At 42.3% G+C, this 260601-nt stretch overlaps 5 protein-coding genes and 1 long non-coding RNA gene across 13 annotated transcripts; 2 read left to right on the forward strand and 4 right to left on the reverse strand.

Annotated features, from left to right (window-relative positions):
• Positions 1 to 2224: 2224 nt before the first annotated feature.
• On the reverse strand, positions 2225 to 37329 carry RIC8B (RIC8 guanine nucleotide exchange factor B). 2 transcript variants are annotated; one of them, XM_077339706.1, is made up of 10 exons: positions 37172 to 37329; positions 33930 to 33977; positions 28987 to 29592; positions 26044 to 26138; positions 13004 to 13169; positions 11838 to 11933; positions 9718 to 9862; positions 9451 to 9595; positions 7799 to 7918; positions 2225 to 2604 (listed from the first exon to the last, which is right to left on the reverse strand). In XM_077339706.1, exons 1-10 carry the CDS (start codon positions 37247 to 37249, stop codon positions 2493 to 2495), a joined length of 1611 nt encoding a protein of 536 aa, XP_077195821.1. In that variant the 5' UTR covers positions 37250 to 37329; the 3' UTR covers positions 2225 to 2492. The 2 variants fall into 2 exon arrangements, with proteins under 2 accessions (XP_077195821.1, XP_077195822.1); XM_077339707.1 differs by lacking the exon at positions 37172 to 37329 and adding an exon at positions 35043 to 35193.
• Positions 37176 to 52055, forward strand: LOC143838427 (uncharacterized). Its single transcript, XR_013231389.1, has 2 exons — positions 37176 to 37309; positions 51827 to 52055. It is a non-coding gene; the product is annotated as an uncharacterized LOC143838427 (long non-coding RNA).
• RFX4 (regulatory factor X4) lies at positions 45293 to 135643 on the reverse strand. Of its 7 annotated transcripts, none has more exons than XM_077339699.1 (18): positions 135571 to 135643; positions 102176 to 102262; positions 98811 to 98871; positions 91378 to 91501; positions 83034 to 83095; positions 79850 to 80063; positions 79313 to 79390; positions 76819 to 76982; positions 74792 to 74892; positions 74038 to 74096; positions 69989 to 70133; positions 68398 to 68492; positions 67186 to 67303; positions 64478 to 64597; positions 60741 to 60899; positions 56429 to 56591; positions 55125 to 55263; positions 45293 to 49239 (listed from the first exon to the last, which is right to left on the reverse strand). In XM_077339699.1, the coding sequence occupies exons 1-18, from the start codon at positions 135626 to 135628 to the stop codon at positions 48967 to 48969; spliced, it is 2220 nt and encodes a 739-aa protein (XP_077195814.1). In that variant the 5' UTR covers positions 135629 to 135643; the 3' UTR covers positions 45293 to 48966. The 7 variants fall into 7 exon arrangements, with proteins under 7 accessions (XP_077195814.1, XP_077195813.1, XP_077195815.1 ...); XM_077339698.1 differs by having other exon boundaries at positions 60741 to 60902; XM_077339700.1 differs by lacking the exon at positions 135571 to 135643 and adding an exon at positions 131940 to 132321 and having other exon boundaries at positions 60741 to 60902.
• An 8147-nt stretch (positions 135644 to 143790) lies between these two features.
• POLR3B (RNA polymerase III subunit B) lies at positions 143791 to 206712 on the reverse strand. The gene is made up of 28 exons (XM_077339708.1): positions 206578 to 206712; positions 205873 to 205905; positions 205102 to 205158; positions 204947 to 205011; positions 203463 to 203538; positions 201446 to 201546; positions 200280 to 200371; positions 199863 to 199980; positions 197737 to 197845; positions 190698 to 190820; positions 188918 to 189034; positions 187833 to 187967; positions 183451 to 183612; positions 182601 to 182801; positions 181979 to 182141; positions 180414 to 180567; positions 179662 to 179736; positions 177292 to 177390; positions 175971 to 176098; positions 171232 to 171441; positions 169215 to 169373; positions 167520 to 167637; positions 166653 to 166795; positions 154527 to 154630; positions 153113 to 153279; positions 150968 to 151081; positions 150379 to 150552; positions 143791 to 144592 (listed from the first exon to the last, which is right to left on the reverse strand). Exons 1-28 carry the CDS (start codon positions 206644 to 206646, stop codon positions 144463 to 144465), a joined length of 3396 nt encoding a protein of 1131 aa, XP_077195823.1. The 5' UTR covers positions 206647 to 206712; the 3' UTR covers positions 143791 to 144462.
• Positions 206713 to 209730: 3018 nt separating this feature from the next.
• TCP11L2 (t-complex 11 like 2) lies at positions 209731 to 238318 on the reverse strand. The gene is made up of 12 exons (XM_077339717.1): positions 238156 to 238318; positions 230375 to 230469; positions 225717 to 225769; positions 224415 to 224586; positions 222926 to 223061; positions 220580 to 220700; positions 219517 to 219737; positions 217911 to 218047; positions 216935 to 217125; positions 215325 to 215506; positions 214821 to 214993; positions 209731 to 213319 (listed from the first exon to the last, which is right to left on the reverse strand). Exons 4-12 carry the CDS (start codon positions 224548 to 224550, stop codon positions 213075 to 213077), a joined length of 1542 nt encoding a protein of 513 aa, XP_077195832.1. The 5' UTR covers positions 224551 to 224586; positions 225717 to 225769; positions 230375 to 230469; positions 238156 to 238318; the 3' UTR covers positions 209731 to 213074.
• A 6273-nt stretch (positions 238319 to 244591) lies between these two features.
• On the forward strand, positions 244592 to 253207 carry CKAP4 (cytoskeleton associated protein 4). Its single transcript, XM_077339709.1, has 2 exons — positions 244592 to 245314; positions 250382 to 253207. The coding sequence occupies exons 1-2, from the start codon at positions 244952 to 244954 to the stop codon at positions 251705 to 251707; spliced, it is 1689 nt and encodes a 562-aa protein (XP_077195824.1). The 5' UTR covers positions 244592 to 244951; the 3' UTR covers positions 251708 to 253207.
• The last annotated feature ends 7394 nt before the right edge of the window (positions 253208 to 260601 follow it).

Below are 260601 nucleotides of genomic sequence, written 5' to 3' on the forward strand. Positions count from 1 at the left end.
GCCAGTGTCTTTTATCCTTCTTCCTATCTGAATGACATAAAATAAATTCAAAACTGGGCAGAGGGAAGGGGAAAGAGGTAAAAGGAATGCCTGTGCTATTCAGGTGTGAATAAATCTTAAGGCTACTCCCACTTAAACTTCTGGATGTCCTTATTAGTACAGACATTAGTCTTGGCAAAGTGGCCTGCCAACGCCTTTCCCGTCCTCCCCCCGCAACAGACGTCCTGTGCAGTAGGTGAGGCTGAGTGAGCTCTAACAGGATTTCTCTGCAAAAACAGCTCTAAGAGAACTGTGACTAGCTCAAAGTTATCCATCTGACTGCATGTGTAAGAGTGGGGAATCGAACCCAGTTGGTCCAGGTTAGAGTCCACCACTCTTAACCACTCTTAACACACGGGCACCCATTCTTTCCCACAGGTTCCCTCAGCCCAAATATACTGTGATAGGATGGGTTAGCCAAAGTCCTTCAAGAAAGAAGAAAACAGACAACTAGGGCAGCTCAGTCACAAAAGGGAAAGAAAAACTGTGTGTGTGTGTGTGGGGGGGGTTACTTCTGAGCGACGGAAGTGGATGGGGGCATCATACCTGGGCTATCCAAGTCAGGGCTGATGATGTGGATTAGACTGAGAAAGGCTCTACAGTTTCTACACGTGTTCTGTGATATTTTTGTTTGTCCTACCCTATGTAGAAAGGCTGAAAATTCTGAGACTTCTCAGGTCAGACAAGCGTCTAAAATTCTAAGGGAGCACATGGTAAAAGTTTATAAAATTATGCGAACAGTGAAAACAGTTGACAAAGGAATTTGATATCAGAATCATAGAGTTGGAAGGGGCCATACAGGCCATCTAGTCCAACCCCCTGCTCAACGCAGGATCAGCCCTAAGCATCCTAAAGCATCCTAAAGCATCCAAGAAAAGTGTGTATCCAACCTTTGCTTGAAGACTGCCAGTGAGGGGGAGCTCACCACCTCCTTAGGCAGCCTATTCCACTGCTGAACTACTCTGACTGTGAAAATTTTTTTCCTGATATCTAGCCTACATCGTTGCACTTGAAGTTTAAACCCATTACTGCGTGTCCTTTCCTCTGCAGCCAACGGAAACAGCATCCTGCCCTCCTCCAAGTGACAACCTTTCAAATACTTAAAGAGGGCTATCATGTCCCCTCTCAACCTCCTTTTCTCCAGGCTGAACATTCCCAAGTCCCTCAACCTATCTTCATAGGGCTTGGTCCCTTGGCCCCAGATCAACTTCGTTGCTCTCCTCTGTACCCTTTCAATTTTATCCATGTCCTTCTTGAAGTGAGGCCTCCAGAACTGCACACAGTACTCCAGGTGTGGTCTGACCAGTGCCGTATACAATGGGACTATGACATCTTGTGATTTTGATGTGATGCCCCTGTTGATTCAGCCCAAAATGGCATTCGCCTTTTTTTCTGCTGCATCACACTGCCTGCTCATGTTTAGTTTACAATCCACAAGTACCCAAGGTCTCGTTCAGACACAGTGTTACCTAGAAGCGTATCCCCCATCCAGTAGGCATGCTTTTCATTTTTCTGACCCAGATGCAGAACTTTACACTTATCTTTATTAAATTGCATCTTGTTCTCATTTGCCCATTTTTCCATTGTGTTCAGATCTCGTTGAACTCTGTCTCTATCTTCTGGAGTATTTGCCAGTATTGATGGCAGTAGATTCAGGATGGACATAACGAAATATTTGTTTATGCAATGAGTGATTAAAATGTGGAATTTGCTGACAAAGAGCCAGTTTGGTGCAGTGGTTAGGAGTGAAGACATCTGATCTGGCAAGCCGGGTTCCATTCTGCACTCCCCCACATGCAGCCAAGCTGGGTGACCTTGGGCTCGCCACGGCACTAATAAAGGTGTTCTGTCTGAGCAGGAATATCAGGGCTCTCTCAGCCTCACCCACCCCACGGGGTGTCTGTTCATTGTTCATCCATGTGTGTGTGTTCACAAATAAATCATGAGAGCTTTTAGAGACTGTTTATGAATTAGGAGGGCAAGGAACAAGAGAATACAAAAATCTGATTATGTTAAGAGCAGGTTCTTGAATTAAACTGGCATTATACTTCTTATTAATTTCAATTTGATTTCACCTAACTTCTTAATCCAAGTAGCCATCCTACTCCTTCCACTGCTCAGTGAATGATACAAGACAACCAAATCAGAGTCAGCTTTTTGTAAAAGGGTCAACATCACAAATAAATATTATAATTTTAATATTTTAATTTCACATCACTTTTCATTCCACTGAAATACACATAGTTTTAAAGTTATTAAACTGGATAGGTCTTGCTATATAAACGGAGGCCTTAGAAATGAAAATATTACACCACAGAATTAATAATTTGAACATTGTGATTGATACAACTGTTGTACTACTGGGCTAAGAGGGACCAAATTCTAATATTTAGATAATAAAAGATGCTGTGAACATAAGGAAAGGTAGATAAGACGACAAAGCAGCTGATGCTCTAGTCAGAGTCCGAACTATCATATTCATTTGTTTCGTACTGAGAAACTGCCTCTTCCAAAGGCGTCAGTGTGCCATCTGGTCGCACTCCCATAGGTGTTATTACCTGGTCTCTGGGAGAAAAAATAGAGAAAAAATTTTTTCAGGGTGCTTGCCCATGGCAAAGTAGCTTCACAACATACATATTTAACACAGAGCTTAAAATGGCAGTTTTACTTAAAACGAATGGAAACAAATTCTTCCAACAGGCCTAATGGGGAGCCATACTATCGTTGCCCCTTTTGACCAGGCATAGATTCTAGATACTGAAAGGGTGACCAGCGGCTTCTACACACAAAGTAGAACCGGGGAGGCGGGATGGGAAAGGGGATCAACGCTGATAAAGACTTCATTCAAGCAGGCGACATTTGCTAAGCCAATTAAGAGCTATATGGGGAAGAAAGTCAAGCGCTAAATAGGCCCAGGACAAAGAACAGGTTCGCTGTTTAAATTTTTTAAAAGGATGCTTTATCTGTTTACTCTCAATGCTAACACAGTTGCTGATGTTCCACCTGTCACTTGGACACATCCATCCCTTCTGCAGTTGGATGCAGATTCATCTCTCAGAGTAAAAAAAGGAGTCAGTCAGGAAAAGCGATTTGTGGTACACAGCCAGCCTCTAGTGGTGCTTAAGTACTTGTGGACTCATTTTGATTGTCAGCTTTCTTTCCCTCCCCGCTAAACTGTTGCTTTTGTTTGCAGTTGTTTAATTACAGGATTGACAGCCATTTTAATCTCTTCAAAGCGCTGAAGGCCTCTCACAGCTAATCCAATTATATCTACTCCACAAGCTACAGCCTCATATAAAGATGATTAATTATTGATTAAGCCAATCAAACAGTATTAGCAAAGATTTATTTAAGCCTTTCGTTGCTTCACATTTGATCATCATCTCTCTTATTATATGTGGATTATAGGGCAAAGGCTGTAAAGGCCAGAGATGACAACATTTTGATCCTTTCCCCAAAAAGCTTTCGCAGTATTTTCAGAGAGTTTAACCAAAAAATGTCCTCGTCCAAGATGCCAGTCTTGCAGTCTGCCTCTCATCTTTAAGGTCTCTGCTTCCTTTAGGAGTGGCCTATCTCATGTCACGGAAAGGAGCCCTCTGGGCCTTTCCATCAACTATGAGAAACTTTTAAGTTGGGAACTTTGTCCAAATAATTCCACCATTAAGTGAATGTGGTCCGAAAAACTGGAAGGCCTGCGGGTTTCCAGTTATAACATATTGCCATAAACCTGATAGCATTTGTAGCCCAGTTCTATTGAGTGACAGCAACATGTTCTGGGGGAAGTACAGGATCAATAACATGAGAGGAAGCATAATTCCTTTGCATATAATACATTTGTACAGCAGAAAACTGCTTTGCATATCTAGGCAATCAAGTGGCTAATGCCATTTCCTCAAATATGAAATATTTTCTGCCAAGCACATGCCCCTGGAAGCGCCTTCCCTTCTCCCTGAGAAAGTTATTGCACATGTGTGACAACTAACTTGAAAAGGTAATCTAGAGGAATCATCTTAAATTGCCACAAACTATTTCATCCTTGACAGGCAGCACTGAAATTTTGGAGGCATTTCCCATAATTGTATTCCGAACAGAAGCACATGTCTGAACATATAAGAAATAAATCCTTGACCAAGCACCATATGACTAAGAACTCCCCATTAACAGACCTTTCTCCATATTAAAAAGCATTAATAATTACTGGAACACATGCCATAATAAACCCCTTGGTAAAACGCATTCTTCTTCTCTGTTTACTGATCTCCCATGAACCCCTTCAAATTCATCTATACAATCTTTGCGTCTTTCTGCTTCTTGCTTGCCATTTAGCTTAATAACGACTTAAAAAAAAATTCCCTTCGTTTTCAAGGGTTTTTCTTTCCTGCATGCTCTGTGCACAACAGGTCAGTGTTAACACATGGAACTAATGATGGTTGTCTGTAATGAAACAACCGTATTGCAAACACTGGTCTGCTCCTTTGATAAAATAGTATATTGGGGACCTATTCACCTCCCTATAATTGAGTGCTACATAATAGTGCCAGTCCTTTTATGTACACCATTTTGTCCCACAATTAGAAAAGCAGAGGAAAACCTATGGAGGCACCGCTTTCTTCGGTCATCGCTGTGATTAATTCAGTATTTTTTAATGAGTGTGGCAGCTACTTAGGCAGGTTCTGTTACACACCAGTTTTGTTGACTTCTTGTCAATGTCCAACAAAACCTAAACTGTGATAATTGGGGACTGTTTCATCAGCAAAAGGATTCCTACTATTAATACAGTGTTGGCTTGGAAAAAGCACCCTGACATTTTAAATTAGTCCATTAATTCATAATTGTGCCACCAGTTTATAATACAGGAAAATATTTATAAAGCATTTTAATTAACACCAAAAACTTTCAATCATGCAAGCAGTATAACACAAAGAGCTGCATCCCAGAGGTTGAATTTAGTTATATTTTTGAAAAAATGAGATTTAATGTAGCGATGTAAAATTAAGTACTAATATTTGACATAGTGTGAGATAGAAATTCAGTTAGTTTGGTTTTGCTCAATTCCTGAGACTTATTTCAGAATCTGAGTTTTGAGTACTAGAAATCCAACGCTTCTAGAATACTATGTGGATTAGTTTCTTCCTCTTTTTTTCTAGGTATTCAAATCATGCATCATATAAAAGCATCCATACTAAGTTCATTCTAGTCAATATTTCAGTAATGAAAAAGCATTTTTGAAATGTAAACAAAATGAGTTTCTTAAATTACATAGAAAATATTACATTCCTAGATGGCTTTTGTTTTTTAACAATGTATACAGGCTTTTTTATACTAAAGTTTTTTGTTTTTTCCTGAAGCAGAGATTGTGACTTATATGACAGAACCAACATGGTAAAGTACTGGGTAGAGTGGAGACCCTTGGCCCAGGGAGACCTCTGTGCACAGCTCTACACACATCACTGAATGACTCTGGGCCATTCAGTTACAGCATCTTAAACCTATTGTTTATTGGGATTGTTGTAGGGCATACATTAGGAGGGAGAACCAAGTATGCCAACCTAAGCTTTTTGAGTGGTGGGATTATGGCTGGAATCCTAAAATCACTTCCCTCTGAGATATCCCCATTGAATATAAAATGGGACTTACTTCTGCATAGACCGGCCCCCTGAAGGTAGTTAAAAATTATATAGTAAGTACAATGAAATTCAGATCCTAAATTGAAGTACAATTCTTCAGTCACTAGTCAAAACTGACTTTCCTATACACTGTTTTGAAGTTATGGCTTCTATTTGCTAAAAGGAAACAGTTCAGTTTTCTAAAACAGCAAAGATTCCCAAAGAGGTTTAAATTTAGCTCCAATTCTATAAGCAATTTCAGAAATACTGATTGGCTTGTACATTTGGGGTGGTCAACCTGGCAGACTGTCGTCCCTTTATATCCTTATCCATTGTTGTTCCTCTATATATTTATGAAATAGTCTAGGGGGGGCGACGTGTCCGGCTGTCCAAGTTAGAATAGGGCCAATCAGGGTGGAGCCAGCTTTGCCCTGATTGGCCCTGCCCCTGCAGCTCCCGCCTTCCGTCCCTGGACTCTAACCTCTTTGCTCTTAAGACATCTCAGTGCCTGGAGCCAGCAGCAGGTAAGGGGAAAGGGCCCTGGGAAAACGATCGTTGTGGAGGGCTTGCTAACGAGGGCATCTTGGCCTGCTAGGCTGGGCCTGCTGACGAGGGCCTCCCGGCCTCCTGACTGCCTGCTAAGGAGCTCTGTCCCGTACCTGCTAACGAGTTGTCTAGCCCCCGCCCGCCCCACTTGATCTGGCTGCAAGCTGCGGCCCAAAGCCAACTTAAGCTGCCTGGCCAGGGGGCAGGGGAGGGGGCCCTTTCAAGGCCCGTTCTTAAGAATGGGCTTTGAAGCTAGTATTATATATAATTCTATGTAGGACCAAAGATATACTGATAAAGAATGCGAATTATTACATGCACTGCATTGGCAGGTGTCAAACGATACTTCAATAATATGTAACAATAACAGTACTGCCTATATTCAGAACTCCTTAGCCTCAAAACATTCAAAACTTCATTCAGTACAATAGATCTGTACCACTTTTTACTTTATTTCTAACCCACTACCATTTCCCTGTGTGACAACAACATTTATTCTTGAAACAATATAGCCCATGAGTTGCAAGGAGTGCTGCAAATCTTCAGGTTTCCCGTCTCTGCAGAGAACAATGACCTGAGACAGAATACTCACAGATTTGCTTCACATATTCCTTTGATGTAATTCAGACCCAGAGCTGCTTAACCTGACCCATCCTGGACAGAGTGCAACTAAATTATTTTTCATATTAAATGAGACTGGGAAACAAATAATTGATTTATGTCTTTTTGAATGCATGCAAATAAAGTCCCTTGGAAACAGATATGCCTATATATATATACTGGCTCCTGGCAACTTAATGCTACTTACAATAACCCTGTAGAAATCAAGCAGCTAGACTGGGAACTGAAAAATCTGGATGCATGAAGGCATGATGTTTTGCTAGTATTATCTGGAGAAAGTGGTGCAGGAATCAACTATTTAATATACTATATTCTGCAATTTCATGTCTATGATCCAACTTTTTAATTCATGTTATTTTGTACTTGGAAATGGAACCTTCAGAAACATAAGCAGTTTAGTAACACAGTGAAAGGTGTTTACTATAGAACAGGAACATACTGCCATTAAAAGGAAAGCAGCTCGTAAGGTATTTAAAAACAATGGTACATGTTGAAAATCTAATATTTGCTAATTAAATTTTTTTTGAGTTTATAAGTTTTTAATAATGCTTGTTAAATGCACAAATTTATTTCATAAATACAGATGAACTAGTACAAAAAATTTAAAGTGGGGAAATAAATTTCTTTATAAGTGTATTAATTCCCAGGGGCCGCCTCTCATATGATCAGATGGATTTCTATCAATACAGTCAGAACCATTTCCAAAAACAAATGCTGAACGAATGCTAATCCACTAATGCTACCTTTGAAGAACGTGCCTCCCCTCCCACATGACAGCATCTTCTTGAGAAACTAAATAAATCTTTGGTGCTATAATAAAAACATATTGAAAAACATGAGAAAATGTCCTTTGGTCATAGAAGTATCTAAATCCTTGTTGACGACTGCACAGTTTCAAACATAAGACTTAAATACAGTGGGAAATCAAAGAGCACAAAAGCAAATAATCCCCCGTTCTGAAATAAAAGCCAGTGTAGTTACATTACCTAGAAAGCTTATCAAACATATTGACAAGTTTCATGGCTTCATATTCTTTCTGTTCTTCAGTCATTTCATCCATAGGGTTGGGCATCGGCTCTTCTAAATGGCCAGTGATAAGGTTGATGCTTGACGAATGAGGTGGATTAAAAGAGAATGAAAAGGAGTTTATCTTTAGGGAACCATTTCATTATGGAAAAACAAAATGAAAAACAAAAACATTCCCACATAATTTTTCCCCAAATCATAATCTGAGATTTGATATGAAATATCGAGATTTTAAAATGTAAGCATTTTTTTTAAAAACCTGTGCCTCTCTTTGACCTATAAGTTTTTACATGTTTATCCTCACCAAATAATTTTTGAAGAATCTAAAAAGTCACCAACAGACAATTTCAAAGTATTTGGGCAACCAGACAAGTTTGAAACGTATTTCTGAAGGCAAAACATGAGTACAGGAGCTGGTACAGCTCTCAAGTTTAACAACATGTAGCTCTGACAAAATGCACTAATGAAGGAATGTGTTAAACAGTTAAACATTATCATTCAAAAGACAGATATAGGTATTAGATTTTATATTAGAGGAACAATAAAAACTGCTGGTGTAGAAGGGAAAGTACAGAAGTTGGAAATTAGTATCTCAAGGACAAATTAGAGACTTTTGAAAGCGAATAAAGAGAAAGAAAACAATGCTGTAGGAGTGTATAAACCTAAGGGGGAGACTGAAGAAATTTCACTTGAATTCCACAAGCATAATCTGAAATGATGTAGCTTACTTGAGAATCTCAAAAGGAAAGAGTTGGTGGACTTTCTTGAGGAATTTCTGAAAGGTTATTTAGCTTTTGAAAATAGCTTTGGAAATTTAGCTTTTGAGAATAGCAATAGCTATTGAAACAGCATATATAATAGGGGGAAAATGAGCCTAAAGATACAGTAAACAAAGAGAGATCACCCTAAGAATTAAGGATGCAATACTGAATAGATTATGGAAAGGATATAAATTAATAGTTGACAATCATGAGACACAAATCTTATAATGACAGACATTCCATCTAAAAGGAGATAATTTCAGTTTCAAATTTCAAAGTCGAGAGAAAAGGATGCAAAATATACACTATAAACTTAATGTGTGTCTCAAAAGGGAATGGATAGCAATCTATCACAGAGTTAAAGAAGCTAGGGAATCTGTGTCTCAATTAGAAGACAGTAACACATCAGCAAAACCTCCCACTTGGATGTTGTTGCCCCCTCCCAATTTCTCTTTCCTTTCCTTATCTTGGACTCGTATAAATCTGACACTTAATGAGATTTTTTTGGGGGAAAATATGAATGTTGGATTTTTTTAATGCATCAGATTAAGAGAAAGTAGCCTGTGTGATTGTTTTTTTAAAGGAAAGCTGAGATTTTTTTAGTGATAAAAAAGGCAACTAGGTAAGCTTGAAAAACACTTTGAAGAAGAAAAATTGCACATATGCAATGGTGCAGCTCTCATATTTTCTGAAGTTTCCAAACACAAGGTGGAATATAAATCCCATCCCAAAATAAATAAGATTGGAAAACATACACATTTGATAAAGGGAAAAACTGAAAGCAAAAGAAACATAAAACAGAGAAACCCACAGCTTTAACAGGAGGGGAGGGGAGATGAACAATACTGTACTTTGGCTTTGCAGATTTGTATTCTTCAGTGTCTGTATCTTCATCATCTGAATACCAGTTCTCCCCTCTTCCTCCAGCTAATAGGCCCCTTGCTGCTAGCAGCCCTGCTGCATTGCCATAGCCAGTGTACTTCAGTAAGCTGTCAACTGCAAAATGCCAAGCAGATAAAGCAACAATTTATTTGGGCAGGGCTAGGTTTAAAATAGGATGGCATCAAGATACTTAGACAGTCTACCAGGCTATTCACTGATGGGACGAGCCTTTTTACCTCTCTCCTTGCATAGAACAAAAAGAAATTCAGCTGCAATTTGCTTCACTCCTAGATCAACATGAGTCATTAGACGCACAAGCTTGTTTCTCAGTGTTGTGCCAACTTCAGGGCGATTCGATACATCTCTCAAGGGAGGCAACACCTACGGACAAAAAAAAAAAAAACCAAACAAACAACTTTGTCTGAGCAGCAGTTAATCAACAGTGGAAAATATTGGCACACATTCTTATTTAAAGTTCTTGAAAAGGTTTTTTTTATTTTTAAGTTGGACTAGCTCAGAGGGATTACAGAACTGTTAAATATAACATCTTTAGGCCAAGGGACTAGGCCCAGATATATGCTGGGAAACCCATAAGAACTAGTGGGATGCACCTCACTTTCCCCTATATCTCCTTCTCGACATTATTTGCTCTTTCTCTCCTCCTGGCAACCCTACTTCCTCACCTTTCTCTGCCTCCACCTCTGCTTCCCACCCACCAGCAATCTTTTATATGCTCCATCTTCAGCTGTGTTTATTATTTATTTACCTCTGTTATATCCTGCCTTTCTCCCCAGTGGAGACCCCAAGTGACTCATATTGTTCTCCTCTCCCCCATTTTACCCCCATCTGTGAGTTAAGGTAGGCTAGGCTGAGAACGTGACTGGCCCAAGTTTGCTCAGGGAGCTTCCATAACAGAGAGGGGATTTGAGTATGGTCATATTACCAGATAAATGAAAAAAATATTTAAAATTAATTTACCCTCAATCATTTGGGAAACCCTTCCAGGGCCATCAAGAATGCCCTGGTTTTCATGAAATCCTGGTTGAAAAAGTCTGGCTTACATAAACTAGAGAGGTACTGCATCAACTAAATACTGGTACGTACTAGGAACCTTTCATACTGCTACTGATCTTGTGCTTGTATTGAAGATACAGAGCAAGACTAACAGATTTGTAACAATTATGTACAGAGGAAAAAGTCTTTAAACATTGAACCAATGCCAGTTGTGTGCTGGACAGTTTATCTTATCTTTCTCACATACAGGGAGTTTTTGACTCCTTACTAACTGTCTACCTGACTGCACAGAATGAGATCTTACACATAAGGAGAACCCCTCCTCCTTTTTGCATGCACAGTCATGTCATACAGTGATATCTTTCCTTGATCTCCAGCCTGAAACTCCTCACTGGAACTCCTCACTGAGCCTCTTGAGCAACTGTATGGGGTGATGGGAGAGAATCAAATGAACAGTTCCCTCATATTCAGCCAGTGCTTCGTCATCTGCACTGGTTACCAGTCTCTTTTCGGGTCAAGTTCAAGGTATTGGTATTAACCTTTCAGGCCCTACGCAGCCTGGATCCCATCTACCTGCGGGATCGCTTGGTTTCTTATGTCCCCTGCAGAGCCCTTCACTCTGCGGATATGAATTTGCTGGTTGACCCAGGCCCCCTGGGAAGTTCACCTGGCCTTGGCCCCAACCTGGTGGAATGAGCTCCCGGAAGAGCCGAGGGCCCTACGGGATTTGTCAGTTTTCCGCACGGCCTGTAAGACAGAGCTCTTTCGCCAGGCGTATGGTTGAGGCCAGGGCAGATTCCCGGCATTTCGAACAAGGATCCCCCAAAGCTTATTAATTCTGTTCCCACCCTCACAGAATGACAACTTACCCACTAGGCTGAACAAGATGGGATGGGATGAGATGTGTGACCACTGTTACTTTTTTTGTTTCTGATCATTTGGGAAGGTTTTATTGGGGTATGTGTTTTATTGTTTTATGTTGTAAGCCGCCGCGAACCCTTTTGGGGAGTGGCGGTCTATAAATTGAAAAATAAATAAATAAACAAACAAACAAATAAATAAATGTATTTATTAAAAATATTATATCCTGCCTTTCTGTTGTTATAAGGGCCACCAGTGTAATATTAAACCTCAACAGTCCCATTTGTCCCAAAAGCTCTCCTTTACGCCACCTTCCTTACATGTGCATACACTTCTATCATACCATCAATTCACTGAACATTGATCAAGCTAACTTTGTGCTGTATAACACCTAACATGTGACTGATCAATTTTAGCTACTAAAATGTAGCAGAAACTGTTTGTTTCCACTACATTCATTATCCAGCTATCTGCAACTCACCTGAGCTTTGATAAACTTCCTTATATTCCGATGGGAACGGCAGCATCTTGTTAGTAAACTGAGAACTGGAGTGAGGCCTTCCCGATAGCTGCTCCCCTAGAATGATAATAAAATACAGAGGCAATTAATGTTTTTATTCTAGTGACGCTAGCATTTCCCACTAAACTCCACACCGTTACCATAATGCTTCTCAGAACTAGAGAACATACACCTACAGTTCCTATTAGCTCTTCTACAACAGCTGAGGGCCATCTACATCTCTGAATGCAAACAGTAAACACACAGCGGAGAGCTGTTAGAGAATAAGGCAGCTGTAGAACCTGTTTAACAAAACATTTTCAAACATATGAATATCTAAACCCTTTAAACTTAGAACCACCAGCACTGTTGACCTGTGGCAAAAATTAAGGAAATGGTCTCTTGCTGTAGTGTGTTTGGTGAGTCAGACTTTCTACAAAAACGACTAATTCATACATTTTTATTAGACTATATTATTTTCAGGTAATGTAGTAAACTACTGTTTCAAACTTTATTCTATTCTTCTGTGGTTTGGGTTCTCTAAGAAAATCAAAAGCAAACAACCCAGGTAGCTCAACAGAGCTTTATTTTCCAATTTCAGGGGCCAGCTTTTAACCAGTAATTTTTTTAAGATACTTGAGAGCACGTAAAGAGCCAAACCACATGAAACAATGTAAGATTAGCAATATCTCTCCCCAAGTACTTTGACTATAAACAGCAGTTGTACACATCAGCACTGCCCCATTTTACTCAAGGGTGAGCTGGCAGCTAGGTTGAAACCTTTCCCTCCACAGATAAAAATACTGCTTGACAAAACTATTCACAGGCAACCTGTCACCACATCTGGTTTGGTCCTTAGGGGCTGGCCCTTGGAGGTTTGTGCATCAAGCCTCATTCAGTCATTAAGAGGCATCACAAGCCAGTTCTTACAACTACATTAGACATTAAACAGCATACTGTATATGATGCTGCTCAATTGCTGATTTTATCTATATCTTTTCCCTCCCTCCAGAATCATTTATTTGGAACAACAGCACCCTTTCTGACCATTTTCCTGATAAAAACTGTTTTCACCAAAACAAATAAACAACAAAAAAACCCAATGTTGAGAGAGTTATGAGCTTCATGTCCAAATAGCCTGATCTTACCTTGTCAATTCTTTTCTCCATAAACTTCAATATCACCTGAATTGCATCCATATTCATGCCATTGTATTTTATATCAGTTTCTTCTTCTGTACCTTCCTGAGTTGATGGGCTGATGAGGACATCCAAACAAGAAGCTGGAACATTACTTAAAAGGTTGATGGCGTTGCTGGAAAAGATTTTAAAAATTCATTCATTTTTGTGGCACCACATCCTTAATTTACATCTGAAAACAGCCTCATGCCTGGTGCCTAAAACTGTATGTAATATGACACTGAAGTCCTTCCAGCAGTGGCATGAAAAACAGGCTGTTTTGCTTCACTGGTCTAATAGTTGGTATTTACTAGCCAAAGCAACAAGTCCTGGAACTAAAGTAATTTCACTTCTCATTCTAATTAGTATTTACAGTCATTTATTCTATATAATAAGTATACTTGAATTTTGATAAAGCATATAAGATCAAGGACCACCCCAAAGAAGGGTTATACTCACGCTATTATGGAGTTTAAAATGCACAACACTATAATATTGCAAAAATGCAGGAAAAGTACTGAATGTGTTAGTAAACACATTCCTGAGAAAATCAACTTTCTGCCTTCAAGATCTATTGTATTAACTAGCTTTTAGAATATGATAAATACCCAACGGTCCTGTTTAAAAACAAATGAACTGAAAATGACTAGAGTTTAATGTTTTAAATAATCAAAAATTATGGCCTGTTGAAAAAAATACTACTCTAACATGATAATTCGAGATGAGGAATCTGGATCACCAAACTAAAATAAAAACAGTGAACATATAAAACTTATACTGAATCAGACCAGTGGATGTGGCTCAGCAGCAGAACATCTGCTTGGCAAACAGAAGGTCGCAGGTTCAATTCCCAGTGTCTCCATTTGAAAGGACCAAGCAGTAGGTAATGTGAAAGACCTCTGCCTGAAACCTGGAGAGCCACTGTCAAGTCATGGACCTTGGCAGACAAAAGGCCTGATTTAGAATAAAAAAACGAAAGAAAAACCAACTCCAATGGCATTCCAAATAAAGAATTCTTAAATGTCTTTCATATAGTCTTGTGTTCCTTTATGTTCTTTTATTATAATTAATTCAAGATGGGTCAAACCAAAGTGGTATCCAGATATTTTACTGGCTTTCAAACATTAATCTTTCCCCAGTGGCCTGTCCCCTAAATATAATCTGTAAACCGCCCGTGGCGCCGCGGGCGCCACGGTCTAAATAAAGCAGTAAGGGGTCCTGGGGCGGGATGAGTCCGGGATGAGGAAGGGTCCAGATTGGACCCTTCCTCATGACAGACAATCGGAGGGACCAATCGGCAGGCGCAAAGCGCCTGCCGATTGGTCCCTCCAATTCCCAGCCCCAGGAACTGCGAGCCGCGCGCAGCGCGGCTCGCAGTTGCTCCTGGCCTGACGCGGCGAGAGGCGCAAAGCGCCTCTTGCCGCGTCAGGCCGCCGCCTGGGGGAGCCCCCGGCAGTCGCGCGGAGCGCGGCTGCCGTGGGTTCCCTGCCCGGCGGCCTGACGCGGCGAGAGGCGCGAAGCGCCTCTTGCCGCGTCAGGCCGCCGGGCAGGGAACCCTAGGACTCCTGCAAGCCGTCAACAAACAACCGGCCACGGAGCCGGGAGCCGGCCAGGGTCCCATCAACCCGAGGGAGCCACGGGCCAAATCACGCCACCGCTGAGGGAGCCGCCGCCCAACTCACGCTGCCGCCGAGGGAACCGCCGCCGAGGGAGCTGCCGCTGCCTGAGTCACGCCGCCGCCTGACGAGCCACCGCCGAGGGAGCCACCGCTGAGGGAACCGCCGCAGAGGGAGCCGCCGCCCACGGACCCGCTGCCGAGGGAACTGCTGCCCACGGAGCCGACGCCGAGGGAACCATCGCCGGAGCCCCCGCCCACGGAGCCGACGCAGAAGGAATCGCCGCCGGAAATGTCGCCGAGGGAGCCCCCGCCCACGGAGCCGACGCAGAGGGAATCGCCGCCGGAAATGTCGCCGAGGGAGCCGACGCCCACGGAGCCGACGCAGAGGGAATCACCGCCGGAAATGTTGCCGAGGGAGCCACCCCCCACGGAGCTGACGCCGAGGGAACCGCCGCCGGAATCGCCACCGAGGGAGCCGACGCCGAGGGAACTGCCAGCGGGAATCGAAGACAATGGAAGCCCCACCGCCAGATCTGGGTAGGCTGCGCCGCCTCCGCCATTGCGGAGAGTCCACCCCCTCGACCCATGCCCGTCGACAGTCCCCCCCTCACCCTCCAAACCCCTGCTAGCGCCCGCCGAAGACAAACAGCTGAGAAGCGTGACCGCGGCGCCGCTTTTCGGGGGGGGGAACGTCTCCCTTACCCTTCCCTCTTCTCCCCTTTCAAAGCCCACCCAAAGACTGCAGGTGGTCCCCCCCCCCAAACACCCACTCTCACTGCTAGCGCCCATTGCATTTCGCACTGCAATGGGCTTGATTACTAGTATATAATAACACACTATTAAGCGTCAATATCAAACATACATCAGAATAGGGCAGCTTCATATGTGTGATTTATCAAGATCAGTACTGACTACTCTTCAGGGTCCCAGGTCTTTCACATTACCAGCTACCTGATCCTCTTAATGGAGATTCCAAGGGTTGTACCTAGTACCTTCTGCAAGACAAGCAAATGTTCTACCACTGAGCCACAGGTCCTTCCCTAAGCCATGACCCCCCTTCCCTGAGTAACTCCAATAGTACCATAAAAACTAAGAAAATTTATTCTAAAGGTAAAGGTATCCCCTGTGCAAGCACCGGGTCATGTCTGACCCTTGGGGTGACGCCCTCTAGCGTTTTCATGGCAGACTCAATACGGGGTGGTTTGCCAGTGCCTTCCCCAGTCATTACCGTTTACCCCCCAGCAAGCTGGGTACTCATTTTACCAACCTCGGAAGGATGGAAGGCTGAGTCAATCTTGAGCCGGCTGCTGGGATCGAACTCCCAGCCTCATGGGCAGACAGCTTCAAACAGCATTTTTGCTGCCTTACCACCCTGCGCCACAAGAGGCTCTTAATTTATTCTAGTAAGCCTTTATTCCAGCTAGCCTTTAAGATGTCACTGTTGTAATACAAATAAGGTTGTCAGCTCTAAGTTGGGAAATACCACCTGGCAGGAGCAGCCAGGTTGGGATGTGGTGCTGACCAGGTCTTGGATTCTAGGCTTTGAGCATGCCTGTTTAATGAAGAAGAAGAAGAGTTGGTTCTTATATGCTGCTTTTTCCTACCCAAAGGAGGCTCAAAGCGGCTTACAGTCGCCTTCCCATTCCTCTCCCCACAACAGACACCCTGTGAGGTGGGTGAGGCTGAGAGAGCGCTGATATCACTGCTTGGTCAGAACAGTTTTATCAGTGCTGTGGCGAGCCCAAGGTCACCCAGCTGGTTGCATGTGGGGGAGCGCAGAATCGAACCTGGCATGCCAGATTAGAAGTCCGCACTCCTAAACACTACACCAAACTGGCTCTTTTGGTGAGCCAGTGAAAATAGCTGGCCTATGAGTGAAAATAGCTGGCCTTCATTCCATACAGCATAAATGCTTGACAGACTATCCTTGTGTCTCCTACATGTGTAACTCCTTTAGCATATGATGGAGGTGTGACTTGTCCTTAGACTGAGGCTTGGCTTACTTTCTTGAGGTTATCTGCTCTCTGCTATCAGCAGTACAGTTGAAATTTTGATTGCATTATGATATCTTGCTCAGCAGATCTGAGGAAGATGGTATTACTTGGCAGTGAGAACTCACAGGGGAACACAGTATTTCTATGATGCCAGCGCCAGAGTTTTTAATTTAAAGGACTGACAACCCCCTGCAGGCAGCTAAAGGCACATAAACCTTGGGAAAGCAGTAACAACAGGCTGCTCTGAAACTGAGGAGCAAGCACTTTATACATATGATCCTAGTATTTATTCAGGGAGTAACTGATTGAAAGCAAATAAACATTTTAAAAATCCTCTATGGCTCTTATGTAGGAGGGGACAACTTTTATTGTCAGGTATGATTTCTGTAATGTGCTCTGATAGCATTTTTGGAATCTTAGTTGCATACTTGCACTACTCTTTTGGGCTGGAATTATTATATCACACCACTGGTTAACCAAGGCTACAAACTACTGGATATCAAAGCAGAAACCACTAGAACCATACACAGTCTGACCCATTTGTATTCTATATTGTGCTGCTTTACTGTTTCAGTTTTGTAAGGATATTAGCTTGAGAAGCAGCGCTAGAGGCTTCCTGCAGCCATTTTGACAAGGGCTACCATATGCCCACTGGGGGAGGAGTTCCCCCACCCCCAGCAACCACTGCCTGCTAGCATTCTATTGGTCACAGATAATTTTTAAAATCATTGTAGGCATTCCCCTCCTTGAGTGTTCTGATTGCATCACCTTGGACTCCTGTTGAGTGCAAGACCATGATTCTGACAAGGTATCCCCCACCCCATCCCCAGGCACCAAACATACAAACTCACAGTGAATGGCTTAACTAGCCAGGTATAACAAAGAAAATATGCAAGATAACTATGCATGCTGTGAAGCTGCTTATATGGGGGTGGCGAATCAATGTATGAATTATATTTTGTACCAGCATTAAGACCACGAGCCTCAGCACGTGCTAAATAAGCAATTAACTTAATTATAAATAGATCCACTCAGGAACACAGTGCAAATTCCACTGATCTGAAACTGAGTGGTTAGGATCAGGGTGTTTAGTGACCCCAAATAATTTTCTCTCCCTCTTATTGTACTGGCTGCAATCATTGTGACAGGGACTTGTCATGATCTAAGTGCCCTGAGGAGAATAGAAGTTTCCCATCTCCCACTACATGCCACAAAATGCTGCCCCCATGCACCAGGGAACAGCCTAGGAATAGCAACAAGCACAGTAGTGGGAAGGGGGGGGGGGAGGTTAGAAGAGCAGAAAATGTCACACACACTGTTCTGTCACAAATGCCTTCCCAGGCAGAAAACAAACCTTGTGTTCTATTCTTATGTTCACAATATTTCCTGTACCTCTCCACAACACATAAGCAGCACTTCTGTTTCAAAGCACCAAACTCTCGAAACCAGCAGAAAATAGAATACATGTTTGTTGATTGGGCTTTCCTTTAGACACCTAATGTTTTGCAAGCTAACCTGTTCTTAACAGGACAGTTGTTTCACAAAGTTTAACACAATTCAGTTCTGCAAACATTCGGCCGCCTGGATTCTTTCCATTAAAAGCCACCCTACCCCCCCACCCCCCACTAAACGGGTTTCTTATTAGGCAGTAGTGTTCCCAAACACCTACGAAATTAATTTTCTGGATCACTGTGCCTGAGCTATTCTTTTCAATACCCGAAGCCTGGCTTTCTGATCCTTGTCACTCTCCTGACAGTTTTATTTGTGGCAGAAGAGTGTATGAAATTCTCCAGCTACCAGGAAGTCAGCGACTGCGCACAGATCCACACAATAGTGTTTGCATTCCTCCTGCAGGGGGTAGAAATGCTGCGTATATTATTTCCCCCCCCCCTTCTCTCTCTGCTTCCTAAAGATCATTAATCACTAGGACATGACAACTACCCACTCACACTCTTGGCCCCCTCCTGATATGCAAATGTGAAAGCAAAAAACTACTGAGCACTGATGAAAACCTTGATTAAAACCTTGTTAGAGAGCAAGCACGGCATTTGTTCCAATGTACAATAATTTAAATTGTATGTAGTCAAACGTTACAAAATTACACGGTGGGCAGAATCACTACAGCCCATGCAGTTTCACTGGGCAGTTGATACAACACTTAATTTTTAAAAATTAGGATACAATAAATATGTTTTAAAATAACATCTAGTCAGATACATTTAAGCTTACATTAATGAAACTGAACCCGTATCACTCTGCCAAACACAACAAGTTGAAGAATACTTGTTTACCTACAATAATGAACCCTAGGAACAAAATAACGAGACTTTCAAGGTCAAATTTTTAACACAATTAATAATACATGGAGTTGATTGTTATGTAATTTATCAATATTTAGTTTGTCAAACAAACACGTCTTGGCCAGAATCTGACAGTCCTTGCTTTAGTTCTTTGAGTAGTCTTGTTCATGCATCTTTGCATGCAAAGAAATCAAAATCATTAATTTAATAATTGCTCCCTTAAGCAAGTTTAAATTATATGGGCCAAAAGACACGTGAAATGTAAATTTAAAGGTATAAAACAGAAATAAACTATATTCCATATATAAAAATAAAGGTTAATTGAATTTCAAATAGCTATAATCATTATAGCAGCAAGCACATAGGCAGGCTTGTCCAGTAAATGTGAATTATAAAGTAAAAATTTCAGTGTAACCCTGGGGTATAGAGATCACAGAATTCCACAGGAACTGATTAGGTACTAAATTCTGAGGTGATCTGGCAGAGTACCCTGAGCAAGGCTCTGGTGTGGCAATGCTACAAGTTGACATCACTGCAAGCTGCTGCGTTGGTGCAGCGTTGGTGCAGCATAGGGACCAACCTAGGGGTGTGGCAAGAACTAGTCAGGTCCCTAAGCTGCCCTAGTCCAGGAATGGCTCCTAAAACAGTGGAAATTTATGCCACCCAAGCTCATAATGTAGCCCACAGGCATCCAGATAATGGGAAGTCCAAGTTTCCCCAATGGGAAAAGCCCTGCTCCAAAGCCCCAGTAGAGCACAGGATGCTGACTATACCCACAACCAATCACACCCTCCCCCAATAGTAGCCAAACTGCCTTCCCTACTCCCAATCACCCCCCCCCCCGCCTCAGCACTACACACAAACCAGCCAGGATACTACAGTTCAATGGGTAGGGAACATGGCACAGGACTCTACCTCAGAAGTATTTGGCCTTCACACTTAGTGCATGGTGTTGAGCTCTGTGCAGGATAGGCAGAGAGAGAGAGCACTTATCACCACTTAACACCCGAGGGGGAGAGCAAAGTCCATGCCATGTGACTAACGTGTCTCAGAAGCCTAATGGATACCCATTGCCAGGAGCTCAGCCCCATGGGGGTAATCATGCATTGATAGGTGAGCAGGGATACAGCACAGCTGCCCCAGCCTGGGAGTTCACACCTACCTCCCTTGTTCTCCTTCCATGAGCCCACCTCAACAATGCCAACTTCTCACATCCGAGGCTAGCTGCGTGTAAGTATGGGGTCAAGAAAAGCCTGGCCCAGCTAGCATCACGCTCCAATGAAGCATATTCCCAAGAACATGCTCCTGGGAGCATTATGTGAATGACAGAGACACTGGGCTGTTAGCTCACTTCTTTGCCAGGGCACTCCTTCCCCTTAAGCGGGGACAGGGTATGGAGAGCTCAATGCAGCCTGCATCTCACGAGGGTTCCCAGGCAAATGCAGCCCTTCTCTTGGGGAAGAACGGGAAATTCTACTGGGACCCGACAGGCACAGCTGTGGTTGCCATGACATCTACTTGCTACTGTTGCAATGTTTCTGTTTAGCATCTGTGCATCTGGTGATTCAACAGGGGACCTGAGAGCATGACCAGTACAGTTTTTAAGTTTGGTTTTATTTGACATCTATGTGGAAACCTTTGTTGGGTTGTTGAGGTCTTATGGCTTGTACTTTTTTGAATGCCAGTAAAAGTGACAATGATCAGTGATCAGTACAGTCCCTGCCATGTGGTTCAGTCACTAGTTCAAGCCCAACTCTTGAAACATGATGTCTTGGGCAGCCTTCAGCATATATGCCTCACTCATACTGTACAAGCAACAGCTCAGCCTGTCTTCGCACAGTTCCTAGGAGCAGCTCGCAAAGGCACAGGTGCCATATTGGACAAAGGGAGTTGGCAATCCAATTCATCAGGCCCCTTCATGATTTACTTTTCACATCTGTGAGTTCCATGCCCACTACTGCCCCATTCTCTGCCATCTGGCCTTTCATGCATCCATGACAACTGCCCAATGACATGTCTCCTTGGAACCTTCCCTCTTGACCCAGTTGTTAGGATGCTCATCTTGGGGGTGGGGAGTGGGGGGGGATTCAAGCCTCTGTCTCCTGTTTAGCATTTGCCAAGATGGTAATATTACTATAAAAAAATCTCCATACTGAGGTATGCTTTAAATTGTTTACTGCATATTATAATATTATTATGCCTTGGAAAATTGTGTAACATAAAACAATATATGACTAGGAATTATATTTGTATTCCAGAATAGCAAGCAATCACTAAAGAAGATTCAGAAAAACAGGTTTATTGAATACCTGGGACCCCGTTCTGATTGCTTAAATATTACAAAGTGACTTTCATTTTGAAAATTATTTTGAATTATATGCTTGATTATTCAACATTTGGCCAATTTTTTCCTTTATGTTCAATTTGGCTATGAATGAGGAAATGACAATTCTACTATTATGGCAATCCAGATATGGGCATCATGCCTGCTGCACAGGTGCCCTTCCCTGGGGCTGGGGAGGAAGGTTCTCAGACCACATGCCTCTGTTAGTGTGGCGCTGTTGTTGGGCTTTTCCTCCCTGTCTCCTCCCTATCAATTGTGGGGGAGGAGCATCAAGGGGGAGGAGCAGAACTGGTGGGCTGTGCCTGTATAAGACAATCACAGAGGCATCATCAGCTGCCATCGTCTGCTTAGTGGATGTTGCCAGCGTTGCTATGGTCTCCAGAGGGCTTGCCGTGCCATCTGTGCCTTACACACTGTTATTTCCTCCAGCAGAATGTCCACAGGGAATGGACCAGCTGCACTGCTTTTGCGTCAGCAGCTTGTCACCACCGCCAGTCCTCAGAATAATGACAGATTCATTCCCACACCTCTAAAATATTATGGAAATTCTGATTAAAATAATCCTACAAGCAACTCTGTAATCGACTTTAAAAATGTTATATGATTTTGTGTAAAACACCAACATTTGCCCAGATCAAATACCAATTACAAAAATTTGATAAGATTCAAAATTTGAGGCTTTACAATCTGTGCAGTCTGGAGAACTCCAGGCCTTACTGAAAGACTGACATTGTGTTTTAAACAGAGCTGTCAAAGTCCCTGGATGGGACCAGGCCTCATTTTAGAAGCCATATTCATATACAACCGTTTGTAAGAAAAAGCCAATGTGTGTTCGTTTTACAATGTACCAAAGCATCAGGACCTGGATGTGTGATTTCAATCATATAAGAGCTGTACATGCATTGACTATAATGTGAGAATTACTTAGGCTACATATAAAGAAAAACCAAGTGTACACTGTACACAGTTTGTAAGCAACATGTGAACAGGGCTCCAAGATTTTCAATAAGGCAGTAAAACTACTGATAGGGGGTGGGGATCTCAATTGCTGACGGAACTCCTTAGACTTACCCTGTTCTCTACCCATTCATCAATCCAAACACAACGAGAAGGGCATTTAAAATACCCACTACCTACACTGTACTATTCAGCTTAGAGGCTAGACTATGCAAAGTAACCTTCCTACTCCCCTAGCCCCAATTCTCATTCTCCCATTGCTAGATTAGTGCTTATTTGGTCCTGAACCTCAGCACATTGTTTAAATAGCTACAGACAGCAGTAGTCTACTGTTATTGTGCCATGGACATATCCTCATGGTCTTTTCCCCCTGATTCTTCAGAGGTTCCCTAACCTACAACCAGCAATTAATCCTTATGAAGGACATAATCATACATTTTGTAATCTGCAGACACCACTCTGACATCAAAATGTACTAGACCTAAGATACCATGATGGGTACTTCCTACTAAAATCTGGTAGAAGAAACTGCATTTGTCCAACTCCTTGATAGCACCCATGAGCCTTAATGGAAGCCCAGCAAAAAATGACATGAAGGTATGGCATACTGAAAGGTGGAAACACCTGACAACTGAACGCAACTTAAAAAAGAAAGTCTGAACAGACGACAGAAATGTAAAATGACTTTGTACTGCTGCAATAGCATCAACCACTTGCTAGGCAGAATCCTGAACAGCTTGATTATCTGAAGACTTCTTCAGACATTGCTTTCCTCCCTTACCTCTAAGCAAGAGGAGACCAGGCCCGTCATCTGTGCTCCTGCCCCATTACTGAGAAGGCAACACTGAAGCTCCACATACTTGATACTCAGAGACTGTAAGACTGATTCCACGTTCACGTATCTGCTGGACATCAAGATTTGGAACTTACCTTCTGTGTAACACCAATGGGAAAGGAGCAAGGATGAAGTACACAACTGTTATGGTGCTACTATTCCAGGGAGGAGAATAGGTGTCTAAACAGATCTTAAGAAAGGCAAATAGGAACTAGACAGAAACTGAAACTTAATAACAACAGGTGAGATTTAAACTGCAACAGAAGGAGCAAAAGAGGGTGACACTATAGTGACCGAGGAAAGGCTTTGCAGAACAGGGGTGCGAGATGGGAACAATGCAACACAACTGATTCTACTTCAAATTCTTTACACAAAACACTGCTCTTTTAGAAGAGGTTTTGATTATTTTTTTTAAAGCTATCAGGGGCACAGTTAAAGCAGCATCTAATAGACAAACTTACCTTTCTTCAGATTTTGCCTTGATTACCAAGGGCAACCCACAAATGTTTGAGATGGTAGCAGTGAACAAGGAAAACAAATGAACTATTAATTGTGCCTTATGTTTTAGAAAGGTAATTGATATTTAAATCAGCTTCAGATTTCACTGGAGCACTCTGCATATGCAGTAAAGTTAATGGATATATCATGTATGCCCATACCCATAGAAGTTCACTCTGTACAAGCTACTGTTCTTCATCACTTATATGCCTACTGTTTATAAGCCAGGCCTTCAACACTGTCTCTAATCTTTCTGCAAATCCAACATAATGGGGGGGGTTATACCACCTCTTGTGGTATACCACCCCGAAGCGGCCAATGCCGTGGCATGGAGGGGAGGGGGTGCTGGCTGCACTGGTCCCTTCATGCTTCAGTGATCACCAAAGTTGCTGAAGTGTGCTGGAGCGCACAACCCTAGTCATAACCCCTAAAACCATGAAGTAGCCAAAGTGTGCTGGAGTGCACAACCCTAGTTATGACTGTTTTACTAGGGTTCTTATTTGGTTTTATGTAATGCACCATGAGTCCACAGAGAGTGGCAGGATATATATTGAAATAATAAATAAATAAATAAGACCAATCCTCCTAAGTGAGACCTTACAACACTTTGTCAAGGCAAGGGAAGCCGGCTTTCAAAACAGCATTTGCAATACAAAGTTTAAGTATTCTCAGCTCATTAAGTAACCATGCAACAGATATCAGATTTTAAAATTCAAACTTTAGATGACTTGGAAGATATCAGAGTGTGCACTTAGAATGACCATCTCAAGGAAGGATGGAGATTTACAGAGCAATTCTAATCAGGTCTAACTCTTCCCCGGGGCCCGCCGAGCACACCTTGGTGGGTCCCGGGGAAGTCATCCCTGGCCCCCATCCCCGGCAGCAAGCCCAGCGGCTGGACTGACTGCCTAATCATGGCAGTCAGTGCGGGTTCTGGGCATAGCTCTGGCTTGTGCTGGCTAGAACTGCTGTCTGTCCGGGTGAGAGGCCAATCGGAAGACGCTTCACCCTGCCCACCCTCCGCCCACTAAGGGCTTAGCCTTTTATGTAAACACCAAACTTTCTTAACAGAACAGTGTTGTCTTAGAGGTGATTTACCCTGTTTGTTTTTGTTTTTTTACTTTCAGTTAATTCCAAACCAATGCTGATGCTTCCTCATTTGAAGAAAAACGCAGCAACAGTATGAAAATTCCTATTTGATAATAGAACTAGAAGAATTGAATTTCTTATGTGACTGCAGGTTCTTTGGAAATGGCAAATAGAAGTATATAGAGATGGTAAATATAAATATTTATATAGCCTTTAACAGTATCCATATTAAAGTCAAATTTCATATGAAGTTGAAATGAAACAAATAATTTTAATCACTTCCTTTTTTCCTTTAATAACAGGAAAAAGACCAGAGTATTCAAAGCAAAAAAATCTAAACCAATGGTACTCTGCAGCTTGCACAGAGCCGCATTAGCAATTGCCATTACTGAAAGCAGCCACATGTCTAGCACACACCAACCTAACAATCTTAAATATATAACTACAACCTTTTTAATTACCATAATGACTCTGCCCACTACTGTTGAACCACAGCCAGACCTTGCATCTCTGGAGCCAGGGGAAGTAGCTTCCCTCAATGTCTTCCCATTGTAGGGTTGTGTGCTCTGGCAAGCACCGAAGACCGAGGCGACCAGCACCACTGAGGGGCAGGGTGGTAGCGGCACACCAGAGCGTACAACCCTACCCCACTGTGTCCTCAACATGGGATACAACAAGTCAGGTGAGTGGATAAGATTGTCAAGGTGCCCAGAAGAGGATCACAGTTCGTTGTGAAGGAAGAGGGAGCAAAACCACTACTCTCACTGGGGCCAACTTGCTCATTTCTTGGATGGCTGCCACTATGGTGATTTTATTCTCTCTTCTTTGCTTCCTGCTTTCTCTACCCTTAAAAGCAGCCTAGATGCTAGAATAATAGTGCAATGCTATGAATAAGGGGCTGTTATGAGGGTTGTAGTTAATCCCTGGCACAAGGCCTGGAACTCACATCATACTTGTCCTCTGGTCCCGGCAGAAGCAACTCTTTTCATGACCTGCCAACCACAAGCCCCACATGGCAATGGCATCGTTCACATGCTTGGAACATGAGGCAACTTCTCCATTGGGGGCTAGTGCCTAGTACAACCACAGGTGGCCCGCCAAAGAGCACTGAGTATCACTCATAGAATCATAGAATAGAGTTGGAAGGAACCTCATGGGTCATCTAGTCCAATCCCCTGCACTATGCAGGACACTCACATACCTATTGCTCATCCACTGTAACCTGCCACCCCTTGAGCCTTCACAGAATCAGCCTCTCCGCCAGATGGCTATCTAGCCTCTGTTTAAAAATTTCCAAAGATGGAGGCAAACCGAATGAGTATCCAGCCAAACTAAAACATTATCCCTTAAAATGTGTATCTGTAATTCCACCAACCTGTGCAACTCTTCAGTTTTGTCTTCAGTAGGGCCCAGCGTTAATAAGCAGTGACGCAGAATGGCAGCCATATAACGAAATTCATGAGAGTCATTCTATATAAATACAAATTATCAAGAGGAATATATTTCAATATTATGATTGTAGATGAAGACTTCAGAACGCTAGTATAAACAGGAATTAAAGCAAATATCTACCATACTAGCAAATTCCTTCCAGTGGGAAACTTGTTTTATAAATACCACACAGCTTGTAAACTAATCTTAGAGGTATTCAAGAGATAGTAAGCGTTTCATTACTGCTTCTGTGAGATCAAATATCGCCATGCTGAGCAAGATTTAAACATGACAATATCTGCTTACATTTGACTGAATCAAGCCCCAAAGTCTGGACTTTTCACAAATGTGTCTCACCCACACCTAGTATTTCCAAACTTACTGCAGCCTTTGTAGCTACTATAATTATGAAATGCTTTGTACCAGAAGTCTAAACTGGTTTGTAGTAGAGTTGGTGTAGGGCTCCAAGCTGATTTCTGTTTACATCAGCAGTGACCAAATTGTGGCTCTCTAAATGTCCATGAACTACATGGTAACTGTAGTCTATGGACATCTGGAGAACCACAGTTTGCCCCCCCTGGTCTACATCTCTGTCCCTGTATCCTGGAACCCTGTCTACCTGATGTGCTTGATCAGGTCCTCCTTTGTCCTGGAGAGCTAGACCTGTATCACACTGCTTGAAGTTCTTGTCTTGATTTGCCTGGAATTCTTGGCATGTAATGCTGCAAGGTAAAGCAAAGGTACCATGATTTGTCTTGTACCTTATTTGGGTACTGTGATTGGCCTTGGGCCTTATTTCCAAGGGCCCTGCTAGTTTTTACTTGACAATAGTCATACACTCTGAACTCGATATATATACATTTTAAAAAACAAAATACCCTCAGCACATTATATGTTAATACTGTAGAGTGTCTTTTTCAATGTGTGAAATCAGAGGCGGCAACCCATTGCACAATTTTTTTGGTTATGTAAACTTACATTCACAATATGCTGTCCTTTTCTATCATTAAGAAGGGGGTATATTCTTGAATGAATTCACCATGTACTTCTTTGCACTTGAATAGGCTCTCTGGTGGCATCCACCTTCCATGACATCTTTCATTACTAATGTCAATCTAATCATTCCTCCTTTTGTATGTTTAGCTCATTCATCCCTGTTCACCTGTCCCCAAGCACACACACATTGATTCCTGTGCCCTCTCAAGAATCTAAGCAAAAACGTACAATACAGTATGTATAAAGCAAATATATGCCAATGAGAACTAAAGTTAATTGTTCTTAATCCAGTCCCACACAATATTTTCCCCCAGTTTTGGACATATAAGCTCATTAGGGACTGCTAAAGGTCATTTACTCTACCTTAGTACTCCAGGTTCCACTGGAAACGTATGAAGCGCTCCACTGGAATTCTGAAGTGCTGGAATTCCCAAGGATATGACCCGAATTACTGGCTACAGAATGGGACCCTGCTCTTGTGCCTTCACGGTCCCACCATGATACATTCCTTGGAAACACCTAGCAGCATTTTGTAAAATCTAGGCTAAATAATATTTTCTTCAAATAACTTTAGATCTTGGCATTTTGCATCACCACCTAATTATTCACCACCCGATGTTCTGCTGTTTACATCTAGATGAAGAAAAGTACAAAAAAAACCCGTTTCTAATAAAGAATGCTGGCTGAAAACTTTCACACAAAAAGCTGGCTGCACAGGGTATAACAAGTACTCACTCTAGCAATAATTGCAGCACAGAAAGCTTTTCTGTTTTACAACCCACTACTACCACCTACACTGCCATTACAATTAAAACAAGAGAGAGGTGATGCTAGTTGGCAAGACTCAGGCCTGGGGATATTGGGCTTCCCACATATGATGGGGCTCAACTGATGACTATGTTAAGAAGCTGGGATCATAACCGACTCAAATTTTATTGCTGGCCGAGGAGGTTAAAGTAACTTTTAAAAAAAATCTGTCTCTGTTTGGAATGTACAAAGGCTTCCTACTTCATCCCTGACAACCTAGTTATATGGATTAAAGCTACAACCAGATTATTGTTAACATATTCTACTAGGATCACCCTTGTAGACCCCAGGAACTTTACCTAGTAGAGAATGCTGTAGTTCAAATATTATCATGATCTGAAGGAGTGAGCCATGCTACATCTATTCTACAAGTCACTCTGCTGGTTACTGATTCATTTTGAAGTTCAATTTCCAGTCCTGGTTATCCTTCATAGCCGAGGGCTCGTACATCTGCAGTACTGCCCCTCCCAGCATGCTCTGCTGCAACAACTGCACTCACCTGAGAAAATCTTTTTGATAATAACACTCTGCAGATGGATACAATCAGCAACTTCATGTGCCCAAACATGGTATGACACCTACCCTGCAGTGCAAGTACCTACCTGAAAAGGTCAGGATGGCTCCCAGCACTTGTATCATTCTGTAGAATGTGTCAAAACTTTTTCAGAAGGGCATTCTCACGAGGGAGACATTGTTATAGTTTTTTTTAAAAAACTTGTTGGAATCTGAAATGTATTTTCCTTACCCATTAGCAGTTTAATGGGGGAGAGGCACCCAGCCACTGCTCAAAACAGAACTCTTCCCAACAAGAAGATCTGTACAATGCAACAGATCATAAAACCTAGTGACACTGCAGGTTTTATTGCCCTACACTGGAGCTTGACACTTGAAAACAAGCGGAGGGTCTCAGGACCAGGTTCAACTTGAGTTACATTTTAAAAAATGTCATGCAGAAATGTCCCTAGGACCAACTCCTGAGCACAAAACTTCTACAGAAGCTATCTTAACTAACAGGGATACAGTAAAATCACCTTAACAGTAACCTCTGGCAGGGAAACAAAACTGGTTTCAGGTCCAAACTTACCTCACTGTGTACATTCCAACTGTCAAGCGTTACATTAAAGAGTGCTTTCAGTGCTTCAATAGCACAATCTGCCTCTTGCAGTGACAGGGGTGACATTTCATCTTCAGCTGTAATGTATTTATCTGTCCATCTTATGCTAAATGCACTTTCCAAGGCCTGAGTCAACAATGGCAAACCCTGAAGATCGTAACGCAACTGTGACCTAATATCTGTGTGCAGAAGAGAAAGGAGGAAGAGGAGGCGTAAATTAAAGCATTTTATGTCCTCGACAAATTGTTGGTCCTTGCACTTTTTCAGCAGATTGCAAAGCATAGCTGCCAGGTTCAGTTCCAGACTGAGTTTCTGAGCGGCTGGACTATTAAAAACAATGTTACAGAGGCATTTTAAAGCTTCCACTATGACAGGGAAGTCAGTCACATCCTCCAGCGAGTCCTCCAGAGAATCCAACTTTGCCAGCTTCATCAATATCTGCATGTTTTCTTTGGTTGTTACAGGTACCAAAACCTTCTTATCTCTTGAGAGAATACGAAGTGCTTCCAGACAGGTGACTCTGCATGATGTTTTTATATCTTTGTCCACAAGATGTAATATCTCTTCACATAGTTGCTGAGCATGCCAGGGAAGGGAAAAGAGAGAGAGATTTTAAGATTGTGCTCTGGGACGTACAACACACAAATGCCTGATCAGAGATCTCTTGAAAATATGTGAGTTATTCTGTGTACTGATCGTGAAGTTTTCAAAATAAAAAACACACAAAAAATAAATCAAGCCAGATTCACACAATAAATGTACCCATAAAAGCAAAAGAATATAATAACTTCTTACTCGTGCATTGTCTGGCATTTTCATGAACATCTAGGACATCAAATAAAGTGACATGTCTAACTATATATCTCTCTCACACACACACAAATTATCTTTCTGGCTAAGATGATGCAGCTATGAGAATTTAAGTACTTAAGGTATTTTTTAAAAATTACACAAACTTGACGCGGAATTCTTCAGAAAAGTTTCTTGCTCCTTCAATATATACTTATACAATACGCCCACCAGCAGCTAGTTCAGTGACTTGCTTCCAAACTAAACGTGAAGGAATCCATGACACTGTACAGTACCTTTGAAATGGGATACTATGAAGATGGCCCCACTATGTGGCCACCATGGAATGAAAATGGTCTCTGATATTTGCCAGATAAAACAAGATGCTCAAGAGAACTTCCTATTATTTGCTGTGGTACTTATCAGTCAGGCTTCTGGATAGATTTTTCAAAATAGATAAACAATGAGGAATAAGCTCAAAAATATTCAACAACCCATCATGAGACCCTGTGGTGTAATGTGGTGGAACCATAAAAGCATCCTTCTATATATGGGCTGCATACCATGAATTATGTATAACATCATAAGGGAAAATCTTAAAAGATCGTCAAGCTCAGGTGGCTGCCCTTCCTTTGCAAACAACTCAGGGACTGAAGACTTCCAGAGCTACCAGTGTCATCATTCGTTATATCCCACTTGCAAGCAATGATTCCTTTTATCCTCACAAGTGAGGGCTGTGCTGTGCTCCACAATCCTGGAAATAATCCACGGCTTGTGATTTAAGCACAAGGGTAGACTAAGGTTCGCCACACACCAGGAACACTGGCGCTGGAACCTGGAGGCTCACACAACTTGTTATGACAAATCATGGTTTGTTGTTGCATCCGAATGCAGTCAAAACATTTTATCTACCCATTCAGGAATACAAAGATACAGCTGGACTGTGAAGCCATCTTGCTCTCATTTAGGAAGGCTCAGGAAAACAAAGGCAAGTATCATGGTAGAATTCACCTACAATTCTACAATTTTTCCCTTATAAAATAGGCACAATAAGGAAGTATACAAGGCACAGCAGAGCAAAGGGGGGGTCACATTATTCAGCCAAAATATTTTTAAAAGGGTATAGCTCATTCTACAAGACCAGTAGTAGCCCCCAGTACTTAGGCCATGTAGAGGATTATTTGCCAAAGTACACAATGTTCCTAGTCTCCCAAAGAAATGGTAATTGGCATCATGTCATGCTGCCTTCTCTTGGCTTGGTTTAAGATTTTGTAGTTCATTATGTCTTTTGAGCCAGAGCCTTCCCAATTTAAAACTCTCAGCTGATTTTAATTAAGCCCTCCATAGGGGGCTCATGAGATAGGTATATTTTTTAAATTTATTGAATTCAATCTAATTCTACCGCTTTTCATTGGGCAGGCTGCTTATAATCAAATCAATGGGAAACCCTAGAATAAAGTATCCCATAAATAACCTGCTTTCTCCACTCTCTATAAATCACACAAACTCTTGCATGGGCCAACAACATTCTTATTGTTGCCTGTCTAGAGTACAGAACAAGTAACCATCAGCTTGACACTAACAGAAATCTTAGTTGCAAGCAACTCTTGAGAACAGCAGTTGCTGTAAATCTGTTCTTCTTAATAAAAGGGTAAGAAGGTACTGGGAGGAGCTCGGACTCATTGCCTACCCACCAATCAGGGAGGCTGTCTGGGCTGTCCCATCCCTGATGGGCCATCCATCCAATGAGGGGCCAGTGAGGAGGGATGCCCCACCCCTTGCTGCATCCCCCTCCAACGTCTTGAATATGGAAGGACTGCCACCCCCAGTAAGGTAGACAGCCAGCTGGAGCTGGGAAGGAGGACAGGAGGTCATGGACAGCAGCCGGGGACTGTGGGGAACACCCGCCAGCACTCCCGCCGCTGCGGCCGTTCCACGCCTTGGCAGAGCTGCCCAGGGTGCGCGGAGAGGAACAGGATCCCCACCAGTGCTTCCCCACCCAAAAAAGGCCCGCCAAGGACTGCAGAGGCCTCAGAGCGCCTTTTGGGGGCAGCAGTAGGGGAAGCGGAGTCCCAAAGGGGTTGTTGTTAATCCCTGGAATTCACATCATATTTGTCCTCTGGTCCCTCTCCAGTAGGAGGGAGGGTGTACAGTGCATTACTATTAAACATTTCTGAATGGTATATAATATATAATCATAGAATCTATACCATAATAGATATCTGTTGACTCGTGCAGGGAGGCCAGTTATTGAAGGTATTTTCATTATATGCCTGATGGAACAGCTCAGTCTTACAGGCCCTGCAGGACCCAGATCTCGCTCAGCATAGAGTTCCACCAGGCTGGTAAAAGGATTGAAAAGGCCCTGGCTGAGGCCAATTTGATTTCTCTGAGGCTGGGGATCTTCAGCAGATTTTGCATCTGCCAAGTGGCTTACAATCGTTTTCCCTTCTTCTCTGCACAACAGACACTTTGTGAGGTAGGTGGGGCCAAGAGAACCCTATATAACTGCTCTGTGACTAGCTCAAGGTCACCCAAGCTGGATATATGTGGAGGAAGATTGGGGAATCAAACCTGGCTTGCCAGATTAGGGACCACCGCTCTTAACCACCACACCACACTCTGAAGGTAAGAACCAGAACCTTGAACTTGATTCAGTCTCCAATCTGGAGCCAGTGAAGCTGGGGAGAGCACTGGTCGAATATGTGATCTTCACCTGGTTCCTGTAAGGAGTGAGCAGCTGTGTTCTGGACCAGTTGAAGTTTCCGGATGAGGTACAGGGCCTGTGTAGAGTGAGCTGCAGTAGTCTAGTCTAGAGATTACTGTTGCATGGATAACAGTGGCCAGGTTGGATGTTGCCAGGTAAGGTGCCAGCTGCCACACCTAGCAAAGATGGCAGAAGGCCTGGATGGCAGTGTTTGTAACCTGGGCCTCCATCAATAAATAGGATCATACCCAGGGTCTTGACAGAAGCTGAAGATATCCAGAGCCAACCTAACCAGTGGACCTCTGTCTTAACTGGATTCAATTTCAGTCAATTCTGCTTGAGCCAATCTGCCACAGCCTCCAGACAACCAACCAGTATACTTGGGGGTGTGGACAGATAGCCATCCATCAGCTGGGAATCACTGGCATATTGATCATAGCCAAAATTCTGTATTAGCTGGGCAAGGAGGTACATGTAATTGTTAAGTATCAGGGAAAGATGCGCTTCCTGTGGAACCCCACATTAGGGTACATCACTGGGAGGTACTTTCCCCTATCACCACCCTCTGTCCCTGATGCTGGAGCATGGCCTGCAGCCATTTCAAGGCCATGTCCCATATCCCCATGTCAGCTAGGCCTTGGGCAAATAGCCCATTATCTATCATGCTGAACGCTGCTGCAAGATCTGACAAAATCAGTAGCACTGATTCGCCTAGATACAACTTTCTCTGGATATTTTCTGTTCACTACATTACGCTATGGCCAGGCCAAAATCTGGGTTGGAAAGCATCAAGGGCTGATGTTTCACCCAGAAAACTCTGTAGCAGTTCCACTTCTACTTAGTGTAAATCTCCGTGTTTTCTTTTTATGCCCTACAATCATGACAAATTCACCCCAAATCTTATAGGTACACGAAGAGGGATGAAAGGACTAATGCAGTGAATAGAAAAGCCAAAACTCACTGGGATTTACAGTTATTGATCAACCATCAACCATGTATCTATATATAAAGCATAATGCAAGAGAACTCAAAAGTGATGATGGTAAACATCAATCTATGTTATCTGGATGGTTTTCAATAGAGCCATGTAAACAAAATCTTCTGAACAAGTTTATGCTCACATTATACATTTGTTTTGTTTAAGTCAGAAGTTCTCCTTCATAACAACTTTCCAAAAGAGTTCACCTTAAGGTCAGTTTTAATTTTATGGTACAGAGTATTATTGATGTTACTGAGTTTAACTTTCCACACCAAAGAACCCAGCCTTCCCAATGGAGAAATATTACTGAAATTTCAGTTTCAGTGTAAGGGAAAGAAAGACAAGCGTACTACATGTCCTTTGTAAAAAGCATACATAACACTGCATCACACAGAAATTAAAGAAGACAAGTGCATGGTTAAAGCTTAATATGCTTACCTTTCTTTTCTCTTCATCGGAAGGCTCAAATTTGAAGGTGCCTCTATTCTAAAGAAATAAATAAGATGATTTTTAAAGCTCCTGTATTCTTAAACAAGACGGCATTTGCTGTTTTGTCAGAATATGCTTTGTCAGCCTCTAAACCAAATAATGGAGCTTAAGCCTATGGGCACTTCCATTTTAGGGATTTTTAATTGCATACTTCAGCAGGATCAAAAATGTTAGCTTCTCATTCATTGGTTGGAATTGAATTTTGAGAATGTCATTGCATTTTATTTTGAAATTACAGTCAGTGCCATTTATTTACTTTGTTTTTACCCTGCCTTTTGTCCAACAGAAATCCAAATGAGGTCACATCATTCTGCTCTCCTGTTTTTTCCTCACAACAACCCTGTGAGGAGGCATGACTGGCTTTTAGCAACCCTTCAACTCCTCTAATATATTACTATTGAAGCCATCACCACTAAAGCTGTCGCCCTTCCCACCCCAAAATTATTATCCATAAAAATTATATTTATCAGCACAGGATGCTTGACAAGAATGCAGGGGTGTTCACTATTTGTTGGCTTTCTAAAAAGAATAAGATACATTATCATAAATTATTAGCTAAGATTCTCAAATGGAAACTTTATGCTTGGGGACAGCATGCGCTGGAGTACCCATGTCATCAATAACCTGGACTTTCTTTAGCAATTTCCAGGCTTTTCAAAATTCTGGTTCAGGCCTTTGAGTCTAGTAAGTTACAGGAGACCCCCTTGACTCGCAAGATCAGAGAAAGAAATAAGAGTTGAGATGGGCACAGGTACAAATGAGATAATGGGAGCGTCAAACCTGAGCCTAAGAAGAGGTTCTGCATTTGCATTTTATCTCTTTAGTGCAGGGAGAGCACATACCAGCTGCAGAAGTACATGGGCACATTTCTTGACAAAATAGCTGATTGGTCAAACAGGATCAGGCAAGCTGTGGACATTGTGACATAAAGCAAGAGCTTCATTCTAAGACCGTTTTTGGTGCTTCAAACTATCATTTGTTCCTCTAGGCCAAACTTTTGACTAGGTAGGCCCTGCATGGCCAGAATACCTGCCTCTTGGATTTTGGACTTTGAAACCTTACCTGGACTCTGTGTTTCAGTCTGGTCATGTAACACCTGGATCAGGGGCACACATGCGCGTTTTCAGCTGTGCATGGCACATGTGCGGCCCCGCTTCCCTCCCCCCCCCCGCACACACAGTAAGAAGCTTGCCAGGCCGCAAGTTTGCGGCCTGGGAAGTTTCTTACTGTGGGGGGGGGGGGGGGAGGGAGCCGCGGCCCGGTGGTTGGGGACCACCGCTCTAGAGGACATACTGAGGTCATCATCACTGAATTGTGATTCATGAAAGAATGTTGCCAAGTACCAAATATAGGACCATATATGGCACTGAGGCATATTTCACTGATATTGTTATGCTATGCATCAATAAGGATGTGTAATGAGGTCCGTGAGGACAGCTGCAGAACACCAAGTAGTTGTACAGTACAACCCTGACACTAGAGCTCTACTCATTAGCCAAAGGTGGTTTCATCAATAGATTTATGCACAGCTGAAGTCTCTGCTGAATTGCGGCCTTAGTGATTAAAATGCCAAAATTCCTACAGATACCCCATGCAGTGTCACCTCCCGGTCATTCTTGACTAAAGTATTTCACTTAAGAGGATGATGTGTCAGCAGTATATGTAAGGTGCACTCTCCGATCCAGGTGTTAATGGATACTCCTACTAAAATATTCAGTAACGGAAGAATGGTTATATCAATAGTTATCAAATACAACACATGAGCAGTGCAATGGTTTAATGTTTATATAACCATTTTGCTGCTTTTCTTTTAGTGCATTTATTGTTTTAATTAAGATTTTAAATTTGACTGCAAACAATTGAGGGGGGGGGGGGGGGGCTGAACCAGCAGTCAGGAGAGAAATGTCAGAATGCAAACTTCCAGAGATTCCTTTGTGGAAATACCATGATTTCCTGCTACAAGTTATAGCTTGAATCTTGATCCTGACAGCTGGCTATGGAAGGATTTGAGTGCATCAAGAAAGATCTAGTTCAACCAGAGTGTGAACAGCTTGCTATAAAAAAAAGACATTTTAATCATCATCACAACATACTAGAAAGCAATGTAGATCAGTGGAACAGTGTTGCCATAGCAAGCACCCCAGTAACTAAGCAACCAACTACCCTGTGGGATAGATGAAGCTTCAAAAGGTAACCTTGTGTAGAGCATTCTACCCAGAAGATGTCAGGAACAAGGATGTTTCATGGCCAATCTCCACAACAGAGAAAAATAAACAGCTGCCCAATCGACCAAATGTCAGGTTTTGGCTACAGAATTCTGGAAAATCCTCCATATTAGAATCTAGAATACGATGGGAAGACTGGCACATCAAGATGCTCATTGCTTTAAAACATTTTAATTTTAAAAAGCATTTCTTGCTCAGCACTCTACAGAGCATAAGCCTTATATCCCTTAACTCCAGCCCATTCGATTGACTCATAAAGCATTATAAACCCACCGCTGCACATATTTCCACAGCAGCCTCTCTCGAATTGCTTACACATTTCAAAGATGCATTTGTTTTATTTGTGCATAACTACACAGGACAAGCAGCAGACTTTTTTTTGTTACAGTGTCACATCAGGAAACAGCGCACGAGGGACCAAGGCCTGCTCTTGAGAAGGGAACAGCAGGGAAGGAGGAGCACTAACAAACAAAGCAATGACCAATTTGTCGGTAGTGACACACCCGGAAGGGGAGGGGGGTGAGGAGGAAAGAAAAAGGAGCTCCATGCAAAAACCGTTAATCAGAACGCCTTCCCTACAAAACGCTGACAAAGAACAGGGCGAGCATCTCGCAAGCATTTTAAGAACGAGACGCAGCAGCAGCAGCAAACAGCAGAATGGTTATCGGAGAAGCAGTAAGAGAGGAGGGAAAAATCTGACTCCTCTTTTCCTCCTGCAAGACTTCCCCCCCCCCCGGGCGCACCCAAAGCCTCCCCGGGGGTCTCACAACGCCCTTACAGGCTTTGAGGCACGCAAAGGCGCTTCGAGATGCGCCAGCAGCAGCAACACCACCCCCGCCCGAGAACACAATGGGAGCCGCCCGCGGGAAGGCTGAGGGAGCGCGCGCAGGGAGAGGGTTCTATGGGGGGGGGCGGGGGGAGAAGGCGCTGCCGTTAAAAGGGGTGTGGCGAGCCCCTGTCACTTACCTGCTCGTTGAAGCGGCTCAGGACGCGCTCAGGCTCGTCTCGCCCGCGAACCGCCGCCAGCGCCGCTTCCAACGCCATCGTCGAGCGAGGCGCGGGCAGGAGGCTCGCCGCCGGTGTGCGGAAGGTCCCGCTCCAACGGTAACGACAGCCGGCTACTCCCTTCCCCTGACCCCTCTACCTTTCACCTCGGATGACGCCATGGCCAGCCCGGTAACCAGGCCCTCCGAGAGGAAGCGCCGGCTCCCATTGGCTGGCAGGGGAGGCCATGGCGTTTCCCATTGGCTCGGCTCTATTTACCTCAGGCGGGAGGAATAGGCGTGGCGGCTGTGCAGGAAAGGACTACATTTCCCAGTAGAGTTAGGAGCCCCTTCTGGGTAGGGCCGCCTGCTTGGCTTCGCGCAATGCATTCCGGTGCCGGTGGTCTTTCTGGGAAGCAGAGTGGCTTGTGCTCCCGGTCGTTGTGGGGTTTTGTTTCTCTGTGGCCAGCCAGAATGTGGTTCTCGGCGTGCTCGCTGGACTGCTGGCCGGACCACTTGGCCGGCTCTCGAAGAAACCCGCCGCGGGGGATAGTCACGCGTGCCCTCCTGCAGATAGCCTTGAGGGGAGACGCCCAGTGGGATGTAGTCCAGCGGTTCCATCTGTTCGTTTAGAAACGCAAGTGGCGCCTTAACGGTGGGCAGCATTTTATTCCGCCGTCAGCTTCCGTGAACTATCCATGGAGGCGCAGGTCACGAGGGCAGGCTGCCAGGCATTTGCCAGGCGAGGCAACTAGCACCCTCCCTGTCTTCAGAACATGCCCATGGTGAACTATGCAAGGGTCACTTCCAGAATTGACTCCTGTAACTCACTCTACGTGGTCCTGCCCTTCTCCCTCACCCGGGAATTGTAGCTGGTGCAAATGGCAGCAGCTAATGTTCTCACATCTTGGAAGTCTCATATCCAGTCTGTGCTGAAGCAGCTGCATTGGTTACCAGTTGTAGTCTGGATTAGATTCAAGGTTCTGGTTTTGACCTTTAAGGCCCTTCGTGGTCTAGGGCCCACATATCTGAGAGACCACCTTTCACCGTATGCTCCCCACAGGGCTTTGGTGATTCCTGGCCCCCAGGAAGCTCGCCTGGTCTCAACCAAGGCCCTGGCCCTGAGCTGGTGGAATGAGATCCCGGAAGAGCTGAGGGCCCTGCGGGAGTTTTCTGGGTCTTGCAGGGCCTGTAAAATGGAGCTCTTCCACTGGGTTTATGGTTGAGACCATGGCACGGAAGATCATGAGTCCCTCCAGACTCTGAATTAGGCCAGACCATTGCCAGAGTGAACCATCAGTATCCACTGATTCCCTCATGGCTTACCGAGATGGGGTCAGTTGTTGTGGGTTGGGAAGTTAGGTTTTTCGCTGCCAGGGTTTGGATTATATTTTAATAGGATTATAATGATTGTTTTACGTGGGGTTTTATTCTGTAACATGCTGCAAGACAGCTTGCTGATAGCAGTGGGTAACAAATACAGTAATAATGATAATTTCCAAAAGTCTGCATTGAGGTTTCGTTCTTTAGTTTTAAAGGTCACTTTTAAGTGCATGTATCATTCCCATGCCAGGGGTTAAAATCTATACCTGAAACTTTTTTTGAAATAGTAGTGAAAACAGCAGAAAGGAGATTTCTCTCTTACTCCTGGCTTTCCTGAGGGTGAATTTGGACCCAAGGGAAGCAGCCTCAGCCAAACGCATGCATGTTTACTGTACTCCTCTTCCTGAGCATATGGCAATAAGAACACCTAGCCACAGTGATCCATGCAATGGTCACTTCTAGACTGGACTTCTGCAACTCGCTCCTTTGATCCGGAAACTACAGCTGGTCCAAAATGCTGCGGCCAAGGTCCTCATTAACACCATGGAGGTCCCACATCCAGCTCATCCTACATCAACTGCAGTGGCTACGAGTTGAATTCCAGATCAGGCTAAAATTTTTGTTAATTACCATCAAGGGCATACATGGTCCGGGCCCAGTTTACTTGAAGGACCGCCTTTCTGCCTATGCGCCTCAAAGAGCATTGTGCTCTGCCACCACTAACTGGCTAGTGAGCCAGTAATCTTTAATTAAACAGCCTGTCTTAACTGAAGTGCTGACACTTTATTAGTAAGTCTCCTAATGAAGATTAAATAATTTTAAGTCAATCATCAAGACCATGTTACCAGGTGGGGCTTTCATTAAAAGGTAAAGGTATCCCCTGTGCAAGCACTGGGTCATATCTGACCCTTGGGGTGACACCCTCTAGCGTTTTCATGGCAGACTCAATACGGGGTGGTTTGCCAGTGCCTTCCCCAGTCATTACCGTTTACCCCCCAGCAAGCTGGGTACTCATTTTACCGACCTCGGAAGGGTGGAAGGTTGAGTCAACCTTGAGCCGGCTGCTGGGATCGAACTCCCAACCTCATGGGCAGACAGCTTCTGACAGCATGTCACTGCCTTACCACTCTGCGCCACAAGAACCTGCTTTAAATCATTTTATTTTATACAGTTTTTGCTACTCATCTCAAATTTTTCAGTTGACAAAGAAAGGTGGCTTGTAAATAAACACTGTTATTTCTGTCTGGATAATTGTTCTAGTCAGTGATGATAAAATGGGCCTGACCTATAGGAAAATCTGATTTAATTGATAGGTATTCCCCCAACAGGCATTAAATGTTAGGAAATGTCTTTGCCAAAGCACCGATCAGGGCTTGTAAGAGGTGACACTCCCCCAAGCTGAAGGGAAGGGACAGGGTGTGTGTGTGAGAAAGACACAGACACAGAGAGAAAGAGAGTCTGAAAGAGAAAGGAGACAGGCAGACATTGGAGCACCTTGATGTGATATCTTTCTGTGGGTTGATGTTTGGCAGTGAGGAAAAAGACAAATAAGTGAGTTCTAGATCAAATCTGACCTGAACTCTCCCTAGAAACGAAAGGACTAAATTGAGATAATTGTATTTTGGTGACATGAGAAGACAAGAGTCAAGACCAGGGGTAATCAAACTGCGGTCCGCCAGCAAATGCTGGCAGGGGCTCATGGGAATTGTAGTCCATGGACATTTGGAGGGCAGCAGTTTGACTACCCCTGGTCAAGACTATTCAATTAAGAAAAATTGAAGGCAGCAGGCAAAGAGGAAAAACCAACACGAGATGCAGTGATTCAGTAAAGAAAGCCATGGCCCTCAATTTGCAAGATCTGAACAAAACTGTTAATAGACATTTTGGAGGGTTACCATAAGTCACATGCAACATCACACACACACACAGACACACACAGTAGGGTTTTAGCGCTGCCCTTAAAGAGTATCTTTTTGCTTCCATCTGTCTTTCTACTTGTACTTTTGCTAAATATGCTACAAAGTATCAGTCTTCAGTTCTCTCTTTCACAAGAAACCAACCCAGGTAAGTGCTACCCCTTGTCGTTTCTTTTTTAACAGGAAAAATGGAATACATATCACTAAGTTTCTCATTAGGAAGTTCCAGTAAGTTAAGTGGCCCCTGGAAGGATTCTGGCCCTCCCGAAGTTCACCTGGCCTCAACCAGGGCCAGGCCCTTTTTGGTCCTGGCCCCAGTCTGGTGGAATGAGCTCCTGGTAGAGTTGAGGGTCCTGCAGGAGCTTTCACAGTTCCGCAGCGCCTGTAAAACAGCTCTTTTGCCAGGTTTTTGGTTGAGGCCAAAGCGTGGGTGATTGGGGGCCCTCCCCATACATATACACATATATACATATCTATATTTATAACATCTATGTTTCATCTGATAAGACAGACACCCCTAGTATTCCTCCCTGAGGGGCTGGGGGGGCAGTATGAGGGTCTATTCAGCCGCCGGGTAAATTTTAGTAATTGTGGAGTTTTAATTGTTTTAGTTTTTATCTTGTGGGATTTTTATGATCTGATTGTAACCTGCCACAAGATTGTCTCAAGAGCAGCGGAATATAAATGGAAGAAATAATAATTGTATCTGAAAAAATATAGGAGCAAATGACAAAATGTTTTCTGAATATAGAAATATAGAATTTGATTTCTGAAGACTAAAGGTTTTGATGCTGAGGCTTCATTTCAAAGCAAGTCTAGCCACAAGAAGGCACTTATTCAACAGTGACTGCTTCCATTTCTCTGGGTGGAGCTCAGTTCACTTAGTAAGCTTGAAGAGCTTATTCATTTCTCTCTGTGATGTTTGACTGCATGACTGAACACACTTTGAGGTCACAATGCTGAGAAACTACCACTGAAACGAGTGCTAAACTTTCTGGAACAACCCAAAATACTTAGGTGACAAATCTATATTTAAATTATAAATAAAGCCTACTTCTGGTGATGTTTTAAAACTTGACCCAAAGTGCAGTGGTTTCAAATGGGTTTAGTCTTTCTTCAGTTTATTTAATAGACTGCTGACAGGGCTGGTAAGCATTCATCAGCGGTACATTTAGTTCACACCTTAGGTAGCATGAAAAAATTAAAGATTGGAGCCTGAATAAAAGAAAGGAGCAGAATAAATTGCATCTTTTCTCAAAGATCTGACAAGCCTTTTCAGATGTGCATACCATGAGCTTTTCCCATATTAGCTAGCTTTATCTAAACCTCTTAAAACAGTGCCTGCCTCAGAATTTCATGGCTTTTGGGGTCAATCACAACAGAATTGCTGGATCGGGGTAGGTCAGAGGCCATTTTTGTCAAAGGATTTTGACCCTAGAAGCAAGAGGTAGCCTGACAAAAAATTGGATTCATTTGAGTGAGCGTAGTTCTCACTGCTCTGCCCCTGCTGAGTCTCTCTCTCTCTTTTTCCCAGGAAGGTAATGAAAATCCTTCAGATTTGCAGTCCTTTGTGTAAATCTTTCTGCCTTCATACAGTTGTGAAATCATGCTCTAAAACAATTGTTTATATATAGCCGCATGAGACAGAAGGCAGGATAATTTACAGGCTGTAGTTGGGAGGGCAAATGTAAAATGCTGTGATCATATGGATTCTAGATACGTGTATGCCTGTTTTAGCATAGCAGGACATTTAGTATGTTTTTTCTAGCTAGGAAGTATAGTGGAAACTCATGGGACTTCCACATAAATATTAAAGATAAAGATGTATGTCTGAAAGGGGGAGGAATTATTTATCTTAGTTACATTTTTGAAAACATTTTTCCCAGTCCTAAGATTGAAGTTGTATTGTGAACTGCATGTGCATTTGAATGAATGTTTATTATAGAAGTATAGCAAAAGATTTTATTGATGTCATTCATAATAATTTGTTATTTAATTTTCTTGAAGTTATCTGAAGCCTGCTGACAAAATCTCAAGTAACAAATCTTCCAAAGTGTGATGGTGGAAAGGGACAGAGTGGAGGATAACTACCCACTCTAAAACTGAAGAACTGCCTAGAACCGGGCGCCTTGCTGCCTCTGGCTTCAGTGCTGCTGCACAACTGATTTGTAGGGCTCTACTCCCAACCAGCCTCCTGGTCACTGAGAACTGAGCCTCATGTGTAGCTCCAAGATGCACTGTGAACCAAAAATGTGCTTGGGAGATCTGCAGGGTGACAGGCAGGCTGGCCAAGAAAGGGTCAGGTTCTGTTGAGATGTTTGCAGTAGTAATATATTCCTTTCAAGATAGCCAGGGTTCTTTTTTTGGGTGGTGGGGTGGGGGTGGACTGCTGGGAACTGTATAACCTCCATGCAACTGAAGGCCAAGGACAGCTTTGGCCTAGCTCTTGTGGCTGCAGGGAGCAGCCCACAATAGGAGAGGAGGACCTCAGTGAGAGAGAATCCTCTCCTTAGGCCTCTTGAAGTGGATCAGTGCCACTGGAGATAGTAGTTGAGATAAGCCCCCTTCCAGACTTCCCACATAAGTTTTCATTAATTATCTAGTCTTTCACCACCATTTGGGGAGGGGCCATGCATTGGTGGTCCCTGGTTCAATCCCCAGCATCTCGAGTTAAAACGATTAAGTAGGAGGTGATGTGAGAGACCTGTTACTAGTCTGAGTAGACAACACTGACCTTGATGAACCAGTGGCCTGATTCAGTGTAAGGCAGGTTCATGTGGTCCACCATGAACATTAGCATCTTTAACAGCTGTATATTCTGTATATACAAGACAGAAATGAACCTCAAAAATGTCAGAGCTGGGTTTCTTAGGTGTTTTATCAAATACATGGTTTGAGCCTGTGGAATGACTGGTGTTGGTGTGGAGGCAATAGAGTGGAGATATGCCAGATAAAGAACCTTCCCACTGCTTCTCTAATATCATGTGTCTCTCCTAAATCAAATTTCTTTTTAAGGATTTGCAGACTTTAGCATATGATGTGAATTGAATTTATTAGTGTAATTTGGGGGGGGGGGGATAGGCATGATTCTGTAAAATCCATGAAGTGATCTTTCCATCATCAACAAAAGGAGTTGCACATGGCCCTAATTTGGCCTGGGATTGCAATGCATGAGAATGGGGTTAAAAATAACAACAATAACTATTTTATTGTTATAGCCCATACTTCCCTTTCACTCCCACCCATGTTTTGCTGCCCCCACAGCATCATTGTTTGCACTGGCAGGGAAGAAAAACGTTTTATTCCTCCCCCACTCTCACCTTCCATGGCTAATAATAGGTGGGGTGGGGTTGAGGTTGACTTCAGGTGGCAAAATAACATAGGAGACAGGTTTATTTAAAAATCCCCCTCTGTATCACAGTCCCAATCCACTCCTTGGAGGGTGGGTGGAATGACAATATAATAAAGTACTAGGGGAAAGAGGTAATTAAGTCCAGACCTTCCATCAACATGCTGCTTTATATATGACTCAGGTAGATTTGGGTTTAAATTAGGGTTGCCAGGTCCAAGCAGCAGACCCTGGGTGGGTTGATGACTGCGGTGGGGGGCAGCCATCAGCAATTGCATGAAGTTGGGGCTCTCTTGAAATTGCCAGAGCTACAATTGTGATTCCTAGGGATAACTTACAGCAGTTTCCCCAGAAATGACATTAGCTGTCTTTAAGTATTGTAAAAAACTCCATGGTTTTACCATAGAGTTTTTGGTGATTCTTAAACCTGAACATGACATCACATCATACTGATGGCAATTGGGAAAAAAGATTTCTCTTACCAGCTGCTGGAGTGGCATCAAGTGCATGGCACCCTAAGTTTAAACAAACTCTTTTAGAGTTTGAGTCCTTTAAGACCAACAAAGTTTAATTTGGGGTATAAGTTTTCGTTTGCATGCCCACACCAGTATTTTCCAGACAGGGACAAAAAGCACAGAGGCTATGGGACATCCACATGGCACTTATCCCTGCCCTATTCTCCTGGTAGCCGACACACACCCCCTTACATCGTCAGGGGCTTTTCTTTAAGAAAATCAGCAGTCAAATCACAGATCTACCGTAACAATATTACAGATTCTCTGAACTGTCATTTTAGTTGTTGTTTTTTTAAGTCTTTAGCCCTTTGTCTTTATATCTCAATGATGAAAAGTGCTAAATAATAATAAAAGCTGGGAATATTGGTATTGTTGATTAAAATAAACTAAAAAGGGAGGGAATACTGTGGGGAAAATGACTACCATATGCAGGCAGGACTGGGAAAACCTGAACTTTACCACTTCTATGGTAGCATCCAGACATATCTATGATCTTTACCAAAACTTTACATCACAGCAGATTTGGTAAAGGCTGGAGAAAAATCTGGAAGGTGCATAAATGTACCACAATGCTGTGGGAAAGCGAGACAACTGAATTCACAGTTGAACCCAGGGCAAATAACTTCTGTAGAAATGGCCTATATCAGTTTTCCAAAGTTTCTGGTAACAGCAGAAGCATATTATTTCTGAAGTAAAATTGAATTGTGTGTCCAGTCTATAAGGTTGGGGGGCTGGACAGGAATTAGCCACTTTTAGGACAGCAGTCTGTGTTCTATGTTTCTGTATAAGTGCTGGATCCGGTCATGCCAGGTAAATATAATGCAGCTATCTAGCAGAACTCTCTACTTCCAACTGAGGCTGTTTGAAAGAAAACAAAGCCAGAGAGGCAAATCATGCAGAAACACAGCATGTAACCTCCTTTTAGGGCAGTGTACTAGCAAACGTTGGATTGCAGTTTAGAAATTGTACTTCAAAACTGACTGAAACTGATTTTAGATCAATTAAGCTAAGATTTTTTATTTCGATTTTTTTATTTAAGTGAGAAAGTCTTTCATATATCTTAGGTAACTGTACAAATAACACATTTCCATTTTAGCCATAAACATAGTTATCACCACTGTCCAGTGCTATCAAATATTTTATTTACAGAACAATTAATAAAATGCCTGATGTCATATTACCATGTAATTAATTCTTACCCATAGGGTAATAAGTCCACCGTAATTGCTTGGTGCTTTTTATAATACAGAAGCCAAACAAACAAAAACTCCATCCTATGTTAATAGTTTTCTAAAAAAAAAAAAAACCCCACAAAGAACTATGCATCTGACCAAAAATACCACTGAAAAAGTCTCCCAAAATACAATACATTTCTTCCCACACATACATTACACAGAAGAATAGGTCCAAAGGCACAGCTTTCAATTTTCTGTAAGTGTACGGAATTATCCTGGCAAAGAACCAGATGAACATTTTTCTTACCAAGCTATATAGCTAACAAGAGAACCATATTGGTTTTTGCATTATAACTCTTGTATAGTCCTTAAGCTTCAGAAAATTAACAATCTAACTTTTTCAGAAGAAGCTACCCCATAAGAACCTAGGTGGCCCTTGCCTTCGCTGCCCTCTAGCATTAGTCCCTTCAGCTCCTCCCTAGAAGCATCCAGTGGCTTATTCCTCTCTCCAGGCTGCTGATGCACAGGCTACTCCCAGGAAAAGCAGTACAGTCACATGTGGCACACCTGGCAAAGGAGAAGTTATTGGATGTTCTTTGAAGGAGCATGGAAGGCCAACACCGTGTAATCAACAGCCTGGATGATAGTGTACCTCCAAGCAGTGTGCTGTAGTTGCTTTACAGGGGCGGGCTATGCTGGCACCAGAGTGAATTATCACATACAGTGCTCTACTTGAGCAGAGCACTAAGGACTGCATTCCTTGTGATGATAGACTCATTACCTTTAATAACCATATAGTTGAACAAATAATGTAACACAACCAACAAGGCAATGTGTCATTCAATGCTACACGCCTTCCCTTGGGAAGGGAACACTTATCCATAGAAAGGTGCCTGGCAATACGAAGTCATGTGTAAACTGAAGCCTGTTATATAATACGATCACATGCCTCCAAGAGGAGATGAGAAGAGAGCTGATAACAGCAAACATTTATAAGGAGCTGTAGGGATGGTTAAAGTGTGCAAGTAAGAACTGTGTTTAATTTGCCTTTAGTTAAAAATAGCGATTAGATTTCTTCCCTCAGCACATATCCTGAAAGACCATTTAGGATTTTTCAGTAAGGAAATAAAAATGTACTAAAACTGGCACACTCTGGTGACCAAATCAAGAGACAGAAAGGGAATTAAAAGTCTGCTGCCTTCTTCCTATTTTGCTTCTTCAGAGCAAAAAGTTACTCTGAGCTGAATGAGCAGGTACTTGAGTGGATCATATCACATTCTTTAATGATATAATTCATGGATTGCTTTTTCATGCTGGGTATTGCTTGGCTGTACTTGGGTTGTTTTATTTTTCAAATTTGCAAGGATCCCTGATGATTTTAGAGCTATGAATACTCTGTACTAAAAATATCAAAATTCTGTGCCAAGGAAAAGCTGCATTCTGCAGTCTTGGACTCATTATGTAAATTAAGGATATTTACTTATAGTTTGATATGAAGAATGTGTCCTGAAGATTAATAATGTGTTGCATTTATATAACAGATTATTTAAAGCAGTTAACATTATCAGCAATACTTATAATCTACAGTAAATAATGCTGATATTAAACCTGTATTATAGATGGAAAGGTAGGTTTAGTCGTTTCCCAACCACCAGCCTAGATGGGCTCGGATAGCCATGGTAGGGGAAGAGGTTCCTACCTTCCCCCTCCTATTTCCCCATGCTGAAAGGAAATTACTTCCCCTCAAGTGCTATATCAGCATGGGCAATCAGGCGGGAATCTGCTGTGGAGATCCTTTATTTTTGTTAAAAGCCATTTTCCAGAGCTGTGTACAAAGAACCTGCACGCAGCTCTTTAAAAACCTAAACGTCTAGTTGGGCACTAAGTCCTGGCCTAAATGATGCCTGTTACCACATTTCTGGTTGACGATACATTGCATGGCATGAATACTTGTTAAATGTGTTGATCATTACAGACAATAATCAAAGGATTTTAAAAAAATTACATTGTAATGTGCCTTCCCCCTCTAAACACTCAAGAAAGTTCATGCATTTTGAGATACTGGTAGTTTTCTAATGGAGGCTGTAGAAGTGCAATCAAAACTAGTACTTTGAAAGAGGACCAAAAAGACACAATCTCCATTCTTTCAAACACTTGGAATCAGATCACAATGGCTAACAGATATTAAAATTCTTATTATCATTTGCATACCTCAAATGGCCAAAATGTCATGATCTTAGAAGATCATGGAGTTTTTGAGGTGAATTTATGAAATAGCAGCTAACTCAACACTCCAAATGTATGTAGTAAGGTTAACAAATAAATGTCGGATGAAAACCGAAAATATGTTCATGGTAACTGTATTGTCTAACATTTTAAAGGGAAAAAATAAGCATTGCAGTGGCATGACCCATATGTCAGTATGTGAATTGTGTCAAATAGCTATGGAAGACTAGGGAATGGATTTAGTTGTAGTACTGGTGTTTTCCTTCCCTCATTCATACTCTCCTCTTTACACTGTATTATCTCAGCTATTTTTCTTATAGGACAGAATTCACACACATTCACACTCTCTCTCTTCAGAAAGACTGGTCACAAGCAATTTCATTGTGCTTGCTGCTATCATCTGTACTTTACTCTGTACTGAATTCAGAGCTGAACATATTTTGTCCAGTCAATATTGTACTATATTAACGATTAGTTTTGGAGAGCAGCAAATTATAAAAACTGCTGAAGCCTTGTTCTCTAGCCATGGGACTTTCTTTTTCCTGCATCTGAGACTTCAATGTCATGCTCCACACACCTCTAGACCTACCTTCATGGCTGTGAAAGCTAGAATCTCTTTTAAACAAATGTAGGGACCATGTTTTCAAGATGCTGAATTCAAGACTCCATATTAACTTTTAAGTTAGGTGTTATAATTTTTGGGAATCGTAGACAGTATAAACTGGCCAAGGAAAGTAATCTTTGTGGTCATATGGTTTGATGTGCAGTAATGAGTGGAGGATTGCACCCTGGCAGAGAGCTGGACTGGATCTCTTTCTGTGCTAAACTCTGTGGTTCTGTATATTGGGGTAACTGTAAAGCACCTGCATGCTTGCAGTGTAGGCAATAGTTACTCTCTGTGCTGACACTGCACCTGCCTGGATTACCTGCCATGTAATGACTAGGAAAATCTGTTCAAACGTAATAATAATGATTAGGGAGAAGGCAGCCAACCTAGGCCAATTTCACGACATCTTAAGAACACAAAAATAAAAATAAAAAGGCACACTTTGGCCTATATAATAATGCTTTATAGCAGCAGTAATATCTTGCTTAGTTGATGGAACCATCACATCACATCACACTGTTATATAATATGCTTATGGTCACTTGTCCAGGATCTTTTCCATCTTCCCGGTTATTAAAAAATGCCCGTTTAAAAGTTCAATTCATCAAGTTCCCAGGCATTAACGTTTGTGTCTTTATTAAATATATATAGTTGATATATATCATTTTCATTTTGCCCATCCTGTGGTGGCTTCCCCATTGATGTAGGCAAAGCCAGGAAAGTGTTGCATGTGCTCATATTCAGAATTCCTCCGTGTGGTCAATGGTGTGTACATATCACCAGAATTCCCGTATCTTGTAGAATGCATAGGTGGACTTGAGTAGCAAGCATTTGTTGAAGGTACTTCTGCCCAGCGAGGAGCAACTGGAGTTGGATGCAGTCTTGGGGTACTGCTCATCAAGCAGGGCTCCATCCGTGATGATGGGCTGTTGAATGGATACTAGGAAATGAAATCACATTGTGATCATGTTAAAGATGCTCTATCTTATATATATAGGTGTCTTAAAGTCTAACAGCACTAAAATAAAATAAAATGAACAGGAGAAACCATGTTCAGTTAATATCAAAATGCCACAACATATCCATCTACACTTTGTAATACAATCCATTTATATTCATTAAGTGTTTCTTGGGGGGGGGGAGATAGTGGAGGAGGCTTGAAAAAGTAAAAAAAAAAAAAGTAAGGTAGATTATAACCCACCAGTGCAGTTAAGTGTCCCTCTGCTTAGCAACCCTGGTATTCCTTGGTGGTCTCACATTCAAGTACTGACCAGATTGTCCCTGCTTAGTTTCCAGGATCTTATGAGCCTGGGCTATCCAGGTCAGGAATGGAGTTGGGGACTACCCCCATTGAATGCAATAGGACTTCACAGGGCTTAAATATGGATGAAGTGTGCAGCTTGCTATAATATAAGAAACAGGGGCTCTCTCCTCATAGGACAACAAACCCTAGTAATTTCTCAGGGAAAGAGGAGCACAAAATATTCTTATGTTGTTTTAATATTTTATGTCTTTGGTACCAGTTTTAATATTGTATTTTGGATTTAATGTTAACTGCCATGAGCTGGCTGACCAGGAGACAATGAAATAAAAATAAAAAATTGACATTTAAGAAATATTAACCTTTATAATTTCTGCCATGCCATTTTAATGTGATAAGTGCTTAATGTGATTATGGTGCTCTATTGCTGTTATTAGATAATTACCTTGTGAATTAGTTTATTACAGTTTACATTTTCCCCCTGTGAGTAACTTAAGATGCTGAAGGTTCAGATCACCCGCAAGCCCTTAAATAAAATTTTGGTTAAGATAGTCTAAAACAGCAATCCTAAACATGTCTACTGAGAAGTAAGTCCCACTTTATTCAAAGGGTTTATTTCCAGAAAAGTGTCCTTAGGATTTCAACCTAACTCTATAATTTTAGGCAGTATCTCACATTAGCTTTATGATACTAGGTAGGGAGCTGATTTCTTAGTTTTTATAGTACTTGAATGTTCAGTGAAGCAGTGAAGAATAAGAAGTCAAACCAAATCAAATCTGAACTTGAACCAAGCAAGTCATTATTTGTTCTCCATTCAATACTGAATTTGAACCACTATTTAAAATGTTCTTGCTGTATTTTATAAACCATTGTCTATATAACATATAGTTTGGGGGGTGGGGTGGGACATACTGCCCCAAATTTGCTCCCCCATTCATATTCAGTGTATCAAATAGGGTTTTGTTCAATCAGAATGTAATCAGAATAATGGAAAACACACACACACAATCCTAGGTTAACACTTCAATATAAAAGTTTGATTACTTAAAGGGATATTAATTGGCTTCAAAGCACTGTGCATCTCATGAGTCCTTCTGTGATGATTTGTTACCTGTGTTGGATTTGTCTAAGCTTTAAAATAATTTATCTAAGCCAGCCTTTCTCAACTTTTTTACCATTGAGAAACTCCTGAAACATTCTTCAGGCTTTGAGAAACCCCAGAAATTTCACGATCATGCAGAATGTGTATGGGAAGCATTGCTGTGTAAACGCCCATCTGGGGCCCCTCATATATGGTCATATCACTCAGTAAATGTTTAACAAATTTAAAAACATGTATTAAAAATTAACTCCCACCCATTCAGGAAACCCTTCTAGGGCCATCATGAAACCACAGGGTTTCACCGAGGAAGCCTGGTCTAAGCTATTAATTCTACTAAGTAGCAGTACTCAGCACAAGGAATGGCTGCTTTAGAGATTAGACATAAATGTCCACTGGAGTAGATTTTGTGTGTGGCTGACTGAAGAGCAGCCAGAATCTACCATAAATCAGATTCCAAGCTAGCTAGATATTGGGAGATTCATGATGGGCCCTCCAAACTTTTTTATTAGCAAATAGCAGCTATTGGTGAGCTGTAATTAAGAGAAATTGAACACTTTTTCCTTCTTTGCCATTGTCCTGATCTCAAATGCCTTCCAAGTCTCTCTTCCTTCCTTTCTGCCCATTTTCTTACATATTTTCCCCTATGCTTGTGAGACATGGTAATCTAGTTTTTGAAATGTGACAGCAGAATAAATCATAGTTGAAGCTTAGAAATGAAATCAAACAGGTAATGGTCTGACTCCTGATATTGACTCTTTTTCCAATTTATGCAGCAGTCAGCATGATCTATAACCTAATTAACTGATTTGCCATGATTTAATCTGATGCATTTTCACTTATATCAACCACAGGATTAACAGTGGCAATAGTGAATAATAGTGGCATGTTTAGGAATTGCGTTATGTTCTCAACAATCACAGTGACAGAAACACTACATAGTACCGTGATGGTTTTTTCTGGGCATGTGCGTAAGTACACAGTTCTTCCCCAATGTGAGCTCCCCCTCAATGTATCTTTCTAGCTTTTCATCGGGTAATGCACTGGTCCTTCGTTAGCTTCTATCAACAATATGCTGCAGCATGTACAAATACAAATCAAAGTCCACTGTAGATTTGAATTTGGGTGGAGGTTGTGCAAGAGTGATTATGATCTTTGCATTTGCAGCTCTGCAACAAAACTAAGTCTGAAGATGGCCAACTAAGACTATGAAGGCTGAGGCTTGTCATGGACCACCTTCTTTCCTTTGCCTTGACAGTCCCATTTGGCGCACAGAAGAACAGGCTTCTTAATGAGCTGCAATGGAGTGCAGATTTGCCTTTCCACTTTTCATTAACATTCCAATGTGAGCATGCGTGACCAGAAAGGAAGGGCTAATAAATGACTGCAAAAACAAGGGGACAGGGATACAGTGTGTTGCTTCTCTGTGTGGCCAAATACCCCCACATGCAGCTGTGTTTATGAATGTGTCACGAATATAAAAAAGAATAATTGCTTGAAAATAATATGGACTCCCAAATATCTACTAATTTCACAATAAAATCTGTTATGGCTGACTCCCCGATATGGAAAGATTTGGAACGATAGGTCAGCTAATTGCAAATGAGTCAGTGACTTCTTTTTCCTTCCAGTGAAGAGACCATTGAGAGACAATATTTTTAAAGGCCACATTGGCCCCTGCCTGACTATTAACTCAACCAATGAAGCATCTATTCAGCCTTGTTGGAGTGTCCAAAGCTTCGCCATCTGCGCGGATGCCTGCCCAAGCTGCCTGAATCACCTTTCACACTTTGCATCCGGTTTAATGAAGAGTGCTTAAGCACGCTGATCTCAAAACACTGGGGCCTAGTGATCTTTGCCAGATATAAAGGCGACATTTGTTGGAGAGCCCTTGACAGGAAATTACCATTTTCTGGGTCAACTCACACTTGCCACCACCACTGCTGTTGAAACTTGACAAGAAACACTAACCCCTTTAAGTTAGGGTGACTTTGAGACCATTATTGTTGAAGCTCTTTCTCCAAAAAATTAAAATTAGGTCAGTTTCTTTCCGTTATTATTTTAGAAAATACTATTTTAAGTGTCTTCCCCCCAACCAATGAAGCTCGACTTTCCTCGGAGCAAGGCTGAAGAATAATCTCTTTATTCTTGTCCTTCAGCTTGCGGACTGATTATGCAAAGAGGTGAAAGGTGTCTCTGTTCAAACAGCAAAATATTTTCCTTATGAATGCAGCTCTAACTTTATTCTGCTTTTGCTTACACTTTAGAAAGTGCACTACAGCCCTCCATTATGTGCTTCAACATTTGTTTTTTTAATTCTCATGTTCATGATACTGTAACAAGTGCCACCCACCTGCAGGAAAAACTGCAAATTAGCTTCATTGAAAACCTTACTGTAAAATCAGGGTATATTTTGTTCAGACTTTGAATGTATATAATTTTTTGCCATCTCTAGTTTCATCTCCCAAAAATACACATACATGCTGCTTCTTACAGAATCCCCTGTAATATATATATTGAAATTATAAAAATGTTTCCTTTTAAAGCCATGGGCTACAGTGCAGATACATCAGAATTGGTGGAAATTCTGCTAATGATTTCACAATGATGTTGGATTATGCATATGTCTGTTAAAACAATAATTATAGCTAATTACCTAGAACACTGGTTCCTTTTTATCAATATTTCTTGGCTGCTTCAGGGTTATGACACAGTATATTCAGCTCTATCACATCTTTCTTCTGGGCATTAGGATGGCTACCTACCCCTTTTCCCTTAGTTTTATCAGTAGTATGACATTCGGATATTTAGCAAATGAAACTTTTCTCTCTACTTATAAACATCTCCACTTATAAACCATACCTGTTGGAAACTGACCTAGTCATTGTGATCCATGCAATGGTCACCTTCAGACTGGATTGCTGTAACTCGCTCTACACAGGGCTGCCCTTGAAGCTGATCCAGAAGCTCCAGCTGGTCCAGAGGGCAGCAGCACGAGTCCTCACGGAGACTAAATGGAGAGCCTATATCACACCAGTGCTCTCCCAACTGCACTGGCTTCAGATTGGAGACCCGATCAGGTTCAAGGTTCTGATAGTATCCTTTAAAGTCCTAAATGGTCTGGGACCCCTGTACTTACAAGACTGCCTCTTCCACTAAGACTGCCTCTTCCCCCCAAGAGTGCTAAGATCCAGCAAAGGGCAGTTGCTCAGGATCCCTGGCACAAAAGAAGTAAAACTGGCCTTAACTAGAGCCAGGGTCTTCTCAGTCCTGGCTCCAGCCTGGTGGAATGCTCTCCCCAGGAAGATCAGGGTCCTCCAGGACCTTAAACAGTTCAGGAGGGCCTGCAAGGCAGAGTTATTCTGACAGGCCTATGATTCAGGCCAGGAAATTAAAACTGAGAAAATGCTGGCCTCCCTGCCCACAAAAGAGAAAATAAACCATCCAAAACACCAACCCCGCGCCCAACAAAATCAGGCCCCAATTTATACATTCAAAAACTTATTTATCAATGTAAAGTTAATTGTATGAATCCTCTTGTTACCTGCCCTGACCCAACTGGGAAGTGTGGGCTATAAAAATAAAGTTGCTATCATCAGCATCAGCATCTAGAAGCTTCATGCTAAATTTCTGTGTCATAGTACTGACAAAGACACAGGAGCAAAACCAGTATAAACGTGACAGTCCCACCAGATAGAGTACACCATACACAGATAGGCAAAGAGTGAAATCCCATAAACTAAAGATGGAGAATATATCAAGCTCTTAGAAGACTCGGGTACAATCTGTATTGGGAAGTACACCTTTGCAAGCCCCACGGGAATCAATGGGAATGAAATTTCCTTTGCATTTTTCTCCTCAAAAGGATTCCATTACTATCGCACCTTTAACTAAATAATAATACATTTTATTTTTATAGCCCACCCTTCCTGAACATTCAGGGTGGGTAACAACATGTATCAACAGCCATAGAATCATAGAGTTGGAGTCATCTAGTCCAACCCCCTGCACTATGCAGGACATTCACAACCCTATCACTCATCCACTGTAACCTGCCAACTCCCACCTCCTTGAACATCTCTCTTCAACTGTGGTGCCCAAAACTGAACACTGTACTCCAAATCAGAGCAGAGTAAAGTGGTACCATCACCTCCCATGATCTGAACACAATACTCTTATTTGATACAGTCCAAAATCCCATTTGCCTTTTTAGCCACCGAGTCACACTGCTGACTCATGTTCAATGCATGGTCCGCTAAGACTCCTAGATCCTTTTTTCACATACTATTGCCAAGACAAGTCTCCCGCATCCTATATTGGTGTAGATGGTTCTTCCTACCTAAATTCAGAACTTTACATTTGTCCCTATTGAATTTCATTTTATTTCGTTTAGCCCAGTTCTCGAGCCAATAAAACAATAAAACAATCTATGGAGGAACACAAGAAAAAACCACATGAAACTAACCTGTGAAGAGCTTCTGTGATAAGCTGAGTAATGAAGAGGTCCAGAAATAGTTGTGTCATGTGATAAAGATGGATATTGACTCTGCATTGGATGAGGGTGTTGATTTCCATAGCTACCATAGTTGTAGTTCCCACTATACCTGAAAAGTCACAGAAGAGACTTAGTACCCTATAAAAACAGCACCCTATCTAATATGATTCTGTCGAGATTCCTGCATTATACATTGCATAAAAGTATAATGCTGGTTTTGTTACTCTTTGTTAGGCACCTTTTTATCCCCTTTCTCTTAAACATCTTTTAGTTTCTTCTCGTTTGAGAAAAGAGCATGTCCATGACTTTAATCAGATTAGCAGCTATCATTTCCCCCCCTACAGAAGGAACAGCCTCAACCTATTTCCTTGCCACATCCAGGACTGACACATCCAGGACTGGCTTCAGAAAGTCTTCCCTTTAAGAAAAAAAATGGAATTGGCACCCACTATTTTAACAATACAATCCAACAGAAAGTTCACTTACACAAGCCTTGCTTAAATGAACTATACATTTGCAAAGTGCATGATTCATATAAAGGGAAATTATCTAAGAAAATTTCCCAGTGGACTGTGTTCCTTGATCCAATCTGTCTGTCTCCCATTCTATAGTCCTCAATTGTGTTCAGAAAGCCATTTGAAATGTATCCTGTCATAAGCCCAAATTCCGTATTCAGCACTGGTCCCTATTAATCACTTTGTGATGTATTTAAAATTGGTGGTGGAAAGTGCTATCAAGTCTCAGCTGATTTACCCGAAGACTGTAGAGTTTTCAAAATGAAATACAGGTGGTTTGCAATTACCTGAATCTATGGAACAAGTCTAGTTCTGTAGTCTCTCATCCAAGTACAACCAGGGCCAATGCTTATTTTTTGAGATCAGTTAGCCTGGGCCATCCTGGCTTAAGAAATTCCAGGTATGGTCTGAAATCACTAGGGATTATACATTATTTTTAAAAACAGTCAAATCCCTGCTTACAGAATTCAAATCTTGTTTTTATAATACACTGAGTAATTTCTGAGTGTTCTCAAACTGAATAAATCTCTGTGAAATCATGTATGTGGACACCTAAGGTTGCTATCAGCATTATTCAAAGTTGGCCAAATGTTTAGCATCCAATATATGGATTTTCTATCCAAAATAGCACATAAATCCTTGCCCCAAAAAAGTAGATGTTGAGTCAGGAATTGCACTTTGGATTTGAGGCATCACTATTAAATTAGTCTATGATTAGGCTTGCAAAAAAGGCAGTCAACAATAAAGCAAAGGACCTACCCATGTTCTTCTCTGTGGGGATAAACTGGTATCCTGTGTGTAACAGATGAAGGAGGAACATGAGGACTTCGCATGCAAGGCAGTTGTTGTGAATTTTCAGCAGGTGATCCAGCTGCTGTTGTCACCGTATACGTGAGAGACCACGTGTAAGACTGCATTGCCCCTGAATGAAATCAAGAGATGCAATTCATTTCCAAATATTCTGTAGACCTCAGCTTACACGAGAAACAATTGTGTGGCCTCCACAAAAATAATAGGACTGCAAATGTTGCATTTTGAGAGTTAAAATTTGAAAATGGCATTTTTACAGTAGCTGCAATGGCAAGCAATTTTTCAATAACATAGAAGTGTTAGCTCTAACCACATTTCTCAAAACATCTTGTTGATTTTCAATGGAATGTACTTGTAAGCGGGCATTTAGGATCACATTCTGGAACATTTTGACCACAATTTTCATCTGCTAACAAGACTGCATACTAGTAAAGAGGCACAATTTTTAGTTATCGCAAAGTCAGAGGATTTTGGCAAAGAGCCTTGAAAGTTTTCAAGTGCAGAATGCTCATAAATGAGTAATCATGGGCTAAGACAGTACTGGTGAGCCAGCTTCCTACTCGTCACTTTTGTTATAGTATTGATTTCTTTTGAGCAATCATTAATCGAGCCTTTGTAATTATCCCTTTTCAGGATACAGCATCTTAACAGGAAGATTTAAAGAAAAAGGAACTGGGCCTTGCCAGATGTTTTACTCCAGAGCAATTTATTGATGGCTTGACTTTATGGCATGTGCTATCATGTCAAGCACAATGATTTAATTGCTTTTTTTGTGTTTGACCATTGCAAGTACCCAGAAGAAGGAATGCACCAAGCTTAATAGTTAACTTATGTACTTAATGCTGATGACAACAGCAGTGTTTGAATGAAACCCGAAAGGATACAACAACCTCTTAAGAATCAAATTAGATTAGTTTCAGTGGTACTCAAGGCATTCATTGTTTTGTACTTTCTTGAATAATTATTAATGATGATGACGACGATAGAGATCCCAAGCATTTATACAGTGTTCTGGAGTGATTATAGCACTTAAGAGAGCTAGCTTGGAATAGTGGTTAAGAGCTGCAGCTTCTAACCTAGAGAGCTAGATTTGATGCTCTACTTCTTCACATGCAGCCAGCTGGGTGACCTTGGGCTAGTCACAATCCTTTTAGAGCTATTCTTACAGAGCAATTCTCTCAGGGCTCTCCCAACCTCACCTACCTCACAGGTGGTCTGTTGTGGGGAGAAGGGCAGACGATTAAAAGCTGCTTTGAGTCTCTTTGGGGTAGTGAAAAGCAGGGTATAAAACTCAACTCCTTTTCTTTTTAAATTATTTCAATTGTATTCGTAATATATGATTTCATAAATAGAAACAGATCACTGGCCCATCTAGCTTAGTATTGTCTATTCAGACTTGGTAGTTGTTCTTAAAGATCTCAGGTGGAAGACTTTCCCAGTCCTATAAAATCAGAGCCCAGTAGCACCTTTAAGACCAACAAAGATTTATTCAAGGCGTGAGCTTTCGAGTGCAAGCACTCTTCCTCAGACAGGCCTGTTATTCTAGTTTCTTCTATCGGCTGATACTGGGAATCAAATCCAGGAGGACACTGATCTACAGCCTTTCTTAACAGCATTGCAACCACCTGGGAAGGTTGCATTATTACCCCCAGTCTGTACATCAGCTTTTCTCAACCTTTTTACCATTGAGAAACCCCTGAAATATTCTTCAAGCTTTGAAAACCATAAGTGGCGCAATTGTGCAGAATATGGTTGGGAAGCATAGCTGTGTACATGCCTACCCAAGGCCTCTCCCCTTCCCACCCCCTCCAAACTCAACATTGGCATTTGGGGGGGTGTCAACATGCCATATATGGTCATATCACCTGATAAATATTTAACAAATTTTATTAATTAACTCCCAGCCATTCAGGAAACCCTTCCAGGGCCATCAAGAAATCCCAGGGCTTCACAAAACACTGGTTGAGAAAGCCTGCTGTAGATAAACGAGGCAGGCTTCCCTAAAGCTTGCATATATGTACACTGCACCCTAATAACTGTTTCCCCCCCTGAGAAAAACAGTTTTGAGAATGAGCAATTTGAAGAAGAGAAAGAATAAAGATGAAGGTGGAACTTAATCCTTTGTCCAGCCACCATTTTTCTGTTGCCATATACTCACTCACACACCTTTCCTCCATGTTGGAACTGGGATCTCTGTTTATTTAACTATCTAAATTTTACTTAATCCCTTTTAGTGTTTTGTTTTTATTATTTGGATTTTGTAAGCCACCTTGGGTAGATTCCTGAACAGACTGCATTAAAATCATATAAATACATTAACCAAATTCCTTCTTTTTTCTCTTTGTTGTAAATGGAAAAAGTTATTATTTCTTATTTGCCTTCCTTGGGGGCCCCACATAGTAGTTTTTCAAGGTTCCAAGCAAGATCTTTTTAAAAAGGGCTTAAGTATATCATGCAAGAGGTATCTGAAGCAGGTCATATGGTTCTCACATCTCTCAAACCAAAATATTTCTTTTTGAGTTTCAGATCTATATGGGTCTGGTTTTTGTTCCATCCACTAAATGGATAATTATAGTATTTGCAGGATTCACAAAAAAATCAATTATTAGGCTTTGGCCCTCACACTTAAGTTACAGGTCTCATTCTCAGGACTTCAGAGCTGGGATGTCAAAATTATTGCTAGTTCTCCTGGTCCTACTGAATAATTTATATGATGTCTTAAGCAATATAATTACTTCCCTCCCTCTTTCTGTTCTTTATAACCTACATGAGTCTCAGTGAGAACGTGAAGGTACAGAGAATCAGAGTTGGAAGGGTCCATACAGACCATCTAGTCTAAGCCCCTGTTCAGTGCAGGATCAGCCTAAAGCATCGAGGATAAGTACCTATCCAGCAGCTGCTTGAAGACTGCCAGTAAGTGGGAGCTCACTACCTCTTTAGGTCCTATTCCACTGAGGAACTACTCTGACTGTGATGCTACTCAGCGGCTTCTTTAAAGTTTCGGTGCTTGTAAAAACTACTGAACATGTAAACTGGAGATAGGAGGCAACCTGGCACCAACAATTCAACTGCATTTTATGTGTTGAACACCATTATTTCCATCTCTTTTCTTATTTACTTCTGTGTGCGTCTATCCCTTCAAAGCAATGTGATTATGACTACACATATTCATGGGATGATAGTTGTTAATAATATGTGAAATAGCTACCATTAATATTTCTGCTCAATTTGATGTCATCAAGCCCTGCCCCGACACTATGAAGATTTGGGATGCTGGAGCCTTGGAAACCCTGATCTTTTATGTAAGAGTAAGACAGAACATGTTCTCAGATCGTGAACAGGTTTCTAGCATGCCACTGAACTATAGAATTATTTAGAGCTGTTCTGCTGATGTTTCTGACCACCATCCTCCAATGTTGTTTATGAAATCAAAACACTTCTAAACTGTTCCTGATAGTCTGGAAGCAGAAAATTCTTCCTCTAATGAATAATTTCCATCCACCCTTAGAACTGCATACCAACTGGATATTTGTATGGATCTTTTAAGGTTTATCTAAGCCATCTTGCATGTTAGTGTAAATTAAAAGGCAAGGGATGCATTTTAAAATGAACAAATTTAATTTAATATGAGACAGAAATTCAATGGATATATTTTCTACCGTTCTGGCAGCACTGAAGGAGGAGTAGGAGGAATATTTTTCTATGTTACCACAGTCATTGAAGTCAGGGCTATTGTTAAAGAAAGGGAGCCAGTAATCTGCCTGGGTTACTTTCAGTTCTTTATGACATTTGATGCATCTGAAAATTCTTAATTAAATGCAGCCCCATAAGACTTTTTATTCATATTCTGTGAGCAATACAGGGAAGTTTTGTCTAAAATGAAAGCCAAATGCATTTTTGTTTTTACATGGGAAATTAATATTATCAGGCATTCTCAGAATATCTTTCAGACACTCAGAGGCATTTCTAGGTAACCTCAGCTTTTTGACCAAAACTGGATTTCACTCAGTCCATTAACATGTATTCCTGTTTTAGACAGGGTAGTTGTCAGATCTGGCACAAATTATCCATACAAGTGGCTACTCCTCATCCTCCTCTGCAGTTCCCTACCCTGTGCACCACTGCTCTAAATCAAGGCCATTAGAGGATCCCTTTTCTGGATCACCATAAGCAAAGTACCCATCACCCCATTTTCTGTTTTAGCTAGAAAGTTATTCTTTGAAAGGTATATCAACAGCCAGTCTTCCTTAGCCTTACCAACCTGTTGTAGTTGCTATGCCAACATACTCTGGGGACTGATTGCTTACAGGTGAAGGTGCAGATGGCATATCCACTGAGGTGGCGGATTTAGCTGGAGAGAAAGGCACTGGGGAGGGACTTGGAGGAACAGGTTCTGTCAGTATTATCTCTTCTCTTACTTCTACTGCAAAGAGAAGAAAAACAGATGCTGAAAAAACATGCTGGCTCCCCTCTCCCAGGGGCACATCACTATGATAAATGATAACTCTATAAGCAGACTTTAATTTGTCCCAAGAGTCAGCTGCTGGAATCCGTGAAGCAAAATGGCTCTGAAAAATTGCTGCATGCCTCATTGCTGCATAAGCACAGCCATGGTTTTTGCATTTAGGATGCAGGGCTACCAAAACAGACAGCACTGGTTTTGAGAGCCCCAGTACCCATTATTTTAGATACAAATAGTTCTGTTGGCTCTGTGGATACCAACACCTAAGGCAGAAGAACTGTGGTCCTTCTCTCTATTCTAGTAGCACTGTCAAGAGGATTTCAGCCCCCCCTTCCCCCCGAGTGGAGCCTGGAGTTATGCCTTATCTACAGATTACAGAGAACAGTTCCTCTGGAGAAAATGGTAGCTTCAGGTACAGACTCTATGGTACTCCAAAGATTCTAGGTAAGATCCCTCTCCAAATCCCCCCTCTACAGGCACCACCCCCAAATAACAAGGAACTTCCCAGATCATAGTTGGCAACCCTAGCTGTCCTAGTGGACACACTTGAGAGTAAATTAGATTTAACTGGCCTCTCTGACCCTGCCTGATGAGAGCATTTATATGGCAGTCACAGGAAAAGTCAGAAGACCATCTTGGGGCCAATAACCATTTAGACATTTTAGTGTCTTCTTTTGTTTAGACATTGTTTTACATTAAATGCATTTCAGATGCCCTGAAGCAAAGGAGCCATCAAGAGAAATTGCCCTGCAGTGCTTTGCCCTTCTAACACTGATGGAAACAAACTATTGATTCTGTGATCTTATTGCCTGTAAATCAAGGGACATCATTCTGGCCAAGTTATCATTTAACTGCAAGTATAAAATTTCAAAAGGGAGACTGAAAGTTCCAAAAGATTTTCATAATTAAGCTCTGTGGTTATTGTCAAAGTCGATAACGTAACTGAAATGTAAACCAAATCACACTTTTATAGCTATGAGAAATTAACGTCTGTTGAAATGGAAGGGAATAGTAATGTAAAAGTAACAAATCATCAATTCATTTTGTTCCCATGAAAATTAGAAGAGATTGGTGGTGGGGGGGAAGCTATTGTATTAATGCCCTGATTGTGATCTTTCTGGCAGCATCTGGTTGACCACTGTAGGAAACAGGATGCTCAGCTACATGGAGTTTTTGTAGGCTCCAGCAGGACTGTTAACAACGATAGGTCAGGACATCCATTTTGCTCAGTTGTTTAGGACCAGAACATATTAAGTGATGTTACTACGTACTTTGTTATATATTAATTTGTTCCATGTATCCCCCATGTTGTATGTAAACCGCCCTAAGTCATATGGAAGGTATAGAAATCAAATCAATCAATCAATCAAAAGCGGGAGGGCTCCCTAGTGTAAAATGAAGGTAGGACGTACAAAATGTCGCGCTGGCTCATGCAGCGCCGATCACATTACTTTTTCCGTTGTGCGGAATGGGCCTGGGTATGCCTAGAGTAATCAGGTCAGGGCTTTTGAAGACAAAGATACTGAAGAGAGCCAGCCATTACCTAAATGTGAGCAATTTGCACAGAAAGGGTACATTAGAACCTTAGGCTATGGGAGGTTTGAGAATGGATGTTGATATAACAAGTGTCTTTTTGCAGTTTTAACACATACACTTGGATTAATATTAATTTCATCGTCTATATATCAGTCAGATCCCTGCACAGGCTTCATCGGCCACTGGAGATACAGTAGATAACTGGCTCTTGGCACTTCAGAAATAAAACCCACAATCATGGGCTAGGGGGAAATATGCAGTACTTGAGCAACGGCATACATAATCACCTGATAGCTGGTTTAAAAAGTAAAGCCTTGTGCTACATAACATGCTACTGTAGTATCAAGAAGGTAGTAAAAAAGAGGAGGAAACTGGTACAGTAGAATCTCTTTCCTTCCCTATTGAGGTCACTGGAAGGAAGATAAATGCCACATCTGTCTAACCTAATTTCAAATACACAAGGGCAGAAACCAGGTCATATTCTTTTGTAGCACAGTGCCAATACTCCAATACTACACAAATGTTAAATAGTATTAGCAACTTCCTGCGGTACTAATTTGCACTCCCTCCCTCTGAGCACAACTAGGCTGCTTCCACATGGGGATTTATCTCCCACATGGCCAGCAGGAAGCCCGCACAGTAAACAGGAGAAGTGCCCAATTTGGTCATGACTCATCTGTTTCCCTTTGTGCCTGGGAAAACCTCATTTTCTGCAGCTCCAATGGAAAACTACCACTCACACAAACATATGTGATGCTCCCTTATTCTAAACCAAACCAAAGTCAGTATTGTCTGCTCAGGCTGGTAGCAACTCTCCAGGGCTTCAGTTGGAGGCCATTCAGGCAGAGGTTTTATCACCTGCTACCTGATCCATAGCAAGAGATATCAGGGATTGAACCAGGGACCCCTTGCATGCCAAAAGCAGATGCTGTACCACTGAGCCATAGGCCTTTCTCAAACTGTGGGTGGCTGTGAGTAGATTGTCCAGATGGACCTGAACCACTACAAGGGGAGGAATGGAGCTAAGCTCTGCTTTCAAAAAGGTGTGGACCATCACACTGCCACCCTTCCTTTGGCCTTTTAAACAGCTTTTTTGTTCTCTGCCAAGTTGTACTATTGCATTACAGCACAATTTGGTAAGGAAAGGAACAAGGGGGATTTCTAGGGTATACGGGTTGTCCTTTGGAACTGCCATTTTGTCTGCACTGTTAAATAGGTGCAACAGTGAAAATGGAGAGAGGCTGGGGTTAAAGTTGAAGTGAGCAGAGTGAGAATGGATGTGCACAGTCCCCAATCAGGCCCGCTCCCTCCCTGCTTCCTGCTGCTATAAGAGGAGAGTGTTTTTTGTCTCCTGTTTAGATGCAGCCCTGGTATAGTTCCATGTTTCTTTTCCTAGCAGTTTCATCTTGATAAGGTAAAGTCCCATAGTGCAGGGGTAGTCAACCTGTGGTCCTCCAGAAGTTCACGGACTACAATTCCCATGAGCCCCTGCCAGCATTTGCTGGCAGGGGCTCATGGGAATTGTAGTTCGTGAACTTCTGGAGGACCACAGGTTGACTACCCCTGCCATAGTGGATGGATTATTACTAGTGTAGGATCACCAAGGGTTCTGATACACTATCCTCATGGTGCCATTAACACTGAGAAAGAAAGGAAAATGGAACATACCCTTTTTCATTCCAAAATTAACAGCATTGCAGTGAGGGTAGTTTTGATAGGTAAAACCATAATGGGGAGGAATTATTACCCCCCACCCCCAAACACTCACACCCTGGTTCCAATCTAAATAAGAGACAAGCACAGCTGAAAGGTAAAGAGTACTGGAAGAATCCATAGATTTTTCAGCATCACCAGCAGTTTAATCCTAAGATTCTGAATGTGCAGTTGAAGAATACTAGCTCACCTCAGCTACCCTCTTTTGCATGCTCATATATCTGTAATGGACAAGCTAGTTTATCTTTGTGCTTAATTATAAAGCAGCTGCAACAGAAGAAACCTACCTGTTCCACCTTCTCCTTTCATTGCCCTCATCAGCTCATTGGCTCTTTCATGACAATGGAGTGATTCTAACAGGTATAATACGTAATCATCAAACATCAAGTGAATAAGATGAAAAGAGCCTGGTATAACATAACAGAAGCAAAAAAAAAAATCAATTAAATATGGTTGCATTTATTTCAGTATCTAAACCTTGTTTTTCTCCTCAATGGGGACTCAAAGTGAATTGCAACACTGTTCTTTCCTGCTCCATTTCATCCTGACAACCACCCTATGAGGTAGGTGAGGGTGAAAAAGCGTGACTGGACCAAAGTCACTCTGGCAGAATGACAAGTTGAACCTGGGTCCCGGTGACCCCGAGTGTTCTCTTAATAATGTCAAATTCGGAACTAAACTGTGATGCTCAACATTTTAGCTGGAACAAAACTCATGGTAATCAAGAACATTTATTTGGTTGGGGTCAAGCTAAATACTTGGGGAGCTAATGTCCCCAAGCCCATCAGGTCTGATTCGTCTCAGCAATGCAACATAGGGAAGGAGGAGCTTCAGCCTACCCTTCCATGTCACTTTCCTGAAACAAAAATGGCCTTGGATGGGCCATATTTATCCTGCTGCAGGGCTCTCCAGGTACACTTGGGAACATCTGTCTGCAAAAGGGACACAGTCAGGTCCCAGCCTCACAGGTAGTTTAGCCCTCAGTTCCTAGCCAGGTTAAGTTCTCAGAATGATGTAAGGTTAGCATTCACCATTAGCAAGTCCTTTTCTGTAGTCACCCCTCCATTCTGGAAATTGCTTCCAGGTCTCTTTGTCCCCTTTGTTGGTTTCATTTTGAAAGCATTAAAGAGCAACAGAGCTGTTTGCTGTTGTTTGTATTTCCATGGTGGAGATACCATTTGGATTCTGGGGCACCCAATGTTAGAAGCAATAACTACTCAAGGTAACAGATTCAGTTGCTGCCACATGGGTTACTTGCCCTGCAATGATGTCGGGAAGCAGGTTTTTGTTTTTTAATCACCCATTGTTATGACATTATAACAATATTCAGTCTGTATATCAAGTTCTCTAAAATGGCCTTTGTAAAGCTTTTAACTGTGGAGGAGCTCCTGAGATATTGTTCAGGCTTTGAGGAGCCCCAGACCTGGGCCAGAAGTTATATCAGTTGGCCATACCTCCCTGCCACACCTGAGGAGGACTGAGGGAGGCGGTTTGAGGCAGGAGCAGGCATCCAGGCTTTTCCCCTTTTCCCAGGCATGGAAACCACACAAGGCCACCCCCAAGTCAATGGAAGTGGCTGGTTCCCTGCTTTTATGGCAATGCCAGGAAAAGCTCATGACCGAGTCCATTAAGTCAGGGTATAGGAGAAAGGCCAGGGAGCCCTTGGGGAGCTCTCATGGAGCCTATCACTCCTGTAAAAGTTCAGCTTCCATTTTTTAAACGCAAACCTCTGAGCACTTTTGTTGCCAATATATGATTTTTGACTTATATCCCCGTAGTGAAAGGGGTTAGAGACTTGCTTTCTTAAAAATGAAAGCTGGGAATTCAAAGAACCTGATACACAGATTGCTATAACATTTTAACAACGCGGTTGATTTAATGTCTGATTTGGGGGGGGGTATAGGGAAGGGGGATGGCTCTTGCCAGTGAGCTTGGAAAAAGTAACCTTCCACAGGGAAGTCCTGTTATTGCTGTTCTATATTGGCAGCTACAGCAGCTATGTGGAACCATATGGAAAACAGGCTCTCCTTAAAATCTATTTTCATTTATTTTGGCAAAAGTGTACAGCGGATGGAGAGCCATGAACACTTAGAGTAGAACCAGCACATGTCGAGTACATCTCAGTCTGATTTCATATTCTCAGTGTGTCTAAATTATTCAACAGTTCTACATTGTTTTAAGCGCTAAGTGGTTTGCACTTCTAATGACCCAAACTAATTAATTATTAATTTCCTTTTACCAGAAACTGAACTAAAGTTGAGAGATACTTATACTGCGATCCGAAACAGAATTAAATCCAACAAAGTAAATATGCATAACGTTTTTTAAGGATTGCACTGTTACTTGCCTACTACCACTAAGCCTCCATAATTTATCTAGCATTTGAAACCAGGCTCCTAAATTTGGAAGACCAATCTGCAGCTGAGCAGGGCCAATTCCCAACTTTCTTCTCCCCTTCCTCTTTCCCCAGGGTCAATAGCTCTACTTTCTCCCTGAAAACATTCTTGCTCTCCACCATATGGAAACTGTCCCTCCATTACTTCTATCAGTATGTCTCTTTTTCATAGCTGAAAATGCTAACTCAGTCTCTTCTCACAGTCTGATACTAGAACAGAGGTGGCAGGAAAACTGATGGAAACAATTATGCATCGTGTCATTTTTGTTTTCTCCCCTCCCTTGCTGGCTGAATGAAAACTGCAACAAGCTAGGGCTTTCATAGGGTTCAGGCTGTGAGCAGCCTAATAGCAATACTCCAAGACAGGTATGGAGGGTACAGTTCAATGACATATCAAATGGTGGACTCCCATGAGATGTCTTAGGCAAGGTCATCAGTGACCAGCCAATGCTCTAATCTCTTGACCACTCCTTTCCTAGAGTTTAAAAAACCTCAACCCACATATCTTTTTTTTTCTTTTTGGACTATCTTTTATGAACGTGACCTCTGTTACAGAGCTACATACTTCTTCCTAAAATATTTAGAATAAAAAATAAGTACCAAAACTAGGGGCACTGTGCAAAGTCATATCGCGAATAACTCTTGTGCCAAAGCAAGACCACATCAAGAGAAACTGCTGTGCTACTTTCTTCAAAGACCCTTGTCTCTTAGCAGCTACCTGCCAATAAAAAGAAACAAATGTGATAAAGATACATCTCTATTGTATTTATGTCTGCCCAGCAAAAAAAACTTACATCTTCTTTGATGGAAAATGAAATTCAATTAGTTTTGTAACTATTATATGAATAGTAACAAAAGCAGATAACAATTACCGAGGAGCAGCCTTGTTATTCTGCTGCAGTAAAAATTAACAGAAGCCTTGTGGCACCTTAAAAACCAATACAGTTTCATTCCAGCAAAAGATATTGTGGATTAGCACCCATTTCTTCAGATGCAATGAGTGGATCTGCACTATGCAGCCATTTTATATAGGGGTAAGAGGACAGACGCAACAGGGGCAAGAGTCCATGACATACAGGAAGTATAGGGTCAGGGTGAGAGACAGCTATGTAAAATTCAAATCTTATCAAGGAAAATACAGGGATCTATTTACATGTAAGTATACAGGCATCTCTTTAACCTGTCCCTTGTTCATGATCTGAAGGTGAAGTTTGGTTCATCAAGTATTTATTACAAAGTATTTAAGCAGAGTGGCTACTAGCCATGATAGATATATACATCCAGTACCAAAGGCAGTATATGCCTCTTTATGTCAGCAGCCAAGGAGCACAGAAAGAAGGATACTGTTGCAGTCATTCTGTTTATGGGCTTCCTAAAGGCACTGTGTGAGCAGAATGCTGGACTTGATGGGCCTTTGGTCTGATGCAGCACAGTTCTCCTTGTGTTCTTATAGCTCTTCCTGAAAATCATCATTCCAAATATACCAATACAAATATTCACAGAAGTGAACCTTAGAAGGAGAAAGTACATTGATCATTTGTAGTAATTTGTGCAATATTTGTCTTGTAGAGATATTTGGTAAAACTGTGCTTCAATTCCAGAAAATATCAGCACCACCACTGCAGTTTTGCAGCAATTCCTGCTGACATCACTATCCCATCATTCATTGAGCTGAGAAAAGACCTTGTATCTGGGATAAGCTTTGATACGCTGTCTTCAATTCCACTCTTCCACGTGGAATTAACCAAGCTGTAGACAATGAACATCATACTTCAAGCTTCACCTCCCATGATCCAGCTTCTTTTCACTGACCTTTACAACACATCTGTCCACCATGGAATCCAGCCATTCCACGTACGATTCAATAGGTGACTGCTCTTCCAGAAGGTGATCAAACTCCTGATATACTATCAACATGAAACCCCAATGAAGCAAATTATTAATTACTGGAGACTCTAGTTAACACAAAACCAAACTAAACCAAACCACAAGTCAATTAGCAGAGCTTTATTTTATTTTCCAAACTATTTTATGCAGACTTGTTTAATGGCTGTACATGCCCCCCCTTTTCTTTCTGTATCAACCCATCAATATCCAGCCCAATCAATACTCATCAATTTTTAGAACAGATTTAAATCATTAAGAAATAAGATCCACCAATTGAAAAGTGAGCTTCTGGCTCCATTTTTAGCAGTGTAAGTAAATCACAGACACAGCTATGATGGTCAATCTTCTAAGCTAGACTTTCACCCTTTTGATAAAAAAGGTCATGCATGAAATTGATTTAGAAATGCATGAAAGATGCTATTTAAATCCAGAATGTAGAAGAACCACTGATGGCCCTCCTATCAGATAAATCACTACAGCTGTATAATACCTTCTATAGCTGCTACTAGCACATTTATTTGTAATGCCTAAAAGGCAAATTATTTTCTATAAAATGTATGAGAGACATTTTCTGAAGGACTACATAATGACTGCTGGTCTAGGATTGCCAGCTCCAGGTTGGAAAATATCTGGAGATTTTGGGGATGGAGCTTGAAGAGTACAAGTTTTGGGTAGGGGAGAGACTTCAGTGGAGTACAATGACATAGAGTCCATCTACTAAAGTGGCAATTTTATCCAGATGAACTGATCTCTGCAAGCTGGAGGGTCAGTTCAATCCTAGGAGACCTCCAGCCACTACCTGAATATTGGAAAGCCTATTGGAGGTCACTTACCCTGTCCTTCTAGGTAGATCTCATAATGGCAACTTAGACTCTTGAAAGTTTAAATGCCACAACTCTTGTTGGTCTCTAAAGTGCTCCTGGACTCAGACCTTGCTCTCCTAGGCAGAGTTACACCCTCCTAATCATTTCAACTTCAATGGTAACACTGCTCAGGATGGTACAGTAGGATTATTGGGGGGAAATACTGTGGTGCATTTTATTCTGATCCTGCAAGGCACTATTATATTCTTAAGCAAGAGTTTGCTTAAGGGTACTGAGGATCACTGAACACAGATTACTAGTGTTATGATTTATCTGTGAAAAGGATGCTTATTGAAATGCACATCCCCACCCACACCTAATTTTTCATAAATAACTTTTTAACATTGTAGTAAAGATTTTTTTTGTAAAGGTGCGGTGGGGGGGGGAATCCTCATGGCAGTATACTGAAAAAATTGGCTTCAGGTCATTTTGCATGAAACATTTCTAGAGCATCTGAGCCTTTCTAATACTGGGGTTGCGAGTTTTAGTTTTAGCTCATGTTTGTTTAACAATATCATTACAGGAGACCGAAATACTATTTCAACTTTTAATGGATGGATTTGGGTTTGGCAAGAAATTCTGCTGAAGTCAGAGTACTTTAGCCACACATGATTAAGCTTTTTTTCTCACAGTTGTTGGTTTTATATTCTTACATTGTATTATGAGTTTTCTGTGCTCTTCTCGAGAGTCTTCCATGGTATAGAGCGTTTGTTTGGTAATGCTGTTAAGGTCCACATTCCTCCAGTCTTCCAGCATTTGGAATGTAATGTCTGCACTGTGGATGACAGTTCTAGATGCCTACAATCCAATCCAAATGACTCGTTAGCATCTGATATATTAGCTTAGAGGCAGATTTTATCCCATTATATGCTTCCTTGATGAGTCTCATTAAGTGGATTCCTGCTTGGCTCTGTTCTGGGTCGCTGGCATTTCTAAACCGGTCTCTATCAGTCCCCACAAATTACAGACCCTCTCTGTTGGTTCTATAGCATTTGTTATTAGAAAATAAAGTGGTTTTTCTTTTGCATCTAAGTCATCTCCCTCAATCAGTGTATGAAAGGTCCAGTCTGTATGCTTACTTGTCCTCCAATTGGTCCATTCCTTCCTCTATTTTAATGATTACATTCTCACATTAAGAATTTAAAACTTTAATTTCATGTGAGGAGATATCGCCAAGTACATACCCGCTACCTAAAACTGAGGAAGAGTTTCATCTGTAATGAGGCTTAGCCCCAGAATTGCACTTCCAACAAGGGCCGAACTAAACATTACCAATTTATAACATGTAGGGCTGGAGTTACAGCAACATGACTTTGATGCTCAAAATCAGATGTCAGGAATGAAGGAACTTATTTCCAAGTGCCAGAGGCCCCAAATCAGATCAAAAACGGTAGCTCAAAGAGAGAAGGGCCTGGAAATGGTGGAGAGGGGGGGGGGGCAGGGGAGCATTATTTGCTTGTAGTAGGAAGTAACCATATGAGATCTTTATTAAGATATTTATTATCTCGGAAATTATGCAGAATGGTGCAGAATATCCCTACAATGACTTATCTGATTAACTGGCATCACCTCTATCTCTCCCAAAGTCTGTGCCAAAACTGTTTTGCACAGAATGAAGTGAATGCTGAGGAAAGAATTAAATGTGAACAGGATCCCTGCATATCAAAAAGTTGATGCTGACATTGCTACCACTAATTAGAGATCCTGCATTTATAATGTGCTAGGTTTTGTACAGAACACAGGAATTAAAAAAAAATTCTTGCCACAAGTAAAGTCAGGTTATTTCAAGTATCTAAGGGATGTGGAAAAAAGTCCAGGGACTGACTACTGTAGGCGGGTAGAGGAAGAATCCTATAGGGCAGTGGTCCCCAACCCCCGGTCTGGATCAGTTGGTACCGGGCTGCAGCTCCTCCTCGTCCTCCTCCCCGGCTGCTGCCTCGGAGGCTGCCCTGCCACTCTGCCACTCTGCCGCTGGCTCACCTTTGGTGCTCTCCAGTGGCTGCCATGGCTGGGGCTCCCCCTAGGTGTGGCACTGCACAGCTGCTGCTGGCAGCACCCCCCAGCAGGCGGCGGGAAGTCAGGGGAGCCGACGGGAAAGCAAGTGGAGCAGGGGCTCAGGCGATGGCAACGTTCCTCGACAAAAAGCCCCCCGGGCCTCAGTAAAATTGTCAAGCGTTGACCGGTCCCTGGTGATAAAAAGGTTGGGGACCACTGCTATAGGGTACAAATGTGAGTTTTATCCTTTCCAAGGAGATTTTAAAAAAGAGACTTGCTTTGTTTATTCGATTGTGGATCCTGTTGAATCCAGATCGCTTTGAACTCGTGTCTTCCTCTTTCCCCCCATCCCCATTGAAACAGGAAAGTGTTCTGCACGTGGTTAGGGTAGTTCAGAAGGGGGGTGGAGCCAGGGCTCTTTCTTTCTTTTCTTGAAGGGGGGAGAGGAGCCAAGCAGGGAGCCTCTTTCTTTTCTTGGAGGGGGGGGGGAGGATCGAAGAAGGCAGAGAAGTGAGAAAAAATCCAGGACCGACAGAAGTTGAGAGAAATTAGGGGCTTCTCACATAAGCTTGTCACATAAGCAGGTGTGGCCTATCAGAGGTTCTCTACCACGGAGCTTGGTTTCCCAATCCGGATTTGAAAAATATTGAGGGTTAAAAGCACTCTATCGCACAAGAAAGGTAGGGTCACTCCGGATCAATCCTTCTTGCTGCAGAAGGAAAATTTAAATCGCCCAAAATCCAAACGGAAATCGCATTCTATATAGACGGCAGGGACTGAATCGACCTGGAACTGGACTAAAAGCTCCATGTAGTTTACACCCAGGTCATCATGATGCCAACAAATTCCATATCTTCACTTAGTATTTACATCAGTGATTTTATTGTACTGTTTCTCAGCCATCCTCAATGGAAGTACAAAGGGCTGGATCCAATCAGTTTTTCAACTACTGAAGAAGAGAAGAAGGGACACTCTTTGGTAATAAAAAGGCAATGTTTGGGATCATGAGACCTGCATGGACAAAAGTGTGGAGTTGGCCACAACTGAGCAAAAATGATGTCTGGATCCAACTCAAAGTGTATCTGTCATTTTGCATCAGAATGTTGTGTTATAAACCATAAACAAATTAATGTGTGCAAAGTTCTTGTCATTGCAGTTTGGTTGGGCTAAAACGTTTCCATAATATTCTGTTACTCTTGCAGGAAATTTTTTACATGAGGCAGCATTAAAAAAAATGGCAGGGCAGCCTGTTCATTCTACCACCTCAGTATTCTACCACCTCATTCTGCTACAAGTGTAGTAGATCAATTCTTATTTTTCTTCTTGCCCATGTCTGCAATTAACAACTGCAGAAAGGCCACAAGAAAACACTATATGCCTTTTCTTTCGGGACTGGCAGGCTAGTCTTGAAAGCCAGGCTATTCTGCTGAATGTTTTTTAAAATCAATATAAACAATTCATCCAAGAAGGAGAAGAGCAGGTTTTGTACCCTGCCTTTTACTACCCAAAGGAGTTTCAAAGTGGCTTCTAATTGCCACAGTTTACTACTTGTCTGATGACATCATGGCCAGGCTGGGGCTATCCGAGGCCAGGCCCGACTCAGGCCCTCATTTGCCCTGCAGCAAGGGAATGTGGATATATCCGTGTTCCCTTTTGTGCTCTGGGGGACAATGGAGCCTATGTCGGTCCTGGGTTGTGAGGAAAGGAAGAGTCAACTCCTCCTGGTCCAGCTCCTCCCCACCCACAGCAATGACTATGGCATCACGAAAGGGACACAAAATGCCCCAGGCAGCTTTGCTGTGCTATGTAGCATGGTGGAACCACCTGGGGCATTTATTTTAATTTTTAAGAATTGGGTATTCTTAAAAATTAAAATCAGTCTCCAGTGCTCTACAGCACGATGGAACCTCACCACCACGGCTGCCTTGTCTGGAGGCATAAATCTGGGGCAGACTGGGTCCAGTGGGGAAAACGCTCCCCTGTATGGACTTGGGAGGAGGTAGGTCAATCTGCCTCAACCCAAATACCCGGTGGCAGCCCGGTGTGGTACTACCAGTACGAAATGGGTCTGAGAGAGCTTTGAGAGAACTGTGACTGGCCCAAGGTCACCCAAGTGGCCGCATGTGGAGGAGTGAGGAATCAAACCCAGCTCTCCAGGTTAGAGACCACTGCTTTTAACCACTACACTCAAGGGCAGGGGTCCTCAACCCCCGGTCCGCGGCCTGGTACCGGGCCACAAAGGCCATGGTACCGGGCCGCCAGCGGCCGCGCCTGCCCCCCGCAGCTGGCACGCCAGTGACGCAAACGCGCACGGGCGGAGCTGCTGTGCATGCGTGTTTGCGCCCACTGCTGGCAAAAATGCGCATGGGCGGCAGCTCTGCGTGTGCGTGTTAGCGCCACCTAGTGGTGAAAACGTGCATGCGCAGCAACTGCGCATGCGCGTTTACATGCAGCTGCTGCGGCCGGGCCACCGGCTCTATCCCACCCTCGGAGGCGGTCCCCGACTACAAGAAGGTTGGGGACCGCTGCTCAAGGGCATTGATTTATCTGGCTTTTGAACTGCCCACAAAGCGTTTAATGTAGAGTTTAAAACAAAGAGTTTAAATCAACGAGTTTAAACACAAAGAGTTTAAATCAAAGTAAATATATTTGTACAGGTGCAAATGGAAGAAATCAAATCAGAGTCAGACAAGTGTGTAAAATATACCTGGCAGAGATGATTTAAGGATGTCTGCCTCCGAAGAATTTGTGAAAATCTTCTAGATACTGTCAGAGAAGGAGATATTTATGCAGTTAGCCAAAATGATTGTTTTTGTACCACCAAACAACACAATGGATAATATTTTTCTCTTTTGGTGATGAATATATGTGCCATACATAACACTGATTCTGGGATACCAATGCTTATTCAACCAGATTATATAAGATTAATTGTATGACCATGTACTTATTTGATGAAATGTGTGCATGCATGAGATGATGTATTTTTGCAGAGGAGCCTATTTTAGAAATTGGAATTTAGCACTTTTAAAAGGGGAAGAACTGAGATTCAAGAATTAAAGCAGACTATTAACAGGTGGTGTACACTGCTGGCTTCTATAAAGTATGCCTGAAATGGTGTAGTGCCCTTTCCTGGAAGATGGGGTAATTTGATCACCTCTATTTTTAACCAAAAACTCCTTTTCCGAGATGAGGCCTCAAGCTGTATTCAAACAGTCCAAAGTCTACTAAGTTCTTTAATCAATTAGTCAATAAACTAGTCAATAAACAGGATTTTTCAGCTTGGTCAAAAGAGTTATCCATTAATTATGACTCAGCTAATTTCAATGATGGACTCTGAAGCAGAGGGCATTTGGATCCAGGTGAACAAAACCAAGAGCAACAGCAATTGATCTGCAGATAAATATTTTCTAAGTTTGTAACCAATAACATAAATCTTTCCTTTCAAAAGGAATACGTACACTCAAACTTGATGTTTCGTAGGTTTTCTGGCAAGTCATGGAGAGCTACTTTTAGCCATTCATCCAGCTGTTTGGCAAACTTGCGAATCACCTGTGTCAAACTGAAAGAGAAAGCACTATTTCAAGGCCACATCCCTTCTTAGCATTCATGCTCACAAGCAGGACAGATCAATGGCTCCCTTTATCCCCCACCCTCAGCCTCTATTTATAAGTCTCATCTATGCACGCCCAATGAGAGAGTAGAATGAACTCTACCCATTTCAAACCACAGGCCATATCTCTGAGCACTCTCCTGTATTAAGAACATCTGAAAACCGGTAGAAAGCTGCCACAACAACAGAACATTTCTCCCCAGCATGATAGTTTTCTTTATTGTAAGGTGTGCTATACATAGGGGAAGCATTCAAAACACTGCTTCCCACTGGTGAATGATACTGTCTACTTTACTACCACAGGAGTCTAGCACATCATTCTGCTTGAATGATGTAGATTGTGTATGCTTAAAATGTGTACATTAAAACAAAGGAAGATAGAAAATATAGTTTAAGAAAGTGATAATCCTGGGCTAAAGTCTGTTTGCAGTACCATTGGTTTAAACTCAGCATGGATTTACCCCAACGCTACCATTTGCAAATCAGGGGAGGGAGAGCATTAATGGTGTACATCAGCGGCATGCTGGCCATGAGGCTGGAGTGGTCCTTTTGAGGTGGAGGACCAGCCTGAGTGTCCACTCCCCCCCCAGTTTGGGAACTCCCTTCAAGGGTTTTGGAGGTGGAGCCACTTAGCTGAATGTCCAGCTTGGGGATGCCAACTGACTTCACCACCAGGTGGCAAGGGGACCATGCAGCAGCTGGCATCCACATAAATCATTGGGTCTTGCTATTGCATGGTGTCATCCCCCAACTGCACCAATGCTCCTTCAGCTGCACCCAATAAAAGCTGTGGCCATGTTTTCACTGATTCTGGGTCTGTGTTCCTTCTGCAGCATTGCCCTCTATTCCCCCATCCCCAAGCCTCAAGTTTAGTACCATTACTTCCCCCCATTAATTGTTTGCTGTCAGGAATCTGGTAGGGATTGTGCAAAACATAGATGTGACATAGTATCTATCTACACTGTATATTTATGGATTTAATATTTCAGATATTGCTGTTTAGGGAAAGTAAAAATTCTCTTCTGGAAATCATTAGCTGCAAACCTACAGCTACCATACAAATATAAACATTAATTGAAAACCTTGGGGAAAGGGGCGGTAATTTGGGGCAGGGAAATGGCAGGTTGGGAAAGCATTCCCACCCTACTTGCTGCTGCTCCAGTCCCACTTTCTCAAACCAGATTTTTTTGGTTCTTATTAAAATGTTTTAATGTAACATGTTGTCTGGACCCTTCACATGAATTTCAAAAGTGCAAGTGTGGAAGCAGAAAATAAAGACAAAAGACATAGGTTATGTTAATAGGCAGAAGACAGTGAAGAAGTGAAGCTGCACTGGCCCAGAAATGCTTTGCAGAAGTAAGTTTGGGACAGAGATTTGAAGGAAGAAAGAAGTGGCTTGGAGTGTAGACTGTTACAGGGGTAGGATATATGTCAAAATAATCAAAACCAGAAATTGGATGCTATACAAATATGCAGATACTGAGCCACAACCATCTTGACCATACAACCTTCGTAGGATCTAAAATTCTAAATGCTCAACCTTCCAATTATGCTCTTCTTTGTTACTGATTTACAGTCTTGCTTTTTTCCCTACTTTGGAATTGTTTGTTTTGATGGTTGACACTGGCAATATTGCTAATGACATTCATTCATTCATTCATTCATTCATTCATTCATTCATTCATTCATTCATTCATTCATATTTTTATACCGCCCTCCCCGAAGGCTCTGAGCGGTTTATATATAACTGAAACTATACATAAAATACATTTATAAACTCTAATTTCCCTTTCATGAGAAAATATCTCTATTTAAAGTGCCTATATACATATCAATTACATATACACATATGCCAGCATAATCAAACATTCTCACCTGTCAGGCAATGCCTGCAATACCGTGGGCATCAGAACTCCAGAAATAGCTTTATACAATATTGAGTCACAAACTCCAACTATATTTACTACTGTGGAAGAACCCAATACAGGAAGCATGTGAGGTGGCATTCCTTGCCAAAAGTGCAGAAGAAAACTTTGAACCTAGAAATGCACAAAGAAATAAAGATTAAATGGAATGTGACGTCCAAGTTAGGGCAAAAAACCACAGCTATAAATTCAGAGGGTAGGAAGAAGAATTAGGCTGTCTCATTCCACATGGTCAACTTGGACTTATTCTCTGACTCAATTTCACTCTGATTTTTTAAATTCTGACTCTGAATCAGGAATGTTTATCTTTGACAAACTTGTCTTCCATTGATAGGCAAGAAGACAGAATGCTTTGTATTCAAAGGATTACAAAAAAACCCACTTGTGAGAAGGATCTGCTGGGGCTACAGTATTTTTCGTGCTTTGAGGTCAACAGTGGTGGACTTCCTGATGGCACCTGGGTTTTAGCCACTTTGACCCATTATGCATGGAGTGGAAGGTCCGCATTCGGGCTGGAATAGCAGTGGCTAAAATCACTAATTATGCACACTGCAGGTGGCAACTGGGCGCACAGTCAACATATGCCGCCAAAAAAGCCACGTTAGCGAGATGCAGAAGAAAGTGGAGCTTCCTGGGACCAGGGCGCAACCAGAAGCGGCTCCAGAGTAGCCGTGTGCATAATCGGATACTCTGGGTTTTGCCGCCGTTGCATTCCATCCCGTGCATAAGCGGTTTGCTTTGCTTCTTCCTCCTCCGCGTTCTCCATGCCGCCGTTTCAGCAGCCGTGCATAATAGGCCTGAGTGACACAGACCATTGGACTGGATGGGCCATTGGCCTAATCCAACATGGCTTCTTTTATGTTCTTAATAGTCTTCAATCTTTCCATATCCAGGCTTTGTCACAAACCTTCAAGCAACACTGAGCTGCATGCACATGACAAGACCTCTTATGACAGCACAATCACATGACAGGAGGAAGATGAGTCAGGATTATCAACGTATCAGTGCAGAGAGGGAGCTACATAAGTGCATCCAAAGCACTGGAGGATTGACTGATGTTGATGGAGGTGACAGACAGAGAGCGCTTTTACATATTCACAAACCTTTGGAAGACCAATTGATAAGAGGTGGTTACTGCATGGGCAAGACTGTGCCAGACAGAAGAGAGAGAATACAGAGCTATTGTGGAGAGGCCTCTGAACCTGCCTGCACTGAAAAGGGATCTTATTTATTGCTTAATCCATTAAAAATAACTGTTTTGACATATGCCCCCTATCCCTATGTATGCCCCCCAAAGAGCACTACACTCTGCAAGCTCCAATAAAATGGTGATCCCTGGTCCCAGGGAGGTTCGTCTGACCTTGACCAAGGCCAGGGCCTCCTCTGTCCTCGCCCCCGCCTGGTGGAATGATCTCCCAGAAGATATTAGGGCCCTGTCAAAACTAAAACCGTTCCACAGGGCCTGCAGAATGGAGCTCTTCTACCAGGCCTTTGGTTGAGCCCAGTGAAACAATGCCATCAATCAGAATCCAAGAGATCCCCCTGATCTAAGGTGACCAGATTGTCCCACTTTTGTAGGGACATATGGGGGCACCTGGCAAATTGTACTTATGTTGAAATTATATATATATATATATATATATATATATATATATATATATATATATATATATATATATATATATATATATATATGTGTGTGTGTGTGTGTGTGTGTGTGTGTGTGTGTGTGTGTGTGTGTGTGTGTGTGTGTGTGTGTGTGTGTGTATATATATATATTTTACAATATTATTTTTGCGTTCTATGTGTTTTATGAAATTTTTTGTTGGTCTATATAGACCAAATTTTTAATCAAGAACCCCCCCAGTCAATGGTGTCCCGCTTTACCAATGACAAGACATCAGACTAAGCAAACAAGAAGCTTACTGCCAAAGATCTGGCTGGTTAGCTCAGATTAAATATGTAACATTCAGCTTCTGCCCAGCTCCTGCTTCTTGCTTCCCAATCTCCTCCTAAGGCTGCCAGGGCACAGTGCTGCTCTGACAATCAAAAACACAGCTGGTAGATTTGCTATGTCAAAAAACTGAAGGCTCAGAATCAAGTAATAAGTCTGTGAGCATGTGAGGATAGTTGCCACAAAACAATCAGTTAGCAAAATGATGAAGCAGCAGAAGTCCTATTGAATAGGTTATCATGACTACACTTAAGCTACTATTATCGACTCCAGTTTTAGGCTGTGCCTGGGTTGGTTTTGAGGTTAACCAAGTTCTCTTCCCTAATAGGAGCTGGACTATAAATGATTCAGTTCTGTGAGCAACTGAACATTCCATGACATCATCTAGCTCAGCCAGTCAGTGACAGATGCTTCAGCACCACAATGTAGATTAGAACAAATGTCCATGAAAAATGTCCGCTGTTAACTGTTCCTTGGTTTCTATACAAACCTCATCAAAGTTGGCTCTTATTACAGTGTCCAGTATCCTCTGACAGTGTGTTCTGTACATCATAATAAATGTAGAAACCTGGCAGAAAAAAAGAAGTTTTTAAATAAATATTTAAAGGAAACATATGCTTTAATCTTACATTAAAAATATCTCAGTAAGAATGGGGGCTCTTTTACTTAGTCCACACAGAAAAAATAATGTGGTATCAGCTAAAGGTCAACTATATGATCCTGAACACCATACAAAAATTAGTTTTGCAGTTACTTGTGATGAAGAATATCTTTTTTATCATACAGATTAAGGACAGACCTCGTACAATAAGAGGAATTTTTAATGGTATTCAAAAGTATTCAAAAGTAAGTTGTTCTGAGCTCAATGGAACTATCCTATTTTTAGGATTGTAGCCTAAATCCCTCATAAACAAAGCTAAAGCGTTATAACTTCAACTTCTCAAGAGGTAATTTCTTTTTTCATATGTTAGATCAACCTTTCATTAATAAGGGGAGGGGGAGCCAATGGATATTTCACTAGAATCACCTTCTCCTCTGGCAAGCTGGCTGGCAGATTTAGATCTTTGACATTTGGAAACTCTGGCAGCAATGTCCCCAGTTTGGAGCGTGGTGAATACGCCACTGTTTGTTTGGTTACTTCTTTTTTTCCTGTTTCATTGACCCAGGCTGCTCCCTTCTTAGAATACATCACGTCATAATACTGAGAGCTTTCTTTGACTGCAATGCCATAGTAATGGTACCTGAAATGTTGAAGCACACACTTTAAAACCGAAAGCAATTATTCAGTCTTTAATATAGACAGAAACTGCTAACCAAACAGACTCTGCACTAATTTACAAGTTAATGCATGAATACAAATTCAGCAACAGATATATACGTAATGTTCCAGCTGCTCACAGCCCTGTCCAGCTAAAATGGTAGCCCAAAGATTCCAAATGGAACAGAGTCCAATGTTTCTGCCCCCTATCTAGATATTCAATATAATAAGTAAGAGAAAAGAGGAACAAGATTCAAGGTTGAGCAGTAATTATTATCAGATCTTTCAGATCCCTATACATTTTGTCAGGGGGAGAGAGAAGCTTCTATGAAAGGCTCCCTGACAAAATATATAGCAAAATGCACAGGGATCTAGAAGATCTGATAAACCTGCTCAATGTGGTAAATGGTTCCTGTTCTCCTAACTGTCAGTGCAGCCTTATCTTGTTCCAATGTAAGTAAGGCCATGAGCCAGATGGAACCAACTATCAGTAAATTTTCAGTGCAATCCTAGTTCCACTGAAATCCTAAATCCAAGGAAGCTTTCAAGTGCAATCCTAAATCCACTGAAATCAATGGGCTAGGGTGACACAGGACAAGAAGCAGATGCAATAAAGTGATGTGTCATACTCAGAGCTTTTTTGTGTGTGTTTTGTTTTAAAGTGCTAGCAGTCATATATAAGGCTGTGTGATGGTCTAACAGTTCACCCCTCAGGACTTGGGAGCAGCCTCGGTTTAAGGTGCCGGTAGTGGGGCACCCTTTCCAGGGATCATTGGAACTTGAGAGTTCTTTTAATCTGCAAGCAACACAGTAGACCCCCTAGTAATCACAATAACCCTACAGCACAATGGGGCCCCTGGAACTGCATGGCTCGTAGCACATGCTACTAGGATAATCCGCCTCTACTTGAGAGAAACTCGGAGAAAAGTACTGGTACTCAGCACCCATGAGCAGTATCACAAAAAAGCCCTGAGGGTACTATGACTGGCTGCAGTTTGCTGCTGAATAGACACGTGACAGTAAATACAGCTTGCCTTTGCGTAAAATGACCCTGACATACAACATTTAAGCAGATCAAGCTTTTCCTGACCTGCTTTTATTTATGCATGAGTTAAAAACACAAGCAGCTCTCAGCGAAGGTAAACTGGGATAGTGTCTGCTTCTTTTTTTAATTAAAACTTTTTATTAAGCTTCTACTTCTTTTTATTCTAAAGCCTATTCTCCCTCATTTTATTATCATAGCAACCTTGAGAGACAGAAAGGCTGAATCCACACAGTGGCAATTCTCCACTGTGGAGTTACTGCAGCTGCAAATGCAGGAGTACTCACAGTGGTGTCAACACGGGAGTGTTCTCCATACTTCCCCCAGCCCCATGCGCATCCCCACCATACACATACACTGTTAGAAAGCTTGTTGATGATTTTAACAGATCAGTTGTTGCTCTATCACTATAGCATTATAACATTTCACTATATAGCCATGGCCAATTAATTTTTTTAAAAGCCAACATGGGTAGGGGCATGGGCAGCGGGATGGGAATGATGGGTAAGAGAGGATGATGACATTAAATGGCATCTATGCTGGTGGCAGTTTCAAAAACTTGAATCCAGATGGTATGCAAACCCACTTTAATAGTAATCGCTCAGGAACGATTGTAGCAAAAAAGTGAAAAGCCCAGAAATTAGATTATGAGAGGCGAAAGTTAATACAATTTCTGGAGAGGCCAAAGTCATTTAGATCCTCCAAAACCCACTGCTCTGATTTGGAAGCGCAGGTGGAGCAAAACACCTGTGTGGATTCAACCTGAGTGAATGGTCAAAAGTCACTTGATGGCCAAGTAAGGATTTGAACATTAATCTCCCCAATCCTAGTTTTAACCAATGCATTTTCAGAATGAACATAATCAGGGAAGAAGGCAAAACAATGTTCTTCCAGGCTGCAAAATCTAGTGAACGAACACAGTTTCCCTGCTTCCTTGGCTGTGTAAAGATTGGGAAAGCAAAACAAAAACAAACAACCCCAACCAACTCGCCCAAAGTCCCACCATAGAAAGGGGAAAGGGGAAACAATTCATGAACATCTTGATAAGTGTCAACCAATAATTGAATTGACATAACCATTTTTAGTGCCGTGACAGTACCAAGTATTTTAAAACCTTTCTGAAGAATGGGAAAATAGCCTCAGATTTTCCAATGTAATAGTCCCTCAGTCCTACCCTATATTGCCTAATAGGGTTGCCCACCTCCAGGTGGGGCCTGGAGACTTCCATTCATTATTACAATTGATTTCCAAGCAGTAGAGATCAATTTCCCTGGAGAAAATGGCTACTTTGGAAGGTGGATTCTATAGCATCATAACCTGCTGAAGTCCCTTTGTTCCCCAAGCCCCACCCTCCCCAAGCTCCATCCCCCCAAAATCTTCATGCATGCCACACTACGGGCAGGAAAGGGTGAAGACCAAATAAGAAAGGTGGAAGAAGTGGCAGCTGCCTCATTTCCTGAGGGGAAGTGAAATACATGTTTATGCTGTCCAAATGGCTAATGGCACATGATCCTGCCACTTGGTTATGAGAACAGCTACCTCTTTCTGGAGAATTGAAAGAGATCACTGACATTGTTTTAACACAAATAAGAGACCAAGATGACCAGTTACATCCGAGAGAAGAAATTATGCTTTTTGATAGATTATTTTGGTGCCTCTTTTATGAACACTCTTTTAATGGCAAAGTATTGGGGCACATCCTACATTTGTCTGGTTATACTGTCACCATCTTAGCAGACCTGTGACAAGAAAGGACATATTCTTTTTTGAGCCAATGTGCATTCAAAATTGCTTGTTTTTTTCCTGCACACAGAGGCACTCCCAAATAACTATTTTACAGAAAATCCCACAGAGAATGTTTTATATCATACTTAGCCTTTTTGTCATTATGAAACACACATTATTCCTTACTTTGACTGGCCTCTGGTTCCAAGTCGTCTTGTTGTTAACTGTGGAAATTGTTGCCTTATTATCTGAAAAACAATGTTAAATATGCCACTGAGTTTTCTGCTAATAACATATTAAATAATAGAAATAGATTATTTTAGGCAAAGGTTGGAGAAGTATTTTCTTTTTAAAAGATGAAGCAGTAAATTTGTGATCTCAGGTCCTAAAGCACCTTAAATTCCCAAGTCCAGTGATAATATCTGTAACTGTTGCCTGCTCCCATTATGATACAATATGGGTGGGCAAATCTGGCATACTTGCTAGGACGGGGTGAATGAATAAGAAGCAATAGGACTACTATTGGTATAAGTCCCACTCCAACTTTCAGAACTTTGGTAACAAAGTTCACCAGGTATCTTCAGAAAAAGAATGACAAAATACTCAAAAAGTTCACAAAGAACCACATCTCAGTGTCCTCTGACAGTGAAAAAGTGAAATGCCCAGTAGCTAGTAATAGATTCCTTCCATGAGTGAAGTTCCTTTGGATTCTATTAAATTGTATTAGGGAGAGTAAAATAGCAGCTAGATAATAAAATCCAGGTATCACAATCAGAATGACACAGGGCACCCATATTTAGAACATTGTGTACAATGGGGATGGCTTGCATGGTAGTTGACTGCAAGCACTTTAGCTGTTGACACTGAGGGCCATTTCGCACGGCTTCAAAATAGCACAATGGTTGCTAATTGGAAACGCTACTAATTTGCCATAACCCACGACGTCGTAGACAATCTGCAACAATCCTGAAACTGACCCGCAAAAAGCGCTTCGTTGTAGTGCTTTCAGGGGAATCCAGAAAAGTGGATTCACCCTCCGGATAGCGATACACTCCTGCAACCAATCTGCAACAATAGCGCTAAAGACCTGTGCGTTACCATTGTTGCGGGTTCTTCAAAGTCCCTCCCCCTGGCTCTCTCCTCCAAACTTCCGGCGAAGCGATCGCCATTTTTTTCTCTGAGCGAGCGGGGATAAACGCACCAGCGAGCCTCTTTCTGTTTAGAGGCTTCCCTGGCTTCAGTCCTTCACCTTTAGTCACTAAGCACAAACCACATAAAAGCCCGTTTGCTGAAATAAAGTCCCTTTATTTTTTACACATTAATTCAGCCGAAAATCGGGCCCGTGAGAGGGGGGGGGGATTTTTTTTTTATCACTCGAGGCAGCGTGCCAACGATCATACAATCAAACGACAGCTCACATTAGGCAGCTGGATGGGTCTCTCTGTTGCAACGAATCTACCTAGATTCGTTGCTATGGGTCTGTTTTTTTTTTTTAAACCTTTCTTAAAGGGAAAGGGGCTGTTTGGGAGCATGCTAACGGCTGCCCATTGGCTGCTTGACGGCCAGGGGCGGGATGAGCTCTGCAATAGCGCTTCCTTTCTAGCGATTTCTGCCGAGACCGGAAGCCTGTGGGAAACGCTAAAAAACGCAACTGATTCCACTACAAAGGCAGGTATGCATAATGACGAATTCCACTATTTTAAATGGCGATTTTTCATTCCGCAAACAATTTGCAACAAAGATCCCCGTGCGAAAAGGCCCTGAGTGTCACTGAGAGAGGAAGGAGGTTTGGTGCCTTTACTGGAAGGCATCAGAAGGTGCTGATAGAGTCATCAGAGGGTAGAAAATCTTCTGACAAAAAAGGCTACATTATTTTTTATATTAGAAAAAATTACAAAGGGTGATAGGAATTTATAAAATAAATGAACAGTGTGATACAAGTTAGCAGTGAGTTTCCATCTCCAACAATTCTAGAACTCATCCAGTGAAATCGATTGGCAGTACATTCATGTCTGACAAAAGGATTTATTTCTACTACACAACACTCCATTAACTAATAGCAGCTTGTAAAGACTGGTTTCATAACATGTTAGACCAAGGCATGCAGGCATATCAATCAGTAGTTGCTTGACATGCTAAATGGACCAATAGTCTCCAGCAGCTTTAAGAGCTAGTGGTAGTTTGCTGGCTACTGCAGAGTAGCTGATGCATCCTCTAGAGCAGTGGTCCCCAACCCCCGGGCCGTTGCCTGGTGCCGGGCCTCGAAGGCCTCGGCACCAGGCCACGGCTACATTCCCCCCCCCCCGCAGCGAGAAGCTTGCCAGGGGGGGAGGAAACAGGGTATATGGAAGACCTGAGCACTAGAACACTAGGACCCTTTTAACTTTATGATTCGATTATTCTAGCCACTGAAGCACCAACTCAAGAAACTAAAAGGAAAGTACTTAAAAGTGGTCCACCCAAGCATAGTCATTGGATGAAGTTCTGTTATGGCTGACTTAGCACTCAGTATACAGCTATTGCTTTGCTTGGTCAGCTAGCCACCATAGCATTCCAACCAGCAGGGAGGAGTTTGGGGGCTGGTCTACTATTCCTAAGGCTTGTGGAAGTCAGGTATGCTGATTCAGTGACCTCAGCCCTAGGAAACCATCCCTATCTGAAAAGCATCCTCAGAAACTTGAGGATTTGAGATTCTTCATTTAAAAACATTGATTCTACGGAGTCAAATTAACATAGGAAAGAGGGCTGAAAGGGTGATAAATTGCTCAAGTAAACCAGCAGAAATTCACTATTTCAAATTTGTATCATTATAGAGTAAGATGTTTCAGAAGATGACATAAGTGTATTACCTTCCCCCCAAATACTGCAAAACAAGAGTAAAACATCCACGAGCCATCTTCAGTTTAGGACTTATGATGAACAGATCAGTTAGATGATATGTAATTATTATTAAAATTAGCTGCACAAGCTTCTTACAAAGGAAATGCCTGTTGTTGGTTTTTTTTAGTTTGTCACCACAGTTTCCAACATTTGTAAATCTCCCATGCCTGTATGAAGGTCATATTTTCTGATGATAAGGAAGGATGAAAACATAATTTTGAAGAGATCACATGGATAACTTACTAAAAAAACCCCAAAACTTTCAGGATTAACTTTCCAATTAAATTATATCATAAATAACAAGACTACAGATGGAAAGAGGGCCATACAACCTACCCTTGGAAAGAATGCAACAGATTATTATTTTAATAAAACGCAGCTAGCCAAATTCTTTACCATGGTTTAAACAATCCAATTCTTTCTCAGAAATTAAATCCACTCTTGAAGTCAAATAGAAGGACATCTATTTAAGTGTCTGGTGCATTTCCCTCAGAAGAACTGCCACCAGTTCAAAGTGCATAGCTTAATAGAACTAATTAAAACATGTTTTGCACCTACTGCTTGTTTTCACACTTTCTATCATAAATGGCATCAGTCCTAAGCACTGCATTCAGATCAGAGCTGCCAGGCAAAAATACAAGTGTTATACAATACCATTTCCATACAATTTCTACTCTGTTGCTACTTTTTTCCCTAGCTATACTAGACCAGTAGCTCACAAGGTTTATCCAACACAGCCATTGTAGAAAATAAATGCCACATAACTTTGGATTTCACTATCCATTCTGCTTTACCTTCTGGAGCAATGAAAAATCAGCAAACAGAAAAACACTTTTGTGGAGCCCTGAAAGTTCAGCCAAGGTATTTGATAAATGAGCAGACAGGCAAGCAGCCCCTCTTTCTCCTCCTTTTTTTGTACTGACTCAATGAAGCCTACCTAAAGAACACCACATGCTGTTCCAGCTACTGATCTAACATTCCGCAACATCTCAGTCTTCCAAATTCCCTTTAATTACACATTAATCCCACCCCTCTCTTTTAGTTTGTGCAGACAGGGTTGGGGGCTTCCTGGGGGCAGTGGGAAAAAGGCATTTTCTAGTCCTCACTTTTTAGCAGCTCTTGTCATTCATTCCTGGTGCAGGTTAGTACCAAAACAGAACCTAACACAAAATAATCTATGCCTGTTTACTCTGACTAGTTTTCATAACAATGAGAAAAGAGAACTATGTCTTTTAAGAATTCAATCCGGCCCACACTTCACAATGTGTAGACCCTATCGAAATAGAAACGAGTAACATCTACCCGTGTCCTGGATGGCATTGTTAGGACATTTCCAGATGATGAAAAAGCCCAGGACCCTTTTAACTGCACTACTGCTAGTCAAACCCCACACCAGTAGCTTGCTCCAGTATAATACATAGGAAAATTGCTTGTTGTGTTTTTACAGGAGAAGGGACAGTGAAAAGCATTTTTTTAAAATTATTATTAGTTGTTGGATTCCTTCCCTGCTGCTATCGGCAAGCCATCTCACATCAGGTTACATAACAAAAAAACCCACATGAAAGTTAAAAGATATATCAACCCACCGCATTACAAACTTGGCGGTCTTTTAAAACTATTTTTAAAAGAACAAGGTAGAAAGGTACCACAGTGGCAGGGCTGTGAAGGCTTAATTATAAACTTGTATTAAAAACCTCGCTGGATGAAATGTACGTCTAGCCCAGCATTCCTCCCACCCCAAAGAAACCAGCCCGATGCCTCTTTATTTATTTGTTTGTTTGTTTGTTTATTTATACCGCCCTTCCCTACAGCTCTGGGCGGTCTACATAAAACATTTCTGAACATTCACATAGAACACTATCAAAATCAATATAACAGAAGCTCATGAGCAGGGCATAAAGGCAATAGCTTTTATCTGTCCTCTGTCTCCAGTGGGAGCCTGGAGGTTCTAATTTAGATAATAGTACTTGATAGGCCTTTCCTCTGTAAATTTGTTGAACCATCATCACATATTGTAGGATTGCAGCAAATTTCATATTTTAATTACGTTTATTTATTTATTTTATTTATTATGTGACTAGTAGTCAAGCCCGCTGTACCTAAAATACAGCGGGCGCTAGGCATGGGAGCCCCCGGCAGTCGCGCGGAGCATGGCTGCTGGGGGCTCCCTTGGTCAGCGGTCTGACGTGGCGAGAGGCACTTCGCGCCTCTCACCACGTCAGGCCGTCGGGCAGGGAGCCCCCGGCAGCCGCACTCCGTGCGACTGCCAGGGGCTCCCTTGGGCAGCAGCCCGATGCGGCGAGGGGTGTCAGGCCGCCGGCAAAGGAGCAACTGCGAGCTGCGCTGTGCGCGGCTCGCAGTTGCTCCGGCAGGGACTCAGAGGGACCAATCCCTCCAATAGTCTGTCCGGAGGAAGGGGCCAATCGGCACCCTTCCTCATCCCAGACACATCCCGCCTCCCAAGCCCTTATAATTTTATTTAGTCCGCGGCGCCCGCGGCACCGCAGGCTGTGTTAAGATTTATATCCCGCCACTCCCATTCCAATGGCTTGTGGTGGGTCACAAAGTCCTCAATAAAAACCCCATTAACCCCCATTAAAAGGACATTCAAAATACAATGCTAAAAACATAGCAAACAAAGCAATAAAACAACTCAATCCCCATGCCCAGAAATCTAATAACCCACTATAGGGGAGAGAGAGGGAGGCCCTAGCTGACAACAACCCAGGTGTTAGCACTAGTCTTGTGGAGGGGGGCAAATCTTCCTCACTTCCCTGGCCTCAACCATAGACCTGGCAGAAGAGCTCCATTTTGCAGGCCCTGTGGAAAGCAGAAAGCATGCCTCTCTAGGGCCAGGAATCACCAACAAGTTAGTACCAGCAGAGCATAAAGTCCTGCAGGGGACATAGGGCAGATATGTGGGGCCCAGTTATATATTGTGTTCAAATTTGCCACTATCTTTGTAAAAATAAACATGAATTTCAGCAGTGTAATCAGGAATCACTAAGACAGTCCCTCCACATGACGTCACCTGAATCTCGAGGCTGTCCAGGGGCTAGCTCATGTTTTGCCCAGATTTGCCTCATGATAAGGGAAATCACAAAAAGAGGATTTGCCCCTTTTTATCTCACATCCCATCAGTGAGCAACCAATCAGCAACCAGAGGGAAGCCCATATGGAGGGGGAAAGGTGCAACAGTCTCCGTAGCGTTGTCCTGCCCTCACAGCTGCCCTCCCCTCTCGATTTCCTGCCCCAAGTAATTTAAAAGAATGGCATGGTCCATGTTGCAGCACAACTGCAAAACTACATTGTCAAAGGTAAAATAAAATCTTCTGCGAAGTGTCCACAATCTTTTTGGGATGAAGCAGGCAAAACATGGCCCATGGGAAAGGGGTGGGTGGGTGATCAAGCATCCTTCTCCCGAAGATACAGGGGACTGAGCTCTTGTTTTTAAGCCAGCTGTTTACAAAAAATAACATTTTGGGCTCCAGGGACCATGTCCAGCCTTCTCACAACTCAGGCAGGCAAACCCCAGCCCTGTTTGTGCTTTCTGGAGGTGGGAAAGAGGGGGAGCAGGTGATTGAGCAGCCTTCTCCTGATCATACAGGGGTCTGAGCGCTTTGTTTTTAAGCCATTTACACAAAAGGACTCTTTGAGCTCCAGTTACCATGTTCAGTGTCTCAGAAATCCACCCAGACAGAAATAAAGTCCAAAAGAAGACAAACCCCACAAGGGGGGGGGGAATGCTGTATCATTCTGGCATTTCTCCATCTGAACACAGAAGTGTTGATTTTTATTAAAAATGGATCTGTGTTGTGACATTACCACATAGCAATGCAGAAGTGCCTAAAAAAAATTAATTTCAGGGCTCAGGTAGGAAGAAAGTTTCAGTCCACAAGAGAACTGCTGTGCTGTAATTGGTAGCTTGCTGTGATTGACAAGCTAAGGAGCAGAGGGAGAAGTTTGGCTTGTTTTCCCCTGCAGCCTCATTGGGAGGCAAAAAGCCACAATGGTGCAGAGGGAAAACGCAGGAGGGGTCTTCCATGAGGAGGACTCCAAACGCGAGGTTACTGCATTTGTAAGCAGGAGGCCATGCATGTTTTACCCCTCCATGCAGAAATGGTATAATTGTCTAAATGAAGACGTAGCTGCAAAATTGTCACAAACAGAAGACTGGAATTATGATACTTGTAGTTAATGATAATACCAGCACTATCTGGTAGCAAGATGTCCATGAGACACACTCATAAATATTTCTCTATAACATGGTATGACAGATTACTCTTTACACCCTTCCCCACACTAAGGTAAAATTTCTCTCCAGAATAAAGGCAATAAAGCTTTTTAGATCTTCACAAACAACAATAAGAAAAAATACTTGTGACTCATTTATGGGGAGGGGGAGGATAATCCAGACTTTTCTCCCACAGCAGTCTTGCTTATGAAAGACTGAAAAGATCAACAGAGAGAGGAACAGAATATATAGTGGGGGGCAGATAAAGTAGGAATAACAATTTTGAAGGATAACCTCTGTCTTATATCAAACTTCTGAAACAAATGTATCTTTCTATTTTACACGAGTGCTCCAAATTTAGATATTTTTCCTCATAAATAACAGTTTCAATAAAACTCACTTTAAAATAGGTACATTTTGCAACCTCAATTAGCGTTGCATTCTGTTTTTAGATTACATTGTTCTCTCTAGGGACTGCTAAAAATAAAGTCTTTAAACTGTGCTAAGAACCATAAAGGTTAGTCCGTTAATGAATTTTGTAGAAGTCAGCTGAACAGTTGAAATAGTTTGCCTTTACGTAACAGTTGCATGAAAGAAATTCCACAAGAGCAGCTTTTCCCAATCACATAATGCAGTGACAGAATACGAGTTCGTGAGGGAATGCCAAACCAAACAAAAAAGTCTTCACCCACTGGAGGAAGACGGTGATAGAAGGAGACAGAAAAATCTCCTTAGGGAGGGAATTCCATAGTTTTGGCACCACAACCCAAAACACCTTTTCTCTGGTTGCCACCCGTCTGGCCTCAGGTGGTGAGGGCAACTGAAGCAGAGCCTCTGAAGATGACTGGGCAGGCAGGGTCATAAGTGAGCAGGTAGTTCTTAAGGTGTGCTGTTCCCAAGCTGCATAGGGTTGTAAAGGTCAATGCTTGAATTGGGCCTAGAAGCAAATTGGCATCTTGAATTGGGCCTAGAAGCAAATTGGGAGCCAGGGTGGATGGAACAAGACTGGAGTGATGGGGCCTCTATCATCCACTCCAGTCAACATTCTGGTCACAGCATTCTGTACCAGCTGTAGTTTCTGACAGTCATTAAGGGCAGCCCCCTCAGACAGCATTGCAGTAAATGATTCAGTGAAGTGAGCCAATCAACACCTTTTGGGACAGAGAGGCAAGTGAGGAGGTAACGGAATCATGGACACATAATATTCAATTACTTGAGAGAAATGAAAATGGGATCGAAGTAGAAAAGTTGCTAAAATGAATCTCCTTCCCAGTTTTCCCCTAAGTGGACAAAAGTAGTTTCTTCAGATTGCAATTAATGTTGTATGGAGGTGCTATAGAGATTATCTTTCAGATCCCCTCAAAAATTCTTGAAGGACGTTTCATAGTAAGACGTTTTAATTGGTTCCATACTCACCTTTCCAAAACTGGCAGCATTAACAGGTTGTGTGTCATTTTTCTCACAGAAGTCCAAATAGTGCATGTAGAGGGCACTTCGAGGAATGCAAACTCCTTCAGCAATCTCATAGTTCTCCTCCAACCTTGAAAACAACAACCAGACAAAGGAAACTACATGAATGTTGGCTGCCCTGTATTACAATAGCTAGATTTTAAAAATTAACTACCACTACCCACTATGTCTCAACTTTTTAAAAATCTTATATTGTATATACTCTTATACTGTAGCCATATTATCTACGTACTTATTTTATGCATATCATCTGCATCCTTTCAGCTCTAGGATGGTATAGTATATCTCAAAATTACGTGCCTGTATCATTTTATTCTTAATTCCTGGCAAATAGATGAGGAAGAAATTGAAGTAGTGACAGATTTTATTTTCCTGGGCTCCAAAATCACTGCAGATGGGGACTGCAGCAAAGAAATTAAAAGACGCTTGCTCCTGGGGAGGAAAGCTATGGCAAATCTAGACAGCATCCTAAAAAGCAGAGACATCACCCTGCCAACTAAAGTGCGTCTAGTCAAGGCTATGGTATTCCCAGTTGCAATGTATGGCTGTGAAGGTTGGACCATAAGGAAGGCCGAGCGTCAAAGAATTGAGGCTTTTGAACACTGGTGCTGGAGAAGACTCTTGCAAGTCCCTTGGACTGCAAGGCGAACAAACCAGTCAGTCCTAGAGGAGATCAGCCCTGACTGCTCCTTAGAAGGCCAGATCCTGAAGATGAAACTCAAATACTTTGGCCACCTCATGAGAAGGAAGGACTCCCTGGAGAAGAGCCTAATGCTGGGAGTGATTGAGGGCAAAAGAAGAAGGGGACGACAGAGAATGAGGTGGCTGGATGGAGTCACTTATAGTAGCTCATAGCTATTTCCTAATATGAACGAACATCAAACCAAACGCAAACCGCTTGTGCCCCTTAAACAACTGCCAGCCTATTCTCAGCCATAAACCAAGGGGTGGGAGGGTGGGTAGCGTCCCTGACTAATGCCCAGTGAAAGAGGCCAGGCCGAGCACATGGCCTCTTATAAACAGCCAGCACGCTCTGCCACCTCCCACTGAGCGTCGGGACGCATGCTGCGCTCTGTGCATGCATCCTCCTCTGCTGCTGTGTCTACTTCACTGCTCCCCCTGGCATTGTCAATGGTGGCCCCAGGTAATTCCAGGCTGCTCTTTGTTTTACCTACACCATTTAAAATCATCTCACTATGGTTGCTTGTAGCTACATCAGTATTAGCTAAACCTGCTTATGGTGCAATAAAGAATGTTTTGACAGCAGCCATGTACTTGTTTGGGAAGGAAGAACGGGGCTGAATTCAGTGCTATCATTTCAGCTCTGGTCATTCTGGCTGAGGCTGCATGTGTGATCTTAGCTCTGAAGAGAGATAGGAATAAGATGTGCAACACCCAGGTCCACATAATTGTGTCTTATCTAACACATGTGTGCCTTTCATCCCAGCTGATTTAAGGTTTCCATATCAGTTTGAGATAGCCCTTTTCTAATTCCTGATTCTTCCCAAAGCTTAAAACTTCTAGTTTAGCACAAAAAAAAAAAGTTGGGGGGGGGGGTGCACTTTAAATATGCCAGTAATCCTAATAATGTCAATTGATTCGCTCATAACAGTTGCCAAAATAACCTTAGGGCGCTGAGGCCTTAAACACATTCTATTGTTACATATATTACTAGGATTCGTATGAGCTATTTATTCATTATCTAGTAGAAACCAAAGATGAGCAGGTGTATATCTTTTTCTACCTTGTTTCTGATTTTTTTTAAACTATACAGTTCAGCATGATTGTTTGCAAAGTATTTTAATAAGATATTTGATGAGATGACCAGAATCAGTTTGTTAGTTAGGGCATCTATTCTTCATGTTTCTCTCCAGCAATATTGCTGAAGCATCTTTCCTCAACCTCACGGACCTCAACAAAATGCCTTTTCGAAGCACAGAGACTTTACTTGTATGCTATAGCTGGTAATTGGCATGCCAGTTTTTCTGAACAAGACAGGACAGAAAGAAAGGCTGTTAATTATATTGCTTCATCATATCTGATGATTTTTTCTCTCTCCTTTTTTCTCTCTTTCACACAGACTCATTAGTCCAACACTGGACAATATTCCATTATACCTCAGCTTTTTTAATGATCAGAAACCCTGTCTTACACAATGTCTTTCACTTTCTTGACTTTAAATTCTTTTTTAAAAAATTCAGCTCTAGCCTGCAGTATTGTGCCTAAAATAATGAACTTAGAATATCACCACTATCAGACAGAGATAATTTAGAAAGAATGCCCTGATAAAGAAATGTGAACTCCCAGTATCTCACAATAAATTTTTCGAGGCAACTTACAATATTGCTGAATGACACATATTATAAATATTTTATACCAAGCAAACTACAGTGATTCTTTTTCTACTTGTTTCTCTGTCTAGGTCAGAGTACGCACTTCTTGTGACCTCTCTCTAGTCCAATGCCTGATGGTCCACAACAGTCTGGCCTAGAGCTCCTATATTTGTTGCCAATCAAAAACTGCAAAGGAAATAGTAGAAAGGTTATCACTGGGTTGACCAAAATATATAACTGCTGATGGATGCAGCCCAATCTAGAAAAGGAACAGAATGAAAGGGTAGAATTCTGAAATGGTAGAATAGGCTGGGTCCTTTCAAATTGTAGGAGGGGAAATTTTTATTTTAAAAAATTTTTTTTAATGATAATAACAAATTAGCACATCAGGAGGAAACTTGAGTTTTCACTTCTTGGTTTAATTTTACAGGACATGGTAAATATAACCATGAGTGAAATGTGGTAATCCCTCATTTATAGACTGAAGTGGTGCTGGCCATTCCACCACTCTGCCACTTCATGATCAGTTCAGATTATCTGCATATGTAGGCTAAGCTTTATATTTAAAAGGAAGGCATCTGCCCTTAGGAACAGCTGGATTTGGCAGACCCATCTTTAGTCTGTCTCAGTACAGCTGTACCCAATTTCAAAGGCTGGTGGATAAATAAGGCTACTTTACAGTGTGATCATATGATCTATGCAATATACTCTGGTTCCATAAAGAGGCCATCTAGCCTCATGGAAGGGGCATGAAGCACATCGTTCCACAGGGCCTTCAAAATGAAGCTGTTCTGCCAAGGCTTCAGTTGAGGCCAGTGTGGATACAATAAGGTAATCATGGGCTTCCCTCTACACATACTCCCCTGTTTTGCGCTATACATGGGGAATTCCTCCAAGAAGTACGTAGTGGATTATGATTGTGACCATTTGGAAATCGGAGGTTTATTAATCCTAATTTTATGGACTGTTTAAGTTTTATACCTATATATGGTTTTATAATCTTGTAATGTGTGCTATGCTGTATTTTAACTATATTTTTTATGTGCCCTGAGATGCTGAGTGAGGGGTGGGACATAAATCAAACAAACAAACAAACAATCATACTAATAGCTCCTTTCATAGGACTCATAGGACTCCACAAAAATCCAGCTCTCTCCCATTGTATGCATAAGACTGGACAGATAACACAGTACAAGGAAGCTCCTTAACCCCTTCCTTAGTCACATTCACTTCTCAGGGACATAACAGGTATTAGCATAGTTGTACTAACATTGCTGGAAAATCTCTGCCTTTCTGTTCTGAGGCCTGCAGGGCACCACTGAGGCCTACAGGGCACCATTGGGTTTGTCACCTGGGAATTCAAGTTTTGGCTACAGGTGGGATTTACACAATAAACCAGAGAGGCCTACTCAACCAGTAATGTGTCAAAAGTAGATCACTTAGGGAAGACTAACCCCTTGAAAAGCTTCAGGAGGAGATCTTTTAGTCCATTCTTTCGGATCCCTCTGATTGGCTGAACCATGGTTGTATAACTAGCAACAAGGTCTGCTTAAGATTCAAAGCTTTTATCTCTTTGCCACAAGAGAAATACAGCCAATACAAATGCCATCTTCTTTAGGCTTTAACATACCTCTGACATGTACCTACATATGAGTTTTGCATATTCTAATCATTATAAAAATTGTATATGATAAAATGGAAAATGTAGCACTAGTAACTGGTCTCATCTTTGATTTATTGCTTGGCAAGTTTTAGATATACTACAAGTTTAGTCCACTCAAGAAAAACAACAACAACCCACGTCAATATAGTCTGCAAACAAGACTATGTTAACTATGAAACACTTTAGAGAAATGTTTAAGATGAACACATCAACACTGATCATATCAGAACAATAAGAGTTCTTATCAGAACAATAAAAGCCTTCTCGGTCCTGGCCCCGACCTGGTGGAATGAGCTCCTGGAAGAGCTGAGGGCCCTGCGTAAACTTTCAACATTCTGCAGGGCCTGCAAGACGGAGCTCTTCCGCCAGGCTTTTGGTTGAGGCCAGGCAGCAATGAAGACCTGCCCCCCCCCTCACGAAGCAGCGGTTGCGTATGTCAGCAGCTCTCCTCCACTTCCCTTTTAGTGGGGGTAGAGATCGGGTTAGTTATTGAACCGTGCTGCCACTCTTGGCCTGCTATAACTATGTTGTTAAGGATTAGTTGTGGGTTCATGCTTTTATGATATTGTTTTAATGGGATTGTTTTATGTAACTTGCCTCGAGCCTCTGGGGGGGAGGCGGAATATAAATATAAATATAATAATGATGATGATGATGATGATGATGATGATGAATTTCAAAGCATATCCTGAATAAAGTTTGATCCAGTGGCAACTTTGAGACCAACCAAGTTTTATTTTGGGTAAATGTTACATACATGCATTCTGAATTTTCATAAAGTCTGATAATCTCCTGATGAAGACTGTGAATGTACAACATACGTGCACTTAGACAGTTATTTATAGGCAGGACAAAATAAATTAAAGAAAAAAATTCCTGCTTTTTCCTATTTTATTAGCTTGACATATAACGATGGAAGTAAATTTGATACTACATTATTTCCTACAGATAACTTACTTGGTAGCTGCTGCGGTTACAGATACAGTACCTAACTCCTGCAATGGTATATGACTGAACGCACAAATCATGTGTCCTTCTCCTTGGCCCTTTCAGACTACTCTCCTTGCACCCTGATTCAAAAGACCATAGAATAAAAGCAACTGCTGCTGACTTTGAACTTCCCCTTCCTATGCACATTCCCAAAATAAGCTTTATGTGCAACCTGCTTAATGGCTTTGTATAAGAGAAGAATGTTGGCATGGCAGAACCAGTGGCTGCAGTTCAGTAGACAATCTAGTTGTACTTTTGTCCCTACATCTATACCAAAGAGACTTGTGTGAGCTTCAGCATAGGATAAGATCAATTAATGGGAGGGGTAGGATTAGTTTTGAATATCTGCAAATAAATAAGGAAATTCCTCATCTAATTTTTTAAAGTGCAGGATAAGAAAACAATATGGACCTTATTCCATTTCTACAACATTAAAATTGAGTCTTAGCGGTATCAGCTTCTGACAATGCTAGCACTTATCAGAAAGTGCAGGGAAGACAATCAAGCATGTGATTTTATTGCCGTTGTTCTTGTGCAGCAACTGTCAGAATCTCTCTCCTTACATTGATGCTGACTGCAGTGTCTTGCTGCATTTTTCAAAGTTGAATCCTTTGTGCCAGCACTATAGGCATGCATCACTGAATCTACAGCTTTGCAGGACTTTGATTCTGTGTGAAGGCCTTCTTACTGGCTGTCCCTAAATTATAGAGCTCCCAGCCCAGGGGCTTTGTCTAGTCCTTTCTTTACAGGACCTTCCAGCATCAACTGAAAATACATTTATTCTGAAACAAGAGAACTGGTGTCATTCTGATGTTCTTATCTATATAACTGTGCTACAGTTTTTGTGCTGTTTTTATTGTTGTAATATATGTCATGAGCCGCCTTTGTTTATTTGTTTACGTAAAGTTGACATAAGAGGTTCCTAAATAAATCCTGCAGTACATTGCTTTATCATCTCAAGGAATGAGAAGTGAATTGGACTCAAACGTTTAGCTGAAATATTTTGTCAGACGGATTGCATCAGTCCAACTTTTGCCCTGGATTTTGCAGAAAAATTTGTAATAAATAAGCAATTCTTATTAAATATAGGAGTGTTCATAGTGTTTCCTCTTTCACTTATTTCATTAACAATAATTTTAGTGCATATGTAATCAGCCTAACAATCACTTTAGTAATGAATGGAAGATGTGAGTTCTTTTGCAAAAAAGTGGGGGGAGGGGAGTATGTGTGATATCTATAAACACAAGAAACATGGAATAAAAAGCAGAAAGCAGTTGCATTGGCAAGGGGAATGGATTGGATGGCACACTATGGCCTTTTCATTTCTCAAGTCTGAGATACGATGGCAAATATGCTGGCATTCCTGCAGAGCTCAGTATCCCAGGGGTTTAAGGATTTGCTCACCTCTATGAATGAGGATGCTGGGAAAGGGTTTGAGTGAACATTGCTGCCAGTATTTGCTTGTTTTCTTTTGGGAGCAACTACGTGATCTAATTAGCTGTGACTTCTTGGCTCACAGACTATCTGCATAGGCAATGCAAATGTGGGAAAGATGGAGTCTGTTTCTCCTAGGTTGATGCAAGGAATTGGACACGGTAGTCAGAGAGGAAAAGCAAATGTAATCAACCTAAGCAAACTGTGATTTGAAAGTTAGGAAAATATAATTCCCATTCAGATGTCAATCTGAGGAAAAGATGTGTGTGTTCCCTAATCACTTAACAATGATGCCATATTCCCTGAACACTGAAATAATAGCATGGAAAAGAGACTGTGAGTATGGCACTACTTTAAAGGCTCTCACATTTACATGTATGTAATATGGTTCAATAAAGGGAGAGTGGCTCATCCAGTCTGAACGTAAGCAAATCCCTCCTGAAGATTGCAGCACATAACTCTTTTATTATGTACACTATGGCAATATTTTATTGTTTTGCAGAATTTATGTTGATTTTTCTCATTTAGGGGAGAAGCAAGAGCTTACATATATTCACTCAGTCTGATTTGTGAAATTTTAGCAGGAGTTACCATATATACTTGCAATGTGTTTTTTTAATAAGCAAAAAAGTCGCAAAAGCAGAACTGTCTACCTAGTATTACATTCTGCATTTCCCCCCTGCATTTATAGATTATACTCACAACCTGACTGACATGGTTCATAATTCAATAGTGATCCAAAACTCTGCAGCACTATTAAAACAATCCCAATATTCTCTATTTTTTTCTCCTCTCAAACCAAACATAGCTTAAAATGACAAAATTTGAGTCCAACTTTGTTGGTCTTAAGGCTGCTACTGGACTCAAATTTTATTGTGCTACTTCAGACCAACACGGCTACCCACTTGAATAGCTTAAAATGTTTACACTGATTTCTTCTTTTTAAAAGGGATTCTTACCATTGCAGAGTAGCTGGAGTAGAATGAGGTTTGGATGCTCTGTTATTCTCTTTTTCTTCATCTGTTGAGTAAAAAACAATATAAAGGGACATGCTTCAGCAAGATCTCTTTGCTACTAATGATGAGGGAATAGTTTTGTAAATAAAATTCTCAAACTTCCCTGGATAGGTTCTGGAAATATACAAAGTGCAACTAGAGGAAATTTGCCTAAATTCACAGAATTAGCATTTCTATCGGATGGCTATCTAGCCTCTGCTTAAAATCTTCCACCATCTCACAAGGAAACCTGTTTCACTGTCTTCCAGACATTTAGCCAAAAGTTCTTTTGAATTAATTTCAACACATTGGTTCTGCTCCGACCCTCTGGAGCAACAGAAAACAACTCTGCTCCATTCTCCATATGACAGCCCTTCAAGTACTTAAAGATAGTGATCATGTCACCCTCTTAGTTGTCTTCTCTCCGGGCTAAATAGATCTAATTCCTTCACCCTTTCCTCTAACATTTCCCTTCTAGAGGTGATTTATTTATTTAGTTACTTAATTTATACTCCAACATTCTCCTCAATGGGGACCCAAAATGGCTTATATTATTGTTTTTTCCTCCGTTCACTCTCAGAACACCTCCATGAGGTAGGAAAAGATGGGACGGTGTGACTGGCTCAAAGTCAGCCAGGAAACATCCATGGCAAAGTGGGGGCTATTCAGCCTGAAGAGCAAACTCAGGCTTGCTCACTTCTTCACAACAATAGTACAATACAAATAGGACAACAGGGATAATTAAGAATGCCAGCTGTTGTTCCTGGAAATCTGGGGACAAAGCCTCTGGAGGGAGGAATCTAAGAAGAGATTTTACCTAGAATACGGGGTCTAACACAGATTCTGCCCTCTGAAGTCACCATTTTCTCCAGCGGAACTGAAGCCTGTAGTCTGGAGATGAGTTGTAATTCTGAGAGAACTCCAGGCCCCATCTGGAGGCTGGCAACAGTAGATATTACCTGAATTACAGCCATTCACTGCCATTGAGGAGGGAAGTGTAGTTCCAGTTGCCTGGGGCTTTGTCATTAATTTTTATCAAACTGGAATTATTCAGCTAAAAATCTTCACACAGGCCAGCATCTTCAAATTAGCTGAGCCTAGTTAGGACTGAGGAGCTTGTGATTTCACAAAGGATAGTGGGTTGACATCAGCTTAACTAGCATGAGGTAAAATGTATCAGTCTACCTCACAGACACACTGACATCATCCAAACAAGCCAGAAGGCTAATTCAATGGCCATATATGGCTTGTGGCTACAGCAAAGGGATGAATGACAAAGAAGCCTTTCATAAGGATTCAAATCGGCAGTCATATAAACTTAGCAATCCACTCAGATATCTGGCTGAGAACCTAAAAGTAGACAAGTTAAACTAATAGTATCAGAGGCCAAGCAATAACATACCCTCAGCAAGTCAAAAACACCTAGGTAGTCACCCCAGGCGTCAGACATGACTTGGTGCTTGCACAGGGGATACCTTTACCTTTTTAGTCATCCTAGAGTGGTTTGATATGAGCTCAGCAAGGTGACCGTATGGCTGAAGTAAAAGCCACACTAAATATATATAAATTGAATGAATGAATGAATAAAAATAAACAAATAAATAGCAAAAACTTGTAGAGGGACAAAAAACAGGAAGATAATATTATGTTTGCTTAGTAACCATAAGAGATTTTGCTGAGATGATTCCCGTATGCTGCACTTGGTGACTTGTCACAAGTAGTGACAATTTACACATCTGAATGAGCGATCACGATCAATCACCCAAACATACAAACACAGAAATAACTTTCATATACTTTCACATCTCTTTAACGCTTCTCAGAGACAAATATACATTCCACAGTGCAGCATCAAGCAATAAGAGATCAGGTGAGCCCCTGACAGACGGCATACATAGATTGGGAAATTATGTTTTCCACAGGTATGGAATCTGTCCAGTTCTGATTTAAATAAGAAATAGACACATTTGTATAAAGAGGGTGAAAATCATATTCCACCATGGTACCACCTATAGCTCTGAGCTTGCTGCTACACTTACATACAGTAACTGTAACAGGCTTAAAGATATTCCTCACATTTCCAGTCATGGATAGCAGCAGTTCTTAAGAACAAATAACACACTTTCTTTACTATCCAACTGCACACAGAAGCATAAGACAGTGCCCTCACAAGGAGATTTCTTTGTCTCCTATATTATATATTCAGTCTGCCCAAGATTTCTGTGGGTCTCAAAAGAGTGCATACTGCCCTGTGAATATTTGTCCAAAGAAAAGGCATTCTTTTAATATCTCTATGTCTCAGTCTGAAGAAGAATGTGGAGCCTATAATGGATGCTACTAAATTTAATTCCTTAATGGCCACTTTATTTTGCAACAAACGAGAACTTTGTGTGGGCTGTCAGTCCACTATTAAAAGAAAAGAGTAGTGTAATATCTTTTATTAGGCTGGACTTAAATGTCACAAAAAGCGTTCAAAGGCTTTGACAGCTATCTTTCAGAAAAAGATTGTATCAAACCAGATTTGGGAGAGATCACACTCTGTCACAGCAAAGTAGGGGAAAACATGAAATACTGGTAATTAGGGTGTCATGTGGTGCTAAATAAACAAAAACAAAATCCTGCTCCAGGTTGTATACCAAACAAAATCTCCTAGTGGAAGTAGCCACATAGATTATTAATATAATCAGCATTATCATGATATATTCCTACAAACAAGCATGAGCAATTCCACATCCTTCAATTTCAGGGGGAAGGGTTGCTCTGCAAATGGGAGGGGGAGTGTTGACTGTATTATTCTGGAGTAGGGAATCTAGGGCTGTTTCTGCTTGCTGCAGTCATTTTGTGAACAATAATTCTGAATACATCTACTCATCAGGACTCTGTTGAGGTTATGATGGGCCAAAGTAAACTACACATTTAAAAAAATCAAATTCAGAACAATTTTTTAAAAAAATGTAAACCATTCACTGCACGTGTCATTGATTGTGGACAGATGGATACCAGTGAAACAACAGCTCAAGACCATAGTAAAGGATACAGTGGACACAGTGCCGTGTGGCCCAAACCATGCCTGTTCCAGACCAAAGGGGTTGGGTATTCTTGCATCTTGCCTCATGTTAATAAACAAACACCTCCACCAAACGATTAATACATAGAAGGGGGAAAGGTTCACCAGTCCTTTTCCTGTTGTTTTGTACTCGCAAGCAGTTAAAAACAAGCACAAATACCCATTCAAAATTGGGAAAGGGGGTTAAAAAGACAAAGTAAGCTGCCACCTTCCAGAACCACAATTCTATTAACTTCTATTGCAAATTAACATTAATACTTACTTTCATCATTAGAAACATTCCCCAGAGAAGTGTGACTGGAATAGCGTTTGTTTTCACTTTCACTGAGACATCTTTCAATCCAACTCTCTACAAAACAACAAAGAAGGTTTGTTTATTTTTAATTAGGAAATGTTTCCACCTTTGCAATAATGATCGTCACAATTCTACAGCTAGGATCAAGTGTAAGGTTGCTAACTCTGGATTTGGAAATAGATGGAGATTTGAGGTTGGAACCTGGGAAAGAAGGATTTGTGGAAGAGAGGGACCTTGGTAGAGTATAATGCCATACAATCAACCTTCCAAAGCAGCCATTTCTCTAAGAGAAGTGGGATTAAAGTTAAACAAAAATACATAAGCAGTTTATTTCTTGCCTATAAATTAGCAGACAAGTATCCTTGTTAAAGCACCTGATTCGTTAAAGTGTGTGATTTAGACTTCACAAAATTAGTTACAGTCCAATCTTAGAAAGATATTTGAGGGGAAGGGAAAAGGCAGTGCACATGCCCATGGCCTTGCCGTCTTATTCTTACTATGGCATGATCACGATGTCTGAATGCCATCTATGGCACCATAATTACTTGAAAAGATTAAACCATGGGGGGTTTTGTGTATCTCTCAGTTCAGATGGGAGACAATAAGTATTACTTCAGCATGGTTAAAAATATATATACTAACTGGAAAGCAGGAATTCAGCAGGTACACATTCCAAAACACGCTGATTACTAGTACAATCTGGAAATGGGATTTGTTAAACTCTAGTGGTCAAAACTTGCTACACAAAATATAGAAGAGTTGGTTTTATACTCTGTTTTTCATTGCCGGAAGGAATCTCACAGTCGCCTTCCCTTCCTTTGGCCTCAATAGACACCCTGAGAGAGCCCTGACATTACTACTCTGTGAGAATAGCACTATCCAGGCTGTGATTAGCCCAAGGTCACCAAGCTGGCTTCATGTGGAGGAACATGGAATCAAACCCAGCTCACCAGATTAGAAGCCTCTTAACCACTGTACCAAGCTGGCTTTCCATAACCGGTTAGCAACTCAGCACAGAGCAAACCAAGCTACACACAGGATAGACTGTTGGCCTATGTAGGTTCTGTTCCAACTTCACACCTTTAATCAGACTTCAAACAGCCAGATCCAGCAGTCTATGCCCATTTATGTATATACTAGAAATTAAGCCCGCTGTAGAAGAAATACAGCGGGTGCTAGCGGATGGGGAGGCAGACTGTAGGAAAGGAAGGTAGAAGAGGGAAGTAGAGATGGGAGGGAGAAAGGAGGGAAAGGGGTGGTTGAAGGGATGGATAGAAGGGAGAAAAGAAAGGAGGGCAAAAGGAAGTAAAGGAGAATGACAGGAAGCAAGTGAGAGGGAGAGACAGAGAGACAGGAAGGAGATGGAGAAATAGAGGAAGTCAGGAAGTCAGAAGGAAGAAAGGAAGGCAGGCAGCGAGGTAGGTGAAATGGGAGGGGACAGTGGGGGTGTGAAGGGTGGGGGGGAATCATGAAGGGGGGCAAATAGGGAGGGGGAGGTGGCAGGGGAAGAGTGTGGGGTAGAGAGGGGTGTGTGCGTGGGTGTTTGGGGTGGGGGAAGTGGTGGGAGAGCGGTGTGTGTGTGTGTGTGTGTGTGTGTGTGTGTGTGTGCCTGGGCACGACTTCGCACCTAACAACAACAACAACTTGGAAGGAAGTCCCACTGAGGAGAATGAGGCTTACTACTGTGTTAAGTGTGCATAAGAATGAAATATTAGTAATTCAAAATCAAGGTGCAACAGACTGGACTGGTGAACCCAAAGGAATTAATGAAAGAAAATTGTCCAGCTTTGGAGTTGGTGAAAATATTTTGAATCCCCTCCCCCCCCCCCATCTACAAGATGGAGCAAGACCAGGAAGAAAAATAAATCAATGACAGGTTGTCCTTTCTCTCCTAGAGCAGAAGGCATGTTGGTCAATTATTTTAATAAAGGTTGAACAACATCAAAAAGTCCTTAGTGCTTTGAAACAGTTCAACACCTGAACTCTCTCCTCCTTAAACCCCACCATCCCCAAGATCCACTTCCAAATCTCCAGAAATTTCCCAACTCAGAAGTAGCAACCGTATCACTAACATGATGCTCAAGGATCCCATCAAAACTCTGGCATGGGCATTGGTGTGGGCTGGCTCTGACAGTGATCAGTTCCCCATCCCACTTTCCTGATGGTGGGAACAAGCCGAGAGGATTGCAGCTCAACACGGCTGGCCCCTCTACTGCCACCCTTGGTGGGGGAAGTGGGACGCCGGGCACTAGAGAGGACCCGGTTTGCAAGCAGGTATTTCTTTGCAGAGGCCTGCCCCCCCCCCCCGGATCACCAAGTTGTGCCCACCCGCCTACCCTGGTCTTCAAATTGGGTAGGTATGCCAATTACCTTGATTCCCATGAGAAATGTGGATTATAAATAATGTAAATAAATATATATTTCCTACGAATTCTCTAGAAGAAGAGTTGGTTCTTATATGCTGCTTTTCTCTACCTGAAGGAGTTTCAAAGTGGCTTACAATAGCCTTCCCTTTCCTCTCCCCACAAAAGATGCCCTGTGAGGTAGGTGAGGCAGAGAGAGACCTGATATTACTGCTCAGTCAGAACAGCTTTAGTCAGAACAGTGCTATGGCGAGCCCAAGGTCACCCAGATGGTTGCATGTGGGGGAGCATGGAATCAAACCCAGCTTGCATTAGAAGTATTCATTCCTAACCATTGCATCAAGCTGACTCTCTAGCTTGGTGTAAATTTCTTCAGGTCCATTGAAACAGGTTACCTCGTATGTCACACATAGGTAGGAATCCTTACCTGCCAGGAAGGGGTAATTAGAGTCAAGATGCACACATAAATGAGCAATAAAGCTAAGACTGGAATTACATATTTAGTAAGACATGTGAATAGCAGCAAATTGACATACATACATTAAAGGGAACAGTAAATTAGCATACAGCATACAATACGCCTAACAGATTCAAGGACTCTCATCCTCCCCCATGAAATCCACACATTTTTGCAGAGACCTGGAAGCCTTTTCCTGCCATCTATGCCTGAATAGAACAACATACACAAGAACCAAACAAGAAAGAACAGGCAGCATGTTGACAACACCATGACACAATGACAGCTGCCATCTCTCTAACTCACCAATGAACCAGATACCTTCATAGAATCATAGAATCATAGAGTTGGAAGGGGCCATACAGGCCATCTAGTCCAACCTCCTGCTCAACGCAGGATTAGCCCTAAGCATCCTAAAGCATCCAAGAAAAGTGTGTATCCAACCTTTGCTTGAAGACTGCCAGTGAGGGAGAGCTCACCACCTCCTTAGGCAGCCTATTCCACTGCTGAACTACTCTGACTGTGAAAAATTTTTTCCTGATATCTAGCCTATATCGTTGTACTTGAAGTTTAAACCCATTACTGCGTGTCTTCTCCACTGCAGCCAACAGAAACAGCATCCTGCCCTCCTCCAAATGACAACCTTTCAAATACTTAAAGACGGCTATCATGTCCCCTCTTAACCTCCTTTTCTCCACATACCATCAAAACAATACTACAAAAAAAAGAAAAGAAACTCCATAATGACTGCTCCTGAGGGTTGTAATGCCACACTGGACCTCTATATAGAATGATTTTGCCATAGGGTCCAAACCGATGTGATCAACAAGCAATGTTAAATACAGTAGAACCTCAACCATGCTGAAAAGAAGGCCATAGATAGGAACAATCCAGATACTATAATTAAGGAGGCAGACAAAGGGGAGCTGTTGTCATAATGAATAGAGCTAATTACATCTAAGGAACTCAAAGACAACTCTCAAATAATGTTTTTTTTTAAATAAACAACAGACCCCATACCACAAAAAAGAACGAAACAGGATTATAAAGGAATTACTCCTGAACATTCAGGAAGATATCCTTTCAGACACACCACAGGAACCTCTAACAGGTATCTTTTTTCTTCTACCAAGCCCTATGAAGATATGTTGAGGGACTTGGCAATGTTCAGCCTGGAGAAAAGGTTGAGAGGGGACATGATAGCCCTCTTTAAGTATTTGAAAGGAGGAGGGCAGGATGCTGTTTCCATTGGCTGCAGAGGAGAGGACGCGCAGTAATGGGTTTAAACTACAACGATATAGGCTAGATATCAGGAAAAAATTTTTTCACAATCAGAGTAGTTCAGCAGTGGAATAGGCTGCCTAAGGAGGTGGTGAGCTCCCCCTCACTGGCAGTCTTCAAGCAAAGGTTGGATACACACTTTTCTTGGATGCTTTAGGATGCTTTGGGCTGATCCTGCATTGAGCAGGGGGTTGGACTAGATGGCCTGTACGGCCCCTTCCAACTCTATGATTCTGTGATTCTATGAAATACACAAACCCAGCAACCCAGGACACCCTACTGTCTTAGGTATAGGCACTACCACTGTGGGGAAATCTGGATATATATGGACGCTGTTCTTAGACCCTATGCCATCAAGGCTCCTTTGTATTTTTGTGACACCACAGACTTTCTGAGGAAAATACAATATTTGAACATTCCAGAAAATAATATTTTAACCACCATGGATGTTGAATCTCTGTCATCCCACACAAAGATGGATTACAACCCATAAATAATGATTTCTGTTAAAAACCACAGCTGACTTTGTCAGCAAACTGTGCCATTTTGTTTTCACCCATAACTACTTCAAATGTGTCAACAATTTGTCCCTTCAGATTGCTGGTACAGCCTTGGGCACCTGCATGTCCCCACACAGTATGCTAACATCTTTATGGCTGATCTGGAGCAACACTTCCCAAACTCTCACCCACTCCCACCTCTCATATACCAACGATACACTGATGAAATTTTTATTGTCTGCACATATGGTAAAGAAGCCCTAAACATATTCTGCCTTGATGTGATCTGTCCTGAGCCTTCGGGAAAGGATGGAACATAAATGTAAATATATAAAAATAAATATAAATAAAACATTCCACCAGGTATTCAACGATTTTCACCCTGCCACCAATCTGACAATAAACCAATATATTCAAGAAATACATTGTCTAGACACTACTGTAAGAATACACAATGGACACATGAACTTCACCTTATAACAGAAACCAACTGACCAACAAACATAAGTGCATACATCCAGTTACCTTCCTAAACATACCAAACAATCCACTGTATACAGCCAGGCTCTCTGCCACAGTCACATCTGCTCCAGTTCTATGGCAGAGACTCTTACCTGAGGAATCTACCTTTTGGAACTAACGCATCTACCTGACAAAGTCAAGTAACAGATTAACAACGCCAGTATGGTACCCAGAGAAAACCAGTTGCAAGACAGGCCCAAAAGAGACATAACAGTTCTCAACTCAAACAGTTCTCAATTCAAAACAATTCAAGGCATCATCATTGAATTACAACTTCTACTTGATAATAACAGTACTCTTTTATAAGGACTGGGGGCAAACCTTTTATTGCATACTGACAGCCCCCAGATAACACATAACTCACAATAATACATCTAATTTGAACATGGACACTGGTACCAGAGCTTGCAGTAAACCCAGATGCCAACTTTTCTGCAATATACACACAGACAACACAATTACAGGACCTAACGACATCAACTACACCATCTAAGGCTTATTCACATGCTCATCTTTTAACACTGCATATGCCATTAAATGCCAACAATGTTGCTCCATTTGCTACATAGGCAAACAGGTCAAACCCTCCATCAAAGGATAAACAAATACAAATCTGACATCAAGAATCACAAGACTGAGAAACCTGTAGGAGAACGTTTCAACCTTTCCGGTCATTCAGTGGAGAAACTCAAAGTAGCTGTTCTATTACAAAGGAAATTCAGGAGCATGCTGGGAAGAGAAATTGCTGAATTGCAAGTTATTATTACATTCAAAATAGAATCCCCAGGACTTAACAGATATATTAGCTTCTTACCTCACTACATATGCTAACTTCATTCAGCCCTCGCATCTGTATTTTGATATATTTGTTTCCTTCACTGTGTTCCCCCCCCCCCCAAGACTTGGTCCCAGACAAATGGTGACCTTATGGACTAGACTTCTTATTCTCTGATGGAAAGGGATGTCACTGTCCTTAAAGAGGGGAAAGGGAGGAGGAGAGAGGCTATGGCTCTTATCCATGGGGAGAAGGCATTGTGTGGGGCCCCTGGAAGCACAGGGCCTGTAGCGCATGCTACATGAATAAACCAGCCCCGGTTAAACCCTTCAGCAGTGGGGCAAGGCAAAATCATAGCCCAGCTCGTGGCTACTAATCTCCTAACATGGTGGTTGTTTCCAGCAGTCAGTTTCTCTCTTTCTTTCCATCCATCCAGCTCCATAGTTTTGTCTGCTCATGCAAATCTTTCCTGTTAGTGTTTTGTAGAAAATATAATCTCTCCTTTATTCTTCATTTCTGTTCTTCTTTTCCATGCTTTCCTCCAATTTTGCTCTCTTCCTTTCACGATATGACTGGAATATTCATCTCCCTTAGCAATAATTACACACGTGGAACAGAAGTTAGAGCTCCTTCTAGCTCACCCTTAATTTGTTTTAATTACATTTTAAACAGTTCGGGCAGTTGTTATATATGCTAATATCCCTTTGTAAATGCTGCTTTCCCATTGTAGATATTAAATTCTATGTCATATGACAAATTATATAATATTTTAAGAAAATATCTCAACAAAATCAATCCCAGTATTCCCAGTACTTCTCATCCAGCACCACTGCCCAATCTATTTATTTATTTGATTATATCTCTATACCGCCCCTCCTGTGAGGCTCCTCCTTTTGTGCTAGGGAAAGGTACAAAAGTAAACTGAAATAGATTTCTTACCAATTTACTTACTAAAGGATTATTGATATGAAATTTTTTGTGAACTGCAGCCCACTTCATCATATATAACCAATGTTGATATGTATGTGTGTACAAATATAAAATTACAAAATTAGACACATGATTTGGATTAAGGCCATGGGGGGCCCAGGTGGAATCTTTGTCCAGGGTCCCAAGCTGCCTCTCAGCAGTCCTGAGGGGAACAGAAGCTGCACGTGGGAGAAACATAAATAGGAGGGAGGGAAGTGGGAGGGAAGGAAGTAGGAAAGGCCACAGGGTGAGGCAAAGAGGGAAACCAAGAGGGAAAGAAGGAATGAGGAGTGATACCCTTAGGAGACTTCATGCCCCCCCCTTCTTTACACAGGTTTTGAAAAGAGTTTGGACTTTTCTACTTCACAGGCTGATTCATGATTATGAGACCTTTTTTCGGTTACATACTCTAGTAAGTAGGTTTCCATAACAGCTTCAGGGTATTATGCTCTGTCATATCCAACACAAGACAAGATTTTTGTACTGTTAAGTAATGGTCAAAAAAGAAACCTGAAAAGTACAGTTTCTCTAGTAACAGCCTCATAGCACCTGCTCCTTTCAACAGCTCTCTTTTGAGGAGGTCTGCTTTGTACATTACAACCTCCATGCGGAAGCTTTAGAGAAATGCTTCCATTGGGTGGCAAGTCCACATGCAAAGTGTCTGTTTCATATAGGAAGCAAACATTCTTCTCAACTCTTCGGCCTCTAGCTTGTCCCTCAGCCAGCACATTCTCCACACACACACGCACACATGCACACACACACATACGCTAATTATAACCATAGTTGCCTAGGTTACGGGTTTAATGGCCACCTGCTGCCTCCCTTGGTACACTGCAACATTACATCATAAGGCATCGAATCAAAACTGTTAAAAGCACAGGATGAAAGATATCAACCCTGTTAAGGGAGCAGGAAAAGCCCCTAATGCTAAGATGATTGAGCTGGATAAACCAGTTAGCCAGTAAACAAGGCAGAGCGCGTCATGCGAGGTTCCTGTGGAGTTTCCTTTGTCTAACACCTGAACTCCTGATTCTGACAACAAAGTCAGCTGGCCCATCAGCACCATGGGGCATCAGTCAGACAAACAAGGACAGGCTGAAGAGCAGGCCACGTAAACCCCATGCAACAGGAAACTAACATCCTAATGCAACAGTCTGCTGCAATTTCATAGCCCGAATAATTGTTTTATTTATTCATTTATTTTATATACCGCCCTCAGGGTGGTTTACACTGGAACTATCATGAAAACAGTACAATATAATAGACATCTTATTTTGAATATGTAACACTCATCAGAATAGGAACTTGGGTCAAAAAGCATTCTTAATAATAGGATGTAATCAGTTTGTTTATTAAGCATACTTCTCACTTTTTCTGATATTTATACTGATATTTTAAAACTATTACTGTTTTATCCCACCTTTCTTTTAAGGAGCTCAGAATCAAAGGGACCATTCCAGGGCTCTTATCTGACCCACAAGCAACTGGTATGTATGGAAATACAAGGGACATCACCTTTTTATGGTATTCCTTGGCAGAAACCTAATAGTTTATATGGTTATATATAATTATTGGGGATGGGGGTGGGAGAGAGAGCTATGCAGCCATCACAAAAAGTCCGATCATTTTATCTTTGATTGCCAAGTTTTTATCAGCATCTGAAATCTGGAAACCTGTTGAGTTTCTCAGGGCTTTTCTGCACATTTGAATTATTCCTGATTTTCTTGGCATTTAACCCACAAGCATTAGAATCTGTTTGAGCATAATTCTTCCATATGTCTCCGTTCCCTCTGCATTTTCACAGTTGTATAGTCAGCTTAATTTCTACTGCACACACCTTCAGTGACTAGGATTTTCAAGGGTGAGAGCTGTCATCACTGATAGTGCTATCAGTGGTGTCATACCGCCCCTCCCCTTTTAAAAAACAGCCATAAAATATTGATTATTTCTGGAGCTTTGTAACAATAGGTTTAGCAAGTTCTCTGAATTTCCAGCTTTCCCCTGAGCCTCAGGGGAGGGCAGTAATACACATGCAATAAATAAATAATAAATAAATTTATATTTAAAATAAGTGGAGCTACAAGGGAAAAAAGTCAGGTGTTCATGAAAGTATCAGGTTCCAGGTTTTAGAGACTACTATAAAAACACTACATCCTTATGGTTTTTTCCTCACAGCACTTTTGCTGAAAAGCCGCTACATATGCCTCCATGCTTGTAGAGGAGTAAATCCAGAGCTCAGGTAAGTGATATCCAGAGCATGGATATGCAAGGCAAGCCAGAGGAAATTGGGTATGCCTGAATGTCTGGAAAAAAACAACAATGCCTTTTAGGCTGCCTGAAGTTTTATCTGAACAGTAAAGAGCTTGTGTGTAGCACCTGGACACATCCTCTCCATGTATTTTGTTTTTACAATGTGACCGCAAAACATCCCTGAGAATTTTCAGACAGCCTGAGGAAAATTGCTTACCTGTACATCATCCACATAAATCTGCCTTAGAGTGAGCCACACCATCAATTTGTCAAAGTCAGTCTTGTCCACCCTGACTAGTAGAGGCTCTCCAGGGTTTCTGGACGCCAGGGTTTCACATCACCTACTCCATGAACCTTGTAACCGAAGATATCAGGGATTGAACTGGGGCCTACTGTATGTAAAAGCAGGTGGCTGGATCCTTCCCCCCATGGTGAGTTGCCTATGCACAGATGCCATTTCAAAAATCCTGTTTTACGTTTGGTGGGCTATGATTAAGTATGTGAAAGTGCTTAAATTCTTCTGGTTCAGTTAAAGTGATGCTCTTCTATTTGCTCTCACTTGTCCCAAGAGATCTTTTACTGAGGAAAAATGTACAGATTCAGTCCTTTCTGTTATATAAGTGTTAAGGATTCAAAAACAAAAAGAAGTTGATGCAACTTTTCTCTTTCCTCCTCATCCCCCCTTTCTTCTCCCATTGAAAAGGCCTGTGCTAGCATATCTCAAACTCTGAAGCCTGGATCCCTTGGAGGAAAGTGGAAAGACTGCCTAGAAAACACAAAAAGGAAAGAAGGGAGTCTTCTTACTCCTTTTCCTTTGGGCTGAACAAAACAAGAATCTAGTATTGAATAATGCTTGCCGCTGAATACTGGTTGCTCAATAGACAGTCTGTTTACTGAGCTCAAAGTGGAAATGATCCAACAAAGACAGAGAGAGCAAGAGAGAGAGAGAGAGATGAGTAGGATGTGCCACCCATGTGATTAAAATGCAGCTTCCCAGATTGCCACCCAGCACTAAAAGTACTTTGCTGCCCTCATCCAACACCAATTTTAAAAAATAGGTTATGAGAGGCTACAGGCTGCAGTTATGAGGACTGCAACACTGAGACAGTTTGCAAAGCCCAGGCATTGTCAGTCTAAACATTCCCACTTATGCATGCCATCGATACCAAAATATAAGGCAGGAGGGGAGCAATATCAGTTAACGAAAAAGTCTCTGTTTTGTAGAATATGGTGCTAAATGTTGGCAGAGTGTAAATATGCAAAAGGAGAAGATCACTAGACTGCTTAAAAGAACAAAATAGTTTTGTTGTGAATATAAAGAAACACTGAATAAAAAAAACAAAGGTTTGAGTCCAGTGGCACCTTTAAGACCAACAAAGTTTTATTCAAGGAATAAGCTTTCGTGTGCATACATACTTCATCAGTGTGGCAAAGTGTGCATGCACACGAAAGCTTATACCTTGAACAAAACTTTTTATTATTATTATTAGATTTTATGCCACCTCTCTCCCATAATTGCTTGAGGCAGCTTACAACATGAATAAAAATACATAATTAAATTAAATTATTACATTCAATTAATACTTAAAAATTAAAATTAACCATCAGTTCATTAAATTTCTAACCAACTATCTAACTACCCCCCGCCCCCTCACAGTCAGCATTAGTAATTTGCTTGCCTGTTGGCTATGCCACGGGACTCAAACTGTTTCTGCTGCTTCAGGCCAACACAGCCACCCACCTGAACATATATAGAAAGAGGAGAGAGAGAGACCTGTCTAACTGTTCTGTCCTATTCATTCAGTTTGTTCTGGAGGCAAGCAGGGAGGAAGTATGCTCAAGGAGCAGGAAGGCTCCAAACGAGCCAATCAGGACACACAACAGGATTATTTGAAAAATCAGGATGTTAAATATATATCTCTGATGGTCCCTGCGGGACACTTTTTACTAGTTTTTGAATCATGGACAATAAAGATCTTGCGGGCTACCTTCCCCCAAAATGGGTGCAGCTGCATTTTGGTCCAGATGACAACTTGTTGAGTAGAGGAGGACAACCCATTATATAGACAGTTTTAGTGGTATAATCGAGACACCAGTCTCGTATCTAAGATTTGAATATAGCCTTAATGAAAACTGACTATGATTTCTGAAAATGAAAGAAAGCAACTCTCAGACAACACAGTGGTAAAAATCTGAAAATTTGATAGAATGTGGAAGCAAGTCTAATACGGAAGTAAGTCACTTGCAATTCAATGGCCTTACTTTCAGGAAAGCATCCTTAGGATTGCACTGTGTGTGGGGAAGGGAGAGATGGAAAGTTTCCTATCTTCCATCCGTATCCTCTACCAATGGTGAATTAGCACATAACCCCACTTACAAATTCTAGACAGATAGCCATGTTACACTGTTGCAGTTACAATAACAAAAAATAGTCTCTTTCAAGACTTACAAATTTATTGTTACGTAATCTTGTGAGCTAGTAGACATTCCATCAGACACATGAGGAAACTTTACTCTGTAGATATATACAGATAGGGGTGATGAACAATGTGGTTAAAGGCAATGGAATACAAGAGTTACAATCTGTGATATTTCTCAAAAGGTGGCACTGGTAAGCAGGGTGGAATATGCTTCACCAGCTCAAAATTCCATCCCTGCTTACTTCTGTGGCATCCTTACTGTGACGTAACATTCAAATGGGACTATATGCATGGCCGAAATACTACAGCTAGTATTTTAACCTTGCAGATTGAATTTGGGTAAATTGGATGTTATACCAACTGGTAAATATCTATTGACTTGCGGGGAGGGGGAAGACTGGGTGGGTAGAGAGAATTTCATCCCCTACTTCTCACCAAACAAAGGGCATTTCATCAGACAAACTGGCCCAATAAATGTCTGAAATTCAGTGAATGCTGACAGTCATATTAGAGTGAAGACAGTCCCAGATAAATGTTCTGATTGCATAAATCTCAGAGATACTCTAGAAAGGCTCCAGGAATACCCACACACACACTATTCCAAACTACAATCTAATTGTATCTAATCTACACTCTAATTGTAGAATGGGCAAGAGTCATACAAGCAGGTGGTAGGTCTCAAACTTGCAAGAATCCTGTTCACATCCTCAGACTGCACAAGCTGCACAAGCCACACAACTGGGATATATCTTGTCCTAATTTACTGGAGCATAACAGGGTGAGAGAATGATTTTGGTGATGTGAAGAGATTCAGTAGTGTTTCAAAAAACACCCATGAATATATTCAGACTTTAAAACAGAGTACTTGACAAGCATTTCTTGTAATAACCTTTTTAAATAGCTCATAATAACTGCAACCCTGTTAACGTAAGTGAAAAAAGCAGGCATGCTTTGTTTGAAAGCAGAAGACTGTTTCCAGCACGAAAATTTAATATATGGGTCCAACAAATTATTTTTAACTATAGTAATTCAGGGCATAACTCAACTTTGCACATAAATATGCATAACATAATCCCAATATCCCCCCCCCCTTTTCACGAAAAGCTGCTTGGTGTGGGGACGATTACAATAAAGAAACAGCAGGTTGAGGGAATCACTAGTACTGCTTCTCTATCAACATTTCCACCAAACTAATTCTTGCCATCGAAGAGATGTATATGTTTGTAAAGTGAATCATCTTCGGGACCCATGGGTGGGAGGAATGTGGTTTATGGAACAATCTGAAGAAATGAAAGACAGGGGGAAAGCCATCCTCCCTCTTCAAATTGAAGTTTAGGAAATACAGTTTTCTGTTACAAAGTGAAGGTTGACATTTTGCGACTTGGATTTGATTAGGCCAGCCTTTCTCAACGTCTTTACCATTGAGAAACCCCTGAAACATTCTTCAGGCTTCTAGAAACCCCAGAGGTGGCATGATGGTGTAAAATACAGTTGGGAAGCATAACTGTGTACATGCCCACCCCGGGCCCCTCCCTTCCCCACCCCCTCTAAGCCCATCATTGGCCAATGGGGGGGGATGTCTACATGACCATATTTAATCGTATCACCCAATAAATGTTTAACAAATTTTTAAAATATATAAAAATTAACTCCTACCCATTTGGGAAACCTTTCCAAGGTGTCAAGAAACCCCAAAGTTTCACAAAACCCTGGTTGAGAAAGTCTGGATTAGGCACTCAGTGGGTGGGATACTACCTTAGGGTAAAGAAATTTCCACCAACCTGAAGAGCTTTCCTTCAGTTTCTTTCACTGAAATAAATACTCTTTAGGCTTGTAGGAAGACTCTAAATATTGATTAATGAAGTGGTAGGATATAGGCCACTGTGCATAACCAGAGAGGAGGTCATAGATACTCTTGAGCAGGGGTAGTCAACCTGTGTTCCTCCAGATGTTCATGGGCTACAATTCCCATTAGCCCCTGCCAGAGAATGCTGGCAGGGGCTCATGGGAATTGTAGTCCATGGACATCTGGAGGACCACAGGTTGACTACCCCTGCTCTTTCGGGAAAACGGCATATAATCTGAAAGAAGTGTTTGTCTCATCATGTTTTTCCTAAATAGGTCCCTTGCTTCCTTGACACTATAACCCCAGGTAGCTTTGACTCTGACTATGAAGTTCTTGGTTCTGGAATCCCTAACAAGGAGAGGCAGCTGGAGACTCTGGAGAGAGGAGAGAAGAAACATGGAAAGCAGCACTGGCTATGAAGGTAGTCTGCTACCTATAGTAAGAGACATCATAAAAGTCAACTCATGAAAACCATTAACAAATATCATCCTGCATATTAAATTAACAGCAGAGTGGGGAGCCACAAGTCTACTCTATTTTGTTTTCAGAGTAGCCCTGCTCTAAGAAATACATCGTTCTGTCTTAATTTTTTTAAATCAATGTTTGGTTGGTTTTGTATAGATAAACTTTGTTATACATCATTTACTGTTTGTGTGTATGCATATAGAAGTCCACAGTTACTAGAGAGGTAGGCAATGGCCAACCTCTTCTGTTCATCTCTTGCCTTGAAAACCCCTCGGGGTTGCAATAAATCTGCTGCAAATTGACAGTACATTCCAGCATTGATTGCAAAACAATAGTTAGACCTGTAGCCTAATACATGGGAAGCCCGGGTTCATACATTGGGAGGTCTTGGTCCAGCCACTCTTTCCTACCCTTCTCTACTTTATAGGGGGCTGGGGAGACAAAATCCAACAGCAGTGTCCATGTAAATCACCCTGAGCTCCTTCAAGAAGATTGAGATTAAAAAATGGAAAATAGTTTGTCCTTTTCAAGCCTTCCTCCTTCTGTTCCTTATGTTTATTTAATTATTATTTATAGAAAGACTTTTTATGTCACCTATATAGGAAACCTGATCAGGCTGTGATAGGAAAACTGGCTGTAATTGAAAGCAGTCTCCCTCACTGACTCACACTACTGTAAAACTGCCATAATATACATGGAAGAAAAAACAGAAAAATTCCACCTAAGTCACTCCTTGGCTATTGTAACAAGAAGTGTTGTTCTGCACATCACTGCAATTTCAAATATAACTCAGAAGTTAATCCACAGACATGTTAAGTGCCTCCGCTTATGTTTCCTGTTAAAGGTTATAAACTGGTTAAATGACAGGAAGCAGGAATAAATGGACAGCTCTCTCAGAGTAGAGGGAACTGAGCAATGTGGTCCAACACGGACTGGTGCTGGGACTGCTGCTAATTAATCTGTTTATCAATGTTATGGAATTGGGGGTTAGAAGTGTGATGGCCAAGTTTGCAGATGACACAAAATTGATGAAAACCAAGGCCAACTGTGCAGGGCTCTAGGAGGCTCAATCGATATTTAGAAAGCAGGCAACAATTTGGCAAATGAAATGCAATGTAGGTAAGAACTAGGTGATCCACATTAGAACCCCCTCCTCAACAACGTTTAAGTATATCCTTATGGAGACTCTAGTGCTGTATCTGAGGGAAAGGGGACCTTAATGAATAGTTCAGTACGCAGCTGTATTTTAAAAGGGTAGCTCTATGCTGGGGATTAATAGGAATGAGATTCGAATAAAAAATGCTGATATTGCAAAATATGTGTGGCCTTTGGTGAAATACTGAGTCCAGTTTTGATTGCTGAAGACTTTCAGACTTTTCAGTTTACAAAACAGACAACGGGGGTGGGGTGGGTAGAATGTTATGCACAAGAAGAGAGAACCTTTTCCCACATCTCCAAGAATACAGGAAGACACCCAGTGAAGTTGATGGGCAATAGATTCAGGAGGAACAAAGGGAAATACAAGGACCCGCCAACAACCAGAGGCTGTCAAGGGGTAGATACCCTGTGCGGAACTGGTCCCTCTGAATACCAATGCTAGGAAGTAACACTGGGGGGAGGCCTTGGCCTCTATATCCTGTTGTTTGCCCTTTATACGGCAATTGTGTGAATCAGGATGCTGGACTAGATGGACCATTAGTCTGATTCAGCAGGGCTCTTACCTTAATGCCAAAACGGTCACAATTACTTGTGGAATCCTAAACAGAGTCATACCCTTCTAACTAAAAGAAATGGACTTAGAAGTAATGTAGGGCTGCACTGCTAATGAGGGCAAGTTCTGTTCACATGAACGGCTATCATTTGCCATTATATATAGTTAGTGACCACAGATTATTGTTTCTTAGTGATTTCCTGGCATAATTTCCATTGAAATGGATTTTTTTCTCTAAATAAACATATGAAGTAAAAATTCTTTGATGATGGATGCTGGTAATAGTTTTACATATCCTAGTCAGCAAGTAACCTGTGGTTACATGCTCAATAGTCAAGAAATAACTGGCAGCTCTTTTGTGTTTGGAAAGAAAGAAGAAAAATGGAATGACTCAGAATTACACCAAAGAGATGCCCAGTGGCCGCCTTCCAAGCTAAGTCACAAAGCAAACCAACTTTCTACATACTTATTGTTAAAGGTACCATGTCTGTTCACCCAAATAGACCACCACCACTTGGAATACAACTATGAAAGTGACATTTCAGTGATTAGGTGCTAACTATAAGAATAACTGATATTACTCCAGAAAGAAATCTCTGTTCTGCATTGCCTTGGCTTGGATCCCACAGTAAGTCTCAGTTGATGGAAAGTATTTCCAACAGCATAACAGGACTTTCTTACTTCTCCCCTCCCATTGCTGCCCCAAATAGGGTTGCCAAGTTCTCTCCGGACACTGGTGGGAGGTGAGGAGATAAGGTTGCCAGATCCAGGTAGAGACTAGCATCCCTAGCCAAAATGACCCACAAAATGCTGTTTCTGGGGACAGGGGACAGATGAGAGTGGTTCAGGGGACTGTAGTGGCGGGAGGAGTCAGCAGCAATTGCCCCTCTTCTGTTATCAGAAATTTTCCTTGAGATCCAAGCCTCTATGATTTGATCATTTTGTATTTTTGTATTTATAAGTGAAGTAAATTCCTATCGTACAATGGTGGAAGGGTAGTTTGGGAAGACCTAGGGATCAAAAATGAGTTACAAAGAGCATGGGGTCTCTCTGATTTTGCTTGTTCCTCTACTGGATATATCTCATGTTTGGTTTAATTCAAGATTTCACATTCTAACATGATACTCTAACATATCAACTGTAGATACCTGGTGGAATTCCACAAAAGTTTAGCCACTTCTAGAAAATTTAAGTAAAGTTCTTTATGGAGTAGGTGTCGAATGCTAAAATTTCTAACACAATTTATCTATCTATCTATCTATCTATCTATCTATCTATCTATCTATCTATCTATCTATCTATCTATCTATCTATCTTTATCCCACCACTCTCCAATGACTCGTGGTGGGTTAAAAGGTAAAGGTAAAGGTATTCTCCATGCAAGCACCGGGTCATGTCTGACCCTTGGGGTGACGTCCTCTAGCATTTTCATGGCAGACTCAATACAGGGTGGTTTGCCAGTGCCTTCCCCAGTCATTACCGTTTACCCCCCAGCAAGCTGGGTACTCGTTTTACCGACCTCGGAGGGATGGAAGGCTGAGTCAGCCTTGAGCCGGCTGCTGGGATTCAACTCCCAACCTCATGGGCAGAGTTTCAGACTGCATATCTGCTGCCTTACCACTCTGTGCCACAAGAGGCTCTTCGTGGTGGGTTACAATACATAAAAAACAGTAAACCCCCATAAAACCCCATTAACCATAAAACCCTCACAAAACAAAACAGACTGGCGGCATAACACACACACCCCAACCTCACAGCATCCTAGGGGTGGGGTACACAAATATTAACGCATAGCCTGCTAGATATCCTCCATACCACCTTGTCATGCATTAATAGCCATGAGATAGCAATGATTACATACACAGACTCGCTATACAAATTCAGGCTCACTATACACAAGGTACATGACTATCACTGAAATTTGCTTAAGATAGTAAGTTGTGTGTCTCATTGTTGTCAAAGACTAGTTTTCAAAAGAAACAAAAACACTCAAAGGAAAAGTGCATAATATTGTCCAAAAAGATATTTCTTTGTATGATATGTTCAAACTAAGTTTCAATGATTTTCTGTTCAGGTAACACACATTTAGTCCTGCACACTAAGAAAATATGATCGTTGCTGATTTTTTACTTGCTTTTACTGGGATTCTACAGATCAGTGGGAAATTCACACACAATACCTTGTTTTAAAAAACCCCAAAATGTAGCATTATGGCATAGTCAGAAATATACCTATTGCACTGAGACAACTACTCAAGAAAGAGACTCAGATTATTCAAAGCTGAACCTGTTGACTCCATGGAATACATTTTTCTCATTGTCTTAGAGAAGACAAACAGAATATTCCAGTATGAATGGATTTGTGATATCTTAACTCAAACACTGGATGTGAGGGAGATCTGGCTGCGACATCTGTCACCCCATTGATCACCAGGGTTGATTCGGCTGATCTGGCTGGCTAGGTGGGTGTCCCCAACCTCCCTCACCGCTCCATGTGCGTCCCTCCCGAAGCTGCGCACTCGGTGGAAGAGGACAACCATCCCAGATAGAAGGAGTGTACCGTTCTTCGGTCAAGGGTATACAAATTCAAACACTGTTGTGGACTATCATTCTCTGGCCAATATCAGTGATATATTGCTCACTCTTAGAGAAACAAGAGTCTTTAGAGTGGTTGATTTATCCACAACTTATCATTGGATTCCTTTCCTAAAAGAATCTCAGAGGTACACTACTTTTATCACTCCAAAAAACGTTTCCGATTTAAATACAAAACATTTAGCTGGGCAGCTCAGATTAGAATGCTCACTCTGCCATGGAAGCATTTTGAATGATTTTGGGCCAGTCACAATGTACCTCAGCCTAACTTACCTCATAAGGATGTTGTGAGAATAAAATGGAGAAGAAAAGAATGATGTAAGCTGCTTTAGGTTTCCATTGAGGAGGAAGGTCGGTATAAATTAAGTAAATAAATAAGATATTGATAGTAAAAATGGGGCTAGTTGACTGATTTTATAACTGGCATGATTTAATTAAATGCGTAAAACCACTGTGCAAATTACAGACACCAGAAGAGGTTGGCCATTCACAGAGATGGAAAGGGCCTGAAAAACAGAGCTCTTCCGCCAGGTCTTTGGCTGAGGCCAAAGCAATTAGATCTGGGTCCCTCCCTGAAGTAGCCAGGTCATTGGCTAACCCCTGTAGTGTCCCCTGAGACATTGGATCGAAGCCTGTGGAGCAGGGTGGGTGGGTGGATTTATTCATCACCACTATGGGTGGGCTTCAATTATTTTAAGGGGTTTTATTGTGGGCATCATTTGCTGTTACCTGCCATGAGCCACTGTGTGGGAGTGGCAGGTCTATGAATGAATGAATGAATGAATGAATGAATGAATGAATGAATGAATGAATGAAAACAAACAAACAAACAAACAATGAAGACTTTCCAAACTAAGCATGTAACAGATCCCAACCTCTTGTGGACTAAAAAACCTTGAAGTTATTGATGCAGGAGGACAATTCGTTCATGGCTCTGCTTTTCTTGTCCCCTTTGATAATGAAAAGGAACACAAGAGGAAACTGCCTAAAAGACTTGAAATAGTAAATGGCAGCCGCTGGAGAGCACCAAAGGTGAGCCGGCAGCAGAGTGGCAGGGCAGCCCTCGAGGCAGCAGCTGGGGAGGAGGACGAGGAGGAGCCGCGGCCCAGTACCGACTGATCCATGGACCGGGACCGGTCCCTGGACCACGGGTTGGGGACCACTGCTTAAGGGGGAATGTAGGATATTTTGCTATAGCATTCACCTCCAGAATTTGCTTCTCTGGACATTATATAGGAAGACAGGAAAGGGGGGAAGACAAGGAGAAAGATATAGAAAAGAGAAGACATCACAATAGCCTCAACACTTTCTGTTTGTTTGTTTTCCAAATCTCTCTTAGTTTATCCTTCTTGGCAAATCTCAGCTCCAAATTTTTCTGTGACTCTTGCCTCTGATTTGCCAAAATCTGAAATGGACCCCTGAAATCAACATGTCTTCTTTCAGACAGGTCAAAATGTGTTTGGTCATTGGATGCATTCTGCTCAGCTTTGATACAGCTCTTCAGAGGCTAACAAACACAATTTATTTTAAAGCACAACAGCATGTCTTTTTGCTCCTTATGGAAACTGCCCTTTCCCCAGTATCTTTATACTGGATGAATGATACCTCCTTAAAGCATTTTAGAGATATGTGTTGCAGAAGATCAGGGCCGGATTTACATGAAAAGAACCCCTAGGCTATTCCACTTATGTGGCCCTTTCATCTCCCATTTTTAAGTTTGTAATTTACATGAGAGATAATAAAATAATAAAATACATCATTACTGTGATATATATCAATATGTTAAATGAAACATGTTGTGATTGGTACTAACCTTTATAAAAAAATGTGGAATATAAGCCCCTCTTGATCTTGAGGCCCTAGGCTGAAGCCTAGTTAGCCTATCGGAAAATCCGGCCCTGCAGAAGATATAGCATGGGAACGTAAAACCTAAGCCACGGGTGTGAATGAGCGACACCAACAATACTTTGGCCCGAGCTGAGTATTGCTCTCTGAGGTGGCCAGAATGGTGATGGCTCTGGTTGCTTGTCCCTCCCAAGTTTGTTTGGACAGGATGTTAATGAGTGATTAAGAATGATTTGTTGGGAGCTGTTCAGCAGGGTTCTTCTCTTCTCTTCTGGATGGTTTTATTTCACAGTTAGCGGCAGGGGCTCCTGTATTGTCTGAGGGGAGAGGACAGGCATGCCCCATTGGATAGTTGGCTCCTTCAAATCCCTCCTTCTCCCTTTGTTGTGGGTTCACAGCCGCTCTCTTGGTGCCCCCTGCTTCCAAGGCCTGTTTAAAGCACAACTGCAAACTCATAATATTTTGCTTTCTCCCCTCCCACAATTACAAGCAGCTGTTTGCCCAACAACCCCTCCCCTCATACACATCAGAGCTCGCTGCAATCACCATGGAGATGTCACTCGCAGAAGTCAGGCTGTGGCTATGGAAACCTGTTAGTACTTACTCTTCCTTGCAAACTTTTCAGTCTCTGGGGGAACGTGCAGTAGCACGGAGCCTTCCGGAATCTGGACTACTGGACATGCAGAAGACTTGGGGTGGGGTGGGGGAGGATTATTTTCTGTCTCAATTGTCAGTATTTTAGGATTCACTTAAATCCATATGTAGGAGGACCCTGGGAAAGTCAAATGGACTCATGTTCAGCACCACGTTTGAGTGCTAAAAATGGACTTGCTCCAGCTCCCTTTTCGCTACAAGCATATTCAAAACTAACAGTACAAGTTGAACATGTCTGACAGATGATTATGTGAATTGGCCCCTTAACAGGTCAACTATGCTGGCATGTTGTGGGGGGGAGGGGGTGGGAAGAGACATCTATACATTAATTACAGTGCAATCGTAAACAGAGTTATACCCTTATTAATTTGTTTTAATAGGGACGGTTCCTCTTTTCCTTACTAGGACTCCAGTCTAACAAACTTATTTGAAAATAAGTTAAGCTAAAACTACTGAGATTTTACTTCCAAAGACAGTGCATTAGGATCACACAGTGTAGGTGCGTATGTTGCTGGCCTATATTGAATTATATCTGCTGGGGTAGGTGGACTACCTATTTTCTTGCCAAACGTACACTATAATCCTTCAAGAAAATGAAATATGTCACATGCAACTTTACATGTTAAATTGTAACAGGTCATGTAACTATGAAATATAAAAGTAGAAATGTATGGATATTAATTAAACAATTAAAATGTACCAAGTGGAGATGTTGGCTGCTCCTTAAGATGTTGAAGTATCTAAGATGCTCTCCTAAGACCAGTCTAAATAAGGCCCATGCCGGTATTATGCAGATATGTCTCCAGTATATGTATCTGGAAGTACATCCATATAGCACCTCATTGATGCCCTCTGATATAAGCCAGGTGTACTTGCACTGGCGTAAAGGTCAGAAATGGTCACAACCCATTTATGCTTGGGGAAGAGTAGAGCTTAGCAAAAACGCTAAGTATACATCTTTTTCTTTAATCAAAGACAATCTAAACTTTGCTTCCTCCTATGAATATTAAAACAATTTAATATAATACAGAGAAAAGCTGATTGCACCACAAATACAATTGAACACTTACAAACAGCCTTTTTTAAAAGTACAGTTTTTGACCTGTTTCAAGACTTGGAGTCTTCCCCACTGAGTCTGGCATGCCATGCCATGAAATGAATTGGTGAAAAAAGCAAAGCCCCCTCCCCCCTCCCCCCTCCTCTCAGCCACAGAACAGCTTAGGAGACCAACTAAGTCTGCAGCCAACCACAACATACTGAAACCTTAAATATATGCCAGCCAGGCCCAGGACATCCATATATCATACGACAGGGCATGGAGCTGAGGCTGCAACACTCTACCCTCACTTAATGTACACTTTAGAATGCACGGGCTTTGGTGATGGGGACTCAACAGAAAGTGCACTTTGCCCAAACAACCATGGATGTTGCAAGTGTACTACTAGTAATGCTCTCCTAGGAATCCTTACAGATATTCCATCTCAAGACCCAAACAAATCTGGATCCTGGATTCCTTAGGCTAAGGATACAAGAACAATGCAAAGAATCAACTTCCTCGAACTTTGCTACAGAAATCTCACCACTTTGCAGCATGTCTATGCTGTATATCACCCTCCTTCTCTTCAGCCCTTTTCCTTTTGCTGAGCCTACAACTCTGCTGCAGTGACCAGTGTGTATCTAACTGCTGTGCCATGAGTGGTCAATTCTCTGGCTCTAGCCTGGCTCCTTTGACCAGCTCAGTTATATTTATCTAGGTTCTGATTCCTGGCAATGCAATGGTATCCTGTTGATGTTTTATAAAGGCTAATTTTGCTTGAGGATTTTAGCTGGCCAAAACCTTAATTCTGCAAAGATGGAATGAACATGGCAGCGCGTAATTTATAATTGTCTATGATAGCCATCCTTCCTCTAAACAACTACTAATTGTGGGTTGGCATGAGATTTTAAATCACACACTACAATTTGTTGAGTTTCATGGCCCTTTGCATACACCTGGCAGCCAGAACTGCCCTACAGGGAAGCACAAGAGGCAAGAAGAGACAAACAGGGGGCTATGAAGAATCCAGGATTCAAACAGCACTCAGCAAAGGATTCTTCAATATATTTCTGTTCCCAAAACTCTTAACCCACATGGGGCTGAAAGACAGTCTCTAACAACTGTTTAAAAAGTCACAGAAGATGTTTTGAAAAATCATCTTGTCATTTTTTTTCTCTTAAAAAACTTCAAGAAAACACAACAGAACATTTTAAGCTCCTACATAATAAACAAAACCACACAATGTTAGCCAAACAACTCTAAAAATAATATAAGCTGAGGAGCCACTTTTTAACAATTTAATTGGACAAGGGGGATTTTTTAAAAAGATAAACCAAATGTATTAAAAGTTTTTGCCTGGTAACTGAAACTAGTCAGATGAGTTTGTGTACCTACAGGGAGAGCGTTCCATAGACAATGTACCATTGCAGAAAAGGTCCTTTATATCAGGGATAGTCAACCTGTGGTCCTCCAGAGGTTCATGGTCTACAATTCCCATGAGCCCCTGCCAGCAAATGCTGGTGGGGTCTCATGGGAATTGTAGTCCATGAACATCTGGAGGACCACAGGTTGACTACCTCTGCTTTACATTATAGCCACCTACCTTAATTTAGGAGGTGGGGGAAGACATAAATGGAAAAGGACCTGAGTTGTATATCTTAGTCACTGGGACCATTTATGCACTGGAGGTTTCATGCCAGGCTGCAGGCTGGAGTTTTAGTCCTGCCAGGTTGCCCCACCTCTTCCTGCACCCACATGGGGGAGCATTTGGCCCAGTGCGCCTCATCTGCCCCCGGTTTTTGCTCCTGCACAAGAGATGGGGCAGTGAAGTTCCCAGTGCATAAATGGTTTGGGAGAGTATATAGGGGAGGAATGCAGCCTTACTCCCATATGTGGCAGGAATGCTATACTTGGCAAATTAGCAGATTTGGACCAAACACATGAACATCTTGTATCACATTCTGCAGCTCTTCAAAGCATCTTCCCAACATCAATTATGAGTTCATCAAGAGTATAGTTTCCATAGAGTAAAATCCATCCCCAATTTCCAAGATATAAGAATATTCAAATCAATCCTGTATCTCACGGAAAGTGGTCGTGTTAATTGGTCTTAGCTGAAATCTACTACCAAAACTTAATTTGGAGTTTACTCTTGGAATTCACTGTCCAGAACAATGTTCATTCACAACTTAGGATCCTTTTACATATTATAAGCCAGCAAAAATGGAAGAAAATGACATCTGCTTTTATTTTTTGCATTTTGTTTTTTCATGTGCAGAGCAAGAACTTGCACATCTGCCTCGTGATTGAGTTGAATGACTTACCAATTTTGCCAGTAAGGAGATTAACATGCCCATTTTGTACATTACATAGGAAACAATCTTTTAAAAAGCCATTTCAGGTAACATGTTTGGCACTTGCCAAAGAATTGCCGGAACAGGCATCAGCCTGGGAATCCCCCCACCGTCCCTCTCCAGGATTCTGTATGCTCTCAGGAGTTAGTGCGTGCCAATCCCACCCGCAGCACACAAATATACCCCCCTAAACTGGCTCACTGTTCTGTGCCAACTGGAGCAGATTCAGTTCTCTTGGGACATATTTTTCTCTTTTAGTTAATTTAAAAAGCAGCATTTTTCTGCATATTTGGGAGCCCCAAACTCCTGACTTTTCTGTGAGCGACTGGTTGTTCTGCTTTTCTGACTGTAACATGGAGAGGATAGCTTACTATTAGAAGCATCTATTTACTTCTTTATTTTCCTTCATTCATAGACTACCTTTTTCTCTGAGACTGGATGCAAATCACAATAATTACGTATGTACTTTACTGATTAAGTGGTAGAATTCTGGATGGTATCCTTTCCAGCTGTAGGTTGGAGGGCCATATATTTAATGTTCTATTTTTTAAAAAATCGTACATGCAGTAAAATGCCATATGAGTGAGACATCTGCATGAAACTTCTCACCATTATTTGAGGGCCTTACTGGGAACTTTTTATGCACAGCTGCATTTTATGAAAACAGCATTCCCTCTGCAATCTGAACTGCATTTCAGAATTGTACCACCTCAGTTTATCACCTATTCCTATATGACACTATGCATAAAATGGCACACAAACCCCCATCAATGGTAGAGAAAGGTGGGGGGGGACTGTACAAGTTAGTTGCCTCTAGTAGAAGCAGGCTGGGAGTCTGGGTTTCCGTCTCCCGTTCTCCATGGGACAGAATTGCCTTTTTTACTTTTACAGTAGAAACTGTCTGACAAACGAGATCTACGATTTAAAAAGCCAAATCCTTTTCTCAGTTATATCCCAGTTGCTTCTGACTCTGCTATGCATATAATATTTGAGGGAAACTAATTGTCAAAAAGTAAAGTAGATGGAATAAGGTGCAGATCTAGTACCATACCACACCCACCTCAATCCTATTTGAGAGAACACTCTATAAGCACACACAAGAGTCCTGCCCACCCCACCCACGGTGCACATCATGTTGGAGTCCTACTGGCGCCACTGCAGACAGCAGAATGAATGGGAAACATTCAGGCCAATTTAAGAGGGCCAGCAACAGGTGCTGACCTTGTTTCTCAGTCAAACTGGTGGAAAAGCAATGGGCCAGCCTCAAGATCATGCAAAACAACTTTTTTTTTTCAGTTTCACATAATTGTTCTTGTCTATTTCTCCGAATCTGTCTGCAAGTGTAGCCTATACAACAGAGATGAAAACAATTCTCACAAAAGAAAGAACTTATGTCTATATCACACTAATCTGAAACCGGAAAACACACGTACACAAACCAACTTTTATTTATGCTTTTAAAATGTTACTGTTTATAAGCATCTAGACATGCTACATACACTTCCTGCAACTAAACCTGGAGTTTGGAAGACAAATGGATAATTGTAAAAATGCCATTAATAATATGGTATTGTATTAATTCAAATGTCTGCCTATTTGGCAATCTCAGCATGTTCCTCATATATATTGCTGACAAGTAAAACAAATAAATTATACCAATATTATATGAGGGATGAAGCTTAGTGGTGAATTTATGAAAATGGGACTGAAAGAAATCTGAACCATCTTTCTTTCTGCCCAGTATAGAGAGGGAAAGGGCATTGCCAAAAGTTGGCTCATTTTGCCTACTTCTCCAAACACCACTGAGTTTGGGATTGCTCATGCTGATTACTGGAGGACTGGTATGTCACCTTTTGCCCAAATCTCCCCCTCCACGCCCCTGTGACCTGGTGCTTTCGCCATGCCTGGGACTGTTAAACAGCCAGACCCTCATTGTGATAAGATTCTTGACTCTGGGACATTCACCATGTTGCAGGAAGGCCTTTGTAGAGCATGCTTGGTATATCATCTTCCTACATATCCATGAAGTGAAAGAAAACACAACTTTCTCCTCACAAAGGCAAAGGACATCTGCAATGATAGAAGAGTGTCGGGCTCCTCACGCGCCTGTGAGGTTAAAAGCTGAGCAATAGCAGTGGGTGAAATTTGTGCCAGTTTTGAGAGGGTGCGGAGGGGGAAGAAAGGGTACTTGCTTGTCCCCACTGAGCTGGCTGAGATTGTTTTTAATGAGCATGACTCTCTTTCCCAAGAGGGGGACCAGCTCTCTAATTAGAGCCATAAACAACCCCCACCACCGCCACACACCTCCTTCCCATTTATTTCATTATACAACTAAAACAAAAGGGCGCTGAAAGGCTGTGCTCTCAGAAGAGAACACAGCACCTTCATCTTACCCCAGTTAGAAAGTCAGAGTGGGATCATAGCTACCATCCACCATTACCAATAAAAAATGCCCCTCCAGGCATCATTGTCTCCATCAGAATGATAGCCATGATTAAGGTTTGAAAAGACAAATGCTGGCGTCCAAGATGTCTTTCTAGAAGTTTTCTCCTCAACTGAAGGGCTAGGTACAGTTATCATGGGGGTGGGGGTCGCCCTTCACATAAGCAGAAACATTTCCTTTTGTTTTTATCCTCACATAGTCCAGAGCCGACCATAGCATTCAAAACAGGGGTGTGGGGGGAGGCCTGTTGCCAAATTTGTTGATTTCAAAGGACACTGCAAGTACTTTTTTTGACAGACTTCAGAAACAACTGTAGGCCCAGACCCAACTGTAGATTGACTGCTTGACTCAGTCCAACCATTTGCCTGTTGCTTTCGGTTTTCTGTGTCTTGCTTACCATTGCTCAAGAGAAAACGAACATCTCTTTTCTTTTCCACTATTTCTTCCACAAAGGTTTAATTTGGGAACCTCTTTGGCTGTGTAAATACTGCAGCCCTTAAAAAAAAACTTTATGTGTTCCTGAATTAAAAATTTAAACCCATAAAAGACTATATTGGCTTTTTTTTTTTTAAGGAAGAAGCCCATGATCCATTTGGATTTGTTAAACTTTGATACTTTCTAAGGTTCAACCTGTTGCATTGCTTCAACTTTATTCAAATCTGTTTTTTTTTAAGTGTTAAAATGGCTTACTACTTTGTGGAAGGTGTTACTTAGGAGGGCCAGCATACAGAAAGCTTGATCAAAGAACTTTTTTTTCAAAGGTTCATAAGTTTTGGCTAAACATAACATGCACTTTGCCACTATTTTGTCAGTTCCCATCTTTTTTTTACAAAGTAAACGTAAACGAAGGATGCTGTGTTTATCCTTCCAGCGTTAATCATCAAGCGTTTTTAAAATATAGGTGCCTGGGAAGAAGAAAAAAAATTAAAACGAGGCTGCATTTTCTCTCCTTCCAATGAAGCTATATTTTTTCCTCCAAACGCAAAAAAGGATTCTTTGCATAACAACTGAAACCCAGAAGAAAGCCTAATTGGATTAAGTCCTTTGAAAAGGAGGTGAAGGTGTCTGAATGGAGCCGCGGCAAAAGCCCCACTTTCGCTGCCATCTGTTTGGCAAGGCGAAAGTGGCTTCTGATTAATATTATCTTAATCAGCCCCGCTGCCAGCCATCATAACCGCTCTGGATCTCTCGCCCGTCGCCCTTGAAGTGGTGCAGCCTGCCACGGTTTGGGACGGGCGGCTCTTTAGATCAAGTCGAAACCGCCGCCGCCGCCGGCCGGAGCAAAAGCGCCGCGGAGCTCCCGCCAGGCGGCTTAGCGGAGCGGATTTTCCGCGGAGGCGGGCGGGGGGGAGGGAGAGAGCCCCGCTCAGCAAGCGCACGGGAGCGCCTCGGGGGCCGGAGCTCCAGCCAGGAGTCGCGGCGGCGGCGGCGGCGGAGGGCGCTAATCCTGCCCGCCTGCCCTCCGCAGCGCGGTTCTCCAAGCAGCCAGGCAGGCCGTGCTTCGCCTGCGTTTCTCAGCGCAAAGGAGGGAAGTTTCATCTTGAAAGCTGCGCCGTTGAGAGAGAGAGAGAGAGAAGCCGTGGAGCTCACGGGGGCGTGCGGGGGAAGGGGCCCATCCAATTCTGCGGCATCCATGCCGGCAAGGGGCTTCAGCACCCCCCACCCCGCCCCCGCCCCCAGCCGCGCCAAGCCCCTCTGGCAGGCCCGGGTGACGGCTGTCCTGGGTTCGAGACCGCTTGCAGCCTCCGAGCTCCCTCTCGCCTCCGCGCAGCGCCCGGACGGCTCCTCGGCAGGAGGCACGCCTCGGCCGGACCCCTGGCCAGGGACGGCGGGCCACGATCCCCGGGGAAGCTCTCCTTGGGCCCGGCCGGCAGCGCTGCGGGGTGGCCGTGGGGAGGCCGGGACGGCCCGACCAAGCTGGGGTCAAGTCTCGGGCGGACCCGGCCGCACTGCTGCCTCAGGCGCCTCTGGCACCCGGACGCCACCCCGGTCGCTCCCGTGGGATCGCGCCTCTTCCAGCGGCCCAGGGTCTCCCCCTTCCTGCCTTCGGGGGGGGGGAACTAGGTGACCCAGCCTCGCTCTGCCCGGGTCAAGCCGAGGGATGACCTCCGCAGCAGCCCCTCGGCCTGTGCCGACGTTTCGGAGCCACTAACCTTTCGGCTGCCCTCCATCGCCCCCCCCCCCCCGGGGCACCCCTGGCAGCCCTCCGCACTGTTTTCACGGGGGGCTCCTGAGGCGGGCTCCGAAGTGGAGAACCGGCAGCCAGCATCCTAAACCGGATTCGCTACTGGGCCGATGCTCTGAGTTTAAACAGGCGGTAGGGGGTGTGTGAAAAAAGGAGTCAAGTGCAGCAAGAAAGGGCCTGAGAGAATGGGAACATACAAAGATAGTAAAGTGGGAGGAGAGAGTAATGCGGAGGTGCTAATCCTGTTTAGGAGGCTGATAGAAATTAGAGGGACCGATTTCCAAGTAAAGGTGTTCAAGCGCTGGGCGCAAAGAAGTTTGCTCCTGCCTGCTTCGTTGACTGCTACAAACAGCATCCTGGAAACCTGGGAAGGGGTGGCCTCAGCCCAGACTTACACATTGCAGTAGAATAAAATAACTTGTCACCTGTGGTCAGCTACACTCCAAACCAAAAAGCCATCCCTGACCCACATGAGACAGAAGTCAAGGCTTCCCCGCAAGTTCTCAGGACACTCGTAGTGCTTGCAAAGTCACTGGCCTGACCCAGCCACAGGTTGTTCTCCCTCCCGCCATAAAATCATTACATTGCAGCACACACGCACCCCCCCACACACACACACACATAAAACAGCCCAAACCATGCTAGAAACAGGCCACCAAATTTCAGTACCAGCTCCCCCCTTCCCAAAGGTTACACCACAAGAAGATTTTCAGCATCCTAAAAGTCACCGCAAGAAAACTCTCCTTAACTGCACCCATCCTTGTGGACTCTCCAGCTGTGCACACCTCTGCAGCCTTAACTTTTAGGGGAAGACAGCCCTACATAGGATCAGTCTGCAGCCTGCCAGTCTTTAGTGGCTGGACTGACAAACTCAGGAGCACAACATCAGAGCCCTCCAGACCAAACACACGCTTCAAAAGTTGGGGAGAATCTCTGAGCTTGTCGATCCCTGGGCACCAAGGAAGAATGGCACTTCCCCCCAGGGGTCTGCTCTATTCCCTGCTGGGTTGGCCCAAATCTTTGAACGGTTTCTGCTGCCCCAAAGGCTTCAGACTGACCTGTGGAATCCATGTCAGGTTCCTCCAGCAACCCACAATGCATGCTGTTCCCATGGACAGTGCAGAAGCCCCCAAAAGTCCTGAGGTTTTGGAGTTCCCCCTTGCTTAGAGATGCAGGCTGAAGAAAGAGAGAGAGAGGGAGAGGAGGAAGTGTGTGTGTGTGTGTGTGTGTGTGTGTGTGTATAAGAGGTTGGGGGGAAGGTTAGAGGGGAAAAAGGGGGGAGAGAGAAACAGAGAAGAAAGGGGGGAGGAACAGAGAGGGAGAGAGAGAGAGAGAGAGAGAGAGAGGGAGAGATCCTCAGTAAATCCAGCAGGGCAACGCCAGAGCCGTCAAAATGTTTGCGGATGTTTCATGGGAAAAAGCGTCATTTTATAGGAGCCCTGATGGGAGAAATGTCATTGATAGGCCGGCCAGCCTGATGAATGGCTGCTAGTCAGATGGGGATGTGGCAAGGCTCAATGTGAACCCCATTGTGCCACTATTTTGAATAAGAAAAGCTCTCGTCCAGGAAGGGGGGCTTCAGATCTATGCAAGCCCAACACTTCGGCTCCCCCTCCCCACTTGCCAATAGGGAACGTTTGTCTAACCAAGTTCCACAGAATCCCCCCCTCCTTCTTCAGTCCCTCCTCCTTCCTCCACCATCCACCCACCCAGCTTTTGGCTCATTACAGCCTGAGATCAAAATTGGCTTAGATCTAGTTCTCTAGGGCATTATTTGGTGCATGTAAAGACCATGTTAGACCTCCTTCCCCTCCCCCTCTTGGGGAATCATTCATTGGAATTGAAGGTACCTCCTGAAAACTCAGTTTGTTTCGGATGTTAGGAAACTGGTGCATGACTCCTTTCCTCCTGCCCTCACACGGGCTCTTTCTATCTTTCTAAAGAGTCCATCTGAGCTTTTAAACTATATACCCAAACTGTAAAGTCTGACTGTGGCAAATGTGCTCACAAGGTGGATCTCAAGCAGGTAGACTTTTGCATGACTCTCAATGTGAAACCCAAGTTTGCTGCTTTATAATGTGTGAAATTAAACTGCAAGCAAACACACACACAGTTCTTTGAGTCTTCTGCTGCCTCCTTTCTTTTATACATTTTTGTCTCTTTCTTCTTTTCTTTACAAAAAGAAGAAAAACAGGGGAGGGTGGGGGAGAGACAGGTAATATGGAAGTTTTAAAACAATAGTTTTAAAGAAGCCTGATCCATCTTTGAGAGAATATCAAAGTTTGTGTGAAAAAGAGTGGTGAAGTTACCTGTAGACCTGCAAGGTAACTTTCCCCTGTGTGTGTGTGTGTGTGTGTGTGTGTGTGTTTGTGTTCCTACAGGCTTGGGAGAGACAAAACAAGGAAGGAAAAAGATGGGAGAAAGTTGTATGTTTCTTCTGAAGGCAGCTCTGTGTGCTAGAAGGGGAAGTAGGCGAGCAAAGCTGGGGCTCTGATAAAGTGGCTGGTTTAGAGAAGGAAAAGCTGTGATTAGAATATGAATAGAACTCCAGGAGAGGAAGAGAAAGGAGGATTACGGCTGAATTACTTTGACCATGGACAGAGCCAACGCGCTTAAAAAAAATCTCCCCTACACACACACAGCCTCCTTCCCTCTCCCTTCCTCCACTCTTTCCTTATTTTTCTCCTTAAGCCAGAAAAAAACACAAGCTAGCAAGGCATACATTTAACTCCCCCCCCAAGCACCTAATATAGCATATGAAAATTGCAGGAGATATCTAGAAAGGTCCAGAGCAAAACTGCAAGACACTTTTTAGAATGTAATTTCAGAGTGGCCACAGCTGCTTTTATGTGAGGGAGGAGGGTCCCACAATGTATAGATCAAAGTCTGAGAGTGAAGTTAAGTAGGAAAACTGAAATGGGAAGAAAGAGCTTGGAAGTGAGGTCTGGATAATAAATTCCATTGAGGAGTAGATTAGTTCAAAACACAGAAGAAGGGAGAGAGAAGAGGAGAAGGAGCAGATCTAGTATCATAGAGAAGAGGATAAACATATAGGAGATCAAGGTGAAAAGGACTCTTTAACGTTCCATGTGGCTTCTAGCCTCAAAGAACCAGAACCAGTGGACAGAGCAGGAGGTCACATAGGCAAAAAAACAAACAAAAACAAAACAGTGAAGTGGTGCGAAGCCAAAAAGAAAGAATGGTCTATACTACTTCAGATTATAGGTAGAGGATCACATTTCGGAATCTTAAAAACATCCTGCAAGTAAGAAAACAAAGCAAGCAAAGAGAGAGGATGAAATCCGTTTTCTATTTGCATGGAAGTTTTGTTTAACATGAAGAAACATCCAAAGCTGGAACCTCCACTTAGAGACGATTTTGAATTTCTCACCAGAAAATCTCTCTCTTTTTTTTTTAGTCTGCTGCTTATTGGGGTTCATTGAACCCATGAGTTCTCATTCTTGTGCCCTTTGCTGATTCTTTGTTCTAAACTTTCTCTATAGAATTAATGCTTTGGTCATTGGGCTGGATCTTATGGAACAGATCTAACCCAGTTTTATTTAATAAATTAGCATTGTACATTATTCTTATTCTAGCAGGGAGAGAAAGACTATGAGGAACATCTTCCAAGCTGTTTTACATCATTGCATTTCCTTCCTCTTTCAGGTAACTCATAAAGCTTTAGCACAGCCAGAGACAGGAGCCCTTGGGCATAAACATGGAGCTCTTGGTCCATGGCTTGCAGAATGTGTCTTCAGCCAAGTAAGCCAATGGTTTAGATCCAGACCAAATACTTTCACGGGTGTAAGGATTCATAGATCATGATTATCCTTCCTCTCACAGCAGCCCCAAATGCACCTGAAATTAGGAACAACCTACCCACTAGGCAGCTCTAAGCCATTGTCTATGGCACCAGAAGTGGAGGGGTGCCAACCAGTCTGGCTGCTTCCCACCTGTAGAGTTGGGGCCTGCCCTGAGAGACACCCCAGCCATAGTAGGTGGCCAATCGGTAACCCACTTCTTCCTTCTCTCCCTCCATGTACTGGGCCCAGTATGCCCTCTTCCTACTCCTCTCTGCAATGATTGTGTGAGCATGAGAATGTGGGATACAGCTTCCACCATGTTGTATAAAGCAAGGAGTCAGGGCAATGCCATACCCTGCTACCTGAGGGTGAAGAGGCAGGTGCTACTGAGCCACTGCCAGGTCTGACCCTGTTATGAGGGAAGAAGGAGGGTGGACAGAGTCTTCCTGTCTCCTTGCCATGTAGGAAGGAGGGCTTGGGCATACCCACCAGGAGCATTTGGACAGTTATTAAACAGTTATTAATTTTGCTATCAGTGTTTCAATTAAACAGACTAGAATCTGTTTGGCTGATGGGCTAAAAATCAAAACTAGTAAGCATGTCACTTTGCACCAAAATGAGTTGTCATCACATCTCACCTCAAGAATCTGCTCACTGTTACAATAAATCCTTGTGTAAAAATCACGCATATCCTCTTAAGGCTGTTGTGAAGACAAATAGAAAAGACTGTAAAAAGGGTTGCATATTTTTTAAAAATCCCACATAAATGATTACTAATAATGTTTAATCAAAAGGTATATAAAGAGAGTCTAATTTGCATGCATGTTGAAGGGATTCTAGGTACATTTTTATAATTATTCCAATACTGGGTCCTATTCACACATACCTTGAGCAGTGGAGAAGTCATTTCCCTGCAATTTCATGTTCCTTAATACTGGATTCATGAAGATAACAAAATCATGTGACTTCTTAGTTTCACGCTTGTTCTCCTGGCATCACTTTTCATGTGTTACATCATACACAAACACTAGAGGGAGCACTTTTAAGTGGCAGCAGCCATTTTGTGTGCGCCAGGCCTTGGGAAGACAAAGAAGGGAAAGGATGTTGACAGTCAGAGTATGAAATAGCCACACAAGCAAATAAATAATCTTTCAGGTATAAGAATGCTGAATGGAAAGTGTGCAGGGAAATGTTTCTTAGTAATTTCCATTCCACATGACTGCTGTATTGTAATTTATGAAAACAGCCCTAAAATCAAGCTTTATTTTATTTTCATTCACTTATTTATTTCAAAATTTTATATGCTACCTCTTGGTTTTGGAAGATATTCAAGGTACTGCAATAATGCACAAGATGTAATATAAAATTACATACAAGTAATAATAATAGTAAACGGTAATGACTGGGGAAGGGAATGGCAAACCACCCTGTATTGAGTCTGCCAAGAAAACGCTAGAGGGCGTCACCCCAAGGGTCAGACATGACCCGGTGCTTGCACAGGGGATACCTTTACCTTTACCTTTACCTTTACCTTTACCTTTACCTTTACCTTTACCTTTACCTTTACCTTTACCTTTACCTTTACCTTTAATAATAACAGTAAACTCATAATGATCAAAACAATCAAAACAGCATGGATAAAAAGTTATAGTGGAGACAATAGTATAGAATAAAAGCCAGCAAAGCTCTCTACAGACTTAAAAGTGGGTGGGGATGGGGGTGGGAGGATCAAGCAATGAAAGCACAAACCAACCAAGTGCCTTTGTTTCACAGTGCATTATTTCTATCTTAAAATTAAAATTATCTCAAATCTTTTAAGTTTAAGTGCATTTTAAGCTTTATATTAATAACCATTTTACAAAGCTCTCTCATTCTCAACCCTCATTCTGCTCAGGCCCCAACTGAGGAAAAACAGAAAGTGGGTGTTAACACTTGCCATATTCCCTACTCCTTTTAGTATCTAGCTGAGCCTCTTGTGGCGCAGAGTGGTAAGGCAGCCGTCTGAAAGCTTTGCCCATAAGGCTGGGAGTTCAATCCCAGCAGCCGGCTCAAGGTTGACTCAGCCTTCCATCCTTCCGAGGTCGGTAAAATGAGTACCCAGCTTGCTGGGGGGTAAACGGTAATGACTGGGGAAGGCACTGGCAAACCACCCCGTATTGAGTCTGCCATGAAAACGCTAGAGGGCGTCACCCCAAGGGTCAGACATGACTCGGTGCTTGCACAGGGGATACCTTTACCTTTAGTATCTACAACACAATCCATTTATCTACATTGCTATAGAATCCATTGGGTACCTACAAAAGCAGAAAGAAGGCACCGTGAAACACCTCTTGAAAGGGAGTCTTGCAAACTGAGTGCAGCTACAGGAAAGATCTTTTCTTTGGTGGATCGTGTATAGCCTCTTTAGATCAGGAGAAGAGCCTCCAATAATGTTCTCAGCTATTGCTCACCGATTCACATAGGAAGTCTTTGTGAAGGATTTGCAATTACAGTATTTGTACTTGGCTTTTCCCATAGCTCAAGGAGGATTACAGAACCAAATAGGAAACACACAAGATACCACAAGGGCCCCGTGGCATAGCATGGCTCCTGTCGTTGCCCTGGCACTAGGCTGACACCTTGCTGACAACAACCGGCAAATAACAACCTGAGGACTGTAGCTGGCACATGGGGAAATATGGGAAGGTATACTGTGTATAACAAGAGAGATAAGATGTCTCATGGGTGGTGGTTAAATGGGTCTGGTGAATCTGGCCGTATGTTTTCGAAGACTGCTGTGCCACAGCCTTAAAATAATTACCCATATTGCCCAGTATTAATTAGTGTAGCACAGTGTTTGCTTCAGATGACATTTTACCATATTTTGTCTCCTGTTCCCTTGAAAATTGAACGCAGAGGTCAAGCTGGGGTTACTTGAATATATATGCCTGAATTGTATATCTCACCCTAAGGGAGATTTCACATTTTGTTGTATTTTGTAGTTCCTTGTTTCCTTTAAAAACACATGCAATTGATTCCGCTAGTAAGAGAACCTGAAATGTTTGGAATGCACCTATCAAAATATCTTTTGGGAAGCTCACCACTTAAGCAAAAGTCTGCCGTTGTGTTGGTTTGCAATATAATAACACTTGAATGAAAAGACTCACTTAACTTGGATTTGGAGAATGAGGTAGTAAATTGGACTATGCCGATTCAAAGTGCAATCTGTGAATTCCAGCTAAATGTCCTTTTTAGGTAAAAAAAATAAGAAACTGCCATAAAAATAGAAAGCTAACAGCAAGAAGACAGGTTCCGTCTGTGTCTTTAACTGATGTACTGTTTCTATGTTTGCAGGGATGTTTTAACACAGAGGGGCAATCCAAAATATTATTCTTCTCCAAGAGTGTGAAGTGGAGTGATATACCTTGACCCCTCTATTATTTGCCATCTCATTCTCCTGTATGTAAACCTGCTTATGCAATGATGTCCCTTCCTATGTAAAAAGAAACATATCAGAAACTTTTTGCTATTTTCCCCTCACAGACCTTTCTTCACATACATCTGAAAATTTGCATGTTTTTATAATTTTAAAACAGGCAGGATTTAAAAGGTAAATGACAGAAGCAGCTTAATTTTTCCTCATAATATAGGAATTAGAGCCATGGTACTATATTGGCTGCTGGCACAGCCATCCTGTTACAAAGAGCTATATTCACAGCAAAGTGTCAAGGCAATGTTACCTTTGGGTTGTTCTTGCCCTCAACTTTGCCCTTCACAAGACCAGCCATAAGGAAAGTTGTTGTCCACCCCACCCCCCAGGACCTTCCACTTAGTTTTTACCACAGGCTCAGGGGTAGTCAAACTGCGGCCCTCCAAATGTCCATGGACTACAATTCCCAGGAGCCCCTGCCAACATTTACTGCATTCGCTGGCAGGGGGCTCCTGGGAATTGTAGTCCATGGACATCTGGAGGGCCGCAGTTTGACTACCCCTGGGCTAAATTATCAGTATCTCTGAGGTAAAATTGGTGTGATTTCAGACAAAGTTTGGGGATTATGCATTTTCAAAATATTTTGATTGTTTTTCACACACCCACACACCAATTTTTCAATTATTCAGTTTAAACGTCAGAGTATTTGATTTCTCCTCTGAAGGACCCCTTTAAGTGGTATGCCTATAGTGCTGAGTCACAGTGCTGATTTAGACGTGTGACCCAAGGGAAATTTCAAACTGTGTTTTCTAAAGAGGAAAAAATGAAGCTTCAACAATTGTCAAAAATTTCCTCAGAAATTATTGAAATAATCTTGTACCCATGTTGTCATACTTCATAGAGCTGATTCCATCGTTCTCCGGCATGTTTAATAACTGTTTGATAAGCCAAAAACCAGAAGATAACATTCTTCACCGCAGTATTATCATTGTATCAAGTAATCTTTCTTTATTAAATTTCTGCCTGTTAACAGCCTTTTACCTACGTGAGGAATGGGATTTCTTTTGCTCGCTCCACAGATGAGAATGAAGGGCCATTGGGATTGTGGAATATTGTTTTGGGCAGGCAGCACTGAAGCTACTGTGAATGTGATTCCCCTTTTCTGAGACGAAATTGTATATTCCTCTTGACTGGGTGAGAAGCCCAATGGCTTTTAGTAGCCCTGAACTGGAGAGACCATTTTTTGCAAATTCTGTACATTTCTATTTGGCCCTTATTCAGAGTAGCATACATGGTTCTCCACTCTTTTGCTTCAGCCCCCTTGATACATGCCCCCCCATCTTGTATCACTATATATAAAAACAGATTTTTTTTTAAAAAAAGTTTTCTTCCTGGACTCTTCAGGTTGAGTTTTAAAATTAATATTTTAATTTGTGGTTATGAACTAAAAGAACTCTTCCCAGTTCTCTAGGAAATGTACACAACATATACACATGTGTTTTTGGCTAACTCTTCCTACAAGTATACTTTGCCCAGTCAGTATAGGTATCTGAAATTGTTGATTAGCCATCATTTTGCTATGTGTCTCCTATGGCAGACAAAATACTATTTTTGGCATTACAATTTGTACTATGATACCAAAAGACAGAACCAGTAGTACCCATTACAGATGGCATGTTTATGAATGGATGTGGTTCTTCCTTAACACTGAGTAGAAACTGAAGGGGGGGGGGGTGGGAAATCTCTCTTCCATCTTGGCTACTTGGACTGTTGTAGGCAAGGCACCACTTCTTGGTCCAAAGTTTTTGCAGGCATAAAATAATCCTTTTTAATCCATTCAGGATCTGTGAGTCAGTGTAGAAACAGAAATCCAGAGTAATTTGTCATTTCTTAACTTATGTATATATTTTAACCAACTTTGCAGTATTCCAAAAAGGCTACTGTTGTGTTTCCTCTTGATCAGTTTTCCTCCCTAGTCCTGCCTGCACACAAGATAACTTAAATTCTCTAGGAAGTAGTCCCCTCCTTTTCTGAAGAATACCAATGTAAAAGAAAGCTTACACACAAACTTGGCAATTTAAATTTGAAACAAGCTTTAAAATGACCTTCTACCCTTGTTGGGGAGGGGAAGAAGAATGTTTTTCATGTTCCCCGGAACATGTTTCTCATGAATATTCACAAATTTAGTACAAATTAAACTTTTATTATCAGCCTCACCTCTCCTAACTTTTGTTACTCAAGATTACTCCTCAGATTTATAGTACCTTAAAATGAGGAATGCCAACCATCTCTTTATTCTAATGCAATAATCCACACTAGTAAAAGGCCTGCTTTAGAATTTAGGGCTGCACTTTTGAGAATAATTTATAAGGTACCTATCTCTTCCAGAAGCTAAGTAAGGTTTTGGCGAGGGTGGGATGTGAAATGTATTCAGCATCTCAGCTGGACTAACACGGTAGTGACCTTCACGTTGAATAGTATTTCTGGTAAATAGCTTCTCCTGGACATCACAGTACAAAGTGATAAAGTTTTAATGGGAACAAAAAATGCTTGTGGCAAATTTGCCTACCAGAGCTCATTGTACTAATATCCCAGAATCATCTAGTACTCTTCAGACCTTTCTATCTTCATCTATGATTAAAGTAATTGTACAATAGTACAGCCATACAACTGAAATAATTTACTACTAAAGAGCTGATTTAGCCAGGCTAAAGGGTTGATTCGAGTTGTTTTCCTGAGGTCTTGTTAGGTAGATTTCTAAATTCCAGATTATTGCATTTCCCACTATTAGGATCCTTATCAACATCACCACCAACCTTTTGGGATATGTAGCTTCAGCATGACAACTCATCACCTGAGAAAATGACTTTTCTGAGTTATCATTGCTCACTTCCTCAATATTAATGGATTTGCATCCAGAAAAAATTCACAGAGGGAACGAACTGCTTATTCTTTCTGGATTTGACTCATTACATGTAGGCAAGTTTTATTTAAGTTATAGTTCATCTAAATAACAAATGGGTTGGGTATATGTGTGATCATAACTGAAAAATAATTTACTATAAAATCATTAAGCATAATCTTAACTTCAATGTGAACATTTCTTCCTTCCTTATTTTTTAACTAAAATTCAGATGTAGCATTGTAGAGCACTGCAAGTGAAAAAGTGCTCACACAGACTGTTTATGCAGTGGAGTTTTATGCTGGGCTGCAGGCTGGAGTTTTAGTTGTGGCAGGTTGCCCCACCTCTTCCTGCACCCACATGGGGGAGCATTTAGCCCAGTGCGTCATCTGCCCCTGATTTGTGCTCCTGCATGGGAGCTTGGGCAGTGAAGTTCCCAGTGCGTAAACGGTCACAATGGAACTGTCCCATTTCTCCTCTCCTGTTGCTGCCCACTACAGTCCCCCAAATGCTGCCCCCAGTGGTCAGTGGACACCCTGAGACAGCACTGGGTATGGTGTGAGGTCTGCCCTGAAGGAGGGAATACTGGAACAAGATCCACAAAAGTGTGAATGATCTACTGGGAGTGGGTGTGGATCACTCCTGACAATGGATGAACTAGCAAAGTTGGATGAATCTGAATAAAGTGAGGAAAGAACAATTACTTAAAAAATTATTTTGTTCAGACCTCTCTTAGTAATAACATTCTGGTGTTTGTAGTTCAGTGCGTACATTTTTCTGACAATTGAATGGCACGCTTAATATATTTGATGAAGCTCATGCCACAATATAATGCCAAAGAGACTCATTATTTTGGATGCATCAGATTAACAGAGATACCTCAATGGAATATATCTACACAGTTTGTATTAACTAATTTATTATGAGAACTACCTCCTCTGTAAAGAGAATTAAAACAAATAAGTGTAAATCTTCTCCAAAAAATAGAACTGATTAAATCAAAATTGTATGGGGGATATGTCTTTGCCTTAACCAAGATCAAGGACACTTCTTTGAAAAGTCATTAAACTAAAACTGATAATATATTACTTGCTGGAGCGCTTAATTCAGTTATATATTAAAATAGATTTAACTGGTTAGGTTCTATGCATGTAGTGTGTTGTGTACAATGTTCTGCTGATTAACAGTGCAATCCTATAGAGTTATTCCCATTTAAGGCATCAAATTAAGGTAAGGACCTTTCTGAGTTTATCTATCTATCTATTTCGATTTCTATACCGCCACTCTCAAGTGGTGCATGGCGGTTTACAAGGTATTCCCCACTATAAAACCCCATAAAATAGTAATTAAAACCCCAACTAAAATCACCCCATGATGGTGACAACTCTCTCTTCCCCTCCCTGGCTCAATAGACCCACTAATACCAATGCCTCAGGGGGACAATCTCAGGAGGAACCTGATCTTCTGAAGCGCCAGGTCTTCCATGCCCCGGCCTCAACCAAAAACCTGGTGGAAGAGCTCCCTTTTGCAGGCTCTGCAGAACTGAGAAAGTTTTGACAGGACCTGCAACTCTTCCTGGCATTTTGATAACAGTCTTTTCTGCTGTATCTCAGCAATGAAAAGGACCAGCAATTTACTTTTAAAAAATCCTGGAAATTCAGAAGAGGTAGCTGTTGGCAATAAATTATTACAAGTGGGAACCTGCAAGGACTTGTGAGAGGCATCTCACTTCCCCCCCCCTCTCATAACTGTTTCCTCCATCCTGAAAGCCTTGCCTCTTTTCCTGCTTCCTTCTTGGATTGCCAGCCTCTAGGTGGGAGCTGGAGATCTTATGGAATCACAGCAGTTCTCTCAACTACAGAAGTCAATTCCCTTTAGGGTTGCCATACTGCTACACGATGATGACTTTCAATGAGTGACTGCTGTTAAACAGTAGCAAGAATCCAGGCTGGGTTGTGTCAGGTAAATTGGATGGTATCAAGTCAGCCAGAGGTTGCTTCCGGGCTTAGGGCTTCCAACCTTTAGATAAGACCTGAATATTTCCAAGAATCACAACTGAACTCCAGGCAACAGAAAAATGTCCTCCTGAAGAGAATGATTCCTTTGGGGAGGAGACCTTATGGCATTGTATTTGGATGAGGCCTCTCCCCTCCCCAAACCATGCCCTCCTAAGGCTCTACCCCCAAATCTTCAGGAATTTTCCAACCTGGATCTGGTAACCCTAACCAGGCCTGGCCCCAATGAATTCTCCCTCAAAGGCCAAAGTAGGGTAGAAAGGAAGAAGATGCTCTCTACCACTGAGCTACATTCTCTTCCCTTCTCATCAACATTTTCCTCCTTGACATAATTCCCCATAAGTGGTTTCTGCAGGGCCAGGTTGGAGATCTCCCCAAAAAGAAAGCCCTGCCTAGTGAGGTTCACTCCCTCAGGTGGTCCCTTTAATGGCTACTGGCCAAGATACTGCAGCATCCCGCTCCACAACTCTGTAGCACAGGAGGTATTCCTTAATTCCTTCCAACATCTGATTATGCAAGGCTAGATTCTGGACAGGTTTATATGCTTAAGATATATTGACAATATGTAAGTAATCTGTAGTGTTTTCAAATAGCAGAAAACTCTCTCACTGAGAAGAACCAGAAGTATTTTGCTCTAGAAAGAGGTAGATATTTCAAGATATGATCCTTTATCAGAATATCTGAAGATTTTTTAAACTGTTAAGGACTCTATTATTACGACACAGTAATAGCTTAAAGTTGTGATAGATTGTAAAAACAAACAAAACAAGCAGCAGCAAAGTATTTGAAATTTTTTATTCATTTTTGTTTCAGCTCCCTGTTAATAAAATTTTAAAAACCCAACAAAAGTCTGTGGCTTAGGTGCAGACCAAATGTTTCCACGGGCAGAAGTTCATCATCCTTAAGAAATGTCTGGCCTGTCCCAGGAAAGGGGAAGCCAGGAAACTGTGTGTCGGAATCCTTGCACTTCTAGAAATGTTACTCTGGATCCAGCCCCACGGGCAAAGCGCATTTAGACAATCAGACTTCAACTGAACACACTGGAAGATTCCACAAGACTGTTCCTTCGGTGCTCATAGATTTTAATGCTGTTTTACTACTCTAAAATTAGGCACATATGCCATAGTTGGATTATCTGCACCCTGCAGATAGAGGAAGCAATCCACTGAGCATGACTGATCTGCAGTGTGCTTCCATGCACCTCAACAGGAAATGAAGGTTGTACAGTATGGGTGCCCAATGAGTGGATGCTTAGCTTACTGCTACACCAACTGCTGCCACAACGGTCTTGAGCAATGCCTTCTATTCAAGGATACGATGGGGTGAACATGCCAACAAGGAATGAATGAAAGGCTGATTTGCTCCCTTGGTTGTTAGCTAGAGCACTGTCACTAATTCCAGTTTTGTTTCCAGCTTCCAGTTACCAATTTGTCATCCCTGGTCCTTGATCATTTACTCATTATACCTGGCCAGTTTTAATCTGGGAATAATGTTCATAGACTGAAGTTCTTGGAATAAGAGTTTACAGGCATATGGTATGCGCAGGGATGACACATGACATGAAGACTTGCAGTAGTGGCACCTAAGGGGAAGGAAAAACAAAAGCAAGGTCACTGTATGTATTCCAATAAATTAAGGAAGAAAACACATCCAAGGTTATATCAAAACATCTCATCCTAAGGGATTGGCAAGACATGTACTGAATCTGGGCCACAATCTTCTCTTTTGGCCTTTGGGTTTTGCCAAAATGGTAAAATTCACAGCTTGTATATTATTTTAAAAAAACATTAAATTTACACAGAAACCATATAATGTAAGAAAATATTGCTAATCAAAGACCTTTAAGGCATGCTAAGTGATACATATGAGCTACTGCTACTCTGTCCAATGTTACATACTTGTGTTCAAGTGAAGGCCTCTGCATTGTTATTTATAATGAGAATTTAGAATTGGAACTGCTTCAGATATAGCCAGTATCAGGCAAACTGTTCTTATGAATGAAGGTGCTAGAAAAGATACCTATATTGACATTTTCCTGCCCAGCCTGAGATTATCACAGCTACAATTCAATGGTATTTTGTTCAAATTCCTGAAGAGGTGGCATGCATGTGCAACACACTAGGGGAAAGTGTTCATATGCAACTTAAATTTTTACTAGTTTCCAGACTCTACTCTGAACCATTACTCCTCCTTTTCAGAACACCGCTCAAATTTACTTGGCAGAGAAAGAGGGGAATGATGAATCTGTCGAAACTGGATGCCTGTTGTCAAAGAACTGGTGGGTTAGTTTGAATCAAGATGTGAAATTCAGTCCATCCTCCTAACTTTCCTTTCCTGTAAAGAAGCTAAACCTGTAAACAGTTTTGCTCCTTGCACAATTTCTTCATGAACATTCCACATAGTACGGCTAATCATCATGAGATTAAATTCAATGCTATATTCATGGAGATTACATGCATACAGATTATGAACTGAAAGCATTTTTATCCATTTATTTTCCTTGAATTTATCCAGCCGGAGCCACATTTTGTGTGTCTGATCAAAACTGACTATAGATCTACGAATGTGTATGCCACAATACATATGCTAAACCTTAAAAGCAAAAAACCCTACTTTTTGTTTTATCTATTTAGTTTTAAAAACTATTTATATAGCTATATTTTGCTCCCAATTTACATCTCTTGAACTCCGAAAAGCAAAACAACCAAACAACCATATTTATTTAAACTTCCCATTTTAAATCAACTTTATCACACAGCATTGAAAAGCTTTTCCTAAGGAAAATGAAAAAAGCAGGCAAACCTTAACCAGAAATGCTGAAAATCTGAAACCCAATTATGCCATCAATGGAACCTGTGGTTTTGAAAGTTGCTCCTTTGATTTAAAAACTCACATTAATCACAGAAAGACAGATTTCAAATATAAAGCATACAAGGTGCTTTATCTTTTACTAGATCAATGCCAGCCTACATAGTATTTTGTGCTATGTTCTTGCACTTCCACTACACAATTCCAGTGCTGACTAACCTGTTGTAAATATTTAATGCAACTGATCTTTTGACAAACCAGCGGCTGCCCTGACTGCTATGCGAGTTTCTGCTGCAGCCCAGTATTACCAAGGAAACCCTCAGACAGTAGCACAGCAATGTTAATTGTGGTACTCCAATTTAGGGGTGAAGAATGAGAGTCCCCCTCAATCTAATTTGTGAGCTGAATGAATGGCTGGACCTGTACTTGCTGGAGCTAAGAGGAAAGACCACAATAAGATTTAAAAAATCCAAAAGGAAAACACTACAATTAACAGGTTTTTCTGATAATGATTGTCCAAAAGTAACGGAAAAGAACACATTAATTCAACAGCTCACAGTTTTGTTATGACCAAACAAAGTTAGTTTTTAGGAACATTTTTTTTTAAGTCAACAGCTTAACCAAGTCAACCACATTCAAGGCACAGAGCTTAGTGGGAGTGGATAGACAGGGCTGCCTGGATGTTATTCCCCAACCCTGTGCAGTGAAATCAGGAAATCATTCCCCAATTGTCTTCAGTCATGTTCCAACAGCTGCATGGTCTCCCAAGTTCAGGTGCTTGCTTCTGAGCATAGTGCGAGAAAGGGCAGGGAGGGGAGAACAAAACCTTGAGACCCACTCTTCTCTCATCAGGTGTGAGGGATGTGTGAGATACGGAAGGTGAACGGTGATGTATAAACATCTTTGGATCTTCTGCTAGCTTAGTGTGAGATCTGGGTAGTATTCCTCAGGGAAGCAATATAATCAAGAAAAAGGGGGCTAATTATTGTTGACTACTTGAAAGTTTTGGTGTAAGATGATCACTGTAGACAACATTTTCCTTACTTAGGCTGCTGCTGGACCCTCCTTGGAAATTCCCTATTTTAGTACCACCAATTCAAACTTTCAAACATTTGCTGTTCATTTGCACTGGAAACGTTACTTGGTATGTGGTCCTTGGCCATATGCCCTGCTAAGGCGAGCATTTTTGCCCTTGTGACTTCTGCATTGCTTTTAGCTCCATGTGCTGCATCAAGCGTTTCTATATAGAAATGTCTTACTAGAGTTGGAATTATAGGCAAAGGCCATTGCAGAGGTTTGGAGATGCTGTAATTGCCTAGTTTCTATTGTGTGGCTCATTATAGGGCTGCTTGGCTTCCACTATTGACAGACTGAGCACATAATCACCTAATAACGGGATAAGAAACCCAATTACAGGTTATGTCTCCCATCATACGTAAAATGAGGATTACATCCCTTAAATGTGTTTCTAGAATCTATACAGAGCAACTTACACAGTTTAAACAAGTTCTGTGAAAGTTTTACAAATGTGGTGACAAGAAATAATTGTTTAAAACATTTTTTTAATGCAACTTTATTTAAAACTACAGGTTGGGCAGTTTTATGGAATCTATTGAGATACAGACTCATGGGAACTTCAGAATTCTATGCTTGAAAACAAAATCAAAAGTTTCTAGTCCCCATGATTGTAAAATTATGTGTCTGAAAACATGCAGGTAGCATCTGCCCCAGACTGCAAACTCAGATGTTCAGAAAGTTAATCTTAGTCACCTTTCTGGGCCCGCAGGTCTCTTCCCGGCAGCCAGTTAGCTTCTTCTGCCCTAATTATTTGACACATGTATATTTTGGAGTCTCTGCTCATGCTCCCATAAAAGGTCCCAGTATCAAAATATAAAAATAAAATAAAAACACTATAATCAAAAGAACACATAACAGGACCAAAGGCATAAAAGACACCACAGGACAGTGAAATCATAACATTAAAAATGAGCAGTGTCATGGACAGTGTCACTCAGGACCATCCTTATCCATTGTTGTTCCTCTACATATTTATGAAACAGCCTAGGGGGTGGGACGTATCCAGCTGTCCAAGTTGGAATAGGGCCAATCAGGTTCAGCCAGCTTTGCCCTGATTGGCCCTACACCTGCAGCTCCCCCCCCCTCCGTCCCTGGACAAAGGATTATTGTGGAGGGCCTCCTAACAAGGGCCTCTTGGCCTGCTAGGCTGGGCCTGCTGATGAGGGCCTCCCGGCCTGCTGACTGCTCGTTAAGGACTGCTACGGAGCTCTCCGTGGGCCCTGCTAATGATCTGCCCAAGGCTACCTTAAGCTGCCTGGCTGGGGTCCAGGGGAGAAGACCCTTTCAAGGCCTGTTTTTAGGAACAGGCTTTGATGCTAGTTAGAATTGTGGATCAGACACAAAGAGGGTAGAATGTGGAAAGACAAGGAAAGCAACAAAACACTTTGAAAAACAAATGTTGTACTTGGTTTCAGAAGTCAACAAACTTGGTGCCAAGTGCATTACTGAGGGAGAGAGTTCCACATCCTCTTTTCCTTTTACTACACACTCAGTGAAAATTCCACAACTGCAGACAGGCAAATCTCCTTACACAAACAAGCATGTAACACAGCAATGTGTATTATTTACCCTGGGTATAGATTCTGTCTGCTTCAATGCAAAATAAAAATACACCCAAATCAAAACCTGTGTCTTCTCATAAATATAGCGACCCTGTACTATCATTTGCCTCTAATATTAAGGAAAATATGAGAAAAGTAATTTGCCTGAAAGTAGTTTGCTTTCATAAAATGTTTGCATAAATTGTCTTCTCAATGACCTTTCTTTGTCTCTCAGGCATCTTCTTTCACTCTGTTTCCTTCCCCACCTTCCCTACCCCTCCTTCAACTTAGATTCCCTAGGACCAGTCTTGGTCAGCTTGTAGACAGTATTGGAATTTTGAGAACAGGGAATGGGCACCACCACAAACAGCTGCCATGGGATACTTTACTGATATGAAGTCCAAAATACTGAAGATTGCAAAACAAGCACCTTCCCAGAATTGCAAACACAAAACTGAGGTGGAGTAGGTTGCAAGTAGACATGATTGCTCTATTTAAGTATTTGAAAGGTTGTCACTTCAAGCAGGCGGCAGTTCCTGTTAGCAGGTGAGGACAGGAACTGCAGTAATGTGTTTAAACTACATTTAGAATGGTATCGGCTAGATATCAGGAAATTGTTTTCACAGTCAGAGTGGTTCAGCAGTCGAATGGGCTGCCTAAGGAGGTGGTAAGCTCCCCCCACTAGCAGTCTTTAAGCAGCAGCTAGACAGATACTTATCATGGATTCTTTAGGCTAATCTTGCATTGAAGCAGGGGGTTGGACTAGATGGTCCCTTTCAACTCTATGATTCTATGATGCCTTGCTGGGTTCTTTTGAAGCATCTCCAGCTCTAGTATGGAAAAGGAAAGCCAGGACTGCCTTGTGCTTTAGAAAGGAAAGAAATGGGCACTAGGACATCCACCAGTTGGCACCATGTTGAGAATCACTACCTCAAGTCCTATAAGGTCTTCATCCTAGGGACATGTTATGCTATTTTTTAAAAGACTAGTGCAGCTAAAATGTTTTGAAGTTTGTTTCAGGGTTGGGCAAACCAACACAAGCTAGGGTTGTGCCAAATAATGCTCACCCAGTTCAAAGAACAATCCATATACTCTTTTATTTCCTCCTTCCCCAAAATACAGGCTCAAAGGCATAGAAAAACAGAGGAGGCACAGTAAACACTGGTAAGAAAAACTTATTTGCAATCTCAAACTTGGGAGGAGGAAAAAAAAAGACTATGGACTATGCAAAAGTCCAAGCTACTGAAAAAAGGGATAGTTCCATGAAGTTATTTTGCCAGCATTTTCAGTATGGTCTGATTTGGGTCTCAAATGAGGAAAGGACATTGACACAGCTGGTCTCCCCTCTTCTGAAAATGCTGTGACAGGTCGGCCACAGCTGTGTCATGGGAAGACGCATGCGGTCACATCTTCGTTTCAGTTCCTACATTCAGCTGATGAGCCCTTTTTGTTTCTCTAAAGTTTGGACTTGAATTTCCCCCCCTAACACTTGGAAGATCTCCAGACAAGTAGATAATCTTCTGCTAAAAAACACAGGGGAGAGTCTAGTTTCCTTTTAAATGATTTTGTTGTGTAAAGACATAATCCAGCAGATCTACAGGCATTAAAACACTTCACTAAAACCTTGAATAGAAAGACTTCTTAATGATCTTCGAGCACTTGCTTTGTAAAAATAACAGAGACATCACCCTCCATACTGAGATAAAGAAATTATTTTTAAAAACCATAAAAGGATTTCCTTCTTTCCATGCAACACTAGAAGTATCCTCTGCTATGCAGATCAAAGCACAGTATATTCGCTAAGTGCTATGCTAATTATTAGAGATGTATTTTCACTTGTCAGCAAACGCAGCAGAAACTTTGAAGTAGAAATTTACAGATAAAACCAAGACTCAAGGTAAGCCTCATGCAAACATGAAAACAAAATACGTTTTCTACTTACCAGCCAGAATATCCCAGCAATCCACATTGGCCACACACATCCACTTCAAATGCATCACTTGAAATCATGAGCCTTTCCAGCAAGAGCATACTGGCTCCATAGCCTATCAAGCAATCCCGTTCCATTTCTCCCAGACGTAAGCCACCATCACGAGATCGGCCTTCCGTAGGTTGCCTTGGAACACACAACAGGTAGAGTTGCTCTAGAATATTGTCTTATTTAAGCACATTTCTCCACTGAACTGCATCAACAAACTTCTGTTTAAAGAATCACTGTCCCTGATTCTGTTATGTTTACTGATATGATGTAAAATTTGCAAGTGATAATCAGTTCTTTGCAAAGACCTTCTAAAGCTTACAGGGCACCAAAGTTTTGCACTGTAGCTTCAAAATAATGTTTTGCATTTCCCAAGGCACATTTAAACTTTTCGGAATCCAAGCTCTGTTCAGAATTTTGTACAGGAAAAAAAAAAAAACTGCTGGAAAGCTGAAACTGAAAAACAGTCCTGACTCTACAAGATCAAAGTCAACCCTAATGCAATAAGCTGGCTTTTACAAACTGGAAATGGGTGCTCATGTTTCTGCCATACCTGGTAAGGACTGCTCTTGGTCCTCGAGCTCTGGCATGCATCTTATCCAACACCATGTGCTTCAGCTTCTGATAATACACTGGCCCAAAATAGATATAGGCTTCTAAGGGCTCCCTAAAAAGGAACAACGGTGAGAGTTTCAGGACTGCCATGTAACCAACCATGTAACCAACCAATGACAGAATCCTAAACATAGTCACACCTGACCTAGATAGCCCAAGCTAGCCTGATCTTGTTAGATCTTGGAAGCTGTGTAGGGATGCCCCAGGCTAGTATTTGTATAAGAGACCTCCAAAAAAATATCAGGGGTATGATGTGGAAGCAGGCAATGGCAAACCACCTCAGACAGAATTATACCCTTCTATGGGCTTAGAAAGGTATAACTCTGCTAGGATTGCATAGCAAGAGTCTTGTAGCACCTAGAAGACTTTGGAATGTCCTTCCTATTGAGGATAACCAGTGTTTGCCTTACTCTCCCCTTTAGCGATCAGGCCAAAATATTTATTTTATACTTGGGCTTTTAAACTGAATGGTTACACTTTTTAAAGCTGCTGTTGTGGCCTGTTTATAGCACAGCTAGAGGATAGATTCATAAATATTATTAGGCTGGAAAATATTTTATTTATTTATTAGATTTTTAAACCACCCTCCCATATGGCTTCAGGCGGATTACATATAACGTTATGGGGTGGTACATGGAACGACCTGAACATATAACAGTCAGAAATAATATCAACAATAATACAACAGTGGTTTAAATGAACATAATATCAATGATTTTGAACAACAATAACAGGAATGATAACTTAGATAAACCCCCAGAGAGGTCAGAATGTTGTAAGCCATGAAGGCGGTGTCTGGGGGGGGGGGGGGGGCTGTAGATGTTATTGGGTCGGAGCTCCCTTTTTCAGGCCCTGCGGAATTGTGGGGGTTCAAGCAGGGCCCTGATCTCTTTAGTGAGCTCGTTCCACCAGGGGGGGCTATCCCATCTTTCAAGGAGCTCAGGGAAGCGAAAATGGTTATCTCGTCTTCCAAAATTCCCCAGTATTTAGTTCCATGATCACAGGTTCTTCCTGTTTTTCACACAGGTCAACGGTGTAGGATATGCTCCACTAACTTGTAAGGGGAAAAAGTGGAAGTATTTGAAGCAGGGGAGGACAAACAGTAACAGCATGCCTCTGGACACATATAAAAGCCAATCTGAGAAAGAATGACCTAGAGAGATACTTCTGCAATTAAGATTCCCAGCCATGAGACTGCTTCCACAACTCATCCCCTTAAGCAAAATCAATGTACAGCTCGGCATTCTGAACCATTCCTGAATTCTTGGTTGGTAATTCTACAGAATCCCATGCTATAACTTTGCTTACGGAAGTGAATTGCAAGAATGTTCCTGTGACAAAAAACATAAGAGAGTGAAACAGTTGTTCAGATTCCCTAGAAAATGCATTAGACAGATATTTTTGACAATAGGTTGGGCAAAGGAAAAAAGTCATACTACAAACACAAGAATTTCCCTAGAAAAGATAACTCTAATGTTATTTTTTTGTTATTTAGCAAGGCAATAAATCAGCAGATGGTTCATGTTAGTGGAACAGAATATGGAGCATAGGGTTATGGTGGAAATGGTGGAAAGTAAAAAGGTAGGATTAAGACACTTTTGTAAATGCAGACATGTCGGGCCATATGGCCTTGTCCTGTTCTTAAACTGTCTCCTGTTCCTGTCTCCATGTCTCTCAAGAAAGTCCAATCGGCACAGCAGGAAGTTAAAAGAAAGCCAAGAATGCCAGACTGACTCCACAATTAGCAGAAGCTATACACAAAAAGTCCCAATGGGCAAGCACCTGCCTTCCATACCATATTTTACTACTGTATTCAATTTAATCTTATTCCAAGACCATGTAAAAATGCCTGCCAAAACTCCTTAGAATATTTTCAAACATCCTTTGTACACTCTGTCAGCTTTTAAATTTGTTTTGATGGTTTAGGGGAAGTTTTTTTTTTCTTAAAGCAATTCATTTAAGTGTGATATGCTCGTGAACAAATACAGTATTATTAGGTGTTAAACTTAAAACAAAATGAGATGCATTAAAAAATAACAAGGAAGTGCACCTCTTACCCCAGTTTCTTACAGGAGGTTCTTACCCAGTGATGCCGGATGTTACATAGTCCTTTCCTAAGTAGTTATAGCCGTGGCGAATGAGATCTTCGCACACATCCTTAACTTTACTGCCTCCAAATGCTGTTCCATAGTGAAATCTGCCATCTAAGACACCAGCTTTTCCTGCCAGAAGTTCAATGAGCTTCCCTACCTGTAAAATAGAAAACAGAAGAAAAATCAATAGGATTATTATTATTTTTTGTATCTCACTTTGAAATCTCTCTCTAGCTCCTTTACGATTGATTTTTAAATTTTCCCTGATGTGTGCTTAAGGTGCAAATAAGGCGTAATCTATGGGGAAAAAAGTGAGGATACACAAAATAAGGCAGATTTAGGCAGTTCATTCATTTAATGCCCCCAGAGGATTTGAGCCTGTGTTTGCTGAACAGTAACCCCAGTTCAGCATGACAAGCCACCTTGATCCCCCCCAGGCCCCTCTAGTACTGTATGGCAATTGAGACGACTTTCACAAACAGTTTGTGATAATGGCACTGGGAAGGCCCTACTCCTGAAACAAACAAACAAACAAACAAAAATGAGTATGCCATTGAGCAACTTGACCCTTTGAGATATGCACCTTAGGTAGCCCACTGGATCCTAGAAAGAAATCTAAAGTTTACATTTACCATCATAGCTGCTTTGTGGGTCAAACTGATATATGCCTTGTCTTTCAGGAATCTGAGATGCCTCTCCAAAAGACAGAAAGGACTATCAGATATCCAAGCAACCCTGTCTCTCTAGAACCTCTTGATATTCTGTGGAAGGAACTGGGGAAATACTCTCACTCTCCAAATCAAAATTACTTAATTTTTTTGTTCCTGTTTCTGGAGGTAGATAGAATGAGCAACCTGATCCAGGATATGCTTCTTCAGTAAGAGAAAACGCCAAGAATGCAGACAAACAGAGCCCTATTGGGAAAGCCTGGGAACAAGCAAAATTTTGACTACAGAGAATTCACTGCTTTGTAAACGGAGGGTCTACGTCCCATTCAACAGCAGGTAGAAGAGTAAACAGATATGAAGGCTAACCAAATCAACGTCTACCGAATTTATCTATAGGCAGAATGACAACCTCTAAAGGAGGTTCTAACTCACTGTCACTGGTTATCCCTTCTACAACAGTCATTAAGAAGATGAGCCTGCCAGATTATTGAAAGTGTTGGCCAGGAAAATAAGAGACATAAAATACATATGGGGTAAGATATTAGACCAACTACTATCAGGAAAGGAAAGCACAAACATCCACAATGCTCACTTGACTGGCCCATTCTGCCTTATGAAGAATAACGCATGATGTGAAAGGCTGCATTATTCTTTAACTAATTGACACCTTTTATCTACACATGAAGAGGTACGGACATCCAGTTTTGAAAATGCATTGACTTGAGACATTACTGACCGTCATACGTGATGGGAAGCCATGGGGATTCATGATAATATCTGGGCAGATTCCAGTGTCACAAAACGGCATATCTTCTTGAGGCACAATCAGTCCACAAACCCCTGGAACATAAGAGTATCTTTCAAATAACAACAAAAATACAATGCATATTGTCGTGCCAGTGACAACTACTAAAGACTCTTGTATTGTCTCCTCTCTCAGGGGGCACTTCTGGACAAGAGTTAAGTTTTACATTAGCCTATACCAGTGGTCCCCAACTTTTTTATCACTGGGGATCAGTCAACGCTTGACAATTTTACTGAGGCCCGGGAGGGGGGGTAGTCTTTGCCGAGGGACGCTGCCGCTGCCTGAGCCCCTGCTCCGCTTGCTTTCCCGCATGCGCCCCTGACTTCCTGTCGCCCACTGGGGCAGTGCCACGCCGAGGGGGAGCCCCAGCCATGACAGCTGCTGGAGAGCACCAAAGGTGAGCTGGTGGCAGAGTGGCAGGGCAGCGCCCGAGGCAGCAGCTGGGCAGGAGGACGAGAAGGAGCCACGGCCCGGTACTGACTGAGCTATGGCCCGGTACTGGTCCTTGGACCGGGAGTTGAGGACAGCTGGCCTATACAATATAATTCCTTGAGAACAGAACTGGGATACTAGAGGGTTTCTAGGCATAGAAACAGAGAAGAGCGAGCGAGCTGTTTTTTTATACCCTGCATTTTAGCTTACATACATCTTTCCTTTCCTCTCCCCACAACAGACACCCTGTAAGGTAGGTGAGGCTGAGAGAGCTGTAACAGAACTGCTCTACAAGAACAGCTCTAAGAGAACAGTGACTAGCCCAAGGTAACCCAGATAGCTGCATGTGAAGGAGGAGGGAATCAAGCCTGGTTCTCCAGATTAGACACTGCTGCTCTTGACACCTTCATCAAGCTGGCTCTCTGGACAGGAAACTCTAGACGGGGGAAGGAGGCTTTAACCTTTACTTCCGTGCCATGTTCCCAATGGAAATCCTTCTCACTCCTGAGGCTGGTATTTGACCCACAGGAGAAGACAAAACCACTACACAGTTCCTACACAGACACACATACCACAGCATAGACAGGCAATCTTTTGTGGGAGGGGGATTTTCACAGGAGAAATGAAAACGCTCCAATCCCCAGGGAAAAGGCCCTAATCTCAACAAGTATTAGAAAAGCCTGCAGAAGAAATTTTTACTATACCGCTATAAACACACATGAGAATGCACTATATTACCATGTAATGCACTGTATTACTGCGTAGTATTATATGAAATTAAACATAACACCATCCTATACTGCTTAAAGACTTAAACCAATGATCAATTTAAGATAACCTGGTTGCATCAAACCACTCTCAATATTCTGTGAGTTTTGTTAGGGCATTCATACAAAATGATGTTTCATTTCTAAAAGCTCCAATCCACCAAGAAATCAGACTAGAGCTAAGGGTTTTATGGCAGTCCTTAAAAATAGCACTCCAGTATCCCCTACTCAGTCAACTCAGTTTACTGGTTATGTTAAGTTTCATGGGCACAACTGCCTTAACTCCCCCCCAAAAAAATATTCCTATAAAAGGATGCATGCAACCCAGCAATTCCAGAAGTTTGCAATTCTGCCTGTTCTTTCAATGTTTATGAAAAACATTTCTCCCTTCTCTAATTATGAGTAGTCTAAAATAAATTAGGGAGCAGAAACGAATGTCTTAATACACTTCCCAATCCCCTGGAGAACACTTTACATTTCAAATTAAACAGGGCAGTGTATTTTTTTATCCTTTTGATGAACTGGAGACAACAGTTTTACATTACTGAGCCACAGAGATATTTCAAGAACACTCAACAGGGATTTGTTTATGGGGGAAGAAATGGTGATATGGGTACCCACTCAGAAGAGAGAAATTCTTCCAGAATCCAATTAAACACAAAACATGGACTAAATATATGGGGTTGCAGTTAACAAGATGAGAGTGATACAACAGTGAACTCATGATTATGGCAGAGAAAACATACACACCCACTACAAACCATGGTGATAACACATTTCGTGGTGATAACACCCAAATCACCTCCACCCCCCCATACTTTTCTCACATATGAACAAGAAACAACTGACCTACCACATGATATTTACTGTGGGGTTGACCAAATTTACATTCTTTCCCCTACCCCTACCCCTACCCCTGCCCCCCCCCCCCCGCATTAAAGAAAGTGTTTGTATCAGGACGAAAGGGCACCTGTAAGCCAAAAATCAAATCTTTGCTAAACTTAAAATTACTTTAGGCGCTGAAGCCCTTTTATACGCCAAGACAGTTCCCATAGCAGACAGCCACTGTGTTGTTTGTTTTGTGTGAAAGTGAATGATAAAAGATCCATGAAATCGACACAGAAAGGCAGAACAGCAGAAAGAGCTGAGGCCTCTCCATCATAGCGGCTTCTACCCTCTGCTGACTTGTATAACAATAGGATCGAGACGTCCAACTGCAGATCTAACACAGCTGTGCATTTCATTAGATGAAGAGCACTAGTGACACAAGTAAATAATTAACTTATTCTGGTCCGCTGACTGTGCTTATGAGACCAGTCATAGCTGACAGATTTTAATACAAGTTAAACACAAAGACAGCATAATGAGATTAGATGTTAAAACAAAATATTTAGACAGAATCTAGAGAAGGGGGAGGAAAGTACTCATTACCAGACAAATTTTTAGAAGTTCTCCTTTCTTTAAAAAAAAGTTGTTAATATTCTTACGTTTCAAGGGATTTCCCCCCAAAAGCCTTACATTTGTTAAAAACACACATTGTATAAGAAGCATTCTAGGCAGAATTTATGAAATGCAGACGTAGTTGTAAGAACTTTTTCTCTCACAAATGAACCATCTAAAAAACAGTTTTCATGTATTTTAACAAGAAGAGTCAATATTTTAAAAATAAACTCTTTGAGTTCTAGAAACAAAACAGAAGCTGTGGAAAAATGAGACACAATATGCAGATCCACACTGTAAGATTCATTCTGAGAGTCAACATAATACGTATTCAGGTAAGAAACATGTATACTAGTCTCCTCTATGGTTAAGGAGCAAAACATGCCTACAAATTTATGTCTCTAAAAGTACACTTGTATACCCATTACATTTAATTAAGCATTTCTTAATTAGACAAAACTCATTAAAGTAAATAAGACATCTATTTAAATTACAAATATTTGAATGAAATGTCATAGCATACAAGATATCACAAAGATAGTGCGGATGGCATTTTATCACCTCCGCCAATCCAAACTACTAGCACCTTACCTGGACCCAGAGCACTAGCCACAGTGATCCATGCGACAGTCACCTCTAGACTGGACTTCTGCAACTCATTCTACGCAGGCCTACCCTTATCCTTGATCCGGAAACTACAACTGGTGCAGAATGCCGCAGCCGGGATCCTCACTAAGGCGTTTTATGCACGGCCGCTGAAACAGCGGCATGGAGAACGCAGAGGAGGAAGAAGCTAAACAAACCGCTTACACACAGGACGGAACGCAACGGCGGCAAAACCCAGAGTATCCGGTTATGCATGCGGCTACTCTGGAGCCTCTTCTGGTTGCGCCCTGGTCTCGGGAAGCTCCACTTTCTTTCACATCTCCCTAATGCGGCTTTTCCGGCGGCATACGTTGACTCTGCGGTCGGTTGCCGCCTGCAGCGTGCAGAATTGGTCATTTTAGCCGCCGTCATTCCACCCCAAATGTGGACCTTCCACGCTGTGCATAATGGGCCTAAGACATCATGGAGATCTCACATCTGGCTGGTACTCCAGGAACTTGGCTGGCTCCCAGTTGAATTCCGGATTAAGCTTAAGGTTTTGGTAATCACCTTTAAGGACATACGTGGTCTGGGCCCAGTGTATCTGAGAGACCACCTCCCTGCCTATACCCCCAAGAAGAGCTCTATGCTCTGCCACTTCCAACTGGCTATGGATTCCTGGCCCCAAAGAGGCATGTTGGACCTCAACAAAGTTGTTTCTTGAAATGCTGTTCTAGCTGAGATATTATTGTTATTTGTTATATTGATATCTGTTATATTGTTATTGTTATATTGATATTGTTTCATGTAAGTGTTCTATATGTTTTATGTAAACTGCCCAGAGCCGTAGGGAAGGGCGGTATAAAAATCTAAATAAATAAAATAAATAAAATAAAAAATAAATATTAAAAATTGACCATTCTCCTTGGGTAGTTTTATGAAACTGAGGCCACAGCCAAAAAGACCCTGCCACACCTCACTTTGAGACCCTGAACATAGAGTTACCTCTTACTGAAGCAACTATGTGCATCAATGAGCAGAATGTAACTGATGAAACCATGAAGTCTGAATCAACTACATGCAGCTTTCACATCTGAGTGGCACTTTCTCCTCAGTGTGGAACTATGACCATAGAAAGGCAGCTGACATAGCATTCAGTGACCTGAAGCACAGGTATTTACAGGTGGTTTCAAAAGAAGAGTGGATTCATTGGAGAGAGAAGACAGCAGTATTGGGCAGAACCCCAAGAAGAGTTTCTCTAATGCAAGCCTACTGAAAACAGTGAGAGTCAAGGAAGAGCACATATCATAATTCCCCTCTTTTTCAAGGGGACACCAAAAATATGAACTATATATGGAGACCTAGCCCTATGAGGAAAGGCTGTGGGACTTGGGAATATTCAGCCTGGACAAGAAAAGGCTGAGAGAGGACATTATTGCCTTCTTTAAGTATTTGAGAAGTTGTCACTTAGAGCAGGGGTAGTCAATCTGTGGTCCAGATGTTCATGGACTACGATTCCCATGAGCCCCTGCATTTGCTGGCAGGGGCTCATGGGAACTGTAGTCCTGGAACATCTGGAGGACCACAGGTTGACTACCCCTGACTTAGAGGAAAGCAGGAAGCAGTTCCTTTTGGCAGCAGAGGATAGGCCCCACAGTAATGGCTTTAAACTACGAGAACGGTATCGGGTAGATATCCGGGGGGGGGGGGGGGGATTACAGTCTGTGAAGTTCAGTAGTGGAATCAGTTGCCTAAGGAGGTGGTGAGTTCCCCCTCACTGACATTCTTTAAGCAGTAGCTGGACAGACACTTATCATGGATAATTTAAGCTGATCCTGCACTAAGCAGAGGGTCAGACAGGATGGCCTCTATGGACACTTCCAACTCTATGATTCTATGATCGATGCCTTAAGAACATTCAACTGTGTGTGTGTTAAGTGCCATTACACTGTTTCTGATGTATGGTGTCTTTCAAAATATCATATTGGTAACACCTTTGTTCAGGTCGTGCAAACTGAGAGCCATGGCTTCTTTTATTGAATCAATCCATCTCATTTTGGGTCTTCCTCTTATCTTGCTGTCTTCAACTTTTCCATTATTGTTGTTCCGGTAATTCCTGTCTTCTCATAATGTGACCATAGTCTCAGTTTAGTTATATTACTTTCAAGGAGAGGTTAGGCTTGATTTGATCTAGAATTCACTGACTTGTCTTTGGGCAGCCTATCCAGACCTCTTCTCCAACACCGTGTTTCAAATTAATCTTTCTTCCTGTCAGCTTTCTTACATAGCAATGGGAAATGCCATGGCAAGTAACTTTTCTAGCTCTTTCATGGATGCTCTGTCCAGTCTCAATCTCCTTCTGATTTCTTGGCTGCTTTTTCCCTTTTGATAGATGATGGAGCCAAGACACAGAAAACCATGAACAATTTGAGTTTCTTCATCATCAGGCTCCAGTTTTCAGGCCGGGGAACTGATGATAAACTATGCTCTCTAAATTTTGCATATTTTCTTGTGCAAAGATCATGGATTCCTTTAATTCATGACTTACAAGTGTTGCTTTTCTAACTCTTAGAAGTCATGTAACTCAGCCATCAAAAAAGTGTAGCCATGGGGGAAGGGGCGATTACCACATGCCCAAGATACTTTACATCTTGTCAAAACACTTTTAAGCTTCTGATAAACAAGTGATCTTACTATACTTATACTCTAAAAATGGTCAGCAGTGTGAACAATTAAACACTCAGAAGCAACAGTGAAACACCACCACTGTTTTTGTTATGATGACTGAAAATGGGGCCTAATGTTGTTAGACTCAGTCAACACATTTACCACAAGGTTAGGACTTCTTTACTCAGCACTTGTCTTTTCTTCTACCATTATGACTCTATGTGCTTGCGCGTGCTCTATTATATACTATTTTGCCTGTAGTTTCAGACTGTGTGGAAGGACATTTATAAATGCACCTGCTAGCCAGTACTAGGACTGCTCAGTGACAGACAATGCCACAGTCTCATTATAAAAGGCCTGCATAAAAGAAATACAGCAAATACAATCATCACAATTTGGCGTCTAGGTTATAGCCAAATAGTTTTTCAAAGCATTGCAAGCTGTCCAAAGGTGGCAGATAAATTTCCCAAGTAAATAAACATGACATGATCATCTACTTAGCAGTTCTTATTCTTTATCCAGAACATACAAAAAAAAAGCATACATTCATTCTATATTTCTTTCACTGCTGAATCATTTGTGATTCTGTCCTATGTATGTCCCATCTGATGTAAAAATTAGCAGGATTAAATTTGCATAAATAATACTTGATTAGCTTCCTTATTAAAACCATTTTAAATGAGAGGAGGCGCTAGAAGACAATACAGCTTGTACATTGGTTTCCCATGAGCTGCTGAATGGTCTGATGTGATAAATTTGCATAGTCTGAAGCACACAAAGGGCTGATTAACTGAAACCCTGACAATAGCTGCTTCCAGAAGCATTGTAAAACAATAACCATAGGAACTTTGCAAAATACACATTGCTGAATGAATCACTGGCTTCAGGGAGAAAAATGTCTTTCGGATATCTGTTTGAAAGCAGAATTGGGAGATTTTTATTCCATGCCATAAAAAGTTAAAGCACCGTAATTTGGAAGTGGAAGAGAGAGAGGGTGGAAGGATTTACTCAAAGGGGTCAGAAGGTTATCTGTTTGCTATGAGAGTTAAAAATGCTTACTTGACTCTGAGAATAGCAAATTCAGCAGCATTTAGTTTAAAATTAATTTAGAAGGTTGGCAGTTTGATACAACCTTATAATGCGGGCTTTACAGATGCCAAAGAAAATAAACTAAAAATGTTGAAAAAAATGTCTGTATTCATTTTGATTTACTGTTTTAAAATGTAAATTTCAGTGCTGGAATCTGATGCAAAACTTTGGAACAGAGTGGACTAGAACCCAACAGGCTAAAATGAAATGCAGAAGATTTGCATTTTTATGCTGAATTTCTGTGCATCTTGCTCCTCCATCTTGGATTATTTGACCTCAAATCTACTCCCTTAAAATCCTTTCTGTTCCTCCAAATCATGCAATACTCAACAGATTGTCATTTCAGCTTAAAAGTCAAAGTTTATAAGTGGCAGACAGATAGCATGATAAAATTATGAGCTTTAATGTTTATGGGTGGCCAGTGTATGTAAAGGTTTTTCTTCAGTGCCATCTTCTCCAGAGCCTTCCCCTTTGAAGGAAGTATTCTTAGACGGTTTATTGCAGGTTTTTAAAAGACGAGGGTAAAGACCACTTCATATTTAGTGTTGTGATTTAGACCAATTATGTACTGGCAGGGAACGGCGGGCTGGTGCCTGCATGACACTGGGGCTAAAATCCGCATACACATGATGCCAAAGTTGTCCGGGCTCCCTCCTGGCCCGCGTAATGGCGTCAGATGGTCAGTGGCAAGGGAACGTGGATTCTTCTGGGTGCCCTTTCTAGCCCCAGTGGCCATCAAAGGCCCAGCCAGGCCAGGTGTCTCTGCAGGGACACTAAATGCCCTGTTCAGCTTCACGGTGTTGTGGAGCTGAACAGGGTGTTTTTACGCCCCCCCCACAAGGTGATGGTTAAGTGGCATGCCGCTCTCCCACCATTGTGCGGTGGGGCCCCCATGTCCCCTGCTCCTATGAGGCACAGCGGAATCCACCTGCCCTGGAGTTGTGCATGCACACACAGAGCTCCAGGGAAGACTGTGTGTGCTGGAAGAATTCTTCCCCCATGCGTACATGGGATGTGGTGAAGTATCATGCCGCACAACTAGCTGCCGCCATTCGTAATAAGTCACCAAGTTTCAATTGGCTTAGAATTGTTAATCCACATTTACTGCTGTTTCAGCGCCATATTTAATGGCATTGTCGTTTGATCGTGAATTCTTTGGATTATTTTATGTAAACTGCTTTGGTTGTTTGGGCTGAATAGAAAGGTAAGTATAAAAAGAAATAATTGACATCTCACAGGATCCTCAGATACATACAACACAACAAGTGAAAAATATTTTGGATGTATCTAATGATTCAGCTAACGATGGGCATCTCCATTGACAGAAGAGGCTCCATCTGTTGACAGAAACCTCTGCTGTCAATGGAACAGATACAGCCCTAAATACCCACCATAAATATGCCTTAATATCAATTTGTAAGATCTATGGTTTTATCAGCCATCCTAACTGGTAAACTCCAGACAAGTCCACTGCAATGGATACTACAAATCAATTATCTGTTTTGCAATTGCTCTGGCCCAGCACTAAAAGCCTATAGAACTTCATTTTACTAATGATAACGTTTATGAAAGAGCCTCTTGTGGCACAGAGTGGTAAGCGGCAGAAATGCTGCCTGAAGCTGTCTGTCCATGAGGTTGGGAGTTTGATCCCAGCAACCGTCTCAAGGTTGACTCAGCCTTCCATCCTTCCGAGGTCGGTAAAATGAGTACCCAGCTTGCTGGGGGGTAAACGGTAATGACTGGGGAAGGCACTGGCAAACCACCCTGTATTGAGTCTGCCATGAAAACGCTGGATGGCGTCACCCCAAGGGTCAGACATGACTCGGCGCTTGCACAGAGGATACCTTTACCTTTATCATTTATGAATTCAAAGTCATTTCCTTGTCTTTTCAGACACTGTCTTATAGATACTCCAATACAGGTTTAAGCCTTTGTCTTGGATCTTTAGCTATTAAAACAGCTTCTGTTTGCCATTTCAATCCCTCCCCCTCCCTTAAATACAGTTCTTCCACTTCAGGAATACTGTTCAGCACTGCTGCTTAGTTCTGTGATCGGCAAAACCTTTGTTGAAGGTGTTAATCCTTTCTCACATGATAGACTGAGAAACGTCCTTTCAGAGAAGTGATATATTGCTTTTTCACATCAAAGGAATCTAACTTTCCCCCTCACTGGAACATGTACAGAAGCAAGAGGAAATCTGGAAATATCCAGTAGATTTAGAAGCTGGAACTCCTTTAGTTTTGTGCTTTCCTTGCCCCTTCTTGAATCTAACAATGGATCACATCTGGCAAACTGGAAGAAAAGTGAGATAATGATCTCCTTATGATGCTTAGAACTTCACTCCAAATTATTCGATGAAAGCCAAACCATTGAAATAAAATGCCGCCAATATTCTCTCAATGAGTCCTGAATAGGGATCCTACTGCATTTCTCATTCCTGCTGGTTCAGTTCAAAATCACAGTTGTGATTTCTGCTTCTCCTGTGTAGGAACCAAAGCAGCCAGTCTTGTTTTCATAGCATTTTCCATTGTGTCAAACCTTCATCATAAAATATTTTGATTTTAGACCCAGCACTACCAAGTGCCTCAATAAATCAGCATGACAATATACGTATAAATAACACTGCATATATAAAAAGTGGGGTAAAACAAATCACTTGATCAACAGTCCTAGCAATGAAAATGTGAACACTGATGAAATGGTGAACCATTTCATATAGAACATATGAAACATGTTTCATATAGAACATATAGACACACAGAAAGCAAAGGGTGTCAAGAATCTCTGTCCCTTTTGAACACTCCCAAAAGAATCTGTCTTTAACCAAAACTACAGATTACACATGGATAAAACATAGGAAATAAGAGCATGAATAATCATGACTGAATACAACACAGCTTCTAAAACTTCTCAGCTTCTTCCTAGTTCCTCCTCTAACTACAAATTCCTCCTAACCTACTAAAAGCTGATGTTGGCTGGTGGTTGCCTGTCATTGCTGCCATGTTCACAGCAATTGACAGAACAAGGAGACTGCCTGGCCAGTGGTGGCAAGCAATAGCAGTGCCCATTTAGAAGAGGCAAGGAAAATGAAGTGGCTGTTCATTGGGATCTTGTGTGCAGACACGCATTGGGACTGTGCATGTGCAGGCCGTCCACAGACAACAATTTCTAGCTTTAAAGCTCTACAATGGAGTGTCCCAACCCTAATGAAGCCAAGCATGCACAGGTTTTCCTGCTGTCTGCATCATATGCTACAAGGATGAGATGTCCTCCCTTCCCAAAGTTCCTGCCACAAACTCTCACTACTTTGAGACACTTGGAACTGAACTGGTCTGAGAACAACAAGCATAATGAACTGAGCCCAACCACACCCATTAGCACTCAAAGAACTTGACAGCTCATAGTGGGGCAGGAGGGATGGAAAGTGTGTCTGTACACAAGATGCTGATGACCGACAGTTACAGGTAAGTGTAACTCTGTTTTCATTGTCTGTTTTGTTGTGCAGTCCCACATTGGAACACATTGTGTATATACAAATATACACATCCTCCATCAACCTCTCGCTAACAGTCAAGACACGAAATTCTGCACCAATTGAGAGTTTCTGAATTGATTTTTGAGAGGAGACTAACATACAGTGCATTACACTAGTCTAGACTTGCTGTCATCATGGCATTGATTCAGGGGCCAGTTTAGCTGTATCAAGATAAGGCACCATTTTTTAAGCTAAGGTAAGACGGAAGAAAGCCTTTTCTTGCAACTGCATTATCTTACTTCTCCAGCAATAATGCTGAGTCCAGTATAAACCCCAAGGCTCTTTACTTAGTCAACAAGCATCAGAGAAACCCCATCAAATGTGGGGGGCATAATGTCCTTCAAGAGCAAGCACTCCATGGCCTTGGTCCCTTGGTCCCAGGACTGCTTCTCTCTCTGCATTCTGCCATGACAATTTCAGTCATCTAAACAGGGCCTTTTACAGGTGCCACCCTGCAAATCAGCAAAATCAAAAACTGCCTGTATAAGTTCATTCTCCATTGTAGCCCCTCCTTCAGGTACTGGTCTGCCTGATGAAGTTAGGAAGGCTCCCTCCCTCTTGGGTTTCCACAAGCTATGCAAACGTGAGTTATTCAGGAGGACTTTTTGAGAAAGAAATAGTGCTGCAATATAACAATATGGTTCAGAAGGAAGCTTGGAGTAAAGGTTTTTTACAAGTCATACTATCTGTTGCTATTAAGTAAGCTCTTACTAAAAGAGCCTCTTTTGGCGCAGAGTGGTAAGGCAGCAGACATGCAGTCTGAAAGCTCTGCCCAGCAGCCGGCTCAAGGTTGACACAGCTTCCATCCTTCCGAGGTGGGTAAAATGAGTACCCAGCTTGCTGGGGGGTAAATGATAATGGCTGGGGAAGGCACTGGCAAACCACCCCATATTGAGTCTGCCATGAAAACGCTAGAGGGCATCACCCCAAGGGTCAGACATGACCCGGTGCTTGTACAGGGGATACCTTCACATTTTTAAGCTCTTACTATGCCTCTTCAAGGTCATCATTGGTCAATGCTGAGTAGGACCATAAACTGAATTCCATAAGCATATGAATAAAAAAGCTGTACTGGATGGAGTATTTCTGGGCCAATTTGTACAGACTTATAGACAAGATACTCATCTAGAACTGCCTGAGTTCATTCTTTAAATTTAATAAATATAATCCGAGCTGTCCATTAGCACACTTCCTACTTAAGGTTTAAAGTGATTGCTGGATTGCTTCTAGTAAGTAGCAATACATTTATCTGGATCTCAGTAACAGAAATGAGGTCCTTCCCAAGTCATATGAGCAATGACCAACTTCCACAAACTTTCAATAATACATGAACTGATTCCTCATTAAGAGTAGAAGGTGCTCAATATTAGGCCATTACAATGGTGTACAACCTTATATAACTTAACTCATTTATTCCTCCAAAGAGCATATATACACAGAGTCACCTTATACATGGATAAATCTACTACAAAATATTGCATCTTAGATAAGAACTGAAATAAATATTTCAATGGCATTTAGGAAAAACTGAACAAACCCCACCTTTTTGTCCATGACGACTGCTAAATTTGTCTCCAATTTCAGGGCGCCTAGTTTGCCTTAGCAATATTTTGATCAAGAAAGCATCCTCTGCATTTGAAGATATCATGACTTTCTCTATGTATGAATCAGTTGCACCCTTGTAACTAACAAACAGGAGACAAAAATATTTCTGTTCCAAGAAATGCAGCAAAACTGACACATGGCAAGTCATCTGTGAGCACTAATAATGTTTTGAAAAACAGGGATATTGTTACAAGTTACAATTAAATTAGAAGGGTGTAACTCTGCTTAGGACTGCCACCATAATTTATTTCTGAAAGAAAAGTTAGTTTGATAAATAGTATAATAAACTACTAGGATTAAACCATGAAAACAGATACGGTAGAACTTTAAAAAAAACAGACATATTAGTGCACATGACTTAAGAATTATTAGAACGGCAACAGAATCATCATCAAGGAATCTGAACATAACAGAGAGTATTAAAATGCTCCAAAAGACACTGGCTACAATCCAGAGCCTTTAAAATAGATGAGTGTTTTTCCACTGACTTCAGTGGGAGTCAGAATATATCTAAAGAGTCCTATGGAACCTGAAATATGACATTTATTGTTAATATATATGGAGTGTTCAGAGATTTCCCCATAGATTTCAACCTACCAGAAATACAATGTAATACTCTTTAACTTTATGCTGCACCAACCAAATACTGCTAACTCTATGATGTACCAACCCATCTGCTGCTATGTGAAGTGCCATTTTATCTGATCACCACTCCTGTGTTGCTCACGCCTGCTGTGTTTCCAGAACGAGGCATCTCCCACCCACCCCTGCCTTCTCATCTGCAAGTTTTTAAAGATAACATACGTGATTGGCACGTCTTTAAACTGAGGCTGCTGCAGTACATTGCTGCCTTCCAGAGGGGTCTGTGTCACAGTTGGCATTGATTTATTCACAAGCACCTGCTTGTTTTCTACCTTTTCACCTGTGAAGAGACGAGAACAGAACTGAATAACATTGCGTGACATTTTAGGCCAATATACAAAAGTTTTACGAGATTTTAAAGGATGACTCCCAATAGTGAAAAGATGGACTGTGAGCAGAAATACTCTACAGCATTCCTCTCTTAAGTGGGCTGTTTTAATAAGTCATTAATAATTAAGCCTGTTAAGCATGGTCCACAACAGAAAATTCACATACGGGATTTGGACTTCAGCTGATTGCACCATGTACTTAACTCCAGGTCCCTTTTTCAGTAACACAATTAGGTATGATGGATTGCTTCCACCATGGAATACTCCCTCTTATGCACTTAAATATGCAATAGTCACAGCAAAGTGGCATAGTCAGCAATGCTCCTCTCAGTAAGTCTTGCTCACAAGCTTCTTGAAATGCCATTTCTTTTTCCCATCCATTTTCTATCTGTTTAGTGGAACAGGCTACCAGAGGCAATGTGCATGATTCTATAAGTTCTCAGGAAGTTGTAAGCCACCTTTAGTTAAATTACGCCTCCATTAGAGATGGATTAATTTTTTTCTCTGTATCGGAGCTCTGCTACAGGGTACATGTTTTTTGTGCAGTTTCATTGGTTCAAGCTGGCTGATGTGTTTGGTGTGTTTTATTCTTTATTTTTCGCTCCCCAGAAACCTACAGCATTGCAATGTCATGATAAAAAGAGTACCCATAACACTGGACACCCACAACTATATAAAACAGCTTAATTTTGTTTAGGTACACTTGTTTTTCAGGTTTTGGTTGCCAAGGTCTTCCCTTAAAGCTTCTCTTCAAATTTAGCATCATCTGCAAAATTCCCAGTACCTGCCGTAACTTTGTCTTCATTGTGCTGCACTGTGTTCTCCATTGTTCCTTCCCAGGACAAGTGATTACACTCACCTTTCACTTTCATTTAATTTGTTTTATTTACCTTAACACATATTCCACGTTTCAGCCTGCCACTTAAGATCCTCCTCTGCCATGACCCAAATAGCAGAGATGAAGGAGAGGTAACCAGAAAGACCGTTTATGCACTGGAGATTTCATGCCGGGCTGCAGCTTGGAGTTTTAGTTGTGGCAGGTTGCCCCACCTCTTCCTACACCCCCACAGGGGAGCATTTGGCCCAGTGCTCCTCATCTGCCCCCAATTTTTACCCCTGCACAGGAGCTGGGGCAGTGAAGTTCCCAGTGCATAAATGGTCAAACAGACCTGTGTTGGCCCCTTGCCTTGGGATTGATGCCCTGCCCCTTGAGGCTTGGCCTAGCACCTACTTTACATTATGCACAAGGCTGAAACATTCCTTTTCACTCAAGCTTTCAATTAAGGGGGCTTATATCTTTTAGCTGTTTTATCATCTGCTCCTGGCCTGCTTGATGTGTGTTTTATGCTGTCTTTATGTCCTGGTTTTTAGGGGTAAGCCATCTCAAGCACATCTCTAGAGCTGTGAAATATAAATTTCCCAATTAAATAAATAAACTGACAACCACAGGAGAAGGGTTTTGTATGTTCTCCATTAAATTTAGTCCAAAATTCACAACGTATTTAAAAGACATAAGCATGTTTCTCACCTGGTGAGCAAATCCCATCAGCATCTAAAATTTCATGGCGCCAGATTGGCTTGTGTGTAGCTGCATCTAGCATGGGCCCCATCACCTTGTCGAATGTCTGATTTGTGTAACGTTTCAGAGTACACTTAGCATTCTTGTACACAAGGCACCTTCCAAAACCTTAGAGAAACCAAAGATATTAACTGACATTATTAACAGGATTTTCCAAGATCAAATAGTTGTATAATTAAATACAATACCAACAATTTTTGTTTTCAGATTTTGTTTGCTCATTTATTTTTTGTCTAAGTCTTAACGCTGTTATCCAGCATATACCTATGTGCGTTTGACCAGGCTGCACCAATTTTACTGTAACACGAAATTTTGAAAGGGACATGAAACTTTATCAAGTGCATGGAAAGGAAATGGATTTTGGCAGATGAAAAGTTGTGCCAAAGTAAATTAGTCAGTCTTTAAGTGACCACAGGACTTTTTTGGGGTGGTGATATTTGTCTACAAGATTAACAGGCCTACTTAATTAAAAATGATACGCAAAATCACGTTATTTCGCACAGATTAAAAACAGGGTTCCCAGAAAACTACATTTCCAGAAATATAAAAGTCACTGAACGATAATGGCAGAAACAGGACACTCTTTATCCTACATTAAGATTTACCTTTTTGAGGATAATATTAAAATCCTTAGGATAAAATAGGCAGATGTTAATAAGATTAAGATCCTATAAAGGGGCTTCTTTCATTTGTGTGAGTGTGCTTTTCAAATGGTTACAAATTTTAACCAAAGGCCAATCACTAAGCAATTTTCTTAGATATTATTTAACAAGAATACTGACCAATCTTGGCTTTTAGAAAAACAGAATTAAAATATGATACTTCAGGGTTTTTTTTTAACAGCTATATACTGGCTGAAGATTTTAATGAAGCATATCCATACTCCTAAAGACAGTGGGGGGAGGGGGTTCAGAACAATGCATTTAAATAAACTTTAGATTTTAAACTGAAGGATAGCTGTAAGTTATGTGAAGTATATCTCTTTCAGTTACGCCCAGTCATTCTTGACAGTCTTTGATTTCCCCCTAATGTTACTAGTCTACCAGAAGGAAAACATTCTGCTTTAAATCATGTCTGCCTTTGTTTTAGCAAAAAAGAATAAATTAAGTGTGCAGACATTAATGCCAAAGATACATGTCTAGGAATACTAGTATTGCTGCCTGGCAACTCACTGGAGGGGTATTAAGGATGGGGAAAGTATATAGACTGCATCAGTGCAAGCTATGATGAAGGGAGGGACTATTTTTGGTCACTCTAAAACTAGAATTCAGGCAGACAAATATTACCAATTTCATGGAGTAGCTCGCATTTTAAAAAAGCATGAAAGTAAAAGCCTACCACTCAAATGAGCATAATCAAAACAAATACTGGGATAGTACTTGGATAATCACAGACTTTGCAAACACTTTTAAAGAACATACAGCTCTTCAACTGTGTCTACAGAGCACTCATCTACCAAAGCTAACATTAAAAAAACGAGCTAACTAGTCAGCTTTATACTTGGTGTTCATTTTGATTTATCTGCCCGGCCCCCCCATTATCAGATTCAAAACAATGTTTCATTTTGCTGCCACTATCAGGGGCTCAAATGACAATGAAATTCTGCATTATAGAAAAGCAATAAAAAGCAGAATAGGATCCAATCAAAATCTGAAGTTCCACCGATTCTCAAGCAAGAGTTAAAATGTCTCCTGCTGAAACGAATAGGATTTAAACTATTTTGGCAGCATTACTTATTTCAGCCACAACATGCAAACAGGTGTCTCTCTAGAGGCACCTTTCCCAGCAACTGAACATTTTAACTTATTAATTTTCACAAATGTTAACATTCTTAAATAATTATTCTTCCCTATTTATGCTGCTATTAATTCAAACTTTCTTCACTAATATCCTTGGTAGATATCATGCTACAATGCAAGAAATACGGCCATCTTCCACGGACAAAGCATGATCCACTGCTTCTTACCTCTGTCTAAAGAAGCTTTATTTAAGACAAGAGCATCTTCAATGTCATAACCACTGTAACTCATCACAGCAACAGTGGCATTCTGTCCAGCGGGCAGTTTCTCAAAGTCTATCAGCTCTATGGTTTTTGTCTTAACCATAGGTCTTTGCGGATATGCCAACAAATACATAAGAGTATCTATTCTATTCCGTTGATTGTATCCGATGGTTCCTGCAATTTTAAAATGTAACAGGTGATCAACAAGATGGCTTCTTTGATGAAACTAGAGCTATTTGCAAATACATTCAATATGTTATTAAAAGCCATCGCAACCGGCAATACTTTTTTTTTTTGCATGATCATTGTTTCCAAATAAGAGACAAGAAATACAGAGGCACAGTGAATAGACTACCATCTCACTCAGAGTACAGAGGCGTACTAAATAGACCACTATCTCAGAGTTTTAGCCTCACTAATCCAATGAAAATTCTTAAGATCTAGAAATTCTGCTTTAAAAAAAACAACACCCATAGCCTTAAATTTTAAAATTGCATATTATTAGACAATGTGGTCCATATCGTAAATCAGGAGTAGTCAACCTGTGGTCCTCCAGATGTCCATGGACTACAATTTCCATGAGCCCCTGCCAGCGTTTGCTGGCAGGGGCTCATGGGAATTGTAGTCCATGGACATCTGGAGGACCACAGGTTGACTACCTCTGTCGTAAATGTCATTCCAGTTCTTGACACATGTGCCTCACAAATAGCTTCTGCATTTAGAACTGTTGGTATCAATGCCACCAGCAAGGGGCAAGATATAAGTACAGAGAAAGGTACTGAAATTGAATATTTTTGTTTACTGTCAGAACTAGCATAGTTATAGTCATTAGATCATCAGATTAGGATTTGGAAGACCCAAGCCCACAGACCCCTGCTCTCCCATGAAACTTGCTCTGTGATCCAAGGGTTCTTGTGAGGTGAAAACAGAGGTGAAAATGGAGGGTACTCTGAACTCTTTGTAGGAACGGCAGGACTCAAAAAGTCTCCCAAAGTGGCTCATGCTAATCAAGAGGCATAGACCCTGCCTTCAGGTTTACTAACTCGATAGACATGACACACAAGTCAGGGAGACCATCCTGACAAAATCGGAACAGTGTGAGCCTCTGTATCTAGCTGGAGCCAGGCTAATTTTCCCTTGCTAACATTCTTGCTTTGGTGGTTATAACATAGCCATCTTGGAGTTCTTAGTCCTCTGGCTTCTGAGAGGCCAGAGTGCCCTTCCCTTCGCACCTAGCAGTCCAAGGGTTACCAGAAGTTAGAGGGAAACAATTATAGCTATGCAGGTAAGCCAGAAAAAAAAATTAAATCTAGTGAACAATTCCCTGCAATGTTCAGAATTCTTTAACCCTGCATAGTGCTGCCCTGATATTGAGATATCAAATAAAGACCAACTGGATTAGGATATCAAAATAAGCTCATGCTTTTGAGATAGTGAAGGAAAGGAGGACATCTTTCAGAATACCTTTCGTCAGGATACCCAACTTTATAGCTCATTCTATCCATCTCTTTTGATACCTTTAAGTTCTGCGGCAAAGATCCAACACTCCTGCAAACCCAAGCACTTCCATATGCACCCTAGGGCCTTTCCCCAGTTCTGTTTCTAATACAGCAATGAATATCACATGAAAAGATTCTCTTGAAGAATCCATGAGCCTTGAAGCAGCTTGCCCATCAGCATGGGGTCTGTGGTTGTAAGAAAACCTCCAAAGCCTTGCTGAACACACAGAAGGTTACAGAGGCAACAGCACATAATGTTATGATTGCCAGTGTTTAAAGAAATAGAACTACTGGGCACTAAGAATGCCTAAGGGCATTATGATATCACTTTTTTTTTTATTAATTCAAGCAGGTCACTGTCTTGTCACTGCCTTGATGAAATCACTTGGCAGCCCCTTTTAAACTGTACTCTGAGCTTCCTGAATCCGTAGCCTCCTGAAGTCCCTCAAGTAAGAAAGCCTGAAATGTAAAACATTTTAACAATACATCCAACAAAACAGAACAACGTCTTGTTCTTCAAGAATCGTTATGGTATTCAAAAGATGATGATGGTACTGAAATAGCTAAAATACTCTTTCAGATATTTCAACAGCCCCATTAGTCGCTTTCCAATAGGTGAGCTTTGACGCTTTAATTCACTGGATGCGCCATCTTATTTGAAGGCATGCCCATTCTCTCCCCCAGCTTGCTAAATTCAAAGTTGACAGAACTACGGCCGTGCAGGTATTCAAATGACCGGAATGGGGCCATGTTAAGCAACCGGCCCTTTCTTCTCAGTAGGGGGCTAAAATGCTATCTCAATAATCCCAAACTCTTGACAGCCCGGGAAGTGACTAAATGGACTTGAACATGGATCTCCTGCAGGACAATGTGAAGACAGTTAGAGACAGCAGGGGGCGGGCAAAGCAGACTACAAGGAGGGCTGAGCTCCCCCTCCCCAAGAGGACAAAGCTACAGTAGCTATATCTGATGCAATTCATCATCATGCGGACAGATTCAAAGAAGCCAGTTATAAGACATGCACTACTTTCATGACAGGGAAGTATTTCCGCGGTTCTCGATCAGTACCAAATTCTCAAGGATATAAGAGGTCTTTCCTACAAGCAGGATCACAGAGGCTATTTGAAGAATACTTCTGTGGTCTTTGGGTTAAAAAAAATTAGAAAGATGTGGCACAAAACAGATAACCTCACGTATATAATGCAAAAGATGACAATGTAATATGCCACCTTCTAAAGTGTGCTTCCACTTCTCATTCTTCAGAATTAGGTGCTTTGTTAGTAGCACGCAGAAACAAAGTCCTTTTTTTTATTATTACTTAACGATATTCAGCAGCTTTTGTGTTCCCAGCGTCAGCAGTAACGTCAGAGGATTGTATCCAAGGAGCTAAATGTGCAAGACCCGGGGTCAAAGCAGCTGAATACACCAACCTCAGAAAACACAGACAATGAATTGCAAATGACACTGAAAACAAAACGAGAAAAAAAGACCTTCACACAGAAAACTACAAAAGAACTCTACAGATACTGAATTGGCTTTCTGTACACACTGAGCCTGCTTAACTGTGTGTGGTAACTAACCAAACCTTATGAGGCTAATAGTCCTAAAATAGAGTCTCCTGGTAAAAATATATATATATATATACACGTATGTATTTATTTTTTAAATACAATAACGAACAGAGAAAGGTGCACTAATCCAAATTAGCACTTATGAAAGGGTACAACCATAGGGAAGGGGACATTTTTCGCGAGCCCCTTTTCAGGGACAAGAACAACTTGAGATAAATGGACATCTGATTTCTAACAATGACGCTGTCTTTTCCACAGTAAATATTTTGAACTTAATTCACTGACATTTTAAGTCTCATTTAAAGTAAATTGAAAATGGGCGGAATTCCAGTGAGTGCAACTCCAACCACTCGGAAGAAACTGCTGGTGAATTCTACACTCCCCTTTATATTTAAACCTGAAATAACTATTGGGAGGGGAGGAGGAAAAAGAACGGACTGCATTTTTTTTTAACTGACTGGAAACCCCATAAAGGGCACTTCTATAAATCTCCATAAGTTGCTAGATTTGCTTCCTGAAGAACAAGATGTATTTTTATTTTAAAGTGACCTGTTCAGATTGCACTGGCAACTGATCCAGAAGTTAACAGACACGCAGCACATAAAATGGACTCTCTTATTCATTTTTCAATATAAGCAGAGGTTCCATGAGTACAAGGCCATCATACGTAGCACTGCCATGCCCATGGCGGGGTGTGTCACAGGAGGGGTGTGTCACAGTTTGTGCTAATGTGTGCATTATACAGCACCATGGTCAATATATTTGTTGTAAACTTAGGAAACTAATTTACCTTAGATAATAATAGATATCAATGAAGGCTTTGCCAAACTAGAAAAAGATTGTATAAAGTAGGATTCGATTCTTATATGACATTTAGCATAGCATAATTGAAGACTGCTGCAATTAATCTCTCTCTTGAAACTGGATATTATGCACAATAGATCATGAGTAAGACCTACTGAATTCAATTTGACTTACTTCCTAATAAGTGTCCTTAGCATTAGCCATAATTCTATTTGCCGGTCCATTAAGAGTGCACTGATCATTTATCAGTACCACTATTTCAAGAAACGGAGAGGATATAACCAAATTTCCTTACCAAAACCCCTCAACCCTCCTAGATTCTGTCGTCAGAGAACTGGTAATTAATACTGAAAAGATGGAGCATATTAACTATGCACAGGAAATCTCATCTTCATGTTTTCTGTCAGCTCCTTGCATAAACGGTCTTCCCTTCTCTCGTTCCCTGGGCCTCTATAGCAGGGGTAGTCAACCTGTGGTCCTCCAGATGTCCATGGACTACAATTCCCATGAGCCCAATTCCCAATTCCATGGTCATCTGGAGGACCCAGGTTGACTAGCCCTGCTCTGTAGTATGAGATGACATAAAAATCAGCTACTAAGGTCTCTAAAGATTCTGATAAAAAAATCAAGTACAGTAACTGTCATACAAGAGAGGGTATGTTTCACTTTTTCACTCTGATAATTTATTTCAAAGTTAAATATGCAATCCAAACTTTATATTTCTATGAAAAAGATAATTATTTGTGGGACACGGCTTAAACTAATCTAGTAATTGCGTGGCCTGCAAATGACATGACACCACCCGGACTCAAAGCAAGTATCATCTTACCCATGGCTTGCTTCCCCATAGCACACTGGTAAGTGTTTCTTGGGGACTGGTTATGGTGAGGGTATGGAATCAGGCCAGCACAGACACCAAGAAGGGTGAAGGGCTCAATCTCCAAATGTGTTGTCGCTCTTCAAAGAGAAAAAAAGACAGTCACAAATTCAAGAAAATAACTCACAAAACTGAGTGTTTACAAAGCACAAGGATCAACCACTAATTTAATGGCTGTCAGTAATAAGGCAGAGTAACAAAAGTCATGCAGGTGAAGAGTGAAAAAGAGGCAGCTCAAACAACACACATATCCGAGGGACTGCCTATCGCCTTATTCGCCCCACAGGGCCTTTCACTCTGCAGGTACTAATCTGTTGGTGATTCCCGGCCCATGGGAGGTTCACCTGGACTTTACCAGGGCCTGAACCTTCTCGGTCCTTGACCCGACCTGGTGGAACAAGCTCCCGGAAGAGCTGAGGGCCCTACAGGAACTGTCGCAGTTCTGCAGGGCCTGCAACATGGAGCTCTTCTGCCAGGTCTTTGGTTGAGGCCAGGGTGTGGAAGATCTAGGGGCCCCTCTATACTTAATGACAGCTACTATTCTTAATTGAAATGGCAGGCATCCCCGAGGTGCTGGGGGGGGGGGGTAGTTGGGGTTTTTATTCTTGCCAGTTTTAATATTTGTATCTTTTATGTGGGGTTTTATGTTTTTTGGTTGTAGCCCGCTGTAAGACTGTTCTCTAATAGCAGCACAAAATAAATCTAAATAATAAAATAAATACATTATAAATTGCACAGAAAATTCACCACTGTTATGAGGCATCTCTTTGGATCAAGTGAAGCTTTATTGGCTGGGATCATCTCTCCTCGCCCACAAGGGTCTCCTCATTTATTTCAGTGGCAGGGGCAACTCCACAAATGCAAAAGGATGTGCTTATTACTTAATTGACTTCAATGGGGAAATACATTTGTTCCAGACCCCTGTGAGCATGCTTATGTGCAGGTGGACCTATATAGTTCCATCAGCTACATCAGTGGAAGGACAAAATCATATGGACAGATGAAGGTGCCATATACCTGAATCAGATCAGTGGCCCATCAAACCATCTGGGCCAGCTGAGGTCTTTCACATCACCTACTATTTAACTGGAGATGCTGGGGATTGAACCTGGGATCTTCTGCATGCAAAACAGATGCTCTACCACTGAGTCACAGCTCCTTCCCTTTGAAGACCACTTTTGATAAATGTTATTACTATCTATATCATTTTTCTTCACACTTGCAAGCTACTTCTTAACATTACCAAACTTTATACTCAACACAAAACACTTACTTAGTGATTGTATGTTCATACAATGCAACGTTGCAGTCATTTTCCTCATTCACATCCAAATACTCAACCAGACTCTCATGTAAAAAGTCTTCAAAATTCCTACAAAAAGAACATGAACATTGGAAAGGAATTTTTGTATAATTAATTTAAGCCCTACTTTTCTCACCAATGAGGACTCAATGCACCTTTACAACATCATGCTCCCTTCCTCACAACAACAACCCTGCTAGGAGGGTCAGGTTGAGAGAGATCAACTGCCCTGAGATCACCCAGCTTCTACTGCAGAGTCAAGTTTGAGACCTGGTTCTCCTGCTTCAACATGCAGAGCACCATACCACACTGGCTGTATCGATTCCAAATAAATAAGTGGAAATCATGTTCAAAGGTATAAAGACAAATGATAGTTGTAAAAAATTAAAGCTGCACAAGTACATGTTGGAACTAAGTTTTTCTGAAAGGCAAGTTCCTGAATTAACAATCTGGCCTTCACAGAGGTTTAGAAGAAGAGTTGGTTCTTATATGCCAGTTTTCTCTACCCGAAGGAGGCTCAAAGTGGCTTACAGTCGCCTTCCCTTTCCTCTCCCCACAACAGACACCCTGTGGGGTGGGTGAGGCTGAGAGAGCTCTGATATCACTGCTCGGTCAGAACAGTTTTATCAGTGCCGTGGCCAGCCCAAGATCACCCAGCTGGCTGCATGTGGGGGAGTGCAGAATCGAACCCAGCATGCCAGATTAGAAGTCCGCACTCCTAACCACTACACCAAACTGGCTCTCAGTTTAGATCAATGGGTCCTGTCCTTCTTCTGCTTAGCCCTTCATTGTCAGTGGTAAGGCCAAACAACTGAGTGGGTAAGCAAATGAGATCTGGAATTTAAGACCTGGGTCTCAAGAGAGGGCATTCCCAGATCTTTCAGAATGTCATGACTTCAAAAGGGAAGGTGTGTTTGTTTGTTTGTTTGATGCTTCTATTCCGCCCTTTTACAGCGTTTTAAAAACATACGCATTTAAAACTAGTTCTCCCAGCACTACATAACTGACAAAAAGGAGAGGTACAATAGGCAACATAATAAACCCAAGAAAGTAAATTGGGTTAAATAAAGTTAAATAGGATTTGATAAGGAAGGCCAGTAAATTTTATAGAGGTTATTTAGAGGCCTCAATCGTAGGCCCAGTGGAACAACTCTGTTTTCCATGCCCTGAAGAATTGCTTAAGATTTTGCAGGGTCCTGATCTCACCAGGCAGTGTCCCACAAGGTCAATTTAATTTCCTTGAGGCTGGGGATCACTCTTGTGACCTGAACCTCTATTGAGAGGGAAGCATCCAGGATCACGCCCAAGTTCCTGGTAGAGTGAGCCACTGATAGCTGCACACCATTCCTCGCATATGCTACAAATATGCAACACTCGTGACCAGTGTGCATCTGCTGCTGTTTAATATGCACAATGGTTGCCCATTAAATGGTTAGACTCAACCAGCATGCTATACACCATATGATCAAAGTTGGTAACAAAGACTTTGATTCTCACCTCAGAATTCCCAGTCCTTCTGAAATCATTTTTTGTCTTCAAGAATAGAAAAATTGCATTGACAGTTTTATAGTTCCCTTCACTTTATTCCAGCTGTTGGAAGTGGCATTTTACAAACTACAGGCTACATCCTGCAAACTGTCAGTGACACTGACAGTCATGGATTTTTTTTTCTGCATTCCCCTCCCCCATGGTCCTTGCTGATCCCGGGAAAGTTTATTCCTGCTGTTGTGGGACCCCCGAGAGATGGAGAAAGGAGTGCAATTGCTCCCTTCTTCCTCTTTCATCAGTGGTGCTCTACTGAAAGAAGAAGAGGCAAAAATGAGTGATTCTGTCCCCTTTACCCTCCCCATCACAGCCTTGTCACACAAGAGGCTATCAGTTCACACAGATCCTCCAACCTGTCGAGCGAGACTTCCTGGGGCTCGAAAAGACTGCTGGGGGTGGGGAACACAGGAAAGAGCTGTGATCCTTGCACCCCAAAATAGCAGTGTCCAAACTGATGTTCTAAAAGGAAATGGAATTTTGCCTGTTCTGTTTAATCTATTAATCCATTCTTTCTCTCTCTCCTCCTCAGAAAATGTGCGCCGTGGAGAAAGTCAGGCTAAAACTTTTCTCTCCAAACACAAGTGGTGTAGCATTTAATGATAAAATCTTGGTACTATCACAGGAAGTTTGTCCTCAAAAACAAAATCAACAAAATTGGCATTGTGCTCTGGTATGCAAGTGTGTACATAAAATATATTAACCTCATTTCTGATAATGCCACAACTTCTACTTTATCCTGCTTTCTACATGGCTAAAGAAATAAGTCAGCACGATGACTCCTGCCAAGTTACTTACCTGTAACCCTGTGCAAGTTCTTCCATATGCTTGTCTGTGACAGATGGTTTTTGCTTCTTTACAATAATATACGGTCTAGATCAAGGGAAAGAAACAGCACTAACTAATGTATAATGAGCTTATTTACATCAATGTACAGACAGAAAACAAAAGAAGCTGTGACTTAGTACAGTATTGCAGTCGGCAGCATACAGAAGGCGAGCACTGAGTTAAGCTCCCCCCTAGAAATTCATGTTGGAGTAAAATGTTAGAACTGTTGTCAGAGAACACGAAATTTGTAAACTTCCATGCAGTGATCAGAACTCTAGAAAGCTTACACCACCGCACGGAAACACAGACACAAAGAATGGCATGCACTACCCAAACGTCAAGGGCTGTAGCTATTTGTACAAGGTGCTCTTGCAGTGTGCAGTAAATAACTGCAATATACTTGGGCATTCCACTCCAAGAGTCCAAGCTAATAGTTTTAAAGGCTAATTAGCACTTACAAATGGTGAAGTGGAAATCTGAACAACTGCAGAAGGATTAAGGGGATATGGGTGGGAAGAGGAGAGAAGAACAACCACAAAAGAACTGGCAAATTGGATGACCAGTAAGTGTTAACCTTTTGCCAATTACACCGATGTCCGTCATGTCAGGCTCTACAACTCACATATCATTTTTCTGGCCAGAGGGTATCTTTTTGGCAGTCACCATTAAGACTGCCAAATCACCAACATTTCCCAGGAGGGTTGTTACAGTGGAACACTTACCTGCACAACCTTCCTCCATCTGAGGAGATGTAGACACATCTGTCTGTAAGATTTGTGGAGATTGAAACAAATTCATTGATATATCCTGCTCTACGCATCAGCCGAAATGTGTTGACTAGTTTCTGGTGATCCCGGATGACACCAAGAATGTTGCCTGCCCAAGAAAATAACACTTTTACGCATTCCCATCTCTCTCTCTTCTTTTGCACAACTTTATAATCTTTCAGGAAGACAGGGGCTATAGCAGCTCTCTGTGGTTGCAAGGAGCCTAGGATATACTAGCACCCTTTCCACTCTTCAAATTCAAAATCCACCATTTATTAGATAGGCCACACAATATCTTAGAAAATCTGCAACTTAAAGGGCCCATTGCAAAGGGTGTGGATTTCCAATATTATCATTTGAAGGTTTTTAAAAAAGAGGTTAGGGTCATTTCCTTTCTCCAAGCAAGGGATCTATTGCTGGGAATAGGTTCCAACTGTCAATATTATCAAGCTCTTATCTTATCACTTAAATGCCTCCACCACTACTGAGTTATTTCGATGTCAAGACGTCAAACTGAACTGAGAACAGGGTGTCTGTTGTGGGGAGAAGTAGGGGAAGGCGAATGAAAGCCCCTTTGAGACCCCTTTGGGTAGAGAAAATTGGCATATAAGAACCAACTCTTCTTCTACTACTTTTCTATAATAAATAGAAGGCCTGCAAAGATCCTTCATGGATCCTTGATAGGATGCCAATTTAATATTAAGGATCTATAAATCAGGCACTGCCTGCGGTCGCAATACTTCAAATGTTCAGAGTTAGATTGCATGAAGGAAAAGAGGGGAAATGACTTATGGTGTTTTAATGGGTATCTTTTTATGTCACTAATGTTCAATTTTTTATATTTTTTGCACATAAACCGTCTCAAGCAGGAGAAGTAGCACATAAAGTTCTTAAATAAATAAAATAATGAATAAAAGGCCACTTTCATGATTGGGCAGTAACACATAAGGAGTGCCTGACCCCAAACCTGATCTATGGGTTCACCAATCCTGATGGCAATACAGCATGCAATCTGAATAATCATTACAAGGTAGAACAACTTTCTTTGGTATGCTTGTCTCTCTATGGCCTATTATGCACGGCCGCTGAAACGGCGGCATGGAGAACGTGGAGGAGGAAGAAGCAAAGCAAACTGCTTACGCATGGGACGGAACGCAATGGCAGCAAAACCCATAGCATCAGATTATGCACACGGCTACTCCAGAGCTGATTCTGGTTGCGCCCTGGTCCCGGGAAGCTCCACTTTCTTCCACATCTCGCTAACAAGGCTTTTTCGGCAGCATACATTGACTCTGCGCCCGGTTGCTGCCTGCAGCGTGCATAATTGGTGATTTTAGCTGCCGCCATTCCACCCCGAATACGGACTTTCCACTCCGTGCATAATGGGCCTATGAAACTCTCATCCTACAAAGCACCACTGGAGAAAGTTTAGAGAAAGTTTAGATAAAGAGAATGATATACAGAAGTAACGGCTACCTTACTAGATTCAAGCCCAGAAAGTTTTGAGGAGGTTGCCATACCGTTAAGGAAAACAAGGAAGACATTGGGATATGAAAGTTCTTCCCCGCAGAGAAGATTTACGTCTTCTACTCCCAGGTTACCAGCTAATTTAATAATAGGGCCATCTTCCATATCAGTAGTAATGTGAGTCATCAGAGCTAGGTTTTTAACCAAGCCGCAAGCCTGAAGAAAACAAAAATGAGGTTTATTTTAAATTAAAAGACAGCATTAAAAAAAGTGGATTGATTTTACAGAGTTCATATTTTTGGAATACTGATGGAATAATGTTTTACAATTTCGTCAGGCTTATCACTCTCCTGTAATGCCAGATATATTGATGGAGCATTGTGCTGCCTGATATACAATGCAAACACTTACACTTTCAACCTGAGCTGCTACCAATTATGGGCCATGATTACCAGATTTTATCCAGGTCGAGGCAACCACTAAATAAATACACCGCATTGGTACTGTCAATGACCTATATAACAGGCACTGTAGTGGACTGCCAGAAATGTATTTATATATTTGAAATATTTCTATCCTGTCTTTCCACCATGCCCATGCTAGTTCACAGAATGCAAACACCCAGAATGCAAATACACCAGGTTGAAACATTAAAGGTTGTTCAAGCTTCCTTACCTCTCCTTCGGGGGTGTCTGATGGACACAGCATGCCCCACTGGGATGGCTGCAGAGATCGAGGGCCACTCACTTTTCTTGTCTTCTCAAACTGAGAAGAGATTCTTGTCATCATTCCCAGGGCAGATATATATGACAAGCGGGACAACACTTGCGTCACACCCTGTCGATCCATCTTGAATCTCTTCAATGACCAGTTTCCCTAAAGGCCAAGAATTACAAGAATTAAAAAAAAAAAACCACAGTCCAAGTAACTACGTTATTTAACCCACGACCATGTTTTAAAAATGTAGATAATTAAAAGCATACGGGTAGAACAGCTTTAAGCTTTTTAACTGGACTCAAGTTTTTATGGCAGAAACATCAGACTAACTTCTGCAAGGACAGTTGCTTAACACCATCAACACGGCTGCTCTTTGACTCTATACTTTAATTTACCTCTTGCAGATGAAGGACTCACATAGCAGCTTCACACCTGACACTTTTTATCCTGGTATCACAAGAAAGGGATACTGAAGTACTTTACCTTGGCGGGCCTTTCTGGGGCAGGGGGGAGGCCTTGGCTCACCTTCCCAGGGTAGGGGGGGCCTAGCACCCATTGTATTGTTAGATACAACGGGCTTTGTAAATAAAATAAAATATTTTAAAATATTAATTTAAGTAAATAAATTTAAGCAAATAAAAATAATATTCTGAAACTAACTTTAAAGATTCACAATTCCAGTAGGTTGTCTTCAATGCCATGTCTTTCCTACAGCTGGGCCCTATAGCCAGAGGTACCTAGTAAGAACCACTGCTGTTGCAGTTAAAAGAGACCCTATGATTTCAAAACAGTGCAAGCGGACACTTACAGTAGAGATGGCGTTCACCATGCCGTTGGTGATCTGATCTTGCCGCATGTGCTTAACTACATCAAACTGAGCTGCTCTTTGCTTGGGAATTACTTGATCAGCAATCTTTTTCAACTCAGAGTTAAATTTTTTGAACAGGTCTTCAAAGAGGAGGGAAAGAAGCTACAAAAGAAAAACAGGGTTTAGAGAAACTGCACCAGAAACTATACTGGAAATGCATCAAGGGCCATTCCTATATGAGGCCCATCCTGGAACAGAAGACATTACCACTTCTGACCAACTGATCAATTCCTCCCCCGCCCCTCAACCCTCAAATGTATGGATACAAGAAGTCTTTAAGATTCTGGTCTGTTCTTGAGAACTTCTGAAGCTAAATGGCCAAATTGGGCAGAGTCCATCTAAATTCCAGCCCTCCACTATTTAATGATGAACAAGAAATGCAAATGGTCACTCATTCACTTTCAAATCAAGAATTTTTATGTGTTTACACGAAGAGGATAGACTACACTACCATGTAAAAAACTATCTTCACCTGGCTTCTTATTCTCAAAATTACTTTACATATACATATAATCTATAACTGCCACAGTCAGAGTGTGCTATCAAAAGATCGGATCACTCATGAAGAATCTCCCCAAAGAATCACCAACATAGGTACTCTGATATCAACATGAGTACCTGCTATTTAGGAAAAGGGGAAAGTGCTCACTCCCCTCATTTTAATAGGTCTTTAGTTTTGTTCTCCGTTTCCATTTTAAGAATCAGACTTGCTTACCCATAAGTCTGTTCACATTCTACCACTCTTCTACTTACAAACACATGGAACAGATACACCCTATTCCCAGGGAGGTGGAGGGGAGTACAAGTACTTGAACTTGGCAATTCTTTCCCAAGGCTTAGATTTTACAGCAGTTCTGTCAGGAAGGCTAAAAATACAGCAGCTACCAAATGCCAAAAATGCAAGTTCCCAGTATACAAAGCATTGTGAAGCGCTAAACAAACTAGGTATTCAAACTAGGCCCTGTTAAGACATTCTGGAGTCTATTGCGTAATTTAATTCCTGCATGGAATAAAACCAATTTACAGCTCTCTCCATTTTCTTAGAAGTATCAGGACTCTACTGCCTAAGCAGGCTGAAAGCCACCCACCATTCTGCTGCCCAAATGAATGTTTCTAGTCTATAACTTGCTGACCTTCCACCATCATGATGTCCTTCTGGTCGGCACAGAAAGCACACAGACACTGAAACATCCAGGATCTTTTCTCTTATCAACACCATCTAGAAGATTTCATGCAATCTTCTTGAATTATAAAAGTAATTGTCAACTGCAATGGCCCACCTTATGGAGCTCTGACAGTCCATCTAGATTTCAACTCAGAATATAACCTAGATTACTACACATAATATTTTGAACTAAACATGCTGGCTTGTATTCGGCCACACAGTTCTGAATTCTTAAGTGCACGTCTTTCTTCAGACAGGACAGCAGTGGCCGGTTCCTCTTTGACACCGTGGAACCCCACATTGCCCAACTCTAGGCTGCCTCTGAGGATATGCTGATCATTAAGAATACAATTTCTGAGGGGCTCAATGGACTGCAATGGGAGTGGGAAATGGCTAAGTACCACGTATGAGCTCTTATGGTCCATTTAATCAGAAGCATGAAGTTGTCATCAGCTGGCAGATTATACACATGCCTACATACAAAACGACAGGGGGATATGCATACAAAGGGAAGCTGGAGGCTAAGAGTATAAGAATTTAAGACAGCCCTGTTGGGGTTTGGGTAAAATTACAACCTGCTTCTAGCCAACACACTGGGATTCTATACTATGGAACGGAATGTGGGGTCAAGAAACAAAGGCCAAATTTGTAGAAACACTTGAATAAGTCCCAGTAAACGGTAGATACAGTGAAGACTCCCTAGTTTAGGAAGTCTGTAGTTTCAGCACTGTACACAAGATGTTAATTCACATCATGAACGATTTGCGGTCAAAGGTGCCACTAGACCCAAACTTAGTTCTGGACTCAAAATTTGTTCTGCTACTTCAGACCAACATGGCTACACACCTGAATCTGACTTGTGGTTTGTTAGTCTGTCTGAATGCAGACATGGCTTGAAGCAAACCACCCTTTCTGCATCAGTTCCCCATCCCTACTTGTGCTACGTGTCATAAAGTGATTGGAACATGTATCTCCACTGACTTCAGAAGAGCCACTAATATTCTCTTTCTGCCTGAAGTAATAAAAGTTCAGCTTGAAAGTTCACAAACTTCTTCACGTTTTCCGACCTGAAGCAGTCCTTTGTTGATTCTTGTACATCCACAGGCTTTCTATAAGTTTCACAATAACCTTTTTTTATTTTTTAGGTCAAGAGTAAGTGATTAAAACGAGAAAGGGATGGCATGCCAGTGATAATATTCATGGCATTTTATAGCTAACCCAAGGTCTTTGAGACAGGAACATTGGAGAGAAAATTACATTTGAGGGGTGGGTGGGGGGAGAACATGGAGGAGTGAAAATGACAGCTCATCAATTGATTTCCATTGAAAATCCGGAGGAAAAAAATTAATAAAGTAGTTAAGCTGCTGAAATACAGTTTCACCAATTAGCTTAATGTCAGAGAATTCTAATTAGGCGCCTTGAGATTGCCATTTAGTGTTTGAGGCTTTGGAGTGCCAAATTCTCCTTTTCACACAAACTGGTTGCAAAATTAAAGACATTAGGCAGCCTTAATTATATTATCAGAACAGCTGGGATTAGTCAATCTCTGAAGTCAAGGCGGTTTTTCTTTTGTCACAGGGTAGAAATCCCTTCCTTTCCAGGGTGCCGGATTTTGGTACTATTCCATATCTCACCCATACAAAGCAAGCTGAATTAGAAAGGAAGAAAGAAAGACGGGGGTGGGGGGGGGAGAGAGAGAAAACCCCAAACAAACCCCAAGGACAAAGACGAGGGAAATGCTCAGCAAATAATGAACACATTAAGGAAAGAGAAAAGGTAGGTGAAAAGATTAAGCCTGGAATCGGTAGGTTTCGCTAACACCTCTGCTGGCACCTGGCCTGCCAAGCCTCTAGTGGCAGGAAGACTAAGAGGAAGCTCTGTAAACCAGCTTGGCTAGGGGAAACAACTGTTATCTAAAGCAAAAGCACATTTCGTACTCCCTTGTCCCATGGGGTGTGAAATTAGCAGCTATTGTTTTCACACATTTTTACAGACACAATGCCTTTTATGTCTTCACATTGTGTAGACTGCTATGTTTTCCTCCTCATACAGAAGCAAGCCTTTTTTCATTCAAATTTTTAAGCAACAGGATTTTAAAGCCCAGAAACACAACCGGTGTGTTAATATATATATGTATCTCAGGCAGGCTGTTGAAGACAGAAACTCTAACCAACTGAAAACCCGAAGGAACAGGCGTAAAGTGGGATGTTTCATATGTTTAGAAAATATAGTCAAAACACTTTGGAAAAAGTGAGAGAACAAGCGCAAGAGGCCAGTTTCGAGGGATAGTTTTAGATCCTAGACATTAAACAGCACTACAAAACAAACTATGGTTTAGCTCAGGGGTGGGCAAACTGTGGCCCTCCAGATGTCCATGGACTACAAGGCTCATGGGAATTGTAGTCCATGGACATCTGGAGGGCCACAGTTTGCGCACCTCTGGTTTAGCTAGTGGGCATCTACTATAGTGGGGGTATCCAATATCATGATGTGCATCCCAGCACCCAGCAGCACCTTTCTTGGTACCTATCAAGTGTTTTAGAAAGTGGGTGGAACCAGCTGAAGCTCTTGCCTTGTAGGGCTTCTGTTTTGCCACTGAGGATTTGATTGGCTAGGTGGGTTAAAATAATATAATTTAATTGGTTGCTCCCACCATGGTTCTGGTTTTATTATTTCTCTTTCCTAGTGCATTTTAATTACATCTCTTCTTTCCTGCACTTGGGTTTCCTGTTTGTGCTTGGCTCTGCCTCCTAAATCAGTCATTTTATAGTGGTGTCCACCACCTGTGTCACAATTCAAAATGTGCCCACAGGCTCAGAAAGGTTGGGAACTACTGTGCTGGAGTATATGAAGCTCCAGAATTTTCGAAAGTTTCCCTAAGCTACAGTATCCGCTGTAACAAATTTAAGGTTTGTCTGCAAAAACAGTTTACTGGATATCAGTGCCAAAGATAAGCGTTTGGGAACCATGTTTTACATTGTGGGTTTTTTAAGGTGTACAGTCAACATGTCCTACATGGGGATACCTGGCTATTTCCACAGCAGGGGGGAAATTCATACATATTTTATCAAAGGGAGTGTTATTCTACATCAGCAGACTATGCTACAAAATGCTCAAATTATTAAATATATGGATGCAAAACACTACAGCAAATTACCTGGCCTGCCAACTCCAGTCGCTTGTTACCGTAATAGTCTCTGTCATCTACTTTATTGTCACCTTGGGCTAGAATTACCCTGCGGACCATCACAGCTGTATAGATGCACTTGGAGCGGAAATTGAACTCTTTTACCTGGAAGAGAGGAAGAAGATGGAAACTAATAGACAACAGTGAGCCCTTTTCTCCAAGAAAAAGACCCTGACAGCCCAAAGTACTGAATTGGCAGAAAACCGTATTTCATCCATAGACAACTGGAAAGAGCTTTAACATTTCTCAGAACAGAGCACCAGAATGGGTTAGAGGTGTGCAATAAACTAGCATGTTTATGCATTTTTTAAAAACATGTCTCTTGGTAGGTAAATAAGACTGAAGTTGTTGAGGTGAAGTAATATTAGCCTGATCAGCTAGGCAAATGTATTTGAGTGCAGAAAGGAGCACTGCAGTGAGGATTAGGTGAGCATAAAAGGAACTTGGAGAATTCCAAGTAAGCATGGGGAAATAACTGAATCCTGCAGGCCTGATTTCAGAGACCAGGATATCAACATAACTCAGTGTCAATCCTTTTGTCATTCTATTTATCCACCCCTATTACAATTTACACATGCACACATTCAGAAGAAAGAAGAGAGCAAGCAGGCAGGCATAAATCTACAAGATAAGGCAAGGATCATATTTAAAACAGAATATTTGCAAAACATTCACTTCATTTTCAACATAATGTGCAGACAATGTCCCCTAAACAATATCTCTCAGAAATCAGATATTCCTTGTCTGCTTTGCAAGTAGTGATGGGACCCCTAAATGGTTATCTTCGTGTTAATGAAACAGACATGCTCGCTTATGCCTATCTTCCATCACATCTTCCATCGCTTCCAGCATGACTTGAAATTGCAGGATCTCAATAAATCACGTAAATCTCTTTTTGATTTGTTAAAGAGCAAGCCTTGAAGAATGTGTGTCAAAAAAGCCACTCTGCCCAGAACCATTTAACTCTTAAAGCAAGAGAGGACAGCAAGAAGGCACTAAGATTAAAACCAAAACAAAACAGGGCCACTGCTTCAGTACCCCTTTATCATACATACAGGGACATGGGCAAGGATAGTTGTTGCCAGCAGCTCCCTTGCTTCTTCCATCTTGGTCTTCTTGGGTCCTCCCCACATTCTCTGCCTTCGTACCTTATTTCCCAAATACTTCAATGCCTGTGATGCAATACCATATGTAAGTCAGTATAGGATATGTTTTCTACCCATGAAACAGTATTTTTCTCCATTGTTCAACATACCATGTCTAATATTTTTTAAATTCAAATTTCTGTAATTGTACTCTAATTGCATTACTTATTAGATACCACAGCCTATTGATTTCAATGGACTTACAAGGGTGTAAACTTTGGTTTGCATGGCACTGAAGGAGTCTTAGGGCACCACTACTTTTTTTATACATAACAGCCTAGAACTTAAGCAATGAAACTCATCCAGGGACACTACATTATTTTAACTTGAACCCTTAAACAGATAGTAACAACAAACAGGTTTCCTAGTTTGAGGAAAGGGAAGGCGATTGTAAGCCGCTTTGAGACTCCTGGTAGAGAAAAACGGCACACAAAAACCAAACTCTTCTTCTTCTATTACTTTGATTTTAACCACACCCAAAAGATACCTCCAACTTACATACTTCAGTTATACTATTCTAATATATCAGTGAAAATATACTGAGCATGCCCATTATTTTTCTGAACCATGTAAATCAAAATGGCATTGGCTTTTTTTTTTTGCACAGGACATTACTGAATGATCTCATCTTCATTTTATCAACCGTGATGACCTCCAAGTCTGTTTCTGCACTGATATGATCCATTAAGAGTGGGTATATTTTGTTTGCCTCGCATCAGCTGTTGAACAAAGAGCCAAAGACTTATAAGCCAAGTTCAGAATTGATTTCTGGCCAACTTACAACTGGATGGCTGGGGACTATTAAAGTAATGAATCTGTCTAGGACTCAACAAAGGATATCAACCATCCCAGATAAATGGAGAAGGGGACTTCTCAAGTCTGTGCCAGTTCCACTAATCAGAAGTCCTGCTATACAATTTCGTACCATTTTTGTCTTGCCCAGTTTGTTTATATGCCCCACTTTTAGCCAAGTTAAGGCAACTTCCCCATTCGTATAATGGAAGCCCACTGTAAGATCACAAGAAGAGCCCTGCTGCATTAAAATTCTAACTACTACAACTCCCTGTTTTAGATATCAATCAATCAGATACTTCTCAGAAATACACAAACAGAGCAAGAGGGCAAATTACATACCACAGCTATTGCCTTCTGTCAATTTGAATTCATGGTATACTGCTTCTGATCATGGAAACAACTGCAACTAACATCCACTGGTAGAATGAATACCTCCTATTTCCTTTTAAAGCTATCTAAGCTAGTGGCCATCACCACATATTGTATGGCAGCAAATTCCACAAAAGATGCCTTGAGCACTATTTTTTTTTGCCTGCCCAGGATATGTTTCACTGGGTGAACCACTAGGGTGTTGTAGCAAGAGGAAAGGAAGGAAAAGTAATCTGTGCACTTTCCTTATCCCATGCATGATTGTATAAACCTGTACTATTTGGAGGGGAGTGAGCTCTTTCCAAGTCAGCTGTGCCTATACATATAAAAAAAGATTACAATGATTGGTTGAGATTGACTTTTCTTCTGTGACATCAATAACAAGCATGGGAGCTTGATGGGCAATATTAAGAAAGGACTTCCCCCACAACACATCACCCAATTAATTCACAAAAGGCACATATTAAAAAAAAAAACCCGCCATCTTTAGAAAGCACCACTGACGGACATTTGAAAGGGCACACACCTGCATCTGTGTGAAAATCTGAGCTTTCTGGCACTCCTCCAAGCTGGTGGCAAAGGCAGCCATCACGTGCTCCTCCGTACCAATCATCTGCACAATCTCTTGGTCACTCTCAACACCCATGGCCTAGAAGGAGGGGGGAGGGGGAAAATAAAAGGTAGAAAACAGGAGAAAGAACGTCAGCTTTGTGTTAACTCAGTGACATTTGCTTATGCTAATTTGGCATTGTATGTCAGTATTACTCGTAAGCAAAAGCGAGTTCTCTCAGAAACACAGCCATCTGGCACTGGCACCAGCACACTCTGAAGCCATGGGATGGAAACCTTGATAAACAGCAGCCGAGAAGACAAACTACAGCAGAGCAAGCTTTAGCTAGAACTGCTGACAATGGCCGATCTGCAGAAGAAACATCATAATTTTTATATAGTATAATAATAATAACCAGCTATTTGTACCTGGCAAATGGAAGCCTGGTGAAGTGTCACGGGAAAGTAGTGGTGCCTTTTCTGGGGCCCAACCATTTCAAAAGTGGCAACATGGAGCACACCCAGGAAAAAAGGTTGATTTTTCCTGAGTAACTCTGGACAGAACATCTGTCAGAAGAAGGGACAAATCCTGCCAATCTAACTCAGCACAGCTGTCACAGCCAGCACTACCCTTTTGCAAAGGGCATGTGTGTGTGTATGTGGGAAGGATGGTCGCTACATGTTGATGCAGTGCAGAGATTTTTTTTTGTATCCTTTGGACTGCCTCCCCCCTAATCAAGCCTTCTTGCAGGGGTGAACCATTTGAGGAATGACCTCTCCACATTTCAGCTCAGTCCTAGTCTCTTCTGCCTGCACAGCCACGTGTGAGAAGGTTATGGAAGGTTCATCTTCCAGTTATACAGTTTTCCAGTGTTCTAACTATCTTCAGAGAACATGTTCTGCATCAACAAATCTGCTGGGAGACCTCCTCAGCATTGCCAGAACCCGAGGATCATGCAGAGGCACATTCAGGCCAAGCAGGGTTCTGTTGTTCTTCAGCACCCTCATACATGGACCAAATGTGCACCCTATAAGTCACCCGGGCACTACTCTGAAACTGTTCACTGTCAAGAGACGGTCCCCCATCTCCATACTTTCTTTCAAGGAAGTTTGCCCGCCAGCACCTATCTTTCCAGCAAAAAAAAACTTTTGGGAAGGTTCCAAAGAAGCCCAGCCTCTCCTGGATTGTAGCCTAAAAACCACGGCTCATATGCCTCCCCCTATAAAGGCACTGAAAAGAAGACACAAGAAATAGGCTTTCCATACAGAATCCTGACTTGAAAGCCAGTTGCTCTGTCCCCCCCCCCTTCCCCCCAAGAATACTTTATACATTGTAAAAGCGGTTTAATAAAGTGAGAAAGAGCTTAACAGGTTTTTTTTTTGCGGGGGGGGGGAGAGGAAGAATCTCTTCAATCTCTCCATGAATAAGTGTTTCAAGGTGGCATCTGGCAGTGCAGTCTTTTGTAAATTCCAGATAGTGTTAAAGCTTCTCTTTTCAGACACTTGCCTGGAGTTCTGCCATATCTAGGAATGGGAACTAATCTCACTAAGACCTCCTTCTGGCAGAGCAATAATATGCTTCTCAGAAGTTGGGAGGGTGAAAAGTTATGCTTGCATTCATATTGCTCTTAAGCCATGCGTAACAAAAAAAGACTCTGCCAAATAACGCCTCGGGTACACTGTGTACTCTGGTGCTCATTCGCAAACGGACAATGCATCCCCAAATTACATTACCAAATAAAACTGCATGAAATATCCTGCTAAACGTCTTCAGTGGAGTCCTTTGTCCTGATGTCATCCGTGGGAAGGAGTGATGTTTAGGACATGACATGAGAGGTACAAAACGGTGCTCTGCAGGTGCTATCTCCCTAGGCCCTGTGACTGTTTCAGGCACACTCCTGTGCTGTCTTCAGTAGTCTATTAATAATCTCCTGATTATGCCTCTGGGCATTTCTGGAACTTTGAGAACAGTTGGTGAGGGCCACCACAAAGTGGCTGCCATGACATCTGGAGCCAATCAAAATGTTGAGAGGGTTCCAGGCCAAGTTCACCCTATGATAGAGGCAGCTGCTTCCGAGTAGGTGCTTCCTGAAGAAACAGAGCTGATGTCTCCTGAGCACCACGTTGGAGATCTCTGCCCTAGCCATCACCACTGTTACAAACGAGTCTATTTACAACTCCTGGTCAATGCAAGGCTCTGTCCTTTCTCATCATTTCCCCAAAGATAGATACACTTGTAGCATGTGTCTGGGGCTGACACCCAGCCTGGACTCAACCTGCCTCCCCAACAGACTCAAACTGGCTCCAACTGGACTTGATCTGACACTTGAACAACTGGTCATGATGAGCAGGCCCTGCAGGAGGAGGCGGCAGGAGAAGACCTTACTGGGTGGCTGATGGAGGAGGAGCTGTGCCAGGAAGAACCAGCTGCTGCTGAGGGCATGAGCAGCCCCAGAGCATCCTGATGAGGCCAGGGATGCCATCAGCAGGCAACACCATGGTAGCTGCAGTGAAGGTGAAGGACAGGGCTCACCAACCTGAAATAACCAGAGAAGCCCAGGGCAGGAAGTGGTAGGCTGCAAATACAGTGGTGACAGTAGCCAAGGCAAGTGGGCCAAGGGAGGAGCCAGGCGCAGAAAGGTTGTGGGCAGGAACAGGATCATACCCTTAGTCAGGCTGGGAGAGGAGAAGGGAATGGATATCAGAAGACTGGCAGGAAAGGGGGTGGGGATACCCCCCCACACACATTTGTTTCTCATGTTGGACTGGTCGTCCCAGCAGAGGCTTGGCGGGCTGAGTCAGGCTTAGGCTAAAGATCAAGGGGGTTGTGACTGACACCCTTCAGAAGGAAAACTCCTATGAAAGGTGAGGGAGGAAGACAAAGAGTAGGGCTTCCTGTATGAGAAAAGGCCACTGTCCAGGGAAGAAAGAAGGCAAGGGTATTGTAAACTCTTCTCCATCTCCAATTCTGAGGCCTGGAGATTTCCTCAGAGCAGACCAACATGGCTGAAGGTCATGAGGAAGGAGACTCCCAGCAGGAGGCTTCAGGCTGTAACAATTGAATTACACATGCTTCCAGGATGCACATGCATGATCTGCTCTGACAGCTGCTCTCCAAGGCCTCAGGCAGAGGTCCTTCATATCACCTATTACCTAACCCTTTTAAACTGGAGATGATAGGACTGAACCTGGAAGCCTCTGTGCAAGACAGAAGCTCTATCACTGTGCCATGGCCCGTCCCTATCACACGTGAAACAGTTATTTATTTAGAAAAAGGTTACAACTCCTCGCCAGGAACCAGCCTGAGGTGGCTTACAAAAGGAAAATAGTAAAAACACAACCTTAAAATGTATTGATTAAAACCCAACATTAAAAATCTAGCCCAGCATAAAAACATAGCCTGCAAGATCACCAGCAACAGCTACACATTTTGCTACATGTATTCACTCTAGGGAACACCAACAAATTGCTGATTTCAGTCACACAGAATCATAGAGTTGGAAGGGACCTCCTGGGTCATCCGGTCTAACCCCCTGCACTATGCAGGACACTCACAACCCTATCGCTCATCCACTGTCACCTGCCACCTTCTTGAATCTTTACAGAATCAGCCTCTCTGTCAGATGGCTATCCAGCCTCTTTTTAAAAATCTCCAAAGATGGAGAACTCACCACCTCTCCAGGAAGCCCGTTCCACTGAGAAACTGTCTAAATCCCATTTGCCTTTTTAGCCACTGAGTCACACTGCTGACTCACGTTCAATGTATGGTCTACGAAGACTCCTGGATCCTTTTTGCACATGCTACTGCCAAGACAAGTCTCCCCCATCCTATATTGCTGTATTTGGTTTTTCCTACCTAAATGCAGAACTTTACATTTGTCCCTATTGAACTTCATTTTATTCAGTTTAGCGCACTTCTCGAGATGCAGAATACACATGGGTTACCCACTGTAAGTACGACAATGTATATTGCATCTATGCATAATGCATCATACGATGTAACTCTATTTAAACTTACATTCTACTTTTCTACTGTGTCTACTCAAAACAACTAATATCCAATAATAAGGAGAGTTGATGGCAGGCACATATGAGTTGAGTGCCAAATGGGAAGATGAACGCCAAAACAATGGCTTTGAAAGAGAAGCTGATACAGATGATTTGCCAAATGGATAAGCGACAGACTTGGCAATAAAAGCATAGAGCTCCCGCCTAGAAAAAGTACACTTGCATTGCTCTTTATGTCTAACTATATCTAACTATATCTAACTAGACTAGCTGCCTTCCTCATGAAAGTCACAGACATTTCCAGCCAGTCATGGAGACTCAGTTCCCAGAAACCAATGCCTGACAAATGCTCACATATGGATTATCAGGGGACTCGATGTCTTTGGCGTACCTGGAAAGTTATAGCGCTTCCCATTTCATGTTTATTACTTTCTAAAGCGGATGTACAGTAGAACAAACCCCACAGAGGGAAATGCAACCCAATCGGCCCTCCTGCAACTTTACACACTCAGGCACTGAGCCCAGGTTTCAAGATTCAGGAGCAAATCATGCCGGAATTGTGTTTTATGCTGTCAAAATTCTGGAAGCAGCTCCAATGGTTCTTCAGTGCTTCATCTCATGTAATAAGTGCATTTCCCAAGAAGTCTCCCACTGTACAATAAGTAGGTAACTGTGCCCCAATATAAGAGAGCTTTAATGCTTGCTAGATTGAATTTTCTGCACAAGTGGTGGCTATGCAGAGAGGCTGTGCTATTTGGGAAAACTGATACGCTGGAATGTTGTTTACTGGACTGTCCCTTTTTCTCAAATATGAGAGATTTATGGATTATTCCATCCCTGGATGAGATGGCAGGTCATCAATGTCTCACTAGGAAGACATTTGGCTGGGGTGGATTTGGAGGTTGCTTTCACGGAGGCAAGAAACCCCCCAAAACATATGTTCTAGTAAGCAGGAAATGCACATTCTGAGTATGTACCAAAAAAGGAGCGTAGTAGACAAATCCCTTGGAAATACACTTAAAGAAGGATGTTACACTTAAAAGTAATGCATTCCTTGACCAGGATGGCTGGAATCAACTATGTTCAATGCAGTTGCATCGACATATAATGTGCCCACAAGTCAATAATAACAACAACAATGACTATGATAACAATCCTGCCATTTCACTTGCAAGGGAGAACAGAATTTCCCCCAAAAAGCTGTGAATGCACATTACATCTCCTGGGACATGTGCGTGCAAAGCCTCAGGCAATAGCTATTCTGAGAGAGTGCATCAACATTGCTGAATCCTCATCTCATATGCATCTAATCTTTTAGAAGGCGCCTCGGGGCCAGTTGGGATGTTATGAGCTGTTGTGAGAATCTAAAAATATGTCCATGCAGTGTCGTCACAAGTGCTGTGTTGGCATGGGAAATATGAAAATCAGGAAATGGATCAAACATTCCCTAAAGTGGTGGTGACCATGCTTTTCAGAAGGTGTCCCACAAAGCAATCCCAAAAGAGAAGGCACGAATAAGACTCTCGGGCACAGTAAGAAACACGTACGGGGTGGCTTTGCTTCTTGCCCATGAAGCTTGGCAGTAAGGAAGCAAAGATGTGGACAATAGCATAGTCCAGCGTATGGACCATCCCTCTCACAGATTTCGGCTTCCTTTCCCCACCCTGCAGCTTGTCTACTTGCATCTTGCAGCCAGAATGCTGCCACTGCTCCAAAATGTGTGGTGTTGTTTTTAATTTAAGAGATTTTAATGCCAACTCCCCAGAGGTCTGTCATGACAGCTTACAAATACACATGAATAAATACAATAAATAAAAAGCAAGCCATTAAAACAATCCAGGGACACGAGACAACATAAAAGTATCTTTAAAACAAGAATCAGACGCAAAGAAACCCATAAACAGGTTTTAAAAAACACCCTTCATTAAAACCTTGAGTTTAAAAAAAAAAAGTTTTAGCCTGGTACCTAGAAGGCAATCTCAAGGGGAAGGATATTCAAAGACAAGGTGCCACCACGGAAAAATGCCCTTTAACCTTATCAGAAATATGTTAGCAACAAATAAATATCCACCCATATGCCTCTAGTAGAAGCCTTTTACATCCAAGCATCTTTGTTATTCATGCGGTTCTGAAGTTATGAGCAAATGCTGCCCTCTTCTGGCAATGTTTCTTAAAGTTAAGTTACTGTCTGGCCCAATCCTGAATGCTGCTCTAGCCCTGGTCCACCCAAACAGAAAACTGAAAGATAGAAAAGCAGTTTAAAGGAGACCCAATCTGCCCAGCAAAACATTCCATCCAGCTATCTTCCTCTTTCTTAAAAATGAAAAGGAATGTGGTAATTGTTCCAGTAACTTAATCCACTTTAGGTCCAGGTACAACCCATGGTCGCATGAAAATGCTTTATATTGAACTAGATTCAAAGCCCGTTCATGAGAATGGGCTTTGAAAGGCCGCCCCCCGCTGTGGCCACCCAGCAGACACATTGCCCCCAAGTGTGGCGTTTCTGGGCCTGGTGTGAAGGTCTGCTTCCCCCCCTCCCCCGGCAGCGACACGGCCTTCCCCTCGGGCCTAGAAGCACACCCAGGGTGCCTTCCGATTGGCCGCTCACCCGGACTGGCCCTGCCCACTCTCCACCCATTTACCCCTTAGTGAATTAAGAAGGTGGAAAGATAAGGCCATTAGTCAATTAGTTTACACTGACTGGAAGTGGCTCTCCACAGTCTCATACGGGGTATTTATCATTACCTACTGTTTTTTAACGGCAAATGCCAGAGACCCAGACTGGAGCTTTAAGTATGCCAAGCAACTCTTCTGCCACCGAGTCATAACCTCTCACCAGTTAACCCATCAGTTAACAACCAAGGAAGTAGGATTACAGATTACGGTTTACACGGCATCCTAAAACAACAGCAGATGCACCAGAAACAAAAGAAAACTTTGCATCTGAAATTCTTCTGCAGGGACTTCTTAGAACTATCAGAGAACTGGGTCTTTTTTAAAAAGGTTACCTTAAAGATAATGGCAATGGGAATGTCTTCTGAGAGGGTGTTGTGCTTCAGGTAGAACCTTCCCTGCTTCACAGTTATGTTCGTTCGGCTCTTCTTCTCATGAGTGGAGCTACACGTTTGGTTCAGAAGGGGGGGAAGAGGGGAGATGATCAAGTCACTTACATTTTTCATACTAAGAATCTTTAGAATAATTTGGCACTCACAGCTGTTAGAGGCTTTAAACACAGAATGTCATATATTGTGGGGCTGCCAGGAACTTGAGATATGTGGGGGAGGGGGTTAATATATAATTAGGAATTTTTCCCCACAGGACAATACGGCACAATACTGAGGGCTGGGGCTGGCTGAGGACCATCCTGCTCACCTAGATCTGAACCTGAGGTCTAGCTCAGACTGCCAACGTTTGAAGACAGGGAGTACAAGTCTGCTTATTTAACCGTACACTTGAGCAGCGCAGGACAGGATAGGAATAATTTTAGTACTTCTTCTCCAGGTTGTTGAGTTTTTCTGTATTTTGGCACCCACTACAAACATTTATGAGCCTCTTGTAGCGCAGAGCGGTAAGGCAGCAGACATGCAGTCTGAAAGCTCTGCCCATGAAGCTGGGAGTTCAGTCCCAGCAGCCAACTCAAGGTTGACTCAGCCTTCCATCCTCCCGTGGTCGGTAAAATGAGTACCCAGCTTGCTGGGGGGTAAACGGTAATGACTGGGGAAGGCACTGGCAATCCACCCTGTATTGAATCTGCCAAGAAAACACTGTAGGGCTTCACCCCAAGGGTCAAAGATGACTTGGTGCTTGCACAGGGGATACCTTTACCTTTACCAATGTTTCAAAATACCATAAAGTGTCAAGGTCTATGACTCCTTTGCAGATCCCTTCCTCCTTCTCACTCTGCCCTTAAAATTATAGCATTCTGGATTGATAAAGAGGAGAATTAAGGTTGGGGCGTGAGTGTTCTATGGTGCCTATCCCTGACCCTTATCTCCCCGCTGCAGGATCCTTAAAGCTGTCTGGAACTGAAGCACAGCAATTTCCCTTATCCTCTTTTCTCTGCAAATTTGAGGAGTCCCCCCAAAATGCAGAAAACTAGCCTTGTATGTGGGTGACCTCATTTTTCTGCATCAGTGATAGGTATTTGACAGTGAACTTTAAATAATAAGGAAATTCTCACCATGACTCAAATCTTCAGGATTTTAATTTTTTTTTTTTTACAACGTAATACTTTGGCATCTCTGGGGAGAACCAGATATGGCCCTTCCACCAAATATGCAGAACCCCCTACCTAGTCAGTGAGTGGGCATCTTTTCCTGCCCCACTGAAAGGCTCCCAACTATTCAGGGGTAGGAGGATGAACACTGGACAGGCTCTAAAAGGTTTCTGTGAAATATATCTCATACCGTGCAGCACTTAGCTTTGGAATGTTACACGAACAGTAAATGTTATCTGACAGATCACCAGATACCCCTTCCATGACCTGAACCAAACTGACCTCCCTGGGGTTTTTGTTAAAGCTGTTGTCCAGTCGAATCTGTTGTAATACTCTATTAATTTTGGAACCACGGTTGGAATTGTTGATAATATGTTGTGATGATAATGTATGCCCACAACGTTTCATGTAAACCGCCCTGAGCCATATGGGAGGGCAGTATAGAAATCTAAGAAAATAAATAAATAGATAGATCTTGCTTCAGTCTGAAAACTGTATTTTCCTTGGAATATAGATTCAAGCATAATTTACTCCTCCAGCAAACACCATACAGTGTATGAGCCCAGCTTTACTATAAATCAAATTAATTGATTTTAGCCTAATTTTTTTGAAAGATTTGGTAGATTTCTGTAATGCTTATACCAGGGGTAGTCAAACTGTGGCCCTCCAGATGTCCATGGACTACAATTCCCAAGAGCCCCTGCCAGCAAAAGCTGGCAGGGGCTCCTGGGAATTGTAGTCCATGGACATCTGGAGGGCCACAGTTTGACTACCCCTGGCTTATACTGTAAGGATTAGATATTTAGAATTACATTCAACAAGTGGTTGCTGGCATCTAACAAATAATGCATTAACTTCAAAACAAGTAAAAAGATGCGGATGCAATATAAAGATGTGACATATCCGTAATTCTGTTACCTGGTGACAGATGCACCAACTGTCCCTTTTCTGTCAGCTTCTACTATTATCCTGTTTTTGGATAACTGTTCTTGAATAAGGATTACCTTCTCGACACCTTTGACAATGAAGTAGCCACCTGTTAATTAGAGAATAGGAAACCTCTATTGACACTTGCCTTCCCAGACTGTCTTACCGGATTCAAACAAGCATTTTAATAAACAGATGCTATTCTTAACAACTCTCATTCCACAGGCCTTACCTCCCTAACATCAACGCAGTCATAAGCAGTACAGCTCAATCTTTCTTGAGCCCACTAAAATCATAGGACTGTGCTTAGGGAAACACAGCAAGCAGTGTAAGTTTCCACTGAGTTAACACATTCAGAGAGGTTCTGGGATAACAGAAAGGACCCAATAATGCTAGCCAGTAACTTACCTGGATCTAAAGGGCATTCATTTAGCTTGCCAAATTCAGCAGGAGTTTTCCCTGTAAGCACGCAATTGGAGCTGCGCAGCATTATTGGCATTCTACAAGAAAACCAACACAGAAGAATTATCTTGATGAATCACAGTAGTGAGGCATATCTCGCATCGCCACTGGATGCTGACAAACAAAGCTGGAGATAGCCATTTCCATTAGTCCCCAGCATTCAGGGGTAGTCAACCTGTGGTCCCCTCCAGATGTTCATGGACTACATTTCCCATGAGCCCCTGCCAGCAAATGCTGGCAGGGGCTCATGGGAATTGTAGTCCATGGACATCTGGAGGACCACAGGTTGACTGCTTCAATAACATTCTGCATTTGACTGCATTTCACTATAGTTCTCTCAGACACAGCAAACACAGTTCGTAGATTTTTTGAGTTTTAAAGCTTCTTATTTTAATGGCCTTTATGTTATAACATTGCACAAACAAGCACTTTTGTTTGACTCTGGTTTTTTTTTTTACTTATCCTGAATCTGCCAGAGTTCTAAAACTTTGAGAGAAAGTAGATGGCAAAATATTGTTTTTGCAGCAGATGTAACAGTCAAAATATGTTGGTCTCATCTTTTGCAGACTGAATTAGCAACGCCTGCACCAGCATACTGAATAGAATTCTGAGACTTCAAGGGACTAAGAAGGTTTTTGTTCTGTTTAGGATAGCACTGAAAATAGATTCAGATTCAGAGTACCTTTATTGGCACAAAATTGCAAAGCAAAAAATGAAAATTTCAAACAGTTCTAGATGTAAAATCTATCGTCAAAGATTTTCATTTAAAATTGCCAGTAAAAACTTTAGCACTGAAAATAGTTATACTCAAGAATGTCTATCTGTGAGGGGAGGTAGTCATTTCTCCAGAAAGCACTTTCCTGAGGTCACCTTCTGAGAGGGAGAGCCTAATTGGATCCTGTAAATCCAATCCTCACCATACTTGGAGGGCAGGCAGAGGAGAGTTAGCTCATGGCTATCTCTAGAAAGATTGGTATGTGCCACAGAAAATGAATGGAAGATAAACCATGGCAAAGCCTGGTAGATTGTGCCTGAAAAAAAACTGGTATTGTGTGCTTGCACAACAAAGTATAATTGACATCGCCAACATGAGAAGTGGCAATAACCCTTACCTGCCAACAGGTAGTGCATTGCGAATAATTCTCTGGCTACCTCGAGTGTATTCAATGTCCACTGTAATCGGGGCGGAATAAGTCATATCTCTCAGGCGACACTTAAAGAAGAGTGACACAGTTGAATACTTTCCATATAGAAGCCCACAACACTTCATCACTGCTCCCATATTTATTCCAGTCTTCAAAATCATGCAATAAAATCCCAGAGAAACCGGTAACTTTTGAAAAATATTTGTAATTCCTCAGATTGTGTCTGAGAAAGCTCTTTTGTATCCTACCCAAGACACTTTTTTGTGCATGTTCCTAATTTCTGGAGAAAAAGCTGCCCTATTTTTTAAGGGGAAGGGGAGTTTTCTTAAAACACATGCACACATGCCTTAGATTCTTAGCCATTTATTTAAATATCTATATTCCACAGAAGCCACGCCCTGCATGCCCTGCTGTTAGGTGAGTGAGCTCCAAAGACAGGGCCTTTTTTGGGACTGTTGCAAGGGCTGTGGAACTCCCTCTCCATAAAAGCTCACCTGGTGAGCACTTAGAACTCCTTAAGCACCAACTGAAAACATCCTTTTCATTTAGTAATGGGTTTAAACTTCAAGTACAACGATATAGGTTAGATATCAGGAAAAAAAATTTCACAGTCAGAGTGGTTCAGCAGTGGAATAGGCTGCCTAAGAAGGTGGTGAGCTCCCCCTCACTGGCAGTCTTCAAGCAAAGGTTGGATACACACTTTTCTTGGATGCTTTGGGCTGATCCTGCGTTGAGCAGGGAGTTGGACTAGATGGCCTGTATGGCCCCTTCCAACTCTATGATTCTCTGATTCAATGATTCTAGGATTTAGACCTCTCAGAAATCCCCTTTGCTCCTGTTGTACGCCACTATAGTTTTAGAAGCCGTTCCTCTAATTTTTATGCCATACAAGTTTAGGTTTTACAATTTTTTATTCTAATTTTAATCTATACTATTTTACATAAAGTGTTATATTGACTCTCCATTATTTTACCTTACAGTAAAGTTTTACTGTCACTGGCCTGAGCCATATGGGAGGGCAGTATATAAATTAAATAAGTAAATAATAACTTGTCTTTTTCAAGCTGCCTAATATTTATTTGGAGAGGCAGCATATAAATATTGTGGACATACCATCACCATATAACTCCCAAGGTGGTTTCTGACCACTGCAGTCATTCTTCAGAGGCCCTGCTTTGGGGTCTCCCACCATAGAAGATTTGGCAGGTGGCAAGTTGGAAAGGACATTCTCAGTTGTACCACAAAAGCTCTGGAACTCTTTCCCAGGGATATTCGTTTCTCCCCCTCTGATACCATCTTCCTTCAAGAGGTGAAGACTTCTTTGTTTTGTTTGGCATTCCCTCAGTGATCCCTCCTTCCTCACCGAAGTATTTACTGCTGTTTTTATGTCCTTGTAAGGATTTTAACTCTGCTTTTTATTTGTTTTAATTACGCATGTTGAGGAGCAGTACTAAGTACTAAGATAAAATCATTTTATTTCTAGAATACAGCAGCAAAGAAGAAATACTAACTGCCACTGGACCAAACATTTTCTGTGCATTTTTTTCTACCTGTTTAACAGCAACACAATATGGAGGTTGTATCAGAAATCTGCAAGTAGACCAGCATATTAATATTACTCTTGATCCTAAACAGAAACAGAACACAAAGGTGTAGAGCAGAAAGGAGCCTATGGCTCATTTTATCTGTATATTTTTGGTCTACTTATGGGCCTATCTTACTAATACGTTACTTAATATGTCACTACTTACTTTGGGTCTAGATTTTCCCAATAATAATGCTCATTTATTTACTAACTGAAGAAAGGTGAGAAAAGTTACCATCTTCATATCCAAAATATTTGCAACAAAAAAGGAATAATGAATTTAGAAATGAACAAGATGGAAAGTCTCCCTCAGCTCACTTGTGATCACGTATACCAAAAAATGATCACCCCATGAGCTGCCGTACAAATGGATTCAGTGGTGCAGAATGTACACAATACCTCATGAGGAGAAACTGGTCTTGTTACATTAAAGCTTTCTTCAACATCGGGAGTACCCACATAGATATTAAGATATCTGCAACATAAACATTGCTAGTGTAAGCCCATAAAGCAAACAAGATTGCATCAAAAATATTGACCAGTTGCTCAAACATGTAATTTTATTGTTTTTATTTTAATAATGTGTATATCCCACGTTTCTCCCCATTGGGAACCAAAAGTGGCTTACATCATTCTCCTCGCCTTCAATTTAGCTTCACAAGAACCCCTGAAGTAGATTAGGCTGAGAAAACAAGACTGGCCAAAGGTCATCCAGTGAGCTTCAGTGGCACATGTAGGGATTTGCATTGTATACTAGTCCAATACTTTTAATCACTAAACCATTCAAAATCAATGCCAACTAAACTTCCATTTACAAAAAATCCCACACCAATCAATCTCCAAGCACTTATAAAAAAACATCAAGGGCAAAAAAATAAAAGGTATTTTCCCCTCACCTATGGCAATCTGCATCAGAGGCTGAGAGAAGGAAAAGGAATATTTTTCAGGTATTAAGCTGAATACAGATCAGAGAATCTGACTGGCTACTGGTATAGTTTTTCCTCAGCTTTATTTGGATGCATTTGGCTATACTGAAAAATCAGCTGGGCCAGTAGGAAATGAGAGTTCTGCACCACCCCAGCTGGGACTGGCTCCTCTTGCAGTTCAGTTTAAGCTGAGCTGTAAAAGGAACCAGAGCAAGATTGGCTGGGAGTTGAGAGGTATGTGTGCAGCGGAGAAAGACTAATTCATCGCACACAGATCCTGTAGCCAGCTTCTCCTGAGGTATGGTTTAAACTGTGCTGCAGAAGAAACCAAACCAGCCTCAATGGCGAGCAAGCTGTTTTTCTTTAAATCAGTATTTTTCTTCTCAACCTTATCGGTATTTCCAAAAAATCCCAGATTTGAATAGTATACCAGTATTGGGATCTAGAATTTTTAGGAAATACCATTATTTTCAGGTCCAATAGACCCAACTCAAAAGTACCATTCCACCCCCACACACACACATCCCTAAAAAGGAGGGTCACCCGAATCCAGCCTCTCTGTGTGCTGGTGAGGATGTCCACAATAGTTAGACGAGAACAGTCTTTCTCTTGACAATAAATCTAACAATACCATCTAAGAAAAATGATGAAAGGGAGTGAAGTAAATCTGATTTTTAGCAGTCAAACTATGTCAGATTGCAGCCTAGATATTGCATTTCACTGAAATACACAACATCTTGCAGAATAGCTCACACTGGACTATACTGCAACTGATCTGAGCATTAACATTACAGACCATATAATATGACAGTGATGCTTCACACAAAACCTCAAGGCATTTAGAGACTAAATATTTACAGCCATACAGAATGTACCAAGGAAGTAAAGTTTAAACACTGGCCACTCCCCACCCTACTTCTCTCTATACACCACCACCAAAATCAAATGCAGACTTACTTTAAGTACCACATTGGGTCAGCATCACTTGTGATTTTCTCATTGGCTTTCATAATTTTCTTTATCTAGAAATAAAAGTTGCCAAGTTTATACATTGTTGCAGGACTAAGGATTTATTACATATTTTATTCTTTCTGCTGTTAAAAAAGGCTTACCTCTACATTGATGAAATAATTGAATGAGTCTATATGCTGCTTTACGAGTCCTTTCACCTACAATAACCACAACATAAAATTATCTCTGGTAGAAATAAACTTCATGAATAGTGATCAGATCAGTAGACAGATACCATTTAATTAGCACCCAGACAGAACATTTTTCCACTCAAGTGTTTGTTTTATTATCTAACCTATTACTTTGGCTTTCTACTACATCAATGAATCCTGGACTGCCAATTCAGAAGAAGAAGAAGAATTGGTACTTTTATCTACCAGGAGTCTCACAGTGGCTTACAATCGCCTTCCCGGCCCAAACCCAGAATTCAGCAATTCTGGATTTAGGTGACAAATGCCAAGAACAATCCCTGAAAATGGAGTCTGGTAATTCCTCCCTTTTATTTTATAAACTAATAATGTTTCTTAGTTGTGTGTCTCAGATCCTTTAAGCATGCAGAAGAAATACAAACAAAACAAACTTGGAGATCACATAGGGAAAGTTTTCAGGGAGCCAAGATGAGACCAGTGAATACTTGGTGGCATAGCCAAGTTTTCTCACTAATCATATGTGAATAGAATTTAACTACTACTTGCAGCAACATTTGAACGCTTCTTAACTTTTCAAATTAGTATTTACTGGATAGCATAAGAACCAAAAATAATCCTTCAGATACTTAATTAGCAGTATTTCTTACTGGTATACCAGATAGAATAGTTTGATTCAAATGTACACCCTTATTAGCAACTGTGAACACATGCAGACAGACATACCTTCAGAAATGCTGGCAGCAGCCTCCATTTTTCCTGGGTGGAGGGGGAAAGAAGAATATAGTATAAACTTTCAGAAGATAGGCAAAAACTTATTTAGGGAAGGCAAATGACCAGTAAGTAATTCACATGCATATATACACAGAAGCTTTAGCTGTAGAATATTCTCCAATCATCGTGAACTCTTAAAAACAACAGATCTGACAAGAAATGAGCACTAAAATACATGTGCTCGAATGTTCCATACACATCAATATTCTACAAATACCTTTGAAAAATTTTGGAATATATATGTGCATAAGATACTGCTTAAATTAGTGTTTAAGCATTGTCCTCAACACCGTAGATCAGACAGATATATTTCCTTAGTCAGCAGAAGCCATATTAAATTAATAAATCACACTAGGACAGGGGTAGTCAAACTGCGGCCCTCCAGATGTCCATGGTCTACAATTCCCAGAAGCCCCTGCCAGCATTCGCTGGCAGGGGCTTCTGGGAATTGTAGTCCATGGACATCTGGAGGGCCGCAGTTTGACTACCCCTGCACTAGGATCTTGGAAACCCAGGTTTCCCTACGCTGCCATGGAAGCACGCTGGGCAAAGCTGGGACAGTCACGCTCTCAGCTCAACATGAGTGATCTCAGCTCCATGGTTATGGCGAGGATAACGCCTCCTCTTTATAGTATCCCCGCCGCCGCCTTCACTCACCTCCACTGTGTTCACGGGAGCCGCCAGTCGCTCGGGCGCTGAAGCATCCAGCTCCACCACCGCCTCCATAACTGCAGCCGAGCCGGTGGTCGGAGCGCACCGGACGCAACGCTTGCGTCGCTGAAATGTGCCCCCTGCTGCAACTGGCGCGTCTCGCAGGGGTTCCGGCACGTTTTCATGTTCCTTCTCAGCATCGGGGTGAAAATGAAAGTGTCTGATAACAATTGTGGAATCTTTTTGCCCCACGTAGAGTGCCTCGAAAGGACTGATTAGCTATTTTAGCAAAGAATTGTCATATGGCTTAATTTGGATCTTATGACGCAGCTTACTCATTTACCTCCTCTTATATTTGTACTCTCATGATACTTGTTCCTTTTTGTCTGAGGAAGCGTTGCGTGCACACGAAAGCTCACGCCTTTGTTGGTCTTAAAGATGGTATTGGTCTCGGTTTTTTTGTTTCGAAACCTGCCAAGTCTCCTCAAAAGATCTAGGGGAGGTTTTTAAATGCTTTCAAACTGCTGCGAGATACAGAACAATAAAACTTAAGGGAAAGGACTGAAAATAGTAGATATCAATCGGTTTATTACATTGGATCAAAATAACTTTTAAACATCAAGTAGTATGTAATATTTGTGTTTTCTTTTTTGAAAACCACTGTATGCCACGAATGCAGAGTACCCCACTCTGCCCTGGCCTCAGTGCATTAACAGCTGCCTAATGCAGAAACTTAAGATGTAAACAATTTCCCGTTACCATATTTTCATGCTAGGAATTGTGGAGATACTCAAATGTTTGTTCTTGCCTGTACAAGTCTATGTTTGGAAGAGGGGGAAAGGCATTTGAGTATCTCCTTCACCTTGCACCTGATAAAGTGGGCTCAGATTCACAAAAACTCATGCTGGAATAAATGTAGTCTTTAAAATGACTTCCTAAAAGCATGATCTGTAGTGTCTGATCTCAATGTAAATGGCTCTCTTTGTAGCTTGGGCCATTTCTCACAATATAGCTGCCAAGCAGAAAATATTTGTTTCTGCACGTAGCACACCTTTTCATATGTACAACCTTGCTCTGTCTGGTGGTAGTTTGGATACTATGTTTGGATCATATGTTGAAGAATCTACCTGCATGACAAACAGGAACATATTAATGTCTCATCAGGTGGATAGCCATAGCAGCCACACAGTGTCCAATAAGATTTGTTAAAAATAGTCATCCTTTGCAGAAGCAGAAACAAGTACTTCTGCTACTATTGAAGCTGAAAAGGCACGTTTTATTTATTTATTCTTTATTAATTAAAATTATACCACTGCTACTAGGCTAGCTAGCTTGTGGCTGCTCACATCAGCAATAAAATACAGTAAAAAAAACATAATCAAGAACCCGCTCCCAACCACCCCAAAGATCCCTTTCGACAACCCCCCCCCAAGCTTCCAACCAGCTGTTATCTGTATCATGGAGTAGGTCAGTGGTCCCCAACCTTTATTAGGCTGGGGACCGGCAGGGCATCGGGCCGCGCCCGCAGGGCCCGCGGCCACGCCCACGCTTTGGGCCGCGCCCGGCTGCGCCCGCGAGCCGCGCCCACGGATCGGGCCGCGCCCGCGAGCCGCGCCCGGCCGCGCCCGCGAGCCGCGCCCGTGGATCGGGCCGCACCCGCGGACCGCGCGGGCGCGGCCTGCACGGGCGCAGCCGGCCCTGATTCCCTCTCCCCGCCCTCCCGCAGTAAGTAGCTTCCCGGGTTTTTTACTGTGGGGGTTTTTTACTGCGGGGGGGGGGGGCGGGGAGAGGGAGCCGCGGCCCGGCACCTTGGCCTTTGCGGCCCGGCGTCGGGCCGCGGCCCGCAGGTTGGGGACCACTGGAGTAGGTCATTGGAGAATTGGGGGGGGGGTACAGGTCCTGTGGAACCGTGATAGCTCCATCGGGGCCCTCACCTTGTCTGGGAGCTCATTCCACCAGTCGGGGTCCAGGACTTGCATTAAATCAAAAATTCTAATCCACCAAAATGTCTGCCTGTTCTTGGAAGCATGCATAATTGGGCCACTGATTGATATATTAAAATGATAGCTCTTGCATTCAGTCCTAAGAACTAAATTATGATCTGGCTACCCAAGTATCAGTGCAAATAGGTGCTTCATTTTGTAGCACTCTCACATTTGCTGTATTTTTACATCTGTTCTAGCTGGTGCTACAGTATTTTCTAGACATCTTTTGTTCAAGAGTTTGCTTGGATTAACAAACTTCTCACTATGTTTTGTACAAAGTTTGTGTGTAAAGTGCCATAAAGCCGCAGCCAAGTTATGGCAACCCAAGATAGAAGCAGTGAGAAGCAGAGGTGGTTTGTCCGTGCTTTCCTCTGCAGAGTCATCCTTAGCGGTCTTGCATCCAAGTATTGACCTTGCTTAGCTTCCAAGAGCTGGCAAAACCAGGCTATACAATGCTGCCTTCTGTCTTGTACTCAGCTAATGTTATCAAAATTGATGGGAAGTAAAAGGATTATGCTCTTCAATTAAAACAGACCATTTCACTTCTTGAGATTTGCTGCTTTGGCCCCAAACATCCTGCCTAACCACCACCAGATCTGGTCAGTTGCAAATGCAGATTGTGCATACCTCTACAACAGACTACATCAAACTGAAGTAGAAAGCTTCAGATGCATTTATAACTTTTAGATAATATGACACCTGAAGGGAGTACGGGGGTGATATATGAACTACCAATGTATCAGTATGCTTAAAATAAATCCAGAAACACTGCGGTTAACCATATTCATAATCCTGTTCATTTAGGATTCAACACTTCAGTCCAATGCTGTAGATTTTAGCATCAAACATGGGGTGATGTCTCCTCCTACTGGTAAGATTTGGGATGTGTGCAGGTTAATGTGTATTCAGACACTTGGTAGTAAATACTGCCAGTTGGGGCAGTGGGGGATCTGTGAAGTAAACTGCTGATACACAGTTAATACCAGAGTGCCAATAAAATGTTAGGTCTTAGGATATGTCTTCTACAACTGACGTGCTTCTGAATTTTGGATTGAAGAATGACTTAACAAGCTTATTTTGTGTTTGGGACGACCTAAGCTAGATTTAGGTAACAGCTAGCTGTATTCAGTTATTTTATATTAGAAATTTTAAAACGAGGCACACTTTCCAGCACTATTTTTTATCACAAAACAGACTTTATTAATATACCAAATATTAACTCCAACCATCTACAGAGCTGTTACATAAAATATTTTATTATCCAAATGAAGAAATATGAGAGTAAACTTGTTTGGACAATTTTAACAATTAATGTATAAGAGGGACATCGATTAATTTGGACATCAAGAAGGCGGCAAACTCTACAAGACATGCCATGCTATATAAAATGCCCTTTGCAGATTATTGATACAAACCACCAAGCAAAACTTGCTTTCTCTTACTCATCTGCACAGTTATTTTCTAACAGAGGTTACAACTTCCCAAATAGGACAGAAATTTGTAGAGAGAAATGGTCCTACTTGCTGCCATGTTTTTTGTTTCACAAGTGCAGTGATTAAGAAAACAGATTACACACATTATAGAAAAAAACCCTCTTGTAAAGGTTTAAAACATATACAGCCATACTGAGGCCTCAAATATTGTTTATTCCCTCTCAAAATTTAAGAAATTAGAGTTCCTTTGCTTTTTCAGGCATACTTACTCTTTAATACAAATCATCCATGTACTAAAAATTTCAAATTCTGTGCATAACTTAATTAGCACACTTGTTATTACCATAGTTCTCATGTGCCCAGCTTTTCAAAATTAAACTGCAGAAGAGTGGATTTAAGAAAAATAAACCTTCTTGAAGCATTTATAATATGATAGCCATATCTCAGCCAAAAATGATAGACAAAATATCTTAGGAGCAAGGGAAGAATAGCCCTTTTCAACTAATTCTGGGAGGATGAGGACATGGGCAAGGGGTGGAGTTAGTGTAAAATGGCATCATGGTGACAAGGTCAGGGCACACCTAAGTGTGCAGCATTTCTTTGTATGCTTAGGGATCTCCCCCTGTGATCAGGAATCCTGGTTTTACTGTTGTGCTTCTTCAAGACACCCAACGACTCTGTGCCTGTAGGTGAGAGATAGAGCTTAACCCCCCTGGTGTCACTTCCCACCCTCCACCAATGTACAAATTCCCAGAGATATCATTTGGACAACACTTTTACAAGTATATTTTAAATAATTGTGGGTGTTAACATAGTTGCTTTAGAACTTATAACTGGTGTTTGCTAGAATTTCATTTGTTCAACAGGCAATCAAAATATACATCTGCCAGAGAACGTTGCCCTTTTGTGCAATTCTGCAAGATAATCAAGACTGGCAGAAAGAAATTCTGCCCTCCCCTAGGAAGCCAGCCTCACTATCAGATAACCAATCAAAATATAGTTGTTTTCTTTTTAAAGGACACATATAGTTCTGCTAAAGAAAAAAGGCATTATTTCCTTTTTCTGTTAAAGGAAAACAAGGCATATAGTTGCCTATAAAAAACCACAGTGTTCGTAATGCTGAAGTCCTTTAGGTTTGTTATAGGTGTGCCACTGGCACTGTATGGCAAGTAAGTGCGCATATTATTCCCAAAACAGGCAAAGAAGAATTCTTAGCAAAAAAATTATATTGTAGAAATATGAACTATCAACAAGGAACATTTAGAGGCATATGCCCACTGCAATTGGACATGTTAGAAGTTCAGCATTTACTAACAGACTCACGGTGAGCTAATACTTCCCAGAAGTAATTTTTTTTAAAGTTACGTTTCATTCTGATATAAATTGGAGGTTTATATACCCAGTATACTGCAGCCCTTCTATAATCAGTAATTTGACATATTCAAAAATAGTTTTATATATAAATATTGCAGTATATCAAATAATCAACATGTTCCCACCAACTTGCATAATAATTACACATTTCATATACTCCTAGAAGCTCAACTAGGTCAATAGGTTCTTTTATCACAAAACGGTTTGGGATGTGGCCTCCATGAAGACTGTAACATTGGGCAATGATTGCCAGAACAGAGCCCAGGCCAAATAAACCTACAGGATTCTAGCTCCTTCCCACCCCAGCTGACAATCTAGAAGTGAAGGAGAATAATAACAGAGCAATGAGGATGGAAATAGGACTTGCTGTCAAACTACTTCAGGGAAGGCCTAAACCCTAATCCTTACCATCCCCTACTTTCTCAAAGTAGCCCTCCCATAATACTGATTTCTAACAAAGGTGAGGAACATGAAACATTCCATGCTGTTAGCAATGCCTAGATTTTAGGACCATTATTTCAGATTGTAAGACTCTGTCTATCAATATTACTTATACCATGCTTCTAAAGACCTACTGAACCGTAGCCATACATGGTCTATCCAAAGAGTCTGTCCACAAAGCCAGATTACTCCTCCAAAGTTGTACACCATAAGGAAAGAGGGGGGGGGGAGACTAGTCTTCCTGCCTCTATTTAGTGGGGGAGGGGAACTAGTCTTCCTTTACCTCTATTTAAAAGAGTAACAACAGCTTTCCCTCATCCTTTTTTGCCAAAGGCCTTAAATATGATTAATAATTATGTCTGCATTAGTCTTAATCATTCATACTAACTAGGGTTTCCATCATGGCCCGGGCTTAGAAGCTAGATTCATATCCTGGTTATTGTTAACTGAGGTCAGGGAAGATGCCATCATGAATCACAGTAAAGAGTGTTGGGGAGGGGGGCTGACAACTGAAAGGCAGCTCTGGAGGAGTGCGTCCCTCAGCTCATACCTGATCTCTTCACTATATTTAGAGAATCTTACACTTGACAAATGGAACCATCATCATGTATATAGACTATTGTATGGAGGAATTCAGTAGCCTCATTCAGCCAAAAAATAACAAGTGTCAGTCACTGTATGACTGAGGTACATAAATGTCCCTGCATGCCTGATTAAGAATACCTCCAAACAAGTGACACAAGATGTCTGCCAACAGAGTGCTTGGGAGGGGGGACACTGGGGGAACCCCTGGTCATGGGACCTTATCTACAATAGGATCAATCATTTAAATTATTTTTTCTCTAGTTGCTAGAAGTCTCTTCACGGATGGCCACTAACGTTTTGACAGTGAGCCATCAGAATTAATATATTAATTCAGATTAAATCTGAGCTACAACGTTCTCTTTCATTGCACCAAAGTTACTAGAGGAAGCACATTCGATTCTTACTTTGGAAAAACCATTTACAGAAGACAATTACAATAAATGTTATAACTCATTGTTATAAACAGAAATAATCCTTTCAAAATCCTTTGAAACTTAATAGCTTTCCAGGGATTTGAGGTTTAGGGGCAACGTTATCTGAATATAATTGCTAGGGTTTCTTTCATTAGATATATACATTTCTCTCTCATTACCAGTCATCACTTTAAGCTATGCACATTCAGAAGAATAGATCACTGCTATATAAATACTGCATAGGGGAGGGGGGGGATGAAGATTTACATATTTCATTTAGTAGAAGTGTCAGTGTCTGCTGTACTTGTTACTGGCTCGTTGAAAAGCAGTTTTCGAAAGATATTTGCATAGAATGGTCCATACACCTGTTTATTAAGGTTGACAATGTTGGCAAACTGAGATCCGATGCTCTCCACCTCTGTCTGAATCACAGCAAGGCCTCCTGGAATTGTAGCCATTGACTTTTGAGAGTATGGCGAGGCAAGCAAGCTTCTCATATACTGCTGAATTCGTTTATCTGGGTAGGGCATGAAGGGAAAGCACATTTTGATTCAAAATATGTCTATCTTGCCATTCTGCTAAAGCCAACCAAGCAATAATTCAAAACAAAACAAATGTATAGTTAACCAGCACTGAAAAGCAATAGCACAAGAGGTCAAGCCTACTTCCCCTTGTGTCATTCAGTCCAGATACAAGGAAATCCCAAGGGCAAAGCCTAACTGAAAGTGGAATTTTTAAAAAAATCTCCCATATAACACAACAGAAAGTAGAGCATTCATTCTAGCTAACATAAAAGCTTTACGTTTTTGCAGGACAATTAGATGGTAAAAGCATGCAGAGAGAGGCTATGAACTTGATGTGATTCCCAAGCTCATTGGAAAGCAGCTACTTTTGGCTTTCCTGCTAAGTTCTTGTAGTTCTATGTCTAGCATAGAATCAATTGCACATGTATTTTTCCCCATTGTCTGTTTTATTTCACTGTCTGAGCTAAATTTCTAAACCCACTGCTTAGTAAAAGAGAAAAGCAATCTGATGTAATTATTTACTTTTCATATATTTTATCATACTTATTTACTGCCCTCCCTTGCAGCTCATGGCAGTTTATAATGAAAATGGAGGCTCAGGACCGTTTACACTGCAAATAGAGAAATGGAGGTACAATACAGATTTGTGGTACAAATTCATGAACTTATAACATCTATATAACTTGTAACTTTTCTAACATTGAAGGAAATTTTAAACTTTACAGTTCTATATCTGAGTAGCTGTTAATTGTAATAGTTGTAGTTCAATTTGAGAGTGTTGTCAGGTTTCCAGAGTTGCTCTGTGCCCAGTTTGGTGATGGGAGGGGCCCCGGGTCTCTAGTTGGTAGTGTTTTCATTGGCCCCGATTGAAGCCATGATGGAAGAGCTCCATTTTGCAAGGGCTGCAAAATTGTTTTAGCTCAGGCAGGGCCCTGATATCTTCTGGGAGCTCATTCCAGCAAGTGAATTTTAAAATATCTGATCCATGAAATCTCCTAAAAGATGGATTCAGGTTTAATAAGACCATAAGGAAGCCTTTTCTATTAAATGCTATAAATGCAGTGTTCCCCAAGCTTTTTGAACCCATGAGCGCCTTTGGGATTCTGACACAGTTTGTTGAGCACAGCCACAGAATTGCTGGTGCAGAAGATGGAGCCAGCTACAAAATGGTGGGACATAGTGGAGATCCTTGTGTTGTAGTGGCAATTGCTGCCAAAACAGAGTTTTTAAAAAATCTGCACAGCCAATCAAATCTCCAATGGCTAATCAGAAGTCTTGGTGGACAGAAATTCCACCTGATCCTGCCCATTTTCTAAAAACATTTGGCAGGCACCAGGAAAGGTTTCAGCGAGCACCGTGGCAACCACCAGCGTTATGCTGGCAACCCCTGCTAGAATGACTGGAAGGAGGATTTCATTTTAGAAAGCAATAAATACAATTAAGCACATTCATAAAACCGTAAATCTCCCATAGTCCAAGAGTTGAATAACTAACCAATTAAGGAGCTGATTGGATTATCTTCCTCAATGATGTTACAGATCTGACCCACTAAATTTGCATGAATTTCCTTGTTCAATGGCGGGAAGCCCCTCTCAGTTAACGACTGGTTTATTTCACTACATGTCTGGAGACCTATGGCAACGAGAGCTTCTTTCAAATCAAATGTCCTGTGGGCAAAAAAGCAGAAATAATATTAACACCGTCAGATACATGTTTTTTTTTTCTATTTCACTTTTCAATTCTGTTATAGTAGAGTGAGACTGCAAAAAAAAAGTTATCAGTTTAAAACAATTCACAAAAGTTAATAGAGTTCAGACAGCAGCCTTCCAGTCTCCTGTTTTAGCACTGAGATAGACAATGAAGGTGTGAGGACTGTCTTGGGAAAAAATCAAGACATTTTCACTAGAATCCACACAACTCCCTGTCAGGACGTTCATAATTAATTTTAGAATACATGCAGACTATGGCTAACTTCCTTTCTTTAAAAACAACACTTACTTCTTATTCATTCCATCAAGCAGGACAAACGAAATCCTCTTTTGTTTGTCACTGAAATCTGGAATTCCTTCAATAGCTGCACCCACCATGTTGCTTGTTATGAGACAGATACAAGCTACAATCTTCAACTGATTCAGTTTCTCTGACAGCTCACAAAGGCGGCCTTCATCTGTCACCAGTGTCTAGATTTAGAAAGAAGTGTGTTATTCTATAGCAATCAGACTTTTGGTATATTTTAACATAAAAACATATTTCTATTAGGAGAGCAATTCTTAATGAGATATTCTCTCAAGTTAATTCAGTCAGGAAAAAAATAGTTTCTGGGGCACATAGCCCCAAGAGTTGTACAGTATCCAAAAATATTATATTTTCATTCTGATATTTGTCATAAATGTTTAGAATTTGTTTCCAATTTTCTGGGTAGTGAATACCCCCCATCATACACACACAACATACTGTATCCACCTTGTTTTATCAAATAACAATTAATAGGAGGTAACAAACAGCATGTCAGAGGCAGCTGTTTCATTAGCAACTAACAGGTAAGCTCAGCAATTTAGTTTCACATTTATTTTATTTGTTCATTTCTTTGTGTGTAAAGCATTTGTATGCCTGATTTTTTAAAGGTTGTGTGGGGTCTGTAGAGCTGAATCTAACTACACACCTTATTCCATTCCATTGCTTTAAGGTGTTTTCTTGTAGCTCTGCTTGTTTTTAAAAATCTGAACCAGACTAGGAAAAACTACATTTCAAACAACAGAACACACTAAGAAGAACTGGATAGGACAGGGTTTTACTCCCTGTTGAATACACAGTTTTCTACAAAAACAACAACAACAAAAGCCCCACTCCTGGCGATACAAATGGGCAGATACATAGACAAATACATCTTTTATATGCTTTATCATATGTAATTACTACATAAGAAAAGTTTATAAACAGTTAACATAAAACACATACCTTTTCTCTAATCAGTCACACTCAAAACACAATGAAATCAGAGTCCAGTAGCACCTTTAAGACCAACAAAGATTAATTCAAGGCGTGAGCTTTCAAGTGCAAGCACTCTTCCTCAGACTAAGAACTCCCTATATGACAGTGGGAATATATAGCTCACGCCTTAAATAAATCTTTGTTGGTCTTAAAGGTGCTACTGGACTCTGATTTTATTGTGCTGCTTCAGACCAGCACAGCGACCCATTTGAATCTACTCATAACGAAAGACAAGTACAGTTTTAAAAAAGACTGACAGACTGTCATAGGACCTGTGATAACACTACTGATACATAATCACTCCCCATTCCTTCTGTGCACATACGTTTAGAACTTTTAAAACAGTTTATTCTCTATGTCTCTAATGGTTGAACCAGATATACAATTACAGCGTAAGAGAGATTATTATTAAGCTATTGAACTTTTCCCCTCAAAAGAATGAAGCAGGACTCTGGAAAGATGGCGCACATTTAAAAAAAATCCAATAAATGGCAAAGAATCTTTCCCACAAGCAATGTTACTTCCATCACATGGGTGTGGGATATTGACAGAGTATTGTACTAAGGGGAGAAAAAGTTTCAAAAGCCCTTATACAGCAAGTAGGATTTATATATTACCTCAGGAATAGTTTTTTTCTGATAGTTCCATTGTAATAATTTCAAGTAGCTGTTGGTTAGCACCAGAGTAGGGCTCAGATTTGGCTTCGAGATCCCACCAGCACCAGAGGATGAAGACGCTTCACAGGAAACAGAAGATAGTTCATCCTGTATGGATTCCCTTATCCATTCTGTTGTTAGGTCCAGGGCACCTAAACGTGGAGATTTTACGTTAACGGTTTGGCTTAACTACACAGTTAAGTGAACAGGCCTAGGGGGTATAGGAAAACCTCATTGCAAAAAGGAGGTGAAACACGAGAACTGGGACATACTGAAGAGGCCTCAGTAATGTCATGACAGAGTGGTTTCAATTTTGTACACATTGTGTTCAGTGTTCACACCATTGCTGAGTAGGCTGCATCTGCTGCAGAAAGAGTATTGGTGTTTTGTGACACAGGCACTGATGGCACAAATTCTACTAATAGGACATGACATAACAATCACAATACAGTATAGGAAGAGAGAGAACAGGACCAGGTATGAGAGAACAGGACCAGTTGTTAAGAGTGGTGGGTTGTAAATTGGAGAACTGAGTCTAATTTCCCACTCCTCCATGTACAGCCAACTAGGTTACCTTGGGCTGGTCTCAGTTCTCGCAGAGCTGTCCTGGCAGAACTCTCTCTACCTCACAAGGTGTCAGTTGTGGGAAGAGGAAGGGAAGGTGATTGTAAGCCACTTTGAGACTCCTTTGGGTAGTGAAAAGCAGGGTGTAAAACCCAACTCTTCTACTTCTAAATGTACATGGTGGACACCAGAAAAGGTGTCAGCACCCTGGCACCCACAAGAACTATGTTGGGGACTTGTGATCTAACCAGACCCACAGTTAGGAGTATAGAAATGCAAGTCCTTTCTTGAGCCTCTAAGTTTCAGGCCCCAAGGCAGCTGCCTGCATTCCCAGGCCACTGGCTACACCCTCCTGTGTCAACAAAGAACTTACCTGGTGTTTCTTCAAGTATTTCTTGGAATTTTGCTCGTTCATAATCCACCAAGTTGCGCTGAAGGTGAGGTCTAAGACTCTGAATACTAAAATTAACCATATCCATTGTCATGAGATCCAGAACATGGAATATTTGCCTGAAAAGATACAAGAAACAAGTCTGCAGTGCACCTCATAGAAGAAACCACCTTATGTAACACTGAACAGTAGCCCTTTTCCAGTAACACAGTACACAGATCCACATACCCCACCCTCAAGTTAGTCTGGTCCTATAGAAGAACTGTTATTATAATAGCTTCTACCATGATTCATGCACTTGTCTGCCTTGTAAAGTAATAGTGTCAATCTTACATTAAATGTTCATAAAATACAGAATTATCCTCACTGGTGACTGAAAGAAACCAACAACATGTAATGACAAGCAAGGGAACTAAGTGGTACTAAAATTATTTGGAGACAAAAGTTACTTCCCACATCATGTTCTACATTCTTCCTGTGTTCAAGAAAGTACTTCTGGGAAACAGATCTTGAGAGGCTGCTCTTAGTGCTGAGGAATTGTGACAATACCTGCATTTTTCTGAGAGCCATAGTAACATACAACCTTATTCACAAGAGCAGTCTGATAATCCATCCCTAAGTCATGGAGGAGGAGCAGTGGGCCAGGGACTTCAGGGTGGATGATTAGGGGGGACAAGGTTCTAAGCCTCTGGTCACCATGGCCTAGGGGGCCAAGCAAGATGCTGCTTGGGGGCATATATGGTCTCCCATCTCTGTTTATCCTCACAACAACCCTGTGAAGTGGAATCAGCTGAGAGAAAGAGAGTGAATGACTGATCAACAGGTACCAGGGGAGCTTCATAGCCAAGTGGGATTTGAACCTAGTTCTTCCCAGTCTGTATGAACAGGATATTTGCAAAGGTTGGTAACAGAATGGGTAGAAGAAGAGGGGGGAAATGCAGCAAAGGTGCAGTGTGGTATAGAGTGCCGGAGAATGGGTTGGGCACTTCGGCATCCAAAGCAGCCGTTCACGCCTGGAGCAGCCAGTGCCGCGGGGGGGGGAGGAAGGCACAGGCATGGGCACCTACCCTCCCTCCCGCACCATGGCGCTAGCTGCTTTGGGTGTGAACAGCCCCTTTGGACGTCGAAGTGCCCAACTCTAGTTTGAATCCCTACTCTGGCATGGAAGCCTGCTGGATAACTTGAAGCAGTTACACACTCTTGGTCTAACCCATCTCACTGGTTAGTTGTGAGGATGGCAGAACAATGTAAACTGCTATGAGTCCCCACTGGGAAGAAAGATGGGGTATAAACAAAAGTCAGAGGGTGTGCTATACAGAGTGTGCATGATAGTGGTTAGAACAAGCTCAAATGGCCACCTTTCCATGAAGCTCTGAGCAAGTCACCTTCAGCCTCATCTATCTCAGAGGGGTGTTGTGAAGATAAAATTTGATCTGTGGGATGTGTGGAATTTGATCTGTGGGATGGATGGAAACATAATAGATTGATTTTCAATTTTGCTCTAGATCAGTACAAATCTTATTTTAAAAAGAGGAGTGCTGTAAAGCGATGGAACAGCATTAAAAAAAAAACACAATCACACACCAACCTCAACAAGGCTACAATATTCCCAGTGGCTTTTAACTGGTTTACATCTTTATCTCTTACTGGAGCACATAGTTTCCCCATTGTGGTAATGACATAGTTTGCGAGGCCCTGGATGTCCACCGCCTCATGCTGGGCCTGCTGCCTTATGAGGTCTGTGTCGAGGACCTCACAGATTTGGTTTCGCATCCTGTTCGCACCAGGGTTCAGAAACGAAAGGAGAATCTGCAGTATTAAAAGCAAAAAAAACACACATGACAACTAAGATCTACCAGCCCCAGCTAGTGGCCCGCAACAGTCTTGCATAAAATATACAGTGGGCAACTGCCAGAAACAGGCTACATCTTCTGTACTTTCAGAGGTTTCATGCAAACAGAGAATTCCATTAGGGTTGTTTGTCTCATATTTACATGAGAAGTTGTACCTACCATTCCCTGTTTCCGCTGATACATCTAGGATATATGCCTGCAACCAGTAAGAGAGTGGGGCAGCCATTGGTGGCAGTGTGATGTCACTTCTGGAAAAAAAGTCCTCTCTAGGAATTGCCAGAAACTCTATGGTAAAACTATAGAGTTCCTGGCAATTACTAGAAAGTACTGGGGTGTCACTTCTAGGTTTCTCCTAGTAGTGAAATCATGGTGTTAGCTAGCCTGCCAGTCATTTCGCCCCTCCCACTGAAGTGGTGAAGGGTAATGAGAGAAAAGGGATCCCCTGGCCATGTGGGCTGGGGGTGGGGGCTGGTAATCCTAGAGTCATCCTACACAGCCCTTGTCTTTTAAAATAATTTTCATCATATAAAAACTACATTTGGATGTAAAACAGGCACATATCTGCTGGCAAGCAAAACAGCCAGTTTACTTAACAGTAAGTATATTACTGTGCTTCACATTATATTATACAGTTTCAATAATTTGCTTTATTCTGCCACTGGCTTTCTAGGCTGTGAACATCAGAGGCTGAAAACAGAGGTGTGCCAATGCAGCTTTAATTATAAGACTAGAGCTAGATTAGCAAAGCCATAAACTTGGCACTGGTGAGAAGAAACAGAAATCAAAGGCGAGACTTGCCTCTTTAATTTCTTCAAACAACTTGATAGCATGCTCATATTCAGGAGGATCTTCATTCAGGTCTTCCTCCAAATGATCCCAGAATGCTTGGTGTGCAATTTGTCTCACTCTTCCAGGCAAACTATAAGAGAGGGAAGAATCCACCAACTATATTCAAAGAAGCGAGAAGCATTAACCATCACAAAAATTAGCAAATAGTTTCATTAATGCCAAGATCCAGATCCACTGCACTTGCCATCTGGGGTTCCAGGCATGCCTTTAGCCAGAAATTCTTATTGGGGGCAAATGAGTACATGGGTGATCAGCCATCATTATTTATTTTATTTGCTTTACTTCGACATGATATTACAACCCTCCCCTTGCAGGCTTTTTAAAAAGCAGGATTCAGGACTTTTCAGCTCTGCTAACTACTAATTTTTTTCTAGTCAACTGCATAGAGAATTCACATTTGAAAGATTTATTACAGGATTGATACCTTTTTACGTCTACTCCTGGTTTGTGCACCTGGACCCCCTTTTCACCATTGTGACTACAGGCCTGGTTCCAGGGGTTAAGGACCATTTATGCTGTAGGTTCCAACAGAGTACACAAGAGTGCTAGGCAGCCCCTGTTTCTGAATGCATCACTCTAGTGCCTACTTCTTAGCCTGGGGAACTCTATTCTAACTATTTTGAGATTGGCTTTTTTTCTATCTGCAGTTGGAGAAAGATGAGGAGTTTAGTGGAGGCATATGAGGAGGAATGGTAGTTGATTTATCTATAGGCACACATAAAGATACAGATACTTACTCTGGCTCAGGATCCAGAAATTCTCAACAAGTACAGCTGGGAGACAGCTTGCACAGAACTATTTTAGGAGGCGAAAAGGGCATAACTGGGAATGAGAGGACACTGGCTAACATCCAGGTTGATCTGTCGGGTTGCACGTCACAATATAATTTGATATCATAAGAATGCTCCAAGCAGTCAATTAGGGGGGCAATTTGGGAAAGGCCCATATCTACCCCAAAGAAAGGCATAAGGATTTTCATTCTGCCTTTCCATTAGAGTAAACTGCAAGGTAGCACACAGATAAAACAATCTAGTATTACCTCTGCATATTCAGGTCTGACTTCTGATTAGGGAAGGGTAGAAGTCTCTCCCTTGAAGCCAATTGTTGGCCAATCCCATGTTCAAATTGGATTTATGAAGCACCTTTCAGTTAGCTTTCCAGACAATTTCAATTGAAAAACACTGTAACTTTAACTTTTGCATCTGACGGACTCTGGACTACAAGTAGTACTATAGGTAATACACTTCTATTACTCACAGCACAGGGAATTCATTAGTGAAAATTAGTGCGGTGCAGTGATTACAATTACACCAGAAAGACTCAAGCCACATGGATACATGAAACTGCCTCATACAGAAACACACCACCAAGGTCAGTATTTCCTGCATGTCAGTAGTCTTTGGGGTCTTTAACAATATATATTACCCAAGCTTTTTAACTGGAGATGCCGGGAACGGAATCTAGGACCTTCTGCATGCAAATATGATGCTCTACCATTTTCCCACAGTCCTTCTCTGGGATTGAGGGATTGATCAATCCCACATCCAGCCCCAAATTTCTCCCTAGCCACAAAGCTCACTGTGCAGTCTTAGGCCAGATCTCATAGAATTTGTTCATAGAATCATAGAATCATAGAGTTGGAAGGGGCCATACAGGCCATCTAGTCCAACCCCCTGCTCAACGCAGGATTAGCCCTAAGCATCCTAAAGCATCCAAGAAAAGTGTGTATCCAACCTTTGCTTGAAGATTTCCAGTGAGGGGGCGCTCACCACCTCCTTAGGCAGCCTATTCCACTGCTGAACTACTCTGACTGTGAAAAACTTTTTCCTGATATCTAGCCTATATCGTTGTACTTGAAGTTTAAACCCATTACTGCGTGTCCTTTCCTCTGCAGCCAGCAGAAACAGCATCCTGCCCTCCTCCAAGTGACAACCTTTCAAATACTTAAAGAGGGCTATCATGTCCCCTCTCAACCTCGTTTTTTCCAGGCTGAACATTCCCAAGTCCCTCAACCTATCTTCATAGGGCTTGGTCCCTTGTTCAAGGAAGAAACATCAGCAGAGCATTTTATTAAAAAATACTATTTCAAAACTGGGCTTATTATTCAAGTACCTTGGCTGCAAGACTGGGAGCCAATGTAGACATTTGGAAAACAGAATTATCAGTCACAACCCTTGCAGGGTGCCGGAAGGTCATGCAAGCCATCTGCGGCTTGCTGCAATTTGTTTAAGGAGCAGTTGCTGTATGAGCAGCATCTGAGTTTTATGCTGTGGCTTTTAAGAGCTTCTAGATTACCTGTTCTTAGGGTGCTCTATGCACTGCAAGTGAAAATTCTTATTCACAGCAATTTCATGGGCCAGAGTTAAGTCTGACAAGTTTCTTGCCGCAGCCATCATTTCGTCAAAGGTAACCACTTGGGGAGGACTTGTTGCTGGAAGAAATGGAAGAAATGCACGTAAGACTGCTGTGAAACAAGAGATGTGAAAACTAAACATCCAGTATTTTATTTCTTAATGGCCTATTCAGGCAGAGCTGCCAGCAAAATCACATCTGGGGCAAAACGTACTTGTTGTGCAAAGGAGACAGGATTCAGTGAGAATGACAATTACGGTCTACAGATCAGCCAGCAAATACAGTCTTTAAAGCCAGGAGATAACAGTAAACATGAGTCTGCCACTGACCCATCTCTCTAAGCTGGTGATTTCCAAAGACTCTCTCCCCATTGAAGCCGCAGTAGCTCACTTCAGACATATTTATTTATTTATTCGTTTCATTTCTAGCCCGCTACTCCCAACAAGGCTCATGGTGGATTACAAAAATACATAGAACCACCAATAAAACTACCTCTAAAAACAACCAAAAATCTACTCAATAAAATCCACAACAGTCAATACACAAGATGTCCAAAAGCAGCGGTAGTTTCAGTGGCCTACCCTACTCTCCTTTAGATGCCCCCACAAAGCATTTATTTCCCCCCAGGCTTTCTTATGGGCGGGGGGTAGGTGATTCAACTTGTTTTTATTACTCTGTTTCTAGGCTACAACTGTTTATGAGTCTCGATTGCTAATATTTTTAATTTTAAAACTATTTCCAGCAGATCTATGTTTTCTACATGTATAATTTTGCAAGATGGTTGTGGGGAGGGGCAGCATGGTATTTTTTAAAATAAATAAATAACAGTGGCTTGTTGGATACGAGACTGTCCCCGTGGGGCTTGCATGCGTCCCCATCCTTTGGCGCACAGCTGCGATAGTGAATAATTCCTGGCTACTGAGAAATCAGTCTCTCATGAAGTAGACAAAACTACAACAATAGCTTGTCATCCTGCCTACAAATTAGGATTCTGCAACATATTTCAGTCCTGTTTCTTGGGAATCAGAAAGTGGCACACAGAAGGGAATAAGGAATGTGAGAACCAGAGACCTGTTCTCTTAACAGATTGTGATTTGTTCATTCTATCAGGCCTTGCTTGCTTCTGTATGATTGCCACAGGACACCGAGGGCAGTAGAAAGGATTCTGGAGTATTTTCTAGGGTGCACAGTATATGTCCAGCCCTGCAGGAATCCTAAAACATCCTCAGCACTTTCCTGCAGGGATGGCAATGGCTTTCAAGGAAGGTTGCCCACTCTTAGTGGTCTTTTCACTGAAGAATTTCTAGTGGGCTTTCGGTGAATCCCAGGATTTCTCAAGCACAGCTGATTTCTGGTTCCATAAAATCCGCAGACTTTCAGCTATGGCTAAAGGACCCCAATCCCATTCATCTCACAGTACACGATTGCTTACAAGCTGGAGAGCTGGGCTTGCTTGAAGAGTCACTGGTGAAACTTTGTCTTGAATATTCAGAGTCGCTGGAAGAAGCTGTGCTTTCAGAGGATCTTGAAGAGTCACAGTCAGTGTTCTGCTCATCACTGAGAGGCATCCTGGGTCAACTTTTGCTGACCAGAGTATGCAGGACCTGAAAAGAAGAGCTGAGTCATCTAAACCAGGCTATTTGGGCAACATGTAATCAATGTTATATATAATTGCCCATCAGAAATTTCATTTTAGATTCTAAACTGGAAAAATAAAAGCCCTGCTAATGCCAAAAGTTGTTAAAGGCCTTACAGAATTAGCAAAAACTATTTAATCTTTTATCATTGAAGTATGGCACAGGAGTATTTTACCTCACATTTACCTATTAGGCCAACCTGCTAAAAGCAAAGATAAAATAGAATCAGAAGCAGGGGTGGAACAAACAGCTTTAAAAAATTCAAATGAGCAATAAAGAAAAAAAACAACCATGTCCAGATTGAAATACAAATAGTGCTGCCAACCTCCAGGTAGGGGCTGGAAATCTCCCAAAATTACAACTGATCTCCAGATGATATAAATTAGTTCCCCTGGAGAAAATGGCTGCTTTGGAAGCTGGATTCCATGGCAAAGCACCCTGGGTGACATTGTAAACTAGCTGCACATATTTTAAGTGACTAACAGGCACAGTCATTACTCTGCTTGTGGATTGCAATGTAAGGCTGCAAAGCCTAAGCATGCTTACTAGAAAGTAAGTCCCGCTGAATCCAATGGGACTTACTTCTGAGTATACAAATCTAGAGCCTCTTGTGGCGCAGAGTAGTAAGGCAGCCGTCTGAAAGCTTTGCCCATGAGGCTGGGAGTTCGATCCCAGCAGCCGGCTCAAGGTTGACTCAGCCTTCCATCCTTCCGAGGTCGGTAAAATGAGTACCCAGCTTGCTGGGGGGTAAACGGTAATGACTGGGGAAGGCACTGGCAAACCACCCCGTATTGAGTCTGCCATGAAAACGCTGGAGGGCGTCACCCCAAGGGTCAGACATGACTCGGTGCTTGCACAGGGGATACCTTTACCTTTACCTATACAAATCTAAACTATACTTCTGCATAGGACTGAACTTTGACCTGTGTCAAAAAGCTCGATTCTGTAAGTAAAAGCACCATCTGACAAGTAGGCAGCTGGTTTGTTAAGCAGGTTCATTATTTCCACTGGTTATGAGAGTCACATGAGCACTTTAGGTGTGGGGGGTGGCAAACATTTTATCTCTCAGGATCATTCAAAGGTTTATAGCAACTTACCTAATGCTACCGAATGAGTCTATCCCAACTGTGTAGAAACGGACGCCGTTTTCCTACAATTAAAGAAGAAGCAGAAATTATTAGATTCAATTCCAGAGCATTTTAGAGGGTTACATTATTGCAGCAATGTGCTCTGTAAAAGTGAGAAAAATGGGAATGAGGTAAGGAGAGGGAGGCCATCTAATGAGGTAAGAATTCAGGGCAAGGCCAGTTTATCCATGTAGCACAAATATCACATGCTATGGGCCCCACTCTTCCAGGGGCCCTGCACAGTACCTCCCCCCACCATGGATCAGGGTTCTAGCCTCTCTCCTCCACACTTTCTCCTCTTTAAGAACACTTGGAGTGACACCCCTTTTCACTGTGGGGGGCCTCTCCAACCCCAGTCGGACGCTCCTTCTCTAACTGTAATCTGCTAGTGCCCCACAAATCCTTAAGCTGGCTCTGGTGCTACAGACCCCACAAATACCACTCTTAGTTCCCATTTTGAGCCATTACACGACCCCAGCTCTTATTCTTGGGCATCCAGTGTTTTTAAACAGCAGTTGCTAGTTCACTGAAGTCATATTAGGAAACGATTTGGCTCAGTGGCGGGACCTTTGCTTTGCACGCCAGAAGTCCCAGGTTCAGTCCCTGGCATTTCCAGGTATAGTGGCCAGCTGGTAGATGATGTGAAAAGATCTGTGACTCCTAAGTATTGTTGTCAGTCTGAGTGATACAGCAGTATAAGGCAGCATTATGTATTCACGTTTATACTTGTAAGGACTTAATGGGGTGAAATTATTTCCTGCACTGAAGAAGAACAGCTAATTCCAGCGTAGCTCCGATGACTAAAAGGCTAGCCCTGCACGGAACAACACGTGTAGGACAGGAAGTGAGCATTCCATCCTATTTGGACTTCCGTGTGGAATTTAGATCGTCATACTGCGGATACTCCAAGTATGTTCTGGCTGCGAGCCAACAAATTTAATCTGGCATCAAGTGCCACAAGCCAAAGTTAGATCATTTGCTTACAAGGCAGAACCTTGCCAGCTTTTCTGTACTTTAAGTAATCTTCATGTATTCCCCCTTAATGGGATCAGATTTATGACTTGCCAATAGGCCAGCAAAAAGGGGGCTACCCATAAAGGAAGCAGGGATTCTGCATGCTCAGGGTACTCCCTGGGTCTGCCAAAGAATAATCGTTTGAAAATTCCGTGAGGATCAGGTCCACCATGCAGAACTCTTCCTGTCCAACCCCCATGCCTCTTCAAGTGCCAAAACAGTTGGATTTGAAGATGAATGGGAAAGGGAGGAAGTGCTCCATGACTTCCAATTAAAATGACATTCCTTTTAAAGTGACATTCCTTTTAAAAGGACAACAGAGAATTCATAGTGGCCATGAATTATCCTATCACATTTAGCTTGGGTTGATGATAAACATTTGAAGCCACTATATATATAGTCAAATAATTTGTCAGTGTTGCCTCATGTGACTGTGATCAGCTCTCCAGATTTTGCATTCCTGTACCCCCTCAAACGCTCCTGTACTGTTTATACAGAAATGTAAAAGAAAAGGTAAAAATACCTTTCTGAGTTGTACAGCTCAGGTTCTGGGCTTAACATGTAATCTCATGTCCAGCTATCCAAAACATTGGCCACAATTATGTTACAATGCTTAACTGTATTTCAAGGCCTGGGAAGGTGGTGAATAGCTATTCATCTAGATCCAGAACCTAGCATTTATTACACTACCTATGAGAGAATTTCCAAATAGTTTATTCTGCCCATACATTCCTCCTCTTTCTGCATCCCCTTGCAGGTTCTCACGTTGTCCTTTCTAATAGCAAAGTTCACAACCCTATCAGTAAGGGAAGGACTCCTGAGGGGACCTGCATGAACACACAAAGCTGCCTTATACTGAATTGGAGCATCAAGGTCAGTATTGGCTAATCAGACTAAATAGGGGATCTTCAGGTTCACAGACAGAGATCTTTCATGTCACCTGCTACCTGGTTCTTTTAACTACAGAAACATCAGGGGCTGAAACTGGGATCTTCCGCATGCCACACAGACAAAAATAGTAAGTTTGTACATTTTATTAAACACTGCCCACCCTCCAAAAATGAAAAACCACTGAGCATTTCCCATGAAATAGGGAATGTTCACAGCAGGTCAGCATCCATTAAGTGGGCAAAAAAACCCTGAAATCAGACTGGAAGGAAAATTGGAATGCTGGATCTCAGAACAGGTTTTTAGTATCTTGGGAAAGAACCCAGCACCAGGGACAGGCAGGCACACTGAGGCCTGTAGCCCGCCATCTTAATTCCCCATCCCCAACAGGGTGCTCTAGATACGTAGGGGTGCCAATCGCTTCAAAGCTGCAAGCACACTAAAAGGTCTTTGTGTCAGACTGCATTGTACTACTCAGGTTCAGAATGAGGACTAGATGAGACGCTTCCTATTTGCCTTGTTTCTCACCTCAGTTGTTGGGGTAATTTTGCCACAATGCTCAACAGCTAAAATCTAGGTAAGCAGCATTCGCTGGCAGGGGCTTCTGGGAATTGTGGTCCATGGACATCTGGAGGGCCGCAATTTGACTACCCTTCCCTTGGGGAAAATGGCAGCTTTAGATGGAAGATTCTGGGGGTTTTCACATTACCATTATGAACTGGATGTTATTAATTGTTGGCCCAATTTTGAGTAAAGAGATACAGGGATGAGGGTTTCATACAGTGAATTCCCTTCTGTTCACGAGCCATTTCTGAAGTGTTAGGGTCATTTCAAACAGAGCTCCTTCTAAAGCAGTGGTTCTCAACCTGGGGGTCAGGACCCCTTTGGGGGTTGAACAACTCTTTTTACAGGGGTCGCGGCCATTGGTCAGTTTCGGTTTAATTTCCATGAACGAACACAGGTATAATCTTATGGCTGGGGGTCACCATATTATGAGGAACTGTATTAAAGAGTCGTGGCATTAGGAAGGTTGAGAACCACTGTTCTAAAGGAAGAGTTTAATCCTAGGGAGAAGGAAGCTTGTGAATCAGTGCCATGAAGACACTGAGAAATTCATTTAATTCTTGGGCAGTCAAAACAACGGTGACACATTTGCCTATTCATGTAAAACATTGACAGAGCAAGGATTGATTCTCAAGCAGTAGATGAGGTGGTGGATCTGTGCCTGGACTGCACAATCTCAGGCTGCATGTTGAACCACAGAACATCTTGATGCATAGTCAACTCTCTATCTTGGGAGAGAGAAGGAAGAAGAAGGCCCCTTTAACCATCTAAAGTAATACAGTCTAAGCAGAGGTTTACCACTGCACTTGCTAGATTACAATGGCCAATCCGATAGGACATGGCTCTGTTGATGTCACACTGCTCTTCTGATTGCACAGGCCTATATAGGGGGACGCTCAGGAGGCCTCCCACTTGCAGGATCTGATGCTGTTTATTGGAGGCTGCAGTTCCACAGTGTTTCTGCAGTGCAAGGACTTCCATCCACAGGCAGTGACTTTCATGGATCCTTCTCCAGCAGCATCCCTAAATGCCCCCCATTCTGCTCCTGAGGGCAGGAACTCCCTGCCCCCCAGACCAGAATTTTGGGTAAGGGGGTTAGGCAGCCAGGGGAGGCAGGAGTCACAAAAATGAAAACTTTGTAAATACCACCCTGGTGAGTGAGTTTGGGAGTTAAAAGAGAAAGTTGTCAGGTCTCGCTTATCCTGCATATGCATACAGCAGAACACAAGTGGGCAAAACTAGTATTCCCCTCTCCCTTTATCTGCATAGCTACCCTCAGGTTCCCACCAGTGTCACTTTACAGCAGTGGATGTCAGCAAGATTCTTTCCAGAGATCATTCAAACAACTTGTAATTCCAATATGCAGAGTATCAGATTCTAATCTACTACCCAAGCCAGCACTGGGCAGCTTCCATAATGCAGTGCATTCATATTTGCCAGGTAGATAAAACGAGGAATCCAGAGAGCCAGTACAAAGAAGTCTGTCTCTACATGCTTCATTCAGCCTGATAAACATTCGCTGAGCACAATTTAGGTCAGATAACAGTGGAGGACAATCTGTGTTCAAAAAACCCCATCTTTATTCTCCCTAGCGTTACAGAAGGAGCAGTGAAATACTATCACCCTCTTAGACCCGGTGTTCGAAAGCGCAGTAGTGGGAGCTATTTTAAGCAGAAAGAGGGAGAGGCATACACCTTCCTACCTACATACATCATAAGAGAAAATAGAACCAAATGGGTACAGTAAATTGGGTTGCCAATGTCCAGGTGGTGGCTAGAGATTCTAGATTTCAACTAGTCTCCAGATGGCAGAAATCAGTTCACCTGGTGCAAATGACTGCTTGGAAGGTAACCTCTAGGGCAGGGGTAGTCAACCTGTGGTCCTCCAGATGTCCATGGATTACAATTCCCATAAACCCCTGCCAGCATTTGCTGGCAGGGTCTCATGGGAATTGTAGTCCATGGAAATCTGGAGGACCACAGGTTGACTACCCCTGCTCTAGGGCACTGTATCCTGCTGGTCTCTCCTCTCCACAAACATCACTTTCCCCAGCCTATACACCACAAATCTCCAAGTATTTTCCAACCCAGAGTTGGCAACCTTAAAAAGTTGGAGACCACACTACATTTGTGATAGGTTAGCCCACTTTTTTCAGACCCTACCTGCTCAGGAGTCCTCCCACATGCAGGATCTGATGCAGCTTACTGGAGGTTGGACTTCCAGTGCTTTGGGCATTTAAGGTCCTTGCTTGGTGATTCTGCAGATGGCGACAGACAAAAGAAAGCAGATCTCTGAGCAAAACACACAATTCCATCGTGTACCACAGCCACTGGACAAGAGCTGCCTTTTCTATATGGAAGGAATTTCTTTGATAGCAACAATAAAATCCAAACTATCTCATTATCTGAGGGACTGCCTGTGGGTGCTAATTTACTGTTGATTCCTGGCCTATGGGAGATTCGCCTGGCCTTGACTAGGGCCAGGGCTTTTCTGGACTTGGCCCTAACCTGGTGGAATGAGCTCTTGAAAGAGCTGAGGGCCCTGCAGGAGCTTTTGCAGTTCTGCAGAGCCTGTAAAATAGAGCTCTTCTGCCAGGTTTTTTGCTGAGGCCAGGGCACGGAAGATTGAGGGGCCCATATTCACCCTATGCTGAATAGGAGATTTAGAGCTAGATTGACTGACACACCTGGAGAGTTTCTTCCCCCTGAGATGCTGGGGCTGGGTCAGAGTGGGGGGGGGGTCTCATTTTTTTTATTTGCTTGCTGCCAGGGTATTATTTTAATATGGATTATTGGATTTTAATAGTTATGTATTGGGTTTTAAAAAAATTGGTATTGTAACCCGTTGTGTGATGTTTATTGAGAATGGTGGGTGATAAATCCAGTAAAAAATAAATACAAAACCATTGTAATTTCAGTGAACAGATTTAATTTGAAACAAGTACTAAAAATCATCCAGGAATGACCAGGGATAAATACTGAAACTGTGCCTATATAGCCTTTCCCAAATAATACAGTTCTCCCATTAAAGTGGGTTAAACCAGTGGATTACCCAGAGCTTCAGTTAAAATCAAAGGAAATATATAGAACTAGCCCATGAATATGTGCTCATAGACAGTCACCCAGATTTCAAACACCACAGTTATTTGAATTCTGGCTTTTCTTGGGCTACTTGGTATTGCAGGTTAACCATCTTGGAATAGGCAGCAGTATCTCTGAGTTAGCTCTGCTTGGACTGCCTTTATGCACTCTGCATCAGCAGGCATCCTGCTGTCTCTGTGTGCTGATACCTCTGGTGGAGGATAACACACAGCTATGTAAGGAAGGGCAAATCAGGCCATGATGCTCTTGGGAGCCCTGGTTCAGCTTCACCTTGCAAGCACTGCCAACACTATTAGTTCTACTTGACTAACCTAACTTCATAAATATCTCGAGGTTATGCCTGGATCCTTGCCTGAGCATCAGTCCACTCGGTCTGTTCCTACTTTTCTTTCCAATTCTCAAATTCTGTCTGGGAGGGATTGCTTTGCTTCTGACCTTGGTTGCCCATGACCTGGACTCCACAATATTTCTTCTGATCAGTCTTCCATTCAGGCCCCCAACCTTGGCTTCTGACTTGCCTCAGTGGTCAACTGAGTGTCAGCCCTAATGGGATTTCTGTCTCAGGTCTCCGCGATCTTGCTGCTGACAGTGATGTGACACACTGGCAGTCAAATAGATCAGCATCTCTCAAACTCTAAATGTGGGAGCCACTTCTAAACTGAGGGCCATTTCGCACGGCTTAAAAATAGCACAATGGTTGCTAATTGAAAACGCTACTAATTTGGCATAACCCACGACGTCGTAGACAATCTGCAACACTCCTGAAACCGATCAGCAAAAAGCGCTTCGTTTTAGCGCTTTCAGGGGAATCCCAAAAAGTGGATTCACCCTCCGGAAAGCGATACACTCCTGCAACCAATCTGCAACAATAGCGATAAAGACCTGTGCGTTAACATTGTTGCGGTTTCTTCAAAGTCCCTCCCCCTGGCTCTCTCCTCCAAACTTCCGGCGAAGCGATCGCCATTTTTTTTTCTCCGAGCGAGCGGGGATAAACGCACCAGCGAGCCTCTTTCTGTTTAGAGGCTTCCCTGGCTTCAGTCCTTCACCTTTTGTCACTAAGCACAAACCACATAAAAACCCGTTTGCTGAAATAAAGTCCCTTTATTTTTTACACATTAATTCAGCCGAAAATCGGGCCCGTGAGAGGGGGGGGATTTTTTTTTATCACTCGAGGCAGCGTGGCAACGATCATACGACAGCTCACATTAGGCAGCTGGATGGGTTTCTCCATTGCAACGAATCTACCCAGATTCGTTGCAATGGGTCTGTTTTTTTTTAAAAAAAACCTTTCTTAAAGGGAGAGGGGCTGTTTGGGAGCATGCTAACGGCTGCCCATTGGCTGCTTGACGGCCAGGGGCGGGACGAGCTTGGCAATAGCGCTTCCTTTCTAGCGATTTCTGCCGAGACCGGAAGCCTGTGGGAAACGCTAAAAAACGCAACTGATTCCACTACAAAGCCAGGTATGCAAAACAACGAATTCCACTATTTTAAATGGCGATTTTTCATTCAGTGACCAATTTGCAACAAAGATCCCCGTGCGAAATGGCCCTTACTAAAAAATTTTGATTCACTAAGTAACGTCATGCTGGTGAGCCATCATAAGACATAGGAATCTAAACATTTTTTATCATGTTTAGTAATAATGGGGTGGATGCACTGAGTAATGCTTGAAGCCATCCTCCAGTTTAAATGGCTCGTCCTCCAACGGAAAAGCCACTTAAATTGGAGGAAGGCTCCTTAGGCTGGAGGAAGGCTCCTTGTTGGAATATATACATACAATATTTATCTGTATTTCATGGCCATTTTGTACAATACGCAAGGACAAATCCAAATTGGCCATTGAGTTTCTCAAAATCTCTTCTCCAAGCTCATCCTTTACCTCCTCTTGGCTTTACAACCCACCTGCAAGAATGTCACAACCCATTTTTAGGGTGATGACCCACAGTTTGAAAAACCACCGAGTTAGATGGACTGCCACAATCCCATTGGTATGATGCAATATTGTGTTTTATGCACTATGAAGAATGGTGAACTTAGAGCTCATTCCACCAAGTGTTGACTTGAACAGTCTCTGTTCATTTTCGATGGGATATCTCCACAAAGATGATTAAGGGCAGTAGCCCAGTCTCTTTGTAGGTAGGCGTGCCCTCAACCACATATAAAGCAGTAGGCTTTGGATATCAATAGTGGGCCTAACAGTGAGATAGTCACTTAAGGGACAAACAACAGCAAGCTACATGGCAAGTATACAAAATCCAGCACATCACACATGCCTTTTGGCCCAACCATGGTGTTAATTGTAAGGAAGCTTCAATCATATATGAACAGACAAGCTTTCTTCCATCTGGTGATGGTAGTTTTGGAGCAGCGAATCATATGTAATGTCCATGTTATACAATCCTGTACAAATTGACAGAGGCAGCAGAACAGGGCCAGGTACACATATTAGACATTTTCTTGCAGGCTCATACATAGTTCCAGGTTTGGCCAGGATGTGGGTCTGATAAGAGATTTGCGCTGAGGATAAAGGTAGGACTGCAGTGATGGAAGAGAAATCTGCTATAGTAGCCCTCCCATCCCACTATTCATCTATGCAGTCCCACGTCAGAAGACAGTAACCTTACTGGGAGTTATGAGAATTTATGAAGACTCTCCAGGCACCCCAAAGAACAGAGCCTGCTTATGCAATAATGTAATAGATTTATTTTCTACATTTGGGCCTAGAGCAGTGGTCCCCAACCTTTTTATCACCGTGGACCGGTCAATGTTTGACAATTTTACTGAGGCCCGGTGGAGGGACACCGCCGCCTGAGTCATTTGTGAAGGGACACCGCTGCCTGAGCCCCTGCTCCACTTGCTTTCCCGCCGGAGCCTCTGACTTCCCGCCGCCCGCTGGGAGGCGCTGCCAGCAGCATCTGCACGGTGCCACACTGAGGGAGAGCCCCAGCCATGGTGGCCACCAGAAAGCAACAAAGGTGAGCCGGCGGCTGAGTGGCAGGGCAGCCCCCAAGGCAGCAGCCGGGGAGGAGGACGAGGAAGAGCGACGGCCCAGTACCGACAGATCTGTGGACTGGTACCGGTCACCGGACCGGGGGTTGGGGACCGCTGGCCTAGAGGATATAAGTGCAGCTATTCCCCCAGGATGTTTACAACCTCTCCTCCAACATTATCTCTTCATTAACAACATTATCCTCTGTAAACCTTTTACTAGTATACAGAAAAACAAACATGGAAAAAAACTGCACCCTTTCAGTTTGTGCTTCATTAGATAAAAAACATGGTCCTCAGTAGCAAGCAAGAAAATGACATTTATTCATTTCTATTTGTGAATGTTGCCTTGGCTGCCATATGTAACAAAACAGTGGAATAAGTCTTCTAAACAAATACATCTCAAAATTAGCATCTGAAAGTCAGTTCATGGAAATTCTGTCTTTGTGAGTCCTCTGAGACCTAACATGGCCCATTTATTTGATAGGAATTTCATTTGGTTTTTACCAGTTAGGGTCCAGCTGACTGGCCTATATTTTTTTCAATTTGCTAATCACATGGTCTTGCTTTAGAACAAATTATGAATATTCAGATTCTGTATGCTGGTTGCTCCTCAGAAGGTTCATGAACACTTAGATCAAAGCATTGCAATGCAATTTACAAGACTTTCAGTGCATTCCTAAGTAGAGTCACACTGTTCTAAACTCATTGAATTCCATGGATTTAGAAAGGTGCAATTCTGCTTAGGAATGCACTGTTTATTCTGTCCAGGCTATCCAGTGTATTGGGGTTGATTTAAGAAGAAGAAGAAGAGTTGGTTCTTAAATGCCGCTTTTCCCTACCCGAAGGAGGCTCAAAGTGGCTTACAATCGCCTTCCTATTCCTCTCCTCACAACAGACACCCTGTGGAGTGGGTGAGGCTGAGAGAGCCCTGATATCACTGCTCGGTCAGAACAGCTTTATCAGAGCCGTGGTGAGCTCAAGGTCACCCAGCTGGCTGCATGTGGGGGAGTGCAGAAGCGAACCTGGAATGCCAGATTAAAAGTCCGCACTCCTAACCACTACACCAAACTGGCTCTCTACAAGGTTTTTCATATTAACATGTAACATGAAATTTCATGTAACATGAAATACAAGGTTTTTCATGTTAAGAAGATAAATGAAGTAAAGAAGGTCATTTGTAGCTCTTGGCAAGAATATATATGACTTATTTTCTTTTAAAAGTTTCACTACAATGCTTGACTTTCAGACTATGTTTACAATCTTAGAACATTTATATCCCACTTTTCCTCTGGGTTCAAAGAGGTGAATAATAATAGTTAAAACATCCCCTGCTAAAGCCAAAGATGAAATAAGAAGCCCCAAATCTCTTCCACACCTCATAAATGATACCTGCTATTCAAATACCCTTCGAAGCCGTGGCAAACAGGCAGGCTTTGCAACACCTCCTGAAGATCTCCAAGGAAGTAGCCCCACTCACCTTTTCAGTGTGCCAGAGTCACCCTCCAACCCACTGAGCTGGTGCCACAGTGAAAAAGGCCCAGGCTCTGGTTGATGCCCCCCCCCCCTACAGTGGTGGGATAGCAAACAGATCGCTGTCAGAAGATGATGTTGGCACACAAAAGACATATGGACTGTAGTTACTATGCAGGGATATTTATGTTTCTTATAGCCCACCTTTCTGAGACTCAAAAATTACATGCTGCAAGCATAATTTTTGATGCTGAACATTCAGTCATAAATGGCTCTCAAAGTTCTCCTTCTACCCCTTTGTTCCACATAACCAGCTATGTGGTATCCATCTCATGTCATTCCAAGCAGCCTTGTGACCCAATAAGTATTATTATAGTTTGGGATTAGCGTGTCGCCTGCTTTAGTTTAGGTCTACTAATAGCCTGTTGCTCTTTGCAAAGCTAATCACAAATCTGCTTAGAGACCTTTTACTCTTCTGCTGTTAAAGATGTCCATACTATGGCTTGCATCCTATGAACAAATTTCATGAGAGATAAATAGTTTTTACTGTACAACATGCCTCCTCTTCCATTTAACTCACAGAATTGCTGGGAGGGTAAAATAGAGAAACCACTTATTCTGTCCTGAACTCTTTGAGAACAGGTGGAAGAAAAAGGTAAATAAGTAGTGCAGCCTCCAGGCATCTATCAGAAAAGAAAAACAGGATGGATTAGATCTATGCTTCTAATATAAACACAACTAATATAGCTTTGAATTCTAATTCTGAAGCATAGGGAATATGAAGCAGCAAGGCGCAAAAAAAAAAGGTTTCATTGACTGGGGACTCACTTCAGAATGTACATGCTTGTGCTGATGTGTAGCACATTGCACATGAACAATGCACAGGCAGGGCAGCTTGTGGTCAAATTGTGTGATTTGGGTGTTGCCCAATATTTGATTTGGATATTACCCAATATTTCCCAATGTCGGAGCTGGTTCCTTATTTGTTTCTCCATGCACCTCTGTGTTGCATGAAGACCTATGAATTTCAGGCATGTCTCTCTCATTCAGCCCTAGGGCAAGTTTTCCACTCCATGACAAAAACAGCAGTAATCATATAATACTTTTGACACAAACCCCTGGGGATCTTGAATCGTTCGGAACACTTCAGGGGTCTGGAATTTAAAAAACACACACACTCCCACCTGCCTCTCTTTCTGGGCAATTCCATACCTAGCACACTTCTATGTCCTTTGACTTGACCTTAAATACAAGGGCATGGCGCAGGCTTTTGGTTTTGGTCCAGAGAAAAAACCTATTCTGGAACCTGGAATCGCCACCCTATCCCAAGGCCTATATATTTTTACAACGCCTGTCCTCCTGGGAATCCTAGAGCAGGGGTAGTCATTTGCTGGCAGGGGCTCATGGGAATTGTAGTCCATGAACATCTGGAGGACCACAGGTTGACTACCCCTGTCCTAGAGGATATCCATTCACCGTCGTGGGCAGCAGGCATGCTGGGCCAAGGTTGCCCCTAGGAGCCACTGACCCCAGTCCTGCGCTGACTCCTTTAACCTCTACCCTGCGCTGCACACGTCCCCCTGCGCTGCGCTCCAGAAAGCACACAAACTCTCCAGAAAACTCCTCCTCTTCCTCCATCTGCTTCAGCTCCCCTCCTCTCCGCTTCCCCGGTGTATTTTTGGCAGTTACTTCCAAGCACAGGCGCTCTGGCACCGCAGGATCAAAACAAAGCAGCGTTTCCAAGGGGAAGCTTCAACAACACCGCCGCCCCCCCTCCCCAGCCCCTCTTCAGCGCCACCATTTGCTGCTTCTGCCGCTAACATCTGTAAGGAGAGTCCTACACACAAAACGCTCCAGAAAAAGCTTCCTAGTGGGCACCCCCGAGAACCCCCCGCCGTGGGGGAACGCAACGGGCTTTGTATGTTTTTTTTTAAAGAACTGACATGACATTTGCTTTAGGAACAATAGCAAATAGGGCCACAGCTACCTCTTTTCCCTTCTAGTCGGGGGGGGGGATTGTTTACCGTCTGCAACGCGTTGCACACTTAAGCCCCTCTAAGACAGCAGGGCTGATTTCCGCGCAAACAGAAGATCCGACTTCTTCTATGTTTAACAATAAAGGCGCGGGGGGGGGGAGTATACCGCAGTCGTCCCCCTCTCTTGCTTTCCTTTTTTTTTGCAAAAGCAGTAAACGACCCAGGGATGCCTCCTCAATGAATTTAGCTTTAGCCTTATGCGAACTGGGATTCCCTCTGCCTGAACTGGGGCGACGGGGGGGGGGCATCTGGGACTGAGTCGGGTTGCAGCTAGAGAAACACCTCGGGGCGAAGGCGCAACGGGAAAAGGAGAGACAAACCCAGAGCCCCTCTGTGTTCACTCACCCCCAAGGATATCGTCCCGGGCAGCTCCCCTGTCCGCCTCCTTTTGCTTCTACTCAGCTGTTCTCAACCGGGCTTTAAACTCCCCCCCCTTCATTTAATTATACATAGTCCTTGGCTAGTCTATCAGCAGCTGCCTGGACGACTCCACTTCTCTATGGAGAGGTGTACGGGGGGGATATTTTTTGCGCGAGCGCGCCGGTGACCCGAGCAAGCAACGAGAAACATGCCCTTAGTAGACGGTCCAAGAATCAAAAGCATTTCCCACATCACTCATAGTTGGAGGTTGTGGGTCCAGAAAAAAGGACAATGCAGCCCACGGGATCTGGAACTCCCCCCCCCACGGGGAGAAAATGCGCCCTTCCGGGAAAGGGGAGGTCCTACGCGGTGTTTACGGAAGGGAGAGACGTGTCCTCAGTTCTCCCCGCTTGCGTTCAGCGGAGGTTGTCCTCCTCCGGGCTGGAGCTGTAACAGATGCTCACCACCCCCGCGGCAGTCTGACTTTTGAGGTGGGGCCCACCAAGCGGGCATTGTGGGCTTTCTAGATTTTGATATGGCTTTTAATCGTTCTACAAAAGTGTACTGTGCGTGCGTACTGACCTGAGGTGGTTTCCTATTCTGGGAAAGGGGGGAGGGCGAGAATGTGAAAAATAACTATTGCAGAGGGAAGGAAAGATGCTCTATCAGGGGTAGTCAACCTGTGGTCCTCCAGATGTCCATGGACTACAATTACCATGAGCCCCTGCCGGCGTTTGCTGGCAGGGGCTCATGGGAATTGTACTCCATGGACATCTGGAGGACCACAGGTTGACTACCCCTGCTCTATATTGAAATGGTCGGTGGTTATGTTCTCCTGGTGACCACCAACATTTCTCCTTCATTGTAAGAAAATCAAGCAGTAGTCTGGTGGCACAGCGTGGTGTGTCAGAGCTCACGTTTCCTGCCTTTCAAAAATAACCTCGCCTCCCCTAAATATCTCAACATTACCTGTTTTTTCCTTCTCCTGAGGTCATTTTCACAGTGTGATTGGTGTGTATATTAATGAAGCATGTTATTTGTTAAAATCCACAAGTGTGAGAGGGCTTGCTTTTGATATTCAGTGTTAAACTGGCCAGTTTGTTACAGAAAAGAAATATGTACATTTTTCAGTATAGCGATAGGGACTGTACAATGCATAGCAGTCTAAATCTGCTTGAAGGGACTGTGTTATGTAACCAACTTGTGTTTGAAGCTCTGTTCAGCCTTTGGCTTGTCACAAGCAAGCCTGAGTCATGGCAAGCATAGAATTCCACTTACCAGAAAGACAGCATGCCAAGCAATGTCATGAGCATTCCCAAGTCTCTTTAGCATTACACTGGTGTACTTAATCTTTCTTCAATTCAGTTATTGCAACACCTGATACATACTGCCCATTTTCTCTGTTTTTGGTCAGCATTCAGGAGCAGAACCAGAGACCTTCTGCATGCCACTGAACCTAAAGCTCAGTTATTTTTTAAAAAATAAGTAAAACGTACATACAGTTGCAATCATATTGCTCAATCCTGTGCTTACTTGTTGTTAGGTGCGAAGTCGTGTCCAACCCATAGCGACCCCATGGACAATGATCCTCCAGGCCTTCCTGTCCTCTACCATTCCCTGGAGTCCATTTAAGTTTGCACCAACTGCTTCAGTGACTCCATCCAGCCACCTCATTCTCTGTCGTCGCCTTCCTCTTTTACCCTCAATCGCTCCAGCATTAGGCTCTTCTCCAGGGAGTCCTTTCTTCTCATGAGGTGGCCAAAGTCTTTGAGTTACTTACTTGGAAGCTATTCTGTTTAGTGGCATTTACTCTCAAGGCAATGTGCTTAGGATAGTATGTATGTCCATTGAGTATGTTCTCGAAGCACTAAGATGGCACCTTACCAACACTGTGTGTGTGTGAAGTGGCTACCAAATTATGATGACCCTATGAATTAATGCCCACCAAAATGTATGGTTAACAGCCATTTTCAGGTCTTGCCAATCAAGGGCCGTGGCTTCCTTGAGTCAATCCAATTTATGCTGGGTCTCGCTCTTTTCCTGCTATCTTTACCTTTCCACAGCATTATTGTCTTACAAATACTGAAAAAGAGCCTGTTAGATTAGCTGTCATCTTCTAACATATATTTATTCTATAGACAGTAATGACCACCACCTTTTGGAATAGCCTCCCTAACAAGGTTAGGAGGGCTCTCAATCTCCTGGTTTTCCAAACACTATCCAAAATAGAATTATTCAAGATGGCTTCTTCCATAGGTACTTAGAACTGTATTGTAATGAAATAGTCGAAATGTAGCATTGGTGAAGGGGTAAGGACTGTGACCTACACCACTGCATTAATAACCTAAAAGTGTATCCTCCAAACTAGGTAGTTTATACATCGCTTAGCATATCATGTTTAAAAGCTCATGCTTTGTTTCAGCTCTGAGATTTCGATAGTCCAAACCCTATTGCATTGGTCACTGAATGCCCCATCCTATTGATTGTACTTGCACCATGTAATCTATCCTGAGTCAGCAAAGCAGGCAAAACTATAAATAGTCATATAAAGAAATAAACTATGAAACAGCAAGGAAAAAATAGAATTGATCTGTAAAAATATAGGATTGCCAACTTTCCTACTATATACTCCCTGTACCTTTGCCTGTGTAATGAATATCAGCAAAATGAAACAGCAGTCTAATGAAAGGTAGAGCTAACTTCATTAGATGCATTTCAGTGCATTAGATGCATTTCAGTACCAAGTGTTTCCCCCTTCAGAACAGAAAGGGGGAAAGTGATACAAGGAAAGGTTTGTTTTCAACAAGATCCAATCAGAAAGGTATTAAGATCATCCAGGGTGGGTAAGAGCTACCCCCAACTGTTGTGAGATATGCAAAGGAGGATTAACATGAACCTAGTGCAAGATAAGCAGATACAGGAACTATGAACAGCAGGAAGAGGTTAGGACTGGATAAGGTTGGGAAGAAATAGGTTGGAGACTTTATCTCCCCATTATGCCGAAGATTTAAAGAGAAAAGATATTCAGGTTGCAATCCTTATGAAACAGTAGTACAGTATACATAATTTTTTAAATTTCATTGTCAACAATAGAGCTGGGTATTTAGATGTTATAAAACTGAACATAAAACATAATAACCACCTTGATCAGGACATTGTAGTACTCCTGTCTTTCTGGATCAGAAATTTAACATCAGCAGCAGTCTTCGCAAAATGGTTAAGACAGTAATGGGAAATGGTGCAATAGTGTTTGATCTCATCTGAATGCAAAGGAGTAAAGGATTGGAAGGTTCAGGTGAGAACTCTTAATGCATGTTGTGATTCTAATTTACACAGAAATGTATACCAGAACTGTGTAAAAATTATACTTGACCCTGACCTCCTTTAGCTGTTTGTTTATTTCATGTTATAGCTAATGCAATTTAATTGTATTAAACACACATCATTATTAAAGTAAACTATTTGCATAGGTACACTCTTGTTTCCCAGAATGAAAGATGGGTGGCCAGAACCACCTGAAGTAGTAACTATAAAGCTTTTCCTGTAGTAGGGAGGGAAACACTTGGTAAATAAAAGAACACTTAAACATTGAGGACATCTCAGTCACATTTGTTTGTTGATTTGTTTATTCATTCATTTATGCGGCTTCTCTACCGCTCCCTTGCAATTGGATCTCAGGTCTGACAAAATTCACACACACAAAAGCTTATACCTTGAGTAGAATCACAGAGTTGTAAGGGGCTATCCAGGCCATCTAGTCCAACCCCCTGCTCAATGCAGGATTAGCCTAAAAGCATCCTTGGTTATTATCAGTCCAGCTGCTGCTTAAAGACTGCCAGTGAGGTGGAGCTCACCACCTCCTTAGGCGGCCTGTGATTGAAAGCTTCCCCCACCATCTGCTATCTAGTCAGTATGGTTCCACATATAGTTTAAATCAATTATTGCGGTGCTATCCTCTGGTGCCAAACAGAAATTTGTGGCCCTTGAAGATGCTACAGGACTCAAACTTTGTTTTGCTGCTTCAGAATAACACAATCCTACCAGAATTTTAATGGCAGAAAGTGAAGAGGAACTAAAGAGCCTGTTGATGCGGGTGAAGGAGGAGAGTGCAAAAGTTGGCTTGAAACTCAACATCAAGAAAACAAAGATCATGGCATCCGGCCCTCTCAATTCCTGGCAAATAGATGGGGAAGAAATGGAGATAGTGACAGATTTTATTTTCCTGGGCTCCAAGATCACTGCAGATGGTGACTGCAGCAAAGAAATTAAAAGACGCTTGCTCCTGGGGACGAAAGCTATGGCAAATCGAGACAGCATCCTAAAAAGCAGAGACATCACCCTGCCAACAAAAGTGCGTTTAGTCAAGGCTATGGTATTCCCAGTTGCAATGTATGGCTGCGAAAGTTGGACCATAAGGAAGGCCGAGCGTCAAAGAATTGAGGCTTTTGAACTCTGGTGCTGGAGAAGACTCTTGCGAGTCCCTTGGACTGCAAGGCGAACAAACCAGTCAGTCCTAGAGGAGATCAACCCTGACTGCTCTTTAGAAGGCCAGATCCTGAAGATGAAACTCAAATACTTTGGCCACCTCATGAGAAGGAAGGACTCCCTGGAGAAGAGCCTAATGTTGGGAGCAATCGAGGGCAAAAGAAGAAGGGGACGACAGAGAATGAGGTGGCTGGATGGAGTCACTGAAGCAGTAGGTGCAAACTTAAATGGACTCCGGGGAATGGTAGAGGACAGGAAGGCCTGGAGGATCATTGTCCATGGGGTCGCGATGGGTCGGACACGACTTCGCACATAACAACAACAAACCAGAATTTAGGATTATCACTGTCGTGTTTAATACATTTTGATAATTAAAAAAAAAACTCTTGAATTCAGCAACATTTAACATTTAAATATATTATAATACATGTATGAATAAAAGACAGACAGCAAACACATCTTGAAAGAGGTATCCCCCTCCCAGTCTCAGGAAGGAAAGTATGCCTCCAATTGGCAATGGGTACTATAATTCACAAATGCATTAACCACCTCTGCCCCCCCCCCCAAAAAAAATATGCCTTTTGCTTTGGAACAAAGGGATTCTTTTTTCTTTTCTTTTTTGCCTGTACACAAATTTATGCTAGCTTTTTAAATGGGTTTAGATTTTTTCAACTAGGCATTATTTAAGCAGACATTAACATTATGTTATCTGGATGATAACACTGTGCTTTTATGGCAGGATGTAAAATGAGAGGGAAAAGAACCTCAGGAACAAGAGTGAGTTAGTCTAATCAATTAAGTGCTAAAGTAACAAAAGGAGAGTGAAGTGGGAGAAGGTGACTTTGTGGACAGTTTGTAGAGAGCCAGTTTGGTGTAGTGTTTAGGAGCGCAGACTTCTCATCTGGTGAACCAGGTTTGACTCCCCGCTCCTCCTCCACAGACCTTGGGCTCGCCACAGCACTTATTATTATTGTAAGGTTATTCACATGTTTATAGACTGTTTTATGTATTGTTCTTTGATCTTATGTAAACCGCCCTGAGACTCCGAGGAGGGCAGTATATAAATATAATAAAATAAATAAAAATAAACATGGTCAAGAGACGGCTGAGGATGTTCCCTTAAGCTTATTGAGAACTTCTTGCAGATTTTGGTAGCACAGTTTCCGAAGACTGTCATTATCCATATTTGCATCAGCCTTATGAGCCAGTTGGGGAACTGAGGCAATATAGAATTTATATTCTACCTCATTATCAACCAATCATCAGAAACTGACATGATTGGCCTAGTTCCATGAGCCCCCTTTGTTTTCTGCCCCCCAAGGGAGTGTAAATAGGCTTACAATGTTTTAATCAGACAACCAACCTGTGAAGTGGGGTACATCAAGAATCAATGACTTGCCCGAGATTACCTAGTAATGTGCCAAGAATTTGAACCCACTGCACCATGCCAAGTGCTGGCTAAAATGACTGTCTATAATGGCTCGATTAGATTCCTATAATTGTTTCTTATCAGGGCTTCGCATTCCTGGGCTTTTAGCAGCTGCACATCAGCATTCTTGCGTAGGAAAAGTCTTCCAGTTGCAGGGAATAGTTTTAATTATAGTATTACAAACGTTCAAGTCCTGATCAAGGAGAAAGCACCATTGTATACTCTGAGGCCCTTCGAGCGAATAGGCACAGGATCGGGCTGCACATCTTTTCAAGTCTGTTCGCCAATACTTGGAAGTTAAACCCGCTGAAGAAAGCGGTGCTTACTTCCAAGTAACCACGTGTCGGATCGCTTGCAATCCCTGCATATTCCCTGGACGTTTCTTGGAACTCCGTAAGTTTTGGGCATGCTTGTAAAACTCTGAACACGTATAAAGCCGCGGAAAAGAGCTCCGGTCGGTTTCAAGCCTTTATTTTCAAAGCGGATTCCGGCCCGACAGGCGCAGCGACCCTCCGCCTTCCGTCCCCCGAAGCGATGTGCACAGCTGCGGCTCTCCGGCGGCCGGAGGAAACCTCCCGAGCCCTCGTGCTTTCCGCTCAGCCTGCGTGGCAGCCCGCTCGAGCGCTGGGGAGGCGGTGCCGGGCGCCGGGCAGGGCGGGGATGAAGAAGCCCGCCTGGGTCTCCCCCCACCCACCTCCCTGCAATCTCGATGCCTAAATTGAATGGAGAGGCGCAGCGAAGCTTTGGTTCCCGCCTTTCCGCCGTCCCGAGGCCTCCGCTGCCGCCGCCGCTCTCCCGGGGAAGCATCCGAGCCCTCTCGGCTGGCCGGGGCCGCTTTTGGAGAAGGCTCCCCTGCTGCGCCCCAGCATGTCTTCGGCCAAACAAAGGAGCGGTAAAGGCGGCGGCGGCGGCTCCTCGCCCTCGGAAAAGGGCGCCCATGCCAGCCTCGTCGATGACGTGGCCAAGAAGCACCCGCCGCAGAGCCAGGCTCCTTCCAAGGGCGCCAAGGGGAGCGGCTCGGCGGCCGGCGCGGGGAAAGCCTCGTCCGTCCTGAGCCTGGGCAAGCTCTTCAGCGGCCTCTTCTACCTGGCGCTGCTGGCCCTGGCCGGCCTCTCCGGCTGGGGCGCCCAGCGCCTGTGGGAGGAGGTGAGCCACATCGGCCAGAGGCAAGAAGGCTGCGCCAGGCAGCGGGAGGAGCTCGCCCGCACCTTGGGCGGCGTGGAGCAAAAGGTGGGTGTGGGTGTGGGAGTGTGTCCGCGGGGGGAGAAAAGGGCCTGCTTTGACGGCTGCAGCGGGAGGGGGGGGGAGGATGGGGCTGGGTGTGCAGCAGGGCTTGCAGTGCTTGCAGTGCGAGGCTTCTGGGGAAGGCGATGGGGAGTGCTGGACGGGATCCTCCAACTTTTAAGGGGAGTGGTTTCTGGGATAGAAATGCGCGGCGCGGGAGACGACGTGGATTCGCGCCGGCCGGAAGGGGGGCTGGAAGTGCGTGGCGCAAAATTCCGGGGGGCGGCCTCCACTGCGCATGAGACCGCTGCCGCTTGCAAGCCCAGACGCCTTTATCCCTCTTTTTTCTCATGGCTGAACTCGGCTCGGTCTATGGCACGTCCGTCCAGCGCGGCTACGTTTATGCGCGAGCGCTCAAGCCACGTCCAAACTTTTCTAACTTCTCCCTTTGTTTGGGTAGTTATTTTTGTTTAAGGTTTAGCTATAAATTTAGTTGGGTTTTTTTGGTTTTTCTGACTAGACACCCGGTGTGTTGAAGGAAGCGAGCGTTGAGTGACAAGAGCCTAGCGTTGTTGAGGTAGAGCGCCGTTTCTGGACTCCTGCCTGAATTCAGTCTGCTTTAAAGTTTGGGGCTTGCCTCTTCTCTCCCTTTGGGAAGGGATGCTTGTTCCCTGCAGCTCTGGCCTGGCCCACGTCTGCCTTTCTTCCCAGGGCCCGCCTCAGTTGATGCACCCAGTGGCGATGGGGCAGTCACTATTTATTTTATTTATTTTCGGAGCTTTTTATACCGCCCTCCCATGTGGCTCAGGGCAGTTTACATGAACTTCGTGGGGTATTTCATAGAACAGGGGTAGTCAACCTGTGGCGTTTGCTGGCAGGGGCTCATGGGAATTGCAGTCCATGAACATCTGGAGGACCACAGGTTGACTACCCCTGACACAGAACATCTACTGGCCTCACTAACCTAACATGGAGACTGTCTGGCTGCTTCTGGATACACACTTTTCTTGGATGCTTTAGGATGCTTAGAGCTGATCCTGCGTTGAGCAGGGGGTTGGACTAGATGGCCCGGATGGCCCCTTCCAACTCTATGATTCTCTATGATTCTCTGCCTTGGAGAAGAAAAAAAAAATTGGGGGGGGGGAGAAGGGAATCTGAAAGTTCAGCTGGGAAGCTGTAGGAAAGAATGAGGTAAATTCAAACGCTGTAGGTGTAGTAAAAACACACACACACACACCCTTCCTTGGTGTCTTAGAGACTCCACTACAGTTGTGTATTTGCTTTCAAGGGCCCCTTTATACACCTGGCTGAGTGGGCTGTTGCCAGAAAAGCTCATGACACAATTGTTTTGGGGGGGGGGGTGTACAGATTTGCTAGGCCAACTCAATAAGAGTTTCCCAGCTATCTTCTCTAATTTGAATTTAGAAAGTCAATGACAGACTGATTCAACTGCGGATCCAGCCAATGGCCTCCCTCACCATTCATCTCCCAGCACTTCTTATTTTTTAAGCCACTGCACACATATTGGCTAAACTTAATTTCTCTCATTTTAAGACCTTCGCTTTAAAATAGTTGAAGGAGCTGCACAGTCATGGGTCGAGGTGGCTTTTATAACCTTCCCAGCTCCAGCCAGTTCAAGCAATGCACGGCTGGCCGATTTCTGCTTCACAGATGTGGAATCAGTTCCCTCCAAGTTTGATCTAGGAGACAAGATAGTATTTGTGGAGGCCTGCAGGCTTCTTTCTTGGCAGTACAGCTCGGTATTTGACAAAGCCTATGCGGGAAAAAAAATTGTGCTGCCTAAACTTGCTTTGTGGAGTTGGAGCAAGGACAAACTATTTAGTAATGGGGGGGGGGGGATAGAAAGAAGAAGTGAATTTCTGTCCCCTGGGTTCATAGGGACTTGGGCATGTGAGCCAAAAACAGGAACTTGACGTATGAGCAGAAAAGAGGGATGGAGTTTGGATTTGGGGGCACAATGTGTATGTTTATTATACCCAATCCCCCCCCCCCGGAACTCCTGGGAGAGGTGATTTCTGCTAGCTGCAGGAGGAAAAAAAGGTAGTTTTTGTTGCCCAGAGCTTTAAAGAATGGGCGGTATAAAAATCCAAATAAATAAATAAATAAATACTGCCAGACAATGGCCTCGAAACACATGTTAAATCCCCTGCCATTCATTTTTGATTTCAAAGAAAATATTGATTAGCTAATTACAGATCTCACACATATGGTATTGTGTTTGGACCTAAGAATCAGGAAGCACCTGTTTCAAATCCTCCCTCTCCCTAGGTGCCTTGAGCCAAGCCTTTCTCTGAACCAGCCCCCCCCCCCCATAATACCAGCCCACTTTACGTGCTGTTTCTGATGGTGTTTACAGCAAAATAGTTTTGACGTGCTTGGAGCATCCTAAAAGTGCTAGACCTTGTTTTATTGGCTGGTCGGAGCAATAATTGAGAGGTTAAATATTGTACTAACGTTTGATGCAGTCCAGTGCCAAAAACTAATTAATGAGCTAACTGGAGCAGGCCTGTGTCCAAGAACTCTGCTGAACCCATCCTTGAACTCATGGGCTCCAATAATAGTGTACTGTTTTGAACCAAGATGCATCACAATGTGGCGGTTAAAGTGTCAGTCTAGGATCTGGGAAACCAGGTTCAAATCCCCACTTGTGTCCTGGAAACTTGCTGGGTGACCTACCTCACAGGGTTATTGTGAGGATAAAACAGAGGAGAGGAGATGTTGTCAGCTGCCTTGTGTCCTCACTTCGGCAAAAGATGGGAAATAAAGAAAAAAAAAAAGATCAGCCTGGGCCATGTCTGCGGGCTAAAAGGAGCACATTTATTCATTTAAAAATTTCGATGCTACCCTTCCCCGAGGGATCAGGCAGATTACAACATGCTGTATCATAAAGCAGTTAAAGCATTTTAAACATTTGAAAATAATCAGGTTTACATTTTAAAAACAGTCCTAGCCCAGTCCTGGGCTTGTTTTCGAATACTTCTGTGCTGCCAGTCAGATGCAACAGAAGCAACGCATGGGTGGGTTTCACATTTGACTGGTTATCTGCTGCCTGAGAGCTTTGCGTTCTATCTTCAGCTCAGAGCACACACACCCAGACCTGGAACCGTGAGATTTTCCCATGTGGTGACTGCCTGTATAAAAAGGCTTGCAGGGAGCTATGTGGGGCTGAAGGGTAGGTGGCTATTACGAGAGCAAAAAGAACGAGTCTCACCTGATAGCTAATGCATTTTTCTTGTGGCACCACTGTCAAGGAGATTAACTGGAACTAGGGATGCAATGAGAATGGTGATCTTCAGGCACGAGTTGAGCATGCTCGGTGCCCTCCATTCAGGAGAACTTTGTTCAAAAATGTCAGAGTAGTTACAGGTTCCCTTCCTTGGTATATGATCTTGTATCTGTTTGAGGACAGTGTGTGTAGGTCAGACATGGCTGTGAAGAGGAAGAAGAGATGGTTTTGATACCCTGCTTCTCTCTACCCTAAGGAGTCTTAAAGCAGCTTACAATCGCCTTCCCTTCCTTTCTCCACAGCAGGTACCCTATGAGGTACCCTGTGGCTGAGAGTTCTGAGACAACCCAGCAGGCTGCTGTGGAGGAAGAATGGGGACTCAAACATGGTTCTCCAGATTAGAATCTGCCACTCTTTTAACCACTACATCATGCTGGGGAGAGCGTGCACTTCCCACAAGTAGAACTACATATATTTTCTGCCCTTGTTGCTACGCATGACACAGGGAAATCCCACAGGTAAAGCTTCCTTAATGTGGAGGGGAACGTTGGGGCAAGATCCACTGTTTGATTTGCTGCTAAAAACACAAAAGCAAGGGCAGAAAAGAAATAGTCTCCTCTAGGGGTTGGCACAAACCAATTCATGATTCAAAATTTGGCCCGGATTTGGGCCACTTTAGAGTTTGCAAAGCACCTTCCCTGAATTTTTACTGGACTTGTGGCTGGTTCAGGTTCGCTGTTCTGGGCCAATCATTTAAACTTGACAGCAGAGTGGCTCCCCCCCCCCCGGTTTCACTCTGCCCCTTCAAAGTGTGGGAGACCTAAACTGATGGGTTAAATGGGAGACAGTTTCTGCTCCCGGAAGCTGTTACAGTGGGCTATTTTGGATTTAGTAGCAATAATTAGAAGTTTGGGTTATTAAAATATAAAACCCTGGAAGCAAAAAAATAATGTGGTCGCACATGAAGTTTATAGAATCATGGAATCATAGAGTTGGAAGGGGCCATACAGGCCATCTAGTCCAATCCCCTGCTTTACGCAGGATCAGCCCAAAGCATCCTAAAGCATCCAAGAAAAGTGTGTATCCAACCTTTGCTTGAAGATTGCCAGTGAGGGGGAGCTCACCACCTCCTTAGGCAGCCTATTCCACTGCTGAACTACTCTGTGAACATTTTTTTCCTGATATCTAGCCTATATCGTTGTACTTGTAGTTTAAGCCCATTACTGTGTGTCCTTTCCTCTGCAGCCAATGGGAACAAGCTGGGGGGGGGGGGACATGTCGAGGCCTGGTCTGAAAGTGAATAATTTTGGGACATTTATGGAAATTAAAAATATAAATTACTTTGTTTTAGGAGAATGAGTTGCAAAAGGCTGTACAGTATGTTAGCATTGCACATATATTTTTGTCATATGAGAGGTTGGGGGAAAAAAGCTGAAAGAAGAAAACACATTGAGTAGTAAATCAAGGTGTGTTATTTGGACAGAAACATACAATGGGCAGGACTACCAACATATTTACGTATTAAGATCAGCTTTACAGCATTGACATAACGTGAATCTTTTATTAATGTAACTATTTCATAGTGGTGTTTTTAAACTGTGCCCTAAAAAGCCCAGTTCATCCATTGGAAAAAATAGAAGAAGTCTTCAGACATTTGCATTCTGTACATTTTGAAAAAAGATAGGGGGAGGGGGGAAAACCCTTTCCCCTGAAATTGGGTTTCCCACCCTCGGATTTCAAATCTGCAGGCAGGATAATAGTAGTTCCTGTAATCGGCACCAAAGCAGACATCTAAATTTCATCAATATGCCTTTTTCTCTCTTTAGATACAATCCCTTCAGTCTGCATTTGGAGGTTTGGAACTGATGCTGAAAACCTCTCAGCAAAAACATGATATCACTGAGAAGGCTGTCAGACAGGGGGAGAGTGAGATCAATCGCATCAGTGAGGTTCTTCAGAAACTACAGAATGAAATCCTGAAAGACCTGTCCGATGGCATCCACGTTGTGAAAGATGCCAGAGAGCGAGATTTCACGTCTCTGGAAAACACCGTGGAAGAAAGGCTGACGGAGCTTACAAGGTCCATAAACGACAACATAGCAGAATTCACCAATGTCCAGAAACGGAGCCAGGAGGAAATAAACGAAGTAAAAGCCAACATAGCTTTGCTGGGTGAACCAAGGGCATACAAACACGAACTACAGGCTTTGAGAAGTGTTGTTGATGAGATGCAAGCGTCCATGAGAGCTAAAGAGAAGGTCATAGAGTCATTGCAAAGCACTATCGATTTAATGGAGTCAGACGTCTTGTCCGAAGTCAAGGAGCTCGTCAACCTCAAACAGGAGCATGACAAGTTCAAGGAGGCAGCTGATACGGAGCACCTTTCCCTACAAGCTTTGGAAGAAAAGGTCCTTAAAACAGAGGAGGCCATTGCACGTCTTCCTGACGAGCTTCAGAGACTCAGTGAAGACTTGCTGCACATTAAGACCTCTGCTAATGTACAAGAAAGTTATAAAGTCTCTGAAGACATCCTGCAAACTCTGCAGAAGGAAAATGAACGATATGACTCCAGGTTCAGGGCCATAGAAGAAAAACTCCAGGCTTTAAGTTTGCCAACAGCCCAGCATGTCGAAATCATGGAATCTCTTGCCTCCAAGTATGAGAGCAAACTGGCTGCCTTAGAAGAAGGTATTGGGTCTCTCCGTGGGTCTTTGGAGAGTGATGCTCGTTCACTGACGGACACTGTAAGGAGCCTGAGTGAATCTCAGCTGTCAATGTACAGTGACATCGATGAACTACGGAGAAGCATGAGCGACTTGTCCAACAATGCTGATGCACTCGATAAGATCCAGAACGAAGTCCGTGCTCTGCTGGACCAAGAGAAGCCTCCGATGGATGTGGGGCAATCCAAAGGTCAGCTAGAAGACCTGTCTGCTATAAAAGGTTCTGTTGGTGACCTGCGTTCTTCTGTCAACCAGGCAGAATCTGACTTGAAGATGCTCAGAACTGCAGTGGATAGTTTAGTCGCTTACTCAGTGAAAATAGAAACCAACGAGAACGCTGTGCAGTCAGTGAAAACCACATTGGATGACTTAAGGAATGACCTGGACAGATTGTTTGTGAAAGTAGAAAAAATACACGAGAAGGTCTAAGTATCCAGTGTTGAACGTGTGTAGCAATTGATCCACAAGAGAATAAAATAAAATAAAAATTGGTTTTATAGGCCAAAGCTCTCCTGGGGGAAATGGAATGACTGGTAGGTCTAAGACAAAGATTTATCAGTGCCTCTAGAGGGGGAAAAAATCATCACACAGTTTGGCACCTTTTAACAAGAAATGGGTAGGGCAAATAATCTGGTTCTGCTTCTTAGGGAGAATAAAAGCAAGTTATGACTATTTTTGTCTTGATCCAGTTCAAGACATGGGGGTCTCTTATACAAATGAATGGCCATTCATTTGAATGGAAGAGGAAAACCTCTGTGTTGCTTGGTGCACATAGCTCTGCTACTACCATTGAAATAAATGAAAGTAGTTGTATGCAAGAGCTTCTGTGTACATATGGCTCTGGATTTCTCTCTGTGTGTACAGTATCCACAGAACAAAATTTGTATGGAGGAAGATTTTACAATCCAATTTAGGATTTGGATCTCCCAGAGCCTGTAACCAGGCTATCTTGTGGCTCTTTTAATAAGAATTATTGTTCTCGTTTAATAAGAATTATTGCAAAACCAAAGAACCTCTCCTTATCCTGTGGCTTTGAGTGGCTCACAGGGAATAAGAATCTGCAATAAATGGAAGGATTCTGCCTTCAGCAAACACAACTCTACTACTCCATTTTTCTTGGGACCACGCAATTTATGGCAGGTTAAAAATATGTTTTCTGAGTATGTAGTTTATTGCTCCAGGGTTTTGTAGGAATTGAGTTGGGGAGCTGAAACGGAATAACAGTATTTCATAAAGAGGTGGGTAGGACAGGATGATACACAAGAATTTTCCTCTCCAAACTTTTTTTTTTTAAGATTTTCCCCATGATGCAGGAGGCTATAACATGTATGACTCTGAGATCTACGTCAAGCATCTGGTCTTCCATTTACTTCTGTGTAACAGAACTGGACCTCAAGCTTGATCAAATGGTGGATATACTCATTGAAAGAATGCGAGAGAAATAATATTTTTAAAAGAACCACTGAACTGTTCAACTGCCTGGATCCTTGTTTACCTCCTTTTAGAAAAGTTCTGTATTTTGGGGTTCTTTTTACTTTGTTTACTGAAATGCTTAGAGATATTAGAAAGGTACTCGATACGTAGATGGGGAGGGGCTTTTTCTCTCTCTCAAAAATGCTTCTGAGATGTATGCAGACTTTCCCAAGTTGTTAGATCAGCTCATGGTGACTCTTCCAAGAGCCGCATAAACAATACTTTGGTAAAGGGCACAAAATATGTCTCCGTCAATGTGTGTGTTCTGATGACGCTGCCAAGGGACCGTAAGCCTTAAAAAAAGATAAAAGGATGCACTGTACTGAGATAGTGTTATTTGTCTACATTTGTTTTTGCTGACTTTCCTTTTGAGTATTGGAACAACTGTGTAGTTGACTGTGAAATTAAGTCTCCCCCCCCCATATCTGGAATGCCTAATAAACACTTGGAACTCTACTATCCCCCCCTCTCCTTTTTGCATCTTATTATGGGCAGAGTCCCCAAACAGTTCTGCTACTGTATGGAAGATGGAGGGATAGAAATCAAAATGGGCAGGTATCTCTGCCCATTCATGTTGTGGGTGCTCTTTCTATAACATATCCAGGAGACCAAGGCTGCAGAGAGAGAATTTTCTCTTCAACCTTCCACTGGCAAAAAATTGAGTCACTGAGAAGTTGATACTTTCCATAGTTTAAAATCCACTTCTGAATTAATTGTGCAAGCACTGACTAAAGTGCAAGAAATGGGTTTGTTCCCCCATAACAAAAAAAATCAATTTAGGGAGGATGAAAAACCTGATGATTAAAAAAAACCTTACATGAAGGACAAAAGTAGGTTGTTATGTTGTTAGTTGTGAAGTTGTGCCCAACCCACCGCGACCCCATGGACAATGAGGTAGATCAGGGAAGTGTGTCTGGCCCTGATTTCCCACCTACCGCTGGGGGGTGCTGCCAGCAGCAGCTGTGCAGTACCACGCCGAGGGGGAGCCCAGGTCATGGCAGCTGACGGAAAGCACCAAAGGTGAGCTGGTGGCAGAGTGGCAGGGCAGCCCCTGAGGCAGCAGCTGGTGAGGAGGACGAGGAGCCACGGCCCGGTACCTGTCCCTGGACCGGAAGTTGGGGACCACTGCTCTAGAGAAACCTAGTTTTGCTTACCAGGGTATTAAAACGAATTTACACGACAGCTGGTTTTGCAGTTGCCTTCAGGTGTATTTTTTGTTCTCTGTGCTTCCCCACTATTTTGTTATCCTTATTTTACTGACTAGACAAATCCCCACCACCACTCTATATCACTATGGCTGAAGCCAGGATATTCAGTGTACTTGATAAAACAATGCCAGAATGGAGATGGAATTTTGCCAAAGTCCAACATCTGAGTTCCAAAATACCTTTCAGGTTACAGTTCTAGATTAGCCAAACTATTTTGACTTCCAAAATAGGAAAGCTACTGGAAATATGAATATTAGACCAACGTCTGAAGAGGGGGGGGGGAGGAATAGCTATCACTTAGAAACACCTAGGCTGAGTATTTTTGTCTGTACCTTGCTACAGGTAGTTATGATCTAGATTTGAGTCATAAAGGTCCACAGCCCATGGCCTTCGCTAGACAATTAACCTGGTAAATATCAGCCCTGGGAAAAACCAACCTGTTTTAGCATGAGTAATTCTGCAAGAAATGCCATTTCACATCATGGTTAACAAAGGAGCTGTGACTTCAGGCTGAGGGGTAGTAGGGTACTTAAACAGGATAATGTTGGAGGAGAGGCTGTAAACATCCTGGTGGAGTAGTTGCACTTAGGTCCTCTAGGCCAGGGGTAGTCAAACTGTGGTCCTCCAGATGTCCATGGACTACAGTTCTCATGAGCCTCTGACAGCAAATGCTGGGAATTGTAGTCTATGGACATCTAGAGGGCCGCAGTTTGACTACCCCTGGATCAAAGTAACAGATTCTGCATTTGAGTAAGCTTTTCTCAAGTAGGAGAGATTCAAATGGGTAGCCGTATTGGTCTGAAGTAGCACAATAAAATCAGAGTCCAGTAGCACCTTTAAGACCAACAAAGATTTATTCAAGGCATGAGCTTTCAAGTGCAAACACTCTCAAGTAGGAGAGTATTTCATCCATTGTACTCAGAGCTCCTTGGTAGGCTGTGGTCAGCAGTAGTGTCACCTGACCAACACATGCTACTGGCAGAGCCTCAGGAAATCATGGGCTTTCTGTTCAACCACTGGCGTAAGGCAGCTCAGGGGAGGAGACAGAAAACACAATGTTTATGCATGCCATAAACTACGTCCCTGGAAGTAGCTTCCAGGAAAGAATCATAGCAAAGGAAGTTTACAATACTGGGAGGAAACACAGAAAATGCCATGAGGGGTGAGTGCAATGCATAATCAAAAATACTCCAATGGGTTTTCCGTGGCAATAACACTGCCACATGCAGAATCAAAAACTGAATCATCTTTTTTGCAGACTTTTTGTGAGTTTTCCTGTTGTGCATATCTGACCCTGGACAGGGTGCAAAGGGGAGGGGTCGCAGCCATAAAAATGACCTCCTGGTGTGTGCCAGGGAGGTGTGGCCTGCTGACATCACTTCCGGGCGTTCTCAGAGCCTGAAGAATACTCCAGGAGATTCTCAAAGGTAAAAAAGATGAGAAAGGCTGGCCTAGTCTCTGGGTGGCCAGCCTGCGTTGGGGAACAGCCAGCAGGTGGCAGCCTAAACTACAGTGGGTGCAGGCAGGTAACTGTTCTGAAGTAGCTGAACAAAGTTTTGAGGCACCTTAAAGACCAACCAGGTTTTATTCAAGGTATGTGTATTCATGTGCATGCAAAGCTTATATCTTGACTAAAACTTTGTTGGTCTTAAAGGTGCCCCTGGACTCAAACTTTGTTCAACTAGAGCTGGTGTGTGGGAGCATGTGGGTGGAGACAGGCCCTCCCTTGTGAATCCAAGAAGGGCTTTAAAAGGCATAACCAGCAAGCACCCTCAATGGAACTTGGAAGCAAACTGGCAGCCAATGCAGCTTTTCATAATGGGCAATCTCTGTTCCCTTAAATTAGCCCCTCACAATAGCCAAAGTTCCACATTCTAGACCAGCTGCAGTTTCCGGACTGCTTTCAAGGGCAATCCCACAAAGAACATGTTACAGTAATCCAGCAGTGAGATTACAGAAGTCCATGGTTCCAGGTCAGATGAGTTTATGGAAGGGGAGGGTTGGCAAACCAGACAGAAGTCATTCTGGGCCACTCGTACCAACCTGCTGGGTCCATGCGCATCCCTAGGCACTTAACTGTGATCTCTCACATACAGTCTTCCTACTTTTTCAGGTCCTCAAGGCAGCTAACAATTTTAAATTTAGCCTGAAAATGACAAAAGCAAATACAATTAATTTCTTTTTTAAGTTATCTCAGCCATACGGCAGTCATCAGAAAAGTGGGCAACACAACCCACCCCCCACCCCCAAGCAAGAGCCACCCTTTAAATTAATTTAGTTGAAAGGTCTTCTGGAACAAGGATTTTCTCTGGAGGGCATGGAGGGGCAGCACCAATAACCCCTGATGGTGCAGAAGAGGGCCTTTTATGCTGTTGCCCACAAACTCTCCTCATCAGGTGTTATTGGTGCTGCCCCTACATACCTTTGAGAGAAAATTGAGGATATTCTTGTTCTGGAAGGCCATCTAACTAAATTAATGGAGAGGGCGGTACCTGTTTGGGCAGTGGAGGGGGGGAAGGGTTGAATTACCATGTGGACCAGGCTAGTCCTATCTTGTCAGATGTCAGAAGCTAAACAAGTGACCCTTACCACATGGGAGGCATTGTGCCGCACTGCCACCAGTTTTTTTGCTCAGGGCATGTTGCTCTGCCTCTTCTCACTCCACAATGGAGGAGCATTTGGCCTGCTGCACCCTGTCCACCCTGGATTTGTGTTCCCGTACAAGGCAGCAGGGGCGGGCATGTTCGCCATGCTGTAGGGTGGCATTGACCATTAATTTTTTTTAAGAATTAGAGCTGCATTACAACGCAGTACCGAGTTCCTAAAAATAAATGTCCCAGGTGGCTCCACCGTGCTTTGCAGAGTGGCAGAGCTGCCTGGGGCATTTATTTTCATTTTTAGGAACATGGTACTGCGGGTGGCAGGGGAGAAGCTGGGCCAGGACAGCCCGATTTCCCTTCTTCCAGATGGGTCAGGCCCGGCATATGCCCTGATGAGGCCTGAGGAAAAAAGGGAACATAGATCTATCTGCATTCCTTTGCCACAGGCCGACTGAGGGCCTGAGTCACAGGAGGTCCAGAACCGCCCATGACTGACACCAATGTCAACCAGAAATGGGAATTACCCCTGTGACCGGATGAGCGCTGGGACAGGCTGTGTTCTGGGTGCAGAAACAATCTGAGTTGGCCTCAGTTAGTACTTGGATGGGAAATCACCAAGGAAGTCCTCCAGAGATGCTGTGCAGAGACAGGCAATGGCAAACAACGGCAAAGCCATACGTTGGCTGCAACTTGATAGTGCTTTTCCATTATGTCTCCTAGTCAGTCTTACCTTCAGTAGGACAGTTCCTGCAGAATGACAGTATCCACTGATCTCAGAACTTTGAGAGGTTGATATGGATGGAGATAGTCATTCAACTTAATGTGATGAAGATAAAGAGATTGTGGCACCAAAGGAGTGTGTTTTACTATTGCATAAGCCTGGAAAGTGACATCTGCCATTCGAGGGGTGCATAAAAAGCAGTGCTACCAAGTGTAACTTTCCTTTAGCACTGCACGTGTAGGGAGAGGAGAAGCCAACTCTATTGGATTTTCCTCTTCTGTGGCTCAACTCATTTTTTTTTCTTTTTGCATTTGAGCTTGAGTTAAAATGTTTTGATAGGAATTCCTTCCCCAAATAATTGCATTGGAAGTAGAAATCTGCCACCTAGTGGTAATATGTTGTAACAACCCATTCAAAAACAACGTTTAGAATTTAGTTATGAGTCCAGTGGCACCATTAAGACCAGCAAAGTTTTATTTAGGGTGCAGGTTTTCATCTGCACATACATTTCATTGTGTTTTAAGAAGGGTGTGTGCACACAAAAGCTTACACTTTTAATACAACTTTGTTGGTCTTAACTGTGCTGTTCTGGCCAGATACAGAGATGACTATTCTCAAAGCTTATTTAACCTGTTGTTATTATTTAATAGGCATGTGAAAAATCTGCAGTGAGCCTTCAAAATCTTGAAATGAGCAAAGAAACATCCAGCCTGGATTCCTCCAAAAAGTGAGATAGTGGTCATGTAGAAAGGTACAAGGGGTGGGGGGGTGGATTGAGGGAGACCTTTCTTTTTTTTTGTCTTTGCTCTGTGTTTTCAAGAGCATATGAAAAAGTGTCTATTTCCCCACCATTCCCTTCCACATTAGAAAAGCTTTTTGTGTTGGACTTCTCTGTGTCATGCATAGCAGCAAGGACAGAAAATACACACACTTTTATTTGTGTAAGTGCACCCTCTCCCCAGCTATATGTTGTGGTTAAGAGCGGTGGATTCTAATCGGGACTCAGGTTTGATTCCACGCTCCTCCACCTGAAGCCTGCTGGGGGACCTGTTTTCTCAGGACTTTCTCAGCCCAATTGATTTCACAAGGAGACTGTTGTGGGGTGAGGAAGAGAAGGAGATTGTAAGCCACCTTGAGACTCCATAAGGTAGAGAAAAGTGGGGTATAAAAACATTCTCCTCCTCCTAAGTTCTGTCCACTTTCATATTTTTTGATGTATTATAAATGTGTCCAGATACAAAGTCGAATAACAACAACAACAACAACAACAACAACAACAATAATAATAATATGTGATCCTATCAATACAGAAGTTATTGCCTCCAAGGACCCGCAGCTACCAAGTACCCAGAGTGAGTTGATCTCTTTTAGTGAACTGAGAATCAAGAATAGGAAATAGAAACCAAGGCACAGAAAATCACAAGGATTTTCCTTTTGTGACAAAGTTTGATGCTCTTGAAGTTCAGCATTTAAATAAGTTAAATTGTAGCACTTTTAAAATAATGGCTTTCCATTTCAGTAGACATTCGTCATTTCCACCCACTCTGCCATTCTCCACGACAAGGGAAGAGTTATTTGAATTAAGACAGCATTAGAAGGACCCCCCCCTCCCGTTGCTAGATATAAATATACAAAATTCAACTAGAGAACTCTTTCTTGTCTTTACTGTTTTGATCTGTGATGGAATCAAAACCCCCAAAGTTATGAGTCCAGGCTGAAAGCATAACAAACACAATTTTCATGGAATTCGTTTGTGAACTTTCTGTGCCATTTTGCAGTAAACATTCCACCCTTTCTCGTTATTTTGCTAAAGCTTCATATAGACAGTGTGGTTTAAAATATGTACATTTATTATTAGCAGGGTTGCCAGGGTTCTTTCCCCTTTGTCTTGAAGAGTGGCATGCCCGGAGGAAACTGAGCACATAAAGCTGCCTTATCCTGAATCATACCCTGAGTCCATCCAGGTTGGTATTATTTACTCAGACTGGCTGTGGCTCTCCAGGGTTTGGGGAGGGACCTTTGTAGGGTATAATGCCATAGAGTCCGCCCTCCAAAGTGGCCATTTTCTCCAGGGAAACGGATCTATGCGACTTGGATATCAGTTGTAATTCAGGGAGATCTGTAGCCACCACCTGTAGACTGGCAGCCCGTAGGTGCCTTGGATTTACTTGGTTTTCTGTAGGTAAAATCCAATAGGAAATTATGTGCTTGCCCCATTGAGATAAAAAGGACTTGAATCAGAACACTGGTCCTCTTCAAGGCTCCTGTGTGTTTGTTCCTCTCTCTTCCTCGTTTCCCCTTTTAAAGTACAACTAGCCCTAGCACAGAGACTCTTATGGCGCAGAGTGGTAAGGCAGCAGACATGCAGTCTGAACCTCTGCCCCATGAGGCTGCGAGTTCGATCCCAGCAGTCGGCTCAAGGTTGACTCAGCATTCCATCCTTCTGAGGTCGGTAAAATGAGTACCCGCCTTGCTGGGGGGTAAATGATAATGACTGGGGAAGGCACTGGCAAACCACCCCATATTCAGTCTGCCATGAAAACGCTAGAGGGCATCACCCCAAGGGTCAGACATGACCCGGTGCTTGCACAGGGGATACCTTTACCTTTACCTTTTTAGCCTAGCACAGGTTAGTTAAGGGGAGATATTTGGAGTCCCTTTGGAAGGCCTGCCTTAGCATGATCACTTATCACCACAGGTGAAGTTTCCTCCTTTTCTCTCCATCACCTCTACTAAATAAGGGGTAGGCTGTGGTGCTTGCTTGTGTTCACCTATTTGCAGTGAAGATGCCCAATGGTGCCAAATCAGAGGCAGAGGGCAGGTGAGCAAATGGTCACTACTCACTGGCTGTTGTGTTTGCTATTCTGCCCTTGAAGAAACTTGAGTCCAGTTGGTTTTAAGGTTCTGGAAGAACTTAGAATCATAGAATCATAGAGTTGGAAGGGGCCATACAGGCCATCTAGGCCAACCCCCTGCTCAACGCAGGATCAGCCCTAAACTTCCCATAGATGCAGATGGCAAGTACATTGAGGAGGTTCATGGGCCTCTGGAATTGGGAAGCCATGTATGTGCAGTAGATACTGAGTGCTCCTATGCATCCTTGCCCATACATTAGATCTTGATCGGTACTGTGGGTCTCCGCAGAATAAGATGGGTGTTAGAATGGAAAAGGAGGAGTGTTCCTCCTTGTTAAAGCCAAAGCCTGACTCTCTGTAGGGTTGCTGGACTCCTACCTTAACATGATTAGTTTTACTCTGGTAGAGCAATTACAGTTCTTGTATAACTTCCTGGGGACTCAGAGATTTTCCCAGAACCTTGTCC

Source organism: Paroedura picta, chromosome 5 (genome assembly GCF_049243985.1).
Source record: "Paroedura picta isolate Pp20150507F chromosome 5, Ppicta_v3.0, whole genome shotgun sequence".
Classification (NCBI taxonomy): Eukaryota; Metazoa; Chordata; class Lepidosauria; order Squamata; family Gekkonidae; genus Paroedura; species Paroedura picta.

What these genes read in the sequence shown, in the direction of transcription:
- RIC8B (XM_077339706.1), bottom strand. Translation starts at nt 37,249, where the DNA reads ATGGCGTTGGAAGCGGCGCTGGCGGCGGTTCGCGGGCGAGACGAGCCT. An exon ending in TGAGCCGCTTCAACGAGCAG is followed by an intron (nt 33,978 to 37,171) that starts GTAAGTGACAGG and finishes TTATTTCTTTAG; the next exon opens with AATAGAGGCACCTTCAAATT. An exon ending in TGTTCTATGCAAGGAGAGAG is followed by an intron (nt 9,596 to 9,717) that starts GTAAAAAGGCTC and finishes GGCATTTTGCAG; the next exon opens with TTGACAGCTTACTGAAGTAC.
- RFX4 (XM_077339698.1), bottom strand. Translation starts at nt 135,628, where the DNA reads ATGAATCCAGTATTAAGGAACATGAAATTGCAGGGAAATGACTTCTCC. An exon ending in ATGCTGCCAGTTTTGGAAAG is followed by an intron (nt 83,096 to 91,377) that starts GTGAGTATGGAA and finishes ATTGTTTTTCAG; the next exon opens with ATAATAAGGCAACAATTTCC. An exon ending in ACGAAACATCAAGTTTGAGT is followed by an intron (nt 74,097 to 74,791) that starts GTACGTATTCCT and finishes CTTCTCTGACAG; the next exon opens with TATCTAGAAGATTTTCACAA.
- POLR3B (XM_077339708.1), bottom strand. Translation starts at nt 206,646, where the DNA reads ATGGAGGCGGTGGTGGAGCTGGATGCTTCAGCGCCCGAGCGACTGGCG. An exon ending in CCATTGCCATTATCTTTAAG is followed by an intron (nt 190,821 to 197,736) that starts GTAACCTTTTTA and finishes CCCTCCTTCTAG; the next exon opens with GCCATGGGTGTTGAGAGTGA. An exon ending in TATGAACATACAATCACTAA is followed by an intron (nt 176,099 to 177,291) that starts GTAAGTGTTTTG and finishes TTCTCTTTGAAG; the next exon opens with AGCGACAACACATTTGGAGA.
- TCP11L2 (XM_077339717.1), bottom strand. Translation starts at nt 224,550, where the DNA reads ATGCCTCTCAGTGATGAGCAGAACACTGACTGTGACTCTTCAAGATCC. An exon ending in ATAGAGCACCCTAAGAACAG is followed by an intron (nt 220,701 to 222,925) that starts GTAATCTAGAAG and finishes CCTCTCTTATAG; the next exon opens with TTTGCCTGGAAGAGTGAGAC. An exon ending in CTTGATGGAATGAATAAGAA is followed by an intron (nt 214,994 to 215,324) that starts GTAAGTGTTGTT and finishes TTTTGCCCACAG; the next exon opens with GACATTTGATTTGAAAGAAG.
- CKAP4 (XM_077339709.1), top strand. Translation starts at nt 244,952, where the DNA reads ATGTCTTCGGCCAAACAAAGGAGCGGTAAAGGCGGCGGCGGCGGCTCC. An exon ending in TGGGCGGCGTGGAGCAAAAG is followed by an intron (nt 245,315 to 250,381) that starts GTGGGTGTGGGT and finishes TTCTCTCTTTAG; the next exon opens with ATACAATCCCTTCAGTCTGC.